Raw genomic sequence first — 288358 nt, forward strand, 5'->3', positions numbered from 1 at the left:
CACTCGGTGGCGCGCTATGAGCTTGTAGGTCTGCTATTTTTTGAAAAATCGAAGAACGACTGACATTTTTAGAATCTGATCTCAGGTCAGAATGGGTTAATCAGACCAGTGTGTGTCCAGTGGAAACCTCGTATGAATCTGATCTCAGGTCAGAATGGGTTAAAAAAGTTATAGCTATAAGATATATTCCAGAGTTTTCAATAGAGGACACAGTTATTGGTGTTGGTTTTTCTGTGAATGCTTTTATTACCATTGTGTTTGTCAGGAAAACCTTGAACACATTATCCAGGCGGCTCCCTGCCAAAGCTCTGTGTTTCTCTCCTCTATCAGTGTCATCACGCTACGCTATCTTGCTTCTCTTCTTCCCCATCGCCTGCACGTCATTTATCCTCCGTGTCATTTAAGCCATTTTGGCCGGGAACCGCCTTTTGGTGTTGTTTCTAAGCATCATGTTATATTTGAGCTATTGGAAAATAGCAGATATACAAGCTCATAGCGCGAGTGGGGCGCTACGAGATTGTTGTAGGTCTGCTATTTTTGAAATGTTGTGAAAATGTCTTTGAATATATACTGTATATTTCAGAGCGAACATTTTTAACTACAATATTGGCTTCTGGGGGGTCCCTGGAACAACATATTTTCAGATGGGGGTCTGTGGCCCAATAGAGATAATTCTGGGGGTCCTTGACATGAAAAAGGTTGAGCACAACTGACACAGAAACATGGGGTTTTCAGAAAACTATTAGGATTTAGAAGCCTTTTTTTTAATCGACCTCAGACCAAAATGGGTTAATGAAATCAAACAGAGGCATCAAACATGTTCTTTCCCCCCCCCCCCCCCCCCCCCCCCCAGACACTGTGGTAATCAGGCTAGACAATGCTGCACACTCTGGGGTTCAAAAGCAGATGGACAATAATAAGACAATTTAAAGAAGGCTTCTCTGCATGCATTCTGCAAAGGTCACCTATTCTACTATGCAACTATGGCATTCATTGCCCCCCACTCACGCTCACGCACGCACACGCACACGCACACACACACACACACACACACACACACACACACACACACACACACACACACACACACACACACACACACACACACACACACACACACACACACACACACACATGCGCACACTTTGTACTGCTATCCTTCACCTTGGAGAGAAATCAATACCGCAATTTACAAGGGTGTCAAAAGATTGAAATACAAATAGCTTCAGCTTCTAGAGAGAGAGAGAGAGAGAGAGAGAGAGAGAGAGAGAGAGAGAGAGAGAGAGAGAGAGAGAGAGAGAGTCAAATCAAATGACGAGGGTCTGCAGAGGACTACTTTCTATTTCTGCCCTAGTTCTTTTTTTTTTACAAATCATTTTATTGAAACATGTGTTTGTTAACTTAACACCCAGTGACACAAAATGCAACAATCCTGTTGAAACTCCCCTGGGGATTAAAGGTACTGAACCGCCAATACAGTGAAACAACAGTGATAATGGGGATAGTGCTGTGTGTGTGGGCAACAAGTCTTATGTCTGTTGGACATGGAGGATAATTTCACTGATGAATATAATGCAAAAAATAGTACTCTACATTTTGTTAGTATAACAGTAACAGTTACTGTTTCCCTACGTTATGCTGTTATGGCTAAAATCAGAAGGATATTTAATGTAATTGTGTTTGCTTATGTAGGCCCAAGCCTATAGCCTGGCTCCAGCCCCTGAATCGCTAGCCACGCCCATTAAAAATATATGTTCAGGAGTGAAACGAAATGAAAAATGCAGGCTGAGTGTCAGGCTACCCCAAGCCCAGACCCGGCCCGCAACAGTCCTGCCAATCGGGCTCAGCCCTGCCCTGCCCTGCACATCACTACAATCTGACGTAGTCGGCAGGATTATCAATAATTATACATGCCATATTAGTTAAAGTAAACCCTGCACATGATCTAGTTTGGATGGTGGATATATCACTATGTGTGGGAGCTGAGATGCAAGATGTAACCTGAGCTGTGATGTCCCTCACAGACTGTTAACATACTGATCTCCATCACTGTAGCTCTTTCAACTACAGTGCACAACTGCACACAAAGGGTGAGAATGATCAATGTAATGCTATTACAGGGGACAGCGTCAGCAATGAAATCAGGCATCACTATGTCATAAATAATATTCATGGAACAACATAATTACACATTTTGAAAGACTGTCTGGCCTTTTCCTCTAGCCTCACCCTTAGGCCAAAAACGTCAACTTTGCACATTATCTCAAAATCTAATGAGCTGAGCTCTCTTTCATTAGGCCCCCTAGAGGATTAGTCCTAATCATTGTGTGACCATGTGACCACCCTCATACCCCAAATGTCAAATTGCACCCAAGATAAGCCTTTGAGGAACGTCACTCATGCAAACACGCTGTAGGAAGTACAGTAACATCTTCACACAATATTTTAATTATAGAACCATCTGCTTCATAAGTGGTTTTCAGAGAGTTGGCTAGTTATCTAATAGTCTTCACAGGTGTGTCACTGTGTGTGTGTGTGTGTGTGTGTGTGTGTGTGTGTGTGTGTGTGTGTGTGTGTGTGTGTGTGTGTGCGTGTGTGTGTGTGTGTGTGCGCGTGTGTGTGTGTGTGTGTATGCGTGTGCGTGTGTGAGTGTGAATAGTGAACTTCTGCATATGTATTTCATCATATTGAGCAAAAAGGGAAAATAAAAGATTCAGTTACACGGTCACAATAAATGTTGCCAAACTGTACACATGTGCGAGAGTATGAGGGAATGTTATATTACAGTGGTCACCCTATTCTTTATTTTGTATTTATTAATTTATTTTAGTGAGGTATAAATGATCACATAAACTATCCTGTCTCTTTTTTTTTTTAGGCCATTTCTCCCCCAAATGAATAATAGCTGCAATGCAGTGTAGAAATGCTACAGAAGAATAAAGTAATAAATGACTTTCTAGACACAGACACATTCTGCGAACAGAGATTACTCCCCATTGTTCGCGGGGGTGGTGGGGATTTTATCCTGCATTAATATTTGTTTTACTTCCTCTGCACTGCCATTGTGTGAACTTTAACTCATTTTGGGCGGGAACCCCTTTTGGTTGTTTTAAACATTATGTTATAATTTAAGCTATTGGAAAAATAGCAGATCTACAAGCTCATAGAGCGCCACCGAGTGGCGCGCTACGAGTTTGTAGGTCTGCTATTTTTGAAAAATCGTGAAAATGTGCCTCAAATTTGGAATATATTTTTTCAGAACAAACATTTTTAACTCAAATCTTTGCTTATATCTGGGGAGGGTCCCTGGAACAACATATTTTCAGATGGGAATCAGAGGCCAATTACAGATCATTTTTCAGGTGAAATATTGATTGGCGCGCTACGAGCTTGTAGGTCTGCTATTTTTGAAAAAAAAATCGTAAAAATGTGGCGGAAATCTTTGAATATATATTCTTTCAAAGTGAATGTTTTTTTTAAATCAGGTCTAAATGGGCTAAGGAGAAAAAAAACATCAGCATTCCATCTCCCTCCAATTTGTTTTTTTCTCCCAGAGAGAGTGGAGCCAACAATGCTCCAGCAGGAGTTGTCCTCCTTTCCTCCTCTTTCCCTGCATGGCTTGACCAGTGGGTTGTAATCTCGTTTTACTGAACTCCAAGGACCCCGTCGTCTTGTTAGCTCCGCAGCACACACCAGAACAAGTCCATTCATTATAGGGAGGCTGATGAATGGCTTGGTCAGACTGTAAGGGAAAGCCAAGGTGTAAATGTTCAACCTCTCATAAATCACAGTGACGGGCAAGTCTAGACCTTAACCCATTCTGAACGGGAACCCATTTCGGTGTCGGCATCACGTCGTGCTTTAGCTTTTGAAAAATGAGCAGATCTACAAGCTCATAGCGCGCCACCGAGTGGCGCGCTACGAGCTTGTAGGTCTGCTATTTTTGAAAAATCAAAGAACGACTGTGACATTTTTTTAGAATCTGATCTCAGGTCAGAATGGGTTCATCAGACCAGTGTGTGTGTTGTCCAGTGGAAACCTCGTATGAATCTGATCTCAGGTCAGAATGGGTTAACCTACATGCACTCAGGAGTGATGATACCTTTGTATATTCCTCCTACCCACCATCCATTGGAGTCATTGGGAGAGGAGGAATGGTTTGGGGAATATATAGCCCTGTACTGTACTGTACTGTACCGTACCGTACTGTACTGTCTGTATAACTGTTCTATCAGGGATATAATACTGCAAAAAGAAACAGATACGGAATATGCTGCTGTTTATTGTAAACGTGTTGCCAATAGGGAAGAAACATGTTTGCTTTATGATAGCTGCCAATTGTGTTCTTGTTGTTTTTATGTTGAGTTCCAACATACGTACGGTACAGATCATTCATTGTCATTTTAACCCATTTTGAGCCGGGAACCCCTTTTGGTGGTTACATACATACATTATGTTATAATTTAGCTATTGAAAAATAGCAGATCTACAAGCTCATAGCGCGCCACCGAGTGGCACGCTACGAGCTTGTAGGTCTGCTATTTTTGAAAGATCGTGAAAATGTGTCACTCAAATTTGGAATATATTTTTTCAGAACAAACATTTTTAACTCAAAGCTTTGCTTCTGGGGAGGGTGGTCCCTGGAACAAAACATATTTTCAGATGGGGATCAGAGGCCAATTACAGATCGTTTTTGAGGTGAAATATTGAGTGATATAGGCCTATATAGAAACATAAGTATTTCAGAAAACTGTCAGGATTTAGAAGACATTCTTTTCCAGGCCTAAATGGGTTAAAGTAGGTTAATTCTTTATCCAGTGGTATGACTATACGATTGAATGAAAGAGGAGCCGTTCATGTTATGACATCTTAACCCATTCTGACCTGAGATCAGATTCATACGAGGTTTCCACTGGACACACACACTGGTCTGATGAACCCATTCTGACCTGAGATCAGATTTAAAAAAATGTCAGTCGTTCTTCGATTTTTCAAAAAATAGCAGACCTACAAGCTCGTAGCGCGCCACTCGGTGGCGCGCTATGAGCTTGTAGATCTGCTATTTTTCAATAGCTAAAGCATAACGTGATGCTATAACACCAACATGGGTTCCCGTTCAGAACGGGTTAACCCATGGAGTCAGTTCCGTGCATGAACAGGAATCCAACAAAGAATATTCCACCATGATTTGTTATGACCTGCGAATCAGTGCAGCTGGCTGCGGTGCATAAAGACTATAATTAGATACTGTAAAACTCTGGGAAAAAAGGCAATTATTGTTTGTAATGTTAGCACGTTGATATATGGTCCCCTATCGATGCAGTAAAAAGCATGCGGTTGCGGAGAATATTTTTTAACCCATTCTGAACGGGAACCCATTTTGGTGTTATAGCATCATGTTATGCTTTAGCTATTGAAAAATAGCAGATCTACAAGCTCATAGCGCGCCACCGAGTGGCGCGCTACGAGCTTGTAGGTCTGCTATTTTTTGAAAAATCGAAGAACGACTGACATTTTTTTTAGAATCTGATCTCAGGTCAGAATGGGTTCATCAGACCAGTGTGTGTCCAGTGGAAACTTCAAACCTCGTATGAATCTGATCTCAGGTCAGAATGGGTTAATTCAAAAACAGTTTCTGGAGGAAACTTCATGCCAAGGCCAATAATAAATGCTCTCCTTGGTTATTTTTTCCCTCTGAATTTTGATTCTGTCAATATCTGCTGGAAGTTGGAACACACAATAATTTGCATTTTGAAAATATGAAATATTATTCGGTGTGCAGAACATTGATTTTCTTAGACATTCAAACATATCTCTATAGATTCAGTCCATGAGCTGTCCAAGAACATTTTGAGATGAACACTCAAATAGCATAACCCATTCTGGCTGAGATCAGATTCATACGAGGTTTCCACTGGGACAACACACTGGTCTGATTAACCCATTCTGACCTGAGATCAGATTCTAAAAATGTCAGTCGCTCTTCGATTTTTCAAAAATAGCAGATCTACAAGCTCATAGCGCGCCACTCGGTGGCGCGCTATGAGCTTGTAGATCTGCTATTTTTCAATAGCTAAAGCATAACATGATGCTAACACCAAAACGGGTTCCCGTTCAGAATGGAATAACAATTTTGTTGTTGCATAACAATATTTGTTTTCATGGCTACAGTACATGATTTCAGCAACAAGGTGATTGTCACAACAATCACTGCCACATTAAATAATAGTACATATCAATTTGGGATAATTATGTTAAATGTCTGAACTGTACGTGCTCACTGCTGCTGAGAAACAATTAACCTTGTTTTTGAATAATAATCAGCTAAATGGTTCAGAATCAAGATGGTCACAGAGCAATGATTGTATGTGAAATGCAAATGATATTCTCAGACAGTACATTGCATATCTTCCTGATTCTAATGTTGCTGTCGTTTCAAATCTCAGAATATTAGATTCATAGATTGCAACATAATGTACATCAATTACGCCTCTGGCAGCATGATGACGTGGCTGTCATTTTGTTTCACACAGGGTTCCAAAAGCCATTCCCTGTCTACGCCGTCCCAATTCCTACTCTATTTTTACTGGAGGGAGGGCAAAGGGAATGTCCCCTATACACACACATACACTGACATATTTATTTGGTAGCCTTAGAAAGGTTATTTTGGATGCATTTTTAATAATAAGAATAGTTTCATCTTCCCTTGTGTCATAGGCTGATCCTATACAGATTGAACTGTGTATTATCTCGGTTTCCTCTCAGTTGTTTCATTGTTTCTGTCAAGTCCAGTAATTCGACCAGTCTACAAATATTCAGGGATGCAATTTAGGTTTTGGTTACAATTACAATTTAGGCATTTAGCAGACGCTCTTAATCCAGAGCGACTTACATTAAGCAAGAACAAAAAAGCATGGGAATAAATCACATAAAAACATTCATCATGAAACATGCGTAAGCTAAGAAAGTAACAGTGGAATATCTATAATGAAATAAGCTATACATCTATACTACTATGATATACATTATGTACTATGACGTGCTATGACTACATACAATGCACTTATGCGGTTTACATAACATGCTATAAGTCTGTATCAAATGCTATCTAAGTCTACAGAATTGCTATCTAAGGGGGTGGGGTAAGTGCTATGGGCCATGATGGAGTCTGAAAAGGTGGGTTTTCAAACTACGGCGGAAGATTGGGAGTGATGCTGCAGTTCTGACTGCAATGGGAAGTGCATTCCACAGTTTTGGAGCCAGAAGGGAGAAGAGTTTGGGACGTGTGGAGCGTTGTCCCGGCGTTTTTAGTGAGGGTACTTCCAGCTTCCCTGCGTTGGCTGATCTGAGTGAGCGGGAGGGTTTGTAGGGTTCGATCATACTTGCAAGATATGGGGGAGCCATACCATATGGGGGTTGCATCCAAACTGTCACCGGGACTCTGCTGTCCCAGGTAAGGTTGGTCTGAACTGTTTGCATAATATAGCATATTTGAAAGCTTAAAGGCAACATAACTTAAGAAAACAAGAAGAATAAGACTGTCAGTTAATTTGAAAAGGGTCATCAGGGAAAGAGAGAGAGTGGAGGAGGAGGAGGAGATAGATACTAATTTAGAGTACATCCACATCATGCAAAGTTGATGTCCAAATAAGCATAATGTGATTTAGAGAGCGTTTCGTTCAAAGTGCACATCATTGCAGTGCTAAATATGCAGCACCGTGAAAAGGAACAGTCATATGTTTTTCCTCGTCCGTTTCTAATGCAAATATACCAAACGTGACCGTCAGCTTCATGCAAACGGGTTGTTAAAAAATAAACTCACTGACATATAGGTACAGAGATAACACGACATATTAGATGTTGAGATTATTACAGCCAATTGATAAATCGGAGTTCATTTGCAAAAGCTCAGGAGGAGATTCTCATATTTCTGTTAGTTGTCACTTGTCAACCAATCTGAGAATCCCATGATCGTCAAATATTCGGGGGAAAACAGCGCCTCCCCCTGTTGTATCCTGACCCGAGGCAACAGTCTGTCTTGAGAGACTAGTTGTCAACTGGAGAACAGGATCTGCCCAACCACTTTATCAAACACTCCTCAACTCCCCTCACTGGGAAATACATCTGAACCCATCTCATACTTCATATCACGCTACACCCCGTCTAGTATGTAAGTTGTAACCACAGGTACAACTCCACACGCTACACACTTAAGTATGTGCTGCGACACTCACTCCTCCCTTCACCCACATGTGGATCCTGACCTATAGCACGCTCCTGTGGGAGTGTTCCACAGCCTTGCATTGCAATCTGTAAAAAGAGATACTTGCATAAAATACATTCTCAAATACTGTACAAAGGATTGCAAACTATAGTCTTGAGATGATCTTGTGAATGCGAACACCCCCGAACAGTAAAAATCAAAGTTACAGCATTGGCCACACATAGCATGATAGACCATTTGGCTATTGTGTAAGACACCACATCTTTGAATTTGACAATAATAGCCCTGTATTAATAATACTTTCCTTCCTAATTTCTCTTTTCATTGGAACTGGGCTTCCCATCAGTCACCCCGTAATGGTACAGTGTACATGCGGGTTCTGTATACAGTATGTTCTGACGGTTGCTATGCAGTGTTCACTTGTGCAACCTTTCCAATTTATCTATTTCAAAATGCCATCATACTGTACAGGCCGTCAACATAACATCATAGAAAGGTCAGAACCCCAATCTCCCCTCCTCCTGGGGCCACCTGCTTGTGCCGTTATACTTGGTGCAAATAAGAAATTGGTAGTCACCGATATAAAGTGTGTGCGTGTGCGTGTGTGTGTGTGTGTGTGTGTGTGTGAGTGTGTGTGTGTGTGTGCGTGTGTGCGTGTGTGCGCGTGCATGTGTGCATGCGTGTGATCTTAGTGGTGGGGTATATTTTAATGAGTTTTTATATGGATTGATTACAAACTATTAATAGTGGTCTAGTTTCAAACATTATTATTTTGTGAATAGGCTTTGCTTACAATAATGTATTTGTGGGCGAAAGTAAACATCTTTATATAAATAATTTATAACCTATAAATAATGCATGTTCGAATATATTTAAAAAATAATTCCTGCAACAGGAATTTAATGAGACCAAACTTTAACCCATTCTGACCTGAGATCAGATTCATACGAGGTTTCCACTGGACACACACTAGGTCTGATTAACCCATTCTGACCTGAGATCAGATTCTAAAAAAATGTCAGTCGTTCTTCGATTTTTCAAAAATAGCAGATCTACAAGCTCGTAGCGCGCCACTCGGTGGCGCGCTATGAGCTTGTAGATCTGCTATTTTTCAATAGCTAAAGCATGACATGATGCTAAAACCAGAATGGGTTCCCGTTCAGAATGGGTTAAAAAAGGATGCTGTGTTTTTCCCAGACACATGCAGAGGAAAATAAATAACGGGGTGTCTCCTGTGACTTCCACAACATCCACAACCGTTAATTCACCTGAACACAGTAAGACTAAATCTAAAAAAAATACCCTGAATAATACTTTACAAATCATTTATAAATACTTGTGTTTATAAACATCTCAGCATACTGTAAGTCACTACAGTGCAGTGTATAAGCACTCGTTGGCAGACTAACTTAACCCATTCTGAACGGGAACCCATTTTGGTGTTAGCATCATGTTATGCTTTAGCTATTGAAAAATAGCAGATCTACAAGCTCATAGCGCGCCACCGAGTGGCGCGCTACGAGCTTGTAGGTCTGCTATTTTTGAAAAATCGAAGAGCGACTGACATTTTTTTAATCTGATCTCAGGTCAGAATGGGTTCATCAGACCAGTGTGTGTCCAGTGGAAACCTTGTATGAATCTGATCTCAGGTCAGAATGGGTTAAAACAGCCAAAGCATATCTGACACATTTGCAAAACTATGCCAACACAGAGCAGTGAGACGAGCACCCTAAACAGATGATTAGGAAAGAAGGAGAAAGAAAGGAGAAAATAACAAAAAGAAGAGATAAGAAAGAAAGAAAGAAAGATTTAGAAACTATTGTCTGATTGAATTGAATTTAACCATAAAGTCTATGGTAGTTGTCCTTGTCCCTGAACTATCCAAATTCACATTCAGACACAAAACAATGTATACGCAACTTATAGTGCCAAGTCAGGACCTGAGAAGGGCTCAGTACCCTGGATGGAACCAAAACGGCATATCAATCTAAACCAAATTACTTATAGTATATTTACAGTATACTTCTAGTACTTCAGTGACCGTTTGACATCACCAGAGGCACTGCCTGCCAAGCGAGCCGTGCCGAACGTTGCGGAGTCCGCAGAACTCAGTGCCGTTTGAGATATGAATCATTACCATGGAGTGTGTTGTTGTCTATAACCTCAATGTGTCGTACGTCCTGGTATCATCAGGGACAAACAAATCACTCAGCGCCATATATGGGCACAAAAAGGGCATGCCCATATATGGACATACTGTATACTGATGACATCAGGGATCTCCATAAATAAAGGACTGACAGATACAGAGATCTCCAGACCATAATATATCAGTCGGATTGGTGGTGCGACGGACAGCCCTCACACAATTACCTGCCAGAACATCTAGAAGATAAGTGAAACATGTGTTGTAAACGTATGTTTATAGTGTGTAGCAATAACAACATATCAGACTGCTTTATTTATAGAGTAGCAATGAATGGCGCAAGAGGTAAGGAAAAGGAAAGGAAAGGTACTATGTTTACCCTGCAGGGTAACTGGACTAAGCTCAAGAACTTGTTTACAGCCAGGCCCTGCTCATAGAACATTTCATGGTAGGGGTTCAATGTCTTGCTCAAGGGCACTTCAGCGGTGGTATAATTTTAACGTGCCGGTCCGAGGATACGAACTATAGCGACCTTCCGATGCGATATCAAGACTGCTCCGCAAACCGTTCGGCCACCGCTGCCCCCAAGGTAAATTGGTTGTATTGAAACCGGAGAGTTCCTGGTTCAATATCCACTGCTGGCATACTGTATTTTCTGTAGTTGCCACCTGCCCACTGCCGTCATCTTTCTGTGTGGATCAGATGGGTCGTTGTAATGATATGTTGTATACTGTAAAGCGCTTTGGGAAAATGTGCTATATTTAAATGCACCCCCATATACAATGTAAATGCATAGCATTTACTAGTATACTACCTGCAGACAACTCAAGTCGCATATCAATAAAACCTTAAAATATATATATATATATAACCAGACAGTTTGGGTACCTATTATATGCTGTATATAAAATGTGATTCACAATCATCAAGCACATTAACCCATTCTGTACGGGAACCCGTTTTGGTGTTAGCATCATGTTATGCTTTAGCTATTGAAAAATAGCAGATCTACAAGCTCATAGCGCGCCACCGAGTGGCGCGCTACGAGCTTGTAGGTCTGCTATTTTTGAAAAATCGAAGAGCGACTGACATTTTTAGAATCTGATCTCAGGTCAGAATTGGTTAATCAGACCAGTGTGTGTCCAGTGGAAACCTCGTATGAATCTGATCTCAGGTCAGAATGGGTTAAACTCGTGGAGGCAAGGAAGCAACCAAGGTGCTCAGGAGGTGTGCAGGTATAAAAAAAATGTAAAAATAGTAAAAAGGTGCTCCTGGGATCAATCGGGATAACACATCGATATAGAACAAAGCGGAGATCCGTTAAAAAGGAGAAAAACTTTATTGAACCGACATGTTTCGACCTAGACGGTCTTCATCAGGGCGAACATAAACCATCGTGCTTGATGCTTATTGCTATAGCTCATAGAAACATGGATATTAACCCATTCTGACCTGAGATCAGATTCTAAAAAATGTTTTCTACATCCTGAAAGTTTTCATTCTGACCTGAGATCAGATTCTAAAAAAATGTCTTCTATGTCAGTCGCTCTTCGATTTTTCAAAAATAGCAGACCTATAAAAGCTCGTAGCGCGCCACTCGGTGGCGCGCTATGAGCTTGTAGATCTGCTATTTTTCAATAGCTAAAGCATAACATAGTGCTAACACCAAAAGGGGTTCCCGCCTAGAATGGGATAATGAATAATGGTTCATCGCAGCACATAAAAACTGGACTCAACTGAATTCACGAAACTAAATTCCCTCGAATTTCATAGATAATAATTCGAATTCCATGGGATGGTGTCATTTTTATATACATAGACCTAAAATAATAAACTCATAGCTCTAAAATGTTCATTTTTCAGGAAATGAAAAATATACGTTTTTTTTAAGGAAATTATTAAAACCATATATTTTTTTAAATTATGCAATACTGCCTCATCAACGTTGATGTTGTGACTTTAGATATTGTCAATTACATGAGAAGGAGAGAGGTGGTGGAGTTAGCTGTTTTAGCAGACAGTTTGAGGTTGGGTCCAATGGAGTTAAGAGATTTTGTCCAATGTGTTTTTTTTTACTATTTTCCATTCGTTCAATATTTTCGAAACAACACACAGACGTAAAGGGTGTTCAATAGCACTGATCCACAAAAATGGAGTTATGAGGTTTCCTCCTCCGGACAGCAATGATTATAGGTTCCTGAGCATCTGACTCTGTGTCCTCCTAGCTGAACCAGTAAGACGCGCAAACGCGGGAAGTGAACGCAGCTCGTACATATTTGGGTTTTTTTAAGATTTATTTTTAAGTTAAGTTTTTAACTTAGCCATAACCATATAAGGAGTCCCCAAATCAGCTATACGTCTAAATATGGAGTGTGTTGCATCAATCACAAACAAATCACTCGGCTCCATATATGGGCACAAAGGGGGGGGACACACAGACAGACATGATCTGCTAGGTCTCATAGTAAGTGCTCACTGCGTTCGCAATCAATTTCACAAAGCTTTAAAATATTTGATGCATCTTAATTGGGACTTCAATACCTAAATACAATAAAACCTTCAAATAATTTTTTTTAAATGGCCAGCTAACCTACAGTTGCCTATATAGCACGACTAAAAGAAGATTGGGGTCGCACAACTGAATTTGTCATATGACATCTTTTAGGGCCGAGTTTAATGGCAATATACACAACTTTTGTTGTAATGTGAAAACTGTCAGGGTAACTTTAAAAAGGGGGAAAAAAACATTGGGGCACAATAAATATAGTTTCTGCCTGCATTTTTTTCCAATAAAATGATACCTGAGGTGTAGGAGCACCAATATGTTTAGATCATTAAAATAGAGACGCTGCGCTGAGCATCACAAATATTGTGCTGTTGTGACTATTATCTGGCCATGGAGAAAGAAGATGAGAAATGTTCCAGATGGGATAAATGCAATAACAGCACCTGACAAAACTAACAAAACAACATTCACAAACACGACATTAATTCCAGCAAACATGAGTATATGGTGTGTATCAGAGTGACATCAGGGGACGACAGTTTTCTATACCTCTGGTCTGCTTTGAGGCAGGACTCCAGAGAAGGGAAGGGAAGATATAACCTCATTGTCAGCTCTGTAGCAGTGGCTGGAAAACTGTGTTCTTCTGGATCGGACTAGTGAAGAAACACGGGGAAGGTTGCCGTATATTAGATCAGTCGATGGGTGGACTAGTGAAGAAACACGGGGAAGGTTGCCGTATATTAGATCAGTCGATGGGTGGACCAGTGAAGAAACACGGGGAAGGTTGCCGTATATTAGATCAGTCGATGGGTGGACTAGTGAAGAAACACAGGGAAGGTTGCCGTATATTAGATCAGTCGATGGGTGGACTAGTGAAGAAACACGGGGAAGGTTGCCGTATATTAGATCAGTCGATGGGTGGCTCTTCCAAGACAGATGTTGTGCTCTCATTAGAAGGCGGGTGTAAGTCCCATCCAACCGTTTCTCTAGTTTATTTGAAAGTATATATAGGACGCCGATGTTAGTCGATCAGTCCGTCTGTCCACCACTTTGGTTCCAAACAAACAGCATCATGTAGAGTAGACTGATTGCCATTGAATTGTAGCGCCACCATTAGGCAATTTGTTCCTTGCAGTATAACCATATCTCAAAATACAAAGGGATATCTGTCATGAAACTTGCTGAGCAACATTTATGCCAATTGTTACCAAATGCTTCCTAGTTAGACCCTCCAGAAAAAAAAAACACAATTATAATCCCCACATATATTTCATCTCGGAATCAAAGGCTTTAGCCTGCATAACCCATTCTGACCGGGCACCCATTTTGGTGTTAGCATCATGTTATGCTTTACCTATTGAAAAATAGCAGATCTACAAGCTCATATCGCGCCACCGAGTGGCGCGATACGAGCTTGTAGGTCTGCTATTTTTGAAAAATTCGAAGAACGACTGACATTTTTAGAATCTGATCTCAGGTCAGAATGGGTTCATCAGACCAGTGTGTGTCCAGTGGAAACCTCATATGAATCTGATCTCAGGTCAGAATGGGATAATCAAGGATTTTAGCCTGAATAATGGTTTTTCCCTTCTTGAGGGTCTACATATTGTGGGTAATTTGGGTCTGGGGGGGATGTACAGTACAGACAATGGGGCACTTTATCCCATTCTGACCTGAGATCAGATTCATACGAGGTTTCCACTGGACACACAACTGGTCTGATGAACCCATTCTGACCTGAGATCAGATTCTAAAAAATGTCAGTCGTTCTTCGATTTTTCAAAAATAGCAGACCTACAAGCTCGTAGCGCGCCACTCGGTGGCGCGCTATGAGCTTGTAGATCTGCTATTTTTCAATAGCTAAAGCATAACATGATGCTAACACCAAAATGGGTTCCCGTTCAGAATGGGTTATGATAGAAAAAGCAATAGCTTTAGGCGAGCCAAGCTGGCCACTGTTGTTCTAAATGTATCCGTGATAGATTGGATGACAAATTGGGATTGTGGCTCGTCTAGGTAATAATTGGCAGGAGTTTTTTATCCCCATTAACTCTAGTGTCACTATATTCTGGGAGCGGAAAATAGATAAATATCACTGACAACAGTGACAAGTTTGAAGATAAGCTACTTTCAGCAAAGATATTTGCTCTAGAAGGAAAAACAGTAGGGGTGGGGCCTAATATACTGTATGGATCCCAGGCAGACACCTGTAATCACCATCCATTATAGGATTTAAGTGGTTAATAGCCATACAGTCTTATATGGCTATTAACCTTAGATCTGATGTGTAAAAGTTGCATTATTCTGCGGCAGCATTTATTGGCAAACATGTCCCTCCCTCCCTCTGGTGTTGTGGGTGTGGATTTCGTTGCCATTAACACATTTAGTACCGGAACTGCATCAAAATAAAGGCGCTGCTTGCGCCAGAGTAATCGCCAGAGTAGTGATCGCTTCTATTTTGAAAGCCATGAACCGGAAATACTTTCTTAAAAAAGTTGACTGACAAAGTGCCATCACAATCTCCGATCATCTTAATATATTTATATACGCTCCAAAAAGAGTTCATATTTTGCGGGAGAGACGGATGAGGAGCAGAAACGCAGCGCCAGCATATCGATCCATTCATCACCACGGAGAGCGCCCTGGATGAGGAGTTACGAGTCATTCTTTCCGCCGCGCTAACATGGGAGTCAATGACAAGCTAATAGTTTCACAGAGCGTTAGCATACGGCAAGCGAAAAGCGAAATGCCAAAAAAAAAAAAAGTAATTATTCTGAATATTATTATCTCGCCCCGCGTTGTTTGGACGTCGCTAGGACGTCCACAGACGTCTAAGGCACCTCTCGGTTCCAATCCTTATGACGTTTCAGGACGTATTATGTACAAAATGTGTTAAGGAAGTATTTAGACAGGTACATGGGTATCTTAGTGAAGTATCTAGACAGGTCCATGGGTATCTTGGTGGTGTATCGAATCTTGTGGAGCAGACCCATTGCCAGATGCTGTACTCTGTCGTCGACCCTAAGCCATTCCATGCAGCCTGTCAAAGTGAGCAGGCACGTGTATGCAACTATGCACAAGCAGGTCTTGTCTCATAGCCCAACGGAACATGTACAGTATTCATTTGGTCACATGTGGCTCGAGGGAGCCCATGGCCAAGATACAGTATAGCAGCAACAGTGTTGCAAATAATAGGACATAACAACAAGCATTAAAAGCACACAAAGCAATCATACAGCACAATCTCACTCATCATATACAGTATGCCTTAAAGAGAGACATGGAAACAAACTCTACGCTAGCATAAAGGAAGCAATGAGAATCTCCCACCAAACCATTGTTAGCCTGAAGGGCCTAATCGACTCATCTAGCTGCAAAACAACAGCTGTTTGCCGAGTCCAGTATGCTCCTTCCTTGGGGGATAAACTGTTAACCCATTCTGACCTGAGATCAGATTCGTACGAGGTTTCCACTGGGACACGCACTGGTCTGATGAACCCGTTCTGACCTGAGATCAGATTCTAAAAAAATGTCAGTCGTTCTTCGATTTTTCTAAAATAGCAGACCTACAAGCTCGTAGCGCGCCACTCGGTGGCGCGCTATGAGCTTGTAGATCTGCTATTTTTCAATAGCTAAAGCATAACATGATGCCAACACCAAAACGGGTTCCCGTTCAGAATGGGATAAGAGTGTAATTTGAACGCAAACAATACCATTTTTTTGTAAGTGAGAAGTATACTGTAGTACCCTCAATCGTAAATGGTGCATTTAGTGCTTTTATCCAAAGTGCCTTACAGTACGTTAGATTGCTAAGACTGTGCATCACATTACATTCACCCGTTCACACACACAAAGGAGGGAAACCATGGAAACCGCATGCATGCAAGGCACCAACCAACCAGCACATCGGGAGCAATTAGCCCATTCTGACCTGAGATCAGATTCATACGAGGTTTCCACTGGACACACACTGGTCTGATGAACCCATTCTGACCTGAGATCAGATTCTAAAAATGTCAGTCGTTCTTCGATTTTTCAAAAATAGCAGACCTACAAGCTCGTAGCGCGCCACTCGGTGGCGCGCTATGAGCTTGTAGATCTGCTATTTTTCAATAGCTAAAGCATAACATGATGCTGACACCAAAACGGGTTCCCGATCAGAATGGGTTAAGGGTTCAGCATCTTGCTCAAGGACACTTTGCCATTTCCAACATGGAAAAGTGGCTTTTACTTTCACTCTCCTCCGTCCACACGCATGAGCAAACTGACACAGGCAATTAACCAGGATAAAGGTGCTGCAGATACTGTGATATTAAGCATATTAATTAGGCCTAGTAATCTGTTTTGATTACATTTATTATTATTTTATTTGCCCCTCCTGGTGGGGGCCGTGCCTGGGGGGAAGGGGGGGGGGGGTGCTCCAGCCTCCCCCCAGAACCCCTACTTCCCTCAGCCAAAAGTTTCCGACACTAACTCTCGGATAATAAAGAAATATATATATATATATATATATATATATATATCCGTCCCGTCAGCTGTCAGGAGGTTAATACATGAGGAATGCACATAAGAGATGCATTTTCTAGTTGGGGATTGGTTTATTTTTGTTGCCTGGCCTTGCCACATTCCAAGAAGAACTGATCAATCACAGAGCAGGAGAAGAGGAAGACTTTCTGATGTGCAGAAAGCAATGGATAAGAAGTCAATTATCCAACTGTCCAAATATCCCTCCTTTTGTCTCCATTCATGGTCTCCCCCTTGCCTGCTATTCTCTCTCTCTCTCTCTCTCTCTCTCTCTCTCTCTCTCTGTCTGTAACAGCTCTGGTCAGAACATGTCAAGCCTTTCCAATTTGCTGTTTGTTCAACCAAAGTCAAAAAGGCGTGTCAGGGGTCGAGAGAGAGAGAGAGAGAGAGAGAGAGAGAGAGAGAAAGAAAGAAAGAAAGGCTTTATTGACTGAGTGTGCGTAAACCACTTCGCACTGATAAAGACAGCAAATGTATGTCTCTTCGACTGCATGCGGGAGAACCTGAGAGGTTACATGATATCTGTGATAATGTTTTCAACAAGACTGAATCATAATATGTCTGACGCATGCAGGTCAGCAATGGATCCCAGCGGTTGAATAGTGTAAGTTAAGTTCAGCAGCTGAATATGTTTTACGAATACATCAGGTGGCAGAGGTAGTTTCATAGTCATACAAACTGCACTGACCTCAGTGACAGCCGTTTGTGCAATGCACGACTTATACAAGCAAAGCAAAGCAAAGTTCTTTGTTTACCCATGGGGAAGTGGACTAAGCCAAGGACTTGTTTACAGCCAGGCCCTGCTCATAGAACATTTCATGGTAGGGGTTCAAATAATGCCTTGCTCAAGGGCACTTCAGCGGTGGTAATTTTAAACGTGACGGTCCGGGGATGCGAACTATAGCGACCTTCCCGTATCAAGACCGCTCCGCAAACCGTTCGGCCACCGCTGCCCCAAAGCTAATTTCAGTTCTTCTCCAATCTCAAGTGAATGCAACAAAATGCTATTTATTACCTGAATGGTTTACATGCACTATATCAGACATAACCAACCAGACATACCGTTAGGGATTAAACACTAGCGTGTCTGAACTCAACTAAATTCAATTCAATTCAATTCAAAGGGCTTTATTGGCATGAGAAAACATACGTTTACATTGCCAAAGCAGAAAGAACAATACAACAATACAGCAATACAATCAAAACAAAAATGATGTACTTTGAAGGTCAGAATCTTCAATAGATCAACTTCTGTGTACCATAAGATCAACTCGATGCAGGTATAGTGCAGGAATATACACAATGATTACCGGTAGTCTTTAGGGTGGTTGTGTTCCGTTTGATATCCTTCTCCTATCACAGCAACTCACTATACTACTCTGACGGGTGAACGCGGTCAGGATGAACGTGTTTTTCGTGCAATTCCATTGGCCACTGACTCTCTCCCTGCTTCTCTTCTTCTAATGCTCTTCACACCTCTCCCACCCGCGGCGGAGGGTTTGACGACGGCTTGCGTGCGTGTAGCCATGTGAAAGAATGGCATACTACATGTGTATGTAGTCCAGATTAATGCCCCCAATAAGAGGACCTCAGTGTACTGTACTACATGCAACACTTTATAAACTTGTCATATTTTCACTCATTGCTCATTGTAAGAAATGACTGGTTGGAGCCGATTTAATCGGTTTGTTATTTTTTATTAGCAGTTTGGTATATAATGTATTATAGTTCACGTTGCATTATATTGTTGTAACTAATCATTCATGAAGAGGCCAGATTCTCAAGCGTGCAATTCAAGGTTATGTGAGAATGAAGTTAGTAAATATTATTTGTCTTCTAAATGTTACATTCCAACTAATTCAAGGCAGCGTTTCAACTCGACAGGAGGACAACTTGACTTATTTTTTTCTTTTGCAAAAAGTTGCATGGTTATTTAATAAGTGTGAATTGTGTGCCTGGACTGAGGTCTCAGTGTCACTTCACAGAGAGCACGGTAACCTTAGTGATGTCACCCGGAGACAGTGGCATGTCAGCACCTGAGGGTGCATCTCCACACATACCCATTTAACCCATTCTGACCTGAGATCAGATTCTAAAAAAAAATGTCTTCTACATCCTGACAGTTTTCCATTCTGACCCGAGATCAGATTCTAAAAAATGTCTTCTACATCCTGACAGTTTTCCATTCTGACCCGAGATCAGATTCTAAAAAATAATGTCTTCTACATCCTGACAGTTTTCCATTCTGACCCGAGATCAGATTCTAAAAAAATGTCTTCTACGTCCTGACAGTTTTCCATTCTGACCCGAGATCAGATTTAAAAAAAATGTCTTCTATGTCAGTCGCTCTTCGATTTCCCCAAAAATAGCAGACCTACAAGCTCATAGCGCGCCACTCGGTGGCGCGCTATGAGCTTGTAGATCTGCTGTTTTTCCAATAGCTAAAGCGCGACATGACGCTAACATACCAAAAGGGGTTTGCGCCCAGAACGGGTTAATTGGACAGCTGCTCGGCATCAAAAGGCACAAACACACCTAGCGAGCAGACCTTGGGGTCTGATGGCTCCTTTATTGTGACAAATATGGGGGCAATTTATTGGTCTCCCAGGAGAGTAAATACTAGAAAGTTACACGCAGCACAGGAGCTTTAATTGCATTGTCAGAGAGAAGGTGTAACATCCATAGCCTCTCAAAGGCAGTGGTGCATGTACTGTACACACTGTACACACTGTACACTCGCATGCATATGGTTTACAAGCACACGTATTTAGCATACACAATTACACACATGCCTGTATAGTTGAATACTATGGTACGATTACTAAATATCAATCAACACAAGAATCCAACGCATCGCACACGCACATCACACACACGCACGCACGCACACACGCACGCAAGCACGCACATCACACACACACACACACACACGCATGGCTGCTCGCTCACGCACGCACACACGCACGCAAGCACAACCAGTGGTCCTTGAGGGGAGACCAGGTGGTCCCCAGCTAAATGATGAAGAGGTGGTATTAACCAAATGGACTTCTATTAGATCTTTAAAGGTATATTCAGTGATTTCACTTAATTCAAATATCACTTATTTTTGATGTTAGTTTTGTTGTGATAATCGTCTCTACTATAGAGTGTGCTGACCATATAAGGAGTTCCTCCCTTTTCCCCAGTTAACCCCTCATGGGGGTCAAAAAACCTTAGGTTTCGTTTTTGACTCTCTATCCTGATTGGACGAAGGCTTAGGTCCCACAGCCAAAAACGAAACCTAAGGTTTTTGAGTGAAATCACTGAATATACCTTTAAACTCTTGAGAGCGTAAAATGAAACCAGACGGACCCTCTCAAGTAAAGTAAAATGATTGTTAAACATCAGCATTACTTAATGTACAAGGAGTCTATACATATTAGACTAACGTAGAAGAATTGTTATTGTTTTATCAACGTTTGCCTGTTTATATGTCTCCTAATAATGGCACCGACATCAATACAGCATTGATTTGTGGACAACATCTAGTGTTAGTCTGTTGTTGTGTTTGCCTTTCAATTATTGAAAGGCAAAACGGGACTATATACTTTTATTAGAATGACTGTCAGAACTGGTTTAGATGGATTGCTCATATCTCGACAATGAGACCTGATTTTGTTTAAATTATTTTGTTTAACCTGTAGAAGCAGATACACCTGTTTGAGGTATTTTTGATCATCATTAGCCCATTCTGACCGGGAACCCATTTTGGAGTTGGCATCATGTTATGCTTTAGCTATTGAAAAATAGCAGATCTACAAGCTCATAGCGCGCCACCGAGTGGCGCGCTACGAGCTTGTAGGTCTGCTATTTTTGAAAAATCGAAGAACGACTGACATTTTTAGAATCTGATCTCAGGTCAGAATGGGTTAATCAGACCAGTGTGTGTCCAGTGGAAACCTCGTATGAATCTGATCTCAGGTCAGAATGGGTTAGAGAAGAGAGACAGTTTTCCCCCCTTGTGTGTATTGTATGTATATTGTCTTGTTTTGTATTGTCAATTGTCAGTCGTTTCGTTTTCATGTTTGTCTGATTAAAATTCAATAAAAAGTAAATTGAAAAAAAAAAAAGAATGACTGTCAGTGGGGTTTTTTCATTCTATGAAAGCATGGAATCATAGCAAAAGTAACGATGTATTGGTTAATTAGAGTGAATGCAGTTCTATACAGCTTATGACTGAAGTCAAGTTAAAACTCTTTTCTCATTCAGAGAGAGTACTACAGACGCCTATGCCATCATGCATAGCGGGGGTTGCGTTTCCTTTGTTTTCATCATAGGTGTATATTTCATGCGACTAGTATTTGTTTGATCATCTCTGACTGTCTGGGACCAGAAGGAAAACAACTAGAATAAACAGTCTTTACAAAATCTCATTGCTTTCTTTGAGATTTACATCAGACTAAAAATCTGATCTTTTCTCGCTGTGATGCCCCACACACACACACACACACACACACACACACACACACACACACACACACATATAGACACACAGTATGTGTAGTGGTTATAGGGAGATTATGTTATCATCCTGCAGTTATTGAAGTTAATGTCTAGGCCTATATAATAAATACAGTTTCTTATACTGTTGCGCTGTCTGTCTCCTGCCTCCCAATCTTTGCCATATCGCATGAGCCATAGCTATGACATCCCTGATTCCGATCTTTTGAAAATCATATCGGGGCCGATTTCTGATCACCTGATGCGATCGGGACAACCCTAGAGGTATAGGGTTATATGGGGACAGTCGGGAAATAAATTGCCCGGATGTTGCAGTGTTGAAAACAAAATCTAAAGTCGTGAATGATATCAACCACTTATTTCAATATGTCCCAACAGTATAATCTGCACTCATTTATTTGCAAATCAGTTTTCCCTGTATACATTTCTCGCTATACTTATTTTCTCTCAAGCCCAAAAGGTAATCATGGGTTTCAACGATTTCACCCACTTGATACAAAATAATACAAACACACGCTTTGAAAAGCACTGGGCTGAATAAGTTCCAGGTTACATCATTATAGTTTACCATTTTCTTTTGTGGACATTGTGTGAACGTCGAGAAGTTTAGTTTCAGAGAGAGAGAGAGAGAGAGAGGGGGGGAAATCAAATGCTTTCTGAAAGAATAATGAGTTCCAGAGAAGAAGTGAAAAGTCCTAATGCATAACTCTCCTAATTGGTGTCTAACTGTCTCTACTGAGGCAGGAGGTGTTGGCCCACCAGAAGGATACAGAGGACGACTGGGGATAGAGGTAATAACCCATTCTGACCTGAGATCAGATTCTACAAAATTAATGTCTTCTACATCCTGACAGTTTTCTGAAAAAGCTATGTTTCTATATGTCAGTCGTTCTTCGATTTTTCAAAAAAAAGCAGACCTACAAGCTCTATTGAGACCTATGAGCTTGTAGATCTGTTATTTTTCAATAGCTAAAGCATAGCATAATGGCTAACACCAAAAGGGGTTCCCGCGCACAATGGGATAAATAGGATAGCGCAGATGGTCTCCAGCTCCCGCGGACACACACCTAAACACACACACAACAAACTGGACACCAGTAGAAGAGAGAGTGTGTGTGTGTGTGTGTGTGTGTGTGTGTGTGTGTGTGTGTGTGTGTGTGTGTGTGTGTGCGTGCGTGCGTGCACGCGCATGCGTGCGTGCGTGTAGCCATGTGAAAGAATGGCATACTACATGTGTATGTAGTCCAGATTAATGCCCCCAATAAGAGGACCTCAGTGTACTGTACTACATGCAACACTTTATAATATAATATCATATTTTCACTCATTGCTCATTGTAAGAAATGACTGGTTGGGGAGCCGATTTAATCGGTTTGTTATTTTTTATTAGCAGTTTGGTATATAATGTATTATAGTTCATGTTGCATTATATTGTTGTAACTAATCATTCATGAAGAGGCCAGATTCTCAAGCGTGCAATTCAAGGTTATGTGAGAATGAAGTTAGTAAATATTATACACACTGTATTACAGAAGGAAGGTACAGGAAGGCTCTTTCATTACTCACAGTTGTGACAAATAGTCAAACACTTTCTTATTTTCTGAATTGGGCATTGTAGAAGGCTGGAATCAACACCTGATCACACTGTGGGTAGAGGGGTCTCTCCTGTTAACCCATTCTGACCTGAGATCAGATTCAAAATATGTCTTCTACAGATTCCTGACAGTTTTCCATTCTGACCTGAGATCAGATTCTAAAAATGTCTTCTACATCCTGACAGTTTTCCATTCTGACCTGAGATCAGATTCTAAAAATGTCTTCTACATCCTGACAGTTTTCCATTCTGACCTGAGATCAGATTCTAAAAAATGTCTTCTACATCCTGACAGTTTTCCATTCTGACCTGAGATCAGATTCTGAAAATGTCTTCTACATCCTGACAGTTTTCCATTCTGACCTGAGATCAGATTAAAAAAATGTTAAGCTAATGTTTCTATGTCAGTCGCTCTTCGATTTTTCAAAAATAGCAGACCTACAAGCTCGTAGCGCGCCACTCGGTGGCGCGCTACGAGCTTGTAGATCTGCTATTTTTAAATAGCTAAAGCACGACGTAATGCTATAACACCAAAAGGGGTTCCCGCACAAAATGGGTTAAGGGGAACAGACGGAGGAGGATGGCAGCACATGTTCCTCTCCATTTGGGACCAGTGTGCCGCTGCCAGACCGACGCCATGTAATTCCCCAGACAATCCAGCCATTAATTGTGTTTCGGTCGCCCAGCCAGTCTTTTTGCCAATCTTATAAATAACAGCTCTGCTATGCAGCTCCGCAATCCAGATCTGCTCCAGGTGTTCCAGCCATTTAGAGGCTGCTGAGTGTTCGGGCTGCACTCACACCATGGTGCTCACATAATGACATGCCGACAACACACACGTGCACGCGCACGCACGCACGCACACACACACACACACACACACACACACACACACACACACACACACACACACACACACACACACACACACACACACACACACACACACACACACACACACACACACACACACACACACACACACACACACACACACACACACACACACACACACACACACACACACACAGTGTGCTGCACTTGCACTCACAAACTCAAAAGACTGACATTAGCTCACCACACGCCCCCTCAAGAGCAACAACATCAAGCAGCTTTCGTCTGTGTTTTTACTACTTTATGTGCAATCATGGAATTGTTTGTTGCAGCATTTAATATATAGTATATACAGTTGTGATCAAAAGTTTACATACGTTTGTAAAGGACATACTGTCATGATAGTCCTGCCTTTCCAATAATTTGTTCAACTCTTATTTTTCTGTGATAGGTTGATTGGAGAAAATACTTCTTTGTCATACAAATAAATCTTGAATTTATTTGTATTTTTATGAATGTTTAAGGGTTTTCTGAAAATGTGACCAAATCTGCTGGTTCAAAAGAATACATACAGCAATGCTAATATTTGGTTGCATGTCCCTTGGCCATTTTCACCCCAATTTGACGCTTTTGGTAGCCATCCACATTGTTCCACAAGCTTCTGGCAAAAAACTAATACTGTAATAATAAAAAATCACACCCCTGTGAAGTGAGCAGTGCAATTGCAGTGCAATTGCACTGCTCACTTCACAGGGGTGTGATTTGTATTATTATTACAGTATTCGTTTTTTTCTTATGAAAGCAGAGAGTCTTCTGTTTCATACGGTATATAGTATGTACATGTCGCTATAGGCCTTATTTTGTGAATAATAGTTCTTCAGGTCCATGCCTTCTCTAAAGTTCTCTCTGGTGAGCGCAAGCTGCATTCAATAGCCAATTACTGACAAACTGTACATGGGATCAATGTGTATTTGTTTCCCTCCTAAAAGTAGACATTCAGGGCTTTCATTCAGTGTGTAGTATGTATATGATATTATTTGTGTTCATTTTTATATCTGTCTGTCAATGTCTGTCAACTTCAACCTTCCATATCTCTGCTGTTTTTTCAAACGAGCAGAGTGCAGGCAAAAGCAGGTGTTAGAAAAAGGTCAATATCTCCAGAATGGAAGATGGTAAAATCATGATTTTTGTTTAAAATTGATGTGGACAAGTTAGGCTTTCTTTTGATTTATCTCGCTATAAGAGGCCCCTCGCTGTGGGCCCCTAAAAAGTTCAAAAGTCCAATGTTAATCGCTTAGCACCACCAGGCCTGAGCTCACTTTAAACTCTAGCATACAAAGTATTAAGCAATTTTTTGCACAGTTGATCTTGGGACCTGTAGCTGACTAGAAATTACTTTCCTGACTTGTTTAAGTCTATTATTCGCTTTTTCAGATCCATGCTGAGCTCCTTTGACTTTCCCATTTTATTGTTTGTGGGTTGTGGCCAAACGAGCCCTAAATAAGGCTCAGAGAAGTGAACAGACCAGAAGTAGTCAATCATAATCACTCAGTTTAAGTTAAGAGGCCATGCCACAAAGCTAATTTGATTGACACAACTTTCTACATTACCATATGGGACATAATATGTATGCTGTATGTATATTTATGAACCAGCGGATTTGGTCACATTTTCAGAAAACCCTTAAACATTCATAAAAATACAAATAAATTCAAGATTTTTTTGTATGACTAAGAAGTATTTGCTCCAATCAACCCATCACAGAAGAATAAGAGTTGAACAAATTATTGGAAAGGCAGGACTATCATGACAGTATGTCCTTTACAAACGTATGTAAACTTTTGATCACAACTTATACCTATATACTTTAACCCATTCTGACCTGAGATCAGATTCATATGAGGTTTCCACTGCATGGACACACACTGGTCTGATTAACCCATTCTGACCTGAGATCAGATTCTAAAAAAATGTCAGTCGTTAGTCGTACGAGCTTGTAGATCTGCTATTTTTCAATAGCTAAAGCATGACATGATGCTATAACACCAAAATGGGTTCCCGTTCGGAATGGGTTAACAGGTCCAGAAGGAAATGTTCAAACTAGTTTGAGTATTTTTGAACAGTTTTTTTGCATAGAGGTTTGGGGCGCTATATGTGCGGCCCTCACACATCTTAGCCTGGATAATAAGCCAGACCGAATCAGCCGTTGGCAAAAAAGGAAATTGCCTGCCGGCGACAGTGATATTAGTCTGGCTTATTAGCCAGGCTAGCTACTCACATCTAGAGTGCAGAGAACCTACGTCACACTGCAGTGAATTTGTTTTATTGAACCATGGTTATATAAATAGATGCAACATTTTCAATATTTGAGCCATAGTGCAATGCTCTTCTGTGCCTTCTAGCTGTTTTGGAAAGTTCCTCTCCAACCATTACAGATGACTTCTGACATGTATTCTTTGGCCTCGCCACACCCACCCTCCAGTGGATTGGCTATTTTCCCAGTGAAGAGATTCGGTGCACAGTCAAATACTAGTCGACCTACAGTATATGGCACAGTGAATCTAGCTCATTCTGACCTGAGATCAGATTCTAAAAACGTCTTCTACATCCTGACAGTTTTCTGAAAAAGCTATGTTTCTATGTCAGTCGCTCTTCGATTCTTCTAAAATAGCAGACCTACAAGCTCGTAGCGCGCCACTCGGTGGCGCGCTATGAGCTTGTAGATCTGCTATTTTTCAATAGCTAAAGCATTACATAATACTAACATCACCAAAAGGGGTTCTCGCCCAAAATGGGCTAGAGAGCCCTGGGGGACCCCAGTCAAGTAAGCACATATATATGGATTTAAGTGGATAAGACAATTTAAGAGAAATGAATAGAAAGAAGAACCACACAAGATAGATCTGTGCGTAAGGCTAGTGTAATATAGTGTTCATTTGGGAGTCACTAGGGTCAAGTCTACAGGGAGCGCGTCGAAGAGAGAGAGAGAGCAGAGAGGAAGTATAGCTGGTTATTTCCAGACGAGGGAGAGAAGATTACATAAAGGATATTTTAGCTTAATCCAGTTGAAACCCTGGAGGCAGACGAGACGAGAACAAGTCCTGTGTGTGAATGAATACCGTCGCTTCCGTCCAACTGACAAAGAAATGCATTGCCACAAAAATAGGCGAGAAAAGTGAAGAATAGACATTTAGATGCACACACAGTAAATGGTAAATGGTGCATTTGTATAGAGCCTTTATCCAAGGCGCTTTACATAGATTGTGCATTACATTCACCCATTCACCCATTCACACACACACACACACACACACACACACACACACACACACACATTCATACACTGATGGCGGCGGAAGCCATGCAAGGCACCAACCAGCACATCGGGAGCAATTTGGGGTTCAGTGTCTTGCTCAAGGACACTTCGACATGTAGACAGGAGGAGGAGCCGGGATTCGAACCGCCAACCCATGGATCATTGGACGACCTGCTCTACCTCCTGAGCCACAGTACAGTACAGTACAGTACAGTACAGTACAGTACAGTACAGTGCACCATTGACTTAGTCGATATGTCTTGACAGTCTGACACGTTTTTATTGGCCTAAAATATTGTCTATGTAGTAGTACAGTATACATACATTCATGAATCCACTTGCTGACTGGCTGTCGGTATTGAGCTTTTTTTTTTAATAGACTACATTATTTTTTATAAGCTACATAATAAATGTGGGCAAGTTTTAAGCCAGATCTGACCACCATTGACTTTCATTATAAAATATTAAAACATATTTTTAATAAACATGAATTGAAAACATTTACTTCCTTGGCCTATGTGCGCATGCACGCACGCACACGCACACGCGCACACACACACACACACACACACACACACACACACACACACACACACACACACACACACACACACACACACACACACACTGTCAAAAAGGTATTCACTTTTCTATTCTTCATTGGCTATACGCCGATTGACTCATTAGACATTAAATCACAGATTACATTGGCTTTTAATGTGAGAAGATTTGACAGTCCATAATATTTTGAAACATGTCCTCTTTACTAAAAATGACTGGATAATCTCCCGAAAAAGTGTTTATTTTAAGCTTGCGTGGATTAAAAATGTCAAAAGGAAAATACTCGTATATAAAAAGTTACATTTCCTGCCGGCGGTCTGGAATCCAATCCTCAAGGAATTAACCTCTAATTTGACGCGTTAAACACAGCTTGTCTATTATCACATTTAGGCCTGATGTCGAAATTTAAAAAAAGTCTGTCATCCTGACAGTTTTCTGAAAAACCGTATGTTTCTGTATCAGTGGTTGTCAAAAAAGGCACATTTTCACGATTTTTCAAAAATAGCAGACCTACAAGTTCATAGCGCGCCACTCGGTGGCGCGCTATGAGCTTGTAGATCTGCTATTTTTCAATAGCTAAAGTATAACATAATGCTAACACCAAAAGGGGTTTCCGTACGGAATGGGTTAAGCTACATGAAACCGCTAAACTTTTTTAGTTTTTCCAGTGGTGAAAGAAATCTCCTCACAATGATCATGGAGACAGAGGTGAAATGTTTTTAGTTTTAATTTTAGTTTTTCTAAGCTTTACAGTCGGACTCGGAAGCTGTCTGACATAATGATCACAACAGTGTATGCATGAGCAGGTCATTTTATCCTCATACATTTAGAGCAACCAATTTTAATGTAATGTTTGCAACTAACATCACGGATTCTGTAGTCTTAAAAAAGTTAAATGTGCCTGGCTGCCACAATTATTTTCAGAAACAACTGCCAAGCATAAAGCTACATTGAACCATGGGATATTGTGATTGTGGGATATTGAAAGAAGAGTACGCATACTCAAAAGCTGCTGTTGAAAAAGCCAAACCAAATGAAAGCTGAAGGAATGGTGGAAAGTGTTTAAAAATAATGACTATTATCATTAACTTTATGACCCTGAATAATCACCACATATAGAATCCAAAATCAAGTTTCTCAGGATAATTTAAAGCTTAATTGGGTTTGTCAGATTCATAGGTATAGGCTCCATACTTTCACAATTAAATCACAAATCTTGCCACAACGAGAGGCCTATATTACGATCGGTAAGAGACAATCTAATCTCCTTCCCAACACATGACACGATAACAATCACTTAACCCATTCTGAACGAGGAACCCATTTCGGCGTTAGCATCATGTTATGCTTTAGCTATTGAAAAACAGCAGATCTACAAGCTCATAGCGCGCCACCGAGTGGCGCGCTACGAGCTTGTAGGTCTGCTATTTTTGAAGAATCGAAGAACGACTGACATTTTTTAGAATCTGATCTCAGGTCAGAATGGGTTAATCAGACCAGTGTGTGTGTGTGTGTCCAGTGGAAACCTCGTATGAATCTGATCCCAGGTCAGAATGGGTTAATCACTTATAGGCATGCCCCTTTTGTGACCATATAGGAGCTGACTGATTTGTTTGCACCCGACAGACAGAACTCATACTCTATCATTCTGATTGGTTATAGTCATCATGCTGTAAACAAGTGTAATGCTTAACCCATTCTGACCTGAGATCAGATTCATACGAGGTTTCCACTGGACACACACTGGTCTGATGAACCCATTCTGACCTGAGATCAGATTCTAAAAATGCCAGTCGTTCTTCGATTTTTCAAAAATAGCAGACCTACAAGCTCGTAGCGCGCCACTCGGTGGCGCGCTATGAGCTTGTAGATCTGCTGTTTTTCAATAGCTAAAGCATAACATGATGCTAACACCAAAATGGGTTCCCTGTCAGAATGGGTTAATTGGGTCGTCCACTCACAGTTATCAGTCTTTGTATTGAGTTTGTGCTTGAAATCAAAATGTACTGTAATTCTGTACATTCTGTTAATATATATTTCAATCAATCCAAAGCTTTCCTCCTCTTTTCTTTATACAGTTCCTGTTAAAATAAAAAAATATATATAATAAATCTGCCTGTTTGGCACTGGATAAAGTCTCCATAATCCAAAGACAAGTTACTCCGAAAATGACCATCCCCTCACAATAAGCATCTATGCAACACGTGTGTGTGTGTGTGTGTGTGTGTGTGTGTGTGTGTGTGTGTGTGTGTGTGTGTGTGTGTGTGTTTGCGTGTGTGTGTGTGTGTGTGTGTGTGTGTGTGTGACGTGTGTGTGTGTGACGTGTGTGTGTGTGTGTGTGTGTGTGTGTGTGTGTGTGTGTGACGTGTGTGTGTGTGTGTGTGTGTGTGTGTGTGTGTGTGTGTGTGTGTGTGTGTGTGTGTGAATAACTTCCTGGGCTTTAGAAGGAAAGACTCTGGGAAACTGGACTCACAAGCCAAGGGCTTCGAGGTCTGGTCTGATCTGATTGGCCAGATCTCAACGACCTTTGCCATGGGACAGGAGTCCAGCTAAAATGGGCAAAAAACAACGAAAATGTGCCCAGATCTCTGATGATGGATTAATTACAGACTCCAGCGTGGTAGTGAAGGCTACCCTCACCCACCAGGGAGCGGACACTAGACTACAGGAAGACACGGCAAGAAGGGTTCTGCTTAGCACGAAACAGACTGAAGCCAGAGAACGTTGGCGTGGCCTTATATCGACTGCAGGGAAAGTTGGCCTGTGTTGATTCAGCTGATCACTCTGTTTCACATTCGATGTACAAAAATGCTGCTATTGGGGATAGGAGGATGTTTTAAAATTCACCATCAAAGCAAGACTGCAAGTATTACCAACCAAGTACAATCTGTCAATCTGGTATCCCGACACCCACACTCCACTCTGTATAAAGTCTATAAACCATCACGATTCTGAACAACACCCAGAATCCATCGCACACACAACAAATGGATGTAGTGCACTTGTATATTGCTCGCCACGACCGGACAGTGCACAGTTTGGCATCGACCGGGCCAACGCTGCCGGAGATTCGCTGTATGCAGACGGATGGACGGACGGACGTACGCACACACACACACACACGTACACACACACACACACACACACACACACACACGCACGCACACACGCACACACGCACACACACACACACACACACACACACACACACACACACACACACACACACACACACACACACACACACACACACACACACACACACACACACACACACACACACACACACACACACACACACACACACACGTACACACACAGTGTGCACACAGAGTGCACAACATACTCTCTCCCCATGCCTTTGGCCTGGTGGTGGAGACAATAACGAACAAACTTTATAATATTCAAGAAAACAATACAAAGCAAAACAAGTAGCCTACGAGATCAGTGCTAGGTTAAAAAGTATAAACAAGGGACACCTCCAGACATCACCTCCTTATGGGCATGGCTGACACCGGCCCTCCTTTAAGACAATTTTAATATAGGATGAAGTGGTGATTTAATCATTTAGGGCCATTTCTTTTGTATATCTGTGAACCGTTTAATTAGGCCTACATGTCATTTTGTTTTTCAGTAATTGTTGTTCTAGTCAACCAACATGGTACTGTATGCCTGTTGAGAATCTCCTCATTATCAGATCATTCTTAACAGACCGCTGTTAGCTAACTAAAGATCAGGCCGCTTACAACTCCAAACTGTGTAAGTCGCTCTGGACAAGCCGAGTATCATTGCCAAAACTGTAAACTGAAAAATGTTCTTCCTCACATGAAAAAATAAACTCCACTGAATTAAAATATAATGTGCTTCGGTGACCAGCGAAGGGCAAACATAATGAATGATCCACCCTGCTTCTGTTTGGATTTGGCAAAGATACTTCGTTTCCCCTCTTCTTGCATAGCGTTCTCCACATGGTTGCAAATGTAATATTGATGGCTGTCTAAAAGTAGTACTTCAATGAGGAACAAAAAAAATAACCTTGTTCACTCAAGGATATTGAAGGAAGTTCAACTATCAACAAGCTGTGACAGCATGTGGCTAATTTCTTTTTGCAGAATAAAAGTATGTTTCATAAAACAATTCAGCTCTGAATTGACTTGCACGCATTGCTTGCACGTTCGTTCAATCAATATACCACTACAATCGAACCCACAAAATGCTATTTAGTGAGAACGACAATATACAGATTCTGTTCCCGCATTGTACTGTAACCTTACATTCCATTCCCTCTGTTAACCCATTCTGACCGGGAACCCATTTTGGTGTTAGCATCATGTTATGCTTTAGCTATTGAAAAATAGCAGATCTACAAGCTCGTAGCGCGCCACCGAGTGGCGCGCTACGAGCTTGTAGGTCTGCTATTTTTGAAAAATCGAAGAACGACTGACATTTTTTTTAATCTGATCTCGGGTCAGAATGGGTTAATCAGACCAGTGTGTTGTCCAGTGGAAACCTCGTGTGAATCTGATCTCAGGTCAGAATGGGTTAATTATTTGTTCATTCATTATTTGAGTGCACAGTCAATATACAGTATGTTCCACCCTTCCCTGGCAGCTCTCTCTCTCAGACCACATAAGACCATGCATCACTACAGTTTCCACGTGTCAGCCATCACTCAGCCAGCCATGCTGCCATGTCAGCCTTGACGACATACAGTAGGCCATTACTTTATGTATTAGTGTATACATAAATGAACGATGACACGCCGTTGTACTGCCGATCGAGCCTTCTCAGCTATAGCACCTACACTCTGGAACGAGTTACCTCTGAATTTAAAGTCAGTCGACACTTTTAAAAAGTTGCTTAAAACACACCTATATGGTAAATATTTTGGCCTAATGTAGTGAGCATCTCTATTGAGTCTTGTTCTGCCTGTACTGTATATATTTTCACGTATTCTGTTGCTCGTTTGTTATTGTTATCGCTGTTGTTTTGCTGTCGACTGTGTTTTTCTTGTTTTATTTTTTATTATTTTACTGTGTGTACAGCACCTTGTAACGATTGTTTTGAAAGGCGCTTTATAAATAAAATTGCCTTACCCTTACCTTACTGCTGCTGTACTGGGGAACTATCACAATGCATAACTTAGAATGTTTGATATCTGATGCTATACTGTATGTCTCTCGCTTGCACAAGAGGCTATGTTCTTCTACAGTATTTATATACAGGTACTATATGCTTCTAAGTGTTGTCTCACTACTTGCACAAGAGACAGTGATATTCTGCCTTATACGAATATCTGACATTGTGTCCTGTAACTGTTATCTTATATTGTTTCCTGCTTGTCTGACGTATTATTATTCTGACAATTCTGTCCAGCCTGGCTTCATGCTGCCTCGATCCGATCGGACAGTACTGTGTGTCTGATGCTCGCTCTGGCATGCTGGTCACAAGCCTCCAGGCCTCACTGTTGGCGCACCTGCCTTGCTTTCAGTAAATCCGAAAGTCATGCCCGTAAAACATATTTTGTATTCAGTTGAGAGCTGAGTGAATCAAAATTGGTACTCCCATCCCTCCAACCCAATCTAGCACTAACCACCTCAGAGAATTGACTGTTTTTTTTTTTTTTGGTTAGTGTCAGTGTGCTTGTTTGCTTTTTTTTGGACACATTTCCCCATTGCAGTCAGCTGGGACAATGTTAACATTTATTCGGAAATGTTCAACATTTTCCCTTTTCCAAACATCCACCATGACATATAAAGTTGTTTTAGTGACCTTTTTCCGTTTCTAAACTTTCTTTATACCAGCACATGGGAGAATGCAGCATACATGCGCCATTTTAGATCGTCGGCTAAATGCCTAAATTGTAAATTGTAGATCGCTTCATATAAGAACTGTGTTTGAAAAATAAACCGATCATCCCGGCCTTTGTCAGGTGGGTGGCTGTGTGTCGTTAAAGGGACACTTCACCCTTTTTGCAAAAAAATATATGTTAATGACGTTTAGAAGTTTTAGATCACTTTCCTGGGGGTATTTATGTGTGTAATATGTGGTTTTAGATATTTTAGATTGTAGCAGTGAGCCTGTTGTCTCTGATGTCATGGACACTGGTCTTACTACCTTCCTGGACTACAATTCCCATAATTATTTGGTGCACTGCTCCTCCTTGTGGATAGGGGGAGGTCTGTCTCACTGAGACAACATGTAGTCCAGGAAGGAAGTGAGCCCAGTGTCCATGACATCAGAGACAACAGGCTCACTGCTACAATATAAAATATCTAAAACCACATATTACACACATAAAGACCCCCAGGAAAGGGTTCTAAAGCTTCTAAACGTCATTAACATATATCTTTTTGCAAAAAGGGTGAAGTGTCCCTTTAATGATGTCCATTAATATTTGATACAGCCACATTTCTCGAGAAAATGGAATTAATGTGGCCTTGAAATAGGGCACAATAATTGTTTCCTTATATGAGGACACAGTGTGGCAAAACATTTTTCTAGGCACCCCCCTGTACACTTCTGAACGTAATTATGACCTTCGGTAGGTGGCCAGTATTAGTAGAACATTATAAATGTTATTGTTAAGTACTCTCAATTTGAGAAATGTATGCTTTTTACTTCAAGATTCAGCCTTGAAATTACCATAATATTACGTGAGAATCTATTATATTATACGTAGAATGTATTGCCTCTGGGTGTTTACATTTCTACTTCAACCACAACCTATAACGATCCAATTCTGAGGCAAACTATAAGTAAAAATCCCCCCCCCCCCCCCTCTCTCTCTCTATAGCAGGCAACAGTGCAGCACTATCTCTCTCTTTCCGTTTCTGGCACAACAGCGCCCCTACTGGTAGTCATAGTCACATAGGTTAACACATACATTAACACAGAGATCTACAGTATATATGCTCACAACACGTTGCAACATTCGGCGAGAGATTTGGTGTGGAGGGAAAAAGGCACTGAAGGAAGGAGGAGGCGGGGGGTTTATTACCTGGTAGTCGTCGCTGGAGGCTTTGTACGCGGCGCTGAGCGGCCTCATGGAGGAAAGACCACCGTGAACAGGGGAGAAGAAGGCCGAGGGGGCAGGGCTGATGATGGTGGAGTTCATCACTGCTTCTGACGCCTCCATCACACCCTGAAAATACATATATACACACACATGGTTTAATGGTGGATTTCAATGCTTCGGAGTTCGGATGCCTCCATCACAGCCTGAAAATGAAAATACACATGTTCAGGGGTCATCGCCATTTCGGCTTGTGGTGGACATTTCCATTGTTGCCATGGACATACGAGAGAAAGGAGGTCCCGCACACCGTCTTCTCTTATATCGCGGGCGTTTATTGAGCCGAGTTACAACGTTTTGAGAAGTGAAGACAGTGTGCGGGACCTCCGTTCTCTCGTTATTCGCACTGGTTGTCTGCTCCGACGCTGTATGTGTGCCAAATGACTTTTTTTTATACAAAATGCCATGGACATACAAAATGAGTGTACAATAATGTTAGAAACACATAACTTTATTCCAGTGGAATAAAGCACAGATAGATAGAGTTTAATCAGTCAAAAGAAGAGGTTTGTATGTTTTATTCAGATTGAACGCTTTCAAATAAAATAAATTTATAAAAAATAAATGTTTTGGGGATCCCCACAAAATATATAATAGAACAAAAATAAGTCCAGCTAGTGCAGGTGAATTAATACAATAAAGTATCCAGGCTGTGCAGTGGCGTGCACAGACGTGTAGAGGGGCAGGTGCTCAAGGGGGGGAAAAAAAGGGCACCTTTTTGCAGTGCGTGGAACCGGGCCGGTTGCCTTAATAATAGTGTGAGATTTATAGATTTTGGGGCCTATAAATAATATATTAGAAGCTTTTTTATCAAGAATTGATCAATGTCACCATGTGTCCACATACTGTACTGTACACACTGTAACAGAAAAAATAAAAATATTTTTTTTTCTCCAAAAGGGCACATTTATCCAGAGGGGAAAGGGGCCATCTGTGTCTATCTGTGCACGCCACTGATGCCCTATAAATCAGTCCCAGATCCTGTTGGCAAAATGCTCTTTGTTGGGTATAGAGTTTATAAATAACGCTATAGAAACTCCATGGCATTTCAATGCGATTAATAAGCTTTGCCGCTAAAAGAAAATCTTTAGATGAGGGGGGGGGGGGGGGGGGGGGAATAAAAATGTTCCCATAAATCGCAGCGACCGGCGAGTGTGAACACTCTTCACAGCATTGATCGGTGTGAGTAATACCAATTAACCCATTCTGAACGGGAACTCATTTTGGTGTTAGCATCATGTTATGCTGTAGCTATTGAAAAATAGCAGATCTACAAGCTCATAGCGCGCCACCGAGTGGCGCGCTACGAGCTTGTAGGTCTGCTATTTTTGAAAAATCGAAGAACGACTGACATTTTTAGAATCTGATCTCAGGTCAGAATGGGTTCATCAGACTAGTGTGTGTCCAGTGGAAACCTCGTATGAATCTGATCTCAGGTCAGAATGGGTTAAAAATGACTCTTCAACCTCTGCCTTTTCACTTCCTCTCCGACCACAGTACAGTGGCTGCCATCCATACAAAAGGCCCCCAGGAAAAAAATCCAATGTAATATTATGTAAACTTTTATGCTAGAAACAAAAGGAGGGTCACTCACAATGTATATCAATTATACTATACTGTATTTCAAATAAGTCTGCGAGATATGGAACCCATGCAGCCCTCAGACGAATTCTGTACGTTTGATCTTACCCATCAGGCACCTTCAAATGGGAATCTATCAACTTTGAAGTCCGAGTTGCGAGGTAAATCTTTGGGGCACAGATAAGATGCAGGGTTTTCTTTGAAGGCTCGCCAAAAAGTATTTTTCTTTTTATTATATCATCCACCCAACAGTGATTTAACCCATTCTGACCTGAGATCAGATTCATGCGAGGTTTCCACTGGACACACACTGGGTCTGATGAACCCATTCTGACCTGAGATCAGATTTTAAAAAAGTCAGTCGTTCTTTCGATTATTCAAAAATAGCAGACCTACAAGCTCGTAGCGCGCCACTCGGTGGCGCGCTATGAGCTTGTAGATCTGCTATTTTTCAATAGCTAAAGCATAACATGATGCTAACACCAAAATGGGTTCCCGGTCAGAATGGGTTAAAGGTAGCCTTCTTTTCTTTCATGGCAAAAAGGCTACGACTCCTACATTCATGTATTTTCATGAATAATATAGAAATATAGAATATAAAACAGAAAGTGCTTCAGGTAAAAAAATAAAAAAATAATAACTTTTCACTTGTGGACTCACTAAAGAATATAATATTGTACTTTAACACCTGTAGCAGTATTTCTTATTTTTAACAAGTACGACAAAATATTTGCCTTAACTTAACCCATCCAATTATTGTGTCCATATCATACAGTATGTGCCACCCTGAAGGAGCCCTTGTTGTTGCAAGCCTTTAAATTGAAAGTTGTTAAAATTGGCATTATGCACCATTTCATTTACAATTTATCAACTTGACACACCTGCAGAATTATAAGATCTGTATAATGCCTGATTTCCCCACCCCCTCTCCTTGTGTGCGTGAATGTGCCAAAAGTTTGTTTGTCTATAATGCTGACTTTGTGCTACTATAGTCAAATATATTATGATCAAATCAAAACAAAAGGACAGGGTGAATGTTATTGTTGAAACAGGGAAACTGGTGATATATAATAACCAACAAGTTTAAATTTATGTTAAAACAAAATGTAATGCAACAGCAGTCTCCCTGTTTCTCCTGAATTTGATCCAAGTAGCATGCATTCTGTACATGGCTGTGCTATATGCGCACACACGCATTCTGTACATGGCTGTGCTATATGCGCACGCAAGCACCCAAAGGGTGAGCACACACACACGCACGCACGCACCCAAAGGGTGAGGGGTCGTGAGGTGCCAGTGGTCCCCTTTGCACCTATGGCGCTGCAATGCATTCCTTCATATAATAAACAACACATGCACACGCTGTCCGTTGTCTTGATGCATGATAGCCACCAGCGCATAGCTATAACGTCCTGGCAGGTCGCCACATGCCCTTCCTTGCAGATTATGTACTGTAGTATAGCCTCTGTTTCCGACAAGCAAAAACGAAATAACATATATTTTTATGGGTATATCCAGTACTTGGCATTTTGTAAAACTATACCTAAACCAGTACTTGGCATTTTGTAAAACTATACCTAAACCTAACCTCAGTAAAACTAACGCAGTGGCTGGGGGGCGTTTTCAAGAACCTGAATCCGCGGAAGAAACCCTTTTAGCATGTCCCAGTAGTCGGAAAATGTTAGGTTAATTAGTGTGAGCTTATAGGGTTTGGTTTATAGGTTAGTTATAAATGTTAGGTTAGTTAGTGTGAGGTTAGGGTTTGGTTTATAGGTTAGTTATAAATGTTAGGTTAGTTAGTGTGAGGTTAGGGTTTGGTTTATAGGTTAGTTATAAATGTTAGGTTAGTTAGTGTGAGGTTACGGTTTGGTTTATAGGTTAGTTATAAATGTTAGGTTAGTTAGTGTGAGGTTAGGGTTTGGTTTATAGGTTAGTTATAATGTGCAGTTATAATCTACAAAGACACTATTCCCCATCGCCGGTCAGTATTATTTTAGACTTGTTATCCAGTATTTGGTACTGTCTGTTAGGCAGCGGTGGCCGAACGGTTTGCGGAGCGGTCTTGATATGATATCGGAAGGTCGCTAGTTCGTATCCCCGGACCGGCACGTTAAAATTACCAGCGCTGAAGTGCCCTTGAGCAAGGCATCGAACCCCTACCATGAAATGTTCTATGAGCAGGGCCTGGCTGTAAACAAGTTATTGAGCTTAGTCCAGTTACCTTGGGTAAACATAGTACCTTTCCTTTCCTTAGTCCAGTTACCCTGGGTAAACATAGTACCTTTCCTTTCCTGTTTGTTTGTTTGTAACAACATGACTTGATGTTTTACAGATTTTCATTGACATTTTGTGGTAATGTTATACTGTAAAACAATGCTGTATGAGTGAATGCGTGTGAGCGCGGGTCCACATCAAGTGACCTTTTGACCAATGGCGGCCCTCACCCCAAAAATGGCTTTGACAGGCCTGGTATAATATAGGCTTCCCGTAGAAGTGATGATTTTTTTTGAGTGGTCAGAATTCAACAGGTCAAGCAAGGTCACGATGGAGAAACAAGATATTATGCTGATGGTGTACTGTGTAGGAAGTGTTTGCATCCCCAGTTGCATTTGTCGAATGTTTATTGATTTTTTTGTGCAACAACCGAAAAGGCACTATACAATACACTGACAAAATGTTGATGGGGCCCTGTTCCTATCCCGTATTTTCTGTCCCCATGAGACGCGCATGCACGCGCACACACACGCACACACACGCACACGCACACAAGTGTCGTGAGTCTTTTTGCATAACATGACTGATGTGGCACCTGCCAAATTATATGCATATTAAGTAGGCTATTAGCATAGCATCCCCCCAACACATTATTTTAATGATAATATAAAATAATTACACATACTGTAATGGTACATGTATTTCATCCCACAGGGGAAAGTTCAGTTCAGAGTTCTGAGATACAATATTAAACCTTGTACAATATTATGTATCGACAGGATTGGTTTATTTATCCCATTCTAGACGGGAACACCTTTTAGTGTCAGCATTATGTTATGCTTTAGCTATTGAAAAATATCAGACCTACAAGCTCATAGCGCGCCACCGAGTGGCGCGCTACGAGCTTGTAGGTCTGCTATTTTTTTGAAAAATCAAAGAACGACTGACATAGAAACATAGCTTTTTCAGAAAACTGTCAGCATTTAAAGAAGACATTTTTTCAGAAACTGATCTCGCAGGTCAAAATGGGTTATTCATGTAATGCTAATTAATTGTTTAGATCCGAATCTAATCTTTCACATGTTTATTTTTTTAACCCATTCTGACCGGGAACCCGTTTTGGTGTTAGCATCATGTTGTGCTTTAGCTATTTAAAAATAGCAGATCTACAAGCTCATAGCGCGCCACCGAGTGGCGCGCTACGAGCTTGTAGGTCTGCTATTTTTGAAAAAATCGAAGAACGACTGACATTTTTATAGAATCTGATCTCAGGTCAGAATGGGTTAATCAGACCAGTGTGTGTCCAGTGGAAACCTCGTATAGAATCTGATCTCAGGTCAGAATGGGTTAATGTCTTTTTCTTCTTCATGAAATATTCACAGTGAGCTCGGTGGGAGATGCAGGCAGTTCTTTGGTTCCCCATTGGGAGCTAATATTCAAGTCAGCAGTTCCTCGTAATGAATTGTAATGATAAGTGATGAAGGGCCCAAAAATGTAATCCCTCCTTGACTGTCTCCCACAGTGAGAGTCAATGGCATAACCCGTTCTGACCTGAGATCAGATTCTGAAAAAAAATCTCTTCCTACTGTACATCCTGACAGTTTTCTGAAAAAGCTTTGATGTTCTTCGATTTTTCAAAAAAATAGCAGACCTACAAGCTCGTAGCGCGCCACTCGGTGGCGCGCTACGAGCTTGTAGATCTGCTATTTTTCAATAGCTATAAAGCATAACATAATTGCTAACACCTTAAAGGGGTTCCCGGCCAAAATGGCATAACTGACAAAGCTATTACCTCAGACAAATGTCTCTGACAAAGTCACACCGGGGACCAAGAGAGAGATAATAAACGTCTTCTTTTTCTCACTATTTCCTCCTTTTCAAGCCAATTCTTTGTTTTATACCGTGATATTTTAAAAAGCACCTTTAAAGCATTCTGTTCTGCTTCAGCTATTGGAAAATAGCAGATCTACAAGCTCATAGCGCAACTTGTAGGTCTGCTATTTTTGAAAAACAAAACACTAAAAATGTGCGTCAAATCTTTGAATATATATTCTTTCAGAGTTTCAGTTTTTTTTAACTCAAATCTTTGCTTCCAGGGGGTCCGTGGAACAACATATTTTCAGATGGGGGGTCGGGGGCATATTACATATAATTTTTGGGGTCCTTGACATGAAATATTGAGAACCACTGATATAGAAACTTTTTTTTATTTTTTATTTTTTTACGTCAGACCTAAATGGGGTAGGTAGAGGTTTGGGTTGTGTATAGTTACTAATTGCTATAATGTAACTCCAGTCCAAATGTGGACAAGAAATCAAATATAATTTCTCCAGTGATTAGAAATTAAATCATTCAAAATGCTCCTCATTGACTTGTACATTGTATAAACTGAACCAACTTTCAAAGTCACTCGAACCACTTTCAAAGTCACTCTTTTAGTACGTAAACAATTCAGACAATAATAATATCACCAAAACACGTTTAGGAAGAAGAAGAAAGCCTGGACTGGGAAAAAAAATGAAAAAAAGGAGTCGCTGGAGCAGCTCAGATAATTTAGGCCCTTAATTTAACCCATTCTGACCTGAGATCAGATTCACACGAGGTTTCCACTGGGGACACACTGGTCTGATGAACCCATTCTGACCTGAGATCAGATTCTAAAAATGTCAGTCGCTCTTCGATTTTTCAAAAATAGCAGACCTACAAGCTCGTAGCGCGCCACTCGGTGGCGCGCTATGAGCTTGTAGATCTGCTATTTTTAAATAGCTGAAGCATAACATGATGCCAACACCAAAACGGGTTCCCGTACAGAATGGGTTAATTTAATAACAGGGTAAACAAGTAAAACAACGTTTCAACGTTTCAGTTACATCTTCAAAAGGTATCTTTTGAAAAACTAAAGAAAAGGTCCCACTGACTCCCACACACTGTCAGACACTTTGCCAAAATGTTGCTCTTTATTGGGTCAACGCTTCGTCAGACATCGGTCTGTCCTGATGAAGGTCTAATGGACCGAAACGTCGACCTAATAAAGAGCGACGTCTTTGGCATAGTGTCTGACAGACAGTGTGCTGGACGACCTTTTCTGTGTTTTTCAAAGATACCCTTTTGAAGTATTATGCTCTATTATTGCCCTACGCACCTGTCACTATAGAAACCCTGATGACTGTCACTGAGGATACGTCCCAGGTCATCCATGCAATCCTTCTAGCATAGCCAATACTAATAGAATCCATTGAAAAATCGCTTTTATCTTTTCTTTTTTTCTTTCTTATCATAATACTGCATGGCCCATTTAACCCATTCTGACCTGAGATCAGATTCATACGAGGTTTCCACTGGACACACATACACTGGTCTGATTAACCCATTCTGACCTGAGATCAGATTCTAAAAAATGTCAGTCGTTCTTCGATTTTTCTAAAATAGCAGACCTACAAGCTCGTAGCGCGCCACTCGGTGGTGTTTATACCAATTTCCCTTGTTTACGTTCTAGGCCTATAATGAACGAGGACTTTACAATCAACCATTTCTTATAACCATGTTATTGTAACCCGCAGTAACTCTTGTTGCCCAAGATTAACCCATTCTGACCTGAGATCAGATTCATACAAGGTTTCCACTGGACACACACTGGTCTGATTAACCCATTCTGACCTGAGATCAGATTCTAAAAAAATGTCAGTCGCTCTTCGATTTTTCAAAAAATAGCAGACCTACAAGCTCGTAGCGCGCCACTCGGTGGCGCGCTATGAGCTTGTAGATCTGCTATTTTTCAATAGCTAAAGCATAACATGATGCCAACACCAAAATGGGTTCCCGGTCAGAATGGGTTAAGTGATCTGATTATTTAAATATTTTTTCTATAGATTTTATTAATCATTTGTTTCGTTTTTTTTCATTGTTTTTCCCACTATTTACCCTATTACCCTACTGCAGTGGTTTTCAAACCTTTTTCACATCAAGACCATTTGATGAGATTTAGTCTCTCAGACCCAATACTAAAGAATATGTGTTTTAATATCGTTTTGTTCACAAGTCCATGCTGTATTGACGTGGTACCATCCATATAGGAGAGCTACTGTACGTCGTAAATTCAGTATTGCAGATGTTTAACAATAAAGAGTTAAAGATCCATTTGGTTACCTAACTCTCCATCCTTCATTTAGCTGCTGGGGACCACCCTGGAACCCCCTCAAGGACCACTGGTGGTCCCCGGACCACCTGGAACCCCCTCAAGGACCACTGGTGGTCCCCAGACCACCTGGAACCCCCTCAAGGACCACTGGTGGTCCCCGGACCACCTGGAACCCCCTCAAGGACCACTGGTGGTCCCCGGACCACCTGGAACCCCCTCAAGGACCACTGGTGGTCCCCGGACCACCTGGAACCCCCTCAAGGACCACTGGTGGTCCCCAGACCACCTGGAACCCCCTCAAGGACCACTGGTGGTCCCCAGACCACCTGGAACCCCCTCAAGGACCACTGGTGGTCCCCGGACCACCTGGAACCCCCTCAAGGACCACTGGTGGTCCCCGGACCACCTGGAACCCCCTCAAGGACCACTGGTGGTCCCCAGACCACCTGGAACCTCCTCCAGGACCACTGGTGGTCCCCAGACCACTGGTTGAAAACCACTGCCCTATTGTGTTGTTCCACCCGTTAGTAATGTGACCCGTGAATGTACATTTATGCGAGTAGAATACACACAAGTTTGACCCGAAATGTTCTCATTAAATTGCATTGAAGCAGATGAGTGTCCAATTTAATTATTTTCCTTATTAATTTAACGTTTTCTTCATAACCTTGTTTTGCAAACACTTTATAAATTGTTGTTGTTGTTGTTGTTGTTAGTAGTATAGTGGTCGTAATAGTATAGGCCAAAATATCAAGAGATATTAATGGGCTGTATTTTGCGTGTCTTAAGTACCAGGTCTTATTACTTAACTTAAGACCTGGATCAATGCCATTTGGCTATTCTGAGTGGCCAAAGAGCATTGACCACGCCCCCAGGTCTTACGTTATAAGTAATAAGACCTGGTACTTAAAAAATACAGCCCATTGACACTTAAAATGCCTCTCAATCAATCACATATGAGAGGTTGGAATTATAACTGTGGCATAATGGGCTTTAATCTCTTGGTATGCAGCCTGATTTTAGTCAACAATGGCTGGCCTCTGTCTGTCTTGGCCGTGTTGGTTTCTAGACCATTGGTGCCTGAGGCCCAATCTGGGGTTTCTGAAAACCTTCAAATTCTGATGATTATTTTTTTAAATAGTTATGTTGCTACATGTATAGCAATAGCTGATGAGACACAGAGAAAAAGGAAAGGAAAGGTACTATGTTTACCCAAGCTCAAGAACTTGTTTACAGCCAGGCCCTGCTCATAGAACATTTCATGATAGGGGTTCAATGCCTTGTCCAAGGGCACTTCAGCGGTGGTCATTTTAACGTGCCGGTCCGGGGATACGAACTAGCGACCTTCCGATATCAAGACCGCTCCGCAAACCGTTCATCCACCGCTGCCCCGTTCAGAGAGCGCGCCGGCATCAAGGGTAGAACAACGTATACGTTGCACCAGGCGTCAATGGGCTAGACAGCATTACTCTGGAGGGGAGGAGGAGGGCCATGGACACCTTTCACCACTTCAACAGGAGATGATTGATTCCTCCAGACCTACTGAGTGCAGCTGGCTCCGCTCCACAGACGGAATGCCGTACGGCCTTGTCAATTGGAACACATCACTCCTGACTCACTGTGTAACCTGGGATGAGTGAAGGGGGCCATCGGAGTGAAAAAAAAGAATCTACACATTAACCCGTTTTGCGCGGGAACCCCTTTTGGTGTTTTTTTTTTATATATTTTTTTTATCCCACGATTTTGTAACCCATTTTTCACCCCTGTGTCAATTATCTAATGTGATCCTGGGCTCTACACACCCTCCACCAACCTAGTCCCCAATATATGGGGGACAAGGGGAGAGCAACGGACTTGAACTCATGCTTCCTTCATGCCTGAGTGTCCAAGTTGCTCCTTTAAACCTGACAGGGGGGAGTTTCCCTGGTTGGACGTAGCGTGTGGAAGGAACACGTTATTTCAACCCTTTTGGTGTTTTAAGCATTATGTTATACTTTAGCTATTGAAAAATAGCAGATCTACAAGCTCATAGCGCGCTACAAGCTTGTATATAGGTCTGCTATTTTTTACAAATCGTGAAAATGTGGTGTAAATCTATATTCTTTCAGAGCAGAACGTTTTTAACTCAAATCTTCTAGGAAGGTCCCTGGAACAATATATTTTCAGATAGGGGGGGGGGGGGGGGGGGGCGGGCGGGGGTCGGCGACCAATTACATATATTTTTGGGGGTCCTTGACATGACAGTTTCTCAGAAAACTGTCAGGATTTATTGAAGGCATTTTGTAGAATGGTCCTGAGGTCTGAATGGGTTAAATGAAAAGTAAAGATGACAGTAACCTTGAGGCTGTTAATGCATAGTAAGATGGAGCCTCCCGCCTAGCCCAGCCATGGTAATCTTCTGTTTCTAATAAAGGGACTGATGTTACGTATGAAAAAGTGCAGTGAGCACTTACTATGAGACCTAGCAGATCATGTCTGTCTGTCCCGCTTTTGTGCCCATATATGGAGCTGAGTGATTTGTGTCACCATGACATGACATATAAGGAGTCCCCGAAGCAGCTATACGTCCAAAACCCAAATATGTACGAGCTGCGTTCGCTTTGCGCGTCTTACTGGTTGCGAATGCAGAGAGCACTTACTATGAGACCTAGCAGATCATGTCTGTCTGTCTGTCCGTGTGTCACGCTTTTGTGCCCATATATGGAGCTGCTTTGGGGACTCCTTATATGGTTATGGCTGAGTCAGACAGTACAGTAGGCTGACAGGAAACGGGAGAGAGATGGGGGGGAAGACATGCAGTAACACTGTAGGAGCTATCCATGGTGCTGAAGTGGGTAACAGCGTAAGAGCTATCCATGGTGCTGAAGTAACAGTGTAGGAGCTATCCATGGTGCTGAAGTGTGTGTAACAGTGTAGGAGCTATCCATGGTGCTGAAGTGGGTAACAGTGTAGGAGCTATCCATGGTGCTGAAGTGTGTGTAACAGTGTAGGAGCTATCCATGGTGCTGAAATGTGTAACACTGTGTAGGAGCTATCCGTGGTGCTGAAGTGTGTGTAACAGTGTAGGAGCTATCCATGGTGCTGAATTAACAGTGTAGGAGCTATCCAAGGTGCTGAAGTGGTTAACAGTGTAGGCGCTATCCATGGTGCTGAAGTGGTTAACAGTGTATGAGCTATCCATGGTGCTGAAGTGTGTAACACTGTATGAGCTATCCATGGTGCTGAAGTGTGTGTAACAGTGTAGGAGCTATCCATGGTGCTGAAGTGGATAACAGTGTAGGAGCTATCCATGGTGCTGAAGTGTGTAACACTGTATGAGCTATCCATGGTGCTAAAGTGGGTAACAGTGTAGGAGCTATCCATGGTGCTGAAGTGGGTGACACTGTGTAGGAGCTATCCATGGTGCTGAAGTGGGTAACACTGTAGGAGCTATCCATGGTGCTGAAGTGTGTGTAACAGTGTAGGAGCTATCCATGGTGCTGAAGTGGGTAACAGTGTAGGAGCTATCCATGGTGCTGAAGTGTGTAACACTGTGTAGGAGCTATCCATGGTGCTGAAGTGTGTAGCACTGTGTAGGAGCTATCCATGGTGCTGAAGTGGGTAACACTGTGTAGGAGCTATCCATGGTGCTGAAGTGTGTAGCACTGTGTAGGAGCTATCCATGGTGCTGAAGTGGGTAACACTGTGTAGGAGCTATCCATGGTGCTGAAGTGTGTAACACTGTGTAGGAGCTATCCATGGTGCTGAAGTGTGCAACACTGTAGGAGCTATCCATGGTGCTGAAGTGTGTGTAACAGTGTAGGAGCTATCCATGGTGCTGAAGTAACAGTGTAGGAGCTATCCATGGTGCTGAAGTGTGTGTAACAGTGTAGGAGCTATCCATGGTGCTGAAGTGGGTAACACTGTGTAGGAGCTATCCATGGTGCTGAAGTGTGTAACAGTGTAGGAGCTATCCATGGTGCTGAAGTGTGTGTAACAGTGTAGGAGCTATCCATGGTGCTGAAGTGTGTAACACTGTGTAGGAGCTGTCCATGGTGCTGAAGTGTGTGTAACAGTGTAGGAGCTATCCATGGTGCTGAAGTGGATAGCTCCTACACTGTTACTGCAGCACCACGGATAGCTTTAAGGTACCATGGGTTCTTTGATGTAAAGAATCACGAAAAATAATAATAAAATAATAATATATTATTAATAACATTATCATTAATAATATTTATATTGTTATCGATAATACTCGGGCTCGGGAGTCGAACCCGCGGCACACTGCGACTGGATTACACCAGTCGGGTGCCACCGCCTGGCCTCTACACACGCTTTTAAAGTCAGCCATATAGAACGTTATTAAAGCCTCCTCAGCTAAACAAGTAAGACGCGCAAACGCGGGAAGCGAACGCAGCTCGTACATATTTGGGGTTTTTTAAGATTTATTTTTAAGTTAAGTTAGTGTGTGTATGTGACTATGTGTGCGTGTGTGTGTGTGTGTTTTGTGTGTGATACAGCTGCGCCCTCTGGTGGCGGGCAGGTGGTGTTACAGACAGACAGACACACAGACAGACAGACATGTTCTGCTAGGTCTCATAGTTAGTGCTCACTGCGTTCGCAACAACTGCATTGGATGATTTAGATCCCCAACAAAATAATACAATGACGGGAACCCATTTTGGTGTCAGCATCATGTTATGCTTTAGCTATTGAAAAACAGCAGATCTACAAGCTCATAGCGCGCCACCGAGTGGCGCGCTATGAGCTTGTAGGTCTGCTGTTTTTGATGAATCGAAGAACGACTGACATTTTTAGAATCTGATCTCAGGTCAGAATGGGTTCATCAGACCAGTGTGTGTCCAGAGGAAACCTCGTATGAATCTGATCTCAGGTCAGAATGGGTTAATAGCAGCGGTGTTTGATCAAATGTGCCAAGAGTCAAGTATAATATAGAATAGGTCTATTGTGAGATAAAAATCTGTAAAATTACCTTTTTATGAATTATGTCAGTTCAAATAACTGTGCCATATGTTTATATTTATGCCAGGTCATTATCTGTAGTGGACTGATTTTTGTAACGCTTACTATATACACAACCAAATAGGAATCCATGAAGTTGTTATATAATGCAGGTATACGGAATTATTTAAAAAAACAAATAATGAAGGGTATTTAAGCAAGTTATGTTATGTTATGGACCTAAAAATACAAACTAGGATTCTTGCCAAACGCAGTAGAAGTTAGAATGTGTCTCTCCGGGGAGAGAAGTTATTGTTCAGACTTGCCAGAAGTTGCAACACATTATTTGGGGACATATTTGGGTGAAAACACCAGAGGCACACCGTCAATGTTGAATGCTGTCAGCACTCTGCCCAATTTGACTCATGTGTCCAACACCTTTTAACCCATTCTGACCTGAGATCAGATTCATACGAGGTTTCCACTGCGGACACACACTGGTCTGATCAACCCATTCTGACCTGAGATCAGATTCAAAAAATGTCAAGTCGTTCTTAGATTTTTTTTAAATAGCAGACCTACAAGCTCGTAGCGCGCCACTCGGTGGCGCGCTATGAGCTTGTAGATCTGCTATTTTTCAGTAGCTAAAGCATAACATGGTGCCAACACCAAAACGGGTTCCCGGTCAGAATGGGTTAATCAAAAGCAACACCGTTTGGCCCAGGTTTCCATCCAGCAGAACTATAAAAACTCACACCAATGTTTTAGAAGGACAGACAGTGCCTGTCACATCTTTGTCTCAGCCCTTTTGACAGATATGTCCCCGTGCTCCCACTTGTTATTAAACCATTTTGACCCGAGGACGATTCTACAAATAATCTCCTGACAGTTTTCTTCAAAAACTCATGTTTCTATGTTAGTTGGTTCTCAACCTTTTTGCATGTCAAGGACCCCCAGAATTATCTGTATTTGCCTGCCAACCCCCATCTGAAAATATGTTGTTACTTTCTTCCAGGGACCCTCCAGACGCAAAGATTTGAGTTAAAAACGTTCGCTCTGAAATAATATATATTCAAAGATTTGGGCCACATTTTCATGATTTTTCAAAAATAGCAGACCTATGAGTGCCGCGCTATGAACTTGTAGGTCTGCTATTTTTCAATAGCTAAATTATAACACAATGTTTAAAACACCAAAAAGGGGTTCCCGCCCAAAATGGATTAAAAAGCCCATGTCAACCAATTGCAAGGGCGTCGTATGCAAATGACTATACTGCAACCAGGGGGAGAGGTTTTGGTGCTGGCAGAGCAGAGCGGTACCTGGCATTGGCAGACAGAGACACTAGCCCATTCTGACCTGAGATCAGATTCATACGAGGTTTCCACTGGACACACACTGGTCTGATTAACCCATTCTGACCTGAGATCAGATTCTAAAAATGTCAGTCGTTCTTCGATTTTTCAAAAATAGCAGACCTATACAAGCTCGTATCGCGCCACTCGGTGGCGCGCTATGAGCTTGTAGATCTGCTATTTTTAAATAGCTATAAAGCATAACGTAACACACTAACACACCAAAAGGTGGTTCGCGCCTAAAATGGGCTAGACACATGCCATAGAACATTTTGTCTCTGAGAGAGGGGCAAAGCTGCAGGCATCAGCACTGAGATTTGGTTTGGCTTTTTAGTGACTAACGAGATTCTGACATGTTGGCAGCATACTGATCAGGAGGAGAGGGTGAACTACAGATTCTGACATGTTGGCAGCATACTGATCAGGAGGAGAGGGTGAAACGGAGAGCTATGAGAGGAGCTGTCTACAGTTCAAACTGGGCCACGTCGGAGGAAGATAGGAAGGGAAAAGCAGTCAGGGATGACGTCTCCCAGAACCACAGAGACCTGGTGTTAGTTAATGGTACATTTAAGACATTTTGGACTGAGGTATAGATTAAAAAAAAACGGCTTCTAAATCCTAATGTTTTTCTGAAAAACCCCATGTTTCTATATGTCAGTGGTGCTCAACCTTTTTCATGTCTAAAGGACCCACGGAATTATCTCTATTGGGCCACGGACCCCCATCTAAAAAAATATGTAGTTCCAGGGACCCCCCCCCAGAAGCAAATATTTTAGTTAAAAATGTTCGCTCTGGAATATATATATTCAATGATTTGCGCCACATTTTAACGATTTTTTTCAAAAATAGCAGACCTACAAGCTCGTAGCGCGCCACTCGGTGGCGCGCTATGAGCTTGTAGATCTGCTATTTTTCAATAGCTATAAAGCATAACATACAGTAATGCTTGAAACACCAACATGGGTTCCCGCCCACAATGGGTTAAGCGTAATACTATATGCTGTCAAATTATCCAAAGGGGACATGAGTTCTTCTCCATATACTGTATACATATGTCTCTCTAGATGAATGGCTTATAGCAAAGCGTTTGAAAAATGAATAATTGATCTGATTTCAATTAAATCCATCAGCAGATTACATGCAAACATATAATTATAGCAAAATTGTAGGGTTTCTTGTCTATGATTAGATGTTGCTGACACATCCGTCAGATCTAATTATATCAACAATAAGTTAACCCATTCTGAACGGGAACCCCTTTTGGTGTTAGCATTATGTTATGCTTTAGCTATTGAAAAATAGCAGATCTACAAGCTCGTAGCGCGCCACCGAGTGGCGCGCTACGAGCTTGTAGGTCTGCTATTTTTGAAGAATCTTGAAAAGTGACATGAAAGTGTTTGAGAACGACTGACATAGAAAAACATATTAGCTTTTTCAAGAAAACAGTCAGGATTTAGAAGACATTTGCAGAATCGTTCCCAGGTCAAAATGGGTTAAATATTGAACCTTCCCTCTCCCCCCACATTAACACACATCAACCGTTTTCATATTTCTCCCCCTTTCTGTCAGACTCCATCACGGAGCTCAGAATGGATTTATTTTGGCCTCCCCTTCCCCTTATCACCATTCATACGGAGCCCGCGACCATTATACCATTATGCGGCGACAAAAAGCCTTGAATGCATAACCACCACGCTCATTTGCATAACCACCACACTTCATTTGCATCTCATTCTATTTCCATTCAGTATAAATTGTGATGACTCAACGTTTTCTCTTTATATAATTGAATTTTTGCCGTGCAAGAAAAAAGGTGCACTGACACGGTCGGTGAACCAGTTTTTTGGGGATGTGCACACCGGGATGGTTTTATATAATAATAATAATAGTGTAGCATCTTTCTTGGTCAAACTCACCATCATCCTGCTAGTTTTTCCTCCCCCATTTACTCCATCACTATATCTACACACTGTATATAGTAATGTACTTGTACTGTACATATAGGCTACTGGATGTTCAAAAGTTCACTGTGAGCAGGTCGGCTTTGAAAAGACGGCTAACCCTACACGACTTGCTACTGTAGCTGGCAGCGGTGGCCGAACGGTTTGCGGAGCGGCCTTGATATCGTGAAGGTCGCTATAGTTCGTATCCCCGGACTGGCACGTTAAAATTACCACCGCTGAAGTGCCCTTTGAGCAAGGCATTGAACCCCTACCATGAAATGTTCTATGAGCATCGGCCTGGCTGTAAACAAGTTCTTGAGCTTAGTCCAGTTACCCTGGGTAAACATACCTTTCCTTTGGCCCTTGATTAAATATTGCAACAAAGAGCGCCAGGTGATAATTAATTATGTCAGCACCATTGCCGTACATCTAGGTCATTTGAAGCCTATTTTTGGGCAGATTTGACAGTCTGTTGTTGATGACCTTTCGACAATAGTGGTCATGAAAAAAAACGTATTAAAGCAAATATTGTAAGAGCTTGTGCCAAGCAGACTGACACTGACTCACCATGTGACAAATAGATAAAACAACATTCCTCCACACAGGGGACTTATTTTTGTTTGGTTTATTTATTTATTTGGCATTATGCACATTAGTCGACATTTCTGTTTTTCCGCGTCTATGTAAATGTGCCAGAGTTGGCTAATGAGCTCACTCTCATCTATAATACTCCCTAGGCGGGTTGGTGGCCTGGTGTTGTCAATGCAATATAGAGAACAACACAGTAATACACTGCAATACAACAACACAACAAAACTAAGTTAATTCAGAAAGTAGCAGTTTCAGTAGTATAGGCCTTATAATGTGAAAGCAATGAGGGTGAAGTATATACACAAGCAGTGTGGAAAAGTGAGGTGGTATAATTATGATTATCCTAGATTGCAAGTTTGGATTGCTTTAAGCCATATCTTAACTTTAGGTATAGGTAATTAGTGCTCTGCTCTTAATTCAACTCCAGACTGTTTCCCAACACACGCAGTCCCGTCTCTGGCAGTTTTCCAATCCCTTGATAGCCTGCCACTACTAACTATACTGGTTCACGCTATTATATCTGCATTATGAACTGACCTGGTAGAGGAAATACTGGAACAAGGACATTTAAAACCTTGACTTCTTTTTAATTTTGGGTTGGACATAACGTGTGGAAGGAACACGTTTATTTGCGACCAGTTCCTTTCCTCTCCATCAGGAGCCCCAGCTGGCCAGGGGGAGGCAGTTTAGAGACCGTTTTTGTGAGGGTACTTATATAGAGGACACGGGGAGAACATCCAAACTAAAACACAGAGAAAGGCCCTTTGGCCAACCCCACTCAGGGTACGGGCACTGATGACACGGAGGAAACTATCATACTATAGTTATCCATCAACAGTAGCAATCATTTACATCCCAGGCACTATTGCATTGCTCCGTAAATCACATTTTATCACATGCATACTGTATTATGTCTGTTGTTTCTTGAGGGCCTTTCAGACAATAAGCTTTGGACCAGCTAAGTAAAGAAAAGCAAAGTTCTTTGTTTACCCAGGGAAGTGGACTAAGCTCGAGATGCTTGTTTACAGCCACACCCTGCTCATAGAACATTTGGTTCAATGCCTTGCTCAAGGGCACTTCAGCGGTGGTAATTTTAACGTGCCGGTCCGGGGATACGAACTATAGCGACCTTTCCGATATCAAGACCGCTCCGCAAACCGTTCGGCCACCGCTGCACTTATAACTGTAGGGTTAAGGGTATAGGGTTACATGTTGGGTTACAGGGTTACATCATTGGTCATTGTTATTGTGGGTGACAGAGGGACATCATGTCTGCAGCTCAGTGTATATTATTAAGTACCACACATTCCTAAAGTTATTTCCTTGAAAATGTATAACACACTGCTGCTGCTGCTGCTGCTGTTGGAGTGACAGACAGACAGGCCACTCTCTAGAAACCTCAGTGCCTGTAGGGGATGGAAAATGTGCTAAACACAGTGGAAAACCAGGGGATGGATGGGGAAATGTGCTAAACACAGTGGAAAACCAATCTACTTTTTCATAATCATGCCCAGGATTTTCTTTTTCCGTCTCCAAATGCGGGAATGACATTAACCCATTCTGGCCGGGAACCAATTTTTGTGTTAGCACTATGTTATGCTTTAGCTATTGAAAAATAGCAGATCTACAAGCTCATAGCGCGCCACCGAGTGGCGCGCTACGAGCTTGTAGGTCTGCTATTTTTTGAAAAATCAAAAGAACGACTGACATTTTTTAAATCTGATCTCGGGTCAGAATTCGTTAATCAGACCAGTGTGTGTCCAGTGGAAACCTCGTATGAATCTGATCTCAGGTCAGAATGGGTTAAGCCCACAGCAGCAGGATTGCCCCGTCGTTAGGCGTGCTCCCTATCAGTCCACAGCCGTTTTGGGAGACCACGACGCCTTTACAATCAAGCACTACCCCCCCCCCCCCCCCCCGCCCGCCCCAGTACCACCCCCTGCCTGTAAGCTCATGAGCAGATAACAGTGACAGAAAGTACATTTAAATTCAAACACAGACACATATTTATAGTCACATCATATGTGCACATGCATGAACACACGCACGCACACAGGCACACACACACACACACACACACACACACACACACACACACACACACACACACACACAGACTGGATTCAAACTCAATTTAAATGCTCTAAAAGTTAAATACAATGCAAAGATTCAGACACAAGTTCCCTTCAGAATATAACATAGGCCACTAATATAGAAGAATGGTTTACGAAGGCATGGCGGCCCCAAACAAGATTTTACAATGAATTCAGTTGCTGACATTTCACTTAAATCCAATTTGGTGGATTTAATCTGGTGTCCCTCATTAGATTTGGTTTTGTTGGTATATAGACTGACTTCTTCTGTCTCTTGTCAACTGTATAGTTTATGCTTATGATAGAATGATATTACCTTATATTATCATACTGCCTGTCAAAATGGCCGCGCCTATGTTGGCAGCTGGCCAGCTACGCTGGATTTTTGTCTGGTTTGTCCTGTTCTTATGTTCCACGTTATGTGTAAACAGTGTAAATTCAGTGGCTGTATATGATCGACATACCTTGCTGAACATCCGACACACAGTGACATGCTGTCTGTCCCGTCGACCTGAGCAATGGAGCTCTCACCGGTAACATCTGGGCGTCCTCCTGCTGCTGTCCTAGGACTAGGCGGGCCAAAAGACGCGGAAATCGAGCTGGAGTCGCAGTGAAGCGTCGGAAACAAATCCGAGAGCAGACCCATGCTCCCTCCATGGCCTGGTCCACGGAACTACCTCGCCCCCGGCCCATCCTCCTGGTGTATCCATCGCGACGATCGGCCCCCGCTCCTGAGATCCCCCGGCGGCGTCCTGGTTGAGCTTTGTCCCTGTCAAATAAATAAATAAAATACATAAACTTTGCCACTCGATTTGCCATTCGATCTGCCATTCACTTTATGCGTGCGCATAACCTCTATATAATTATATACCGGAAGACCAAGAATGTAGCACCTATAGAGGAAATGTGCATGGGTGTGTGTGTGTGTGTGTGTGTGTGTGTGTGTGTGTGTGTGTGTGTGTGTGTGTGTGTGTGTGTGTGTGTGTGTGCGATCGAGAAAGGCCGTCATAGGCAGACCTGTATCCCGAGAGAAGACAGACTATGCACCCACTGCACACTAAACGAAGTGGAAACCGAGCTACACTTCCTAACCATCGGTCCATTGTACCAAGACATCAGAGACACATACTTCCCACAGATTACAACCACACACGGAGATTTTGAAAACATGACCAATGACAAAAAACTCCCATATCTGCTGGGCGAAGTACAACAATGTGCAAACACAGCAGCAAGATGTGTGAGTTGCTGTGATAGGAGAAGGATATCAAATGGAACACAACCACCCTAAAGACTAATCATTGTGTATATTCCTGCACTATACCTGCATCGAGTTATCTTGGTACACAGAAGTTGATCTATTGAAGATTCTGACCTTCAAAGTACATAATTTTTGTTTTGATTGTATTGCTGCATTGTTGTATTGTTCTTTCTGCTTTGGCAATGTAAACGTATGTTTTCTCATGCCAATAAAGCCCTTTGAATTGAATTGAATTGTGTGTGCGTATGCGTGTGTGTGCTGTTGCTGCTTTGACACCAGGCTGTCCAGGTGCCAGACAGACAGACAGCAGCCTGTTGGTCTGAGAGACTTAATGTGGCAACATGTGCCAAAAAGGAGCAGAATAACATCCGGCACCATCTAAGATGCTGCGGCAGTCTATCCCTAACATTAACATTCATGTTTTAGTTTTGTGCATCCAGTTTTGGGGGAGGGTGTCTCTATAAGCGTCCACCAGAGGAGCCCCCCTGCAGCCTCTGCAGTGAGCGATGGGGGGGCTGGGGGGGGGGTCTCAGAAGATGCTGCCACTGTGAGAGCCGACGTCGGATCATCAGAATAAACCTTTAATCCTCTGAAGTTGTCAGCTCTTTGGAGATAAAGTAACGAGTAACATGCCCATTGGAATGTCAACTAGAGAAATGCTTCTCGGAGCACATGGCCTCCACCAGGCCAAGTAATAAGTCAATCTAAGGGCCGATTCATATACTCCTATGTTATACCGCTGTTTCGGCGCTGTAGTGCTCGTCGGAAATTTTCAGTAGCACCGAAGAGTCGACTTTAGGACGGTACCCCCCCTCCGAACCTCAAATGACGTCACATTGTAGGCTCTACAGAGCCAAATGACGTCACATTGTAGGCTCTACAGAGCCAAATGACGTCACATTGTAGGCTCTACAGAGCCAAATGACGTCACATTGTAGGCTCTACAGAGCCAAATGACGTCACATTGTAGGCTCTACAGAGCCAAATGACGTCACATTGTAGGCTCTACAGAGCCAAATGACGTCACATTGTAGGCTTTACAGAGCCAAATGACGTCACATTGTAAGTTCCTACAGAGCCGAACCGACTTTTATTCGGCTCTAAAATAGGAGTACGAATCGGCCCTTACATGCCGATGTGTTAGCCAATCGGGATGTTACAGGACGACATGTGAAGTTTCACGGTAATCGGGCGCTTGTTGCGTTCATGATTTGAGGCAGTTTGTTCAAAACTAGCTATACTCCTGCAAACTTTAGATGCCAATCTTAAGCCAATCAGGATGGAATATGAAACATGACTATAGAGATGATGTGTACTGATTTGCATGGCATCCTGATGTCATGCAATGCCATGTCTATACTGTAACTGTAACAGGATAATGTGAATGTGAATGTCTTCATCTGCCTAGTAGTGGAAATTATTTCACAGCAATCGGATTGAAAAGTTTAAAAGCCAATATGAGAAATACTAGAACAGTTCAGCGGAAAATAAAGAAAATAAATCGTTCAGAAATAGTACGGTAAGTTGGACCACTTTTGAGGGATTTATGGCTGAAAAAAACATCCAAAACAAACCCTCTCAACAAAGCAAGGGCCAAGATAATAAATCACTAGTGGGCCGTTGTTGTTACCGGAGGTTATCCAAACCATTCGTTTTGCTGCTAAAAGTAATATTTTGAGACATAGCTGTTCCACCGTGCAATGACATGGAGGGAGAGAGAAATTCCCATTTCTCATTTCACACCGCATGCACAGAACTCAGGGGCAACTGATCATGAAGATGATTGACAATGTTTGGATGTATATCATGGCCGGGTATAGTTGTTATACAACCCAAGGTTCTAGCAAGTTCAACATCACTTTAACCCATTTTGGGCGAGAACCCCTTTTGGTGTTAGCATTATGTTATCCTTTAGCTATTGAAAAATAGCAGATCTACAAGCTCATAGCGCGCCACCGAGTGGCGCGCTATGAGCTTGTAGGTCTGCTATTTTTGAAAAATCGAAGCTGCGACTGACATAGAAGACATTGTTTTAATCTGATCTCAGGTCAGAATGGAAAACTGTCAGGATGTAGAAGACATTTGTAGAACCTGAGCTCAGGTCAGAATGGGTTAAATACATTCAATTCAATGTGTATTTATAGCAGCAACACCAAGAAATACAATATTGTGCTATAGCTAGAAGACAAACTCAGAATAGCAGTGGGAAAAATGACACTTCATCTGACCCTCGGCAGGAGCAACACAGCAGATACTGCAGGACTTTTCACTATTCTCTGTGTTGCTGTCAGAGGCTTGCTGAGGCAACGCTTTCTCATGAAGAACACACCTATCCTTATACCTGTGGACATGAGACTCTCACATTTGGATAGTATAGCCTATTGGAGCTAATAGACGGGAGTGGACAACTCAATTTAGATGAAATGAAATGGCATGCAATACTTGCATTCCCTGCTGCAGTGGTTCCCAAACTTTTTCATGTCAAGGACCCCCAAATCAACATGCATTAGGCCACGGACCCCCATTTGACCCCGATAAGGGAAGATTTTTACGGCTCTAGCAGTGATTTTCACACGCATTATGCTACGGACCCCTGATTTAATGGCATTTCTATACCTCTGGTACCCCGATTTATATTGTAAAACCACTGTTAATTTAACTCTGAGAGTGTACAAATGGAACTAACGGGTCCATTTGGTTCAATCTGTACACTCTCAGAGTTACAGACCCACAATGGTCCATTTGGTTCCAAACTATAATTTAGCTGGGGACCCCCTGGAACTCCCTCAGGTACCCCTGGGGGTCCCCGGACCCCACTTTGGGAACCACTGCCCTACTGACAATTCTGAGAATATTATTTCTATCGGTAACATGATTAAAACCGTATCACTGCTACCTGGTGGACGCAAGTGACAACGCTTAACTGCTGTCCCGGATATACTTGGTTTGGTGTGACGCACGTCCGGTTTGGGGCGTCCATTTTAGATGCTTAAATATTAGCGTCAATTCTATAGCGAGCTAAAAATGAGGCCATCCTTTCTCTAGAAAACGTCAATGTTCCAATCGGGATCACCGGCATAATCAGAAAAGACCTCAGAACATCAGACGTTTTGTCAAAACCATAGAGAGCTCCATAGATTTATAGAACCATGGAGAGCTCCGTAGATTTAGAACCATGGAGAGCTCCATAGATTTATAGAACCATGGAGAGCTCCATAGATTTATAGAACCATGGAGAGCTCCGTAGATTTATAGAACCATGGAGAGCTCCATAGATTTATAGAACCATGGAGAGCTCCGTAGATTTATAGAACCATGGAGAGCTCCATAGATTTATAGAACCATGGAGAGCTCCGTAGATTTATAGAACCATGGAGAGCTCCGTAGATTTAGAACCATAGAGAGCTCCATAGATTTATAGAACCATGGAGAGCTCCGTAGATTTATAGAACCATGGAGAGCTCCATAGATTTATAGAACCATGGAGAGCCCTGTAGATTTATAGAACCATAGAGAGCTCCATAGATTTATAGAACCATGGAGAGCTCCGTAGATTTATAGAACCATGGAGAGCTCCATAGATTTATAGAACCATGGAGAGCTCCGTAGATTTATAGAACCATGGAGAGCTCCATAGATTTATAGAACCATGGAGAGCTCCGTAGATTTATGCACTGAACATAAAAACACACTTATTAACACTACTTACTGCATCAAACACCAGCATGGTGTTTGATGCATGACTAGCTGTGACTACATGACTAGCTGTGACTCTGTCCATGGTGCTGAATTCATGTAGCATTGAGACTAGCTGTGACTCTGTCCATGGTGCTGAAATCATGTTGTAGCATTGAGACTAGCTGTGACTCTGTCCATGGTGCTGAATTCATGTAGCATTGAGACTAGCTGTGACTCTGTCCATGGTGCTGAAATCATGTTGTAGCATTGAGACTAGCTGTGACTCTGTCCATGGTGCTGAATTCATGTAGCATTGAGACTAGCTGTGACTCTGTCCATGGTGCTGAAATCATGTTGTAGCATTGAGACTAGCTGTGACTCTGTCCATGGTGCTGAATTCATGTAGCATTGAGACTAGCTGTGACTCTGTCCATGGTGCTGAATTCATGTAGCATTGAGACTAGCTGTGACTCTGTCCATGGTGCTGAAATCATGTTGTAGCATTGAGACTAGCTGTGACTCTGTCCATGGTGCTGAAATCATGTTGTAGCATTGAGACTAGCTGTGACTCTGTCCATGGTGCTGAAATCATGTTGTAGCATTGAGACTAGCTGTGACTCTGTCCATGGTGCTGAAATCATGTTGTAGCATTGAGACTAGCTGTGACTCTGTCCATGGTGCTGAATCCATGTTGTAGCATTGAGACTAGCTGTGACTCTGTCCATGGTGCTGAATTAATGTTGTAGCATTGAGACTAGCTGTGACTCTGTCCATGGTGCTGAAATCATGTTGTAACATTGAGACTAGCTGTGACTCTGTCCATGGTGCTGAATTCATGTAGCATTGAGACTAGCTGTGACTCTGTCCATGGTGCTGAAATAATGTTGTAACATTGAGACTAGCTGTGACTCTGTCCATGGTGCTGAAATCATGTTGTAGCATTGAGACTAGCTGTGACTCTGTCCATGGTGCTGAAATCATGTTGTAGCATTGAGACTAGCTGTGACTCTGTCCATGGTGCTGAATTCATGTAGCATTGAGACTAGCTGTGACTCTGTCCATGGTGCTGAAATCATGTTGTAGCATTGAGACTAGCTGTGACTCTGTCCATGGTGCTGAATTCATGTAGCATTGAGACTAGATGTGACTCTGTCCATGGTGCTGAAATCATGTTGTAGCATTGAGACTAGCTGTGACTCTGTCCATGGTGCTGAAATCATGTTGTAGCATTGAGACTAGCTGTGACTCTGTCCATGGTGCTGAATTCATGTAGCATTGAGACTAGCTGTGACTGTCCATGGTGCTGAAATCATGTTGTAGCATTGAGACTAGCTGTGACTCTGTCCATGGTGCTGAATTAATGTTGTAGCATTGAGACTAGCTGTGACTCTGTCCATGGTGCTGAAATCATGTAGCATTGAGACTAGCTGTGACTCTGTCCATGGTGCTGAAATCATGTTGTAGCATTGAGACTAGCTGTGACTCTGTCCATGGTGCTGAATTCATGTAGCATTGAGACTAGCTGTGACTGTCCATGGTGCTGAAATCATGTTGTAGCATTGAGACTAGCTGTGACTCTGTCCATGGTGCTGAATTCATGTAGCATTGAGACTAGCTGTGACTGTCCATGGTGCTGAAATCATGTTGTAGCATTGAGACTAGCTGTGACTCTGTCCATGGTGCTGAATTCATGTAGCATTGAGACTAGCTGTGACTGTCCATGGTGCTGAATTCATGTTGTAGCATTGAGACTAGCTGTGACTCTGTCCATGGTGCTGAAATCATGTTGTAGCATTGAGACTAGCTGTGACTCTGTCCATGGTGCTGAATTCATGTAGCATTGAGACTAGCTGTGACTCTGTCCATGGTGCTGAAATCATGTTGTAGCATTGAGACTAGCTGTGACTCTGTCCATGGTGCTGAATTCATGTTGTAGCATTGAGACTAGCTGTGACTCTGTCCATGGTGCTGAATTCATGTAGCATTGAGACTAGCTGTGACTGTCCATGGTGCTGAATTCATGTTGTAGCATTGAGACTAGCTGTGACTCTGTCCATGGTGCTGAAATCATGTTGTAGCATTGAGACTAGCTGTGACTCTGTCCATGGTGCTGAATTAATGTTGTAGCATTGAGACTAGCTGTGACTCTGTCCATGGTGCTGAATCCATGTTGTAGCATTGAGACTAGCTGTGACTCTGTCCATGGTGCTGAAATCATGTTGTAGCATTGAGACTAGCTGTGACTCTGTCCATGGTGCTGAAATCATGTTGTAGCATTGAGACTAGCTGTGACTCTGTCCATGGTGCTGAATTAATGTTGTAGCATTGAGACTAGCTGTGACTCTGTCCATGGTGCTGAATCCATGTTGTAGCATTGAGACTAGCTGTGACTCTGTCCATGGTGCTGAAATCATGTTGTAGCATTGAGACTAGCTGTGACTCTGTCCATGGTGCTGAAATCATGTTGTAGCATTGAGACTAGCTGTGACTCTGTCCATGGTGCTGAATTAATGTTGTAGCATTGAGACTAGCTGTGACTCTGTCCATGGTGCTGAATCCATGTTGTAGCATTGAGACTAGCTGTGACTCTGTCCATGGTGCTGAAATCATGTTGTAGCATTGAGACTAGCTGTGACTCTGTCCATGGTGCTGAAATCATGTTGTAGCATTGAGACTAGCTGTGACTCTGTCCATGGTGCTGAATTCATGTAGCATTGAGACTAGCTGTGACTCTGTCCATGGTGCTGAATTCATGTTGTAGCATTGAGACTAGCTGTGACTCTGTCCATGGTGCTGAATTCATGTTGTAGCATTGAGACTAGCTGTGACTCTGTCCATGGTGCTGAAATCATGTTGTAGCATTGAGACTAGCTGTGACTCTGTCCATGGTGCTGAATTCATGTAGCATTGAGACTAGCTGTGACTCTGTCCATGGTGCTGAAATCATGTTGTAGCATTGAGACTAGCTGTGACTCTGTCCATGGTGCTGAATTCATGTAGCATTGAGACTAGCTGTGACTCTGTCCATGGTGCTGAATTCATGTAGCATTGAGCAAGTGTAAAATCAGCCATTACGACGGCATCAAGGCCCGCCAAAACACATTTTAGTCGACTAAATCAAAGTCTATCTTATGATATTTAGACCCTATACAATATAGTGCCAACAGTAAAGTGGATGACAAACACAGACCCTATAGTGCTAACAGTAAAGTGGATGACAAACACAGACCCTATAGTGCTAACAGTAAACAGCAGCGATTCTCCAGTAATTCCAGTAAACAGTAGCAGATGTAAACCCAGCATGGATCCTTTGCTGTCAGACACTGTAACAAACAGGCCATTGAAATAGCAGCTGCAAGTCTCTCTCTCTCTCTCTCTCTCTCTCTCTCTCTCTCTCTCTCTCTCTCTCTCTCTCTCTCTCTCCTCTCTCTCTAACGGTGGCTAGAAGTCAGCAGCAAGTGTTGAATATTCACATGTTCAAATTCTGAACTGTAATTTTAACACAAAATAAAAGTATCCAAGTGATCCATCGTTCTTTCAAAGTAAGAGCTGATGCCCTACTTACTTGTAGCAAAGTTATATCATACCAGTTACTTATTTCAGACACAGCAGGGCTCGAAATAGCGACCATTTTGGTCGCAAATGCGCCTGAATTTTAACCTTTGCGACCTAAAAATTTATTTGGGAGCGCCAGTGCCACTACAAATAATTACTGTGGTGCGCCTGGCTACAACGATCAATTGTCGAAAAACGGGCGCTCTGAGCCGCTCTCTGACATCCACTGCACTGCTCCTGTCTGCTAGCTGCACTAGCACTTGATGCTAACAAACCAACGTGTGTAGTTAACTACTCTTTGACACAACGGTACGGGACAACGTTGAGCGCTGCATCGCTCACATTCCAGAGCGCCTCGGCTCGCAACTTCACTATGTGTCAGAAAGTACATTATTTCAAGGCAGCGATTCAGAAAAGACCGGAGCCTCTAGCCAGCTAGTGGTAGGAGAAGGAGGCGGACCGGCGTGTGTGTGTGTGTGTGTGTGCGCGCTCGCGCTTGCGCGCTTGCAAGAGAGAGAGAGAGAGGGAATGAGAGAGAGGGAGGGAATGAGAGAGGGGGAGGGAGAGAGAATAGCAGACGTGTAAGTGTTTCTACCTGGTTTCTACATAGCAGCAGTATTGCTACTTTTACTTAAGTATAACATTAGAGTAATTTCCCAGCACTGAAGTGGTAGGCATAGTGAGTAGGCATAGCTATAAATACCATGTTTTACATAGAAATTATTTTATATTAGAAATTCTAATTATATGATCTAAATAGGCTATGAAGGTGAAAAACACAAAACAAAGAAAAAGAAAACGGGTGATGTGACTGGCCGGAATCAGTGTAGACTAGAGGGTCCTCAACTGGAGATGTTTGATGCCTCGGCCTCTTTGAAGAGATGGATGGATGAGGGACAGAAAGTCTGGACACTACATTTTAAATTCTGGCATGTATTTTTATACTTTAGTCATTTTATGTTATTTGTAAACCACACGTTATATTATTCTTTTTATGAATGTAAAAAATCGATTACATATTGGTGCTCCTTAGATTTTGGTGGGTGCTCCTAATTTTTTTCTGGTGCTCCTTCATTTTGAAATTGGGAGCACCAGTGCTACCAAGTAAAAAAGTTAATTTCGAGCCCTGCACAGCCAGGCACAAATATCTAAAGTAAGTCTTTGTGTGTGTCGTGTGTGTGTGTGTGTGTGTGTGTGTGTGTGTGTGTGTGTGTGTGTGTGTGTGTGTGTGTGTGTGTGTGTGTGTGTGTGTGTGTGTGTGTGTGTGTGTGTCGTGTGTCGTGGATCGCAGTTTTTGGCTGACCGGAATGTTTTAACAGAAGTACAATAACAAACAAGATTCCCCACCACAGGGAGATATCAGTTGTTGTTTTAAAAAAAAAACATTATTAAAATGTGTTGTTTTCTGCTCATTTTATGGTAATGTCGCTTCATTAAACAAATGCCACATTGTAGGACAAATCCGCTTGTTATAAGAGGTAACATATTCTTCAGGTCAAAAACAACAATATTGTGGCACAGGCGTTCTTGTACAGTATGTATGTATAGGAGTATATTGTATATGTTGCATGTATATATGATGCAGGACAGGACAGTATAGTTCAATATGATGGATGTTAATGTAAATGTGGTGCATGAGTAACGTTCTCCATGGGTTTATATGGTTGCCACTTGCCACTATATCCTTATGGAGCACTGAGCCATATTAACCCATTCTGACCTGAGATCAGATTCATACGAGGTTTCCACTGGACACACACTGGTCTGATGAACCCATTCTGACCTGAGATCAGATTCTAAAAAAATGTCAGTCATTCTTCGATTTTTCAAAAATAGCAGACCTACAAGCTCGTAGCGCGCCACTCGGTGGCGCGCTATGAGCTTGTAGATCTGCTATTTTTCAATAGCTAAAGCATGACATGATGCTAACACCAAAAGGGGTTCCCGGTCAGAATGGGTTAATCCTGTGTGAGCCAAACCATGTGCAAGATAAGATGTTCATGCTGTCCATGAAATGAATTACAGCATAGGCCACACGTTTTTCCATGGATTATATATATATATATATATATATATATATATATATATATATATATATATATACACACACACACACACAGTATATACGGTAGTCAATAATTTCTATGCATAATAAAGGCAAGATAAAGTCTATCTGGAGATAAAAATCTAGATATGATATATGAACAAAATGTTTGTTTTCCAGCAACTCGAGTGATCACACGGTGGAACAAATCGAGGCTTCCCACTCCTGGCCTGATGCTGCCGATGTAAACATGGACTCTGTTGACAGTGTTTGCCGTTTAGCTGTGGTGGAGAAACTGCATTAACCCATTTTGATCAGATTCTATAAATGTCTTCTACATCCTGACAGTTTTCTGAAAAAGCTATGTTTCTATGTCAGTCGTTCTTCGATTTTTCAAAAATAGCAGATCTACAAGCTCATAGCGCGCCACTCGGTGGCGCGCTATGAGCTTGTAGATCTGCTATTTTTCAGCATAACATAATGCTAACACCAAAAGGGGTTCCCGCCTAGAATGGGTTAAACCACCACAATAATGTGATCTTTTTGCAGACCGTTTGCTTCAGTCAACCCGAATCCAAGTGTTATTCCAGAAGAGAGCAGCTACACCAAAAAGAGCCACTCAGTCAGAGAATGCAGTAAACCGCGCACGGAGTCAAGAGGTGAAAGACTCCTCCGTAAACCAGCTATAGCACCGCCTAGCACTGCCTATTGAGAGTTGAATGGACGTAAAAATGGATTTCTAAAAGATTCCCTCCCTGTGTGGAGGTTTGTGTTCACAGCACACTCCAGTAGCTAAAGGTCTCTCTGAAGCCTGGCCAGATCCTGTATAGTACTGCAGCATTCATAGTTGATTCACATTCACTCCATTGAATGAATGGAGGCCCTGCACGAAAACATGACAGGACAGCAATCCATACTATAGTAATTGGGAGTGAGAAGAGAACTACAAAAAACTGTGTGTGTGTGTGTGTGTGTGTGTGTGTGTGTGTGTGTGTGTGCGTGTGTGTGTGTGGCTGTGCGTGCGTCTTATATGAATTACTATACTTTGACTACTTTCCTTGTCGTGTGTGTGTGTGTGTGTGTGTGTGTGTGTGTGTGTGTGTGTGTGTGTGTGCATGCAGCTGTGTGTGTGTGTATACGTACGTGCATTCGGATTTGTGTGCCTGCGGTTTGTGTGTGACTGTGTGCGTACGACCGTGCGTCTGCATAATTTGTGACTTACATGACTTATGTGTCACGCGTGCATAAGTCACGCACACAATAAAGTCAACACATAAGTCAAAATCATGACTGACTGTATATATGTATGTGTACGCTGTAATGGGAAATATGAAATTGTGCATTCACACCACTAATTGTAAATTACTTATCCTGATGTCTAGTCAAACTGGGTGTGGTTCACACTGAGTTCTAGGCCTCTCCCATTCTTAATCAACCGTTTTCCCATATCAATAGGCTTTTGTTATGACCAAAGTGTCAGTGAGACAGTTCCTGGACTCCAGCTGTGTAGCAACACCAGCCCAGCCTCTCTTTTACTGTGGTCATGCTCATTCATCACAGTTTATTCATACCCATCTAAGTCTACTAGACTTCGACCACTTGTCATTCTAATTAGATTTGTCCCATTGTCTGATGTGGAGGCTACCTGTCTGGTCATGTGACCAACAGGTCCTCCTCCTCCTTTGAGTAAGACTGTATAAAATTGACATGCATGTATTGTTCTGGAGTTCAGTCATCCGACATGCTGGAAGATGGTTGTGCTCTAGAGATCTCTATTAAATTGAACTGAATGCCTCATATCATCTTGTCCTCACCTCATCTTTTTAGTTTAAGTGGTCTTGTATTAGTATAATTTCCACGACAGTAACTGGAGGTTCTGCCGAGACTGATTCATCCGCCGTTCTGGCCGGGCTCTGGTTTCCTGAGGTAATCCATCGATGGTGGCTGTCTAGCCAAGGCAAATCCTTTTGTGCGCAAAGTAGCATTTGGGCCGGCCTGCGGATCCTGGAGCTGCCGAACGGCGGGCGACATCAGCTGTTACTCAAATAAGGTGAGAGGATGCTACGATTCATTCTATAACAATTGTGTGTATGTTTAAACAATAACATACAAAGTGTACAGGGAAGGGTCCCAATACAGAGTGTATTTTTGAACTGTATTTGGGGAGGATTCCATAACTGTAGCCTATTTGTGGTGAAAGTCCCAAGTAGCATACAGAGTGTATAGCCTATGTTCGGGGGGAGTCCCGTTTCATAAAGAGTGTATAGGGAAGAGACCCGGTACAGAGTTCATTTTTTAAACTGTATCTGGGGAGGATTCCATAACTGTAGCCTATTTGTGGTGAAAGTCCCAAATAGCAGACAGAGTGTATAGAGGAGAGACTCAGTACAGAGTTCATTTTTAAACTGTGTCTGGGGAGGATCCAACAGGGTGTATCTTTTGGTGGAGGGTTTCATCGGTCATATGTAAGCTTCATATTATGATTAGGGTGTCTTTTACATCCCAATACTAACATCCCAGTGTTGTCATTTTATGTTCTAGATATACTGTGTGTGTGTTGTACTGTATATGTCCTATTCGATTCAGCCAATGTTAAATGAATAGAGTAATATATAGTTGAATGACAGAGTTCTAAAAACAACTTATACTGTTATTATTAGAATGGTGATAGTTGTGGCAGAATATGAATGTTTTGATTTGCTGAACTAAATTCCTAAGGGATTAGTCTAGTAGTTTTTTGTAAATTGTAAGTAAAAATAAATAAATAGAAATTAAAGAAAATAAAAGGGGGAAGAAAGGGGGAAGATAATTTCTTCTAGAACATTTCTAATTTACATTTCTAATTTCTTCTAGAACATGTATAACTTCTTCTAGAACATTTCTAATTTACATTTCTAATTTCTTCTAGAACATTTATAATTTCTTCTAGAACATTTCTATTTCTTCTCTGGCCATCCTGGCCATCTGCTTCTAGAACATTTCTATTTCTTCTCTGGCCATCCTGGCCATCTGTAATTTGTTCTTATTTTTGATATTGTTGTGGTAATCAAAGTGACGCCTGAAGTGTAATAGTGTTGAACCTGTTAATTTGTTTTTTGATTTGTTTCTAAAGTTTTTGTAGTGCCATGGGGAATGGACAACAAAAAAAGGTGGCTATGCCACAAAACCTTTCTGGGCCAGCCGTATCAATGGAGAGTAGGTGGGGCACAGATGTGTTAGGTCAAGTTATTTTATGGCACAGCATTTCAGAAGGTTTGTTCCCTTTGATAGGAACATTCAGTACAACTAAGTTAAAACTGTGTAGAGAGGCTTTAGAACAATATGAAAATAAAAAGAGCAGGAAAAAGAAGAAAATAGATTGGCAAAGTTTTAGGAAATGGGAGAGGGAGGCTGAAGCCAGGGACAAGAAACAGACAAAGCCTTTGTTATTAAAACAAGAAACTAAGGAAGAGACTGAGGAAGAAATTGAGAGAAAACAAAGGAAGTTAAAGAAAGACAGGAAAGAAGAGGATCTCCGTCCACCACCCTATGCAGCAGCCCAGCCAGACCACCTACCAGCAGTCCAGCCAGTACCAGACCAACTATTGCCAGCAACCCAGCCACCGGCAGTGCAACCCGATCAAGTGACGGCACTGTATGAAGCAGCGTTGCAGTTAGCAACTTTGCAGTTAGCAACAGCAGCGGTTTTCCCCATCACAGATGGCAACGCAAAGCAGGGAACAGTCGGCGTTGGTCCCCTTATCCAGGACAACCCTCAGGTGGAGCCTTCGCACCAAACCAGCCACAAGATTGTGACACGCAGCCAAGCAGTAGGCCTACCACATCAGACATTTCCACTGATATCATACCCAAATCCACATCCAAGACCTACAGATGACGCTACAGAGGAAGTCCGCAATGCTTATTCTGAGACAGTCCAGGTTCAACGAAACTGGACCCTGGATGAGTTAAACGAAATCGTGAGAGAGCTCCCAACCCCATGTGAAGATGTAGAACGCTGGTGTACATCTGTTTTGGATTTAATAGGAATGTACGAGCCATCAGCACAGGAATTAGAATCAGTGTTCCGCAAGATCTTCAAATTGAAATGGCCACACCTGAAAGGGAACTATGACGTGAATGGTGTCAGAGCGGACATTGTTACAGGACAGTTACAGAATCCACTTGGGCTCTTTTCCAGAGTGAGAGAGGCCTACCCAGTCCGCACAGATTGGAAGAAGATCCATTCCATAAAGCAGGACCACGATGAAAGCTGTGACAACTATCGGACAAGAATGGAACAATGTTTCAAGAGGCACGCCGGTCTGACCCATGATAATGCAGCCTACAACAACCTGTTAAAGACTTCTTTAATCAGTGGCCTTCTGCCAGCTATTCACAACCGTGTCATGTTGTCATGCATAGGTTGGGAGACCCAAGAGCTGGACCCAGTGTGGGCACATGCAAAACACGCTGAACGACACGCAATCACACAAGATGACACGCGGAAGAAAAGAATGGAAACAGCACAAATCATGTATTATGAGGGACAGCAGCAAGAACCAGAGCCCGATCAGCAAGTGAGTCCACAGCAGCAGATATATTGGCAACAGCAGGTCCCACAACAACAGAAACAGTACCACCACCACCAGAAGAAAGGGGGAGACAGGTTCAAGAAAAAGAGTGGGAATGTGAGACTATGTCACAATTGTAGAAGCCCACACCACTTCATCCGCCAGTGTCCCCATCCGAGGTCTACAAATGACACAGACGGCTGGCAGGGGCAGGGTGGCAACAACAACTCTCAACAGAGGTCTACAAATGAAACAGACGGCTGGCATGGACAGGGAGGCAACAACAATCAGAGGCAGGGCCATGGAACACACAACACACATGGTCGCAATGACTCTTCCCAAAACAGGCCAGACGCCAACATCACAGTCACCAATCCGCAGGGGTTAGCATAGGATGAGGTGGAGACAGGGGAGGTAGATAATATAGAACATGAGGAATATTCGGATCAGTTTTTCCAAGTCTCAGTAACTCCAGATGAATCACCTATTCTTGACCTTCTCGTAAATGGTGAGTCTATTTCTTTTCTTGTAGACACCGGTGCTAGCATTTCAGTAATAAAACGGGAAGTGACGCCAAAAGCGTCTCTTTCTAACAAATCTGTCACAACAATTGGAGCTTCAGGCATACCATGCAGTGAGCCATTAACATATCCATTAAGGGTGGCTCATGAAGAAACAACAGTGGAACACAAATTTTTGTCTTCTGCTGTATGTCCTGTTAATTTAATGGGACGTGACTTGCTGTGTAAATTCGGTGTCAAGTTAGACTGTACAAGTGAAGGTATATTCATCTCATGCCCAACACTTGGACTTTTTAATTTGTCTATCAGTGAGGGTAAGCCCATCTCATATTATTCTTGGGACCTCACTGATGAAAAAATCTTTGACACATTGCATGGCCTCATACCTGAAGGTTTTGACAGAAACTTGCTTTTGCACTGCATTACTCATTGCTCACCACTGACGAGAGATCTGACTTATGAAAAATTTTGGTTCTCTGAGCAAGGTCAAGATAGGTTACATTTAGGAACAGTTTACACAAATACCCAATTTTGTGCACTATCCATACAGTTAACGGACGAACAATCTTTGTATCACATGACCCCAGATTCAATACCACACATAGCATTAGGTAAAACACATGGGGAATGGGTACACATAGGCCCCTGGGTTAAAACAGTATCTCAGGCTGAAGATTGGCAGAATTGTGGGGACAGGCAATATTCCCCTAGCATGGACACTTATTCTAGCCTTTTGAACATCGATTGCATTATGGCAAGGACATCAACTTTCGTTAATCCCACTCAGGGGCCAACATCACTCATGGTGTTGGACACCACCCTGACACAAGAGTCACCTTTACTATCACAGGTACCTGACATCTTATGGGCGAAAAACAAGTATGACATAGGCTGCATAAGAGGTGCGAGACCAGTTGTAGTCTATCCTAAATCAACATACAGGCCCCATAGAGCACAATATCCACTGAGCAAGGAAGCAGAGATTGGAATAGGCGAGGTGCATGCGTCTTTAGTAGCTAAAGGTGCAATAATAGAATGTTTTGATTCACCAATCAACACACCGATACTGCCGGTAAAAAAAGCTTCGGGGGAATGGAGGTTTGTACAGGATTTACGTCTGGTTAATGATGCTGTGCACTCGCCCGCACCCATTGTTCCTAATGTCGTCACCATCATGTCCCAAGTCCCAGCAACATCTCTGTGGTTCTCGGTTGTCGACTTAGCAAATGCTTTTTTTTCCATTCCTGTCCACCCAGATAGCAGATTCTGGTTTGCTTTTACATTTAAAGGCAAACGATGGACATGGACAGTAATGCCTCAAGGTTTTGTATCGTCACCCACACTGTTTTCCGCTGCTTTGTCAACTAACCTTTCCTCTTTTGTGGCTCCACAGGGCAGCACTCTTGTAGAGTATGTGGATGACCTGCTAATCTGCTCTCCTTCAAAACACGCATGTGAGCAAGATACGATAGCGTTGCTAACGTTTCTTGCTGACAACGGGCACAGAGTTTCAAAAAAGAAACTACAGTTTGTATCACAGGAGGTCAGATATTTAGGTCACATCATTACCCCTGAGGGTAGAAGTTTAGGGAAAGATAGGATTAGTGCCATATTAGAACTTCCAAAACCAGTAAATAAACAACAACTTATGTCTCTGTTGGGTGTAGCCGGTTACTGTAGACCCTGGTTAAAAGACTATGCCACGATAGTAGACCCATTATCTGCTTTAATCCATGGGGGGAAAAAGTTAGCCATGTCTGATCCATTGGAATGGACAGCTGATGCAGAAAATGCCCTAACTACTCTCAAACAAACCCTCGCATCATCTCCTTGCCTTGGTTTACCAAACCATGACAAACCGTTCAACCTATTTGTATCGGAAATCAATGGTTTCATGTCTGCAGTACTGACACAGTCCCATGGTGATAAACAACGACCTGTTGCTTATTATTCAAAACGTCTGGACAATGTGGCACAGGGATTCATACCTTGTCTGAGAGCTGTAGAAGCCGCCACGAATGCTGTTCTATCATCAGCAGACATTGTAGCGATGCACCCTTTAACTGTACATGTACCACACGCTGTCGATTCATTGATTCTACAGGCACGCACTGCACATTTAACTCCTGCACGTCTTCTCCATTATCAGAACATTCTATTAACTATGACACATGTCACATTGAAGCGCTGTACAGTTCTTAACCCTGCTACTCTCCTTCCTACAGCTGAGGACGGTGAACCCCACAGTTGCACCCAGCTCGTTGATATCATGAGCAAACCCAGACCTGATTTAACAGACTGTGAATTACCTAACTCAGATATGATCTTATTTGTTGATGGCTCAGCACAACGGTGTAAACAATCAGGAGTACCTTTAGTAGCATATGCTGTATGTACTGATGCATATACTGTTGAAAGTGCTAAATTGCCAGGTCATCTGTCTGCGCAGGCTGCTGAGTTATTTGCGCTCACCCGTGCGTGCATTTTAGCAGAAGGACAAACAGCCACCATTTACACTGACTCTCAGTATTGTTTTAGTGTTTGCCATGATTTTCATGCGATATGGGCACATCGTGGTTTCCTCACAACAACAGGAAAACCTATTACCCATCATGTTCTGGTAAAAAACCTGTTAAATGCTCTTTTACTCCCAAAAACGATTGCAGTGTGCAAATGCAAGGCCCACACAGGAGCATCTGATCCTGTCTCCAGAGGGAATTCTCGTGCAGACACAGCAGCAAAGACTGCTTCTACTTCTTCTGTCTCCCCCCTCTTGCAAATGGTGTCACTTCCAAGCAATGTTGATCCTTTTTCCCTTAATGACGTCTCTTTGTTACAGACAGGAGCTGATGCACGGGAAAAGGCCTCATGGTCAAAAAAGTGTGCATTAAATGCAACTACTGGCATATGGATGGATCCCATGGGACGTCCTGCCATGCCTAAATCAGTCTTTCACTATTTGGCTAAGATTTCGCATGCCGGTGACCATGCATAAAAAACCAAAATGACTGATCTTGTAAATAGATACTGGTTTGCACCTGGTTTCTCAACCTATGCTGACCAGTTTTGTACAAAGTGTGTAATTTGCGCTACTAATAATGTTGGTCGAGGCATAGTTGTGCCAATGTCAGCCCAACCGATGCCGGATGGCCCTTTTGAATACTTAATGATGGATTTCATTGAGCTGACCCCCTGTCAGGGCTACAGGTATGGCCTTGTCATTGTTGATATGTGGTCGAGATGGGTTGAATGTTTCCCATGCCGACGCCAGACAGCACACACGGTAGCAGAAATCCTGCTAAAACATATCATCCCAAGATTCGGTTTAATGTCAAAATTAGGATCTGATAACGGAAGTCATTTTGTAAATAATGTAATACAGAGTCTTTCAGCAAGCCTCCAAATTGATTTGAGAAGGCATTGTGCGTACCACCCCCAATCCGCAGCTCCGGTTGAACGCGCAAACCAGACACTTAAAAATAAATTGACAAAATTGATGGCGGAAACACAACTGTCATGGGTACAAGTTCTGCCTCTGGCACTGATGTTTATGAGAGGACGAACCCATGCAACACTCGGTCTGTCTCCTTATGAGATTCTAATGGGCCGACCAATGCGAATGACTAACACACCTTTCCCACAGAATAAGCTGACACTAATGGGAATAGATGACGAAATGATAAAATATTGTCTCGCACTGAACAAAGTTTTAAAGTCTATTCATTCCAGGGTGAAAGCAGCACTCCCAGAACCCAAGGAAGGTGTACTACATGACATCCAGCCAGGTCATTGGGTGGTGGTGAAGGACCTAAGACGGCAGCATTGGAATCAACCCCGCTGGCTCGGACCATATCAAGTGCTACTGACGACACCTACGGCAGTAAAGGTCGCTGAGAGGGACTCCTGGATTCACGCATCGCATTGCAAGAAGTTCAACCACGACCCATCCACAACACTACACTGAGCAGTTCGCAAGATGACGTCCAAACATGGATATGGATATGGCCCTTTCAAAATCATTTGTCTCACAATTGCAGTGGGCATCATCACATCCCTGTCAGTGTGTGTGTGGAAGAAGGGGGAAGAAGGGTTGCAACTGAAGAACCATGCAGAACCGGATATAACTCTGACACACAGTAGACCACGGCGTGACATACATCATCCAAATCTGGCCATGTCTATGATCACAGATTTTGCTCTACAAATGAATTATTCAAACTGCTGGATATGTCAACATATGCCAAAAAGCACCACCACCCCAATGGCGTTGCCCATTCCGTTAACAAAGGAGGAATGGTATCGATATAATTGGCAGGATTTAGGGCAGGACTACGATTGCTATACCCACCCAGAACACACCGAACTAACAGCACAAATGACTTACCCGGACAGCTACCTCAATCCCTACCTCACACAGAAGGTGTTGGCAGTCGTGTCAGCTGAAGTAAATAAGGGACATTTACCCATTTCTTTTTTGAATACCACCGACATTCTTAGGCTAGTAGCCTATGAGAAAGTAACCTCACAGAAGACATCAACATTTAAAATGAAGTGGAGATTGGAAGAAGGAGACATGGTGTTTAAAATTGACACTACACACGCACAAACCAATTGTTCCGCAAAGTCAAGATCCACAAATTGTATAATAACCGGTGTCAGCACTAGTCTTAAATGCCAATCAGAAATATTTTATTATGCTGATGAAGCCAAATTTCTGATTGGATTATTAGAATGTACAACTCATGTCTGTCATCCTCAGGTAAGAAATAATATGAATCTGGTCCTCCGAAGCTCATCAGTTCATCACACTCTACCTGTAGTTCCCTTACTCAATGTCTCTAACTGTTTTACTGGATACCATGGGCAGGTTGGGGTGAATGTAGGTGAAAGCTCTTGTGAAGGAAAAACAATGATGTACACTAATCTTTCAGCTCCATCTCGCCTTCCCGATCAGGTATACGCAATCTGTGGGGAGAGAGTTTACACACACCTACCTGCAAATAGTCATGGTTCATGCTACTTAGCTCATATCATTCCAATGATCAGGAAAGTGAACAATGTGGATATTCAAGCATTCTATTCTCAGCATGTGAGTAAGACAAACCGTGGGAAAAGAGAATTATCCTGGTGGCAAAAAGCACTAGGAGTAATTTTACCTGCTTATGGTGTTTACAATACTCAGAGTGAACTGCAAACTTTATCCACTGTACTAGAATCTCACATGAATGCATCAAATGCAGCAGTACATGCCTTGGCAACAGAAGTTAATGAAATAAAGACCATTGTTTTACAAAATAGAATGGCTTTGGATGTCATGTTAGCTAGTCAAGGAGGAGCTTGTGCAGTTATTGGGACAGAATGCTGTTCTTATGTATCCGATCCGACTCAGGCCATGGACAAGTTGAGTGAGGACACAAAGCATGGGCTAAATGAATTGCACAAGACTCAAGGAGGACCTTTCTGGGACTTTGTTGACGGTTTGTTCGGAGGGATAAAAAGCACACTGATGCGTGCATTAATCTCCATTGTCGTTGTAATTGTCGTGATATTTCTGATATTCATGTGTATATCTGTTTGCTTTAGAACTATCATGTCTAAACTAGTTAGCACCACGTCCCACATGATACAGCCACCATCACCTCCTGAAACGCAGTGGATTCCACCATTTAGTGAGAGTGAGATTGTATGATTTTGTGATTTTGTGCTGTGGGAAGGTGGGATGCAATATTATGGGAGAATGTAACAGCTGCGATTCCCGGACTGAGGAGTGATATGATGCATGAATAAACTGCAGTATTCATGTATTATGTCCTCTAAAGTTTGAAAGTCATATGCTGTATTCTACGCTAAACGTTTGAAACACTTTGTTTTTCTTTGTATTTTCTGCTATGCTTTATTGTTTTAAATTTGTTTTACATTATTGTTTGTTTTATTTTTATTTTATTTTGAAAGACATTTATTAAATTTCATGTCCACAGAAAGTTTCATATTGCCATGATGTCAACAACATTGTCGAAATCCATCTCTTTTTCTGTCGACAAAATTGTCGAAGTGGGGGAATGTAATGGGAAATATGAAATTGTGCATTCACACCACTAATTGTAAATTACTTATCCTGATGTCTAGTCAAACTGGGTGTGGTTCACACTGAGTTCTAGGCCTCTCCCATTCTTAATCAACCGTTTTCCCATATCAATAGGCTTTTGTTATGACCAAAGTGTCAGTGAGACAGTTCCTGGACTCCAGCTGTGTAGCAACACCAGCCCAGCCTCTCTTTTACTGTGGTCATGCTCATTCATCACAGTTTATTCATACCCATCTAAGTCTACTAGACTTCGACCACTTGTCATTCTAATTAGATTTGTCCCATTGTCTGATGTGGAGGCTACCTGTCTGGTCATGTGACCAACAGGTCCTCCTCCTCCTTTGAGTAAGACTGTATAAAATTGACATGCATGTATTGTTCTGGAGTTCAGTCATCCGACATGCTGGAAGATGGTTGTGCTCTAGAGATCTCTATTAAATTGAACTGAATGCCTCATATCATCTTGTCCTCACCTCATCTTTTTAGTTTAAGTGGTCTTGTATTAGTATAATTTCCACGACAACGCAGCGGCTAGGGACTCTCAAGTCTCTACGTTTTCCTAGTTTCAGTCGGTTGCACCAGCATATTATTTCTTTGTGTTGACTCGGTAACAAGTTGAGATACCTGTGCTGCAATGGATGGGACTACATTAGCCTGTAAAATACACACATATAGCATTCCCCTCTCATACTGCAACCACGGATACTATTACTGTGTCATCCATTGTTGGTTGGACTTGAAAGTAGTAGTTTTATTCTTCACGGGGCTGAGTTGCTCTGTCTCCCTCTCCCTGCCTGCACCTGCACTCGTATCATCAGTCAGTCGTATCTGAGGAGTCAGGAGGACCAGCTGTCCTCCATGGTCTGGCTCTGTCTGTCTCTCCACCAGCCTCCTTCACTCTCTCTCATCGTTTTCTCGCTTTTCTTCATTCCTCAAAAACTTAACCCATTCTGACCTGAGATCAGATTCATACGAGGTTTCCACTACTGGACACACACTAGGTCTGATGAACCCATTCTGACCGGAGATCAGATTCTAAAAAAGGTCAGTCGCTCTTTGATTTTTCAAAAATAGCAGACCGTAGCAGCTCGTAGCTCGTAGCGCGCCACTCGGTGGCGCGCTATGAGCTTGTAGATCTGCTATTTTTCAATAGCTAAAGCTCGACATGATGCTATAACACCAAAATGGGTTCCCGTTCAGAATGGGTTAAGCAACGATTTAATAGTATAGTATATATAGGGAACGAGCGTATATACAGTAGTTATGTCAGAGTTAAGATTCAGTGCTAACTCGATCTGTCCACTTTTAGTGCCATCGTTTTTTTTACTAATTTGACGCGTAGTCTGTAGTTCTTATTGCTATCTTGTCGAGCAAGCAGCGAGTTATTTATCGGGACAGTGGTGTGTGTACTAGTTTATGTACTTTATCTTCCATCTCTCTCCTATCTCCAACTTATCCGTCGCTCTAATTTAACAATGGTTTATACGCATATATCGCTGAATTGTCAGATGCAATAAAGTGTTCAGATGTTGGAGTTTAGAGCAAACAGATCTAATATGGCAGCCCTTTATTAACCCATTCTGACCGGGAGCCCATTTGGTGTTAGCATCATGTTATGCTTTAGCTATTTAAAAATAGCAGATCTACAAGCTCATAGCGCGCCACCGAGTGGCGCGCTACGAGCTTGTAGGTCTGCTATTTTTGAAGAATCGAAGAGCGACTGACATTTTTAGAATCTGATCTCAGGTCAGAATGGGTTGATCAGACCCAGTGTGTGTCCAGTGGAAACCTTGTATGAATCTGATCTCAGGTCAGAATGGGTTAAGCACCTGAGGTAACAAACCAAAACAAAACAAAAACGCTGACCATCCTAAACTGTCGCTGCCAATCTGTGTAGTTCAGGAAGTTAACTTTACTTTTTTGGACGAAAAAGGTTTTCTTCACTGCATTTGGACAGGTTCTACCTGTCCAAATGCAGTGAAGAAATGCAGTGAAGTATAATATACAACATGCTGTGTATACTTGTACAATGTAGTTGTACGTAACTATACAATGTACTTATATGTATTGTGTATACTGCCTGAACTGTGACTTACTTTAGGTTTAGGTTTTAGGTTTATTTATTTAGCATAAAGTACAAGAAATAGACAATAACATATCAAAGACACAAAAATACAATGCAAGGAAAGGAAGAAGCCAGAAGGCTTATATGGAATCCTTTCCTGAAGGAAGATTAAAAGTTCATAAAGAACAGTACATGAATCTACTTTATAGTTATAGCTCCTGGAGTGGAGCAAGCAGCAAGGTCAAGCGTGCTGCGGCAGTGTTTGTGATGTCTAGTCAGTGACGTCATTAGGACATAAAGATCCAAGCTATATACAGTATGTTCTGTATGTAATAAACTTTGTAAACGTCTTAGCGTGATACAGTCTGGTGTCATGTTATTGTTCTCCCGGACTGGGCCCGTCCGTCTGTCTGTCCGCCGCAGCGGGTCGTCACACACCAACCTCAGCCTACACTCACAAGACCGGTCTGTCAGAACCAGACGAGGGTCCAGTATACTTAGTATAGAATCATAACACTACCTGTGCAGGGATAGCTTCAGACGGAACCTCTTCTCAGAGCGGATAGCGGAGGGTGAGGTTCCAAGCGGGGCTAGCTCTAAGCATACACGTTACAGTAGATCTAAGTTCACAAGTTATCACAACATGTCTCACTCATATAGGGTCACACTGCAGCATGTGCACTTGTATAGAGGGCCTAATTAGTCATGTTGTAGACTAGGGAAACAAGGAGGGAGTCTAGTATGCCGGTACAGACCATGGGGAACACCTCTGGTCAACAGTCTATGCCGTAGGGCTTCATTAAAAATGGTTAAGAGGATATATAGGCTGTAGTTTTCTACTAGCATCATTACCCTATTATTGCCTGTTATACCCTGATGAAAATAACTTAAATCGTGTTTTAAAATATTAATAGGTTAATATTTAAGGTGACTTCTCTTGCTTAGCATAATTTGCTTATTCCCGAGGCAAGTAAACAAACCATTGATCATATAGTCCAAGTCAGTGAGCAAAGGCAGACTAAGGTCACATTCACACCTAATACTTCGGTAGACTCCATGCGTATGAGCGGAGATTCTTGCATATTTAATTTGCTGCGGTTTGCCTTCACACTGTCATTCGCAGCAATTGGAAACGCAGCAGGGGGGACCTTTATCAGTGTGTTCCATTCATAAACTATAGCGTACATACACAGTCACAATCTATGGTGATAAAATTACACTCATAACGTGCATGTGTCGTGCCGTCTGGGACTGGAGCCTTCAACACCTGCCAAACGAAGTGCACTTTATGAAAATGCGCAGCAGGATTCGTTTTAATCGCAGCAAAGCTCTCTGGTGTGAATGTGACCAATCTACTGCACCTTGGATTGGGTTTTGACGACTGTTATGCAGTGGTGTAGTCTCCGTTATACATTATACGTAGTATGCCGTGCCAAAGTTTTTAAATAAAAGCATACTCTTTGCTAATCATTTCATCCATTGACTGTGCGATTGTATATAGACTATACATGCACATGTCGTGCAGGGAATAATTATGGTATACCGTCTGAAAAAACCTGGACTATACCGCACTGCCGTTATGGTAATAAATGATCTTACCTTTATTTTTAATTGACATTAAGTTTTATCATGGCTTTTCTTATTAGCTGGTAGATCAAAAACGATTTAACTCATAGCCCAATGTGACAGATTTAACCCATTTTAAGCGGGAACCCCTTTTGGTGTTATGCTTTAGCAATTTAAAAATAGCAGATCTACAAGCTCATAGCGCGCCACCGAGTGGCGCGCTACGAGCTTGTAGATCTGCTATTTTTCAAAATTCGAAGAACGACTGACATAGAAACATGGCTTTTTCAGAAAACTGTCATTTTCAAACAGACATTTTTAGAATCTGATCTCGGGTCAGAATGGGATAAGCTGGAAGTAATAGCAAAAACAGTGTTCAGAATTAATTTGTCGGGTGAACAGGGGGTGATGAGTCTGACCGCAGAATGACTTTCCCAAAATATATAACACCACTTGCGTTTTCCTTGATTCAAACTTTTTGTTCCACACACATCGTTAAAGGAAGCGCCAGGCTGCGGCGCATGCCTAGCCTGACAATGAGGTGAGTAACCTTGCTTTGGAGTCACCACTATGACGCAGCGCTCTGCATGCGTGCCTCATCTCCCTTTTCACTCTCTCTCTCTTTAACCCATTCTGACCTGAGATCAGATTCATACGAGGTTTCCACGGGACACACACTGGTCTGATGAACCCATTCTGACCTGAGATCAGATTCTAAAAAAATGTCAGTCGTTCTTCGATTTTTCAAAAATAGCAGACCTACAAGCTCGTATCGCGCCACTCGGTGGCGCGCTATGAGCTTGTAGATCTGCTATTTTTCAATAGCTAAAGCATAACATGATGCTAACACCAAAATGGGTGCCCGGTCAGAATGGGTTAATGAATTATGTTTCTTCCTCCTCTCGTCGTTTTCCAAACGGAATCACGAGTCGAAGCCCCCTAATGAGTGCATATGATACACTATACGTATCTCCATATCCTTGTTTTTGATGAATTACATATCAATTCCAAGGACAGTCATAATAATTAAGTCCCCATATACTGTACTCATACAGTAATGTACAACACTGTTGTTAACCCATTTAGGCCTGACGTTGGAATTAAAAAAAAATCTTCTAAATCCCTGACTGTTGTTTCAGTGGTGCTCAATATTTTATGTCAAGGAAGTAAGGAACCCCAGAATTATCTGTATTTGGCCACGGACCCCCCATCTGAAAATATGTTGTTCCAGGGACCTCCCCCAGAAGCAAAGATTTGAGTTAAAAACGTTCACTCTGAAAGATATATTCAATGATTTGCGCCACATTTTCACGATTAAAAAAAAAATAGCAGACCTACAAGCTCGTAGCGTGCCACTCGGTGGCGCGCGCTATGAGCTTGTAGATCTGCTATTTTTCAATAGCTAAAGTATAACATAATGCTTAGTTATAAAACACCAAAAGGGATTCCCGTTCAGAATGGGTTAAAAAGAAAAACATGTCAGGAGTAATGAGAATCAATTGTTTCAATGGGGTGCCAAGATGAGAATGCAACTGAAAATGACACGAATAGATGATGTTAAGGTTCATTTACATCATTGCTGCCATTACATATAATTAACATAATATATGAATTCATGTGCGCACACAAAACCATGACCTTTATGCATGGACTAATTGTGCTTATTATTACTGTATAGGCTATTAAAACCAGAGAAAGGCACAGTGGTGAAGGAAAATGTACTAGAATAATTAACCAGTTATGTAGAATGGATACATTCTGACCATGACCTTGATTGTGACCTTGACCAAAACGCAAGGCTCATAAGTTCATAATCAGTTTGCGGGCCTTGTTTGTAGATCTGCTATCTTTAAGTGATTAGGTCAGTTGTAGATGAAAAGTGGTAGTAGAGCAGGGGTGGGAAACATGGCGAGGGCCAATATATTTCCACACTCACTACCAGAGGGGCCACACCACAGTGCATATTACTGTCGTAGCAAAAATATATAGCCGATCTACAAGATCAAAACACATCGCAAAGTGTCACATTTTGAGCTTGTAGATCAGCTATTTTTTGCTATATTTGAATTGAAAACCTAAATAATTTTTTTTATGGAATCCTGAAAAGTAACCTTTTTTATTGAATTTCAAATGCATTTAATTATAGTTATGTTAACTTTATGCACATGTACTACATTAGACACAAAAAGACTAAGATTTGAATACTATAGAGTCATTAAGTACTAGTCATTAAGTACTAGTCATTTAATACTATAGTCATGAAGTAATTAAAGCGGGTTTGGAATTGTAACAGCTGAAATCAATAATATATCAGTATTCTGATATCAACATGCAGGCCGCATTAAGTGAAGGTGGGGGGCCGCATTAGGTGAAGGTGGGGTGAGGGCTGAGGGCCGCATGTGGCCCCCAGGCCGCCCGTTGCCCACCCCTGTAGTAGAGGATGTATTCTATGAAGCATCCCTTCAGGCTCCAGCAGTCTGAACCTTTTCTCAGGATACGTTCCACAGACGTAGAGACATCTCTGACTTTATTAAAGTGCTTGTCCCCACATTTGTATCTTAGCCGCCAAGGTTGGCCGTGCTCAAAAGGCAAAAATAATTTACTTTGTATAAATCTCGACAATGGGTCTAGATTTGTGAGTCCGTTTTCCTTGTATAAGTTTGTTAGGACGTAATATCTACCATGCATAGCGCATACTACGGTCTCTGTGCTCATTCCACTTAGTGGAATTATTGTTATTAACCCATTCTGACCTGAGATCAGATTCATACGAGGTTTCCACTCGACACACACTGGTCTGATTAACCCATTCTGACCCGAGATCAGATTCAAAAAATGTCAGTCGTTCTTCGATTTTTCAAAAATAGCAGACCTACAAGCTCGTAGCGCGCCACTCGGTGGCGCGCTATGAGCTTGTAGATCTGCTATTTTTCAATGGCTAAAGCATAACATGATGCTAACACCAAAACGGGTTCCCGGTCAGAATGGGTTAAAATTCCACCCGGATGAAGGTTTCCCCAAGGACAAGGTCCCCCAACAGATGAGGGTGAATTATCCAACTTATTATTTCATCTTTTCCTGACAAAGTCGCTATCTGAGCTATACTGTAGCTGCAGAGCCTTCTCATATAGTGAGTATATCTCTATTGAGTCTTTGTTCTGCCTGTACTGTATATATTTACATGTATTCTGTTGCTCGTTTGTTATTGTTATCGCTGTTTTGCTGTTGACTGTGTTTTTCTTGTTTTATTTTTATTATTTTACCGTGTACACAGCACCTTGTAACGATTGTTTTGAAAGGCGCTTTATAAATAAAGTTACCTTACCTTACCTTACCTATCTATTTATCTGTCTATCTATCTGTATCTATCTACTGTATCTGTCTGTCTGGTATCTATGTACCGATTTTCACCTACAACAAGATGGTGTATATAATTATGATTCATGTGTGATACTTGATGTCACCGTGACTGAGAGAATATTAACCCAAATTGTCTTTAAAAGCGAACGGCGATGCTCTGACATGAACCTCACGGATGTGAAAACATGCATGCTTGTCATTATTCATTTGGGAGCAGATGATTTTTACATGAGCTGAGCTGCAAAAGTCAGCACTCTGCCCTGTTTAATTATTGACACCAAGATGCTCATTCCTCATTGATTCCGTGGGCCGCACAACTGACCACAAGACCCAATGCCATCATTAACCTATTTGGACCTGAGAAAAGATTCTAAAAATGTGTTCTAAATCCTGACAGTTTTCTGAAAAACCCTATGTTTATATGTCAGTCGTTCTCAAACATTTTCACGTCAAGGATCACCAAAAATATATGTATTTGGCCTCCGAGCCCCATCTGAAAATATGTTGTTCCAGGGACCCCTCCAGAAGCAAAGATTTGAGTTAGCAGACCTACAAGCTCGCTATGAGCTTGTAGATCTGCTATTTTTCAATAGCTAAAGCATAACACAATGCTTAAAACACTAAAAGGGGTTCCCGCCTAGAATGGGTTAATCACTATCAGACCTTCAGATGTAGATACAGATCAATAAAATATTTATACGGAATCTTTTGCTGCGTGTTCATCTCGATCTGGCCCTCCCTCCACTCAGCCTTATCCTCGTGTAACTTTTTGGATCGTGCGATTCAGCAGGGAGTCAAAATGTGTTGAATAAACTTGAACTACTTGAACTACTTGTACTGTAGGTTGAGCAATGAATGCTTATTCTGTTGATTCCATTGATTCTCCTGCGATTAACCTTAAGCATCAAAGTAATAGATCAGATGGGAGGGCAGGGGCACACACTTCAAATTCAAGTAGAACCGCAGCTCCTTCACCTGGAAAGCTGAGGTGGTTCGGGTTAGGATGTCTCTTCGGGTTAGGATGCCTCTCCTCCCAGTGGGCCGGGCGTCTCCCAAGGGAGACGCCCGGCCCACTGGGAGGAGACCCCGGGGCAGACCAAGGATCACGTCCCACTGGGAGGAGACCCCGGGGCAGACCAAGGATCACGTCCCACTGGGAGGAGACCCCCAGGGCAGACCAAGGATCACGTCCCACTGGGAGGAGACCCCCGGGGGCAGACCAAGGACCACGTCCCACTGGGAGGAGACCCCCGGGGCAGACCAAGGACCACGTCCCACTGGGAGGAGACCCCGGGGCAGACCAAGGATCACGTCCCACTGGGAGGAGACCCCAGGGCAGACCAAGGACCACGTCCCACTGGGAGGAGACCCCCGGGGGCAGACCAAGGACCACGTCCCACTGGGAGGAGACCCCCAGGGCAGACCAAGGATCACGTCCCACTGGGAGGAGACCCCGGGGCAGACCAAGGATCACGTCCCACTGGGAGGAGACCCCGGGGCAGACCAAGGATCACGTCCCACTGGGAGGAGACCCCCAGGGCAGACCAAGGATCACGTCCCACTGGGAGGAGACCCCGGGGCAGACCAAGGATCACGTCCCACTGGGAGGAGACCCCGGGGCAGACCAAGGATCACGTCCCACTGGGAGGAGACCCCCGGGGCAGACCAAGGATCACGTCCCACTGGGAGGAGACCCCCAGGGCAGACCAAGGATCACGTCCCACTGGGAGGAGACCCCCAGGGCAGACCAAGGATCACGTCCCACTGGGAGGAGACCCCGGGGCAGACCAAGGATCACGTCCCACTGGGAGGAGACCCCGGGGCAGACCAAGGATCACGTCCCACTGGGAGGAGACCCCGGGGCAGACCAAGGATCACGTCCCACTGGGAGGAGACCCCGGGGCAGACCAAGGATCACGTCCCACTGGGAGGAGACCCCCAGGGCAGACCAAGGATCACGTCCCACTGGGAGGAGACCCCCAGGGCAGACCAAGGATCACGTCCCACTGGGAGGAGACCCCGGGGCAGACCAAGGATCACGTCCCACTGGGAGGAGACCCCGGGGCAGACCAAGGATCACGTCCCACTGGGAGGAGACCCCGGGGCAGACCAAGGATCACGTCCCACTGGGAGGAGACCCCCGGGGGCAGACCAAGGATCACGTCCCACTGGGAGGAGACCCCCAGGGCAGACCAAGGATCACGTCCCACTGGGAGGAGACCCCGGGGCAGACCAAGGATCACGTCCCACTGGGAGGAGACCCCGGGGCAGACCAAGGATCACGTCCCACTGGGAGGAGACCCCGGGGCAGACCAAGGATCACGTCCCACTGGGAGGAGACCCCGGGGCAGACCAAGGATCACGTCCCACTGGGAGGAGACCCCCAGGGCAGACCAAGGATCACGTCCCACTGGGAGGAGACCCCCAGGGCAGACCAAGGATCACGTCCCACTGGGAGGAGACCCCGGGGCAGACCAAGGATCACGTCCCACTGGGAGGAGACCCCGGGGCAGACCAAGGATCACGTCCCACTGGGAGGAGACCCCGGGGCAGACCAAGGATCACGTCCCACTGGGAGGAGACCCCCGGGGGCAGACCAAGGATCACGTCCCACTGGGGCAGACCAAGGATCACGTCCCACTGGGAGGAGACCCCGGGGCAGACCAAGGACCACGTCCCACTGGGAGGAGACCCCCAGGGCAGACCAAGGACCACGTCCCACTGGGAGGAGACCCCCAGGGCAGACCAAGGATCACGTCCCACTGGGAGGAGACCCCGGGGCAGACCAAGGATCACGTCCCACTGGGAGGAGACCCCGGGGCAGACCAAGGATCACGTCCCACTGGGAGGAGACCCCGGGGCAGACCAAGGATCACGTCCCACTGGGAGGAGACCCCCGGGGGCAGACCAAGGATCACGTCCCACTGGGGCAGACCAAGGATCACGTCCCACTGGGAGGAGACCCCGGGGCAGACCAAGGACCACGTCCCACTGGGAGGAGACCCCCAGGGCAGACCAAGGACCACGTCCCACTGGGAGGAGACCCCCGGGGGCAGACCAAGGACCACGTCCCACTGGGAGGAGACCCCCAGGGCAGACCAAGGACCACGTCCCACTGGGAGGAGACCCCCAGGGCAGACCAAGGATCACGTCCCACTGGGAGGAGACCCCGGGGCAGACCAAGGATCACGTCCCACTGGGAGGAGACCCCGGGGCAGACCAAGGATCACGTCCCACTGGGAGGAGACCCCGGGGCAGACCAAGGATCACGTCCCACTGGGAGGAGACCCCCGGGGGCAGACCAAGGATCACGTCCCACTGGGGCAGACCAAGGATCACGTCCCACTGGGAGGAGACCCCGGGGCAGACCAAGGACCACGTCCCACTGGGAGGAGACCCCCAGGGCAGACCAAGGACCACGTCCCACTGGGAGGAGACCCCCGGGGGCAGACCAAGGACCACGTCCCACTGGGAGGAGACCCCCGGGGGCAGACCAAGGACCACGTCCCACTGGGAGGAGACCCCCGGGGGCAGACCAAGGACCACGTCCCACTGGGAGGAGACCCCCGGGGGCAGACCAAGGACCACGTCCCACTGGGAGGAGACCCCGGGGCAGACCAAGGACCACGTCCCACTGGGAGGAGACCCCCAGGGCAGACCAAGGACCACGTCCCACTGGGAGGAGACCCCCGGGGCAGACCAAGGACCACGTCCCACTGGGAGGAGACCCCCGGGGCAGACCAAGGACCACGTCCCACTGGGAGGAGACCCCCGGGGCAGACCAAGGACCACGTCCCACTGGGAGGAGACCCCTGGGGCAGACCAAGGACCACGTCCCACTGGGAGGAGACCCCCAGGGCAGACCAAGGATCACGTCCCACTGGGAGGAGACCCCCAGGGCAGACCAAGGACCACGTCCCACTGGGAGGAGACCCCCGGGGCAGACCAAGGACCACGTCCCACTGGGAGGAGACCCCCGGGGCAGACCAAGGACCACGTCCCACTGGGAGGAGACCCCCGGGGCAGACCAAGGACCACGTCCCACTGGGAGGAGACCCCCGGGGCAGACCAAGGACCACGTCCCACTGGGAGGAGACCCCCGGGGCAGACCAAGGATCACGTCCCACTGGGAGGAGACCCCCAGGGCAGACCAAGGACCACGTCCCACTGGGAGGAGACCCCCAGGGCAGACCAAGGATCACGTCCCACTGGGAGGAGACCCCCAGGGCAGACCAAGGATCACGTCCCACTGGGAGAAGACCCCAGGGCAGACCAAGGATCACGGCCCACTGGGAGGAGACCCCGGGGCAGACCAAGGATCACGGCCCACTGGGAGGAGACCCCGGGGCAGACCAAGGATCACGTCCCACTGGGAGGAGACCCCCAGGGCAGGCCAAGGATCACGTCCCACTGGGAGGAGACCCCCAGGGCAGGCCAAGGACCACGTCCCACTGGGAGGAGACCCCCAGGGCAGACCAAGGATCACGGCCCACTGGGAGGAGACCCCGGGGCAGACCAAGGATCACGTCCCACTGGGAGGAGACCCCCGGGGCAGACCAAGGACCACGTCCCACTGGGAGGAGACCCCCGGGGCAGACCAAGGATCACGTCCCACTGGGAGGAGACCCCCGGGGCAGACCAAGGATCACGTCCCACTGGGAGGAGACCCCCGGGGCAGACCAAGGATCACGTCCCACTGGGAGGAGACCCCCGGGGCAGACCAAGGATCACGTCCCACTGGGAGGAGACCCCCGGGGCAGACCAAGGATCACGTCCCACTGGGAGGAGACCCCCGGGGCAGACCAAGGATCACGTCCCACTGGGAGGAGACCCCCGGGGCAGACCAAGGACCACGTCCCACTGGGAGGAGACCCCCGGGGCAGACCAAGGATCACGTCCCACTGGGAGGAGACCCCCGGGGCAGACCAAGGACCACGTCCCACTGGGAGGAGACCCCCAGGGCAGACCAAGGATCACGTCCCACTGGGAGGAGACCCCCGGGGCAGACCAAGGCGCAGTTGGAGGAAACACATCGACTCACTGGCCTTGGAACGTCTATAGTCGATGTAATCCCTCCAGCTGTTATTATATTACATATTCCTGCTTAATGTCATGAATCTGAAGCCGATTCCAAAACACCACCTTCTATTACCAAAGAAACACCACCTTCTATTACCGAAGCCATAAGAAGCAGACCTAGAGGACTATATAGGGCTGAATCCTTCACTCCATCAGACCGTCATCATCCCAAAAAAAACACCATGTGGATGATTTTGAGAAAAAGATAAAAACAAGTCAATGTATTTATGTCGACGCTCTGACGCCATCCTCACCGCTCTCTGCTTTTGCAGTCCGTACCCGTGTCCCAGTTCTCAGTGGCGAGCTTGTTGTCTAAACAACAGCATAACAATAATGGCAGTTATACCTCGCTGTTTGCTCACCATTCTTGTTAAGTTGTTTCGCATGAACTGCGTCATCAGACACAGTATACAAATACACACCACAGAGTACTCATGCAGGTACAGTAAGTGTCACCTGTAACGAAGCCCAGACCGTTTGCTGCAGTGGCTCAAAAATACTGTCCAAGAAAACAAATGCTGGCGATGAATGAAGGTCCGATACTTAATCATGTAGTAGTGGTTAATTTTAGTGGTCTCCAAAAACATCAAAAGGGAATGCTGCAGGCTGCAGGGTCCCAAGGATATTTTGGAATAAATTGTCAGAAATACTGTATTTATTAACATTAAAAAACATGAATAAAAACATGAATAAATAAATTCCGGTGCCTATATGTAATTTTGTCAATAGTGTTTATACATACTGTATATACGGTATAGTTTATATAGCCCGGGCGGTAGTGGTTCATGGGGTAGAGTGGCCGGTAGAGTGGCCGGAACCATGAGGTTCCTAGTTACCATTTTATGAAGCAAATCTGTAAAAACAGCAATCCCTCTACGGGAGACCCATGGTGACCAGGATGTTTGGGACAACACAGCCTATATCTCTGCGTGAGCAGCGCAGGCTTTCTCAGTAATGAACATTAATACATCTAAACTGTGCTTGTATAGCGTATAGGTGACACACAGACATCTATATAACATAACATTAAGAAAATAACAACCACTCCAGAACTGGTCCCTGATGTTGACAGGCTGGTTAAAGCCAAGCGATGTCAGGTGTCTCGAAAGCAGCAGGTGAAAAATTAGTGGCACTGCTTAATAATGCACTGGGACATGTTTGCAAAAATGCATTGTGATGTATTGAGTGTCAAATTTAGTTTCTTATCCCTAAACCCCCCTTGACTTATTTCAGGGTTTTGCACTTACGTCCACCCGCCTGACACTAACATTTAGTCATTGTATTTAGTCATTTCTGAGTGGTGCAACCACTCCTACAACCAGCAATGTCTGTGTACACCTATGTACCTATGTGGTCATGAGCACCAGTATATGACTATTAGTACCAGCAGGGGGCACCAGAAACAGAGAGAGGGATAGTGCTGCAATGTTGCCTGCTAATATGAGAGAGAGAGAGAGAGAGAGAGAGAGAGAGAGAGAGGGGTGGGGGGAGTTGCACCACTCAGTTCACACGGGTGTGATTGTTTTAGTCATGCACCATAAAATCCTCAGTGATAATGTATCCATTACCGTAAGTACAGTAGACCTACTGTACAGGATTGTATAACTGTAGCAGACGTAAAACAACAGATATGGGACTCGACTGGTCAAAGATCAAAGGGCATTCATACAGTAGTAACAGTACACTCTCAGAGTAAAATAAACACTGAGGATTTAATTTGATCTGATCAGCTCACCACACTGACTGCACCTTCAGTTGGAGACCCACGGGCGGGGAGGTCACCACACTGACTGCACCTTCACTTGGAGACCCACGGGCGGGGAGGTCACCGCCTGACCACTGTGATGATTGTGGCATATATAGCCCATTCTGACCTGAGATCAAATTCTGTGATGATATATATAGAGTCCCTCTAAGACAGGGGTGGGCAACTGGCGGCCCGGGGACCACATGCGGCCCCCACCTACACCTACACAGAATACTGATATATTATTGATGTCCAAACCCGCTTTATTTACTTCATGACTAGAATTAAATGACTAGTACTTAATGACTATAGTATTAAAATCTTAGTCTTTTTGTGTCCAGTGTAGTAATGTTAACAGTTCATAAAGTTAACATAACTATAACTAAATGCATTTGAAATTCAATAAAAAAAGGTTACTTTTCAGGATTCCATTTAAAAATAGCAAAAAAAAATTCAGGTTTTCAATTCAAATATAGCAAAAAAAATAGCCGATCTACAAGCTCAAAATGCGTCGCATTGCGACGCGTTTTGATTTTGTAGATCGGCTATTTTTTGCTACGACAGTAATATGCACTGTGACCCCTCTGGTAGTGAGTGTGGAAATATATTGGCCATCGTCATCGTCAAAGTTGCACCACCCCTGCTCTAAGATGTTGTAAGACATCTGATTTGGACAGTTGGAGAAGGATCTTGACAGTAAGGGGACATTTCCAGTAAGGGGCAGTCTACTGTATAACCTCTATAACCTGCAGATGTCAGGTCCATCTTTCTTTGACACGGAGCCTCTAATTCTACACATGTATGTCACACTGCAGCGACGGCAGCAGCGACAGGCCAAGGATGAGACGTGACGTCTTGAATTTGAATATTTCTTGTTCTCATTCTCGGTGAGCGAGTCTTTTCCTGTCAAAGTTTCCCTTTTGTTCTCATTCTCATTCTCAGAATGGAAAAAAAAAGCATTGTGATTGACACTGTATGGTGCAACGATTGGCTTTCAGAGTTTATAGGACTGGCCAGTTTTTTGCACAAAATGCCACAAATGAGCTCAGCGTCCGTCCGATATCCTTGAAACTCTGCATGAACACTCTTAGTAGGCCATGAAAGACCCACCAGCCCAAATATTTAAAATCGGCCTTATGAGTGAGTAAGTAAACATTGTAAGTAAGTAAATGAGTAAGTAAGTATTGGAAACCAACGGTCATGACATGTGGCCCATATAATTATTAAAGGGCATAGGAACCAGGAAATGGAACCTATCTTCGTTACTTTGGCATGAGGCAGCGTGCTTCCTCCAGCCATGATTGCGACAGAAGGTCGCACACTTACTATGCAAACGTGCAGTGGCGCTGTAACTCTAACTCAAGCCTGTCACAGGCCTCCGTTACATCACACACACACACACACACACACACACACACACACACACACACACACACACACACACACACACACACACACACACACACACACACACACACACACAGAGCGCTCCATCTGGTGGACTATTGAGTACTACACTACCAGTGACACACACGCACACACCAACTTACATGTCCAGGTGGCTCCTTTGAGAACTGGCCCAATATATAAATATGCACCCCTGCTTATATGAGACCATTTACAATGAAACTTCTATGAGTGCCCTTCGGTCTTATACTGGTGTAAATATGTAAATTGTAAAACTCCACCCCCTGGACATGACTGGTCATGTTGTTGTAACAAAGCCAGAAGGCCATGTTGCTCATGATGCGAATGTGATCTTTGGAGATAATCAAAGCCATGGTTTTGAAGGTCAGAGGGAAGGTCAGAGGGAAGGCCGCTCATGACGAAGGTCAGGCTGTCCCAGTGGATTGTGGAAAAGCCATTCTTCAATTGGCTTTATTCCAGCAGAGGTGTTTGTTTTGCCACCTGTGGGTTTGAGGGCTCACAGAGTGGCATGCAGCATCCTGGGTTTCTATACAAGGGGATTTACATACAGGATATCTGTTTGGTAGAAAACTGGTCGACCTTTGCAAGGTTTTATAACCTGGACGTTACTCTGAGCCCTCGGTGGCTCATGCAGTCCTTCAGGTTGCTGAGGAGCGGAGCGTGGGGATGAATGGCCCTCAGGCCCTGAGGAGCGTGGGAATGGCCCTCAGGCCCTGAGGAGCGTGGGAATGGCCCTCAGGCCCTGAGGAGCGGAGCGTGGGAATGGCCCTCAGGCCCTGAGGAGCGTGGGAATGGCCCTCAGGCCCTGAGGAGCGGAGCGTGGGAATGGCCCTCAGGCCCTGAGGAGCGTGGGAATGGCCCTCAGGCCCTGAGGAGCGGAGCGTGGGAATGGCCCTCAGGCCCTGAGGAGCGTGGGAATGGCCCTCAGGCCCTGAGGAGCGGAGCGTGGGAATGGCCCTCAGGCCCTGAGGAGCGGAGCGTGGGAATGGCCCTCAGGCCCTGAGGAGCGTGGGAATGGCCCTCAGGCCCTGAGGAGCGTGGGGATGGCCCTCAGGCCCTGAGGAGCGTGGGAATGGCCCTCAGGCCCTGAGGAGCGTGGGAATGGCCCTCAGGCCCTGAGGAGCGTGGGAATGGCCCTCAGGCCCTGAGGAGCGGAGCGTGGGAATGGCCCTCAGGCCCTGAGGAGTGTGGGAATGGCCCTCAGGCCCTGAGGAGCGGAGCGTGGGAATGGCCCTCAGGCCCTGAGGAGCGGAGCGTGGGAATGGCCCTCAGGCCCTGAGGAGCGTGGGAATGGCCCTCAGGCCCTGAGGAGCGTGGGGATGGCCCTCAGGCCCTGAGGAGCGTGGGAATGGCCCTCAGGCTCTGAGGAGCGTGGGAATGGCCCTCAGGCCCTGAGGAGCGTGGGGATGGCCCTCAGGCCCTGAGGAGCGTGGGAATGGCCCTCAGGCCCTGAGGAGCGTGGGAATGGCCCTCAGGCCCTGAGGAGCGTGGGAATGGCCCTCAGGCCCTGAGGAGCGGAGCGTGGGAATGGCCCTCAGGCCCTGAGGAGCGTGGGAATGGCCCTCAGGCCCTGAGGAGCGGAGCGTGGGAATGGCCCTCAGGCCCTGAGGAGCGGAGCGTGGGAATGGCCCTCAGGCCCTGAGGAGCGTGGGAATGGCCCTCAGGCCCTGAGGAGCGTGGGGATGGCCCTCAGGCCCTGAGGAGCGTGGGAATGGCCCTCAGGCCCTGAGGAGCGTGGGGATGGCCCTCGGGCCCTGAGGAGCGTGGGGATGGCCCTCAGGCCCTGAGGAGCGTGGGGATGGCCCTCAGGCCCTGAGGAGCGTGGGAATGGCCCTCAGGCCCTGAGGAGCGTGGGGATGGCCCTCAGGCCCTGAGGAGCGTGGGGATGGCCCTCAGGCCCTGAGGAGCGTGGGGATGGCCCTCAGGCCCTGAGGAGCGTGGGAATGGCCCTCAGGCCCTGAGGAGCGTGGGGATGGCCCTCAGGCCCTGAGGAGCGTGGGGATGGCCCTCAGGCCCTGAGGAGCGTGGGAATGGCCCTCAGGCCCTGAGGAGCGTGGGGATGGCCCTCAGGCCCTGAGGAGCGTGGGGATGGCCCTCAGGCCCTGAGGAGCGTGGGGATGGCCCTCAGGCCCTGAGGAGCGTGGGAATGGCCCTCAGGCCCTGAGGAGCGTGGGGATGGCCCTCAGGCCCTGAGGAGCGTGGGGATGGCCCTCAGGCCCTGAGGAGCGTGGGGATGGCCCTCAGGCCCTGAGGAGCGTGGGGATGGCCCTCAGGCCCTGAGGAGCGTGGGGATGGCCCTCAGGCCCTGAGGAGCGTGGGGATGGCCCTCAGGCCCTGAGGAGCGTGGGGATGGCCCTCAGGCCCTGAGGAGCGTGGGGATGGCCCTCAGGCCCCCTATAGTCCTTTATCCAAAGGGTCGGGTTACTCAAGGGGGTTAGGCCAGAGCATATGAGGCAGCCTATCGGCTCCTTACGTACGAGCGGTGGGGCCCCTATGGGTCAGGGACCCGGTGGGCCTCGACCTTTGACCTTAAACATGCAAACTCTCCACACAGAAAGGCCCTTTCGCCAAACCCAGCCTCGGGTATTTGGGTACTGATGATGACACGGAGGAGGAAACACGCCACCAGCACCCACCACAGCGTCCCGAGCGGGGAATCGAACCCAGGACCTTCTATAGCTGTGAGGAGACAGCACTATACCGACTGTGGGCCACCGTGCCCCAGCGCCATGTTTCTTGAAATAACTGGAGGTTATAAAATATAGACAATACACCATAAATAAATACTGAAACCAGATATAATCATTAAGGAAGGTTTATGCATGCCCTATACTATATGTAAACAAATTTCCATTTTCCAGCCATTCAGTTGCAAAAAAAATACAAACAAAACATTGTTTTTAATTAATAATTTTGGGACCCCCCCAAATAATTCGGCGACCCCCCCCGAGGGGTCGCGACCCACGAGTTGAGAACCCCTGGTTTATTAGATCATGATGCATTTTGTGCCATGACCTCAGCGTACGCTAAACTGTAATTCCCTCCGTGTGAAACTGCAAGTTATATAGCTTATATACTGTATGTATCTCCGAGCCAAAAAGCAGAGGTTTTATCTGCCTTCTGCCTTGTCTTCCCCAAAAAGCCATACATCTTAAAAGATAGTGTATAAACACTATCTTTAAAATGTATGGCTTTAAAATGTATGGATAGTGTAAACACTATCTTTAACCCATTCTGAACGGGGAACCCATTTTGGTGTTAGCATCATGTTATGCTTTAGCTATTGAAAAATAGCAGATCTACAAGCTCATAGCGCGCCACCGCGTGGCGCGCTACGAGCTTGTAGGTCTGCTATTTATTTTTTTTATCGAAGAACGACTGACATTTTTAGAATCTGATCTCAGGTCAGAATGGGTTAATCAGACCAGTGTGTGTCCAGTGGAAACCTCGTATGAATCTGATCTCAGGTCAGAATGGGTTAAAATGTATGGCTTTTGGGGGAAACACACTCGTGCACATACTTTACTTACTCTGTCAATTGTTTGTTTAGAGAGAGACTGGAGTAAATGGTTCCTTCACTACATGGAATTGGATGGTGCACGACCTTATAGCCTCCCGCACCATCCTCTGTATGCTTCTCCATTGTGCCTCTGTTGCATCGCACTCCCATTTAGAGCAACAGAATATCTCCTAGAGCAGTTTAAACTGGACTCGGATGTCGATGTGCACCCAGGAATTGTAAGTGTATAAAGAGAATAATTGCTCGCTGTCTCGCCTCACAAACAAGCCCATGTGTGCTCTGCTCTGCATGTTTGTGCCACCTCAGTGTTTTCATTGTGTGAACGGGCAGGCTTAACACATTTAGGCCTGAAAAAATGTCTAGTTTTCTGAAGGCCTATATATATATATCGCTCGATATTTCATGTCAAGGACCCCACAAATGACCTGTAATTGGCCTCCGAGACCCCCCCCCCCCCCCCATCTGAAAATATGTTGTTCCAGGGACCCTCCAGAAGCAAAGATTTGAGTTAAAAACGTTTGTTCTGAAAAAGAAAAAAAAATCCAAATCTGAGGCACATTTTCACGATTTTTCAAAAATAGCAGACCTACCGAGTGGCACGCTACGAGCTTAGTAGATGATCTATTTTTCAATAGCTAAATTATAACAATGTTTAAAACACCAAAAGGGGTTCCCACCCAAAATGGGTTAAATGTTCCCCATTATTTGTGCTCACTTGTTATTCTGCAATTGCGTGTATTCAGTCAAACAAGCCTAAAGAGTTGCAGAAATAGCTCTTTTATAGAATAAGCAGTGCATGTTTTTTATGAAACACTTTTTTTTGTCTCCCTTGGATGGTAGGGAATGATGAGTAGATCATGGGTTCCCAAAAGTGGGGTCCGGGGACCCCCAGGGGTCCTTGAGGGAGTTCCAGGGGGTCCCCATCAGCTAAATGATAGTTTGGAACCATATGGACCCTTATGGGTCTGTAACTCTGAGTGTACAAATGTGTACACTCTCAGAGTTAAAGTAACATTGATTTTACAATCTAAATTGGGGGTCCCAGAGATAGAAATTCCATTAAATGGGGGTTCGTCCATAGACTAATGCATGTCAAACTGGGGGGGGTCCTTGAAATTAAACGGGTTGAGAATCACTGCTAGCTATCCGTAAATATCTTCTCTCATGGGGGGTCCCTGGTGTATCTTTTCAAATGGGGGTCCGCGGGCTAATGAGTGTCAAAGTGGGGGTCCTTGACGTGAAAAAGTTTGGGAACCACTGTGAGTAGATGATCTCCAACTAAGTTCAGATTTGGGATTGTTACAGTATGAAGCCAACCTCCTGAATGTCCGCAAGGCCAAGTACCGCACCTGGGGGGACACCTGGGGGGACAGGGCCTTCTATGTTTCGGCCCCCAAACTCTGGAATGAACTCCCCAACCATCTCAGAGTTGCTCCCTCTCTCCTCTCTTTCAAAACCTCACTCAAAACCCACCTCTTCAAAATAGTTTTCCCCAGTTGACGTCTCGTTTATCCTTTTATCTTTTTAACCCTGTATCTGTTATGTTTTATTTTGTTTTTTTCTCTTAATAAAGTCTGTTCTTAGTGTTCCCTTGTAAAGCGCTTTGGGTATTTAGAAAAGCGCTATATAAATCTGAGCTATTATTATTATTATTATAGTATGATATACACTTTCACTGACTTACACTCACCAAGGTTTTAGTGATACCACAACTGGGACTATAATACCAGTGTGTCAAATCAGCATTATTATCTGACAGGTTCACATTAGCCTTACTGTATATCCCCAGCCTGCAGTTAAGCTATACATTCTCCAATGAATGTGTACAGAAGCGACAGACAAAAAAAAGCTACTACAGACACAATCATTTTTATATATAGTAAAACAATATAGTCACGAAACTTAACCCATTTTGGGCGGGTACCCCTTTTGGTGTTATAGCATTAGGTTATGCTTTAGCCATTGAAAAATAGCAGATCTACAAGCTCGTAGCGTGCCACCGAGTGGCGCGCTACGAGCTTGTAGGTCTGCTATTTTTGAAAAATCGAAGAACGACTGACATTTTTTTAAATCTGATCTCAGGTCAGAATGGGTTATAATCAGACCAGTGTGTGCCCAGTGGAAACCTCGTATGAATCTGATCTCAGGTCAGAATGGGTTAAACTGAGGGGCAGAATTTGCAACTGCAGAGTGCCAATGCAGAGGACCCTTCGGGCAGCCCTTGTGGCGCCGGGCCTGGAGTGCAGTCTGTAAAGTGCAAACATCCAAATGTGATATGAAACTTTGTTTAACTAATTAATAATCAGCCTATTCAGTTGTGTATAGTGTGCAGCCTACTAATATTTTATTTAACCCATTCTGTACGGGAACCCGTTTTGGTGTTCGCATCATGTTATGCTTTAGCTATTGAAAAATAGCAGATCTACAAGCTCATAGCTACGAGCTTGTAGGTCTGCTATTTTTTTTAAATCGAAGAACGACTGACATTTTTTAGAATCTGATCTCAGGTCAGAATGGGTTAATCAGACCAGTGTGTGTCCATGTGGAAACCTCGTATGAATCTGATCTCAGGTCAGAATGGGTTAATATCTGCAGCAGCAGCGGTGGTGGTGGTGGCACTGGCAGTCTATCCATCATTCTCTTGATGTTCACATAACTTCACACGTGGACAGAAGATGGACAAGAGAACTTTATCTGCACTGCAGAGAAAATTAAGCTTTGGCAAAAGTTCAGTAAAAGTATATGTTTTTCTTTCTCGCTATAGCTTTCATTGCACTTCATTTATTTTCTATAGGGATATCAACTTTGTCAGTTCCTCTTTCCAATATGCTTTAACCCATTCTGACCTGAGATCAGATTCATACGAGGTTTCCACTGGACACACACTGGTCTGATTAACCCATTCTGACCTGAGATCAGATTCTAAAAAAAATTCAGTCGTTCTTCGATTTTTCAAAAATAGCAGACCTACAAGCTCGTAGCGCGCCACTCGGTGGCGCGCTATGAGCTTGTAGATCTGCTATTTTTCAATAGCTAAAGCTTAACATGATGCCAACACCGAAATGGGTTCCCGGTCAGAATGGGTTAAATTCTAAACGTGGGCTCTACCAGCTTGGATTGTGGAGCAAGGGCATCTCATTTCTCATCTGTTTTAGTTTTAGCTTTTAGACATAGTCTTAAGTCAACAAAATGAGCTGCCAGTCCACCAGCGTCTATAGTACCCCATGGGGGTGTTCTCTTTCCAATGCTCATTATCGCCCTATATCTGTGTGTTCATTTGATGGAGTCTATAACTGCCAAAACCTGTAACTTAATTATCTCAATGAAATAAGTTTTTTACTTCAACTTCATCTCTATTGAAAATTGAAATAGAAGTTTTGTTATCTGAAGAGAATTTCTGTGGCGTTTGAAGAAGAGCTGCATGTCTTCATATTTTGGTCCAGGACAAAAAAGCTTCTTAAGTAATTAGAACAGGAGACGAGCGTGTCCACGCATACTAGAAACGTGCCTCTGAGAGACTTATAATGCAGAAGGTGCCTTTTTATTTATAATTTGCCCTTGCCCTTCATCTACCCAATGTTGCGCTGTCACATGAAATGATAGTTCAGTGAGAGTTCAGTGATAATTTAGTGTGGGTGCCTACAGTACCTCCCATTAGTGTGTGAGTGAGTGTATCCTCCCTTTCATGAAGTCAAAAACATGACAATTCACATTTTTCATATCTCTATACGGAACAAACTTTACTGGGCTGGCTGTAACTACCAGACAAGCATACACAAGTTTAGAAAATACTGTACTGGTTTATAACTCTGTGTCTAAACATGACTTTTTCAGTAGCCTAACATGCACATACCAGCTCAGTGGCCTTGTGGTTAGAGTCTCCGCCCTGAGACTGGGAGGTCGGGGTTCGATCCCCGGCCGGGTCATACCAAAGACTGTAGAAATGGGACCCAATGCCTCCCTGCTTGACACTCAGCATCAAGGGTTGGATCGGGGTGTAAGTCCCTGCTACATACTAGCGTCATGTCCAGGGGGTGTACTTGTACATCAAGCTGCCTCACGCGACAGAAACAGGAGATAGGCTCCTGCCCTATGGGCCTCATGGCTACAGAAACAGGAGGATAGGCTTCTGCCCTATATGGGCCTCATGGCTACAGAAACAGGAGATAGGCTCCTGCCCTATGGGCCTCATGGCTACAGAAACAGGAGATAGGCTCCTGCCCTATGGGCCCCATGGCTACAGAAACAGGAGATAGGCTACTGCCCTATGGGCCCCATGGCTACAGAAACAGGAGATAGGCTCCTGCCCTATGGGCCTCATGGCTACAGAAACAGGAGATAGGCTCCTGCCCTATGGGCCTCATGGCTACAGAAACAGGAGATAGGCTCCTGCCCTATGGGCCCCATGGCTACAGAAACAGGAGATAGGCTCCTGCCCTATGGGCCCCATGGCTACAGAAACAGGAGATAGGCTCCTGCCCTATGGGCCCCATGGCTACAGAAACAGGAGATAGGCTCCTGCCCTATTAATTACCAACATGCACATCTTCTCCAAATAATCAAATAAGTGGTTTTGAGACAGATATACAACCCTCATACAACGCCATTCATTGAGAGTAAACTGCACCTGAATCAGCAGCATCAACACTTCAAGGTTCAAGGTTTTCATTTCATTTTCAATTACAGTACAATGCGGTTGTGGCAAGATTGCAGGCAGTGAAATGATCGTTCTTTGCACGTCAACAGTGTCACAACGATAAAAATGTAATAAGAATATAAAATATGGTATATAAGAAAGATATAAGAATAAATGATTTAGTACTACAAGGGAGAATGTTTTCACTATACTTTTCTGCAAACCCTTTCCGCAACGTTGAATATTGACATGCAACATGCATGCAACATGCAACATGCATGCAACATGCATGCAACATGCATGCAACATACAACATGCATGCAACATGCATGCAACATGCAACGTGTCAATGTTGAAATCTGCTCGCGTACGCGCAGAAAGCACCTACATCTACAAAGCAGGAAGCAATTTTCCAGTCAGAGAGTGAGTTTTGAAATGTAAAAATGTGTGCAAATTGATGTTTGAAATAAATGGTAAATGGTGCATTTATATAGCGCCTTTATCCAAGGCGCTTTGCATAGATACAATAAGGTCCCATACACCGCAGGTTGCAGGAACAGCTTTCCACCTTAAGAGCACCCACTGATATTGTAACACAGTGCGTCATTTAGCATTAAAAAAAAAACATACATCAATATCTTATTGGGAAATAATACTGCCTGTCAGATGGTTAACAGCATTGTTGACAGGTGTAACACTAGTCACACATTCAGTTTTATTGTCATTCTCAAAGGTACCACAAGCCAGAGGGACCAGTGCTGGAATTGCTAGTTGACTGTCTAATAACAGCTGGGCAACAGCTGATTGAATGGGGCAATTCAGAATGCTGACGCTGTTTGTTTGCTATATCAAATGGGGGTATGGAACTAAAATCGTGCTCAGCTCAGAATGGTGTCTGCATGTGTTTGCGAGGCTTTTGTTCACAAAGTGCACAACTGTCTGCATTAGTTATGTTACAAATCGATAGCTAAAGTTTGGAACGAGGTGGCCACATGTACAGTACTGTATGTATGCCGTTTGGTGAATCTTGTTAATTGTTTGCTATTTTCCTGTTTTTTTATGGCACCAAACGGGCCAGCTGCCGAGAACAGTTGTTCTCACACTTTATTTACTATAGTGTGCCTCTGTAACAGGGTTTAGTGGGTTCCATTTGCTGTCAGTAATGACATTTCTTATTGGTTAGTGGGCGGCACCCATTGAATAACACTGGTGTCCATGTTTAGAGTGGTGTCAGTCTAACATGAGACATGCCCATGAGGTAAGATGTGTTCCTCAGCACACTATATTTTCAACAAGAGTCTGTATGTTTACTGCGATACTGTGATGAATATTAGTTGTCCTAAACATGCTAAATGTACCAACATGAAGTGGCGATGTTTTGTACATTTTCAGGTCATTATTTTGATATACTAAACTGTAAACTCTTTATAAAAACATGCTCTTGGTCACACTGTTAATTCTATTATATACGTGCTGAGGATTGGGTGTGTTACACAGACAGAAACTGACCAGATACGTCTGTGTATTTTACCAGATTAAACTGTCAACAAAGAGAGAAGTCATCCGGAACGTCATTATTCCACAACAACACAACGCAGATCACACGTTACACCTCTGCTACAAAAAAAGAACACCCTTCCCCAGCAGCACAAACGTTTCTTTGTGATACTGATTACGTGTCTGTGTTTCTCTTTAATACATGCTTTTATTTTCATTTCCATTATTGTGGAAAAATAAAGGTTTTATCTTTAGATATATAGTCGTAGTCAACAAAATGAGCTGCCACGTACCACCAGCGTCTATAGTACTCCATGGGGGTGTTCTCTTTCCAATTTCATAGGCTCATTATCGCCCGAGCTGTGTGTTCATTTGATGGAGCTATGTGTTCATTTGATGGAGCTATGTGTTCATTTGATGGAGTATAAGTGTTCATTTGATGGAGTATAAGTGCCAAAACCTGTAACTTAATTATCTCAATAAAATTTCGTTTTTTTTTACTTCAACTTCATGTTGTGTTGTTGTGGTTTTCGTTGTCTGAGATTACATGGCGGGAACATATACAGATGTACTGTATGTCCGTTTGAGAACTTCACGTGTCTTCACAGTGTCGTTAGTTTTATTTGTTTTGTTCATGAATGTATTGAACTCCCCAAATACACAAATAAAGTAAGGTTTAGGTGAAAAGGCATATTATATCTTGACAATCTGCGTGCTGGCAGGTATATCATGCACTCTTGCAATCTTCCTAATCTTTTCTTAATGTGAATATAAATTATGCCAATGTTGGTTAAATGACATGTTTTGGTGCTCCATTAGTGCATCAGTTAATGCAATAGGTGTCACAGAGAACCTACAATGTGTTGCTTGATGCAATTTGTATTAAATATTTGTATTGTAATGTCAAATTACTGTATTGTAAAAACAATTGAAGGAATATATATGCAGATCTTTTTCTTTGTCACTTATATGTATAATTAGGACATGTTTTAAAGCACTATTATATGAACTGTCATCAACATTCAACACCAACATTCATGGTGTGAATGTTAAATCAATTGTTAAGGGCCATTGAAGGGAGGAGGAGAGCCATGAATCTCACTGTGCACAGGTGAATATTCTGGCTCCTGACCACAGAACCGCTCTGGCAACACATGCTCCTCTCCTCCTCTCTGGCTGTGGTTTTCTAGTCCACACAACAGGCCTCAGGGTGTGTTCTGTTCACACATTTCACCCGTTTTCTGTAGAAGAAGCAGCTCAGCTATTTTTTTTAGAAGCCATGTCGCTTTCTGTGCACTTTGTCCCGCTGTTTCCCCCGTGGGATTTTAGAGTAAAGAAAAAGGTTAGCAGTTGGAAACATTCTCTGTGTACAGTATGAAAGATCTGTTAACCCTGCATCACTATAACAGCTAGCCCATTTTGGGCAGGAATCCCTTTTTGTGTAGCATTATGTTATGCTTTAACTATTGAAAAATAGCAGATCTACAAGCTCATAGCGCGGCACCGAGTGGTGCGCTACGAGCTTGCATGTAGGTCTGCTATTTTAGAAACATCGAAGAACGACTGACATATAGAAACATAGCTTTTTCAGAAAACTGTCAGGATGTAGAAAGACATTTTTAGAATCTGATGTCAGGTCAGAATGGAAAACTGTCAGGATGTAGAAGACGTTTTTAGAATCTGATCTCAGGTCAGAATGGAAAACTGTCAGGATGTAGAAGACATTTTTAGAATCTGTTCTCAGGTCAGAATGGAAAACTGTCAAGATGTAGAAGACATTTTTAGAATCTGATCTCAGGTCAGAATGGAAAACTGTCAGGATGTAGAAAGACATTTTTAGAATCTGATCTCAGGTCAGAATGGGCTAGAGGAACATTGCCGTCCAGCTGCACCTCTGGATAACACACGGCCACGGCAGTGTGGAGGAGAAATACTGTACGTCTCTAAAGCACTACAGACTACTTTCCACTCCGTTGCTTCTGAACAATGATTAGAACTGTACTCGGTCTATACTGTTCTTGCCTCCACTGATAATAAGCTGCAGCCTACAGTAAGTGCATACTGTAGTTCCCTGACGAGAAGCTGTTGCCTGAGCATTACATGACATTACTGTAGCTAATGTGTGCTCATGCAGGTACAGTATGTCTACAGATGTCATCCCAGGATGTGTTTTATAATTACCTTTTTGCTTGTTCCTGCTTCATATCATATTAATATGTAACAGCGGAGATAATACAAAAATCAAACCATCGGTGTATAAAGTTGAGCTTTGGTGGCTTTGGGGGGGGGGGGGGGTTGTAATGACCCCTCCTTCCTGGCCTGTGCGTGTCTGTGTCGTGCATGCGTGCGTGTGTGTGTGTGTGTGACCTGACCACACACACACAGAGACGGACGGATGCACGCACACACGCACACACAGGGACACACAAAGCCCTTCTTTTATATTTAGTCATATGTATTACTTATATATGAAACGGAAATAAATTGAAAAAGTGAATATTGCTTAAATAATTCAACATTAATGTAAGCATGAATGTACTCCTTACTGAACAGCGTAATTAGAACATGGATCAACATAATTGGTTGGTCTTCACTTCATCGCTATAATCAAAATATTGTCACGTGCCTAACGCCTGTATACTAGTCTGTATAGCATACTGTACGTTCTGTGGGCTCTTGTTGCTATGATCCCATGCAGTTCTGCCACGTTGGATTGATGTCCTGTCAGAATCTGTTGTTTGTTTCTTGAGAAGGACTTGAACAACATCCAAGATATACCCACATTACAGCACCTCGGACCACTGCACAAAACGAACAGGGGTCTCCCAGCGGGAGAAACACAGTGAAAACACAGCATCTATTGGCATTACAGCCGTTCTGTGAACCATGAAAAGGTCACTGTTTTTCTGCTCTGTTGTTCTGGTTCCTTTGCAGTTTGCACCTGGATGAACTCTGAACACTGTGTCCTCGGCCCGTAGAGTTCTGGTTCCTTTGGACCTGGATGAACTCCACTGTGTCCTCGGCCCATAGAGTTCTGGTTCCTTTGGACCTGGATGAACTCCACTGTGTCCTCACTGGGCCCGTAGAGTTCTGGTTCCTTTGGACTTGGATGAACTCCACTGTGTCCTCACTGGGCCCGTAGAGTTCTGGTTCCTTTGGACCTGGATGTGTCCTCACCGGGCCCACAGAGTTCTGGTTCCTTTGGAACTGGATGAACTCCACTGTGTCCTCACTGGGCCCGTAGAGTTCTGGTTCCTTTGGACCTGGATGAACTCCACTGTGTCCTCACTGGGCCCGTAGAGTTCTGGTTCCTTTGGACCTGGATGAACTCCACTGTGTCCTCGGCCCATAGAGTTCTGGTTCCTTTGGACCTGGATGAACTCCACTGTGTCCTCGGCCCATAGAGTTCTGGTTCCTTTGGACCTGGATGAACTCCACTGTGTCCTCACCGGGCCCGTAGAGTTCTGGTTCCTTTGGACCTGGATGAACTCTACTGTGTCCTCACTGGACCCGTAGAGTTCTGGTTCCTTTGGACCTGGATGAACTCTACTGTGTCCTCGGCGTGCCCGTAGAGTTCTTTCTATACCACGCGGTCCAAAGCCGTGTTAGGTGCAGGAAGAGTTGAGTCCAGGTTTGACATTCGGTAGATCATTAAGCACCTGGCCACCTTGTCACCTTATCTGTGCTGATTGGGCAGATAGAGATAAGGCCATCGCTCGCATCGATCGGTCTGCCGCTGTATCATTTTATCATTGCTCTTACCCAGGTGCGATGAAGACCGATATGTGAGAATATACAGTGTGTGTGTGTGTGTGTGTGTGTGCGTAAGTGTGTGTGTGTGTGTGTGTGTGTGTGTGTGTGTGTGTGTGTGTGTGTGTGTGTGTGTGTGCATGCGCGTGCATGCGTGCGTGCATTTGTGTGCGTGCGTTTGTGTGAGTGCAATCCGTGCATGCATATCAGCTATAGTTTGAAGAAGTAGAAAATAGAGCATTTTGTTCATTTGTTAAATGTACAGTACTACTTATGCGTTACAAAACAGGTACATATTTCATTTTGGAAACATGAAAATAAATACATGGTCATGATGGGGATGACTGAGACACTATATACTCTCAAAATTAACACGGCTTAATATGAAAATTGGATTATGATCTTCTGAATCACGTTACGCTTTAGTCTACAGTACTAAAGTAAGTCAAGTAAGTCAAGTTTAATCTACAGTACACTAAGGCATGGTACGGTAACAAAAATGATGGAAAGACTTATAAGGCAAGCATGATGTCATACACTATAGTTTATCCTCACTGTAATCATGACGGCACACTGTAAAATCCTGAGTGTTCATTTAAACCCAATCTGGACGGGAACCCCTTTTGGTGCATTATGCTACACTTTAGCTATTGAAAAATATCAGATCTACAAGCTCACATAGCGCGCCACCGAGAGGCGCGCTACGAGCTTGTGGGTCTGCTATTTTTTTGAACAATCGTGAAGATACGGCACAAATCTTTGAATATATATATATTCTTTCAAATTACTTTATTTCCACGTCAGGCCTTAAATCGGTTAAGAGTTAACCCATTCTGAACGGGAACCCATTTTGGTGTTATAGCATCATGTTATGCTTTAGCTATTGAAAAATAGCAGACCTACAAGCTCGTAGCGCGCCACCGAGTGGCGCGCTACGAGCTTGTAGGTCTGCTATTTTTGAAAAATCGAAGAACGACTGACATTTTTTTAATCTGATCTCAGGTCAGAATGGGTCAATCAGACCAGTGTGTGTCCAGTGGAAACCTCGTATGAATCTGATCTCAGGTCAGAATGGGTTAAGACTACTATGTAATGCAATTCTACGGCCCATTTCTGGCTATACGGTATCTATTTTGTCATGCCACATAAAGCAAATTAAGAACATAAAGCCAATGAAATAATGTTGCCTACACTGGAAGTGCGATTTAGTATTTATATGCAAATAAAATAAAACGTAATGCTCTTAAATTACTTTGTGTGCCCGAGTGAATAATAAGTATATTATGTATAGTGTTCTTTTAGCTAGTAGTCATGAGGGATTTTATACAACTGTGTGTAATAATGGTGTAATCTAAATACATTTAGATTAGTCAGGCATGAGCATTTTATACTAAAACATAAATGTGTAAATGTTTCACGTTTTAACACTTTAAATACAGAAATAATATTCACAATGTTTAATAAAGATTTAAGCATCCTATATAAAATAAAGCTCTTGAGACATTAATAATGAAAAGAATACATAAAATATAGCAGAAAAACACATTCATAATTGTCAAATGTCCAAATGTTTGGCCTTTTGGTTCCCAGCACACACTCTGCTGTGATTGATTCATTCATTGATTGATTGATTGATTGATTGAATACTTTATTCACCAATTTTTAGTCAGGCATATTAAGCATTTTATACTGTGTCAACGTTTCACGTTTCAACACTTTCAATACAGTAATAAGATGACAGATATTCGTAATGTTTAATACAGATTTAAGCATCCTATAAAATAAAGCTCTTGAGACATTAATAATGAATAGAATAAAATAAAATATAGCAATCAGCGGCAGCTAGAGGCGGGATCAAAGCAGGACTGTCTTAACCCATTCTGACCTGAGATCAGATTTCGTACGAGGTTTCCACTAGGACACACACTGGTCTGATTAATCCATTCTGACCTGAGATCAGATTCTAGAAAAATGTCAGTCATTCTTCGATTTTTCAAAAATAGCAGACCTACAAGCTCGTATCGCGCCACTCGGTGGCGCGCTATGAGCTTGTAGATCTGCTATTTTTCAATAGCTAAAGCATAACATAGTGCTAACACCAAAATGGGTGCCCGCCCAGAATGGGTTAATAGTGTGAGATTTATAGATTTTGGGGCCTAAATAATATATTAGAAGCTTTTTTTTTTAATCAAGAATTGATCAATGTCACCATGGTCTACATATACTGTACAGTACTGTCCACTGTAAAAAATAAAATACAAATCTTTTCAAATGGGCACATTTGTCCAGACGGAAAAGGGCAGGGGGTGCTCTATAGCACCCCCTAGTGTATATCTGTGCACGCCACCATGCATTGAGGGAGAGAGTTATTATGCATTATATAGAGATTGGTATGAAAGAGAGTCAGGGCTATATTTGGGGGAAAGTGAGCCTTTGGCTTTGGCCTCACACATTAACCCATTCTGACCTGAGATCAGATTCATACGAGGTTTCCACCGGACACACACTGGTCTGATTAACCCATTCTGACCCGAGATCAGATTCTCAAAATGTCAGTCGTTCTTCGATTTTTCAAAAATAGCAGACCTACAAGCTCGTAGCGCGCCACTCGGTGGCGCGCTACGAGCTTGTAGGTCTGCTGTTTTTCAATAGCTAAAGCATAACATAGTGCTAACACCAAAATGGGTTCCCGGTCAGAATGGGTTAAAGGCAAGGCAAGGCAAGGCATCTTTGTTCAGATTGAATGAATTAATCTAAATTAATTGGCCCATTTTGACCTGAGATCAGATTCTAAAAAATGTCTTCTATACATTCCTGACAGTTCTCTGAAAAAGCTACTGTATGTTTCTATGTCAGTCGTTCTTAGATTTTTCAAAAATAGCAGTGGCGCGCTATGAGCTTGTAGATCTGCTATTTTTCAATAGCTAAAGCATAACATAATACTAACACCAAAAGGGGTTCCTATTATTATTATTATTATTATTATTATTCATGTCCTCACTGTATTGCATTACTGCTTGTTCTTAATGTTGTTGCCTTGCTTTTCTTTTATTCTCCATTTTTCTGTAAAGCACTTTGAGCTGCATTTCATGTCATGAAAGGTGCTATACAAATAAAGTTTTATTATTATTATTAGTGATACGTAGCCTATATTGTAGATGATATAATAACAGACTGACTTGGTAAAAAATGAAGGCACCGTTGTCACAATCCGTGACCTGTTATTATGTCACCCTGCTATGTTTTCATAATTTATGTTCCTGGTTTCTTTTGGGTTTTACTTTACTTTTGCGTATACCTTTCTTGTAGTTTTCTAGTGTCTCTTGGTTTTCTGTGTCGCTCGTGTTACCTGCCTTGTCTCACCAGAACTGTGATTAGCCTATATGTTTTGCACCTGTGTCCTGTTAAGTCTCCCAGCCAATCCCATGTGTTGATTGATTCGTCAGTTGTATTCACCTTTGTCCAGTTAGTCCTTGTCTATTTATATTCCCCTGTTTTTTCAGTTCCTTGCTGCGCTAGTTTGTTGATTATAATGATGTCTGTCTGTGAGTAGTTCTAACCATGGGTTTCTTTGCAATTTCAACCCCCTAGTTTTCTAGCTAACACGAACACTGTTATGTTGGTTATATCTCTAGGTGTTATGTTATGTCTAGGTGACCTTTACACTGACATTTGTGGAAGAATGTGTTGAAATGCGCAATTAGCCATTTGCACACTTTTACCCAAGACAACTGTAAACCTTCATGTATTTGAAATAGATGAATAGTTTGGCCCTTTTGAACCCAGTTATTTTGGTTCTCATTTCTACTGCACCTGCACCATGATATCTATGTGTGTCCATCTCATATAAGCCATTCTGACCTGAGATCAGATTCATACGAGGTTTCCACTGGACACACACTGGTCTGATGAACCCATTCTGACCTGAGATCAGATTTAAAAAATGTCAGTCGTTCTTCGATTTTTCAAAAATAGCAGACCTACAAGCTCGTAGCGCGCCACTCGGTGGCGCGCTATGAGCTTGTAGATCTGCTATTTTTCAATAGCTAAAGCATAACATAATGCTAACACCAAAATGGGTTTCCGGTCAGAATGGGTTAATAGTATTCCCTTGCAGCAAAGCAATGACATGCTATTGCATTGGAACTCCCCTGGACAGACAGGTGAGGTGCAGCTCAGAGGAACCCCAGGGACTAACACTAACTGCTGGATAGGTGGCATCATGGTCACACTGGAGGAAAAGGCTAATTACCCCAAAGGTATTTGCAGAGCAATGTGCTGTGGACAGCAGAATGCCCTCTGTTGCCCCAGGGGGGTAACATGGGGGGGAAGTGGAGGAAAAGCCAGGCATATTTCAGAAATAACCTTTGATGGAGTTTGCAGTCATGAAGCTCTCACTGCAAATGGACAAAAAGTCAACAGTAGTCTATACTGTAGCTACTGTATGCTGTGAAATGGATGCTGCATATGAGCTGTCATTTGATCCAAGTCTCTTTCGGTTAGGACTAAGGCTAAGACTATAGCGTTGTATGTTGAGCACATGCAGAGTTTGACTTTGGAATGCTACTTCAATGGAGAAAATAACAGACTTAAAGAAATAAATACACATTAAAGTGGTCGCTAGTGGTAGCTGTCGCCGGCCCAGCTAGAAGGTCCCGGGTTCGATTCCCGCCGGCGATTCTAGGGGCCTGTTCTCTCTCTCCTCTGTGTCATCAGCGCCCATACCCTATAGATTGGGTTGGCAAAACTATAAGGGCCTTTTAAGACATAAGAGGTTTCCCTCGGACATATTCAGCAGAGTAATCTATAGGAAGAGAGTGGCGACACTATAGCGTTGACTCCCATTGTTAACAATGGAATGCGGAAGTGCTCATTCTATCTCAATGGGATAGTTCCAATGTTTGGAACTATAGCCCATAGGCACCCCGCTTTGTCTCAATGGGATAGTTCCAATGTGTGGAACTATAGCCCATAGGCACCCCGCTTTGTCTCAATGGGATAGTTCCAATGTGTGGAACTATAGCCCATAGCACCCCGCTTTGTCTCAATGGGATAGTTCCAATGTGTGGAACTATAGCCCATAGGCACCCCGCTTTGTCTCAATGGGATAGTTCCAATGTTTGTAACTATAGCCCATAGGCACACCCGCTTTGTCTCAATGGGATAGTTCCAATGTTTGTAACTATAGCCCATAGGCACACCCGCTTTGTCTCAATGGGATAGTTCCAATGTTTGGAACTATAGCCCATCGGCACACCCGCTTTGTCTCAATGGGATAGTTCCAATGTTTGGAACTATAGCCCATAGGCACACCCGCTTTGTCTCAATGGGATAGTTCCAATGTGTGGAACTATAGCCCATCGGCACACCCGCTTTGTCTCAATGGGATATAGTTCCAATGTGTGGAACTATAGCCCATCGGCACACCCGCTTTGTCTCAATGGGATAGTTCCAATGTGTGGAACTATAGCCCATAGGCACACCTGCTTTGTCTCAATGGGATAGTTCCAATGTTTGGAACTATAGCCCATAGGCACCCCGCTTTGTCTCAATGGGATAGTTCCAATGTTTGTAACTATAGCCCAGAGGCACCCCGCTTTGTCTCAATGGGATATAGTTCCAATGTTTGGAACTATAGCCCATAGGCACCCCGCTTTGTCTCAATGGGATAGTTCCAGTGTTTGGAACTATAGCCCATAGGCACCCCGCTTTGTCTCAATGGGATAGTTCCAGTGTTTGGAACTATAGCCCATATAGGCACACCCGCTTTGTCTCAATGGGATATAGTTCCAATGTGTGGAACTATAGCCCATAGCACACCCGCTTTGTCTCAATGGGATAGTTCCAATGTTTGGAACTATAGCCCATCGGCACACCCGCTTTGCGGCGAGATAGAAGCGTGTCGCCGCTACTCTCTTACTACTGGGATATTCAGGTCACATTCAGGCAACTGGCGGCCCGGGGGCCACATGCGGCCCCCACCTTCACTTAATGTGGCCCTCAGGTTAATGTCAGAATACTGATATAATATTGGTTTCAGCTGTTTACAATTCCACAACATGCAAACAACATGACCCGCTTTATTTACTTCAGTCTAAATGAGTAGCTCATTGCTTCAACACCAGTATAATTAAAGGCATTTGAAATGACATGAAAATGTTAATTTTCAGGATTCCAATTCAAAAATAGCAAAAAGTTCAAGATTTCAATTCGAACATAGCAAATATAGCCGATCTACAAGCTCAAAACGCGCCGCAGCGTGACGCGTTTTGAGCTTGTAGATCGGCTATTTTTTGCTACCACAGCAATATATGGCCCTAGGCAGTTAGTGTGGAAATATAGTGGCCCTCTCCATCGTCAAAGTTGCCCACCCCTGCCCTAGGCTACACCCTCTGTCTGTCTGTTGCAGTGAGCCTGGGTATGATCAGACTCTTTTATGCCTGATACTGATATGCATGAATCGTTTCAGTTTTCAACCACAACTGTATAAGCTGACAGACTTTTCTGTTTTCTGCGATACACACTATAGCTGTTGGCATTCTGTTTAACCTGCATATGGTGGAGAAAGAAAACCATGGTATATGTCTCTTCTCTTGATGAATGTGTCCATTGTCGAGGAAGGAATGTCTTTTATCAATGCCACAAATCATAATGATGCACAACAACACAACAGAGTAAACTTTGCTCAGCCTGGCATTGGGCTGCACAGACACCATACAAATACAAATGCACCTTATTGAGCAAGAGCCGTACAATCTTACTCTGTTGTTTTGTGGTGAAGCCGTCGTATGTCCATATTCATTACGGCAGGCAGTAGAACATTTTCACCCTCCCCAGTATAATAATAGCTACAGGTCACAATGCCACGTGAAAGCATAACACTATGCAAATGAGTGACGCTTACTCAGAATGTATAATCAATGGAGAGCAATTAATGCAACTCAAACTATAGTGTTGCATGTTAATTAATGTAATATCATTATGGCCACAGAAAATGCTCTATTCTGATTAGCAGGAGGCTGTGCATTCTTTTCAGATAATTACACTTTCCTTAGTGGATGCACGTCGGGTTGGACATAAGTATAAAATGGACTTTTTTGGCCAGAAAGGGATTTTTCTTTCCACCAAAAGAAAAATACTGTTAGTGACTCCACTGCGGCCTCTATACCGATATTGCCAAGAGAAAACTCCATAGACACGATTTTTTTCCTTCTGGTGAAAAAAATAAAACCCTTTCTGGCCAAAACGTGCATTTTATATGTGTGGTTGGGGGGCTCAGAGTGGGTCCACTAAGGCTATCTAATAACACCTTTGTATTGGTGAGTATATTTTATTTAACCTTTATTTAACCCATTCTGACCTGAGATCAGATTCATACGAGGTTTTCCACTGGACACACACTGGTCTGATGAACCCATTCTGACCTGAGATCAGATTCTAAAAATGTCAGTCTTTCTTTGATTTTTCAAAAATAGCAGACCTACAAGCTCGTAGCGCGCCACTCGGTGGCGCGCTATGAGCTTGTAGATCTGCTATTTTTCAATAGCTAAAGCATAACATGATGCTGACACCAAAATGGGTTCCCGGTCAGAATGGGTTAACCAGTAAAATCACATTGAGACTGCGTCTCTTTTACAAGTGGGAACTGGCCAAGAGGCAGAAATAAAAATTACACTTCAATACCACATCGTCAATGTTATACATTTTGAACCAGCAAATACAACATCCATAATACACCTTAACGTACCTATAAATAAATACAACAAGTCACCTGTCCTATTTTTTAGTAGTAGGGCAAAATACACCACAATCTACACAATCTGAGCCGATTATAATAAATATATAGGCATGAACATACTGTAGGCTAGTACATATCCAACATGTGCAGGTGTTGGATTGTACATCAAAGTCAAACTTCTCAAGGGAACTATCAAAGCCAATTTTAGTCTGGACTGTTGGATCATTCCACGACCAAGGGCCAAAGAAGGTAAAGGTATAGGTAAAACTTTAATTTTATTTTTGCTACAGACGAGAGGATGGTCTGACTTTCATGCGAGGGCAGGAAGAGAAGAGTATTAGAGCTATGGACCAGAGCTACACTTATCCAGAGGTTATTTCCACAGGATATTGCCCCAGTCTTAAATGTTAAGTGGCCATGCACACTAAAGCACACACAGAAAACCACCTTCTAGACGTCTCTGCTCCTATACAGTTACGGTTACAGTACAGTAGGTGCTACTGTATGCCTATTAACGGCATGGCTTTCCCGTGAATCTCTGATGTCATATTGATGATGTCTTGCCCAAATATTATGGATTTTGGTGGATCTGATAAATGATTAATTCACAAAATGTGAACTCGAATAACCCAACTCATAATTATTAATTATTAATTTTAAACACCCCATAAAGTCTAAATTATTAAATCTTGTGTTGTTTTTGTGTGTCTGTACTCAATTATATATATATATATATATATATATATTTTTTTTTTATATTGTTTTAATGATGACGATAACTGTGGGAGGAGGGATGGGGTGAGGAAAGAAATGGGGGGAAAATGTTCAAACTAAACTTAAAGTGTTGAAAACTGCTACCAATAAACATATATATATTCAAGCTAAAAGATATTCAACAAAATGTGAACAATATAAAGATGATTGACATCCTTTGCTTACAGGCATTGTGCACATGAACAATAATAAAAGATGATTGACACATCCTTTGCTTACAGGCATTGTGCACATTGACATTTGACAGTGGTCTCTGGTCTGTTCAGAGATCTGTGAGATTAGCTGTGGACAAACACAAGCTGTGGACAGATACGGATGGACGGACAGCTTTTAGATTTGAGGAGACAGCTTGGCCCTTAGGCACCATGCTGTTACAAAATGTACATACATTTAAAAGGTGTTGTTTGTCTGACATAATATAACAAATAATGCTTACGATCGTTCCAGAATAGTTTAACTCATTTTGACCTGGGGAACAATTCTACAAAATGACTTCTAAATCCTGACAGTTTTCTGGAAAACCCCATGTTTCTCTATGTCAGTGGTTCTATGTCAGTGGTTCTCAAACATTTTCACATCAAGGACCCCCCAAAAATAGCAGACCTACAAGCTCGTAGCACGCCACCGGGTGGCACGCTATGAGCTTGTAGATCTGCTATTTTTCAACAGCTAAAGTATAACATAATGCTTAGTTAAAACACCAAAAGGGGTTCCCGCACAGAATGGATTAATCAGATTAAACTATTTGGTCCCATTACAGTATGTGTCAATAATGTATGTGGATTCCATGCAGACCATGATTATTCACCACAAAAAAATGCATGTTAACACGCATTGTTGATCAATGGGCTTTGGAGTCTGACCGAGTCAGTCCTCCTCTGTTCTGTTTACCGGTGGTTCTTTGGTTCTTTGCCGGATACCATTCAATAAAACAGAAATTGTGATCTCCAAGAAACATATTGTGAGGCCAGCTTATGTTCCCCTGTGGAAACAGCTTGTGTACAACAAGCAGTAAGAGGTGGACCCGCTCTCTCTGGATGAGAAGCTTTGGGTCAGAAAAGATGCCTTCTATCTATCTAGGCTGATCACGCCATGAATCTCTGCTTCCGAGAAAGCACCATCCATGCATGGACTGTTGCTTTGCTGGCGTAAAGTAGGATCTTCTGCTGGCTTTATACCGTAGATGAAGAGGACACATATTAATGAGTATAAGAGCTATAGGCACTATTGGTATCCACTGTTTGTTGTGTATACTCTAACAAGCTGTCTGACCTTCAAGAAAGTGAATGTGTGAGTGTGTCCACCTCCTCCTAACCGGGTAGTACAGCATGATCTGATACAATCAAACTCCATGTGATATTCTGGGGTTGACTTCAACTTTGGTGATTCTTAGCACATACTCTCATCCAAGCCCTTCTTACACTACACATATGTGCACTGCTTTACACACATAAATAAATACACACATGCCCGCACTTGGCAGGCAGAATGTAAATGAGCAAACCCCCTAAGGTAATTAAAAAGCAAGTCTGACTTATTGCATGAAGCCTTCCTGACTAATAAACACTACATGTGCTGTATCAATAATAATCTTTGGCTATATAGTGTCTATTTGTACATCTCTAAATGTTTTGATGAATTGAACAAGGTGGACCCTCTTGTAAACAAATATGCTTTGTTGGGTCGTCCACTCAAAGTTAACAGTCTTTGTATTGAGTTTGTGCTTGAAAAGTACTGTAATTCTGCAAATTGTTAATAAATATTTCAATCAATCAATAAGGAAAGCTTTATTTGTATGCAAATGGATGGCTACTGTGTTTAGTTAAAGATGGAGTGCTGTGATTTCTTTCCACCCTAAAACATGATCATCAGGTATTATTATTATATAAGGAGCAAGAATATTTTCCAAAAAGTGCACAGAAAGTGTTAAAATCATGTTTTATGTGGACACGCCCCACACAGGTGTAATGTCAGGCTGCTACAACTTAAAACACTTCATCCCATCACATTCACAAAGGTAAACTAAAATCACACCCATGTGAACACAATGTCTGTGTTTACACAACGTCTGTGTTTACACAATGTAATGGCTGTGTTTACACAATGTCTGTGTTTACACAATGTTAATGGCTGTGTTTACACAATGTCTGTGTTTACACAATGTAATGGCTGTGTTTACACAATGTCTGTGTTTACACAATGTCTGTGGTTACACAAGGTTTGTGTTTCCAAAATGTTTGTGTTTACACAGACATTCAAAGCCATTGTCAATGGCATTCGATGTTTGTGTTTACACAATGTTTACCCAAAGCTGGACATAGGAGCACTCCTCAACAACCAATAAAACAACAACATGCACACTCTCACAGACAGCCTACTAGTATTGAAGTATTAGTGTTGTTGAGTATTGAAGACTGCAGAGTGTAACAACAGCTAGTTTCTGTCAACTCACTTCCAAATTACAAATTAGCAAGATGGCACCCCATAGCAAGCATAGCAGCAGACAACATGGATAGCACCCCATAGCATTGGAGCAGACAACATGGATAGCACCCCATAGCATTAGAGCAGACAACATGGATAGCACCCCATAGCATAGCAGCAGACAACATGGATAGCACCCCATAGCATAGCAGCAGACAACATGGATAGCACCCCATAGCATAGCAGCAGACAACATGGGCACAATCAATGAAAATCCATTCAGCAAAAATTACAATTCAAGTCTCACCTTTGATGTCTTCAAACACTAATCCATAATCAAGGGCAGATGCTGTTGTGGAGTTTCCCAGTAAAGCTGAAGTCAGAAGTCCTCAGGATATTACAACTGTTGTAGGCCTACAGTAGGCTAGCTCCTCTAGGGACTGTTGTAGGCCTGCAGTAGGCTAGCTCCTCTGGGGACTGTTGTAGGCCTGCAGTAGGCTAGCTCCTCTAGGGACTGCATGCTGACTCAAGCCAACCACACACCGGCTGCGACCGTCTGCGGCGCGGCGCGTTGCTGGCGCCGCCTGGAAAATAGAACTGTGTTCTATCGGCGCGCCGGGCGGCGCGGCGCGGCTCCGCGCGGCGGACGGAGCCGGTGTGCGTTAGGTTCATTGAAAATAATGGAGGCGGCTGTGTGCGGCGCCGCGCGGGGGACGCAGCCGGTGTGTGTCGGGCTTTAATTCCTTTCTTTACAAAAACTTTGCAATAGACGTTTTGCATTGTGAGGCTAACATTTAGGATACTTTCAGAGAGGATCCTCATTCATATTTAATCATAAACAAAGAGTTTATGGGTGTTTCTGGGGTGAAGACAAACAAAGCTGCCACATTCTAGAAACAAGCACATGATGACAGGCCTCAGGCAGGCATGAGCAATCAATCTATGCAGGTACAGATGGACAAACCAGGCAGTGCCAGCAGATCCAAATAGGAAAATGTATGAATTTATTTTTATACTATATACATACATACATCGCACTGGGATTAAAATTAGCTGGTCCCAATGTCTGGAATGATTACAATGTCTCAGACATCTGATAAAAAATATGTTTTAAGCATGAATGACAAGCAGGTGTGTAAATGCAGCCTAACACTGAGTCACAGCATTATATCTCTTGGATTTAACTATTTGAACATCAACCAGAAATACACATTTCATATAGAAGTTTCATCTTGCACAAATGCATGAATTGCCTCTATAATGATACAACTTGTTTTGACTGTTATGCGAGTTGCAACAACAACAACTGTGATGACACAGATAGTTCCATATGAATATAAATTAATCTTCATTTGATTCCCATTAGCTCATGTTCCTCCACTCGTACCTGATTTAAATTGGGGCGACAACATACTCTACATACTTTATCTAATTCAAGATGATGGCATTACTAATTTTAAACTCAAACAGTACATTCAAATATGTATCTGCATGAAAACATATCATTAAAATATGTATTTGAGAATATTGGAGATGAGAAATAAGGAATAAAGGTCTCCACACACGGGGCGCGAATTCTGATTTTTAAGCTGCGTTTCTCCATCATTTTTCCGAAAAAGCTTCTAATTCCAGACGTCTTTAATTGACAGTAATTACTAATTTGCATGCAACGCCCGTCATTTGTCTTTTACATTGATCTTGCGTGTAATTGTGGCATATCTGTGCACACCCACCCAATGTACTTCCATGGGGCATCAGCAAGCAATACACACATTGAATTTAGATTTAATTGGTTGGATTGTCCGCGAGATATACCCAAAGGACACACACATCACACACACACACACACACACACACACACACACACACACACACGCATCCTCATAGAGATATGTGGATACGTTGTTGTGCAGCTTATTCCTTTTTTACTCTTTTCCACTATAACAACCTATAGCTGAATAACCCCCCTGGGGGATAAATAAATACGGTGTTATCCTATCCTATCCTATTAGCAGAGATTGTGTCCATGTAATAGTTGGTTTGCTGCAGTCTCCTCTGACACATCAGAGACACAGGCATGCAGGTACAGTAGATGGTACATGTTTACTGTATGAGAGGCCCATTAATGCTTTTCAAAACAGCAGAAAAGCGTCCCCAAAATATTGTCAGGTCAAAAATAACGTAAAGATGGAGTGCCACAATTCCTTCCCAGTTTTTCATGTGTCTATGAGGTGACAATACTACTTCATTAGACACCCTGGAGTCGTTTTTATGTGCAACGGTGTATTAACTTTGTATTTTTGGGTTTCTTCCTGGAGGCTGAACCCTTGACAGTCAAACGTGCCAATGAAATAAACAGTAATATTATAGTGACATCACATTATCAGCCCCTCCCCTTAAATATATATTTTTGAATTCCATGATTTTGTAACACATTTTTTCACCCAGTGTCAATTATCTAATGTAATCCTGGGCTCTAGTCTGCCAACCTGGGGAGAGCAAAGGACTGACCTTCCTTCAATGCATGAGGAGTCTAAGCCGTTTTTTTTTTTTTTTTTCATCTGACAGGGGGGAGTTGGACGTAGCGCGTGGAAGGAACACATTATTATTCCAACCTGTTCCTTTCCCCTCCACCAGGCGCCCCGGCTGGCCAGGGGGAGGCAGTTTATAGAGACCAGGTTTACTGCATGTTTTTTTTTGTGTGAGGGTACTACCTACTGTCATAGCTGGCTCATGCTATGACAAAACATCAGGAGCAGGAGACAGTCGAAAAGTTGAACAACATGTTTATTAAATAATAGGCCTATACAAAAGGGACTAAAGAGGGACTGCAGTACTGAACATAACGGATGCTATATGGGGTGTACTGTGTAGTCAGTAAGTCAGTGGTGTAAGTGTAGTGTATGGATGTGTGATACATGCTGTGGTGCATGTGTGGATGGAAAGGATAATCAAACATCAATGAAAAGAGGCATGGAGGCTAAAGCAGGGAGTGGAGGCAGCAGGTCTGCCTCCTCTGGATCTCTCCTCTCTTTATGGTCTCTGGGAGACACCGGGCCCAGGTGCTCTCCCATTAGACACCGGGCCCAGGTGCTCTCCCATTAGACACCGGGCCCAGGTGCTCTCCCATTAGACACCGGGCCCAGGTGCTCTCCCATTAGACACCGGGCCCAGGTGCTCTCCCATCAGCCATCAGGCCAGTGCCCCACCCCCCCAGGCTCACCTATAGGATGACAGTTAGGCAGGCACATCCACTACTCATATGTGTGGGGCATCACACTACCTATAGAGGACACGGGGAGAACATGCAAACTCCACACAAAAATACCCTTTGGCCAACCCACCCCACTCAGGGTATGTATGGGCACTGATGACACAGAGGAGAGAACACGCCCGCAGCGCCCCACAACGTCCCGAGGGGGAATCAGACCCAGGGCCTTCTAGCTTTGGGGCAACGGCACCGACTGTGCCCACCGCTCTAGCATGTTATGTGCTACCTGGCACAGCTCACAGCTCACAGCTCACAGCTCACACAGCTCACAGCTCACAGCTCACAGCTCACAGCTCACAGCTCTCACAGCTCACAGCTCACAGCTCACAGCTCTCACAGCTCACAGCTCACAGCTCACAGCTCACAGCTCACAACTCACAGCTCACAGCTCACAGGATATACAATTTCATGAATGAGTGACGTATATATGTCGGAGGCTGGCATGTGAGTTTAATTATTCAGTGTAATTTTAAGAATAAATTAATCTTGAATGAATGAATGTCTGAATGGATGATGGATGGATGGATGGATGGATGGATGAATGGATGAATGAATGAATGAATGTCTGAATGGATGATGAATGGATGGATGAATGAATGGATGAATGGATGAATGAAGGATGCGTGACAGGCTGACACATTTTAAATGCGTAATTCTTAGTGCTCGGTTTTTCTACTGTATTCAAAGCAGAGTTGAATTATATACATTATTTATCCACAATTATATTTATTTTGTACTTTTTGTTTAGTTTAGTTTCTACCAGCCATGTGGATTTGACATCTTAGCCAATGTGTGATTACAATCTCTCACATGCTGTGAGGTTAGTCAAGTATATGCAGGTAGACACACACACACACACACACACACACACACACGCACACGCATGCACACACGCATGCAAGCCCGCCCGCCCACTCGTACGTGCACAAGCAAACACGTGCGCATGTACGCATACACACGCACAATAATTATTAAAATGCCAAGCAGCAATATAATATATCCCCCCCTGATGAATGCTTCCAAGGTCTTCATCAACCTTTTATTAAAACATTAGTCCCCGCGGTATGTGACATTTGTTGGATTATTTCTCACATTTAGCATTTCCCTGGGCTGGTTACCTCATTGTGTCAGATCTAGATGGGTGATGTGGCCGGGGAGGACTGCCTGTGCCCTGCACCGTGCACCCTGCACCGTGCACAGGGAGGACTGCCTGTGCCCTGCACCGTGCACCGTGCACAGGGAGGACTGCCTGTGCCCCGCACCGTGCACCGTGCACAGGGAGGACTGCCTGTGCCCTGCCCCAGTGCACCGTGCACGGGGAGGACTGCCTGTGCCCCGCACCCTGCACCGTGCACAGGGAGGACTGCCTGTGCCCCGCACCGTGCACCGTGCACGGGGAGGACTGCCTGTGCCCCGCACCGTGCACCGTGCACAGGGAGGACTGCCTGTGCCCTGCCCCAGTGCACCGTGCACGGGGAGGACTGCCTGTGCCCTGCCCCAGTGCACCGTGCACAGGGAGGACTGCCTGTGCCCTGCACACAGTGCACCGTGCAGGGGGAGCGGATAAGAGGACGGCTGGGGATGGAGAACAATATAGTCCCATCATGCAGCGTTACAACAACTCATCTAAATCCAGCCAGTCAAATGCAGAATAATGCATTTAAATGCGTAGTGGAATAAACAAGGGAGGATATTGTACAGTTGCCAAGCTCATACCTACAGGGCCAGAAATTATGAAGATCTTTTGTTGTGGAACAACAAAAAAAAATCGTGATTCTGTGATTGCAGCCATTCTTCTGATGGTGCCCATTCTATATAATCATGTTCCTAAAAATGTCGGTTGTGATTGAATGTGAATTCAACTCTTTGATTGAAAAAAGCTCCCCTGTCGACTCCCTGTCACTGTCCAGCCTCTCATGATGGCTGGAGGCCGGCCAGAGCTCCCCTGTCCCTCTCACTGTCACTGCAGTCACACCATAGCCTAAAGAAATCGTAGGTAGCAGACGTCTCCGCTCTACTCTGCGGAAAGTGGGCGGTCCCGAGAGGGGACGCACCCGGAAGCCTATTCAATGGCATGTAGTCTTCTATTTCTTGGTTGGTGAAGTGGGCGTGAGAGTGACAAGTGAGTGAGTGACAAGATGTTGACAAAGGCGCATTCTAGTGTAGGCTATATGCTGCTGCGTTGCTACAAGGCTGTGAAGTTATGACTCTCTAGTAGACTGGTTAACGTACGTGCCTTTGGAATTGGCAACCCGGGTTCGCCTCCCTGCCGAGGCTCGAGGCTACAATGGTTTTGTTTTCCGACGACTTGCGCGACGGCCAGTTTACATCTGATGCTCTCCGGAGTCAGATGTAAGCTGCCGACAAGCATAAAAATGAAGTGTGTCACCCGGCGGTGAGAAGGAGAAGGATATTTTTGATTTATTGATTTAAATATTTATTAACAGTTTGCAGAATTACAATACATTTCAAGCACAAACTCAATACAAATACTGTTAACTGTGAGTGAACGACCCAATTAAGCATTACACTTGTTTACAACAGGGTCCACATGGTTCAATTCATCAAAACATTTATAAATAGACACTTCTATATAGTTAAAGAACAGAACAGGAATTCATCATAAAACAGTGTTCCCTGACCGGGGATCGAACCCGGGCCGCCGCGGTGAGAGCGCAGAATCCTAACCACTACACCACGAAGAATAAGGTTATTGATGATGAGAAGGGCTGTGGAGGGTGAAGTGAACGCGCTATTTTATAAATATAAAGTTATTTTCAATGTCATCATGGATCAGGGTTACAGTAAATGACAATGTAATTCAGCCAGGGGTGCCATGGATGAAAAGATTACAGGGGTGATCTGAAGCAAACATGAGAACCACTGCTTTACATTTCTTCAGACGATTTTTCAATGTTTTGTTAACAATTTGGAGTGGACAGAATGTTACTTCGGGGTGCCCACTGCCCAGGGGGCGTTTGACTCCGTGAAAGAAGAAAACTACAAGTGAATACCCGCCCAGTGGATGGGCTGCGGCTGCATCTGTTCCATTGGCTAGTGCCTATCTCACTGCCGGGTGACACGCGCTTGTCGGCAGCTGTCTCTGCCGCAGAGGAGAGCGTCAGCTGTCGGCTGGCCGTTGCGCGCAAGTCGTCGGCGGACTGGAGCTTTTTCTCCATCCACCAGCTGTCTAAAAACCGCCGAGACGTCTGCGCCTACGATTTCTTTAGGCTCATGTCTGGCTGCAGCCTGTCCAGCCTCTCATGGTGGCTGGAGGCCAGCCAGAGGCGTCTCTACAATACGGCCGTCTGATGTCCAAATACATTTCTGGCCAAAATTCATACAATGAGAAAAAAAAAGAGATGACAAAAACAAGACCTGAGAACTATTAGTGGACAGCTTGATTGGCCGTTGCGGTATAGAGCGCGAGACCCTCAATCACCCGTTGGAATGTAAATGTATGCCTTTCAGCCTTTGTATCCTGGTGTCTGGCAGGTATATCTCTTTGTATCCTACTGTCTGGCAGGTACATCTCTTTGAAAACCTTTAGTGCAATTAACACATGATCTTGCCTGCCCAAAACGTAATTCCTGGATACGCCACTGCATGGTGCCAGCATGTGAAATGAATGACTTATTGGCCAAGTCTGAGTTCTTTTGATCTGGCTTTCTCCCAACAGATGTTGCACTTTCAACATTTCACTATACTGTCTACAAAATGTCCGTCCTCATACACACATTCAGGTAAACAGAAGCCAAAGTTCAGCTGAACAAAATTATGTTATACGGTAGGCCTATAACATCATTTTGGGTTCTGTTCGGGGGGGGGGGGGGAAGCCCTCCCGAACCCCGGGGGAGCACTATGATTCTAATCTTGCATATAGGACCGCCTGAGTCATACAACTGATACTGCCTGCTTGATTTAACAACGCAATATGATTTTTCGTCGTTTTATATTTTATTATTGACATTTAAAAAATAAATAAGAACTTTTTTTTTTGCGGAAATTGCGGAATTTGGAAATTGCGGAAATTGCGGAAATTGGAAATTGCGAAAATTGCGGAATTTGCGGAATTTGCGGAATTTGGAAATTGCGGAATTTGCGGATTTTGGAAATTGCGGAAATTGGAAATTGCGGCAATTGGAAATTGCGGAAATTGCGGAAATTGCGGAAATTGGAAATTGGGGAAATTGGGGAAATTGCGGAAATTGCCACCTCAGTCATTTCATCCTGGCGCCGGGCCTGGTTATACCTTTTTAACCAGAAGAGTCCATTTAATTGGAACAATAAAACGGCAAATGAATGTATGTGTAGATATATAGAAATCCTTAGGAATACGATGGTAATATACGAGGGACATCATATAGTCCACAGCAGGGAATGCATAAAGAGCTCGTAATTACATTAATTCTATGATTAGTATGCTTACTGTGCACATCTAAGATTATGCACCACGCGCAATATGCGTAATATAATAGCTCATAGTGAATAGAATAAGGCATGCAAAATTATGAGCTAATATGACTACAGAACTACCAAATTACAAATCCTCATGCGAGCAAGCAACTCATTGTGTGTACTTATGATAAAGTGCTATTAGAGTTTTAGGGTTTTTTTTTTTCATTGTTCCAGTGTTATACAGTTAGAGTGATTATATCACAATACAATGTCAAAAGCAACAAACAACACAGAAGAAGGAAATGAATGTACAAAAACTAACCACAAAATGAACTTCAGCGTCTGGGCTTATTATGAGGTACGTTGTGACCATTTAATCAGATGCATGCGTGTGTGTGTGTGTGTGTGTGTGTGCAATGCATGCATGCGTGTGTGTGTGTTGTACATATGTATGACTTCAGCTCTTGTTGAACCATAATCACCTCATATTTTTTTAAAGCAAATTGCCTTCCATTATCATGGAGCTTAACTCTGCCATTGCTTGACTCAATGTTCTGTACAAAAACAATAAACCGCAAAAGGGTAAATTGGTCTCAGCGCTGATGTAACGATCAAGTGTGTCATTATTTAATAGGTAACCATCAACCCACATGCTGCTACGTTATTTTCTTTATAATTATCAATTGTCTAAATCAGCAGGTGTCCACGTTTAACAGGAAAGCACTGAAGGCACATGTGATTCAGATTCTGTGATTTATTTTATTTTATACAATTGATGGCTGTAAAGCAATCGTGGGCTCAGTGTGCATCAAAGTCATTAGCCGTGAGCACGTTGCACTTGTACGTGTGACCGTATCTATACTGATTCGGTTCGGGCGGTTTCTCCATTAAGGCTCTCAATGCAGTGATGTTGTCACAATAATAAGAGGAGTCATCTCCCTGCACCCCCCTGGACACCGAAGAAGGATATGGAAGTCTCATGTGGTCTTGCATGACGTTCCTCTGATCAACGTGATGGTTTGGATCCCGCTGAGAGTTCGTGATGTGCAGCTGCTGAGAGCAAGAGAGACGAGAGGATATAGGAGAACGATAGGGGAAGTGGTGTCAGAGTCACACAGTGCTGAGAAATAATACAGTAATTCATCTAAGTACCTTTTCTTAAGATGAAAAGGTACAAGATGTGGCTTTTGGAGAAATACAGACATGATAAGTGATGGATCTATGTGTGTATATGTGTATAGTGTATATATGCATATATACATGCATGTATGTGTATGTATGAGTGGTAGGAAAATAATACTATGTTTGGAGGTATAAGAATGAATCTTCGAGGGCAAAAACTGAATAATGTTCGTTTTAACGAACAATGGAAGGAATGTGAATGTGAATGTAAAAAAAAAAAGTATAATTATATACAATACAATCCAACGAGTATTAAAAATGCATGTTTGATGAAGCTGTGACATCCACGTATATGAGGTCAATGGATGTGAAGTAGACAGCATGTTTTTAGACAGATGTTCATAGGCCATGGCATCCGAGTTTCTACTTTGTTCTCACTACACTCTATTTATGAAACTATTTTGACTACTATAGAGGTCATACATTTTGCACTTACTTCACTCTGGATAAGGGTGTCTGCTGTGTTTGGGTTTATCAAACACAGGATAATATGTAGCTCAAGACAAATTTCCCTTGTGGACACTAAAGTTTACCTTGACCTTGACCTTGATTCCTTTGTGCAAGCACATACCTAAGAGGCTAAGAGTGTCGTGGTGATGAGCGGTAGAATATGTCTTGGTGTCATCCTGCCGTCTTGGTGATGAGTGGTGGTGAATGGTGGGAGCTGGATACGCGTCATCAGTAGTGTATCCTTGGATCTTGGGATGTTTCGGCCCTGACCTCCCCAAGGGGGCCAGCTACAGGCTGATCAGACCTGAGCTTGAGAGCCATGCATGCATGGAAAACTTCTCGTGGGACTATATATGCATGGCAGGGGCGTCCTATTCCCTGAGTCAAGCCAAAGCTGACCGCATACTGTACCTCCTGGCTTGCTACTTCTGTGCCCAGCAGGGGTCTTTCCTCCTCATGAAAAGCCACTGGCTGCTTCTTTCGGCTGCCTCCGATAAAGCTTTGATGGCTGAGCGCTGGTTCTGCAGGCCTCTTACTCCCAGGTCTGCAGACAGTCTGGTGGTAGATCTGGCCACAAACCCTGCATCCCTGGATCCCAACCTCTACTAAATGCCTTCATCTTAAAGTGTAATTGTGACATTATGATCAGGACATAAACAACAGGACTTGTGATAGTTCCATGATTAGTCAGCCCTCTGCTGGTGTCTTTTAAAAGTGTGGGTAGAGAACTGAGCTAGTTACCTGTAGCCTGCAGCCTTTCCATTTCAGCATGAAATTAAGGTCAAAACTCTTAACCTACCTTAATTAGTCGTGAAAATGAGAATAGCTTGGTTTAAGGATCCACATATATTCTCCCCTTTTATTTGAGATGGAAAATCAAATGGATTTGTTCCTACATTATTTGTAGAGATGTTCCCACATTATTTGTAGTGGTGCCAATATTGGCTGCTTCTAGCCAATGCAGGTCTGGTTTCTATGTTAGGCACTTTTATTAATTTTGCTCCACTAATTCACAAACACAAATACCATCGCTAGAGAAAACAACCAATTTAAAATAGATTTATATCATTAGATTTTATACTGGAATTTGTTAAATGGGAGCGACAGGGAAATATTAATGTTATTCCAAAACGTCTACATTATAGAAAATGCAGGTGTACTTTTTCAATGTTATCTGAGGTTTATTGTGGCCAACAGTGTATTTGGCTAGCATATCAAAGCATTTAGTAATACATTTCACATGGTAAGGTAAAGACATTTTGGGAGTGCTTCAAATAGTTAAACCTTAAGAGTGGCCTATATCCACGTAGATAAAGGGATGTCGTCAATTATTATTAAATGGCATCCTAAATGTTAACCTGAACAAGTGTTTTGTGACCCCCCCCCCCCCATAAACATAATTATGAACCTGATTATGGCATGCAGCAGCTACAGTATATTCCGCATATACGTTCCCTAACATTGGCACAATATGTTAATATATAAACATGCACACACACCACAGTTTGGGAACTACTGATGTAAAGTTTTGCCAGTCAGATTCTCATTTTGGCAACACCAAGCATATACCTTAATGTGTAAATGTGCCACATATGCTATTAAATAATTAATTTTAATTGAGAATGCCAGTTTGATGATCAATGTCAAAATGAAGAATATGGGTTTTTGCCGACTACAACGTTTGTTTATGATAGCTTAATTTAAAGTTCTTCAAATGTGCCCCAACAACGTCTCTTTAGCAATCAGGCTATACTGATTACAGAACCAGACAGCGGCACTTACATCAATGTACACAAACATGTGAATGGACAATAATGCAGTCTGGGATAAATTATACACCAGGAGTCTCTGCTCTGCTCGCCGAAGGATAAATCTGAGGAACATAAGCATTATTACGTCTTTATCACGTAGTCGGCAGCAACCAGCCACTGTCTCAGGTCTCTGCACTGAGTTATCACCTCATCATCTCCTTTGTACAAAAGGGAGAAATTAAATTAGTCAGAGTAATGAATCCTTGGCGCTTCTCATAAGAATAAGTCCCTCTGCTCATTGTTCCTCAAGTCACTTAACCCGTTCTGACCTGAGATCAGATTCATACGAGGTTTCCACTAGTGGACACACACTGGTCTGATTAACCCGTTCTGACATGAGATCAGATTCTAAGAATGTCAGTCGTTCTTTGATTTTTCAAAAATAGCAGACCTACAAGCTCGAAGCGCGCCACTCGGTGGCGCGCTTTGAGCTTGTAGATCTGCTATTTTTCAATAGCTAAAGCATAACATAATGCTTAAAACACCAAAAGGGGTTCCCGCGCAAAATGGGTTAAGAAACTAATCTGCAGCATATACACCCCCCCACCCCTACACAAACACTTAAATCCTGTCCCTTTGAAAGAGCTGTCCCGGGTCCCTGAGTTTTTAAAAATAGTCGCCCAAGGGGGACCTACATCAAAGATGGAAGCTGTTGGAAGAGGGAAGGCATGGTGTGAGTGAGGGAGAGGGTGTCGGTTTCACCGTTAATCAAATAAAAAATGTAGTTCATTTTGAATTAATATTCCGTCGTTATTAGAGGAAGGAGTGAATTCTGTGGTGCATTAATGGGCAGTGGGGAGGGGGACGATGAGGGGGACGAGGAGTTGGAAGGTAAGAAGTTCTCACTGTGACATTGACGCGAGTGTGAAGTGAATGTGTAATTAATGACATTCTTACTCCTAATTAAAAGCTCTTAGCTTTCCCTGCACAAGGTTGCAGCAGCTGGTGAAGATTGTTGGGGCTCCTCTCACTGTGAGATGAGAGACATAAATTTCACGACGGTATATTATATCGCACGGCAGCACCTGCCTCCTCGATGCCTACACCTGTCATACCGCTGGAATCATACCTCATTCTGTCAATGGATTAACCCATTCTGGGCGGGAAGTGGGATGGGAACCCCCCTTTGGTGTTTTAAGCGTTGCGTTATCTATTGGAAAATAGCAGATCTACAAGCTCATAGCGCGCCACCGAGTGGCGCGCTACGAGCTTGTAGGTCTGCTATTTATTTTTTTTAATCATGAAAATGAGGCACAAATCTTTGAATATATATTATAGTTAGTTTATTTATCTCAGTCATTTTTAAACAATACAGTTGATAACATTCAGAATGAGGGTTATACAAAATTACAGTTTGACTGAAAAAGGTTTGGGCTGAAGCCGAAGCTTATTAATATGCCCACCTTATTAATGATTCAAATATTAAAAGGGGAAAAAAAGAACAACGGCCAATTACATATATAGTTTTTGGGGTCCTTGACATGAAACATTGCAGCAGCACTGATATAGAAACATGAGGTTTTTCAGAAAACTATTAGGATTTAGAAGCCTTTTTTTTTTTTTTATCGACATCAGTCCAAAATGTGTTAACATCCTCCTGGGCTAAAGAGAGAGAGAGAGAGAGCGAGGCTGATTTTTCTCATTGTGAAACACCGATCCCTGCAGTGGCTCCAGGGACAGGGTAGTAGTTTGTATCTATTTTTCTAAATTAAATATATCATACTGTTGTTTTGGTTCAGCGATCGAGGCAGACACCTGCCTCCTCCTCCTCCCATGGTAAAAATGGCGCACTCTCCTAGATCTGAGAGAATTTCCCTTGGGGTTCGCACATCGGAGCCTTGTTGTAACTATAGCTTAAGCCATTTTGCGCGGGAACCCCTTTTGGTGTTAGCATTATGTTATGCTTTTAGCCATTTAAAAATAGCAGATCTACAAGCTCATAGCACGCCACCGAGTGGCTCGCTACGAGCTTGTAGGTCTGCTATTCTTGAAAAGTCTTGAAATGTGCCTCAAATTTGGATTTTATTTTTTCAGAACAAACGTTTTTAACTCAAATCTTTGCTTCTGGAGGGTCCCTGGAACAACATATTTTCAGATGGGGGGGGGGTCTCGGAGGCCAATTACAGGTCATTTTTGGGGTCCTTGACATGAAATATTGAGTGATATAGGCCTAGAAACATTAGAAAAACAGAAAAATTAGAAGACATTTTTTCAGGCCTAAATGGGTTAATATCATGTCAAAATCTCCTGAGGATGATTCAGCTTGTCAAGCCACGTACGGTACGGTACGGTGCCACTGAACTGAAACTGAACACGCCGGCACGGGAACTGGTATGGAAGAAGAAGGAACACATGAACATGCCGGCACGGACGGGAACTGGTTTGGAAGAAAAGGAACACAAGACAAAGTCAAAGGCTAGCAGGCGCAGATGGAGGGGGTGGTGGGGGGGGGGGGGGAGGTGCAGGTGCAGAGAAAGGGATTCACAGACAGGATGTAAAGTGCTAGTAAAGCGCTATATCCCCCCAGGTGATATAAAAGGAACAAGGGAAAAATAAAAGGGCTATCAAGCCATTTGAAAAACACAATGGGGGAAGAAAGCCGCCGTGTGGGAGTTTTTCCATTTAGCATGAAATTTTAATGTCGGTTCAATAAATGATTGTGTTGTTTTTTCTTTTCTTCTTGTGCTGAAATGTCTTTAATCCATACTGGGCGGGAACTCCCTTTTTGGTGTTTTAATAAAGCATTATGATATGCTTTAGTTAAGTCTGTTGGAAAAATAGCAGATCTACAAGCTCAGAGCGCGGCACTCGGTGCCGCGCTGAGCTTGTATAGTTCTGCTATTTTTTTGAAAAAATCGTGAAAATGTGGCGCAAATCTTTGAATATAATATTCTTTCAGAGCGAACATTTTTAACTCAAAACTGCGTCTGGAAGAGGGTCCATGATGGAACTACATATTTTCAGATGCGGGGGTCGGCGGCCCATTTCAGATATAATTCTGGGGGTCCTTGACATGAAATAGATTGAGAACCACTGACACATAGAAACATGGGGTTTTTCAGAAGACATTTGTAGAATCGTTGCCAGGTCAGAATGGGTTAACCGGAGTAGACTATGAGATCTGAAGGCAAAGTTCCAGAGGGACATGCATGGAATCCCATTTCACTTATCCCCCGTACACCTCCGCCCCATATCTGTTACATCCCTCTCCGTCTGACCCCATGCAACACTCGCTGGCTTTTTCTCTTTTCTTTTTTTCTTCCACATCACAGTTTAGATCGACATTAAAGAGTCTTCTATAACTATAAATGCATCGAGTCTCTGACTGTACATCTTTACGTCTGTAATCCACGTATAACTGGAGAACCGTTCGCCCCACCGACTTCAAATTAGACATGTGAGTTCCACCCCCCCCACAGGGCCCGGTGTCGGGCCGGGTCGGACCCACGTTTATGTCCAGAACGGCCGGAGCCAGGCAAGGCCAGACTCCATATTTGGGCATGCGTGACAAAGACCTGTCATCATCAGGGATCTCCATATATATGGGCATACTGTATTGCGACGTATAAGACATCACCACTAGTGGCCCTTCACCAAATATGGGAATGTGAATATATGGCCGTATCATTTCCCGTTGGTTCGTTCATCACCTAGATCTGATTATATAGAGCCTGCCAGCAATATACTGTACATCTGACCTCAAACCCTGAGATCTCCACCTGACCCGTTCTGACATTTGTGTGTGTGTGTGTGTGTGTGCACACGTGCGTGCGTGCGCACAAAAAACAACGTCATACAGTATACTACTCCAGCTTGCGGCCACATCTCCTGGTTTAACTGTGTGGTTAAGGTTCAGTTCCTGGTTTAACTGTGTGGTTAAGGTTTAGTTCCTGGTTTAACTGTGTGGTTAAGGTTCAGTTCCTGGTTTAACTGTGTGGTTAAGGTTCAGTTCCTGGTTTAACTGTGTGGTTAAGGTTTAGTTCCTGGTTTAACTGTGTGGTTAAGGTTCAGTTCCTGGTTTAACTGTGTGGTTAAGGTTTAGTTCCTGGTTTAACTGTGTGGTTAAGGTTCAGTTCCTGGTTTAACTGTGTGGTTAAGGTTCAGTTCCTGGTTTAACTGTGTGGTTAAGGTTTAGTTCCTGGTTTAACTGTGTGGTTAAGGTTCAGTTCCTGGTTTAACTGTGTGGTTAAGGTTCAGTTCCTGGTTTAACTGTGTGGTTAAGGTTCAGTTCCTGGTTTAACTGTGTGGTTAAGGTTTAGTTCCTGGTTTAACTGTGTGGTTAAGGTTCAGTTCCTGGTTTAACTGTGTGGTTAAGGTTTAGTTCCTGGTTTAACTGTGTGGTTAAGGTTTAGTTCCTGGTTTAACTGTGTGGTTAAGGTTTAGTTCCTGGTTTAACTGTGTGGTTAAGGTTTAGTTCCTGGTTTAACTGTGTGGTTAAGGTTTAGTTCCTGGTTTAACTGTGTGGTTAAGGTTCAGTTCCTGGCTATTCATTAAGGAATTAGAATGCATTTCTGTGATCCTGCCCCGCCAGGATTGCTTGCTTTGAAAACATTATAAAAATGGATTGAGCCGTATAAAACAATGTGTCATCTTTGTTCTCCGTTCTGATAACGTGATGAATCGTCTCCATCACCTACTCTGTCTCGTTAAGCCACCCTTGATCACTGTCAGAGGAGCCAAAGATGGTCAACGATTGCTTTGTACCGAGAAGAGAAGGCGAGAGGTATTCAATCTTCTCTCACACGTCTCAGAATAGTTTTATATACCTACGCTGTGTGTATACTTCAGCATTAACCCCTCGGAAACCAGAGTTGTTTTCCTCGACTAAAAACTTAAGACGAGAAATGTTCTTCGACTACCTTTTTTCACTGACGAAAACTACATGGAAACTAAATGAAAACTATGACGACTAAAACTAAGACTAAATGTATTGACAATTTTTTTTCAACAAATTAAAAACTAGACTAAAATGTTAGGAAGGGACTAGTGGATAAGAGATCCAGTATATGTCATTTTACACTTGGTTGCATGCTGAAAATATCCGATCTACAAGCTGCGACGAGTTGTGAGCTTGTAGATCTGCTATTTTCAGCAAGTGTAAAATCAGTCATTACGACGGCATCAAGGCCCGCCAAAATACATTTTAGTCGACAAAATCAACTGTAGATTTAGTCGACTAAAATCTCACGACACTTAGTAGACTAAAACTAGACTAACATCCCAGGGGACTAAAATGTGACTAAGACTAAATAAAGTTTCAATGAATTCCAAAGACTTTAGGACTAAACAAAAATAGAAATTTGCTGCCAAAAACAACACTGTTCTGAAACCTAACATCCCTATTCCGGTGACTCGATCTACAAAGGTGAGCTTGTAGATCGCCTTTTTTCGGTGAGCTTGTAGATCGGCTTTTTTCGGTGAAGATATTTGTATGGAGGGAAAGACTGCGTAAGTATTCTAAATATAATTGAATAAATGAAAGATCCCTTTAATGTTTTGTTTGTTTGTTTGTTCTTGAGCTGTTTTGCTAAACACCCTGAAGAAGGCAGTTGTATCTGCCCGAAACGTTTTGTCTTTTTAAGACTTAACTCTTTAGATGTTCCTGCCGTGAGCTGGCACCACTACTATAAGACAGTGTGTGTGTTTAGCATCCTCCTGGACACTGCGTTGCTAAACGGCCACACAGATAAACAAACTAATGGGAACATATACCTAATCCCCGTCCAGCTTAGTTGGCGAGATTATTTGGCCATTTGAGATGATTAACTTCACCATCTTCCTAAAATCTAGCATTCCTCATGCACTCAAATCCCCAGATCTCTTATGGTACACGGCAGGCATTGCCTTGTAGTCTTATGGTACACTGCAGGCATTGCCTTGTAGGTAAAATGTTCTGGTGCACCAACACTTGGGTGATACTGTTTGCCGAGGAAGTTCAGACGTGTGATCAAAATAACTGATGTCCAAAAGTGTCCGTTGAGTAGAAATTAAACTATATTTATTAGTGCTCAAAGTCCTATACTTTATCATACAAAATAAACATAACCTAAATCATCAAACGCACAGGATACAGATCACCAGCCCTCATGAACACAGTCAAAAACTGGTTTACCTCTGCCACTGGCAACACCTGAGACTAATTAGGGCCAGGGTTAAATACCCTCCCTCCCTGTAACCATGGCAACGTAGATTGGCAAATTGACAATGAAACCTAGAAACAATATGGTGGCTCAAATGGCTCTTACACCTTCTCTCTCATGAGTGCTGACTAGGACAGCTGTTCAACACCCCAGAGAAACACACACACACACAGGGACTGTTTACTCACGTCTCTTTCACCAGTAACATCTGTTCAAAGACCCTGTTAAAGGGAAAGTCTAACAGCATATTACACCATAACTACTTCATCACTGAGATGGTCCTCAGCTCAGTGTCAAATCTGTCAATGCTTACATTCTGTACAGCATACGGATAACAAGTACATAAATCATATATTTTACAGCATACGGATAACAAGTAAATGAATCATATATTTTACAGCATACAGTATGGATAACAAGTAAATAGATCATATATTTTACAGCATATGGATAACAAGTAAATAGATCATATATTTTACAGCATACAGTATGGATAACAAGTAAATAGATCATATATTTTACAGCATTATGGATAACAAGTAAATAAATCATATATTTTACAGCATATGGATAACAAGTAAATAAATCATATATTTTACAGCATATGGATAACAAGTAAATAGATCATATATTTTACAGCATATGGATAACAAGTAAATGAATCATATATTTTACAGCATACAGTATGGATAACAAGTAAATAGATCATATATTTTACAGCATATGGATAACAAGTAAATAGATCATATATTTTACAGCATACAGTATGGATAACAAGTAAATAGATCATATATTTTACAGCATTATGGATAACAAGTAAATAAATCATATATTTTACAGCATATGGATAACAAGTAAATAGATCATATATTTTACAGCATATGGATAACAAGTAAATAAATCATATATTTTACAGCATATGGATAACAAGTAAATAAATCATATATTTTACAGCATATGGATAACAAGTAAATAGATCATATATTTTACAGCATATGGATAACAAGTAAATAGATCATATATTTTACAGCATATGGATAACAAGTAAATAAATCATATATTTTACAGCATATGGATAACAAGTAAATAAATCATATATTTTACAGCATATGGATAACAAGTAAATAGATCATATATTTTACAGCATAACAAGTAAATAGATCATATTTTGTTATAATTACTGAGTAGGATGTTGCTGAAACTTACTTGGAGAAAAATACAACTTTATGTGAAATGGTCTCTGCATCCATGGTATGAATTAAGCAACTATTTTTGCTTTAATTTGAATGATTGATAATGTATTTAGGAAAATAAGAAATGACGTAACATGATGCAACAAAAAAACAAGAAGTCTAAGATCAGACAAATGCTCTCTACTTGAACAACACAGCACAGCACAGCACAGCACAGCACAGCACAGCACAACATATTACGAGACAAAGCATAAAAACATACATACGGCATACAAGAAACAAAGTACAAGGTGAAATGTGCATCTATCTAGTTTAGCAGTGTTTGTAAAGGGCAATATAGAATTCTAAGTAAAGTAAAGTAATATAGGATATGCTGTCCAGGTGCACTATACATGGTCACAGGTTTGGTTGTCGAGTAACCATTTTTTAGAGTATACTTAAAGTGTTGTTCTATTTATAGTGACTCTATAGGAATAGATGTGAAAAGATATGTGACAACCGGGGATAGTCTGGTGACCACCGGAGAGACGGGTGACCACCGGAGAGACGGGTGACAGCCGGAATGTAGACGACAGGCACCCGGGAGCAGTGTGGGTCGGACTGTCTTCCGTGAGGAGGAGGCCCAACTGCCCACGGTATAAGGCCTTTACGAGGGCCATTCAAGCCACTCCTGAATGAAGTGTCTGGTGCAATGCACAGGTCCTGCGTTTGCACCTGGTGAGAGCAGGAGTGGACCTGGTGAGACGTAGGAGGGGCCCGGACAGGAGTCAACCCACAGAGCCTAGTCCTTCCACACGCCAGAATGGTACCTCCCAGTCCCGGCAGACTAGTTCAGGAGAGGCGGAGTGTGTGGCCCTGGTCTTTCCCTAATGGGACTGATCGAGGGTAGCTATGATCACCCCTGCTGGGTCACCTGAGTGAGGGGTATGATGTTGTGAGACCTGAAACCCTGATGACCTTGGGATACATCACTGAGGATACGTCCCAGGTGATGACCTTGGGATACATCTCTGAGGATACGTCCCAGGTGATGACCTTGGGATACATCACTGAGGATACGTCCCAGGTGATGACCTTGGGATACATCACTGAGGATACGTCCCAGGGGATGACCTTGGGATACATCACTGAGGATACGTCCCAGGGGATGACCTTGGGATACATCACTGAGGATACGTCCCAGGTGATGACCTTGGGATACATCACTGAGGATACGTCCCAGGTGATGACCTTGGGATACATCACTGAGGATACGTCCCAGGGGATGACCTTGGGATACATCACTGAGGATACGTCCCAGGTGATGACCTTGGGATACATCACTGAGGATACGTCCCAGGTGATGACCTTGGGATACATCACTGAGGATACGTCCCAGGTGATGACCTTGGGATACATCTCTGAGGATACGTCCCAGCCCAGGTCCATCCAGGCAATGTTTCAAGGATGTCCAAAGGATGGAAACGATGGACAATCTCTTATTGTCAGAGATATAGATAGGTCATTCCACTTCTGGTTTAAACAATATCCACTTCAGATTTTATCCAAATATGAATAGAGATTAACACAAAACCTGTCCACGGACACTTATCTCGCCTCTGTCTTTATTCCTAATTTATATTCCATCATCCAGCAGTGTTTCAGCACAGGGCAACCACTGTACTAAACTAATTATGAATTGAGCTCTTCTCCTGTGTTCAAAGTGATGAGATTTAAGAGAGGAGAGAGGTATCTTTGCAGTGTTCACTCCAGCGTGCAGACTGATAGTATTTTCACAAACAAAGAAGAAAAGAGTCAAGCTGTGTTGCCGCGCACAGGAGCACAGCACAGCGGTGACAGGTTAGCTCCATGCATATTGATGACTAACTAGCCACAGTGGCCTGGGTTTGATTGAACAGTCGCACAATGGGAAAAGGCAGGCTACTTCTCATGTTCGTCCATCAATCAATGCGGCAGACTGCAGTACTCTCAGCTTTGTTTGAGTGTCAATTAGCCAACGTGGGTTTGGGTTGCAAGATGAATTTTTCAGAGGACCGTTTTTCACGAGGCAGACGGCGTGCAACATGCAGCTGTGGGACCAATCAACTGCCTCAAAAAAAAACACAGAGCACAGATTAATGATTGGAAAGGGCTGAATGGTTGAGTTTTCATATCATGCAAACTATGCAGTAATCTGTAACTTGCATCGAGGCACGTTCCAATTCCACAAACTATAATGTATATTCACCATAGTGAAAGTTCCATATGACCTCTAAATGGCAGTTATAATCAAATGATTCAGACCTTCAGAAGAAACAAAAAAAATACAGAATTGTTCTGAAATCAGTCGATTCCCACAGAGAGAGAGAGAGAGAGAGAGAGAGAGAGACTACTGAGACTGTAATCGGTTTCATCAACAGTATTTCCTAGAGCTACTCTAATGAAAAAGAAGAGAGAGGCCGATTTTGACCCAATTTCACAAGTTTGAACGATTATGCGGAGAATGATCCATCTTTGCGTCACAATCTATGGCTCATATGTTCAATCCATTGTGCCCTCTGCTTCAAATTAATGTATTGTATAGTGCTCATCTATTAAAATGTGAGTTCCCCTTTTTCTCTCACTCTTGTATTTACAGTGTTTTCCTCCTTTCATAGTATTAGATTCTTCTTTTTAGATTTTTAACCTTTTCTGCCTTTTTATTGATAGTTTCAAATGCAGAGGAGAGAGAGAGAGAGATTCGGAGAGTCATGCAGCAAAGGTCGTCGTGAACTGGACTCTAACACAGGCCAGAGCCTATCATCATCATTTTTAGACCGCGGTCGAGATCGTGGATTTCACAATATCACGCCAGACTTCCCGGTCTTTCATTGCCATCCCCAGTTCCTGCTTACTGATGCATGTGTCCCTATAGCGATGACATGAGGGAACGACAGTTTTCTACCTCTGGTCTGCTTTGAGGCAGAGACTCCAGAGAAGAAGGGAAAATATATAACCTCATTGTCAGCTCTGTAGCACCGGCCGGAAAACTGTGTTCTTCTGGATCGGACTAGTGAAGAAACACGGGGAAGGTTGCCGTATATTAGTCGATGGGTGGCTCTTCCAAGACAGATGTTGCGCTCTCATTCCTCCATTAGAAGGCGGGTGTTTAAGTGCCATCAAAACATTTCTCTAGTTTCTTTGAAAGTGTCCATGTCTCGGAGCCATAGAGTAGAATCGGCTCAACGGTCGTCCTAAATATTAGCTGGGATGACCAGATCTTATGCATGTCATTGCAGGCTGACCAGGCCATACCCTTCCTAGTTTGAAAGTCCTTTTGGCCACACACAGGCCAGAGCCTACAGTATAGCCTACTGTATGCTTTGATTTCAGCTGTAACATCAATCCTCTGCTCATCAAAATATCCACCCTGACAATATTGCTTTCAATAAACACTTTCAAATTGGCATCGGCTACTCATTACAGGCAAACTTTTCAGAATGTAGCAAAACAAATTGCATATCTACAAGCTCACAAAGCAACACTTTGTGAGCTTGTAGATATGCAATTTCTGCTACCTCTATTGGCAGTAAACGGTTTGAACGGTTGGTGAGAGACTGTGAGAGACTGGTGTTTTCCATGTACTACGTCTGCCTCATTGGTCCCGTGGCAATTTGCATATCGTTAAACCCAACAATTGCCAAGGTTCTTCATACTGCCCTCGATCTCTCTCACCTGGAATGGGGAACAGAAGTGCTTGGATGTTTGTTTGTGGACTACAGCTCAGGATTAAACACAACAGCCCCTAGCTGTGGCTCGACACCAAGCCTAGGTAGACAGGACTCCCTGACCAAGTGGTGAGAATGGGCAACTGACAGTCAACACAGGACCCCTCCACTCCCTCCCTGTACAACAGAACCGTGTGGCCAACTGGCCATGCACAGCTCCACGTCATCTTAACCCATTCTGTGCGGGAACCCCTTTTGGGGTTTTAAACATTACGTTATAATTTTGCTATTGAAAAATATAGCAGATCTACAAGCTCATAGCGCGCCACGAGCTTGTATACTGTAGGTCTGCTATTTTTGAAAAATCGTTGAAATGTGCCTCAAATCTTTCAGAAAATTGTCATGATTTAGAAAACATTTATTTAAAATTTTCGACGTCAGGTTGACCTGAGATCAGCTTCTAAAAGTCTTCTACATCCTGACAGTTTTCTGAAAAAGCTATGTTTCTTCGATTTTTCAAAAATAGCAGACCTACAAGCTCGTAGCGCTATGAGCTTGTAGATCTGCTATTTTTCAATAGCTAAAGCATAACATAATGCTAAGAACACCAAAAGGGGTTCCCGCCCCAAAATGGGTTAAAGTATGATGATGACACCACAGTGATGGAGCAGAGTTTAAATGAGAAAGAACACATCATGCCTGCGGGGACGAGGTTAGATCACTGTCAGCTAAGAACAACCTCTCCCTCAACATCAGCAAGGCCAAGGAAATAATCATGGATTATTATATAAGGCATATACGGTGATTACATTGATGGTGTTGCAGTGGTGAGTTGTCAGTTAGTTTAACTTCCTCCGAATACACACTGCTGCAACACACACAATGCACATGGGGAAAAGAAACATATAATACAGTGAGGGGGAAAAGGGGTGGGGGGATTCCGATTTTACGTAGGGCTGCAGTTTCGAATTGCAGCCGTCCATACTGTACGTGCCCTTTGAGAGCGGTTTTGAAGGAGTCAAGGGATTCACATGTCTTAATGACTGTCGGTAGGGCATTCCACATTTTGGTGGCATATAGGAGCGAAAATAATTTAGTCCCTTGTTTGTGTGTGCCGAATCTGGGTTGTACATGGTTTGTTGCACTTCCTCTGGTGTTGTGGGTGTGGATTTAACGTTAACATTAACCGATACTGAACGGTAGCCCATTTTGGTGTTAGCATCATGTTATGCTTTAGCTATTGAAAAATAGCAGATCTACAAGCTCATAGCGCGCCACTGAGTGGCGCGCTGCGAGCTTGTAGGTCTGCTATTTTTGAAAAATCGAAGAACGACTGACATTTTTAGAATCTGATCTCAGGTCAGAATGAATGGGTTAATCAGACCAGTCACAGTGTGTGTCAAGTGGAAACCTCGTATGAATCTCAATCTGATCTCAGGTCAGAATGGGTTAAGGAAGTATTTAGAATCTTATGTGGACTTGTGGCTAAAGCCGAGTAAAGACAATCATCCCCGTCACAATATGTTCACACCACTGCTGTGGCCGTGGACAGGCAAGCAATACCACCAGGCTTCTGAACCATTTACATATGTCAACCGACCATCAATCTCTTAGACAATAGTGCTGCCTGAGCCCCACCCGGTGCCAGCTAGGCTGTCTTGACAACACAGGCTGCCACACAAGACTATTTTTTTTCCTCTCACAATTATACATTATGAATGTGGCTGGCTGCGCATCACTGTGGCGACACTATAGCACTGCCACTTATATGTATACTGTACATAATGTTTGATATAACTGCTGCTAAACGATGTCTCACCTGCACAAGAGAGCCTATACGCACACTTAAGGGTCCACTTCTACATCTGTTGTTTATATCTGTTCTGACACGACTATAAAGTTTATTGTTCATATGATGACATGAAAGCAATTTCACAGCGAGCGAGCGAGCGGTGGAGCTGCCTGGGAGACACCTGGGTTTGTGGACGAAGCCTGGAACAAAACAGGGAAAAGAAGTTAGAGCGAAAAACACACACTGTTCTAAACTGCCAATTACACTAACCACAGTACTCAATGTCCAAGCACCGGGAACCAGTTACAATTTACAATTTACAATTTAGGCATTTAGCAGACGCTCTTAATCCAGAGCGACTTACATTAAGCAAGAACAAAAAGCATGGGGAATACATCACATAAAAACATTTATCATGAAACATGTGTAAGCTAAGAAAGTAACAGTGGAATATCTATAATGAAATAAGCTATACATCTATACTACTATGATATACATTATGTACTATGACGTGCTATGACTACAATGCACTTATGCTGTTTACATAACATGCTATAAGTCTGTATCAAATGCTATCTAAGTCTACAGAATTGCTATCTAAGGGGGTCATGGGGTAAGTGCTATGGGCCATGATGGAGTCTGAAAAGGTGGGTTTTCAAACTACGGCTGAAGATTGGGAGTTCTCAGCAGCTTCTGTTGATGGTGATAATAATAATAATAATAACTTAAAAGCACTTTTCTGGACAAAGTCACAAAGTGCTGTACAACGAATTCACTAAAAAAAAAAAGCAGGAAAATCGAACACAATTAAATAGATGCAACATAGCAAATCAACAACTTACCGCCAGCTGGCCAACAGTAGAAAGCATATTTAAAGATGCAATATAAAAAAAACAACAACAATGTAATACTGTAGATAAAAAAATACCGACAAAGTGATGCAGAGCAGCTGGGTTTTGATCAACAACACCTGAGCTGGCTTCTGCAGGCTGGTGGAGACTGTGATGTTGTGCTGGGGAGGGACTGATGGAGACTGTGATGTTGTGCTGGGGAGGGACTGATGGAGACTGTGATGTTGTGCTGGGGAGGGACTGGTGGAGACTGTGATGTTGTGCTGGGGAGGGACTGGTGGAGACTGTGATGTTGTGCTGGGGAGGGACTGATGGAGACTGTGATGTTGTGCTGGGGAGGGACTGGTGGAGACTGTGATGTTGTGCTGGGGAGGGACTGGTGGAGACTGTGATGTTGTGCTGGGGAGGGACTGGTGGAGACTGTGATGTTGTGCTGGGGAGGGACTAGGAATGAGCGGCACAACAGAGTTATATACAAATGGTGTGAAATTGCACGGATCCCAAAACGCCATACATAATATTACAAATACGAAATCCTCCCAATTAACCGCGCTATAGTTTTAAACCGCGTCGGAGGAGTGCCGTCTGGGAACACCTAATCATCTCTGTCAATTTGAACGTTTAGAGAATATAGTACTGCCCATTATATGAAGAATTAAGACATGTATTATTTTGTAAAATGACAACCATCTGTGCTGACTTTTTCTGGTTGGAGGACTATGAAAAACTGGAATTTTGTTTTAGGAAAGGTATTTTTGCTTTGGCTGACTTTTTATGCAGGGCGTGGGAAATAAGGCAGAATGTTTTGTTTGTGTAAAAAAATATATATATAATAAAAAAAGGGAATATCAACAAAACAAATCTGTTTATTGTACACAATGCAATATGGAAGCAATGTTATGGTGTGTCCTGTAAGTCCATGTGGGCTGCATGGGCGCCTTTGGTGCATGACACAAAAATAAAGAAATCTATCTATCTATCCATCAGTACTCTATTATTTCACAAAGTTTGGACAATGTTGGGGTACAATAGCTTTATTGTCACATCACAGTTTTACAGGTAAAAACAAGTCGGTAAAATACATTTTTGTGCATATAGTTCCCGTCGTGACATTTTCTTCCAAGAAAAACAAAGAATTAAGGGAAGAGAGAAACACAGTTTGAGGCTGAGAGCTTATTCTGCCACAAAAAAAATATTTTGATATAGATATTTTTACAACCTTTTGCCCCAGACTGTACAACAACAAAAGGCTCTCTTTAAAGTGTTTGTATTGTCTATTGTATCATTGTCTCATGATTCTTGTGAGCATATAAGAATGCATGTCTGAAATGCTTTTGACCAAAATAAAGAACGCATCCTATACTATACTACACAGCTATACAGTAGGCTATTATGATGCAGCACAGACAGTGTTCTGTACGGTATTGAGTCTACACAATGTAACCAACGTGTCTATGATTTTGAGTAGCGGCTATACCTGCACTAGTCAATTTGGAGTGCTGCAATGTCCAAGTTTCTCAATGCAGCTGCACTGCTGTCTGTCTGTGTCACTCCACTCGGGTGCAGAATTATATCCTTTTTTCTTTGCTTTAATGCATTTTCTCTCAGGACGTCCTTTCCCATTTGTAATCCCCTGTTCACGTGTTTGTAAGTCTGTGTTCTATGTGTGTGTGAGCATGAATTTAGGTTAATCAGTCACTGCTGTGTACACGGCGTGTGCTGTGTGTGTAATGTGTATGCACAGAGCGTGTGTGTGTGTGTGTGTGTGTGTGTGTGTGTGTGTGTGTGTGTGTGTGTGCGTGGCGTGCCGGATAATATAACACACGCGACACATGCACAACATTTAGCTGTGACTGCTTGTGGCAACATGCTAATGCCAAGGGATTGGTTAAATCCTAACGGGAATGAATGATAATGTGAGACGAGGAAGGTGTCGGAACAACATCCAGGGGCGTCCTCCTCATTGGCCCCCTGCATGCAGCTGTTTCCATACCCCCCTTTTTAGCACAGCTGAGTATAGGCTTATGTCCCAGCTGAGCCGCGCCGGCCCTGAGGGTGGTCACAACCTCGCATATATACAACCGTTTTTTGATTTGACAGACCTCAGGCCCTCTTTCACAAACAGCACACTGTGGGAAACACAGTGTGTCAGGGAAAATGAGGAGCTCATTACTGTGGGTGCAGGTAAATCTGTTTGTCAAGCCAGGACCCGTGTCCTTTGGGGCTTAAACACACTGGTAGCTGTGAGAAAAGTTGGTCAAGTTTAAATGAAAGGAATTTGGACAGTAATTTATGGGGAAATAAGATAAACTATATCCAATAGTTGACGTTAAAAAAAATATCTCCAACATTTACAGTTTTTTACGAAGAATGTGTTCATGCCAGCTGCGTACTGATGTACAGTAAATTGCATCCGTGTTTGGGGAATATAGTTCTGCATGGAAGTTAATGGTGGTTAAAAGTGAAAATGAATCACATGTATCACCTACAGTATTTACCCTCATATTGGGCCAGATGAGACGAAACAATTTGGGTAATTTTGGCCCGATTGAAAAGCTGTTCTTGTGCAAATAGTGTCGGCAGAACATCTGCTGTTCAGCTAAGCATTAAAAGTTCCCTCCGTCCTGCTAACGTCTATTAGACTCAAGTTGTTTTTCTCATTACGGATGCAAGTCCAAGTCTAACAGTTGCCAAGTTCACTTACAAGCAGTAAGTGTCTTTTTTACTAAGTATTTCATCAGTGCAGATATATATACAGGTATATTTTTCTCAACAAAAAATAAATACAAATTATACTCTTCTTCATAAGACAATCGTTTGAACGGTATATGGTCACCCCGGTTACTGCCCACACAGAGTACAAAGCAATGAAAGGTATGGTCACCCCGGTTATACTGCCCACACAGAGTACACAGCAATGAAAGGTATGGTCACTCCGGTTACTGCCCACACAGAGTACAAAGCAATGAAAGGTATGGTCACCCCGGTTATACTGCCCACACAGAGTACACAGCAATGAAAGGTATGGTCACTCCGGTTACTGCCCACACAGAGTACAAAGCAATGAAAGGTATGGTCACCCCGGTTATACTGCCCACACAGAGTACACAGCAATGAAAGGTATGGTCACCCCGGTTATACTGCCCACACAGAGTACACAGCAATGAAAGGTATGGTCACTCCGGTTACTGCCCACACAGAGTACAAAGCAATGAAAGGTATGGTCACCCCGGTTATACTGCCCACACAGAGTACACAGCAATGAAAGGTATGGTCACTCCGGTTACTGCCCACACAGAGTACAAAGCAATGAAAGGTATGGTCACCCCGGTTATACTGCCCACACAGAGTACAAAGCAATGAAAGGTATGGTCACCCCGGTTATACTGCCCACACAGAGTACACAGCAATGAAAGGTATGGTCACTCCGGTTACTGCCCACACAGAGTACAAAGCAATGAAAGGTATGGTCACTCCGGTTACTGCCCACACAGAGTACAAAGCAATGAAAGGTATGGTCACCCCGGTTATACTGCCCACACAGAGTACACAGCAATGAAAGGTATGGTCACTCCGGTTACTGCCCACACAGAGTACAAAGCAATGAAAGGTATGGTCACTCCGGTTACTGCCCACACAGAGTACACAGCAATGAAAGGTATGGTCACCACCATATCTTCAAAGTCTGATCCAACCCTATAATAATACTATTATTGATCAGGCATTCTACAGTATATTGTTTATACTTTCAATGTATGTTCTACTAGCTGGACGATAGTTTCAATGTATGTTCTACTGTTCGCTGGACGATAGGTTCTTGATTTACTTATGATCCTAGATGACTATTTCTATGTATTTGATGAAATGTGATGTTCTTGTTTACTGTAGTCGCTCTGGATTAAGAGTGTCCTTTTAGCTATAACCTTGTGTTATGAGAAAAGCTGTGACGTCTTTTACAGAGCAAGAGATTGCTATATATTGGAATCACTGTGAGTGGCTTGGATATTAGGCAAAAAGAAAAAGCTGTTTACAAATGCGTAGACTGTCAAGCAAGGCAGTGTACGCTTGCATCAAGGGAGGTAGTTACAGATGAGAAAGACCATAAAAGCTGATTGATTCAGACACTTCAACCACAAGGAGGGTAGAGGCCCGGCCCCTTACATCAGACGTCTTTGAAACTGTCTTGGACTAACAGAGGGAGGCAGAGAGGTGAAATCTCTAGCTGTGGATGAATCAACTGACAACAACAGCAAATGTAGAACAGCAGCTGTGTCTCTTATCTAATTTAGGCCTGACGTCGAAATATAAAAAAAAGTCTTCTGAAAGAATATTTAAGAAGATTTGTGCCACATTTTCACGATTTTTCAAAAATAGCAGACCTACAAGCTCGTAGCGCTCCACTCGGTGGCGCGCTGTGAGCTTGTAGATCTGCTATTTTTCAATAGCTAAAGCGTAACATAATGCTTAGTCAAAACAACCAAAAGGGGTTCCCGCCCAGAATGGGTTATTTGATGGCGAATGCTTTTGGGAGGATCTACTTCTAACCGGGCCTAATTATTTTTGTGGGACACTCATTCAGTGAGATAATTAATGAGTAATGACATATTGTCTCATTCTTTTGAGGTGAACACGTTGGGTTTTGGTGTATAATTAACATGTTGTGCCCGCGATGGCAGGCAGGACGCGGGGCTGTCTGCTACGCTTCACGGCTTAGATCACCACGTTGACTTATATCACCCAAATCCTCAAAAGAAAACATGGACTCTGTTCATCACAATTATTCACTTTTCTTTTCATTGTGTCTCCTGTGCATGCAGGCATCATCATTTACAGTTTTTTTTCCACCATTTGTTTTCAAACTGTCCGCTCGCTCAATAATTTGCTTATCCATAATGACATTAGATGGATAGCAAAGGAAGTATGTCGAAACCATGTTTGTAAACTGAGGGAGGAGATTCTGGTATTTTTGTCCATAATGCAAAGCAGACACATGTCCATACGTTGCTGTCGCTAATGGAGAATGGCAAGCTTTCTGCTGCTGTATTCTATCATTTTAACCAACGTGGAGTTGCAGGGCAGTCGGCAGATTAAAGAAAAAACACAACTTGCGGGGAGCTTAACCCATTTAACCCCCCGACTGGGGTGGTACTACCCCCCCCCCCGACTGGGGTGGTACTACCCCCCCGACTGGGGTCTGTACTACCCCCCCGACTGGGGTCGGTACTACCCCCCCGACTGGGGTGGTACTACCCCCCCGACTGGGGTCTGTACTACCCCCCCGACTGGGGTCGGTACTACCCCCCCGACTGGGGTGGTACTACCCCCCCCGACTGGGGTGGTACTACCCCCCCCCGACTGGGGTGGTACTACCCCCCCGACTGGGGTGGTACTACCCCCCCCCCCCCCGACTGGGTTGGTACTACCCCCCCGACTGGGGTCGGTACTACCCCCCCGACTGGGGTGGTACTACCCCCCCGACTGGGGTGGTACTACCCCCCCCCCCCCGACTGGGTTGGTACTACCCCCCCGACTGGGGTCGGTACTACCCCCCCGACTGGGGTGGTACTACCCCCCCGACTGGGGTGGTACTACCCCCCCCCCGACTGGGGTGGTACTACCCCCCCCCCCGACTGGGGTGGTACTACCCCCCCGACTGGGGTGGTACTACCCCCCCGACTGGGGTGGTACTACCCCCCCCCCGACTGGGGTGGTACTACCCCCCCGACTGGGGTGGTACTACCCCCCCCGACTGGGGTGGTACTACCCCCCCGACTGGGGGTGGTACTACCCCCCCGACTGGGGTGGTACTACCCCCCCGACTGGGGTGGTACTACCACCCCCCGACTGGGGTGGTACTACCCCCCCGACTGGGGTGGTACTACCCCCCCGACTGGGGTGGTACTACCCCCCCCCCGACTGGGGTGGTACTACCCCCCCGACTGGGGTGGTACTACCCCCCCCCCCGACTGGGTTGGTACTACCCCCCCGACTGGGGTGGTACTACCCCCCCGACTGGGGTGGTACTACCCCCCCGACTGGGGTCGGTACTACCCCCCCGACTGGGGTGGTACTACCCCCCCGACTGGGGTGGTACTACCCCCCCCCCCGACTGGGTTGGTACTACCCCCCCGACTGGGGTCGGTACTACCCCCCCGACTGGGGTCGGTACTACCCCCCCGACTGGGGTGGTACTACCCCCCCGACTGGGGTGGTACTACCCCCCCGACTGGGGTGGTACTACCACCCCCCGACTGGGGTGGTACTACCCCCCCGACTGGGGTGGTACTACCCCCCCGACTGGGGTGGTACTACCCCCCCCCCGACTGGGGTGGTACTACCCCCCCGACTGGGGTGGTACTACCCCCCCGACTGGGGTGGTACTACCCCCCCGACTGGGGGTGGTACTACCCCCCCGACTGGGGTCGGTACTACCCCCCCGACTGGGGTCGGTACTACCCCCCGACTGGGGTGGTACTACCCCCCCGACTGGGGTGGTACTACCCCCCCGACTGGTCGGTACTACCCCCCCGACTGGGGTGGTACTACCCCCCCGACTGGGGTGGTACTACCCCCCCGACTGGTCGGTACTACCCCCCCGACTGGGGTGGTACTACCCCCCCGACTGGGGTGGTACTACCCCCCCGACTGGTCGGTACTACCCCCCCGACTGGGGTCGGTACTACTAATAAAAGACACTTGGGAAGATTGTCTGGGCTTTTGAGCAACTTAGATGATTTTTTTTTTTGTATCTTTAAAAGAAAACAGGTGGAGTGCACCAGTCAGTAAAATGAGAAATGCCAGCGATCTGTAGCAGGATAATTAATTATTGAGAGGAGAGGCATCCTCCGAGACAAATTGCAGATATTATACAGCTGTTGACTTTGGAGCGAATACAATATGCTTTTTCTAACCACCATATATATATATATATATATATTTTTTTTAATTATTATTTATTTATCTGGGTGCCATACACACCACAGAAACAACATTGGTCTCTGTTCCGGAGGGAGAGGGGGGGGGGGGGGGGGGGGGGGGGTCACTGGGATTCGCAGAGCAGCTACTCCATGGGGGGGGGGGGGGGCAGAACACATCCATTGAGCAGAGCTGCTACTTGACGTTGAAAATGGAATCACGAGCTGCTCTGCCTCCCCCCCCCCCCCTCTCTCCTCCCGGAGCAGAGAGAGCGATTTCGTTTCAATAGTGTGTACGGTCGGTCGCCTTAGATTGCCTGTAGAAGGAAACACACGTATTAGTGATTTCCTCAAACACAACATAATGTGATGTGGTGAGAGAGAGAGAGAGTCGCTTAGTGCCAGAGCATGCCCCGTCTGTCCCCTCGGAGAGCCAGTGAGGAATGAGGACAGAGAGGCAGCCACGCAAACACTGCATCCTCCTCTCCAGTGGCGCGGGTGGATAGTAATGAACTTGATTGAGCGTTTAGGTTAGAATAATGACACCCCTCGATGATGCAGCCCGAGAGGTATGGGCGCGGTCTTCTTGGCTGTGCTCTGGCCCGACCCCACTGCCCCCCCCCCCCCCCCCCCCCCCCCCGGGCATAATGCTCACCTGGCGGCCTTTTGTCTTGCGACATCCCACTATATATTAGGGGGTGGGACGATATGGCTATACCTCACGATACGATATATATATCGCGATATTTAGGCCCTCGATAACGATAATATCACGATATTCGATATATTGCGATATATCGATATATTGGACGCACTCTGAGCCCCCCCACCACACGTATATGAACGGTACTTTTTGGCCAGAAAGGGATTTTGTTTCCACCGGGAAAAATAAAACGTTTAGTTACTCCAATGCGCCCTCTACCGATATTGCCCAGAGAACTGCAGCCTCATAGAGAATATTTAAAAATAATAATCCCTTTCTGGCCAAAAAGTACCGTTTATGGGCTCAGAGTGAGTCCACTAATAATAATAAATAATAATAAAACTTTATTTGTATAGCACCTTTCATGACATGAAATGCAGCTCAAAGTGCTAAGGAAAGTAGGCTTTCTAATGACACGACCCGCCTTTGTTTTGGTGAGTAGCAAAAATGTTCTTTTTAAATATACGCTAAAGAGGAGAGGCTGGTCTGATCAGTTCCATGTGAGATTTAAAAGCGAAAGTATAGCATAGCCAATGTGTGTGTGTTTGTGTGTCAGCATAGCCAATGTAGGGCAGAATCATAGAAGCATTGGCTATGGACCACCAGAGCTATACTTATAGCTAAACCCTTTTCTATTATCCCACCACAGCTTAACGTTTATTATTATTTTTATTTTTATTTTTTTTCCTAATTCAAATTTTGCAATTAACTCAAGTTGTGGGTGTTAGAGCAGCTGCCCGACTTAAACGAATTTTGAGATTTTCTGCTCTGGATTAATTAGAGCTCAAATAGGAATAAGGAGCTACAGGGCTGTTGCTATATAAATAAACAGTGTATGTAATAAATGGCGCAGTGCATGGTCTTTAACCCATTCTGACCTGAGATCAGATTCATACGAGGTTTCCACTAGGACACACACTGGTCTGATTAACCCATTCCGACCTGAGATCAGATTCTAAAAATGTCAGTCGCTCTTCGATTTTTCAAAAATAGCAGACCTACAAGCTCGTAGCGCGCCACTCGGTGGCGCGCTATGAGCTTGTAGATCTGCTATTTTTCAATAGCTAAAGCATAACATGATGCTGACACCAAAACGGGTTCCCGTTCAGAATGGGTTAATGCACAATTAAATGGGGACTGTCTTGGGACATGGCAAAGCACACACACAAGCTACTCTCTTAAGTCTGCTCCATATATCATCCTTTCACTGCTAATGGTGAGAGCCCAGCCCTGTAGGACCCATGTGACATTCAAACAAACAGATGATAGGATTGCTGATATAACATTGTATGGTTTTGCATATAGTGCACAACCTTTAATGACAGCTGAGCTGACGCTAGTTCAATAGTGCTTAACCCATTTTAGACGGGAACCCCTTTTGGTGTTTTAAATTATGTTATAAATTAGCTATTTGAAAAATAGCAGATCTACAAGCTCATAGCGTGCCACCAGCTCATAGCGTGCCACTCGGTGGCACGCTATGAGCTTGTACGTAGGTCTGCTATTTTTGAAAAAAAGTGAAAATTTGGAATATATATTTTTTCAGAACGAACGTATATAACTCATATCTTTGCTTCTGGGGGGGGGGGGTCTCTGGAACAACATATTTTCAGATGGAGGTCGGCGGCAAAATACAGATAATTCTGGGGGTCCTTGACATGAAATTGTAGAGCGCCACTGACATATAGAAACATAGGTTTTTTTCAGAAAACTGTCATAATTTAGAAAAACATTTGTAGAATCATTCCCGCAGGTCAAAATGGGTTAAGTAAATCTGCCATGTTGATATAATGTCATTATAACCAGTTTTGTGAAGTGTTAAATGCCACCTATTCTCCCGAGTCCCCCAACATGTTGACACGAGAGTGAGCTAAAACACTGTTACGTTGCTTGTCGTATTGCTTGTATTTGTATCCCTGCCAGCCGGCTTTGCAGGCAGAGCTAACAGACGTGACTACAACATGTGGGGCCTCCAGTATGTTCCAGTTGGCACCGGATGACCATGCAAAGCTGAAACAGGGAAGGATGAGCGAGTTCCTATCGGTCGCTTCAGGCTGTCTGGATATAGGCACGCAGAGCTGCTGTTTATACACTGCCTTTGTTGAAAGAGTTTATTTCGCATTTAAGGGTTGAATGCACTGGAAATGTTTCGAGAGGTTAAGGCCCGCTAGACTGATTGCCTTTAAATACCTTCCCTGTCTCGCTTTTCTCTCTGCCTTTGTTTAATAGTTTTTTTTCCTGTGGATACATTCTCAAATGTTCTTGCATGCTTGACTTTATATTTTTTGTGTCCATGTCAGCACTAAAATTGCACTTCCGATGCATTGTTAATAGAATAAATGACACAACCAAGTGCACACACAACATTGTGTCAGTCATAATCTAGGCTACTTATGCTACAAAATGTTGTGTATACTTGTATTAGGTTGTTTAACTTGGTTACATAAAAGGTTGTCGAACTTAAATACAATGTCAAACAAGACTGAGCTTCTCTTCCTCCGAGCTAAGTCCTGCCCGATGCGGGAGCTAACTATTTCCATAGACAACGCCCTGGTAACGTCTGTCCCAACACAACAGCCAGGAACCTTGGTGTTGTCCTGGACCTTCAGCTCTCGTTCAAAACACACATCACAGCTGTCACTCGATCCATATAGGTTCACACTATATAACATACAACGAATTAGACCGTTCCTCACCCAGGAGTCAGCCCAGCTCCTAATCCAGACAACAGTCTTGTCAAAACTTGACTATTGTAACTCCCTCCTTACTGGCCTACTGGCAATCTGGCATGTGCACTTAAGCCTCTCCAACTGATCCAAAATGCTCACTTGGTCTTCAACCAGCCAACGTTCTCACATGTCTCCCCCTTCTCCTGATGTGCTCATGGTTGGTACGGTACCTTGCGTGGCTTCCGTCGCAATCGGTGTATGAATGGGTGAATGTAATGCACATTCTATGTAAAGCGCCTTGGATAAAGGCGCTATATATAAATGCACCATTTCCCGGACGCTGCCCGCACAGAATACAAAACTCTGATGCTGGCATTCAAAGCAACCAAAGGTATGGGATGTTTCCATGTATAGATGAGTTGCAAGTAGGCTATACTAACATACTATTTGAACAGACTGTTATTTTTAGTACTACTCCTCATTCACTGAGCCAATAGTCAGAATAGTGTCCAGATAAATGATTAGGAAAGAACAGTCTATGGTTTAGCCAGACCAAATGTAATTAAATGTTAGATGTTCTGATGTTTTTGTTTATTTTGCCTCGTATCAGGTTTTTTGTATTGACCTGTACTTTTGTTGAACTGTACCCATTCTACAAACAGTGAATAAAATGTTGAATCAATCGTTTGTTCGTGCTTTAAAATATATTTTTTTCCCTGTTTTTTTTCTTCTTAGTAGGCCTATATAATTAAAATGTACACTTGATATAGTGACATTATGTTAAAGGACAACTTTAGTTTAGTTTTTCAACCAATGTTCATGTTTTAGGTTGTTATTAGAGAAAGTAAAAGATGAGTGTTATTTTTTTTTCATTTGCTGCTTTCTTTCGTTTTAGGGATTTTAGCTGTTTTGTACAGGGGGGTGGGGGCATTCGAGCATCGTGCTAAATATGTATTTTTTTTTACAAAATATTATGGAGATTTATTTTTTTATTATTTACTATAGTCCTAATAAACCCCAGGAAATTACATCTGGCCACAAATAAATCACAGGATCTACTGAATGTGAAGGTAGCCTACTGGGGGGAAGCCACACTGTGTGTCATATGTCAATGTCAGTTTGACACATTCAGCAGATCTCGTGATGTTTTGTGGCCAGATGAAATTTCCAGGGGTTTATTAGGACTATAGTAAATAATTAAAAAAGAAATCGCTATAAAATGTTGTAAAAAAATACATATTTAGCCCCATGCTCGAATGCCCCCGCCCCCCCTGTTAAAAACAGCTAAAATCCCTAAAACAAAAGAAAGCAGCAAATGAAAAAAAAAAAAAAAAAACTAACTAAAACATGAACCTTGGTTGAAAAAAACTAAAGTTGTCCTTTAAACAAATCAACTTAAAAAATAGGCTCCTCACAAAAGTCTGAGTAGATTCCCCTAACATCTAACAGGTGATCTGTCCAATCCAGACAACCGGTGACCATTAACACGTTTAATTTTTGCATTTGAATGCATTGTCTATAGTGAATCAGCATCACCATTTAGCCCGTTTACATTTTAACCTGGTGTAAGAATGTGGGTTTTGTTCATTATTTAGCATTTGAAAAAGAAAAACATTGAATAAAAGTGCAGTCATCACAACCCTATTGAAACTAATTCCACACACCTGAGTGCTCCTCATTCCCTCAGAGCAACCTGAACAATGACTTAAAGACTTAACGTTGTCCGGTTTCCCAGGTTTACACAAATACAGTTGTTGCTGTTATTGTGTCTCTGTTGTTAATAACAATGTAATCGTGAATATAGGATATGATCATTTATCCTGACTTATCCTGACCATTAATTAATAATACTGTATGGACACATGATTCTGCACACAGGCCTACACATTACACAATGGGATATGATTTGACAATATAGTAATTTGCTGTTAGGCCTTGACCAGTTTTGTACAGAAACCAGACCACTGTCTTCTATACTAAAGTGGAAACAAATTGAACTTACATTACACCTTAATGAAATATTATATGTTATATATATGTTAAAGAGAAGGCTAAATATGAAGGCTTGTGTACTATTTATGAAGACTGTCTGCAATCATTTTAGGGGTGAGTGGCAGTTTGTGTTTTGGAAAACAAATAGGCCTAACTGTTTTTCTGTGTAAAATGCTGTGATGTAAACCACAGTATGAGCAGTTGTTTCTTCACCAGAGCTGGTTCTACTTGGTTCTGATGTTACTGAAAGAATGTAGAGCAATCCTCTTTGACTCTGCTGCATTAATTAATATCCACTTATATTATTCAATACTGTTAGACATATATTATCCAGATACTCATTGCATGTACATATAGCATATAGTTTGTGAACCTCAGTCTCCAGTATAGAGACCCAATGGAGAGTTTGGTAGGAACTACTTATATGTTTTTAAGGTTTATTATAAACCAGCTGTTTTTATGCACCACATATGTAAAAACTCTTATTTGTGTTAAATCACAGTTAAAGACGGTTCTGTTTCCCACTGGATTTGATTGAGTTTGACTTTCTCTCTCTTCTCTGCTGTAATGTTTTGTTATTTTTTATTTATTTTGTTTCAGTCATTTGTTTCCTGATTTACCAATAACTAACTAATCATGTTTTCTATATTATATGCTTTGACTCTGACAGTGTCTGTTATTTGGGATTCATGCTGACTCCTGCATTTACTTTACTCACGTCCACATAGACTAATAGGATGTACTTATGTCCATACATCAATGTATCATAATATGGATATAGTTTAGATTCATTAAATATGAAGCTTACAAAGCAATCTCACAGTTAGCAGTTTATTTCTAGAATGTTGCATAGAGCATGGCCTGGGGGAGGAGCTACAGAGGGGTGGAGCACATGCAGCAGTTTGTTAGGTTGTGATTGGTGGAGACATGATTCTATTGTTCCACTCTTTGGCCAATCAACACCAAGCAGTTAGTGGTTCCACCTCAGGCTCTCTAGTATAAGAAGAGTTCTCCACAACTCCTCCAGGATATCAATCATTTCTGATCCCATCTGACTGTGGACTCCAGACTTCAGCTGAAGATGAACTCTACCGATGCCACCATGAACAGTTCTGCTCAACAGGGAGGACCCAATGATCACCAAGACCTCTGTAAGTTACTGTCTATATGGATATACACTATGTCAGAAATAGTCATGTGTATTTGTTTTATTTTAATATTAGCATTGACTTAAAATACCTCTTTTTCTAAAATGCACAACAGATCATTTTAGAAATGTATAGTTCTATCATCGAATCAAACTATAAATGGATGCTAGTGTAAAATTGTGTACATTAAATTCAATTAGTTTCCGCGATTTTAAGTCCTGATGTTTTTGTTTATTTTGCCTCGTATCATGGTTTTTTGTATTGACCTGTACTTTTGTTGAACTGTACCCATTCTACAAACTGTGAATAAAATGTTGAATCAATCATTTGTTAAAATATATTTTTTTTCCCTGCTTTTTTCTTCTTAGTATATAATTAAAATGTACACTTGATCTATATAGTGACATTATGTTAAACAAATCAACTTAAAAATAGGGTCCTCACAAAAGTCTGAGTAGATCCCCTAACACAGGGGTGTCAAACTCATTTGGGGCGAGGGCCGCATTGGTCAAAAGGTCACTTGATGGGGGCCACAACCAGTTGCGGACGCACGCTCGATGTCTCAAGCCCAACACACACCGGCTCCGTCCGACGCAGCGCGTGTTAATAACAATGTAATCGTGAATATAGGATATGATAATTTATCCTGACTTATCCTGACCATTAATTAATAATACTGTATGGACACATGATTCTGCACACAGGCCTACACAATACACAATGGGATATGATTTGACAATATAGTAATTTGCTGTTAGGCCTTGACCAGTTTTGTACAGAAACCAGACCACTGTCTTCTATACTAAAGTGGAAACAAATTGAACTTACATTACACCTTAATGAAATATTATATGTTATATATATGTTAAAGAGAAGGCTAAATATGAAGGCTTGTGTACTATTTATGAAGACTGTCTGCAATCATTTTAGGGGTGAGTGGCAGTTTGTGTTTTGGAAAACAAATAGGCCTAACTGTTTTTCTGTGTAAAATGCTGTGATGTAAACCACAGTATGAGCAGTTGTTTCTTCACCAGAGCTGGTTCTACTTGGTTCTGATGTTACTGAAAGAATGTGGAGCAATACTCTTTGACTCTGCTGCATTAATTAATATCCACTTATATTATTCAATACTGTTAGACATATATTATCCAGATACTCATTGCATGTACATATAGCATATAGTTTGTGAACCTCAGTCTCCAGTATAGAGACCCAATGGAGAGTTTGGTAGGAACTACTTATATGTTTTTAAGGTTTATTATAAACCAGCTGTTTTTATGCACCACATATGTAAAAACTCTTATTTGTGTTAAATCACAGTTAAAGACGGTTCTGTTTCCCACTGGATTTGATTGAGTTTGACTTTCTCTCTCTTCTCTGCTGTAATGTTTTGTTATTTTTTATTTATTTTGTTTCAGTCATTTGTTTCCTGATTTACCAATAACTAACTAATCATGTTTTCTATATTATATGCTTTGACTCTGACAGTGTCTGTTTTTTGGGATTCATGCTGACTCCTGCATTTACTTTACTCACGTCCACATAGACTAATAGGATGTACTTATGTCCATACATCAATGTATCATAATATGGATATAGTTTAGATTCATTAAATATGAAGCTTACAAAGCAATCTCACAGTTAGCAGTTTATTTCTAGAATGTTGCATAGAGCATGGCCTGGGGGAGGAGCTACAGAGGGGTGGAGCACATGCAGCAGTTTGTTAGGTTGTGATTGGTGGAGACATGATTCTATTGTTCCACTCTTTGGCCAATCAACACCAAGCAGTTAGTGGTTCCACCTCAGGCTCTCTAGTATAAGAAGAGTTCTCCACAACTCCTCCAGGATATCAATCATTTCTGATCCCATCTGACTGTGGACTCCAGACTTCAGCTGAAGATGAACTCTACCGATGCCACCATGAACAGTTCTGCTCAACAGGGAGGACCCAATGATCACCAAGACCTCTGTAAGTTACTGTCTATATGGATATACACTATGTCAGAAATAGTCATGTGTATTTGTTTTATTTTAATATTAGCATTGACTTAAAATACCTCTTTTTCTAAAATGCACAACAGATCATTTTAGAAATGTATAGTTCTATCATCGAATCAAACTATAAATGGATGCTAGTGTAAAATTGTGTACATTAAATTCAATTAGTTTCCGCGATTTTAAGTCCTGATGTTTTTGTTTATTTTGCCTCGTATCATGGTTTTTTGTATTGACCTGTACTTTTGTTGAACTGTACCCATTCTACAAACTGTGAATAAAATGTTGAATCAATCATTTGTTAAAATATATTTTTTTTCCCTGCTTTTTTCTTCTTAGTATATAATTAAAATGTACACTTGATCTATATAGTGACATTATGTTAAACAAATCAACTTAAAAATAGGGTCCTCACAAAAGTCTGAGTAGATCCCCTAACACAGGGGTGTCAAACTCATTTGGGGCGAGGGCCGCATTGGTCAAAAGGTCACTTGATGGGGGCCACAACCAGTTGCGGACGCACGCTCGATGTCTCAAGCCCAACACACACCGGCTCCGTCCGACGCAGCGCGTGTTAATAACAATGTAATCGTGAATATAGGATATGATAATTTATCCTGACTTATCCTGACCATTAATTAATAATACTGTATGGACACATGATTCTGCACACAGGCCTACACAATACACAATGGGATATGATTTGACAATATAGTAATTTGCTGTTAGGCCTTGACCAGTTTTGTACAGAAACCAGACCACTGTCTTCTATACTAAAGTGGAAACAAATTGAACTTACATTACACCTTAATGAAATATTATATGTTATATATATGTTAAAGAGAAGGCTAAATATGAAGGCTTGTGTACTATTTATGAAGACTGTCTGCAATCATTTTAGGGGTGAGTGGCAGTTTGTGTTTTGGAAAACAAATAGGCCTAACTGTTTTTCTGTGTAAAATGCTGTGATGTAAACCACAGTATGAGCAGTTGTTTCTTCACCAGAGCTGGTTCTACTTGGTTCTGATGTTACTGAAATAATGTAGAGCAATCCTCTTTGACTCTGCTGCATTAATTAATATCCACTTATATTATTCAATACTGTTAGACATATATTATCCAGATACTCATTGCATGTACATATAGCATATAGTTTGTGAACCTCAGTCTCCAGTATAGAGACCCAATGGAGAGTTTGGTAGGAACTACTTATATGTTTTTAAGGTTTATTATAAACCAGCTGTTTTTATGCACCACATATGTAAAAACTCTTATTTATGTTAAATCACAGTTAAAGACGCTTCTGTTTCCCACTGGATTTGATTGAGTTTGACTTTCTCTCTCTTCTCTGCTGTAATGTTTTGTTATTTTTTATTTATTTTGTTTCAGTCATTTGTTTCCTGATTTACCAATAACTAACTAATCATGTTTTCTATATTATATGCTTTGACTCTGACAGTGTCTGTTATTTGGGATTCATGCCGACTCCTGCATTTACTTTACTCACGTCCACATAGACTAATAGGATGTACTTATGTCCATACATCAATGTATCATAATATGGATATAGTTTAGATTCATTAAATATGAAGCTTACAAAGCAATCTCACAGTTAGCAGTTTATTTCTAGAATGTTGCATAGAGCATGGCCTGGGGGAGGAGCTACAGAGGGGTGGAGCACATGCAGCATTTTGTTAGGTTGTGATTGGTGGAGACATGATGCTATTGTTCCACTCTTTGGCCAATCAACACCAAGCAGTTAGTGGTTCCACCTCAGGCTCTCTAGTATAAGAAGAGTTCTCCAGAACTCCTCCAGGATATCAATCATTTCTGATCCCATCTGACTGTGGACTCCAGACTTCAGCTGAAGATGAACTCTACCGATGCCACCATGAACAGTTCTGCTCAACAGGGAGGACCCAATGATCACCAAGACCTCTGTAAGTTACTAACTGTCTATATGGATATACACTATGTCAGAAAAAGTCATGTGTATTTGTTTTATTTTAATATTAGCATTGACTTAAAATACCTCTTTTTCTAAAATGCACAACAGATCATTTTAGAAATGTATAGTTCTATCATCGAATCAAACTATAAATGGATGCTAGTGTAAAATTGTGTACATTAAATTCAATTAGTTTCCGCGATTTTAAGTCCATGAAGCACAACTAAGCAATGTTTCATTTGTCTTTGTCTTCAATTCAGTGTTGCATCATCAGTCTGGTTTTCCTGTTCTACCAGAGGTGAATGAACAAAGAAGCTTGGCTAAGCAAAAACACCACTGCTGTGATCAGTGTGGTAAACGCTTCCCTACAATGTCCAGCCTTAAAACACACCAGAGAATTCACACTGGAGAGAAACCCTATGGATGTGATCAGTGTGGTAAACGCTTCCCTAAAATGTCCAGCCTTAAAATGCACCAGAGAATTCACACTGGAGAGAAACCCTATGGATGTGATCAGTGTGGACAACACTTCTCTCAAATGTCCAACCTTAAAAGCCACCAGAAAATTCACACTGGAGAGAAAGCCTATGGATGTGATCAGTGTGGACAACACTTCTCTCATTTGGGCAGCCTTAAAAGCCACCAGAAAATTCACACTGGAGAGAAACCCTATGGATGTGATCAGTGTGGACAACACTTCTCTGAAATGACCAACCTTAAAAGCCACCAGAGAATTCACACTGGAGAGAAACCCTATGGATGTGATCATTGTGATAAACGCTTCCATACAATGTCAAATCTTAAAACACACCAGATAATTCACACTGGAGAGAAAGCCTATGGATGTGATCAGTGTGGACAACACTTCTCTCTGTTGGCCAACCTTAAAACACACAAGCGAATTCACACCGGAGAGAAAGCCTATGGATGTGATCAGTGTGGACAACACTTCTCTCTGTTGGCCAACCTTAAAACACACAAGCGAATTCACACTGGAGAGAAACCCTATGGATGTGATCAGTGTGGGAAACACTTCTCTCAAATGGCACACCTTAAAAGACACCAGAGAATTCACACTGATTGAATCAATCGTTTTTCTGTGCTTTACAAAAAATATAGAATATCATGAATTGTTGTGTTACTCAACACTAAAACAAACTGCCTATGTATTTAGTTACGATGGATATTCAAAATGCTATTACAAAAAGTAGTTTTTTCTTCCTGTTGTACAAGCTTGATCTATAGTCTATAATGACACATTATGTTAAACACATCAACTTAAAATTGATGGACCCCATTGAAATGGGGTCCAGATAAATGATTAGGAAAGAACAGTCTATGCTTTAGCCAGACCAAATGTAATTAAATGTTAGATGTTCTGATGTTTTTGTTTATTTTGCCTCGTATCATGGTTTTTTGTATTGACCTGTACTTTTGTTGAACTGTACCCATTCTACAAACTGTGAATAAAATGTTGAATCAATCATTTGTTAAAATATATTTTTTTTCCCTGCTTTTTTCTTCTTAGTATATAATTAAAATGTACACTTGATCTATATAGTGACATTATGTTAAACAAATCAACTTAAAAATAGGGTCCTCACAAAAGTCTGAGTAGATCCCCTAACACAGGGGTGTCAAACTCATTTGGGGCGAGGGCCGCATTGGTCAAAAGGTCACTTGATGGGGGCCACAACCAGTTGCGGACGCACGCTCGATGTCTCAAGCCCAACACACACCGGCTCCGTCCGACGCAGCGCGTCAGCGCACGTCGGACGCCGCCGGTGTGCGATAGGTTCATTGAAAATTATGGAGGCGGCTGTTTTGACGCGCGGCGTTCGCAGACGGTGTGGGAGGCCCTTCAGTCAGTCACTGCTATAATATCTATCTATCTATCTATCTATCTATCTATCTATCTATCTATCTATCTATCTATCTATCTATCTATGCTCAGACCCAGCCAGCCAGCCAGCAAGCCACACACATAGTGCTCAGACCCAGCCAGCCAGCAAGCCACACACATAGTGCTCAGACCCAGCCAGCCACACACAGTGCTCAGACCCAGCCAGCCAGCAAGCCACATACATAGTGCTCAGAGCCAGCCAGCCACACACATAGTGCTCAGACCCAGCCAGCCAGCAAGCCACACACATAGTGCTCAGACCCAGCCAGCCAGCAAGCCACACACATAGTGCTCAGACCCAGCCAGCCACACACACCTCCGTAAGGGAGTGGTTGCACCACTCAAAAAATCTTCAAAAAACTGAAGAGGCTACTGGAGATTGGAGAACCTGATTTGGACATGATCTGATGCAGGACAATGTCACTATGACAGAAAGAGAAGATGGGTCTTCACCAGAGTTGGGTGTAACGAGTAACGGAAAATCTCGTTACTGTAACGACACTACTTTGGTCGGTAACGAGTAATATAACGACACTACTCCTCCAAATTTGATAATCACACTACAGTTACTGGTCGCTGCAGCGCTTGAGTTACTCGTTACTTAATTGCGTCATGTGGCTGCTTTCAGCAGTGTTGCTTTGGACTTGGAGAATAATGCACACAACGGAGATGAGTTGAACATAAACAGTAATGGTGCGCTGGCAACGCACTAGCGGAGTCGCGGACTAGAACATGTCAAACCGGTGTCAGATCAGCAGCAGCACAGCACTTTTCGTTACTGTCGTGGACTCGTAGGGTGGCCAGACGTCCGGTTTTAGACCCACCTGTCCTCCTCCCACCTCAACCTCCGTTTTCTTTTGTAATATATCCTACAGTGCTTGTGTCATAAGCTCATAACTGTCATTTACGTCGTCTCGGTATTAAAATCTCCGCAGCAGCACTCCTCCGCTCCACACAGCGAGCCAGTATCCCACTGTCAAAGAGACAGAGCAGACGCTGGGGTGTTGCCATGTCCGCTTATTATAAGCGACTTTGGGCTTGTTTTATAATGGCCTATTTTGAGCTTGTTTTCATAGACATGGCTGCTTGTTTCTCTTCCAAAACCTGGTAACACTGCCAGTGGGAGGGTCGGTTTGTTTCTTGTAGAATGTGTACTAGTTAGTTAATGCAGAGATGAATAAACCAAATATGTTAAAACTACATTTAATGAGCAATGGAGCAGGGAACTCCACATCATAAAGAAAGGGATCCTAAAGCACTGTGAACATATAGGCTACTGATTTCTCTCAGTCTCATTATTTTTATTTGAATATATTTGATTTGATTGATTGATTGAATAATTGATTAGAAGTTTGCATAGAAAAAGTTTTACAAGGTCAAGAGAACCACCGTTTGGAAAGGCCCATTTTGTTTTATTCCTCCACAACCTGGTAAAGAGCATAAAGACATATCTTGTGTATGTCCTCCTTATTAGGATTATAAAGATTTGTTAAGTGGTAAATTATGTGACAATGTGACAGGCAATGTTATGGAGTAACGCAAAAGTAATGTAACGAGTAGTGTAACTAGTTACTTTCTCCAGGGAGTAATAAAGTAAAGTAAGGCATTACTTTTTTCAAAAGTAATATGTAATATGTAGTGCCTTACTTTTAAGAGTAACGGACCCCAACTCTGGTCTTCACACATTCACACACACACACACACACACACACACGACTTTGTCCCTATAATGTGCACGGCACCGTTCTACTTCATCATATCACGCAAGAGACGCCACACACCAGTATGGAAGAGAGATAGTCACTTACTCACTTGTTGTAACTTGTAGGGATGCCACAAAGTGAACATCAGCCAAATTGAATAGTCGACAGCTCTGCCGATTAATAATCGATTAATTGAACCCACCCCCCATATTAATCAATATCAGATAAAACGTATAAGATTTTATATTATGCACATGCCATGGTCACATAACCATTATGTTGAGTGCATGCTTTGATGGTTACAGTTATATAATCAGTTTTAATGAGTAAACCTTTGTGCAGATCTTCTCAGTTCTCATTGTATGCTAGTTACTGCCATTCAGGATGGAAAATGAAATCCATTTGGATTTGGGGAGAAGTAGTTTCATAAGGGGCTGGTATGAAGTACTTGATATAAAGAGAACATGTTCAGTTCACTAGTCTACACTCTACTCTACACCTGCCTTCATTTCATCTGATTGTCTGTCTGGCAGGCACTTAACAAGCAATCGTTAACTGTGTCTGTTAGAGAGAGGGGCAGAGAAGAGTGGCTTTGCTCAACTTGATTTATACTTATTTTCTCCACTCTGATGAAGGTACATGTTCGATATATCATGCAGCCTTACTTATAAGCCTATTTTTTTTTTTTTTTTGCTTGAGGCAGGCGGGCCACATTAAATGACATGGCGGGCCACATTTGGCCCGCGGGCCTTGAGTTTGACACCCATGCCCTAACATGTTTGAAAGTTTCACTTACTGTATATCACTTATATTCTGTATGTATCCTATATGAGTTAAATGACTGCATATGGAGACATGGGAAGACTTCTGTTACTGAACAAACAATACTTATATCAATGATTACTAGAGCTATTTTAACTACACATATCCCTTACAACACCTTTAACATTTCACAAAGGGTAATATTAAGTTCTGTGTGATTGACCTATTTATGTAGTTCTGCTGGAACTCATCCGAGTCAAAGAGGTGTAAAATGGTCTCAGTGCATCCATAATGTGATCATTAACAGTTGATCTGTCCAATGCCAGACAACCAGTGACCATTAACACGTTTAATCTCTGCATTTGAATGCATTGTCTATAGTGAATGAATCATCAGCCATCATCATTTAGCCTGTTTACATTTTAACCTGTGGTTTTGTTCATTATTTAGCATATGAATAAAAGTGCAGTCATCACAACCCTATTGAAACTAATTCCACAGACCTGAGTGCTCCTCATTCCCTCAGAGCAACCTGAACAATGACATAAAGACTTAATGTTGTCCGGTTTCACAGGTTTACACAGTTGTTGCTGTTATTCTGTCTCTGTTGTTAATAACAATTACAATCTACAATTTAGGCATTTAGCATACGTTCTTAATCCAGAGCGATTTACATTAAGCAAGAACAAAAAAGCATGGGAATACATGCACATACAAAGGATTTATCATGAAACATGCGTAAGCTAAGAAAGTAACAGTGGAATATCTATATAATTAAACTATACAACTATACTATGCTATACATACAGTATGTACTATGAATACATACAATGCAATTATAGTGCTGTCTACATGACATGGTATAAGTCTGTATCAAATGCTATCTAAGTCTACAGAAACGATTACACAATGTAGGCTAATCGTGAATATAGGATATGATCATTTATCCTGACTTATCCTGATCATTAATTAATAATACTGTATGGACACATGTTTCTGCACACAGGCCTACACATTACACAATGGGCTATGATTTCATGATTTGACAATATAGTAATTTGCTGTTAGGCCTTGACCAGTTTTGTACAGAAACCAGACCACTGTCTTCTATACTAAAGTGGAAACAAATTGAACTTACATTGCACCTTAATAAAATAATAATAAAGGTACATGGGATGTGGTAGTATAATGTTAAAGAGAAGGCTAAATATGAAGGCTTGTGTACTATTTATGAAGACTGTCTGCAATCATTTTAGGGGTGAGTGGCAGTTTGTGTTTTGGAAAACAAATAGGCCTAACTGTTTTTATTTGTAAGATGCTGGGATGTAAACCACAGTATGAGCAGCTGTTTCTTCACCAGAGCTGGTTCTACTTGGTTCTGATGTTACTAAAATAATGTAGAGCAATCCTCTTTGACTTTGCTGCATTAATTAATATCCACTTATATTATTCAATACTGTTAGACTGTTAGACATATATTATCCAGATACTCATTGCATGTACATATAGCATATAGTTTGTGAACCTCAGTCTCCAGTATAGAGACCCAATGGAGAGTTTGGTAGGAACTACTCCTTTGATGTTTTTAAGGTTTATTATAAACCAGCTGTTTTTATGCACCACAAAACTCTTATTTGTGTTAAATGCACAGTTAAAGACGGTTCTGTTTCCCACTGGACTTTCTCTCTCTTCTCCGCTGCATGTAATGTTTTGTTATTTTTTATTTATTTTGTTTCAGTCATTTTTTATTTATTTTGTTTCAGTCATTTGTTTCCTGATTTACCAATAACTAACTAATCATGTTTTCTAGATTATATGCTTTGACTCTGACAGTGTCTGTTATTTGGGATTTATGCTGACTCCTGCATTTACTTTACTCACGTCCACATAGACTAATAGGATGTACTTATGTCCATACATCAATGTATCATAATATGGATATAGTTTAGATTCATTAAATATGAAGCTTACAAAGCAATCTCACAGTTAGCAGTTTATTTCTAGAATGTTGCGTAGAGCATGGCCTGGGGGAGGAGCTACAGAACAGAGCATGCTAATTCTAGATTAATAGGATGGCGATGAAACAAATGTTTCCATGTACAGATGAATTGCGAGTAAATGTAACATACTATTTGAACGGACTGGTCTTCTGCCATGTTACAGATTCCCCAGATTTGCTGTAGTTTACATTTAGACCATTTTAGTTGCATGTCATTAAATGTTCGGATTAATTGAAAAATGGAGGACCCCCATGGTGTAAACAATTTAGTTGTTTATTTTTCCTCGTATCAGGTTTTTTGACCTGTACTTTTGTTGAACTGTAACCATTCTACAAACTGAATAATCTGGCCACAAATAAATCACAGGATCTACTGAATGTGAAGGTAGCCTACTGGGGGGAAGCCACACTGTGTGTCATATGTCATATGTCAATGTCAGTTTGACACATTCAGTAGATCTCGTGATGTTTTGTGGTCAGATGAAATTTCCAGGGGTTTATTAGGACTATAGTAAATAATTAAAAAAAGAAATCGCTATAAAATGTTGTAAAAAAATACATATTTAGCCCCATGCTCGAATGCCCCCGCCCCCCCTGTTAAAAACAGCTAAAATCCCTAAAACAAAAGAAAGCAGCAAATTAAAAGAAACAAACTAAAACATGAACCTTGGTTGAAAAAAACTAAAGTTGTCCTTTAAACAAATCAACTTAAAAAATAGGGTCCTCACAAAAGTCTGAGTAGATCCCCCTAACATCTAACAGGTGATCTGTCCAAAGCCAGACAACCAGTGACCATTAACACGTTTAATCTCTGCATTTGAATGCATTGTCTATAGTGAATGAAGCATCAGCCATCATCATTTAGCCCGTTTACATTTTAACCTGGTGTAAGAATGTGGGTTTTGTTCATTATTTAGCATTTGAAAAAGAAAAACATTGAATAAAAGTGCAGTCATCACAACCCTATTGAAACTAATTCCACACACCTGAGTGCTCCTCATTCCCTCAGAGCAACCTGAACAATGACTTAAAGACTTAACGTTGTCCGGTTTCCCAGGTTTACACAAATACAGTTGTTGCTGTTATTGTGTCTCTGTTGTTAATAACAATGTAATCGTGAATATAGGATATGATCATTTATCCTGACTTATCCTGACCATTAATTAATAATACTGTATGGACACATGATTCTGCACACAGGCCTACACATTACACAATGGGATATGATTTGACAATATAGTAATTTGCTGTTAGGCCTTGACCAGTTTTGTACAGAAACCAGACCACTGTCTTCTATACTAAAGTGGAAACAAATTGAACTTACATTACACCTTAATTAAATATTATATGTTATATATATGTTAAAGAGAAGGCTAAATATGAAGGCTTGTGTACTATTTATGAAGACTGTCTGCAATCATTTTAGGGGTGAGTGGCAGTTTGTGTTTTGGAAAACAAATAGGCCTAACTGTTTTTCTGTGTAAAATTCTGTGATGTAAACCACAGTATGAGCAGTTGTTTCTTCACCAGAGCTGGTTCTACTTAGTTCTGATGTTACTGAAAGAATGTAGAGCAATCCTCTTTGACTCTGCTGCATTAATTAATATCCATTTATATTATTCAATACTGTTAGACATATATTATCCAGATACTCATTGCATGTACATATAGCATATAGTTTGTGAACCTCAGTCTCCAGTATAGAGACCCAATGGAGAGTTTGGTAGGAATTACTACTTATATGTTTTTAAGGTTTATTATAAACCAGCTGTTTTTATGCACCACATATGTAAAAACTCTTATTTATGTTAAATCACAGTTAAAGACGGTTCTGTTTCCCACTGGATTTGATTGAGTTTGACTTTCTCTCTCTTCTCTGCTGTAATGTTTTGTTATTTTTTATTTATTTTGTTTCAGTCATTTGTTTCCTGATTTACCAATAACTAACTAATCATGTTTTCTATATTATATGCTTTGACTCTGACAGTGTCTGTTATTTGGGATTTATGCTGACTCCTGCATTTACTTTACTCACGTCCACATAGACTAATAGGATGTACTTATGTCCATACATCAATGTATCATAATATGGATATAGTTTAGATTCATTAAATATGAAGCTTACAAAGCAATCTCACAGTTAGCAGTTTATTTCTAGAATGTTGCATAGAGCATGGCCTGGGGGAGGAGCTACAGAGGGGTGGAGCACATGCAGCATTTTGTTAGGTTGTGATTGGTGGAGACATGATGCTATTGTTCCACTCTTTGGCCAATCAACACCAAGCAGTTAGTGGTTCCACCTCAGGCTCTCTAGTATAAGAAGAGTTTGTAGTTGTCAGTTCTCTACAACTCCTCCAGGATAATCATTTCTGATCACATCTGACTGTGGACTCCAGACTTCAGCTGAAGATGAACTCTACCGATGCCACCATGAACAGTTCTGCTCAACAGGGAGGACCCAATGTTAAAATTCACACTGGAGATAAACCCTATGGATGTGATCAGTGTGGACAACACTTCTCTCAAATGTCAAATCTTAAAACACACCAGATAATTCACACCGGAGAGAAACCCTATGGATGTGATCAGTGTGGACAACACTTCTCTCATTTGGGCAGCCTTAAAAAGCACCAGAAAATTCATACTGGAGAGAAACCCTATGGATGTGATCATTGTGGACAACACTTCTCTCGTTTGGCCAACCTTAAAACACACAAGCGAATTCACACTGGAGAGAAACCCTATGGATGTGATCAGTGTGGGAAACACTTCTCTGAAATGTCCAGCCTTAAAAAGCACCAGAGAATTCACACTGGAGAGAAACCCTATGGATGTGATCAGTGTGGGAAACACTTCTCTGATTTGGCCAACCTTAAAGGCCACCAGACAATTCACACTGGAGAGAATACAAAATAATTGTGTTGTGTGTGGAAAAGCTTTTAGTAATTCAAATAATTTAGACTTTCACAAGGTTGTACACACTGGATTTAAACTGTTCTTGTGTTAGAATTTTACTAATTTGAGCCATTGAAAATGTGATGACCGCACACATATGAATCCACATTACAACCAAGTGTAACATGTTGATCCATATGGTATTTTTTAAACAATTTTGTTTACGGCTAAACTGTTTAAACGCATTACATGTATATGAAAAAAAACACATTGAATAAAAGTGCAGTCATCACAACCCTATTGAAACTAATTCCACACACCTGAGTGCTCCTCATTCCCTCAGAGCAACCTGAACAATGACTTAAAGACTTAATGTTGTCCGGTTTCACAGGTTTACACAAATACAGTTGTTGCTGTTATTCTGTCTCTGTTGTTAATAACAATTACAATCTACAATTTAGGTATTTAGCAGGCGCTCTTAATCCAGAGCGATTTACATTAAGCAAGAACATACAAAGCATTTATCATGAAACATGTGTAAGCTAAGAAAGTAACAGTGGAATATCTATATAATGAAACTATACATATATACTATACTATGCTATACATATGTAGGCCTACTATGACGTGCTATGACTACATACAATGCAATTATAGTGCTGTCTACATAGTCTGTATCAAATGCTATCCAAGTCTACAGAAACGATTACACAATGTAGGCTAATCGTGAATATAGGATATAATAATTTATCCTGACTTATCCTGATCATTAATTAAAATAGCCTACTGTATGGACATGTTTCTGCACACAGGACTACACATTACACAATGGGATATGATTTGACAATATACTAATGTGTTGTTAGGCCTTGACCAGTTTTGACCAGCTGTTTTTATGCACCACAGTAAAAACTCTTATTTATGTTAAAGACGGTTCTGTTTCCCACTGGATTTGATTGAGTTTGACTTTCTTTCTCTTCTCCGCTGCATGTAATGTTTTGTTATTTTTATTTTATTTTGTTTCAGACAGTTGTTTCCTGATTTACCAATAACTAACTAATCATGTTTTCTATATTATATGCTTTGACTCTGACAGTGTCTGTTATTTGGGATTTATGCTGACTCCTGCATTTACTTTACTCACGTCCACATAGACTAATAGGATGTACTTATGTCCATACATCAATGTATCATAATATGGATATAGTTTAGACTCATTAAATATGAAGCTTACAAAGCAATCTCACAGTTAGCAGTTTATTTCTAGAATGTTGCATAGAGCATGGCCTGGGGGAGGAGCTACAGAGGGGTGGAGCACATGCAGCAGTTTGTTAGGTTGTGATTGGTGGAGACATTATTTTATTGTTCCACTCTTTGGCCAATCAACACCAAGCAGTTAGTGGTTCCACCTCAGGCTCTCTCTATAAGAAGAGTTCTCCAGAACTCCTCCAGGATATCAATCATTTCTGACTGTGGACTCCAGACTTCAGCTGAAGATGAACTCTACCAATGCCACCATGAACAGTTCTGCTCAACAGGGAGGACCCAATGATCACCAAGACCTCTGTAAGTTACTAAGTGTCTATATGGATATACAATATATCATAAATAGTCGTGTGTATTTGTTTTATTTTAATATTAGCATTGACTTAAAATACCTCTTTTTTCTATCATCGAATCGAACTATAAATGGATGCTAGTGTAAAATTGTGTACATTAAATTCAATTAGTTTCCGCGATTTTAAGTCCATGAAGTACAACTAAACTAAGCAATGTTTCATTTGTCTTTGTCTTCAATTCAGTGTTGCATCATCAGTCTGGTTTTCCTGTTCTACCAGAGGTGAATGGACAAAGAAGCTTGGCTAAGCAAAAACACCACTGCTGTGATCAGTGTGGTAAACGCTTCCCTAAAATGTCCAGCCTTAAAATGCACCAGAGAATTCACACTGGAGAGAAACCCTATGGATGTGATCAGTGTGGACAACACTTCTCTCAAATGTCCAACCTTAAAAGCCACCAGAAAATTCACACTGGAGAGACAGCCTATGGATGTGATCAGTGTGGACAACACTTCTCTCATTTGGGCAGCCTTAAAAGCCACCAGAAAATTCACACTGGAGAGAAACCCTATGGATGTGATCAGTGTGGACAACACTTCTCTCAAATGTCCAGCCTTAAAAGCCACCAGAGAATTCACACTGGAGAGAAACCCTATGGATGTGATCATTGTGATAAACGCTTCCCTACAATGTCCAGCCTTAAAAGCCACCAGAAAATTCACACTGGAGAGAAACCCTATGGATGTGATCATTGTGGACAACACTTCTCTCAAATGTCAAATCTTAAAACACACCAGAGAATTCACACTGGAGAGAAAGCCTATGGATGTGATCAGTGTGGACAACACTTCTCTGAAATGACCAACCTTAAAAGCCACCAGAGAATTCACACTGGAGAGAAACCCTATGGATGTGATCATTGTGATAAACGCTTCCCTACAATGTCAAATCTTAAAACACACCAGATAATTCACACTGGAGAGAAAGCCTATGGATGTGATCAGTGTGGACAACACTTCTCTCTGTTGGCCAACCTTAAAACACACAAGCGAATTCACACCGGAGAGAAAGCCTATGGATGTGATCAGTGTGGACAACACTTCTCTCTGTTGGCCAACCTTAAAACACACAAGCGAATTCACACTGGAGAGAAACCCTATGGATGTGATCAGTGTGGGAAACACTTCTCTCAAATGGCACACCTTAAAAGCCACCAGAGAATTCACACTGGAGAGAAACCTAAATAATTGTGATGTGTGTGGAAAAGCTTTTAGTAATTCAAATAATTTAGACTTTCACAAGGTTGTACACACTGGATTTAAACTGTTCTTGTGTTAGAATTTTACTAATTTGAGCCATTGAAAATGTGATGACCGCACACATATGAATCCACATTACAACCAAGTGTAACATGTTGATCCATATGGTATTTTTTAAACAATTTTGTTTACGGCTAAACTGTTTAAACGCATTACATGTATATGAGCATGCTAATTCTAGATTAATAGGATGGCGATGAAACAAATCTTTCCATGTATTGATGAATTGCAAGTAAATGTAACATACTATTTGAACGGACTGGTCTTCTGCCATGTTACAGATTCCCCAGATTAGCTGTAGTTTACATTTAGACCATTTTAGTTTTATGTCATTAAATGTTCAGATGAATTGAAAAATGGAGGACCCTGGTGTAAATAAATGTGTTGTTTATCTTTCCTCGCATCAGGTTTTTTTTTACCTGTACTTTTGATGTAACTGTAACCTTTCTACAAACTGAATAAAATGTTGAATCAATCGTTTGTCTGTGCTTTACAAAAAATATAGAATATCATTAACTGTTGTGTTACTCAACACTAAAACAAATTGCCTATTTGGTCGATAGTATCATAGATAGTATCATAATATGGATATAGTTTAGATTAATTAAATATGAAGCTTACAAAGCAATCTCACAGTTAGCCGTTAATTTCTAGAATGTTGCATATAGAGCATGGCCTGGGGGAGGAGCTACAGAGGGGTGGAGCACATGCAGCAGTTTGTTAGGTTATAATAATTATATCAATGATTACTAGAGCCATTTTAACTACACGTATCCCTTACAACACCTTTAACATTTCACAAAGGGTAATATTACGTTCTGTGTGATAGACCTATTTATGTAGTTCTGCTGGAACTCATCCGAGTCAAAGAGGTGTAAAATGGTCTCAGTGCATCCATAATGTGATCATTAACAGGTGATCTGTCCAATGTCAGACAACCAGTGACCATTAACACGTTTAACATCTGCATTTGAATGCATTGTCTATAGTGAATGAAGCATCAGCCATCATCATTTAGCCTGTTTACATTTTAACCTGGGGTTTTGTTCATTATTAGCATTTGGAAAAAAAACACATTGAATAAAAGTGCAGTCATCACAACCCTATTGAAACTAATTCCACACACCTGAGTGCTCCTCATTCCCTCAGAGCAACCTGAACAATGACTTAAAGACTTAATGTTGTCCGGTTTCACAGGTTTACACAAATACAGTTGTTGCTGTTATTCTGTCTCTGTTGTTAATAACAATTACAATCTACAATTTAGGTATTTAGCAGGCGCTCTTAATCCAGAGCGATTTACATTAAGCAAGAACATACAAAGCATTTATCATGAAACATGTGTAAGCTAAGAAAGTAACAGTGGAATATCTATATAATGAAACTATACATATATACTATACTATGCTATACATATGTAGGCCTACTATGACGTGCTATGACTACATACAATGCAATTATAGTGCTGTCTACATAGTCTGTATCAAATGCTATCCAAGTCTACAGAAACGATTACACAATGTAGGCTAATCGTGAATATAGGATATAATAATTTATCCTGACTTATCCTGATCATTAATTAAAATAGCCTACTGTATGGACATGTTTCTGCACACAGGACTACACATTACACAATGGGATATGATTTGACAATATACTAATGTGTTGTTAGGCCTTGACCAGTTTTGACCAGCTGTTTTTATGCACCACATATGTAAAAACTCTTATTTATGTTAAAGACGGTTCTGTTTCCCACTGGATTTGATTGAGTTTGACTTTCTTTCTCTTCTCCGCTGCATGTAATGTTTTGTTATTTTTTATTTATTTTGTTTCAGACAGTTGTTTCCTGATTTACCAATAACTAACTAATCATGTTTTCTATATTATATGCTTTGACTCTGACAGTGTCTGTTATTTGGGATTTATGCTGACTCCTGCATTTACTTTACTCACGTCCACATAGACTAATAGGATGTACTTATGCCCATACATCAATGTATCATAATATGGATATAGTTTAGATTCATTAAATATGAAGCTTACAAAGCAATCTCACAGTTAGCAGTTTATTTCTAGAATGTTGCATAGAGCATGGCCTGGGGGAGGAGCTACAGAGGGGTGGAGCACATGCAGCAGTTTGTTAGGTTGTGATTGGTGGAGACATGATTTTATTGTTCCACTCTTTGGCCAATCAACACCAAGCAGTTAGTGGTTCCACCTCAGGCTCTCTCTATAAGAAGAGTTCTCCAGAACTCCTCCAGGATATCAATCATTTCTGACTGTGGACTCCAGACTTCAGCTGAAGATGAACTCTACCAATGCCACCATGAACAGTTCTGCTCAACAGGGAGGACCCAATGATCACCAAGACCTCTGTAAGTTACTAAGTGTCTATATGGATATACACTATGTCATAAATAGTCGTGTGCATTTGTTTTATTTTAATATTAGCATTGACTTAAAATACCTCTTTTTTCTATCATCGAATCGAACTATAAATGGATGCTAGTGTAAAATTGTGTACATTAAATTCAATTAGTTTCCGCGATTTTAAGTCCATGAAGTACAACTAAACTAAGCAATGTTTCATTTGTCTTTGTCTTCAATTCAGTGTTGCATCATCAGTCTGGTTTTCCTGTTCTACCAGAGGTGAATGGACAAAGAAGCTTGGCTAAGCAAAAACACCACTGCTGTGATCAGTGTGGTAAACGCTTCCCTAAAATGTCCAGCCTTAAAATGCACCAGAGAATTCACACTGGAGAGAAACCCTATGGATGTGATCAGTGTGGACAACACTTCTCTCAAATGTCCAACCTTAAAAGCCACCAGAAAATTCACACTGGAGAGAAAGCCTATGGATGTGATCAGTGTGGACAACACTTCTCTCATTTGGGCAGCCTTAAAAGCCACCAGAAAATTCACACTGGAGAGAAACCCTATGGATGTGATCAGTGTGGACAACACTTCTCTCAAATGTCCAGCCTTAAAAGCCACCAGAGAATTCACACTGGAGAGAAACCCTATGGATGTGATCATTGTGATAAACGCTTCCCTACAATGTCCAGCCTTAAAAGCCACCAGAAAATTCACACTGGAGAGAAACCCTATGGATGTGATCATTGTGGACAACACTTCTCTCAAATGTCAAATCTTAAAACACACCAGAGAATTCACACTGGAGAGAAAGCCTATGGATGTGATCAGTGTGGACAACACTTCTCTGAAATGACCAACCTTAAAAGCCACCAGAGAATTCACACTGGAGAGAAACCCTATGGATGTGATCATTGTGATAAACGCTTCCCTACAATGTCAAATCTTAAAACACACCAGATAATTCACACTGGAGAGAAAGCCTATGGATGTGATCAGTGTGGACAACACTTCTCTCTGTTGGCCAACCTTAAAACACACAAGCGAATTCACACCGGAGAGAAAGCCTATGGATGTGATCAGTGTGGACAACACTTCTCTCTGTTGGCCAACCTTAAAACACACAAGCGAATTCACACTGGAGAGAAACCCTATGGATGTGATCAGTGTGGGAAACACTTCTCTCAAATGGCACACCTTAAAAGCCACCAGAGAATTCACACTGGAGAGAAACCTAAATAATTGTGATGTGTGTGGAAAAGCTTTTAGTAATTCAAATAATTTAGACTTTCACAAGGTTGTACACACTGGATTTAAACTGTTCTTGTGTTAGAATTTTACTAATTTGAGCCACTGAAAATGTGATGACCGCACACATGAATCCACATTACAACCAAGTGTAACATGTTGATCCATATGGTATTTTTTAAACAATTGTTTAAGGCTAAACTGTTTCTATAAAATGTTGTAAAAAAATACATATTTAGCCCCAATGCTCGAGGGGTGGAGCACATGCAGCAGTTTGTTAGGTTGTGATTGGTGGAGACATGATTCTATTGTTCCACTCTTTGGCCAATCAACACCAAGCAGTTAGTGGTTCCACCTCAGGCTCTCTAGTATAAGAAGAGTTTGTAGTTGTCAGTTCTCTACAACTCCTCCAGGATAATCATTTCTGATCACATCTGACTGTGGACTCCAGACTTCAGCTGAAGATGAACTCTACCGATGCCACCATGAACAGTTCTGCTCAACAGGGAGGACCCAATGATCACCAAGACCTCTGTAAGTTACTAACTGTCTATATGGATATACACTATGTCAGAAATAGTCATGTGTATTTGTTTTATTTTAATATTAGCATTGACTTAAAATACCTCTTTTTTCTATCATCGAATCGAACTATAAATGGATGCTAGTGTAAAATTGTGTACATTAAATTCAATTAGTTTCCGCGATTGTAAGTCCATGAAGTACAACTAAGCAATGTTTCATTTGTCTTTGTCTTCAATTCAGTGTTGCATCATCAGTCTGGTTTTCCTGTTCTACCAGAGGTGAATGAACAAAGAAGCTTGGCTAAGCAAAAACACCACTGCTGTGATCAGTGTGGTAAACGCTTCCCTACAATGTCCAGCCTTAAAACACACCAGAGAATTCACACTGGAGAGAAACCCTATGGATGTGATCAGTGTGGACAACAGTTCTCTCAAATGTCCAGCCTTAAAACACACCAGAGAATTCACACTGGAGAGAAACCCTATGGATGTGATCAGTGTGGACAACAGTTCTCTCAAATGTCCAGCCTTAAAAGCCACCAGAAAATTCACACTGGAGATAAACCCTATGGATGTGATCAGTGTGGACAACACTTCTCTCGAATGGCACACCTTAAAACACACAAGCTAATTCACACTGGAGAAAAACCCTATGGATGTGATCAGTGTGGACAACACTTCCCTCAAATGTCCAACCTTAAAAGCCACCAGAAAATTCACACTGGAGATAAACCCTATGGATGTGATCAGTGTGGACAACACTTCTCTCATTTGACCAACCTTAAAAGACACCAGAAAATTCACACTGGAGATAAACCCTATGGATGTGATCAGTGTGGACAACACTTCTCTCAGTTGGCCAACCTTAAAAGCCACCAGATAATTCACACTGGAGAGAAACCCTATGGATGTGATCAGTGTGGACAACACTTCTCTCAAATGTCAAATCTTAAAACACACCAGATAATTCACACCGGAGAGAAACCCTATGGATGTGATCAGTGTGGACAACACTTCTCTCATTTGGGCAGCCTTAAAAAGCACCAGAAAATTCATACTGGAGAGAAACCCTATGGATGTGATCATTGTGGACAACACTTCTCTCGTTTGGCCAACCTTAAAACACACAAGCGAATTCACACCGGAGAGAAACCCTATGGATGTGATCAGTGTGGGAAACACTTCTCTGAAATGTCCAGCCTTAAAAAGCACCAGAGAATTCACACTGGAGAGAAACCCTATGGATGTGATCAGTGTGGGAAACACTTCTCTGATTTGGCCAACCTTAAAGGCCACCAGAAAATTCACACTGGAGAGAATACAAAATAATTGTGTTGTGTGTGGAAAAGCTTTTAGTAATTCAAATAATTTAGACTTTCACAAGGTTGTACACACTGGATTTAAACTGTTCTTGTGTTAGAATTTTACTAATTTGAGCCATTGAAAATGTGATGACCGCACACATATGAATCCACATTACAACCAAGTGTAACATGTTGATCCATATGGTATTTTTTAAACAATTTTGTTTACGGCTAAACTGTTTAAACGCATTACATGTATATGAGCATGCTAATTCTAGATTAATAGGATGGCGATGAAACAAATCTTTCCATGTATTGATGAATTGCAAGTAAATGTAACATACTATTTGAACGGACTGGTCTTCTGCCATGTTACAGATTCCCCAGATTAGCTGTAGTTTACATTTAGACCATTTTAGTTTTATGTCATTAAATGTTCAGATGAATTGAAAAATGGAGGACCCTGGTGTAAATAAATGTGTTGTTTATCTTTCCTCGCATCAGGTTTTTTTTTACCTGTACTTTTGATGTAACTGTAACCTTTCTACAAACTGAATAAAATGTTGAATCAATCGTTTGTCTGTGCTTTACAAAAAATATAGAATATCATTAACTGTTGTGTTACTCAACACTAAAACAAATTGCCTATTTGGTCGATAGTATCATAGATAGTATCATAATATGGATATAGTTTAGATTAATTAAATATGAAGCTTACAATGGAATCTCACAGTTAGCCGTTAATTTCTAGAATGTTGCATATAGAGCATGGCCTGGGGGAGGAGCTACAGAGGGGTGGAGCACATGCAGCAGTTTGTTAGGTTATAATAATTATATCAATGATTACTAGAGCCATTTTAACTACACGTATCCCTTACAACACCTTTAACATTTCACAAAGGGTAATATTAAGTTCTGTGTGATAGACCTATTTATGTAGTTCTGCTGGAACTCATCCGAGTCAAAGAGGTGTAAAATGGTCTCAGTGCATCCATAATGTGATCATTAACAGGTGATCTGTCCAATGTCAGACAACCAGTGACCATTAACACGTTTAACATCTGCATTTGAATGCATTGTCTATAGTGAATGAAGCATCAGCCATCATCATTTAGCCTGTTTACATTTTAACCTGGGGTTTTGTTCATTATTAGCATTTGGAAAAAAAACACATTGAATAAAAGTGCAGTCATCACAACCCTATTGAAACTAATTCCACACACCTGAGTGCTCCTCATTCCCTCAGAGCAACCTGAACAATGACTTAAAGACTTAATGTTGTCCGGTTTCACAGGTTTACACAAATACAGTTGTTGCTGTTATTCTGTCTCTGTTGTTAATAACAATTACAATCTACAATTTAGGTATTTAGCAGGCGCTCTTAATCCAGAGCGATTTACATTAAGCAAGAACATACAAAGCATTTATCATGAAACATGTGTAAGCTAAGAAAGTAACAGTGGAATATCTATATAATGAAACTATACATATATACTATACTATGCTATACATATGTAGGCCTACTATGACGTGCTATGACTACATACAATGCAATTATAGTGCTGTCTACATAGTCTGTATCAAATGCTATCCAAGTCTACAGAAACGATTACACAATGTAGGCTAATCGTGAATATAGGATATAATAATTTATCCTGACTTATCCTGATCATTAATTAAAATAGCCTACTGTATGGACATGTTTCTGCACACAGGACTACACATTACACAATGGGATATGATTTGACAATATACTAATGTGTTGTTAGGCCTTGACCAGTTTTGACCAGCTGTTTTTATGCACCACATATGTAAAAACTCTTATTTATGTTAAAGACGGTTCTGTTTCCCACTGGATTTGATTGAGTTTGACTTTCTCTCTCTTCTCTGCTGTAATGTTTTGTTATTTTTTATTTATTTTGTTTCAGTCATTTGTTTCCTGATTTACCAATAACTAACTAATCATGTTTTCTATATTATATGCTTTGACTCTGACAGTGTCTGTTATTTGGGATTTATGCTGACTCCTGCATTTACTTTACTCACGTCCACATAGACTAATAGGATGTACTTATGTCCATACATCAATGTATCATAATATGGATATAGTTTAGATTCATTAAATATGAAGCTTACAAAGCAATCTCACAGTTAGCAGTTTATTTCTAGAATGTTGCATAGAGCATGGCCTGGGGGAGGAGCTACAGAGGGGTGGAGCACATGCAGCATTTTGTTAGGTTGTGATTGGTGGAGACATGATGCTATTGTTCCACTCTTTGGCCAATCAACACCAAGCAGTTAGTGGTTCCACCTCAGGCTCTCTAGTATAAGAAGAGTTTGTAGTTGTCAGTTCTCTACAACTCCTCCAGGATAATCATTTCTGATCACATCTGACTGTGGACTCCAGACTTCAGCTGAAGATGAACTCTACCGATGCCACCATGAACAGTTCTGCTCAACAGGGAGGACCCAATGATCACCAAGACCTCTGTAAGTTACTAACTGTCTATATGGATATACACTATGTCAGAAATAGTCATGTGTATTTGTTTTATTTTAATATTAGCATTGACTTAAAATACCTCTTTTTTCTATCATCGAATCGAACTATAAATGGATGCTAGTGTAAAATTGTGTACATTAAATTCAATTAGTTTCCGCGATTGTAAGTCCATGAAGTACAACTAAGCAATGTTTCATTTGTCTTTGTCTTCAATTCAGTGTTGCATCATCAGTCTGGTTTTCCTGTTCTACCAGAGGTGAATGAACAAAGAAGCTTGGCTAAGCAAAAACACCACTGCTGTGATCAGTGTGGTAAACGCTTCCCTACAATGTCCAGCCTTAAAACACACCAGAGAATTCACACTGGAGAGAAACCCTATGGATGTGATCAGTGTGGACAACAGTTCTCTCAAATGTCCAGCCTTAAAACACACCAGAGAATTCACACTGGAGAGAAACCCTATGGATGTGATCAGTGTGGACAACAGTTCTCTCAAATGTCCAGCCTTAAAAGCCACCAGAAAATTCACACTGGAGATAAACCCTATGGATGTGATCAGTGTGGACAACACTTCTCTCGAATGGCACACCTTAAAACACACAAGCTAATTCACACTGGAGAAAAACCCTATGGATGTGATCAGTGTGGACAACACTTCCCTCAAATGTCCAACCTTAAAAGCCACCAGAAAATTCACACTGGAGATAAACCCTATGGATGTGATCAGTGTGGACAACACTTCTCTCATTTGACCAACCTTAAAAGACACCAGAAAATTCACACTGGAGATAAACCCTATGGATGTGATCAGTGTGGACAACACTTCTCTCAGTTGGCCAACCTTAAAAGCCACCAGATAATTCACACTGGAGAGAAACCCTATGGATGTGATCAGTGTGGACAACACTTCTCTCAAATGTCAAATCTTAAAACACACCAGATAATTCACACCGGAGAGAAACCCTATGGATGTGATCAGTGTGGACAACACTTCTCTCATTTGGGCAGCCTTAAAAAGCACCAGAAAATTCATACTGGAGAGAAACCCTATGGATGTGATCATTGTGGACAACACTTCTCTCGTTTGGCCAACCTTAAAACACACAAGCGAATTCACACCGGAGAGAAACCCTATGGATGTGATCAGTGTGGGAAACACTTCTCTGAAATGTCCAGCCTTAAAAAGCACCAGAGAATTCACACTGGAGAGAAACCCTATGGATGTGATCAGTGTGGGAAACACTTCTCTGATTTGGCCAACCTTAAAGGCCACCAGAAAATTCACACTGGAGAGAATACAAAATAATTGTGTTGTGTGTGGAAAAGCTTTTAGTAATTCAAATAATTTAGACTTTCACAAGGTTGTACACACTGGATTTAAACTGTTCTTGTGTTAGAATTTTACTAATTTGAGCCATTGAAAATGTGATGACCGAACACATATGAATCCACATTACAACCAAGTGTAACATGTTGATCCATATGGTATTTTTTAAACAATTTTGTTTACGGCTAAACTGTTTAAACGCATTACATGTATATGAAAAAAAACACATTGAATAAAAGTGCAGTCATCACAACCCTATTGAAACTAATTCCACACACCTGAGTGCTCCTCATTCCCTCAGAGCAACCTGAACAATGACTTAAAGACTTAATGTTGTCCGGTTTCACAGGTTTACACAAATACAGTTGTTGCTGTTATTCTGTCTCTGTTGTTAATAACAATTACAATCTACAATTTAGGTATTTAGCAGGCGCTCTTAATCCAGAGCGATTTACATTAAGCAAGAACATACAAAGCATTTATCATGAAACATGTGTAAGCTAAGAAAGTAACAGTGGAATATCTATATAATGAAACTATACATATATACTATACTATGCTATACATATGTAGGCCTACTATGACGTGCTATGACTACATACAATGCAATTATAGTGCTGTCTACATAGTCTGTATCAAATGCTATCCAAGTCTACAGAAACGATTACACAATGTAGGCTAATCGTGAATATAGGATATAATAATTTATCCTGACTTATCCTGATCATTAATTAAAATAGCCTACTGTATGGACATGTTTCTGCACACAGGACTACACATTACACAATGGGATATGATTTGACAATATACTAATGTGTTGTTAGGCCTTGACCAGTTTTGACCAGCTGTTTTTATGCACCACAGTAAAAACTCTTATTTATGTTAAAGACGGTTCTGTTTCCCACTGGATTTGATTGAGTTTGACTTTCTTTCTCTTCTCCGCTGCATGTAATGTTTTGTTATTTTTATTTTATTTTGTTTCAGACAGTTGTTTCCTGATTTACCAATAACTAACTAATCATGTTTTCTATATTATATGCTTTGACTCTGACAGTGTCTGTTATTTGGGATTTATGCTGACTCCTGCATTTACTTTACTCACGTCCACATAGACTAATAGGATGTACTTATGCCCATACATCAATGTATCATAATATGGATATAGTTTAGATTCATTAAATATGAAGCTTACAAAGCAATCTCACAGCTAGCAGTTTATTTCTAGAATGTTGCATAGAGCATGACCTGGGGGAGGAGCTACAGAGGGGTGGAGCACATGCAGCAGTTTGTTAGGTTGTGATTGGTGGAGACATTATTTTATTGTTCCACTCTTTGGCCAATCAACACCAAGCAGTTAGTGGTTCCACCTCAGGCTCTCTCTATAAGAAGAGTTCTCCAGAACTCCTCCAGGATATCAATCATTTCTGACTGTGGACTCCAGACTTCAGCTGAAGATGAACTCTACCAATGCCACCATGAACAGTTCTGCTCAACAGGGAGGACCCAATGATCACCAAGACCTCTGTAAGTTACTAAGTGTCTATATGGATATACAATATATCATAAATAGTCGTGTGTATTTGTTTTATTTTAATATTAGCATTGACTTAAAATACCTCTTTTTTCTATCATCGAATCGAACTATAAATGGATGCTAGTGTAAAATTGTGTACATTAAATTCAATTAGTTTCCGCGATTTTAAGTCCATGAAGTACAACTAAACTAAGCAATGTTTCATTTGTCTTTGTCTTCAATTCAGTGTTGCATCATCAGTCTGGTTTTCCTGTTCTACCAGAGGTGAATGGACAAAGAAGCTTGGCTAAGCAAAAACACCACTGCTGTGATCAGTGTGGTAAACGCTTCCCTAAAATGTCCAGCCTTAAAATGCACCAGAGAATTCACACTGGAGAGAAACCCTATGGATGTGATCAGTGTGGACAACACTTCTCTCAAATGTCCAACCTTAAAAGCCACCAGAAAATTCACACTGGAGAGACAGCCTATGGATGTGATCAGTGTGGACAACACTTCTCTCATTTGGGCAGCCTTAAAAGCCACCAGAAAATTCACACTGGAGAGAAACCCTATGGATGTGATCAGTGTGGACAACACTTCTCTCAAATGTCCAGCCTTAAAAGCCACCAGAGAATTCACACTGGAGAGAAACCCTATGGATGTGATCATTGTGATAAACGCTTCCCTACAATGTCCAGCCTTAAAAGCCACCAGAAAATTCACACTGGAGAGAAACCCTATGGATGTGATCATTGTGGACAACACTTCTCTCAAATGTCAAATCTTAAAACACACCAGAGAATTCACACTGGAGAGAAAGCCTATGGATGTGATCAGTGTGGACAACACTTCTCTGAAATGACCAACCTTAAAAGCCACCAGAGAATTCACACTGGAGAGAAACCCTATGGATGTGATCATTGTGATAAACGCTTCCCTACAATGTCAAATCTTAAAACACACCAGATAATTCACACTGGAGAGAAAGCCTATGGATGTGATCAGTGTGGACAACACTTCTCTCTGTTGGCCAACCTTAAAACACACAAGCGAATTCACACCGGAGAGAAAGCCTATGGATGTGATCAGTGTGGACAACACTTCTCTCTGTTGGCCAACCTTAAAACACACAAGCGAATTCACACTGGAGAGAAACCCTATGGATGTGATCAGTGTGGGAAACACTTCTCTCAAATGGCACACCTTAAAAGCCACCAGAGAATTCACACTGGAGAGAAACCTAAATAATTGTGATGTGTGTGGAAAAGCTTTTAGTAATTCAAATAATTTAGACTTTCACAAGGTTGTACACACTGGATTTAAACTGTTCTTGTGTTAGAATTTTACTAATTTGAGCCATTGAAAATGTGATGACCGCACACATATGAATCCACATTACAACCAAGTGTAACATGTTGATCCATATGGTATTTTTTAAACAATTTTGTTTACGGCTAAACTGTTTAAACGCATTACATGTATATGAGCATGCTAATTCTAGATTAATAGGATGGCGATGAAACAAATCTTTCCATGTATTGATGAATTGCAAGTAAATGTAACATACTATTTGAACGGACTGGTCTTCTGCCATGTTACAGATTCCCCAGATTAGCTGTAGTTTACATTTAGACCATTTTAGTTTTATGTCATTAAATGTTCAGATGAATTGAAAAATGGAGGACCCTGGTGTAAATAAATGTGTTGTTTATCTTTCCTCGCATCAGGTTTTTTTTTACCTGTACTTTTGATGTAACTGTAACCTTTCTACAAACTGAATAAAATGTTGAATCAATCGTTTGTCTGTGCTTTACAAAAAATATAGAATATCATTAACTGTTGTGTTACTCAACACTAAAACAAATTGCCTATTTGGTCGATAGTATCATAGATAGTATCATAATATGGATATAGTTTAGATTAATTAAATATGAAGCTTACAAAGCAATCTCACAGTTAGCCGTTAATTTCTAGAATGTTGCATATAGAGCATGGCCTGGGGGAGGAGCTACAGAGGGGTGGAGCACATGCAGCAGTTTGTTAGGTTATAATAATTATATCAATGATTACTAGAGCCATTTTAACTACACGTATCCCTTACAACACCTTTAACATTTCACAAAGGGTAATATTACGTTCTGTGTGATAGACCTATTTATGTAGTTCTGCTGGAACTCATCCGAGTCAAAGAGGTGTAAAATGGTCTCAGTGCATCCATAATGTGATCATTAACAGGTGATCTGTCCAATGTCAGACAACCAGTGACCATTAACACGTTTAACATCTGCATTTGAATGCATTGTCTATAGTGAATGAAGCATCAGCCATCATCATTTAGCCTGTTTACATTTTAACCTGGGGTTTTGTTCATTATTAGCATTTGGAAAAAAAACACATTGAATAAAAGTGCAGTCATCACAACCCTATTGAAACTAATTCCACACACCTGAGTGCTCCTCATTCCCTCAGAGCAACCTGAACAATGACTTAAAGACTTAATGTTGTCCGGTTTCACAGGTTTACACAAATACAGTTGTTGCTGTTATTCTGTCTCTGTTGTTAATAACAATTACAATCTACAATTTAGGTATTTAGCAGGCGCTCTTAATCCAGAGCGATTTACATTAAGCAAGAACATACAAAGCATTTATCATGAAACATGTGTAAGCTAAGAAAGTAACAGTGGAATATCTATATAATGAAACTATACATATATACTATACTATGCTATACATATGTAGGCCTACTATGACGTGCTATGACTACATACAATGCAATTATAGTGCTGTCTACATAGTCTGTATCAAATGCTATCCAAGTCTACAGAAACGATTACACAATGTAGGCTAATCGTGAATATAGGATATAATAATTTATCCTGACTTATCCTGATCATTAATTAAAATAGCCTACTGTATGGACATGTTTCTGCACACAGGACTACACATTACACAATGGGATATGATTTGACAATATACTAATGTGTTGTTAGGCCTTGACCAGTTTTGACCAGCTGTTTTTATGCACCACATATGTAAAAACTCTTATTTATGTTAAAGACGGTTCTGTTTCCCACTGGATTTGATTGAGTTTGACTTTCTTTCTCTTCTCCGCTGCATGTAATGTTTTGTTATTTTTTATTTATTTTGTTTCAGACAGTTGTTTCCTGATTTACCAATAACTAACTAATCATGTTTTCTATATTATATGCTTTGACTCTGACAGTGTCTGTTATTTGGGATTTATGCTGACTCCTGCATTTACTTTACTCACGTCCACATAGACTAATAGGATGTACTTATGCCCTTACATCAATGTATCATAATATGGATATAGTTTAGATTCATTAAATATGAAGCTTACAAAGCAATCTCACAGCTAGCAGTTTATTTCTAGAATGTTGCATAGAGCATGACCTGGGGGAGGAGCTACAGAGGGGTGGAGCACATGCAGCAGTTTGTTAGGTTGTGATTGGTGGAGACATGATTTTATTGTTCCACTCTTTGGCCAATCAACACCAAGCAGTTAGTGGTTCCACCTCAGGCTCTCTCTATAAGAAGAGTTCTCCAGAACTCCTCCAGGATATCAATCATTTCTGACTGTGGACTCCAGACTTCAGCTGAAGATGAACTCTACCAATGCCACCATGAACAGTTCTGCTCAACAGGGAGGACCCAATGATCACCAAGACCTCTGTAAGTTACTAAGTGTCTATATGGATATACACTATGTCATAAATAGTCGTGTGCATTTGTTTTATTTTAATATTAGCATTGACTTAAAATACCTCTTTTTTCTATCATCGAATCGAACTATAAATGGATGCTAGTGTAAAATTGTGTACATTAAATTCAATTAGTTTCCGCGATTTTAAGTCCATGAAGTACAACTAAACTAAGCAATGTTTCATTTGTCTTTGTCTTCAATTCAGTGTTGCATCATCAGTCTGGTTTTCCTGTTCTACCAGAGGTGAATGGACAAAGAAGCTTGGCTAAGCAAAAACACCACTGCTGTGATCAGTGTGGTAAACGCTTCCCTAAAATGTCCAGCCTTAAAATGCACCAGAGAATTCACACTGGAGAGAAACCCTATGGATGTGATCAGTGTGGACAACACTTCTCTCAAATGTCCAACCTTAAAAGCCACCAGAAAATTCACACTGGAGAGAAAGCCTATGGATGTGATCAGTGTGGACAACACTTCTCTCATTTGGGCAGCCTTAAAAGCCACCAGAAAATTCACACTGGAGAGAAACCCTATGGATGTGATCAGTGTGGACAACACTTCTCTCAAATGTCCAGCCTTAAAAGCCACCAGAGAATTCACACTGGAGAGAAACCCTATGGATGTGATCATTGTGATAAACGCTTCCCTACAATGTCCAGCCTTAAAAGCCACCAGAAAATTCACACTGGAGAGAAACCCTATGGATGTGATCATTGTGGACAACACTTCTCTCAAATGTCAAATCTTAAAACACACCAGAGAATTCACACTGGAGAGAAAGCCTATGGATGTGATCAGTGTGGACAACACTTCTCTGAAATGACCAACCTTAAAAGCCACCAGAGAATTCACACTGGAGAGAAACCCTATGGATGTGATCATTGTGATAAACGCTTCCCTACAATGTCAAATCTTAAAACACACCAGATAATTCACACTGGAGAGAAAGCCTATGGATGTGATCAGTGTGGACAACACTTCTCTCTGTTGGCCAACCTTAAAACACACAAGCGAATTCACACCGGAGAGAAAGCCTATGGATGTGATCAGTGTGGACAACACTTCTCTCTGTTGGCCAACCTTAAAACACACAAGCGAATTCACACTGGAGAGAAACCCTATGGATGTGATCAGTGTGGGAAACACTTCTCTCAAATGGCACACCTTAAAAGCCACCAGAGAATTCACACTGGAGAGAAACCTAAATAATTGTGATGTGTGTGGAAAAGCTTTTAGTAATTCAAATAATTTAGACTTTCACAAGGTTGTACACACTGGATTTAAACTGTTCTTGTGTTAGAATTTTACTAATTTGAGCCACTGAAAATGTGATGACCGCACACATGAATCCACATTACAACCAAGTGTAACATGTTGATCCATATGGTATTTTTTAAACAATTGTTTAAGGCTAAACTGTTTCTATAAAATGTTGTAAAAAAATACATATTTAGCCCCAATGCTCGAGGGGTGGAGCACATGCAGCAGTTTGTTAGGTTGTGATTGGTGGAGACATGATTCTATTGTTCCACTCTTTGGCCAATCAACACCAAGCAGTTAGTGGTTCCACCTCAGGCTCTCTAGTATAAGAAGAGTTTGTAGTTGTCAGTTCTCTACAACTCCTCCAGGATAATCATTTCTGATCACATCTGACTGTGGACTCCAGACTTCAGCTGAAGATGAACTCTACCGATGCCACCATGAACAGTTCTGCTCAACAGGGAGGACCCAATGATCACCAAGACCTCTGTAAGTTACTAACTGTCTATATGGATATACACTATGTCAGAAATAGTCATGTGTATTTGTTTTATTTTAATATTAGCATTGACTTAAAATACCTCTTTTTTCTATCATCGAATCGAACTATAAATGGATGCTAGTGTAAAATTGTGTACATTAAATTCAATTAGTTTCCGCGATTGTAAGTCCATGAAGTACAACTAAGCAATGTTTCATTTGTCTTTGTCTTCAATTCAGTGTTGCATCATCAGTCTGGTTTTCCTGTTCTACCAGAGGTGAATGAACAAAGAAGCTTGGCTAAGCAAAAACACCACTGCTGTGATCAGTGTGGTAAACGCTTCCCTACAATGTCCAGCCTTAAAACACACCAGAGAATTCACACTGGAGAGAAACCCTATGGATGTGATCAGTGTGGACAACAGTTCTCTCAAATGTCCAGCCTTAAAACACACCAGAGAATTCACACTGGAGAGAAACCCTATGGATGTGATCAGTGTGGACAACAGTTCTCTCAAATGTCCAGCCTTAAAAGCCACCAGAAAATTCACACTGGAGATAAACCCTATGGATGTGATCAGTGTGGACAACACTTCTCTCGAATGGCACACCTTAAAACACACAAGCTAATTCACACTGGAGAAAAACCCTATGGATGTGATCAGTGTGGACAACACTTCCCTCAAATGTCCAACCTTAAAAGCCACCAGAAAATTCACACTGGAGATAAACCCTATGGATGTGATCAGTGTGGACAACACTTCTCTCATTTGACCAACCTTAAAAGACACCAGAAAATTCACACTGGAGATAAACCCTATGGATGTGATCAGTGTGGACAACACTTCTCTCAGTTGGCCAACCTTAAAAGCCACCAGATAATTCACACTGGAGAGAAACCCTATGGATGTGATCAGTGTGGACAACACTTCTCTCAAATGTCAAATCTTAAAACACACCAGATAATTCACACCGGAGAGAAACCCTATGGATGTGATCAGTGTGGACAACACTTCTCTCATTTGGGCAGCCTTAAAAAGCACCAGAAAATTCATACTGGAGAGAAACCCTATGGATGTGATCATTGTGGACAACACTTCTCTCGTTTGGCCAACCTTAAAACACACAAGCGAATTCACACCGGAGAGAAACCCTATGGATGTGATCAGTGTGGGAAACACTTCTCTGAAATGTCCAGCCTTAAAAAGCACCAGAGAATTCACACTGGAGAGAAACCCTATGGATGTGATCAGTGTGGGAAACACTTCTCTGATTTGGCCAACCTTAAAGGCCACCAGAAAATTCACACTGGAGAGAATACAAAATAATTGTGTTGTGTGTGGAAAAGCTTTTAGTAATTCAAATAATTTAGACTTTCACAAGGTTGTACACACTGGATTTAAACTGTTCTTGTGTTAGAATTTTACTAATTTGAGCCATTGAAAATGTGATGACCGCACACATATGAATCCACATTACAACCAAGTGTAACATGTTGATCCATATGGTATTTTTTAAACAATTTTGTTTACGGCTAAACTGTTTAAACGCATTACATGTATATGAGCATGCTAATTCTAGATTAATAGGATGGCGATGAAACAAATCTTTCCATGTATTGATGAATTGCAAGTAAATGTAACATACTATTTGAACGGACTGGTCTTCTGCCATGTTACAGATTCCCCAGATTAGCTGTAGTTTACATTTAGACCATTTTAGTTTTATGTCATTAAATGTTCAGATGAATTGAAAAATGGAGGACCCTGGTGTAAATAAATGTGTTGTTTATCTTTCCTCGCATCAGGTTTTTTTTTACCTGTACTTTTGATGTAACTGTAACCTTTCTACAAACTGAATAAAATGTTGAATCAATCGTTTGTCTGTGCTTTACAAAAAATATAGAATATCATTAACTGTTGTGTTACTCAACACTAAAACAAATTGCCTATTTGGTCGATAGTATCATAGATAGTATCATAATATGGATATAGTTTAGATTAATTAAATATGAAGCTTACAATGGAATCTCACAGTTAGCCGTTAATTTCTAGAATGTTGCATATAGAGCATGGCCTGGGGGAGGAGCTACAGAGGGGTGGAGCACATGCAGCAGTTTGTTAGGTTATAATAATTATATCAATGATTACTAGAGCCATTTTAACTACACGTATCCCTTACAACACCTTTAACATTTCACAAAGGGTAATATTAAGTTCTGTGTGATAGACCTATTTATGTAGTTCTGCTGGAACTCATCCGAGTCAAAGAGGTGTAAAATGGTCTCAGTGCATCCATAATGTGATCATTAACAGGTGATCTGTCCAATGTCAGACAACCAGTGACCATTAACACGTTTAACATCTGCATTTGAATGCATTGTCTATAGTGAATGAAGCATCAGCCATCATCATTTAGCCTGTTTACATTTTAACCTGGGGTTTTGTTCATTATTAGCATTTGGAAAAAAAACACATTGAATAAAAGTGCAGTCATCACAACCCTATTGAAACTAATTCCACACACCTGAGTGCTCCTCATTCCCTCAGAGCAACCTGAACAATGACTTAAAGACTTAATGTTGTCCGGTTTCACAGGTTTACACAAATACAGTTGTTGCTGTTATTCTGTCTCTGTTGTTAATAACAATTACAATCTACAATTTAGGTATTTAGCAGGCGCTCTTAATCCAGAGCGATTTACATTAAGCAAGAACATACAAAGCATTTATCATGAAACATGTGTAAGCTAAGAAAGTAACAGTGGAATATCTATATAATGAAACTATACATATATACTATACTATGCTATACATATGTAGGCCTACTATGACGTGCTATGACTACATACAATGCAATTATAGTGCAAACGATTACACAATGTAGGCTAATCGTGAATATAGGATATAATAATTTATCCTGACTTATCCTGATCATTAATTAAAATAGCCTACTGTATGGACATGTTTCTGCACACAGGACTACACATTACACAATGGGATATGATTTGACAATATACTAATGTGTTGTTAGGCCTTGACCAGTTTTGACCAGCTGTTTTTATGCACCACATATGTAAAAACTCTTATTTATGTTAAAGACGGTTCTGTTTCCCACTGGATTTGATTGAGTTTGACTTTCTTTCTCTTCTCCGCTGCATGTAATGTTTTGTTATTTTTTATTTATTTTGTTTCAGACAGTTGTTTCCTGATTTACCAATAACTAACTAATCATGTTTTCTATATTATATGCTTTGACTCTGACAGTGTCTGTTATTTGGGATTTATGCTGACTCCTGCATTTACTTTACTCACGTCCACATAGACTAATAAGATGTACTTATGTCCATACATCAATGTATCATAATATGGATATAGTTTAGATTCATTAAATATGAAGCTTACAAAGCAATCTCACAGCTAGCAGTTTATTTCTAGAATGTTGCATAGAGCATGACCTGGGGGAGGAGCTACAGAGGGGTGGAGCACATGCAGCAGTTTGTTAGGTTGTGATTGGTGGAGACATGATTTTATTGTTCCACTCTTTGGCCAATCAACACCAAGCAGTTAGTGGTTCCACCTCAGGCTCTCTCTATAAGAAGAGTTCTCCAGAACTCCTCCAGGATATCAATCATTTCTGACTGTGGACTCCAGACTTCAGCTGAAGATGAACTCTACCAATGCCACCATGAACAGTTCTGCTCAACAGGGAGGACCCAATGATCACCAAGACCTCTGTAAGTTACTAACTGTCTATATGGATATAGGCCTACACTATGTCATAAATAGTCATGTGTATTTGTTTTATTTTAATATTAGCATTGACTTAAAATACCTCTTTTTTCTATCATCGAATCGAACTATAAATGGATGCTAGTGTAAAATTGTGTACATTAAATTCAATTAGTTTCCGCGATTTTAAGTCCATGAAGTACAACTAAACTAAGCAATGTTTCATTTGTCTTTGTCTTCAATTCAGTGTTGCATCATCAGTCTGGTTTTCCTGTTCTACCAGAGGTGAATGAACAAAGAAGCTTGGCTAAGCAAAAACACCACTGCTGTGATCAGTGTGGTAAACGCTTCCCTAAAATGTCCAGCCTTAAAATGCACCAGAGAATTCACACTGGAGAGAAACCCTATGGATGTGATCAGTGTGGACAACACTTCTCTCAAATGTCCAACCTTAAAAGCCACCAGAAAATTCACACTGGAGAGAAAGCCTATGGATGTGATCAGTGTGGACAACACTTCTCTCATTTGGGCAGCCTTAAAAGCCACCAGAAAATTCACACTGGAGAGAAACCCTATGGATGTGATCAGTGTGGACAACACTTCTCTCAAATGTCCAGCCTTAAAAGCCACCAGAGAATTCACACTGGAGAGAAACCCTATGGATGTGATCATTGTGATAAACGCTTCCCTACAATGTCCAGCCTTAAAAGCCACCAGAAAATTCACACTGGAGAGAAACCCTATGGATGTGATCATTGTGGACAACACTTCTCTCAAATGTCAAATCTTAAAACACACCAGAGAATTCACACTGGAGAGAAAGCCTATGGATGTGATCAGTGTGGACAACACTTCTCTGAAATGACCAACCTTAAAAGCCACCAGAGAATTCACACTGGAGAGAAACCCTATGGATGTGATCATTGTGATAAACGCTTCCCTACAATGTCAAATCTTAAAACACACCAGATAATTCACACTGGAGAGAAAGCCTATGGATGTGATCAGTGTGGACAACACTTCTCTCTGTTGGCCAACCTTAAAACACACAAGCGAATTCACACCGGAGAGAAAGCCTATGGATGTGATCAGTGTGGACAACACTTCTCTCTGTTGGCCAACCTTAAAACACACAAGCGAATTCACACTGGAGAGAAACCCTATGGATGTGATCAGTGTGGGAAACACTTCTCTCAAATGGCACACCTTAAAAGCCACCAGAGAATTCACACTGGAGAGAAACCTAAATAATTGTGATGTGTGTGGAAAAGCTTTTAGTAATTCAAATAATTTAGACTTTCACAAGGTTGTACACACTGGATTTAAACTGTTCTTGTGTTAGAATTTTACTAATTTGAGCCACTGAAAATGTGATGACCGCACACATGAATCCACATTACAACCAAGTGTAACATGTTGATCCATATGGTATTTTTTAAACAATTGTTTAAGGCTAAACTGTTTAAACGCGTTACATGTATATGAGCATGCTAATTATAGATTAATAGGATGTTGATGAAACAAATGTTTCCATGTATAGATGAATTGCAAGTAAATGTAACATACTATTTGAACGGACTGGTCTTCTGCCATGTTACAGATTCCCCAGATTTGCTGTAGTTTACATTTAGACCATTTTAGTTGTGTCATTAAATGTTCGGATGAATTAAAAAATGGAGGACCCTGGTGTAAACAATTTTCAAATTTAGTTGTTTATATTTCCTCGTATCAGGTTTTTTTGACCTGTACTTTTGTTGAACTGTAACCATTCTACAAACTGAATAAAATGTTGAATCAATCGTTTGTCTGTGCTTTACAAAAAATATAGAATATCAATAATTGTTGTGTTACTCAACACTAAAACAAACTGCCTATGTATTTAGTTACGATGGATATTCAAAATGCTATTACGAAAGGTTGTTTTTTCTTCCTGTTGTACAAGCTTGATCTATAGTCGATAATGACACATTATGTTAAACACATCAACTTAATAAATGGGGTCCAGATAAATGATTAGGAAAGAACAGTCTATGGTTTAGCCAGACCAAATTTAATTAAATGTTAGATGTTCTGATGATTTTGTTTATTTTGCCTCGTATCAGGTTTTTTGTATTGACCTGTACTTTTGTTGAACTGTACCCATTCTACAAACAGTGAATAAAATGTTGAATCAATCATTTGTTCGTGCTTTAAAATCTTTTTTCCCTGTTTTTTTCTTCTTATTAAAATGTACACTTGATCTATATAGTGACACAGGGGCGCAATAGGCTAGGGGACGGAGGGGACGAATCCCCTGCCAGCGTCACATTGGTCCCCCCCAAATGAGTTTGGGGATCCCCCTCTGGCTTGGGGGTCCCCCCCTTTATCCCCCTGGCTCCAAAGTTATCTTAGGAGTAATACTTGTGAAATCCTGCGTTCATAAACGCGATATATTTTGAAGGGTATATTTGATCCACCCCTGTCTAAATCCCAAAATGGTTTGGCCCATCTACCTTCGGGAAGTTGTTACACCGCCATCAGTGACCCAATGTGCTTTGCACTCTGTGGTGATTGCGTAATGATTCTAATAATACAGGAACAGTATTCAATAGGTCAGCACTTTTGGTGTCACGCACAACTTTTGGTAACGTGTATTGACTAGATCGATAGGAGATGAATGAATATACTTTATCCTCTACTCTAGTACAGTGGTTCCCAAACCTTTTCGTGTCAAGGACCCCCAAATGGACACGTATTAGCCCGCGGACCCCCCTCCCCCCATTTGAAGAGAAGAGAAGGAGAAGATTTATACAGTAGCAGTGATTCTCAACCCGTTTAATTTCAAGGACCCCGCTGCGTCCACATGACATGCCACAATTAAGGCGACAAGGGTCCATTTGGTTCCAAACTATCATGTAGCTGTACCCCCTGGAACTCACGGCTCAAGGACCTCTGGGGGTCCCCGGACGGCCGGACCCCACTTTGGGATTTATATTATTATATTAGCCACTAATGAAAGCACAACTGTCAACACCAGGTAAGGTGCAACTACATATTTAAAACATGCGAACCCTCTCCTCTCCTGAAAACTGCCCAGGTGTTGTACATTTTATATAGAATAGGCTAACTTACATGAGGTCAGTGAGTTTTGACCTGTTTTAGGCGTTGCTGTAGCCCTAGAACGGCTCTTGTTGTTACATACAGTACTGTGCATGGGACACATGGGAGGAGGAGGAATCACAGCCAGGTAATTCATAATAATAATAACTGTGCCAAAGCAGTTTTGTATGTGCATTGAGTCACTGGAACAACCTCTCTGTAATCCGACCCTAACCATAACCCCACGTTTTGGTGGTTAGACCCCCCATCCCCCCCTCCCCTAGGGTGGTGGGGGGGACGGGGGGGACGGATTTTTCGGCGGCGCCGCTTCGCGGCGCCGCTCTATATCCCCCCCTAGCGTTCGGTCAGTGTTGCGCCTCTGTAGTGACATTATGTTAAACAAATCAACTTAAAAATTTGATTAAAAATGTTTAACTACACATATCCCTTACACCTTTAACATTTCACAAAGGGTAATATTAAGTTCTGTGTGATAGACCTATTTATGTAGTTCTGCTGGAACTCCTCAGAGTCAAAGAGGTGTAAAATGGTCTCAGTGCATCCATAATGTGATCATTAACAGGTGATCTGTCCAATGTCAGACAACCAGTGACCATTAACACGTTTAACATCTGCATTTGAATGCATTGTCTATAGTGAATGAAGCATCAGCCATCATCATTTAGCCTGTTTACATTTTAACCTGGGGTTTTGTTCATTATTAGCATTTGGAAAAAAAAACACATTGAATAAAAGTGCAGTCATCACAACCCTATTGAAACTAATTCCACACACCTGAGTGCTCCTCATTCCCTCAGAGCAACCTGAACAATGACTTAAAGACTTAATGTTGTCCGGTTTCCCAGGTTTACACAAATACAGTTGTTGCTGTTATTCTGTCTCTGCTGTTAATAACAATTACAATCTACAATTTAGGTATTTAGCAGGCGCTCTTAATCCAGAGCGATTTACATTAAGCAAGAACATACAAAGCATTTATCATGAAACATGCGTAAGCTAAGAAAGTAACAGTGGAATATCTATATAATTAAACTATACATATATACTATACTATGCTATACATATGTAGGCCTACTATGACGTGCTATGACTACATACAATGCAATTATAGTGCTGTCTACATAGTCTGTATCAAATGCTATCTAAGTCTACAGAAACGATTACACAATGTAGGCTAATCGTGAATATAGGATATGATAATTTATCCTGACTTATCCTGATCATTAATTAAAATACTGTATGGACATGTTTCTGCACACAGGACTACACAATGGGATATGATTTGACAATATACTAATGTGTTGTTAGGCCTTGACCAGTTTTGTACAGAAACCAGACCACTGTCTTCTATACTAAAGTGGAAACAAATTGAACTTATATTGTACCTTAATAAAATAATAATAAAGGAACAGGGGATGTGGTAGTATAATGTTAAAGAGAGGGCTAAATATGAAGGCTTGTGTACTATTTATGAAGACTGACTGCAATCATTTTAGGGGTGAGTGGCAGTTTTTCTTTGTAAGATGCTGTGATGTAAACCACAGTATGAGCAGTTGTTTCTTCACCAGAGCTGGTTCTACTTGGTTCTGATGTTACTGAAAGAATGTGGAGCAATCCTCTTTGACTCTGCTGCATTAATTAATATCCACTTATATTATTCAATACTGTTAGACTGTTAGACATATATTATCCAGATACTCATTGCATGTACATATAGCATATAGTTTGTGAACCTCAGTCTCCAGTATAGAGACCCAATGGAGAGTTTGGTAGGAACTACTCCTTTGATGTTTTTAAGGTTTATTATAAACCAGCTGTTTTTATGCACCGCATATGTAAAAACTCTTATTTATGTTAAAGACGGTTCTGTTTCCCACTGGATTTGATTGAGTTTGACTTTCTTTCTCTTCTCCGCTGCATGTAATGTTTTGTTATTTTTAATTTATTTTGTTTCAGTCATTTGTTTCCTGATTTACCAATAACTAACTAATCATGTGTTCTATATTATATGCTTTGGCTCTGACAGTGTCTGTTATTTGGGATTCATGCTGACTCCTGCATTTACTTTACTCACGTCCACATAGACTAATAAGATGTACTTATGTCCATACATCAATGTATCATAATATGGATATAGTTTAGATTCATTAAATATGAAGCTTACAAAGCAATCTCACAGTTAGCAGTTTATTTCTAGAATGTTGCATAGAGCATGGCCTGGGGGAGGAGCTACAGAGGGGTGGAGCACATGCAGCATTTTGTTAGGTTGTGATTGGTGGCGAGATGATTCTATTGTTCCACTCTTTGGCCAATCAACACCAAGCAGTTAGTGGTTCCACCTCAGGCTCTCTCTATAAGAAGAGTTCTCCACAACTCCTCCAGGATATCAATCATTTCTGATCACATCTGACTGTGGACTCCAGACTTCAGCTGAAGATGAACTCTACCAATGCCACCATGAACAGTTCTGCTCAACAGGGAGGACCCAATGATCACCAAGACCTCTGTAAGTTACTAACTGTCTATATGGATATACACTATGTCAGAAATAGTCATGTGTATTTGTTTTATTTTATATTAGCATTGACTTAAAATACCTATTTTTTCTAAAATGCACAACAGATCATTTTAGAAATGTATAGTTCTATCATCGAATCGAACTATAAATGGATGCTAATGTAAAATTGTGTACATTAACTTTTTGAGATTTTAAGTCCATGAAGTACAACTAAGCAATGTTTCATTTGTCTTTGTCTCCAATTCAGTGTTGCATCATCAGTCTGGTTTTCCTGTTCAACCAGAGGTGAATGGACAAAGAAGCTTGGCTAAGCAAAAACACCACTGCTGTGATCAGTGTGGTAAACGCTTCCCTACAATGTCCAAACTTAACAGTCACCAGAGAATTCACACTGGAGAGAAACCCTATGGATGTGATCAGTGTGGACAACACTTCTCTCAAATGTCAAATCTTAAAACACACCAGATAATTCACACCGGAGAGAAACCCTATGGATGTGATCAGTGTGGACAACACTTCTCTAAATTGGCCAACCTTAAAACACACAAGAGAATTCACACTGGAGAGAAACCCTATGGATGTGATCAGTGTGGACAACACTTCTCTAAATTGGCCAACCTTAAAATACACAAGAGAATTCACACTGGAGAGAAACCCTATGGATGTGATCAGTGTGGACAACACTTCTCTCATTTGGGCAGCCTTAAAAGCCACCAGAGAATTCACACTGGAGAGAAACCCTATGGATGTGATCAGTGTGGACAACACTTCTCTGAAATGTCCAGCCTTAAAAAGCACCAGAAAATTCATACTGGAGAGAAACCCTATGGATGTGATCAGTGTGGACAACACTTCTCTGTCATGTTCACCCTGGAAAGTCACCAGCGAATTCACACTGGAGAGAAACCCTATGGATGTGATCAGTGTGGACAACACTTCTCTCAGTTGGCCAACCTTAAAAGCCACCAGAGAATTCACACTGGAGAGAAACCCTATGGATGTGATCAGTGTGGACAACACTTCTCTCAAATGTCAAATCTTAAAACACACCAGATAATTCACACCGGAGAGAAACCCTATGGATGTGATCAGTGTGGACAACACTTCTCTCATTTGGGCAGCCTTAAAAAGCACCAGAAAATTCATACTGGAGAGAAACCCTATGGATGTGATCATTGTGGACAACACTTCTCTCGTTTGGCCAACCTTAAATCACACAAGCGAATTCACACTGGAGAGAAACCATATGGATGTGATCAGTGTGGGAAACACTTCTCTGAAATGTCCAGCCTTAAAAAGCACCAGAGAATTCACACTGGAGAGAAACCCTATGGATGTGATCAGTGTGGGAAACACTTCTCTGATTTGGCCAACCTTAAAGGCCACCAGAAAATTCACACTGGAGAGAATCCAAAATAATTGTGTTGTGTGTGGAAAAGCTTTTAGTAATTCAAATAATTTAGACTTTCACAAGGTTGTACACACTGGATTTAAACTGTTCTTGTGTTAGAATTTTACTAATTTGAGCCATTGAAAATGTGTTGACCGCACACATATGAATCCACATTACAACCAAGTGTAATATGTTGATCCATATGGTATTTTTTAAACAATTGTTTAAGGCTAAACTGTTTAAACGCATTACATGTATATGAGCATGCTAATTCTAGATTAATAGGATGGTGATGAAACAAATGTTTCCATGTATAGATGAATTGCAAGTAAATGTAACATACTATTTGAACGGACTGGTCTTCTGCCATGTTACAGATTCCCCAGATTAGCTGTAGTTTACATTTAGACCATTTTAGTTTTATGTCATTAAATGTTCAGATGAATTGAAAAATGGAGGACCCTGGTGTAAATAAATGTGTTGTTTATCTTTCCTCGCATCAGGTTTTTTTTTACCTGTACTTTTGATGTAACTGTAACCTTTCTACAAACTGAATAAAATGTTGAATCAATCGTTTGTCTGTGCTTTACAAAAAATATAGAATATCATTAACTGTTGTGTTACTCAACACTAAAACAAACTGCCTATTTGGTCGATAGTATCATAGATAGTATCATAATATGGATATAGTTTAGATTAATGAAATATGAAGTTTACAAAGCAATCTCACAGTTAGCCGTTAATTTCTAGAATGTTGCATATAGAGCATGGCCTGGGGGAGGAGCTACAGAGGGGTGGAGCACATGCAGCAGTTTGTTAGGTTATAATAATTATATCAATGATTACTAGAGCCATTTTAACTACACGTATCCCTTACAACACCTTTAACATTTCACAAAGGGTAATATTAAGTTCTGTGTGATAGACCTATTTATGTAGTTCTGCTGGAACTCATCCGAGTCAAAGAGGTGTAAAATGGTCTCAGTGCATCCATAATGTGATCATTAACAGGTGATCTGTCCAATGTCAGACAACCAGTGACCATTAACACGTTTAACATCTGCATTTGAATGCATTGTCTATAGTGAATGAAGCATCAGCCATCATCATTTAGCCTGTTTACATTTTAACCTGGGGTTTTGTTCATTATTAGCATTTGGAAAAAAAACACATTGAATAAAAGTGCAGTCATCACAACCCTATTGAAACTAATTCCACACACCTGAGTGCTCCTCATTCCCTCAGAGCAACCTGAACAATGACTTAAAGACTTAATGTTGTCCGGTTTCACAGGTTTACACAAATACAGTTGTTGCTGTTATTCTGTCTCTGTTGTTAATAACAATTACAATCTACAATTTAGGTATTTAGCAGGCGCTCTTAATCCAGAGCGATTTACATTAAGCAAGAACATACAAAGCATTTATCATGAAACATGTGTAAGCTAAGAAAGTAACAGTGGAATATCTATATAATGAAACTATACATATATACTATACTATGCTATACATATGTAGGCCTACTATGACGTGCTATGACTACATACAATGCAATTATAGTGCTGTCTACATAGTCTGTATCAAATGCTATCCAAGTCTACAGAAACGATTACACAATGTAGGCTAATCGTGAATATAGGATATAATAATTTATCCTGACATATCCTGATCATTAATTAAAATAGCCTACTGTATGGACATGTTTCTGCACACAGGACTACACATTACACAATGGGATACCATTTGACAATATACTAATGTGTTGTTAGGCCTTGACCAGTTTTGACCAGCTGTTTTTATGCACCACATATGTAAAAACTCTTATTTATGTTAAAGACGGTTCTGTTTCCCACTGGATTTGATTGAGTTTGACTTTCTTTCTCTTCTCCGCTGCATGTAATGTTTTGTTATTTTTTATTTATTTTGTTTCAGACAGTTGTTTCCTGATTTACCAATAACTAACTAATCATGTGTTCTATATTATATGCTTTGACTCTGACAGTGTCTGTTATTTGGGCTTCATGCTGACTCCTGAATTTACTTTACTCACGTCCACATAGACTAATAGGATGTACTTATGTCCATACATCAATGTATCATAATATGGATATAGTTTAGACTCATTAAATATGAAGCTTACAAAGCAATCTCACAGTTAGCAGTTTATTTCTAGAATGTTGCATAGAGCATGGCCTGGGGGAGGAGCTACAGAGGGGTGGAGCACATGCAGCAGTTTGTTAGGTTGTGATTGGTGGAGACATGATGCTATTGTTCCACTCTTTGGCCAATCAACACCAAGCAGTTAGTGGTTCCACCTCAGGCTCTCTCTATAAGAAGAGTTCTCCAGAACTCCTCCAGGATATCAATCATTTCTGACTGTGGACTCCAGACTTCAGCTGAAGATGAACTCTACCAATGCCACCATGAACAGTTCTGCTCAACAGGGAGGACCCAATGATCACCAAGACCTCTGTAAGTTACTAAGTGTCTATATGGATATACACTATGTCAGAAATAGTCGTGTGCATTTGTTTTATTTTAATATTAGCATTCACTTAAAATACCTATTTTTCTAAAATGCACAACAGATCATTTTAGAAATGTATAGTTTGATCATCAAATCGAACTATAATTGGATGCTAATGTAAAATTGTGTACATTAACTTGAGATTTTAAGTCCATGAAGTACAACTAAACTAAGCAATGTTTCATTTGTCTTTGTCTCCAATTCAGTGTTGCATCATCAGTCTGGTTTTCCTGTTCTACCAGAGGTGAATGGACAAAGAAGCTTGGCTAAGCAAAAACACCACTGCTGTGATCAGTGTGGTAAACGCTTCCCTACAATGTCCAAACTTAACAGTCACCAGAGAATTCATACTGGAGAGAAACCCTATGGATGTGATCAGTGTGGACAACACTTCTCTGATAAGTCCACCCTGAAAACTCACCGGAGAATTCACACTGGAGAGAAACCCTATGGATGTGATCAGTGTGGACAACACTTCTCTAAATTGGTCAACCTTAAAACACACAAGAGAATTCACACTGGAGAGAAACCCTATGGATGTGATCAGTGTGGACAACACTTCTCTCATTTGGGCAGCCTTAAAAGCCACCAGAGAATTCACACTGGAGAGAAACCCTATGGATGTGATCAGTGTGGACAACACTTCTCTGAAATGTCCAGCCTTAAAACGCACCAGAAAATTCATACTGGAGAGAAACTCTATGGATGTGATCAGTGTGGACAACACTTCTCTCAGTTGTCCAACCTTAAAAGCCACCAGAGAATTCACACTGGAGAGAAACCCTATGGATGTGATCAGTGTGGACAACACTTCTCTCGTTTGGCCAACCTTAAAACACACAAGCGAATTCACACCGGAAAGAAACCCTATGGATGTGATCAGTGTGGACAACACTTCTCTGAAATGTCCAGCCTTAAAAAGCACCAGAGAATTCACACTGGAGAGAAACCCTATGGATGTGATCAGTGTGGGAAACACTTCTCTGATTTGGCCAACCTTAAAAAACACAAGCGAATTCACACTGGAGAGAAACCCTATGGATGTGATCAGTGTGGGAAACACTTCTCTGAAATGTCCAGCCTTAAAAAGCACCAGAAAATTCATACTGGAGAGAAACCCTATGGATGTGATCATTGTGGACAACACTTCTCTCGTTTGGCCAACCTTAAAACACACAAGCGAATTCACACTGGAGAGAAACCCTATGGATGTGATCAGTGTGGGAAACACTTCTCTGATTTGGCCAACCTTAAAGGCCACCAGAGAATTCACACTGGAGAGAAACCTAAATAATTGTGATGTGTGTGGAAAGCTTTTAGTAATTCAAATAATTTAGACTTTCACAAGGTTGTACAAACTGGATTTAAACTGTTCTTGTGTAAAATTTTACTAATTTGAGCCACTGAAAATGTGATGACCGCACACATATGAATCCACATTACAACAAGTGTAACATGTTGATCCATATGGTATTTTTGTAACAATTGTTTAAGGCTAAACGGTTTAAACACATTACATGTATTTGAGCATGCTAATTCTAGATGGTGATGAAACAAATGTTTCCATGTACAGATGAATTGCGAGTAAATGTAACATACTATTTGAACGGACTGGTCTTCTGCCATGTTACAGATTCCCCAGATTTGCTGTAGTTTACATTTAGACCATTTTATTTGCATGTCATTAAATGTTCGGATTAGGACCCCCATGGTGTAAACAATTTAGTTGTTTATTTTTCCTCGTATCAGGTTTTTTGACCTGTACTTTTGTTGAACTGTAACCATTCTACAAACTGAATAAAATGTTGAATCAATCGTTTGTCTGTGCTTTACAAAAAATATAGAATATCAATAATTGTTGTGTTACTCAACACTAAAACAAACTGCCCATGTATTTAGTTACGATGGATATTCAAAATGCTATTACGAAAGGTTGTTTTTTCTTCCTGTTGTACAAGCTTGATCTATAGTCTCTAATGACACATTATGTTAAACACATCAACTTAATAAATGGGGTCCAGATAAATGATTAGGAAAGAACAGTCTATGGTTTAGCCAGACCAAATGTAATTAAATGTTAGATGTTCTGATGTTTTTGTTTATTTTGCCTCGTATCAGGTTTTTTGTATTGACCTGTACTTTTGTTGAACTGTACCCATTCTACAAACAGTGAATAAAATGTTGAATCAATCATTTGTTCGTGCTTTAAAATCTTTTTTCCCTGTTTTTTTCTTCTTATTAAAATGTACACTTGATCTATATAGTTACATTATGTTAAACAAATCAACTTAAAAAATTGATTAAAAATGTTTAACTACACATATCCCTTACACCTTTAACATTTCACAAAGGGTAATATTATTCTGTGTGATAGACCTATTTATGTAGTTCTGCTGGAACTCATCCGAGTCAAAGAGGTGTAAAATGGTCTCAGTGCATCCATAATGTGATCATTAACAGGTGATCTGTCCAATGTCAGACAACCAGTGACCATTAACACGTTTAACATCTGCATTTGAATGCATTGTCTATAGTGAATGAAGCATCAGCCATCATCATTTAGCCTGTTTACATTTTAACCTGGGGTTTTGTTCATTATTAGCATTTGGAAAAAAAACACATTGAATAAAAGTGCAGTCATCACAACCCTATTGAAACTAATTCCACACACCTGAGTGCTCCTCATTCCCTCAGAGCAACCTGAACAATGACTTAAAGACTTAATGTTGTCCGGTTTCACAGGTTTACACAAATACAGTTGTTGCTGTTATTCTGTCTCTGTTGTTAATAACAATTACAATCTACAATTTAGGTATTTAGCAGGCGCTCTTAATCCAGAGCGATTTACATTAAGCAAGAACATACAAAGCATTTATCATGAAACATGCGTAAGATAAGAAAGTAACAGTGGAATATCTATATAATGAAACTATACATATATACTATACTATGCTATACATATGTAGGCCTACTATGACGTGCTATGACTACATACAATGCAATTATAGTGCTGTCTACATAGTCTGTATCAAATGCTATCTAAGTCTACAGAAACGATTACACAATGTAGGCTAATCGTGAATATGATAATTTATCCTGACTTATCCTGATCATTAATTAAAATACTGTATGGACATGTTTCTGCACACAGGACTACACATTACACAATGGGATATGATTTGACAATATACTAATGTGTCGTTAGGCCTTGACCAGTTTTGTACAGAAACCAGACCACTGTCTTCTATACTAAAGTGGAAACAAATTGAACTTATATTGTACCTTAATAAAATAATAATAAAGGAACAGGGGATGTGGTAGTATAATGTTAAAGAGAGGGCTAAATATGAAGGCTTGTGTACTATTTATGAAGACTGTCTGCAATCATTTTAGGGGTGAGTGGCAGTTTTTCTTTGTAAGATGCTGTGATGTAAACCACAGTATGAGCAGTTGTTTCTTCACCAGAGCTGGTTCTACTTGGTTCTGATGTTACTGAAAGAATGTGGAGCAATCCTCTTTGACTCTGCTGCATTAATTAATATCCACTTATATTATTCAATACTGTTAGACTGTTAGACATATATTATCCAGATACTCATTGCATGTACATATAGCATATAGTTTGTGAACCTCAGTCTCCAGTATAGAGACCCAATGGAGAGTTCGGTAGGAACAACTTATTTGATGTTTTTAACCTTTATTATAAACCAGCTGTTTTTATGCACCACATATGTAAAACTCTTATTTATGTTAAATCACAGTTAAAGACGGTTCTGTTTCCCACTGGATTTGATTGAGATTGACTTTCTTTCTCTTCTCCGCTGTAGTTATTAGTTTCCTGATTTACCAATAACTAACTAATCATGTTTTCTATATTATATGCTTCGACTCTGACAGTGTCTGTTATTTGGGATTCATGCTGACTCCTGCATTTACTTTACTCACGTCCACATAGACTAATAGGATGTACTTATGTCCATACATCAATGTATCATGATATGGATATAGTTTAGATTAATTAAATATGAAGCTTACAAAGCAATCTCACAGTTAGCAGTTTATTTCTAGAATGTTGCATAGAGCATGGCCTGGGGGAGGAGCTAGAGAGGGGTGGAGCACATGCAGCAGTTTGTTAGGTTGTGATTGGTGGAGACATGATTCTATTGTTCCACTCTTTGACCAATCAACACCAAGCAGTTAGTGGTTCCACCTCAGGCTCTCTCTATAAGAAGAGTTCTCCAGAACTCCTCCAGGATATCAATCATTTCTGACTGTGGACTCCAGACTTCAGCTGAAGATGAACTCTACCAATGCCACCATGAACAGTTCTGCTCAACAGGGAGGACCCAATGATCACCAAGACCTCTGTAAGTTACTAAGTGTCTATATGGATATACACTATGTCATAGTCATGTGTATTTGTTTTATTTTAATATTAGCATTCACTTAAAATACCTATTTTTCTAAAATGCACAACAGATCATTTTAGAAATGTATAGTTTGATCATCAAATCGAACTATAATTGGATGCTAATGTAAAATTGTGTACATTACATTTTTGAGATTTTAAGTCCATGAAGTACAACTAAGCAATGTTTCATTTGTCTTTGTCTCTGATTCAGTGTTGCATCATCAGTCTGGTTTTCCTGTTCTACCAGAGGTGAATGGACAAAGAAGCTTGGCTAAGCAAAAACACCACTGTTGTGATCAGTGTGGTAAACGCTTCCCTACAATGTCCAAACTTAACAGTCACCAGAGAATTCATACTGGAGAGAAACCCTATGGATGTGATCAGTGTGGACAACACTTCTCTGATAAGTCCACCCTGAAAACTCACCGGAGAATTCACACTGGAGAGAAACCCTATGGATGTGATCAGTGTGGACAACACTTCTCTAAATTGGCCAACCTTAAAACACACAAGAGAATTCACACTGGAGAGAAACCCTATGGATGTGATCAGTGTGGACAACACTTCTCTCATTTGGGCAGCCTTAAAAGCCACCAGAGAATTCACACTGGAGAGAAACCCTATGGATGTGATCAGTGTGGACAACACTTCTCTGAAATGTCCAGCCTTAAAAAGCACCAGAAAATTCATACTGGAGAGAAACCCTATGGATGTGATCAGTGTGATAAACGCTTCCCTACAATGTCCAGCCTTAAAAGCCACCAGAAAATTCACACTGGAGAGAAACCCTATGGATGTGATCATTGTGGACAACACTTCTCTCAAATGTCAAATCTTAAAACACACCAGAGAATTCACACTGGAGAGAAAGCCTATGGATGTGATCAGTGTGGACAACACTTCTCTCAGTTGGCCAACCTTAAAAGCCACCAGAGAATTCACACTGGAGAGAAACCCTATGGATGTGATCAGTGTGGACAACACTTCTCTCAAATGTCAAATCTTAAAACACACCAGATAATTCACACCGGAGAGAAACCCTATGGATGTGATCAGTGTGGACAACACTTCTCTCAGTTGGCCAACCTTAAAACACACAAGCTAAATCACACTGGAGAGAAACCCTATGGATGTGATCAGTGTGGACAACACTTCTCTCATTTGACCACCCTTAAAACACACAAGCGAATTCACACTGGAGAGAAACCCTATGGATGTGATCAGTGTGGACAACACTTCTCTCAGTTGGCCAACCTTAAAACACACAAGCTAAATCACACTGGAGAGAAACCCTATGGATGTGATCATTGTGGACAACACTTCTCTCATTTGGCCAACCTTAAAACACACAAGCGAATCCACACTGGAGAGAAACCCTATGGATGTGATCAGTGTGGACAACACTTCTCTCAAATGTCCAGCCTTAAAAGCCACCAGAGAATTCACACTGGAGAGAAACCCTAAAGATGTGATCAGTGTGGACAACACTTCTCTCTTTTGGCCAACCTTAAAAGACACCAGATAATTCACACTGGAGAGAAACCCTATGGATGTGATCATTGTTCACTTCTCTCATTTGGCCAGCCTTAAAACACACAAGATAATTCACACTGGAGAGAAACCTACATAATTGTGATGTGTGTGGAAAATCTTTTAGTAATTCAAATAATTTAGACTTTCACAAGGTTGTACACACTGGATTTAAACTGTTCTTGTGTTAGAATTGTACTAATTGGAGCCACTGAAAATGTGATGACCGCACACATATGAATCCACATTACAACAAGTGTAACATGTTGATCCATATGGTATTTTTTAAATAATTGTTTAAGGCTAAACGGTTTAAACGCATTACATGTATATGAGCATGCTAATTCTAGATTAATAGGATGGTGATGAAACAAATGTTTCCATGTATAGATGAATTGCAAGTAAATGTAACATACTATTTGAACGGACTGGTCTTCTGCCATGTTACAGATTCCCTAGATTTGCTGTAGTTTACATTTAGACCATTTTAGTTGCATGTCATTAAATGTTCGGATTAATTGAAAAATGGAGGACCCCCATGGTGTAAACAATTTAGTTGTTTATATTTCCTCGTATCTGGTTTTTTGACCTGTACTTTGTTGAACTGTAACCATTCTACAAGTTGAATAAAATGTTGAATCAATCGTTTGTCTGTGCTTTACAAAAAATATAGAATATCAATAATTGTTGTGTTACTCAACACTAAAACAAACTGCCTATGTATTTAGTTACGATGGATATTCAAAATGCTATAACAAAAAGTTGTTTTTTCTTCCTGTTGTACAAGCTTGATCTATAGTCTATAATGACACATTATGTTAAACACATCAACTTAAAAAATCCAGGGGTCCAGATAAATGATTAGGAAAGAACAGTCTATGGTTTAGCCAGACCAAATGTAATTAAATGTTAGATGTTCTGATGTTTTTGTTTATTTTGCCTCGTATCAGGTTTTTTGTATTGACCTGTACTTGTGTTGAACTGTACCCATTCTACAAACAGTGAATAAAATGTTGAATCAATCGTTTGTTTGTGCTTTAAAATATATTTTTTCCCTGTTTTTTTCTTCTTAGTATATAATTAAAATATACACTTGATCTATATAGTGACATTATGTTAAACAAATCAACTTAAAAAATAGGGTCCTCACAAAAGTCTGAGTAGATCCCCCTAACATGTTTGAAAGTTTCACTTACTGTATATCACTTATATTCTGTATGTATCCTATATGAGTTATATGACTGGATATGGAGACATGGGAAGACTTCTGTTACTGAACAAACAATACTTATATCAATGATTACTAGAGCTATTTTAACTATACATATCCCTTACAACACCTTTAACATTTCACAAAGGGTAATATTAAGTTCTGTGTGATTGACCTATTTCTGTAGTTCTGCTGGAACTCATCCGAGTCAAAGAGGTGTAAAATGGTCTCAGTGCATCCATAATGTGATCATTAACAGGTGATCTGTCCAATGCCAGACAACCAGTGACCATTAACACGTTTAATCTCTGCATTTGAATGCATTGTCTATAGTGAATGAAGCATCAGCCATCATCATTTAGCCTGTTTACATTTAACCAGGGGTTTTGTTCATTATTTAGCATTTGAAAAACAAAACATTGAATAAAAGTGCAGTCATCACAACCCTATTGAAACTAATTCCACACACCTGAGTGCTCCTCATTCCCTCAGAGCAACCTGAACAATGACTTAAATACTTAACGTTGTCCGGCTTCCCAGGTTTACACAAATACAGTTGTTGCTGCTATTGTGTCTCTGTTGTTAATAACAATGTAATCGTGAATATAGGATATGATAATTTATCCTGACCATTAATTAATAATACTGTATGGACACATGTTTCTGCACACAGGCCTACACATTACACAATGGCTATGATTTGACAATATAGTAATTTGCTGTTTTTGTACAGAAACCAGACCACTGTCTTCTATACTAAAGTGGAAACAAATTGAACTTATATTGTACCTTAATAAAATAATAATAAAGGAACAGGGGATGTGGTAGTATAATGTTAAAGAGAGGGCTAAATATGAAGGCTTGTGTACTATTTATGAAGACTGTCTGCAATCATTTTAGGGGTGAGTGGCAGTTTTTCTTTGTAAGATGCTGTGATGTAAACCACAGTATGAGCAGTTGTTTCTTCACCAGAGCTGGTTCTACTTGGTTCTGATGTTACTGAAAGAATGTGAAGCAATCCTCTTTGACTCTGCTGCATTAATTAATATCCACTTATATTATTCAATACTGTTAGACTGTTAGACATATATTATCCAGATACTCATTGCATGTACATATAGCATATAGTTTGTGAACCTCAGTCTCCAGTATAGAGACCCAATGGAGAGTTCGGTAGGAACAACTTATTTGATGTTTTTAACGTTTATTATAAACCAGCTGTTTTTATGCACCACATATGTAAAACTCTTATTTATGTTAAATCACAGTTAAAGACGGTTCTGTTTCCCACTGGATTTGATTGAGATTGACTTTCTTTCTCTTCTCCGCTGTAGTTATTAGTTTCCTGATTTACCAATAACTAACTAATCATGTTTTCTATATTATATGCTTCGACTCTGACAGTGTCTGTTATTTGGGATTCATGCTGACTCCTGCATTTACTTTACTCACGTCTACATAGACTAATAGGATGTACTTATGTCCATACATCAATGTATCATGATATGGATATAGTTTAGATTAATTAAATATGAAGCTTACAAAGTAATCTCACAGTTAGCAGTTTATTTCTAGAATGTTGCATAGAGCATGGCCTGGGGGAGGAGCTAGAGAGGGGTGGAGCACATGCAGCAGTTTGTTAGGTTGTGATTGGTGGAGACATGATTCTATTGTTCCACTCTTTGACCAATCAACACCAAGCAGTTAGTGGTTCCACCTCAGGCTCTCTCTATAAGAAGAGTTCTCCAGAACTCCTCCAGGATATCAATCATTTCTGACTGTGGACTCCAGACTTCAGCTGAAGATGAACTCTACCAATGCCACCATGAACAGTTCTGCTCAACAGGGAGGACCCAATGATCACCAAGACCTCTGTAAGTTACTAAGTGTCTATATGGATATACACTATGTCATAGTCATGTGTATTTGTTTTATTTTAATATTAGCATTCACTTAAAATACCTATTTTTCTAAAATGCACAACAGATCATTTTAGAAATGTATAGTTTGATCATCAAATCGAACTATAATTGGATGCTAATGTAAAATTGTGTACATTAAATTTTTGAGATTTTAAGTCCATGAAGTACAACTAAGCAATGTTTCATTTGTCTTTGTCTCTGATTCAGTGTTGCATCATCAGTCTGGTTTTCCTGTTCTACCAGAGGTGAATGGACAAAGAAGCTTGGCTAAGCAAAAACACCACTGTTGTGATCAGTGTGGTAAACGCTTCCCTACAATGTCCAAACTTAACAGTCACCAGAGAATTCATACTGGAGAGAAACCCTATGGATGTGATCAGTGTGGACAACACTTCTCTGATAAGTCCACCCTGAAAACTCACCGGAGAATTCACACTGGAGAGAAACCCTATGGATGTGATCAGTGTGGACAACACTTCTCTAAATTGGCCAACCTTAAAACACACAAGAGAATTCACACTGGAGAGAAACCCTATGGATGTGATCAGTGTGGACAACACTTCTCTCATTTGGGCAGCCTTAAAAGCCACCAGAGAATTCACACTGGAGAGAAACCCTATGGATGTGATCAGTGTGGACAACACTTCTCTGAAATGTCCAGCCTTAAAAAGCACCAGAAAATTCATACTGGAGAGAAACCCTATGGATGTGATCAGTGTGATAAACGCTTCCCTACAATGTCCAGCCTTAAAAGCCACCAGAAAATTCACACTGGAGAGAAACCCTATGGATGTGATCATTGTGGACAACACTTCTCTCAAATGTCAAATCTTAAAACACACCAGAGAATTCACACTGGAGAGAAAGCCTATGGATGTGATCAGTGTGGACAACACTTCTCTCAGTTGGCCAACCTTAAAAGCCACCAGAGAATTCACACTGGAGAGAAACCCTATGGATGTGATCAGTGTGGACAACACTTCTCTCAAATGTCAAATCTTAAAACACACCAGATAATTCACACCGGAGAGAAACCCTATGGATGTGATCAGTGTGGACAACACTTCTCTCAGTTGGCCAACCTTAAAACACACAAGCTAAATCACACTGGAGAGAAACCCTATGGATGTGATCAGTGTGGACAACACTTCTCTCATTTGACCACCCTTAAAACACACAAGCGAATTCACACTGGAGAGAAACCCTATGGATGTGATCAGTGTGGACAACACTTCTCTCAGTTGGCCAACCTTAAAACACACAAGCTAAATCACACTGGAGAGAAACCCTATGGATGTGGTCATTGTGGACAACACTTCTCTCATTTGGCCAACCTTAAAACACACAAGCGAATCCACACTGGAGAGAAACCCTATGGATGTGATCAGTGTGGACAACACTTCTCTCAAATGTCCAGCCTTAAAAGCCACCAGAGAATTCACACTGGAGAGAAACCCTAAAGATGTGATCAGTGTGGACAACACTTCTCTCTTTTGGCCAACCTTAAAAGACACCAGATAATTCACACTGGAGAGAAACCCTATGGATGTGATCATTGTTCACTTCTCTCATTTGGCCAGCCTTAAAACACACAAGATAATTCACACTGGAGAGAAACCTACATAATTGTGATGTGTGTGGAAAATCTTTTAGTAATTCAAATAATTTAGACTTTCACAAGGTTGTACACACTGGATTTAAACTGTTCTTGTGTTAGAATTGTACTAATTGGAGCCACTGAAAATGTGATGACCGCACACATATGAATCCACATTACAACAAGTGTAACATGTTGATCCATATGGTATTTTTTAAATAATTGTTTAAGGCTAAACGGTTTAAACGCATTACATGTATATGAGCATGCTAATTCTAGATTAATAGGATGGTGATGAAACAAATGTTTCCATGTATAGATGAATTGCAAGTAAATGTAACATACTATTTGAACGGACTGGTCTTCTGCCATGTTACAGATTCCCTAGATTTGCTGTAGTTTACATTTAGACCATTTTAGTTGCATGTCATTAAATGTTCGGATTAATTGAAAAATGGAGGATCCCCATGGTGTAAACAATTTAGTTGTTTATATTTCCTCGTATCTGGTTTTTTGACCTGTACTTTGTTGAACTGTAACCATTCTACAAGTTGAATAAAATGTTGAATCAATCGTTTGTCTGTGCTTTACAAAAAATATAGAATATCAATAATTGTTGTGTTACTCAACACTAAAACAAACTGCCTATGTATTTAGTTACGATGGATATTCAAAATGCTATAACAAAAAGTTGTTTTTTCTTCCTGTTGTACAAGCTTGATCTATAGTCTATAATGACACATTATGTTAAACACATCAACTTAAAAAATCCAGGGGTCCAGATAAATGATTAGGAAAGAACAGTCTATGGTTTAGCCAGACCAAATGTAATTAAATGTTAGATGTTCTGATGTTTTTGTTTATTTTGCCTCGTATCAGGTTTTTTGTATTGACCTGTACTTGTGTTGAACTGTACCCATTCTACAAACAGTGAATAAAATGTTGAATCAATCGTTTGTTTGTGCTTTAAAATATATTTTTTCCCTGTTTTTTTCTTCTTAGTATATAATTAAAATATACACTTGATCTATATAGTGACATTATGTTAAACAAATCAACTTAAAAAATAGGGTCCTCACAAAAGTCTGAGTAGATCCCCTAACATGTTTGAAAGTTTCACTTACTGTATATCACTTATATTCTGTATGTATCCTATATGAGTTATATGACTGGATATGGAGACATGGGAAGACTTCTGTTACTGAACAAACAATACTTATATCAATGATTACTAGAGCTATTTTAACTATACATATCCCTTACAACACCTTTAACATTTCACAAAGGGTAATATTAAGTTCTGTGTGATTGACCTATTTCTGTAGTTCTGCTGGAACTCATCCGAGTCAAAGAGGTGTAAAATGGTCTCAGTGCATCCATAATGTGATCATTAACAGGTGATCTGTCCAATGCCAGACAACCAGTGACCATTAACACGTTTAATCTCTGCATTTGAATGCATTGTCTATAGTGAATGAAGCATCAGCCATCATCATTTAGCCTGTTTACATTTAACCAGGGGTTTTGTTCATTATTTAGCATTTGAAAAACAAAACATTGAATAAAAGTGCAGTCATCACAACCCTATTGAAACTAATTCCACACACCTGAGTGCTCCTCATTCCCTCAGAGCAACCTGAACAATGACTTAAAGACTTAACGTTGTCCGGCTTCCCAGGTTTACACAAATACAGTTGTTGCTGCTATTGTGTCTCTGTTGTTAATAACAATGTAATCGTGAATATAGGATATGATAATTTATCCTGACCATTAATTAATAATACTGTATGGACACATGTTTCTGCACACAGGCCTACACATTACACAATGGCTATGATTTGACAATATAGTAATTTGCTGTTTTTGTACAGAAACCAGATCACTGTCTTATACTTAAGTGGAAACAAATTGAACTTACATTGCACCTTAATAAAATAATAATAAAGGTACAGGGGATGTGGTAGTGTTGTGTATTGGCGCCCAGACATATAGGCATTATACAGTAGGCATATAGATATATAGATAAATAGAGGTGGAGACACACTCTGGGATAGATATGGGGAGAGACCCAGTAACCTGACTACCTCCAACTAAAACAGTGGGAGGAACTCAAAGTGGGTATGCAGAAGAGACCATGACCACCCCCTGCCCTAGGCTTTTCCCCTTTGGAGAGAGAGAGAAAGCCTTTCATCTTTAGTATGTTATAATTGTTTGATCAAGTCATGAATACACATATAGGACACCTGTACTTACATCCACAACATAAGACCTGATTGATATGACATGTAGTTCACATCTAGTAGAAATTGTCGGTTAGGTGAAGGATATAGGTATGTCACCAAATAAGCCATGATGTGAGAAGCTGATACATAAGAGGGTCTATTATGGCCAGGGTCATACAGGTCAGAGAGCCGGAGGAGATGAGGACAAAGCTGAGTTTGGGCGAGGTGACTCAGGCAGTTTGGACCCATATATCATAGCCATATGTCCGGACTGGGTTCAGCACCAGGGCAGGAGAGTCGTTAAGAGCACACACACCTCTGACACACAAGAACACCAATGAAAGTCTACTCACATGCACGTACATGCACTAAGTGGAAACTGGACAATTGAATGTGTATATTAACTGTGCATCGTGGTGAGAACTCACTTGCAAGGATGCATTCCGCCTTGTATGTCGTATGATTTCGGCTAATCTGAATAAACTATGCAATTGGAAGCTAATGGATGTGCCTGGATTCTCGAATCTGTTCTACTGAAACCTGCAAGGTATATTCTCCACCATTATGGCATTATCCATATTTAATTTACTACAAATCTGGCGAGCTAGCTGCGGACGATCTCAGCCTGTTTTTTTTTATTTTTTTGGGGGGGAGACCTGGTGAGTTGACTCACTGCGTTTCCAGGAACAGGTTAACGGAAAGAACCTACGTTGATTTGGCGTCGGTTGCATAATGGTGAGAGTATTACTAAACTGCAGGCAGTGAGAGTCCATGATTAATAATAATTATTATTATTATTAATTATTATTATTAATAATAATGATTACCTACTCTATTTCTGGGAATCGCAATTGCCAGAGATAAAGTAGATTGATATAAAATTGTAAAACTAATTGAAAGTGAAATTGAATTAAATTAAATGGAATGATATAAAATATAAAACTAAAATAAAAAGTGAAAACTGAAATGTGATGACACAGGGTTTCCCGGATCTGTGCGATGTTGTGCCGACTGCGCTGGAGTCATTTAAGTCCATATTAAGTCGAGCGGTGAATAATCTACTGCAAACCTGTGTTGGTTATACAGGCTTATCTGGGAAATACCCCATGTTGTCCAAAAAAGACTTGCTAGGAACGTGTTGAATGCGATCATGTTTATACGACTTTTATATGCGTCCATTGTACAGTATATTTGGGTTATTTGTAAAGGCCGCATCGTTCTGGGGTGTGTTTATGTGTTTATGTGACATGAACGTCAGCTTTGGGTGACGGGAGCGGGGGCTCACTGGATAATGTCGGCGGGTAGCCTACACCGAGTTGACACGGAATGAATGGTGCGTGAGGCTGTTATTTGTTAATTTTGAGATGTATTTTTATTTGTTTCATTTATACTGTACAATGAACTGGTTTGACATGATTGATGGAATGAATGCAGTGGCGGCCATAAGCTTAATTATTACGTTTTGGGAATAATTAGGGACGTGGGATTGCGTCTTGGTTGGTAACGATCATTCTGGGGAATGATCGCGGGGAGACTGTCCTAATTAAACGGAGTAATAATTCGCGACTATACCTGTGGGGCAGCGCATGAGGGTGGCAAAGAATTTTCGAATGTTAAAACTGAATATGTGACACAAGGTTATATAAAATTGTTAAAACTGAATATGTAAACAGAAGCGGGTTACATAGAATTAAGGCTTTGAGCTCACCCCATGTGAAAAAATCATCCCATTATAATATGTGTAGGCAGGTAACGTGAGAGCCTTGGGAGGTGTATAGAGGCACCAGGTACAGATTGGTACCAGTTAATTATGATGGATGTGATGAAAATGGTTGGATTAAAATTGAATTTGCAATGATAGGGTAGGTTGTTTTTGTTGTATGTTGTCAAAAGTGTGGTCGATCTGTCTGCCTTTCTGTGGGCTGTGTCTCTGTCTATTATGGCTGTGTGCGTGCGTAAGTGTCATGGAACGGTGACGACAACTCCTGTCAGCCTCCGTCATTTAATTATTTATTTGTTTTCTTATTTGGGATACTCGTATCTAGACCGAGTGTCTCAATGTCTGGATCCTTGTGTGTATAGGCTATGCTCAACAAGTGGGTCACACGGCCCTGCGTGGATTTATCTAATGGTGATCCGACCCTAAGTGTTTTATTTTTATTTTTCCTTTTTTTGTTTCGCTGCACTCAATCTATCTCTCTTGGATGCGATTTTTTAAGTTTTGTTTTGTTTATACTGCGACTGTTGATCGGTTGTTGTATGGTTGTGGGCTGGTGTATTGAATAATTGGCCTATGTTAGTTGGGAGAGGAGTGTATAGAGGAGTATGGTCCACAGACTCCGCATGCGCGCTGCAGGGGAGAGTAGAAATACTCGATTACTTGTGGCTGCATGCATGTGTCTGTTTGTTTGAGCGAGCTGTGCGTGTGTGTTTGTCCTACGTGTAGTGTGTCTGTGAGTGTATGATCTAAAAGGGAGACAAATTGTCTTGCCTAAGTTCGTAGCTACTAATAAGGGAGGTTATAATCCTCGCCAGTCGCCTTGTGGGTCCCGCTGCTAGCGAGAGCATAAAATAATGTTGAGCGCTATATGGATTTGACTGTCATGACGGTTTAAATGTCTGTCTGCCCGTATGTGTGTGGGGAAGAGAGAGAGACAGACAGAATGAGAAGAAAAGGAGTGTGAGAGATCGTTGTGAAGAGTGATGTTAAATAGTTAACAGCCGGGAGCCTAAAGTGGAGATAGGTATGAAAAATAATACTTAGTATAACTGGATGTAGATAAATCCATTCTATATGAAGTGTCATGATCCTCTAGCGGAGGACTGAAAAAGTATAGGGAGATATGCTAAAACACATACTGTATGTCTGAGGAGTGATCAAATGTGTATGATGAGAATATAAAGGTTAATTAATTCTATAGGTATTCTTTGTGTTGCTTTGGAGTGAAAATATCTGACCACATTGTGACATAAACCCAGCTGTTGTTCATGGAGCCATGATTACCCGGTTATCACAGCGCAGGGCTTGCTGGAATGTTTTGGGACACCATGTTTAGGCAGATGGCTGTAGTAAGAGCAGAAGTCTACAGATTTCCTTAGGCCATATTCGAAGCACATGTAGTGCCGTGGACATTGTTCTTTTAATGATTAAATGCATTGTGGACAAGCTGTATCAGAACGTGGAGCTAAAAAGTAATTTAGGTATAATAGTGACCAACGATAGCCTCGTCTATTGACTTCACTATATAATTTATGGTGTGGGGTTAAGCCTTTATGAAAAATGGTAGCTATAATCACTATTAAAATAGTGTATTGCCTCGTTCTGATCAGCTCATGGTCTGACGTTGTTGTTAATTGGGAAAATTGCATGTGAATTCCCTAAGCCGTAAAAAATGGAGCGATTGTTCTCCCCTGACATGGTTAAAATGTATAGTCTAAAGTCCCCAGACAGGCCATGCCCTGATTAATGGTGTAAATTAGTTAAGAGCCAAATGCACCAGATCTCCTGTTCTCTGAAATATACGCGATGGCAAGTTATTTAAATTGTAGACATATTCAGAGAAAAGCAGAATGTAAACTGTTTAAGGTTTAAGATAAGACGGAATGGGAAAATATTATTGAAGTAGTATAGACTGGGACCTGGATTACATTACCTTTTGAGGAAATTATTAGGACAGCAGATAGTGAAATACAATTTAAGATGATAAATTTGATATAGTGAGAAGGCAAGTGTTTTAAAAATAAGCAGTTCTACAAAAAGTTTGTTGAAAATGTAATCAGATAGTAGGCCTATACTCGCTGGCCAGGGAGGGGTCATGCTGTTGTGTGAGATAATTACCCCGTACAATTGGTTCATTGTCTATTCGCCTCTCCTCTGTGTAACATGGTTCATGCTACAGGCAGGAGAGGGTTAAAGTGGATCACCTTATAAAGCCCATTCGTGGACAGGAATTTACCATAACTACAGTTCTAGTTGTGTTTCCTATTGTGAATGTAAAGGGTTACTTCCCAAGATAGTTACTTTGTAGCTGTCGTTTGTTATTGGTAATGTTAAAAAATAATTAGTGGATAACCCGCGGGGTTATTTCAGTGAGACTATTGGGAGTAAAGTAGCCTTGCCAAGCCATGAGGCCCATAGGGCAGGATCCCATATATCCCATGTCATTTGTAGCGTGAGGCAGCTTGATGTAGAAGTACACCTCTGGATATGACACTAGTATGTCGCAGGGACTTACCCCCAATGCCCCAAGGCCCCACCCACCAATAGAGTCCCGAAGGAAAGAGTTATGTAGTGTACCTGATATGTACTGTATGTGCACGTAAAAGATAAAATTGGAGAATTTGCCTGAACACTGTGTGGCTGATAGAAGTGATTGCATTTATTGGGGGTAAATATAATAACTTTTAAGGACACTTCGGCCTGGCACAGGCTAACGACTAGTCACTAATTGGCATATAAGAATATTGTGACGATGATTGATTTGGTGACATCTTTTGCAAAGATCTAAGGAAATTCAGAGAAAACTGGAATGCAATTTACAATTTAGGCATTTAGAGCTCTATTTTAATCCAGAGCGTCTACAGTAGGTAAAAACAAAGAGTATGGCAATAAGTCATAGGCCTACATGGAATATGATATATTAGAGTACTAACAACTATAATTGTGATAATTTAAAATATAGTTGTTTGAAGGGTTTGTAACTCATGGCTGCTGTGTATAGAAATGGGTGGTTGGGTCTGGTAAGCTTTAAATGGTTGTGCCCCAGGATATATGATTTTAGTTTGACCAGGATCTTGACTTGACAAAGCATAGGGAAAACAGCTGGCCTAGCGCTATTAGAATGTTTATGACTTAGTTTACAACATGGGAAAAAAGTAACAAACCTCCCATGTCCTTCTGTACACAGACGTTTAGTGCAGGGTATTAGATTGTTTGGGCTGAATGTAAAGACATACTATGATCAGGTGCTCAGCAGGTCGAATACTACAATACTAATGTAAATGAGTCAATATTATAGTATTAGATAAGTGATCGATCATGAATCACGTCAGCATGTGTGGGCAGTGATATGCTTATACAAATGAAGATGGACAGTTAAGTTAAGGTGCTACTACAGTTATGGGAGGTCGAAAATATACCGGTGTAAAATCAGTCAATCTCTACGTTATATTGTATCAGTTAAGTGATTAATTAGGATGTAAGTATGGTATATAACAGGCATAGTTTTGTTGAATAACAATTGATTTGGAATAGTATTTGTAATAAGGCATGACAGTCCTGTGCTACACTCTGGTCTTCAGGGCCGGTGGAATGCGTGTCACAGATAAGATGAGATGAGGTGAGGTTCAATTTGTTGTCAGGGTAGAGTGCGAGTAAAATACAGTACAGTACAGCGGAAAGTGCTTTCGCAGCTCACTGATGGTGTTGGCATATTAATTCGATAATGGTAGTAAGAGCAAGTATGAGCTGTCGTCATTTAGATAAGTAAATATATGGGGTGTGAGCAGGAAAAGGAAAGACATTGACAACATATATGTCATTTGTGGAGTAACTTTGAGGAACTATTTTCATAGGTAACAACGATTGTTTGAATGAGGCCATATGGGGACGTGGGAATGTTAGCTGAGGTCAGTTGGTAGACAAGTTGGGTCAGGAAAGATAGACTGGCAGTAAATAAGATACAGCGAAGGTGCTATGTGGAGAAGTTCACGCGGACCCCTAGGATTTAATTGTACCCCAATAGAAGGCTCTAGAGAGGCCTATGATGAGTTGATGGGCAGCTTACTTGAGGGCATTCAGGGACCGACTGTGTATGATGTAAGCCATTACTTAGTGAAGTATTGGGTTCACCACATCCAAAGTAGTGGAAATGGTGAGGTACATGGACCTGGCGTATCCCGTCATATTACAAAGTATTGAATCCACCATCGACAAGTAGTAGTAATGTGACGAGGTAGAGTAGGAGTTAATGGTTTTGTCAGTGTGTTTTCTTGCAGTTCCATTTTAATGGGAAGAGTCATTTTGGGGAAAACATGTCGACAGAGTGGGTCTGGCGACACGGCTAGGTGTCAATAATATTTGGGGTGTCATATTTCGGAATCATGCACCCTACAGTATTTGATTATTGCAGAAACAAGGTCCTAAGTTTAGAATTGTTGTGCGGAGTCGGGTTAATTGGATGAATGACTAATCTGTGAATGAATAGTTTATTTTGGGGGCTTACATTTCCATGTCTAGAAGGGTAGACAGTTGTATTACATGTTTAGATTCGACACCAAATGGGTGTAGGTGATTAAGTTTCTTATGCCGAGATAATACAAGATAATGATGTGCCTGTTATTGGGCTGGTAGTTTCCGGTAGATCCTGGTGTGCTGTTCGGGCTAAACGGGTGAACAATATGGTTGGGTGATGCATTAAGAGTTCCGGGCCTAACTTGGAGTGATAAAATTGATGGAATAGAAAGGGATTTTGTTGTGATTGCTCCCGTGAAGTGATGGTGCTGTGCATGGGTCATTATGCCTTGGCCTGTGGTGGACTATGGTTAAAACATGTTCTACATGTTTTAAAGGGGGGATGATATATATATATTGATTCGGGTTGGAACATTTAGGAAAATAATAATAATAATAGGAAATAGGAAAGTAACAATAATAATAATAGTAATAATCTGTAGGACATATAAGGGAACAATATACTAATGACATTACTTTTGTATTTTTGTGTTTTTAGTCAACCCATCACACCACAGAGAAAGGCCAGGGCAAGAACTCAGACAAACACAAGAGACCTTGTCTTGATTGAGGAAGGTTGTTTTTATTATTTTGTTTGAGGGTTGTTTGTTTATTATTTTGTTTAGTATTTATTTTACAGGGTTAATAATGAATAATAAATATACTCAGACACCCATGGATGGGATGAAGTTGATGAGCTTGTATGACAGTATTGTGTTAGCGCCCCTGGGAGAGAAAGAGAATCCAGAAAAATACGTAAAAAGGATTCAACGGCTTTGGTTAGATGAGACGAAGACAAAAGAATCTGAATTGGGCATGCTAGAACAGATGCTTATATGCCACAGGACTGAACAAGGGTTGCCCGAGACGGTGCAGAGGAAGTTAAGGGAGGTTGTGGGTCTTACCAACATGACTAAAGCGATGTATATAGACCATGTTGCGCGTTATGTCGACCTGTACCGAAGAAAGTTAACTACTCAGACAGAACAAGATGCGGAGATGCAGAGGGCGTTGACTTGTGCCCAACTGGTAAGTTCTGCTCAACTGGCAGGACAGAGGGTGGTTAGTTCAAATAGTCAGCAGCAGCCGCCACGGGCCGGCCAGGCTGAACCCCGGTACCTCCCATACTCTCCTCTGCCAGGGGTTAGACCACCTAGACGTCAAGGACCGGGTAGTAATTCCCATTAGAGGAACCTGAGCGTTTGTTACATATGTGGAGAATCCAGTCATTTCTGGCGTCAGTGTAACCGGGGCGACCGACTGCAACCTCTGCAGGGGCTGCAGGGGTCATACTGACGGTAGACACAAGTCAAAATGTTAATGCCACAAGACAATATGCATGCTGATGTAAGTAGGGGGGAACAATATCCCTCCAGGCGGTCAAATATTCACATGAAGGTTGGAAATGAATAGGAGGTTAATAAATAAACTGAATGAATGAACTAAATTAGATAAGGGAACTAGGCTATTCATGTACGGTATGTACGTGTGCATATGAGGAAGTGTGTGAAAGTTGTTTAAAGTGAGAAATCTCCATCTACTCATTTTATGAGAGGGTTGTGTGTAAATGAGTGTGTGGAATGTGGGAGCACGTGAGTGAGGGCATGAGTCAAGGGGGGGGCCATCCTCTCCTTATAGTGGAAGAAACATAACACTTCTACTCTGTCCTAGTGTGTGGTGTAAATGTCTGCAGGCATGGAATCTTCTCATTTAAAAAGGCATAGCGATGGTAGATGTCTACTGTTGACCTTTTTTTGTTTTGGCGGTGGAATTTGATTTGGTACACCTATAGGTGTCAGAAGTAACAGAAATGTTTGCCAGGTCATATGAAGCTTGAAATGGGTAGACTGGCCAGGGGTTTAAATGAGAAGATCACAAGCCTGAAAGTGTGAGTATGTGTGAATGAAATCACGGTGTTTGATTGAGAATAATGTATGTGTGAATGAGCGAACGAAATTAATGAATGAATGTATGGATGAACACCAAGCTATATCCAGTAAAGTATGACTAAGAGGGGAGAGGCGAGAGCCATCTCTTCTCACCGTAAATAAGATACGAGCGAGGACCTCCTGTCCTGTCCTTATCTTCTGTACTATTGTGTTTTAGAAGATTCATTGTGAGATATGAGCAGAGTTTGATCTCTGCTCTAAGGAGTGAGAAGTGACTGGAGTCTGATGTCAAAGTGGAGTGCAAGGAAGAGGGTTTGGTGTGAATTTGAACAATTATTGGCCTTAGTCAAGGTGTGTGTGTGGGGTGATGAAGGCGACGGCTGACATCACCGTACATGTTACATACTGATCATGGGGAGTCGTAAACCCTGTGGTTGGGACAGCTGACTATAGCTAATAGCATGACTGAGGGGTTTCTGACCCATGTCTCCAGGAAGTGGAGTTTTCAACCAAGGTTGAACGGTTTCGGGGTTAAAATAATGTGCCTTTCAGTTTAACCGCCAGTCCTGCCCTAGCATACATGAGCTTGTTGATTTGACATCAGTGAATTGTTAGGTAGTTCAGCGAGAGATTTCTGTAGAGGGGCCTGCATGCTTCCTTTAATGGGTGTGGAAAGGAGAGGAGTCCGTTCGGATTCCAACTGCACTAGTGATCTCCAGGTTCAGAAGATGTCGACAGGGGACATCTGGCAGGACCACCAGGAAGATGGGGTCATCCCGAGAGGACGGAGAGCCCAGGGGGGTGTGGCCTCAGGGCAGCTGTCTACGGAACACGGAGGAGCTCCTAAATCAGCTCCTACCGTCGGGAGATCAAAACAGCAGGTGACCCTTCACAGATACTACGGCGTTCGTTGCATGAGGTGTCGGAACGAACACTATTCTGGACCAGGACCCATGGGAGGAGCTTCCAACGTTCATGATACGATGGAGAAGAGGAGAGTTTCAATGCTATTGCTGTCGTGATTGACATGACAAGCAATAAGCGGCCAGTCAGAGCCTTGTGATTGCTCGGGAAGGAGATGCTATGACCAACTACAGGGCAGTTGTGGTACACTTGTACTGTAGTATATGGTGACGGTCTGCTCTGTACCTACAGATCTGAGAGCTATTTCAGCTCTGAGAATCAAGAAGATTTTCTAAAGCGTTGTTATTCTGTAGGCGAAAAAAGAAATGTGGGAGCCATTTCCTACCGCGTGTCTGAACATCTGAACAATTTACATCATGGAGAAAGAGAAGAAATCGTGATTCATCTGAATTGTGATTAATGCTGAGAAATCGTGGTTTTAATCAATGTTGAAAGATGTTATGTCTAACAGGTTGTTGTTTTCTGTGCTGATACAGATCAACTAGATTTAACAAAGTACTGAATAGTGCTATTCTTAGGGATGTTTGTTTTCATTTTGTCAGTGCAACAATTAGCTGCATAGCGAGCTAGTGAGACCTGCCGTCTCTTGGCTGAAGTGAGAGAGGTGTGTCTATCGCATGTCGCGTGTACGGACTTGGTGTGTACTCAGGGGACCTCAACAAAGGTCAGTGGGGGAGGAATGGCAGAGGACCGCTGTCATTAGAGATATTGCATTTCAACTTAGAGAATCTTTGTTTTTGTTTTATGTGTTTCAGTACATGTAATATTCGGTGATGGGCAGTTTTGTCACTTAGTATGATTTATTATTTTTGAACGGGTTGTTAATGACACGTGTATGTGTGGAGTTATTGTTTGGGTTTTATTTGTTTGTTTTATTATTTGTGTCATATGTTTTGAGTGTCAACTTTTCATTTGCAGGTGTTTGAATTTAATCAGTGGCTATAGGAATTTGATTTGGTTTAAATAGGATTTCAGTTATATGAGGAGTTCCATTTCGGGATAGCACATGGTTCAGTTTCAAATCTATTTACAAAGGGTTTGTCTGTTTTAAATGTGATACCATTCAAGGAGTTCATATGACACTCCTGTGTCAAGGGGGGTGTCGAAAATTCAGGGGGCATAGCACGTCAAACTATGGTTTAATGATTCATTTTGAATGTTGGGATCGTTTTCAAAACACGGGTGCTTATCTTTGAAATTGGGTGGTTGTCAGAGTCACTGACGGCGAAGATTTTGCGTTAAGCATAGGTTTTTATTTGTTTTAGATGTGCGCTGCATGTGCCATTTCGTCACTGTGCATGTTATGATTGATTCATGTTGTTTTGAATGGTAATTATGCAGTATAGGCCAAGATATGATTTGTTTATGTTTAAAATGATTTACTTACATTTGTTTTGTAGTTTATTTAGTCAATAGATCATGTAAGGTTAATGATATTAATGTAGTGTTTGTATCGGCTTATACTGGCAGAAGTTTGTCTTAGTTTATGAGTAAGGTCGATGATAGTATTGTTTGAGTAATGTTTTGTTATATTTTGTTCATTTGTGCTTAGGTGAGCGTGTGTTTTTCCTTATTTTACTATGTAATAGGCTGTTTGTCTTTCCAGGGGGGTCAGGTGGAAATATGGTTTGTGTGGTTTATCGGACAGGGGTCTGGACTCTGAATATCATTTTATTATTTAAGGGGCCAGTTATGTTAATTATTGGTTGTCTGGGCACCTCTGTAAGTCCTGGCATAAGGATGCCAGGAGGGGGGTTTTCTGTTGTGTATTGGCGCCCAGACATATAGGCATTATACAGTAGGCATATAGATATATAGATAAATAGAGGTGGAGACACACTCTGGGATAGATATGGGGAGAGACCCAGTAACCTGACTACCTCCAACTAAAACAGTGGGAGGAACTCAAAGTGGGTATGCAGAAGAGACCATGACCACCCCCTGCCCTAGGCTTTTCCCCTTTGGAGAGAGAGAGAAAGCCTTTCATCTTTAGTATGTTATAATTGTTTGATCAAGTCATGAATACACATATAGGACACCTGTACTTACATCCACAACATAAGACCTGATTGATATGACATGTAGTTCACATCTAGTAGAAATTGTCGGTTAGGTGAAGGATATAGGTATGTCACCAAATAAGCCATGATGTGAGAAGCTGATACATAAGAGGGTCTATTATGGCCAGGGTCATACAGGTCAGAGAGCCGGAGGAGATGAGGACAAAGCTGAGTTTGGGCGAGGTGACTCAGGCAGTTTGGACCCATATATCATAGCCATATGTCCGGACTGGGTTCAGCACCAGGGCAGGAGAGTCGTTAAGAGCACACACACCTCTGACACACAAGAACACCAATGAAAGTCTACTCACATGCACGTACATGCACTAAGTGGAAACTGGACAATTGAATGTGTATATTAACTGTGCATCGTGGTGAGAACTCACTTGCAAGGATGCATTCCGCCTTGTATGTCGTATGATTTCGGCTAATCTGAATAAACTATGCAATTGGAAGCTAATGGATGTGCCTGGATTCTCGAATCTGTTCTACTGAAACCTGCAAGGTATATTCTCCACCATTATGGCATTATCCATATTTAATTTACTACAGTAGTATAATGTTAAAGAGAAGGCTAAATATGAAGATTTGTGTACTATTGTGTACTATTTATGAAGACTGTCTGCAATCATCTTAGGGGTGAGTGGCAGTTTGTGTTTTGGAAAACAAATAGGCCTAACTGTTTTTATTTGTAAGATGCTGGGATGTAAATCACAGTATGAGCAGTTGTTTCTTCACCAGAGCTGGTTCTACTTGGTTCTGATGTTACTGAAAGAATGTGGAGCAATCCTCTTTGACTCTGCTGCATTAATTAATATTATATTATTCAATACTGTTAGACTGTTAGACATATATTATCCAGATACTCATTGCATGTACATATAGCATATAGTTTGTGAACCTCAGTCTCCAGTATAGAGACCCAATGGAGAGTTTGGTAGGAACTACTCCTTTGATGTTTTTAAGGTTTATTATAAACCAGCTGTTTTTATGCACGACATATGTAAAAACTCTTATTTATGTTAAAGACGGTTCTGTTTCCCACTGGATTTGATTGAGTTTGACTTTCTTTCTCTTCTCCGCTGCATGTAATGTTTTGTTATTTTTTATTTATTTTGTTTCAGTCATTTGTTTCCTGATTTACCAATAACTAACTAATCATGTTTTCTATATTATATGCTGTCCATACATCAATGTATCATAATTTGGATATAGTTTAGATTCATTAAATATGAAGTTTACAAAGCAATCTCACAGTTAGCAGTTTATTTCTAGAATGTTGCATAGAGCATGGCCTGGGGGAGGAGCTACAGAGGGGTGGAGCACATGCAGCAGTTTGTTAGGTTGTGATTGGTGGAGACATGATTCTATTGTTCCACTCTTTGGCCAATCAATACCAAGCAGTTAGTGGTTCCACCTCAGGCTCTCTAGTATAAGAAGAGTTCTCCACAACTCCTCCAGGATATCACTCATTTCTGATCACATCTGACTGTGGACTCCAGACTTCAGCTGAAGATGAACTCTACCGATGCCACCATGAACAGTTCTGCTCAACAGGGAGGACCCAATGATCACCAAGACCTCTGTAAGTTACTAACTGTCTATATGGATATAGGCCTACACTATGTCATAAATAGTCATGTGTATTTCTTTCATTTTAATATTAGCATTGACTTAATATAGGCCTACCTATTTTTCTAAAATGCACAACAGACGTCGAATCAAACTATAAATGGATGCTAATGTAAAATTGTGTACATTAACTTCAAATTAGTTTCTGCGATTTTAAGTCCATGAAGTAGCCTACAACTAAGCAATGTTTCATTTGTCTTTGTCTCCAATTCAGTGTTGCATCATCAGTCTGGTTTTCCTGTTCTACCAGAGGTGAATGAACAAAGAAGATTGGCTAAGCAAAAACACCACTGCTGTGATCAGTGTGGTAAACGCTTCCCTAAATTGTCCAGCCTTAAAACACACCAGAGAATTCACACTGGAGAGAAACCCTATGGATGTGATCAGTGTGGACAACACTTCTCTCAAATGTCCAGCCTTAAAAGCCACCAGAAAATTCACACTGGAGAGAAAGCCTATGGATGTGATCAGTGTGGACAACACTTCTCTCATTTGGGCAGCCTTAAAAGCCACCAGAAAATTCACACTGGAGAGAAACCCTATGGATGTGATCAGTGTGGACAACACTTCTCTCAAATGTCCAGCCTTAAAAGCCACCAGAAAATTCATACTGGAGAGAAACCATATGGATGTGATCATTGTGGACAACACTTCTCTGACAAGTCCAACCTGAGAAGTCACCAGCGAATTCACACTGGAGAGAAACCATATGGATGTGATCAGTGTGGACAACGCTTCCCTAAAATGTCCAACCTTAAAACACACCAGAGAATTCACACTGGAGAGAAACCCTATGGATGTGAGCATTGTGGTAAACGCTTCAATACAATGTCCAGCCTTAAAACACACCAGAGAATTCACAGTGGAGAGAAACCCTATGGATGTGATCATTGTGGACAACACTTCTCTCAAATATCCACCCTGAGAATTCACCAGCGAATTCACACTGGAGATAAACCCTATGGATGTGATCAGTGTGGACAACACTTCTCTATAATATCCAGCCTTAAAAAGCACCAGAAAATTCACACTGGAGAGAAACCCTATGGATGTGATCATTGTGGACAACATTTCTCTAGAATGGCACACCTTAAAATCCACCAGAGAATTCACACTGGAGAGAAACCCTATGGATGTGATCAGTGTGGACAACACTTCTCTCAAATGGCACAACTTAAAACACACAAGAGAATTCATACAGGGGAGAAACCATATGGATGTGATCAGTGTGGACAACACTTCTCTGACAATTCCACCCTGAAACGCCACAAGAGAATTCACACTGGAGAGAAACCCTATGGATGTGATCAGTGTGGACAACACTTCTCTCAAATGTCCAGCTTTAAAAGCCACCAGAAAATTCACACTGTAGAGAAACCTAAATAATTGTGATGTGTGTGGAAAAGCTTTTAGTAATTCAAATAATTTAGACTTTCACAAGGTTGTATACACTGGATATAAACTGTTCTTGTTTTACTAATTTGAGCCACTGAAAATGTGATGACCGCACACACATGAATCCACATTACAACCAAGTAACATGTTGATCCATATGGTATTTTTTAAACAATTGTTTAAGGCTAAACTGTTTAACTTTACATGTATATGAGCATGCTAATTCTAGAGTAATAGGATGGCGATGAAACAAATGTTTCCATGTATAGATGAATTGCAAGTAAATGTAATATTATTATAATACTATTTGACGGACTGGTCTTCTGCCATGTTGCAGATTCCCCAGATTTGCTGTAGTTTACATTTAGACCATTTCAGTTCTATGTCATTAAATGTTCGGATTAATTGAAAAATGGAGGACCCTGGTGTAAACAATTTAGTTTTTTATTTTTCCTCGTATCAGGTTTTTTCACCTGTACTTTTGTTTAACTGTAACCATTCTACAAACTGAATAAAATGTTGAATCAATCGTTTGTCTGTGCTTTACAAAAAATATAGAATATCATTGTTACTCAACACTAAAACAAACTAGATGTATTTAGTTACGATGGATATTCAAAATGCTATTACGAAAGGTTGTTTTTTCTTCCTGTTGTACAAGCTTGATCTATAGTCTCTAATGACACATTATGTTAAACACATCAACTTAATAAATGGGGTCCAGATAAATGATTAGGAAAGAACAGTCTATGGTTTAGCCAGACCAAATGTAATTAAATGTTAGATGTTCTGATGTTTTTGTTTATTTTGCCTCGTATAAGGTTTTTTGTATTGACCTGTACTTTTGTTGAACTGTACCCATTCTACAAACAGTGAATAAAATATTGAATCAATCATTTGTTCGTGCTTTAAAATCTTTTTTCCCCTGTTTTTTTCATCTTATTAAAATGTACACTTGATCTATATAGTGACATTATGTTAAACAAATCAACTTAAAAAATTGATTAAAAATGTTTAACTACACATATCCCTTACACCTTTAACATTTCACAAAGGGTAATATTAAGTTCTGTGTGATAGACCTATTTATGTAGTTCTGCTGGAACTCATCCGAGTCAAAGAGGTGTAAAATGGTCTCAGTGCATCCATAATGTGATCATTAACAGGTGATCTGTCCAATGTCAGACAACCAGTGACCATTAACACGTTTAACATCTGCATTTGAATGCATTGTCTATAGTGAATGAAGCATCAGCCATCATCATTTAGCCTGTTTACATTTTAACCTGGGGTTTTGTTCATTATTAGCATTTGGAAAAAAACACATTGGATAAAAGTGCAGTCATCACAACCCTATTGAAACTAATTCCACACACCCGAGTGCTCCTCATTCACCAGTGGTGGAAAATAACGAAGTACAATTACTTCGTTACTGTACTTAAGTACAAGTTTGGAGAATTTGTACTTTTATTGACTACTTTTCTTTTGCTGTATTTTTACTTTTACTTCGTTACATTTACAAGGAAAAAATCGTACTTTTAATGCGCTATATTTAAAATCGGACACCTCGTTACTCGCTACAAATTAAATAATAAAATCTTATATTTGTCTTACTGGAGGAATGCGCAGTTGAGAATTGAACAGGGCTGCTCCACTCTCAGATAATAGGGGGCGGAGTTGTGTTCTGCTGCCTGGCCTGCTTTGAAGACGGCAAGACGCACACACTGTGTTGTTTTGTCACACGCATTCAACATGGATGCATTAAACATGCCTTAATATTTAGCGGAAAACCAACCAATAAGTCCCTATCCGACACAAATGAACTAATCTTTCTCAGCCGTCACTGGAGCGCGCATCTAGCTACTGCATGAGGATCATGCACGCTGACAGACAGCAGACACTGTCCCAACTCCTAACACAAACACTGAGGGAACTTGTTGTTGTACACACATAATGTGCCACGAAAAATAGCTTCCAATAGCTTAGTTGGTTATTATCGCTTCGAGGAGGTACGTGTCCATAATATCGCCACGAACGGCCAACAAACAGTGAATGAAATTTATTCTTCGCCGTACAAAGTGTTCCGTGCTGAAAATAGCTGATATACAAGCTCACAACTCGTCGCGTCCGGACACGTTGTGAGCTTGTAGATCAGCCAACCCCAGCATGCGGAGATGCAGGCTCTGAGAACGTTCAGAAACTTTTGCCTTCACAATAAAAGCATGCAAAAGCCCATATAGAGAAGGAAAAATAATTCGGTGGCATTTCACATTGCAAAAGAGCAATTTTTGTAAAATGTAAAAAATATATAAAAATTTAAGCAAAAAAATAACGAAAAAGAACTATAATAGTTTGGAATGATGAACTATGAATGGAACTAGTTCATTTTAAAAATGTTGAACTGTTAACTGAACTACTATTTTTGAACGGGTTGTTAATGACACGTGTATGTGTGGAGTTATTGTTTGGGTTTTATTTGTTTGTTTTATTATTTGTGTCATATGTTTTGAGTGTCAACTTTTCATTTGCAGGTGTTTGAATTTAATCAGTGGCTATAGGAATTTGATTTGGTTTAAATAGGATTTCAGTTATATGAGGAGTTCCATTTCGGGATAGCACATGGTTCAGTTTCAAATCTATTTACAAAGGGTTTGTCTGTTTTAAATGTGATACCATTCAAGGAGTTCATATGACACTCCTGTGTCAAGGGGGGTGTCGAAAATTCAGGGGGCATAGCACGTCAAACTATGGTTTAATGATTCATTTTGAATGTTGGGATCGTTTTCAAAACACGGGTGCTTATCTTTGAAATTGGGTGGTTGTCAGAGTCACTGACGGCGAAGATTTTGCGTTAAGCATAGGTTTTTATTTGTTTTAGATGTGCGCTGCATGTGCCATTTCGTCACTGTGCATGTTATGATTGATTCATGTTGTTTTGAATGGTAATTATGCAGTATAGGCCAAGATATGATTTGTTTATGTTTAAAATGATTTACTTACATTTGTTTTGTAGTTTATTTAGTCAATAGATCATGTAAGGTTAATGATATTAATGTAGTGTTTGTATCGGCTTATACTGGCAGAAGTTTGTCTTAGTTTATGAGTAAGGTCGATGATAGTATTGTTTGAGTAATGTTTTGTTATATTTTGTTCATTTGTGCTTAGGTGAGCGTGTGTTTTTCCTTATTTTACTATGTAATAGGCTGTTTGTCTTTCCAGGGGGGTCAGGTGGAAATATGGTTTGTGTGGTTTATCGGACAGGGGTCTGGACTCTGAATATCATTTTATTATTTAAGGGGCCAGTTATGTTAATTATTGGTTGTCTGGGCACCTCTGTAAGTCCTGGCATAAGGATGCCAGGAGGGGGGTTTTCTGTTGTGTATTGGCGCCCAGACATATAGGCATTATACAGTAGGCATATAGATATATAGATAAATAGAGGTGGAGACACACTCTGGGATAGATATGGGGAGAGACCCAGTAACCTGACTACCTCCAACTAAAACAGTGGGAGGAACTCAAAGTGGGTATGCAGAAGAGACCATGACCACCCCCTGCCCTAGGCTTTTCCCCTTTGGAGAGAGAGAGAAAGCCTTTCATCTTTAGTATGTTATAATTGTTTGATCAAGTCATGAATACACATATAGGACACCTGTACTTACATCCACAACATAAGACCTGATTGATATGACATGTAGTTCACATCTAGTAGAAATTGTCGGTTAGGTGAAGGATATAGGTATGTCACCAAATAAGCCATGATGTGAGAAGCTGATACATAAGAGGGTCTATTATGGCCAGGGTCATACAGGTCAGAGAGCCGGAGGAGATGAGGACAAAGCTGAGTTTGGGCGAGGTGACTCAGGCAGTTTGGACCCATATATCATAGCCATATGTCCGGACTGGGTTCAGCACCAGGGCAGGAGAGTCGTTAAGAGCACACACACCTCTGACACACAAGAACACCAATGAAAGTCTACTCACATGCACGTACATGCACTAAGTGGAAACTGGACAATTGAATGTGTATATTAACTGTGCATCGTGGTGAGAACTCACTTGCAAGGATGCATTCCGCCTTGTATGTCGTATGATTTCGGCTAATCTGAATAAACTATGCAATTGGAAGCTAATGGATGTGCCTGGATTCTCGAATCTGTTCTACTGAAACCTGCAAGGTATATTCTCCACCATTATGGCATTATCCATATTTAATTTACTACAGTAGTATAATGTTAAAGAGAAGGCTAAATATGAAGATTTGTGTACTATTGTGTACTATTTATGAAGACTGTCTGCAATCATCTTAGGGGTGAGTGGCAGTTTGTGTTTTGGAAAACAAATAGGCCTAACTGTTTTTATTTGTAAGATGCTGGGATGTAAATCACAGTATGAGCAGTTGTTTCTTCACCAGAGCTGGTTCTACTTGGTTCTGATGTTACTGAAAGAATGTGGAGCAATCCTCTTTGACTCTGCTGCATTAATTAATATTATATTATTCAATACTGTTAGACTGTTAGACATATATTATCCAGATACTCATTGCATGTACATATAGCATATAGTTTGTGAACCTCAGTCTCCAGTATAGAGACCCAATGGAGAGTTTGGTAGGAACTACTCCTTTGATGTTTTTAAGGTTTATTATAAACCAGCTGTTTTTATGCACGACATATGTAAAAACTCTTATTTATGTTAAAGACGGTTCTGTTTCCCACTGGATTTGATTGAGTTTGACTTTCTTTCTCTTCTCCGCTGCATGTAATGTTTTGTTATTTTTTATTTATTTTGTTTCAGTCATTTGTTTCCTGATTTACCAATAACTAACTAATCATGTTTTCTATATTATATGCTGTCCATACATCAATGTATCATAATTTGGATATAGTTTAGATTCATTAAATATGAAGTTTACAAAGCAATCTCACAGTTAGCAGTTTATTTCTAGAATGTTGCATAGAGCATGGCCTGGGGGAGGAGCTACAGAGGGGTGGAGCACATGCAGCAGTTTGTTAGGTTGTGATTGGTGGAGACATGATTCTATTGTTCCACTCTTTGGCCAATCAATACCAAGCAGTTAGTGGTTCCACCTCAGGCTCTCTAGTATAAGAAGAGTTCTCCACAACTCCTCCAGGATATCACTCATTTCTGATCACATCTGACTGTGGACTCCAGACTTCAGCTGAAGATGAACTCTACCGATGCCACCATGAACAGTTCTGCTCAACAGGGAGGACCCAATGATCACCAAGACCTCTGTAAGTTACTAACTGTCTATATGGATATAGGCCTACACTATGTCATAAATAGTCATGTGTATTTCTTTCATTTTAATATTAGCATTGACTTAATATAGGCCTACCTATTTTTCTAAAATGCACAACAGACGTCGAATCAAACTATAAATGGATGCTAATGTAAAATTGTGTACATTAACTTCAAATTAGTTTCTGCGATTTTAAGTCCATGAAGTAGCCTACAACTAAGCAATGTTTCATTTGTCTTTGTCTCCAATTCAGTGTTGCATCATCAGTCTGGTTTTCCTGTTCTACCAGAGGTGAATGAACAAAGAAGATTGGCTAAGCAAAAACACCACTGCTGTGATCAGTGTGGTAAACGCTTCCCTAAATTGTCCAGCCTTAAAACACACCAGAGAATTCACACTGGAGAGAAACCCTATGGATGTGATCAGTGTGGACAACACTTCTCTCAAATGTCCAGCCTTAAAAGCCACCAGAAAATTCACACTGGAGAGAAAGCCTATGGATGTGATCAGTGTGGACAACACTTCTCTCATTTGGGCAGCCTTAAAAGCCACCAGAAAATTCACACTGGAGAGAAACCCTATGGATGTGATCAGTGTGGACAACACTTCTCTCAAATGTCCAGCCTTAAAAGCCACCAGAAAATTCATACTGGAGAGAAACCATATGGATGTGATCATTGTGGACAACACTTCTCTGACAAGTCCAACCTGAGAAGTCACCAGTGAATTCACACTGGAGAGAAACCATATGGATGTGATCAGTGTGGACAACGCTTCCCTAAAATGTCCAACCTTAAAACACACCAGAGAATTCACACTGGAGAGAAACCCTATGGATGTGAGCATTGTGGTAAACGCTTCAATACAATGTCCAGCCTTAAAACACACCAGAGAATTCACAGTGGAGAGAAACCCTATGGATGTGATCATTGTGGACAACACTTCTCTCAAATATCCACCCTGAGAATTCACCAGCGAATTCACACTGGAGATAAACCCTATGGATGTGATCAGTGTGGACAACACTTCTCTATAATATCCAGCCTTAAAAAGCACCAGAAAATTCACACTGGAGAGAAACCCTATGGATGTGATCATTGTGGACAACATTTCTCTAGAATGGCACACCTTAAAATCCACCAGAGAATTCACACTGGAGAGAAACCCTATGGATGTGATCAGTGTGGACAACACTTCTCTCAAATGGCACAACTTAAAACACACAAGAGAATTCATACAGGGGAGAAACCATATGGATGTGATCAGTGTGGACAACACTTCTCTGACAATTCCACCCTGAAACGCCACAAGAGAATTCACACTGGAGAGAAACCCTATGGATGTGATCAGTGTGGACAACACTTCTCTCAAATGTCCAGCTTTAAAAGCCACCAGAAAATTCACACTGTAGAGAAACCTAAATAATTGTGATGTGTGTGGAAAAGCTTTTAGTAATTCAAATAATTTAGACTTTCACAAGGTTGTATACACTGGATATAAACTGTTCTTGTTTTACTAATTTGAGCCACTGAAAATGTGATGACCGCACACACATGAATCCACATTACAACCAAGTAACATGTTGATCCATATGGTATTTTTTAAACAATTGTTTAAGGCTAAACTGTTTAACTTTACATGTATATGAGCATGCTAATTCTAGAGTAATAGGATGGCGATGAAACAAATGTTTCCATGTATAGATGAATTGCAAGTAAATGTAATATTATTATAATACTATTTGACGGACTGGTCTTCTGCCATGTTGCAGATTCCCCAGATTTGCTGTAGTTTACATTTAGACCATTTCAGTTCTATGTCATTAAATGTTCGGATTAATTGAAAAATGGAGGACCCTGGTGTAAACAATTTAGTTTTTTATTTTTCCTCGTATCAGGTTTTTTCACCTGTACTTTTGTTTAACTGTAACCATTCTACAAACTGAATAAAATGTTGAATCAATCGTTTGTCTGTGCTTTACAAAAAATATAGAATATCATTGTTACTCAACACTAAAACAAACTAGATGTATTTAGTTACGATGGATATTCAAAATGCTATTACGAAAGGTTGTTTTTTCTTCCTGTTGTACAAGCTTGATCTATAGTCTCTAATGACACATTATGTTAAACACATCAACTTAATAAATGGGGTCCAGATAAATGATTAGGAAAGAACAGTCTATGGTTTAGCCAGACCAAATGTAATTAAATGTTAGATGTTCTGATGTTTTTGTTTATTTTGCCTCGTATAAGGTTTTTTGTATTGACCTGTACTTTTGTTGAACTGTACCCATTCTACAAACAGTGAATAAAATATTGAATCAATCATTTGTTCGTGCTTTAAAATCTTTTTTCCCCTGTTTTTTTCATCTTATTAAAATGTACACTTGATCTATATAGTGACATTATGTTAAACAAATCAACTTAAAAAATTGATTAAAAATGTTTAACTACACATATCCCTTACACCTTTAACATTTCACAAAGGGTAATATTAAGTTCTGTGTGATAGACCTATTTATGTAGTTCTGCTGGAACTCATCCGAGTCAAAGAGGTGTAAAATGGTCTCAGTGCATCCATAATGTGATCATTAACAGGTGATCTGTCCAATGTCAGACAACCAGTGACCATTAACACGTTTAACATCTGCATTTGAATGCATTGTCTATAGTGAATGAAGCATCAGCCATCATCATTTAGCCTGTTTACATTTTAACCTGGGGTTTTGTTCATTATTAGCATTTGGAAAAAAACACATTGGATAAAAGTGCAGTCATCACAACCCTATTGAAACTAATTCCACACACCCGAGTGCTCCTCATTCACCAGTGGTGGAAAATAACGAAGTACAATTACTTCGTTACTGTACTTAAGTACAAGTTTGGAGAATTTGTACTTTTATTGACTACTTTTCTTTTGCTGTATTTTTACTTTTACTTCGTTACATTTACAAGGAAAAAATCGTACTTTTAATGCGCTATATTTAAAATCGGACACCTCGTTACTCGCTACAAATTAAATAATAAAATCTTATATTTGTCTTACTGGAGGAATGCGCAGTTGAGAATTGAACAGGGCTGCTCCACTCTCAGATAATAGGGGGCGGAGTTGTGTTCTGCTGCCTGGCCTGCTTTGAAGACGGCAAGACGCACACACTGTGTTGTTTTGTCACACGCATTCAACATGGATGCATTAAACATGCCTTAATATTTAGCGGAAAACCAACCAATAAGTCCCTATCCGACACAAATGAACTAATCTTTCTCAGCCGTCACTGGAGCGCGCATCTAGCTACTGCATGAGGATCATGCACGCTGACAGACAGCAGACACTGTCCCAACTCCTAACACAAACACTGAGGGAACTTGTTGTTGTACACACATAATGTGCCACGAAAAATAGCTTCCAATAGCTTAGTTGGTTATTATCGCTTCGAGGAGGTACGTGTCCATAATATCGCCACGAACGGCCAACAAACAGTGAATGAAATTTATTCTTCGCCGTACAAAGTGTTCCGTGCTGAAAATAGCTGATATACAAGCTCACAACTCGTCGCGTCCGGACACGTTGTGAGCTTGTAGATCAGCCAACCCCAGCATGCGGAGATGCAGGCTCTGAGAACGTTCAGAAACTTTTGCCTTCACAATAAAAGCATGCAAAAGCCCATATAGAGAAGGAAAAATAATTCGGTGGCATTTCACATTGCAAAAGAGCAATTTTTGTAAAATGTAAAAAATATATAAAAATTTAAGCAAAAAAATAACGAAAAAGAACTATAATAGTTTGGAATGATGAACTATGAATGGAACTAGTTCATTTTAAAAATGTTGAACTGTTAACTGAACTATAGTTCCTAAAAAAAAAGAACTTTCCCAACACGATGTATGCTGTTGGGGGTTCTGTATTTTTTTTTTGGAAATTCATTTCTTTGTATTCATTTTGAGAATAATTTTGTATTTTGTACTTTGTACTTGTACTTTGTAATTTTTACTTTTATACTTAAGTACATTTTACGCCGGGTACATTTTTGTACTTAAGTACATTTTATTTGAGGTACTTTTATACTTTTACTTAAGTAACTTTCAAGTAGAGAATCAGTATTTTACTTAAGTAAAATATTTTTGTACTTTTTCCACCACTGTCATTCCCTCAGAGCAACCTGAACAATGACATAAAGACTTAATGTTGTCCGGTTTCACAGGTTTACACAAATACAGTTGTTGCTGTTATTCTGTCTCTGTTGTTAATAACAATTACAATCTACAATTTAGGTATTTAGCAGGCGCTCTTAATCCAGAGCGATTTACATTAAGCGAGAACATACAAAGCATTTATCATGAAACATGCGTAAGCTAAGAAAGTAACAGTGGAATATCTATATAATGAAACTATACATATATACTATACTATGCTATACATATGTAGGCCTACTATGACGTGCTATGACTACATACAATGCAATTATAGTGCTGTCTACATAGTCTGTATCAAATGCTATCTAAGTCTACAGAAACGATTACACAATGTAGGCTAATCGTGAATATAGGATATGATAATTTATCCTGACTTATCCTGATCATTAATTAAAATACTGTATGGACATGTTTCTGCACACAGGACTACACAATGGGATATGATTTGACAATATACTAATGTGTTGTTAGGCCTTGACCAGTTTTGTACAGAAACCAGACCACTGTCTTCTATACTAAAGTGGAAACAAATTGAACTTATATTGTACCTTAATAAAATAATAATAAAGGAACAGGGGATGTGGTAGTATAATGTTAAAGAGAGGGCTAAATATGAAGGCTTGTGTACTATTTATGAAGACTGTCTGCAATCATTTTAGGGGTGAGTGGCAGTTTGTGTTTTGGAAAACAAATAGGCCTAACTGTTTTTCTTTGTAAGATGCTGTGATGTAAACCACAGTATGAGCAGTTGTTTCTTCACCAGAGCTGGTTCTACTTGGTTCTGATGTTACTGAAAGAATGTGGAGCAATCCTCTTTGACTCTGCGCATTAATTAATATCCATTTATATTATTCAATACTGTTAGACATATATTGTCCAGATACTCATTGCATGTACATATAGCATATAGTTTGTGAACCTCAGTCTCCAGTATAGAGACCCAATGGAGAGTTCGGTAGGAACAACTTATTTGACATTTTTAATGTTTATTATAAACCAGCTGTTTTTATGCACCACATATGTAAAAACTCTTATTTATGTTAAATCACAGTTAAAGACGGTTCTGTTTCCCACTGGATTTGATTGAGTTTGACTTTCTTTCTCTTCTCCGCTGTAGTTATTTGTTTCCTGATTTACCAATAACTAACTAATCATGTTTTCTATATTATATGCTTCGACTCTGACAGTGTCTGTTATTTGGGATTCATGCTGACTCCTGCATTTACTTTACTCACGTCCACATAGACTAATAGGATGTACTTATGTCCATACATCAATGTATCATAATATGGATATAGTTTAGATTCATTAAATATGAAGCTTACAAAGTAATCTCACAGTTAGCAGTTTATTTCTAGAATGTTGCATAGAGCATGGCCTGGGGGAGGAGCTACAGAGGGGTGGAGCACATGCAGCAGTTTGTTAGGTTGTGATTGGTGGAGACATGATTCTATTGTTCCACTCTTTGGCCAATCAACACCAAGCAGTTAGTGGTTCCACCTCAGGCTCTCTAGTATAAGAAGAGTTCTCCACCACAACTCCTCCAGGATATCAATCATTTCTGATCCCATCTGACTGTGGACTCCAGACTTCAGCTGAAGATGAACTCTACCAATGCCACCATGAACAGTTCTGCTCAACAGGGAGGACCCAATGATCACCAAGACCTCTGTAAGTTACTAACTGTCTATATGGATATACACTATGTCATAAATAGTCATGTGTATTTGTTTTATTTAAAATATTAGCATCGACTTAAAATACCTCTTTTTCTAAACAAAAAAAAACAGATTGTCGAATTGAACTATAAATGGATGCTAATGTAAAATTGTGTACATTAACTTCAAATTAGTTTCTGCTATTTTAAGTCCATGAAGTACAACTAAGCAATGTTTAATTTGTCTCCAATTCAATGTTGCATCATCAGTCTGGTTTTCCTGTTCTACCAGAGGTGAATGGACAAAGCTTGGCTAAGCAAAAACACCACTGCTGTGATCAGTGTGGTAAACGCTTCCCTAGAATGTCCAAACTTACCAGTCACCAGAGAATTCATACTGGAGAGAAACCCTATGGATGTGATCAGTGTGGACAACACTTCTCTCAAATGTCCAGCCTTAAAAGCCACCAGAAAATTCACACTGGAGAGAAACCCTATGGATGTGATCAGTGTGGTAAACGCTTCCCTACAATGAACAGACTTAAAACACACCAGAGAATTCACACTGGAGAGAAACCCTATGGATGTGATCAGTGTGGACAACACTTCTCTGACAATTCCAACCTTAAAATACACCAGAGAATTCACACTGGAAAGAAACCCTATGGATGTGATCATTGTGGACAACACTTCTCTCAAATGTCCACCCTGAGAAGTCACCAGCGAATTCACACTGGAGAGAAACCCTATGGATGTGATCAGTGTGGACAACACTTCTCTCAAATGGCACACCTTAAAACACACAAGATAATTCATACAGGGGAGAAACCATATGGATGTGATCAGTGTGGACAACACTTCTCTGACAATTCCACCCTGAAACGCCACCAGAGAATTCACACTGGAGAGAAACCCTATGGATGTGATCAGTGTGGACAACACTTCTCTCAAATGTACAGCCTTAAAATCCACCAGAATATTCACACTGGAGAGAAACCCTATGGATGTGATCATTGTGATAAACGCTTCCCTACAATGTCCAACCTTAAAAGCCACCAGAAAATTCACACTGGAGAGAAACCCTATGGATGTGATCATTGTGGACAACACTTCTCTCAAATGTCAAATCTTAAAACACACAAGCGAATTCACACCGGAGAGAAACCCTATGGATGTGATCAGTGTGGACAACATTTCTCTAGAATGGACAGCCTTGAAACACACCAGAAAATTCACACTGGAGAGAAACCAAAATAATTGTGTTGTGTGTGGAAAAGCTTTTAGTAATTCAAATAATTTAGACTTTCACAAGGTTGTACACACTGGATTTAAACTGGATTTTCTAATTTGTTCCACTGAAAATGTGATGACCGCACACATATGAATCCACATTACAACAAGTGTAACATTTTTTAAACAATTGTTTGAGGCTAAACGGTTTAAACGCATTACATGTATATGAGCATGCTAATTCTAGATTAATAGGATGGCGATGAAACAAATGTTTCCATGTATAGATGAATTGCAAGTAAATTTGACGGACTGGTCTTCTGCCATGTTACAGATTCCCTAGATTTGCTGTAGTTTACATTTAGAACATTTTAGTTGTATGTCATTAAATGTTCTGATTAATTGAAAAATGGAGGACCCTGGTGTAAACAATTTAGTTGTTTATTTTTCCTCGTATCAGGTTTTTTGACCTGTACTTTTGTTGAACTGTAACCATTCTACAAACTGAATAAAAATGTTGAATCAATCGTTTGTCTGTGCTTTACAAAAAATATAGAATATCAATAATTGTTGTGTTACTCAAAAGTAAAACAAACTGCCTATGCATTTAGTTACGATGGATATTCAAAATGCTATTACGAAAGGTTGTTTTTTCTTCCTGTTGATCCAAGCTTGATCTATAGTCTATAATGACACATTATGTTAAACGCATCAACTTAAAAAATGGGGTCCAGATAAATGATTAGGAAAGAACAGTCTATGGTTTAGCCAGACCAAATTTAATTAAATGTTAGATGTTCTGATGTTTTTGTTTATTTTGCCTCGTATCAGGTTTTTTGTATTGACCTGTACTTTTGTTGAACTGTACCCATTCTACAAACAGTGAATAAAATGTTGAATCAATTGTTTGTTCGTGCTGTTTTTTTCTTCTTAGTATATAATTAAAATGTACACTTGATCTAAATAGTGACATTATGTTAAACAAATCAACTTAAAAAATAGGGTCCTCACAAAAGTCTGAGTAGATCCCCCTAACATGTTTGAAAGTTTCACTTACTGTATATCACTTATATTCTGTATGTATCCTATATGAGTTATATGACTGGATATGGAGACATGGGAAGACTTCTGTTACTGAACAAACAATACTTATATCAATGATTACTAGAGCTATTTTAACTACACATATCCCTTACAACACCTTTAACATTTCACAAAGGGTAATATTAAGTTCTGTGTGATTGACCTATTTATGTAGTTCTGCTGGAACTCCTCAGAGTCAAAGAGGTGTAAAATGGTCTCAGTGCATCCATAATGTGATCATTAACAGGTGATCTGTCCAATACCAGACAACCAGTGACCATTAACACGTTACATTTTTGCATTTGAATGCATTGTCTATAGTGAATGAAGCATCAGCCATCATCATTAAGCCTGTTTACATTTAACCTGGGGTAAGAATGTAGGTTTTGTTCATTATTTGGAAAAAAAAAACATTGAATAAAAGTGCAGTAATCACAACCCTATTGAAACTAATTCCACAGACCTGAGTGCTCCTCATTCCCTCAGAGCAACCTGAACAATGACGTAAGGACGTTGTCCGGTTTCCCAGGTTTACACAAATACAGTTGTTGCTGTTATTGTGTCTCTGTTGTTAATAACAATGTAATCGTGAATATAAGATATGATTATTATTACTATCCTGACTAATCCTGATCATTATTTAATAATACACATGTTTCTGCACACAGGCCTACACATTACACAATGGGCTATGATTTGATTATACTAATGTGTTGTTAGGCCTTGACCAGTTTTGTACAGAAACCAGACCACTGTCTTCTATACTAAAGTGGAAACAAATTGAACTTAATAAAATAATAATAACAGGGGATGTGGTATACTGGTAAAAGACAATTAAGATATGAAGGCTTGTGTACTATTTATGACACTGCAATCATTTTAGGGGTGAGTGGCAGTTTGTGTTTTGATCATTGTGGACAACACTTCTCTCGTTTGGCCAACCTTAAAACACACAAGCGAATTCACACCGGAGAGAAACCCTATGGATGTGATCAGTGTGGACAACACTTCTCTGAAATGTCCAGCCTTAAAAAGCACCAGAAAATTCATACTGGAGAGAAACCCTATGAATGTGATCATTGTGGACAACACTTCTCTCAAATGGGACACCTTAAAACACACAAGCGAATTCACACTGGAGAGAAACCCTATGGATGTGATCAGTGTGGACAACACTTCTCTGAAATGTCCAGCCTTAAAAAGCACCAGAATATTCACACTGGAGAGAAACCCTATGGATGTGATCAGTGTGGAAAACACTTCTCTCAGTTGGCCAACCTTAAAACACACAAGCGAATTCACACTGGAGAGAAACCCTATGGATGTGATCAGTGTGGACAACACTTCTCTCAGTTGGCCAACCTTAAAACACACAAGCTAATTCACACTGGAGAGAAACCCTATGGATGTGATCAGTGTGGACAACACTTCTCTCAGTTGGCCAACCTTAAAACACACAAGCGAATTCACACTGGAGAGAAACCCTATGGATGTGATCAGTGTGGTAAATGCTTCCCTACAATGCCCAGCCTTAAAAGCCACCAGAAAATTCACACTGGAGAGAAACCCTATGGATGTGATCAGTGTGGTAAATGCTTCCCTACAATGCCCAGCCTTAAAAGCCACCAGAAAATTCACACTGGAGAGAAACCCTATGGATGTGATCATTGTGGACAACACTTTTCTCAAATGGCACACCTTAAAACACACAAGCGAATTCACACTGGCGAGAAAGCCTATGGATGTGATCAGTGTGGTAAACACTTCTCTCAAATGGCACACCTTAAAACACACAAGCGAATTCACACCGGAGAGAAACCCTATGGATGTGATCAGTGTGGACAACACTTCTCTCAAATGTCCAGCCTTAAAAGCCACCAGAAAATTCACACCGGAGAGAAACCCTATGGATGTGATCATTGTGATAAACGCTTCCCTACAATGTCCAGCCTTAAAAGCCACCAGAAAATGCACACTGGAGAGAAACCCTATGGATGTGTTCATTGTGGACAACACTTCTCTCAAATGTCAAATCTTAAAACACACCAGATAATTCACACTGGAGAAAAACCATATGGATGTGATCAGTGTGGGAAACACTTCTCTGATTTGGCCAACCTTAAAAAACACAAGCGAATTCACACTGGAGAGAAACCCTATGGATGTGATCAGTGTGGGAAACACTTCTCTGAAATGTCCAGCCTTAAAAAGCACCAGAGAATTCACACTGGAGAGAAACCCTATGGATGTGATCAGTGTGGGAAACACTTCTCTGATTTGGCCAACCTTAAAGGCCACCAGATAATTCACACTGGAGAGAAACCTAAATAATTGTGATGTGTGTGGAAAGCTTTTAGTAATTCAAATAATTTAGACTTTCACAAGGTTGTACAAACTGGATTTAACTGTTCTTGTGTAAAATTTTACTAATTGGAGCCACTGAAAATGTGATGACCGCACACATATGAATCCACATTACAACAAGTGTAACATGTTGATCCATATGGTATTTTTTAAACAACTGTTTAAGGCTAAACTGTTTAAACGCATTACATGTATATGAGCATGCTAATTCTAGATGAATAGGATGTTGATGAAACAAATGTTTCCATGTATAGATGAATTGCAAGTAAATGGAACATACTATTTGAACGGACTGGTCTTCTGCCATGTTACAGATTCCCCAGATTTGCTGTAGTTTACATTTAGATCATTTTAGTTGTATGTTATTAAATGTTCGGATTAATTGAAAAATGGAGGACCCTGGTGTAAACAATTTAGTTGTTTATTTTTCCTCGTATCAGGTTTTTTCAGCTGTACTTTTGTTGAACTGTAACCATTCTACAAACTGAATAAAATGTTGAATCAATCGTTTGTCTGTGCTTTACAAAAAATATAGAATATCATTGTTACTCAACACTAAAACAAACTGCCTATGTATTTAGTTACGATGGATATTCAAAATGCTATTACGAAAGGTTGTTTTTTCTTCCTGTTGTACAAGCTTGATCTATAGTCTCTAATGACACATTATGTTAAACACATCAACTTAATAAATGGGGTCCAGATAAATGATTAGGAAATAGTCTATGGTTTAGCCAGACCAAATGTAATTAAATGTTAGATGTTCTTATGTTTTTGTTTATTTTGCCTCGTATCAGGTTTTTTGTATTGACCTGTACTTTTGTTGAACTGTACCCATTCTACAAACAGTGAATAAAATGTTGAATCAATTGTTTGTTCGTGCTGTTTTTTTCTTCTTAGTATATAATTAAAAAGTACACTTGATCTATATAGTGACATTATGTTAAACAAATCAACTTAAAAAATAGGGTCCTCACAAAAGTCTGAGTAGATCCCCCTAACATGTTTGAAAGTTTCACTTACTGTATATCACTTATATTCTGTATGTATCCTATATGAGTTATATGACTGGATATGGAGACATGGGAAGACTTCTGTTACTGAACAAACAATACTTATATCAATGATTACTAGAGCTATTTTAACTACACATATCCCTTACAACACCTTTATCATTTCACAAAGGGTAATATTAAGTTCTGTGTGATAGACCTATTTATGTAGTTCTGCTGGAACTCATCCGAGTCAAAGAGGTGTAAAATGGTCTCAGTGCATCCATACTGTGATCATTAACAGGTGATCTGTCCAATGCCAGACAACCAGTGACCATTAACACGTTTAATCTCTGCATTTGAATGCATTGTCTATAGTGAATGAAGCATCAGCCATCATCATTTAGCCTGTTTACATTTAACCAGGGGTTTTGTTCATTATTTAGCATTTGAAAAAAAAACACATTGAATAAAAGTGCAGTCATCACAACCCTATTGAAACTAATTCCACACACCTGAGTGCTCCTCATTCCCTCAGAGCAACCTGAACAATGACTTAAAGACTTAACGTTGTCCGGTTTCCCAGGTTTACACAAATACAGTTGTTGCTGTTATTGTGTCTCTGTTAATAACAATGTAATCGTGAATATAGGATATGATAATTTATCCTGATCATTAATTAATAATACTGTATGGACACATGTTTCTGCACACAGGCCTACACATTACACAATGGCTATGATTTGACAATATAGTAATTTGCTGTTTTTGTACAGAAACCAGATCACTGTCTTATACTTAAGTGGAAACAAATTGAACTTACATTGCACCTTAATAAAATAATAATAAAGGTACAGGGGATGTGGTAGTATAATGTTAAAGAGAAGGCTAAATATGAAGGCTTGTGTACTATTTATGAAGACTGTCTGCAATCATTTTAGGGGTGAGTGGCAGTTTGTGTTTTGGAAAACAAATTGGCCTAACTGTTTTTATTTGTAAGATGCTGGGATGTAAACCACAGTATGAGCAGTTGTTTCTTCACCAGAGCTGGTTCTACTTGGTTCTGATGTTACTGAAATAATGTAGAGCAATCCTCTTTGACTCTGCTGCATTAATTAATATCCACTTATTCAATACTGTTAGACATATATTATCAAGATACTCATTGCATGTACATATAGCATATAGTTTGTGAACCTCAGTCTCCAGTATAGAGACCCAATGGAGAGTTTGGTAGGAACTACTCCTTTGATGTTTTTAAGGTTTATTATAAACCAGCTGTTTTTATGCACCACATATGTAAAAACTATTATTTATGTTAAAGACGGTTCTGTTTCCCACTGGATTTGATTGAGTTTGACTTTCTTTCTCTTCTCCGCTGCATGTAATGTTTTGTTATTTTTTATTTATTTTGTTTCAGTCACATGTTTCCTGATTTACCAATAACTAACTAATCATGTTTTCTATATTATATGCTTTGACTCTGACAGTGTCTGTTTTTTGGGATTCATGCTGACTCCTGCATTTACTTTACTCACGTCCACATAGACTAATAGGATGTACTTATGTCCATACATCAATGTATCATAATATGGATATAGTTTAGACTCATTAAATATGAAGCTTACAAAGCAATCTCACAGTTAGCAGTTTATTTCTAGAATGTTGCATAGAGCATGGCCTGGGGGAGGAGCTACAGAGGGGTGGAGCACATGCAGCAGTTTGTTAGGTTGTGATTGGTGGAGACATGATTCTATTGTTCCACTCTTTGGCCAATCAACACCAAGCAGTTAGTGGTTCCACCTCAGGCTCTCTAGTATAAGAAGAGTTCTCCACAACTCCTCCAGGATATCAATCATTTCTGATCCCATCTGACTGTGGACTCCAGACTTCAGCTGAAGATGAACTCTACCAATGCCACCATGAACAGTTCTGCTCAACAGGGAGGACCCAATGATCACCAAGACCTCTGTAAGTTACTAACTGTCTATATGGATATACACTATGTCATAAATAGTCATGTGTTTGTTTTATTTTAATATTAGCATTGACTTAAAATACCTATTTTGCTCAAATGCACAACAGAACGTCGAATCAAACTATAAATGGATGCTAACATAAAATTGTGTACATTAACTTCAAATTAGTTTCTGCGATTTTAAGTCCATGAAGTACAACTAAGCAATGTTTCATTTGTCTTTGTCTCTAATTCAGTGTTGCATCATCAGTCTGGTTTTCCTGTTCTACCAGAGGTGAATGAACAAAGAAGGTTGGCTAAGCAAAAACACCACTGCTGTGATCAGTGTGGTAAACGCTTCCCTACAATGTCCAAACTTACCAGTCACCAGAAATTTCACACTGGAGAGAAACCCTATGGATGTGATCAGTGTGGACAACACTTCTCTCAGATGACCAGCCTTAAAAGACATCAGAAAATTCACACCGGAGAGAAACCCTATGGATGTGATCAGTGTGAACAACATTTCTCTAGAATGGACAGCCTTAAAACACACAAGCTAATTCACACTGGAGAGAAACCATATGTATGTGATCAGTGTGGACAACACTTCTCTGACAATTCCAGACTTAAAATACACCAGAGAATTCACACTGGAGAGAAACCCTATGGATGTGATCAGTGTGGACAACACTTCTCTGACAATTCCAGACTTAAAATACACCAGAGAATTCACACTGGAGAGAAACCCTATGGATGTGATCAGTGTGGACAACACTTCTCTGACAATTCCAAACTTAAAATACACCAGAGAATTCACACTGGAGAGAAACCCTATGGATGTGATCATTGTGGACAACACTTCTCTCAAATGTCCACCCTGAGAAGTCACCAGCGAATTCACACTGGAGAGAAACCCTATGGATGTGATCAGTGTGGACAACACTTCTCTCAAATGGCACACCTTAAAACACACAAGATAATTCATACAGGGGAGAAACCATATGGATGTGATCAGTGTGGACAACACTTCTCTGACAATTCCAACCTGAAACGCCACCAGAGAATTCACACTGGAGAGAAACCCTATGGATGTGATCAGTGTGGGAAACACTTCTGTCAAATGGCACACCTTAAAAGACACCAGAGAATTCACACTGGAGAGAAACCTAAATAATTGTGATGTGTGTGGAAAATCTTTTAGTAATTCAAATAATTTAGACTTTCACAAGATTGTATACACTGGATTTAAACTGTTCTTGTTTTTATGTATAGATGAATTGCAAGTAAATGGAACATACTATTTGAACGGACTGGTCTTCTGCCATGTTACAGATTCCCCAGATTTGCTGTAGTTTACATTTAGACCATTTTAGTTGTATGTTATTAAATGTTCGGATTAATTGAAAAATGGAGGACCCCCATGGTGTAAACAATTTAGTTGTTTATTTTTCCTCGTATCAGGTTTTTTGACCTGTACTTTTGTTGAACTGTAACCATTCTACAAACTGAATAAAATGTTGAATCAATCGTTTGTCTGTGCTTTACAAAAAATATAGAATATCATTGTTACTCAACACTAAAACAAACTGCCTATGTATTTAGTTACGATGGATATTCAAATGCTATTACGAAAGGTTGTTTCGCACACAATATGTAATGTAATGTAATGTAATGTACAATCTATGTAAAGTGCTTTGGATTAAAGCTCTATATACACACCGTTATAAGGAGCCACTATGTTGTCATTTCAATCTCTTCTTGTTCATTAGGCTACTGCATGCTACTGTACTGACCATCATGCTCTCAAGAAAAATGACAGATCCTACATTTCTCATTACTTCCATGATAATAAAATGCTGGGGGAAAAAAACTGCAATAGTGCTTGCCAAGTGTCAGTGGCTACAATCTGACTTTGCCTATAGTAGGCTATTGCTTCTTGGCAACATGCCACCCAACATTGATTAGAAGCAACACAAAAAAAGAACAGAGCTCCAAGGTGACATGACATGAACGCAGCTCTGCTCAGAGTATGATTGGCCTCACACAGGAACGTTCTGTGTGATAGACCTATTTATGTAGTTCTGCTGGAACTCATCCGAGTCAAAGAGGTGTAAAATGGTCTCAGTGCATCCATAATGTGATCATTAACAGGTGACCTGTCCAATGCCAGACAACCAGTGACCATTAACACGTTTAATCTCTGCATTTGAATGCATTGTCTATAGTGAATGAAGCATCAGCCATCATCATTTAGCCTGTTTACATTTAACCTGGGGTTTTGTTCATTATTAGCATCTGAAAAAAAAAACATTGAATAAAAGTGCAGTCATCACAACCCTATTGAAACTAATTCCACACACCTGAGTGCTCCTCATTCCCTCAGAGCAACCTGAACAATGACTTAAAGACTTAACGTTGTCCGGTTTCCCAGGTTTACACAAATACAGTTGTTGCTGTTATTGTGTCTCTGTTGTTAATAACAATGTAATCGTGAATATAAGATATGATTATTATTATTATAATGATTTATCCTGACTCATCCTGATCATTATTTAATAATACACATGTTTCTGCACACAGGCCTACACATTACACAATGGGATATGATTTGACAATATACTAATGTGTTGTTAGGCCTTGACCAGTTTTGTACAGAAACCAGACCACTGTCTTCTATACTAAAGTGGAAACAAATTGAACTTACATTGACCTTAATAAAATAATAATAAAAGTACAGGGGATGTGGTATACTGGTAAAAGACAACTAAGATATGAAGGCTTGTGTACTATTTATGACACTGCAATCATTTTAGGGGTGAGTGGAAGTTTGGGTTTTGGAAAACAAATAGGCCTAATAACTGTTTTTCTTTGTAAGAGGCTGTGATGTAAATCACAGTATGAGCAGTTGTTTCTTCACCAGAGCTGGTTCTACTTGGTTCTGATGTTACTGAAATAATGTGGAGCAATCCTCTTTGACTCTGCTGCATTAATTAATATCCACTTATATTATTCAATACTGTTAGACATATATTATCCAGATACTCATTGCATGTACATATAGCTTGTGAACCTCAGTCTCCAGTATAGTCTCCAGGACAGTCCCCCTGTCCCCCAGGGTACTACTTTTCAAAAGTAATGAAGCTTTATGCATGTCACCATGATCCAACTAGCACAATGCTTCATCTTCTTTCTGCCTTCAAAAGGAAGATATTGTAAAGCAGAAATACAATTCCAATGTTTTTCAGTAGATGACATCAAGCCATTATGCCTAAATACAATATAGCCTATGATGCGAAGCCTGTAGAGCTAGTTCAGGCAGGCAACTGACGCGCTTGTAGGTCTGCTATTTTTTGAAAAATCGAAAGAACGACTGACATTTTTAGAATCTGATCTCAGGTCAGAATGGGTTAATCAGACCCAGTGTGTGTCCAGTGAAAACCTCGTATGAATCTGATCTCAGGTCAGAATGGGTTAAAAGAAAGGATACAAATGAAACAGGTATAAGCAGACGATGCGGTGTAGCGATAAACTGTTTACCAGTGGACGGTGGTGCAGTGGCCACCTAGTGGCCAGTGGAATAGGATGTATTGTGGATTCAATTATAAGAAGAGATGATCGCTTTTCATTCACTTCAAGACCTCATCATCATCATCATTTTTCGACCGTGGTCAAGATCGTGGATTTCACAATAACACGCCAGACTTCCCGCTCCTTCATTGCCATCCCCAGTTCCTCCTTTACTGATGCATGTGTCCCTATTAGCGATGACATCAGAGGGAACGACAGTTTTCTATACCTCTGGTCTGCTTTGAGGCAGGACCAGGCCCGGCGCCACGGAGGTGCCAGAGGGTGCCCAGTACCCTCCGTTCCAAATTCTGCACCCTCACTTTTATGTACATACAGCATAGTTTTACTATATAAAAATTAGATGTGCACCCTCGCCACTTTCAAATGCCCCCTCAGTCATTTCATCCTGGAGCCGAGCCTGGGCAGGACTCCAGAGAAGAAGGGAAGATATAACCTCATTGTCAGCTCTGTAGCAGTGGCCGGCAAACTGTGTTCTCCTGGATCGGACCAGTGAAGAAACACGGGAAGGTTAATGTAATGTAATGTAATGTAATGTACAATCTATGTAAAGCGCTTTGGATTAAAGCTCTATATATACACACCGTTATAAGGAGCCACTATGTTGTCATTTCAATCTCTTCTTGTTCATTAGGCTACTGTATGCTACTGTACTGACCATCATGCTCTCAAGAAAAATGACAGATCCTACATTTCTCATTACTTCCATGATAATAAAATGCTGGGGGGAAAAAAACTGCAATAGTGCTTGCCAAGTGTCAGTGGCTACAATCTGACTTTGCCTATAGTAGGCTATTGCTTCTTGGCAGCATGCCACCCAACATTGATTAGAAGCAACACAGAAAAAGAACAGAGCTCCAAGGTGACATGACATGAACGCAGCTCTGCTCAGAGTATGATTGGCCTCACACAGGATTAGGATGACAGCGTTTTCCAACCTGATAATTGATTGATAGCCTGGCCGCACTTCTTAGTATAGAGAGTGTTGCTTTTTACTGTGAAAATGTAAAAACTGTCTTCAGATTCGCATATAATTTGAGTGGGTGAGGAATTGGCAGCAAAACATTGGGTTTGAAGCTGAGCTAGGTTTATTAATGAATGTTTATTAAGAGTTGTTGTTTTTTGTAGCCTGATGGCAATTTACATTTTTGCATTCAACTCTAGGCCTACATTTGTCATGGAAATTTGTCTTAGGGAAGCACATTTCTTAAATAATATAGCTACGACTTCATATTCCGTTCTTTTTTTTGGCTGGCTGTGTTGCCAAAACTGCTGTGAGGGAACTAAGTTATGGTGAAACTCAGCGGAGGACAGAAACCGTCTGGGAGATTAGGCACAGCAGACTGCCGAGGCCACACAGGGCAACTTTGTTCATTTGTCCATATTTCTTCTTCAGATCCCATGAGATCTCCTTCCTTCTGTTGCTTTATTTCTATAATGTGTTTTTGGTCGGCCTCTTTTCTCATGGGATTTGTATCAGAGAGAAATCGTTGGTTCAACGGAGTTCACTTGGCAACACTTTATACAACAATCGGGAGATGGGAAAAAAACCTCGAGAAACTCCTTTTTAAATGCACCTCTCTCACCTATTATATATCTTCATTTGTCAGAGCTTTCTTTTTTTATCTATTATAGCAAAAGACAACTGGCATCCTCTCTTGGACATTCATTCATTCATTCATTTTCTTACCGCATGAGTCAAGACATAATTATGTGTAAACAAGATCCATAGGTTTATTGCTGGCGGCCATACTGACTGACTTTCTGGCCTTGACAGCCAATAGGCCTAAATCCAAACAGAAAAGTCCTATCTGATTGCATTAAACTACGTTAGACAACGTTAAACTCTGCATAATTATACCCTCTCTGATAACCTTGACCATAGCAAGACGGGGAGGCATACTTTGGTACGACGGACCATTGGTCCGACTCAGGGTTAGGTTTAGGTGTGTTGCCCCATGCTCGCGGTTATGGTTAGGGTGAGGGCTTGGGGTTAGGTTTAGGTGTGCTGCCCCGTGCTCGTGGTTAGGGTTAGGGTGAGGGTTTGGGGTCAGGTTTAGGTGTGCTGCCCCGTGCTCGCGGTTATGGTTAGGGTGAGGGTTTGGGGTTAGGTTTAGGTGTGCTGCCCCGTGCTGGCGGTTATGGTTAGGGTGAGGGTTTGGGGTTAGGTTTAGGTGTGCTGCCCCGTGCTCGCGGTTATGGTTAGGGTGAGGGTTTGGGGTTAGGTTTAGGTGTGCTGCCCCGTGCTCGCGGTTATGGTTAGGGTGAGGGTTTGGGGTCAGGTTTAGGTGTGCTGCCCCGTGCTCGCGGTTATGGTTAGGGTGAGGGTTGGGGGTTAGGTTTAGGTGTGCTGCCCCGTGCTCGCGGTTATGGTCAGGGTGAGGGTTTGGGGTTAGGTTTAGGTGTGCTGCCCCGTGCTGGCGGTTATGGTTAGGGTGAGGGTTTGGGGTTAGGTTTAGGTGTGCTGCCCCGTGCTCGCGGTTATGGTTAGGGTGAGGGTTTGGGGTCAGGTTTAGGTGTGTTGCCCCGTGCTGGCGGTTATGGTTAGGGTGAGGGTTTGGGGTTAGGTTTAGGTGTGCTGCCCCGTGCTCGCGGTTATGGTTAGGGTGAGGGTTTGGGGTTAGGTTTAGGTGTGCTGCCCCGTGCTCGCGGTTATGGTTAGGGTGAGGGTTTGGGGTTAGGTTTAGGTGTGCTGCCCTGTGCTGGTGGTTATGGTTAGGGTGAGGGTTTGGGGTTAGGTTTAGGTGTGCTGCCCTGTGCTGGTGGTTATGGTTAGGGTGAGGGTTTGGGGTTAGGTTTAGGTGTGCTGCCCCGTGCTCGCGGTTATGGTTAGAGTGAGGGTTTGGGCTAGGTAGTCGATGGGACCAATGGATCGGACCTATATGCCCTGTCGGACAAAAGGCATGCACTCAGCACGACATTAAACTCACTTTGACACTCGATTTGCCACTGACTATATGCATGTGCATACCCTCTATATAGGCCTCCTCTGATAACCTGTCCTTGACCATAACACGACTCAAAACAAAGTTTTCCTGCAGCAGTTCTAGCTCTGCAGTTTCTTGGTCTAGTGTTGAAGCAAGGTTTCTTCATTTGATGTACCAAGTCAATCTGTTATTCATTCTTCCCCCAGGCTATACCGCATGCAGCTGTATAGTGACCTTAGAGCAATTTCTTTTCAGTCTACTCATCGCAGAGTCCCAGGCAATAGACTCTCATGAACCACTTAAAACCTATACTCTGTTGGCTATACCCCAGTCCATGATCTGTTTAAGTATACCATACCACTGCTGTGACAAACGTTCACCTATTATATGACACGAATAGTGATGCTAGTTCCTGTGGTTAAAATGCCAAACTTCTTCTAATGTAATTTGCATGCAGTATAGCTGATCATGAATCATCACAAGCCAAATCAATGGTGAAATAACCCAGGAAGTGTGTATAGTAGAGCTGACGGTTGATGCTAAAAAACACAGACAGAGAAAGAGAAGCAACTCACTCCTTCAAATGAGTTATTTGAAGGTAAAAAAAAAAAGTGGTGATTCGGCCGGGTCAACTGTGCGGATGCAAAATACTGTAGCGTTATAAACCTTTGAATAATGGATATACCACTTTGGTGCACTGCTCCTCCTTGTGGATAGGGGGAGGGCTGTCGTACTGAGACAACACGTAGTCCAGGAAGGAATTGAATCTAAAATATCTAAAACCACATAGGCCTATTATTACACACATAAAGTCGCCAGGAAAGTCTTCTAAATCTTCTAAACATCATTAAGTCCCCCTCCAGATGTTGTTTAACCCATTCTGACCGGGCACCCATTTTGGTGTTAGCATCATGTTATGCTTTAGCTATTGAAAAATAGCAGATCTACAAGCTCATATCGCGCCACCGAGTGGCGCGATACGAGCTTGTAGGTCTGCTATTTTTGAAAAATTCGAAGAACGACTGACATTTTTAGAATCTGATCTCAGGTCAGAATGGGTTAATCAGACCAGTGTGTGTCCCGTGGAAACCGCGTATGAATCTGATCTCAGGTCAGAATGGGTTAACAATGTAAGCTCTATTTTCTTTTTTAAACGTTTGCCTGTAGCGATATGCCAAATGTTTCAAGCTGATAATCAGCTTGGAGATCAGCTATTTTTGAAAACAACAACATGTTGTTACCATTTTGGATGCCGTGCCCAAATATAGGTTAAAGTGGTTAGAATGGCTTTCCCACATAAAAAGTAAAATAAATAAAGTTAAACTATGATTCTGAAAAGGCTCTGAAAGCATATCTATACTGTTCTATACGTACTCTCTATCTCGCTTTAACTGGAAAATATTTTCACATTTTAATAATCATAGATCCAGAATTGTATGAATATTAAAATATGAAAGTGTCACAGACCTTTAATCCGCCACGGGTGCTCAAACGTTCAGCATGTGTCTAATTGGACCGCGATAGGTTGAGACAGCAGATGGAGTCAAAGGCATGCCTCCAAGAGGAGTGAGTTGAACAGTAGACATTTGTAGTGGAGGTTGACTTTAAGGCATTTAGACCTGAAGTCGAAATAAAAATATATATCTTCTAAATCGGTCCTGACAGTTTTCTGAAATACCTCATGTTTCTGTATCAGTGGTGCTCAATATTTCATGTCAAGGACCCCAAAAATGATATTTAATTGGCCACCGACCACCAACCTGAAAATATCAGCAAAGATTTGAGTTAAAAAAGAAAGATAATCAAAGACTTGCGCCACATTTTCAAAAAATAGCAGACACTACAAGCTCGTAGCGCGACACTCGGTGCCGCGCTACGAGCTTGTAGATCTGCTATTTATCAATAGCTAAAGTATAACATAATGCTTAAAACACCAAAGGGGGTTCCCGCCCAGAATGTGTTAAGGCACAGCTCAAGTTACAACCTATATCATTGATCTTTTAACAGGAGGAGACGAAATCCAGCCTAATCCCTACAGGCCAGGACCGTTTAGGTAGAGCCTAAGAGCCTTGGTTGAAATCTGAGGGCAATCCTGCTTTTGATACTAACAACCTTAGACTTTCACTTCTGTTCCTAGAGTGTCTATAACTATTCCTTTTAGATAAACATGTTTTACTGGTGTCATCTGTACTCATTGAAATCGTTAGTTAATGCTTTAAATGCATACAGACCCTATAATTTCACAAACAAAGCGTGGCACTCCATCTTTAAGGGTCTATGCCATTTACTCTGATCTCACACTCACACAGGATGAGAGCTTCTGCTAAATGTCTGAATTATAATTGTGTCATGCTAGATAAAAGATAAAACCACCACTTAACTTCATTCATGGCATCGTGGGCCTGTATACTGTACCAGTGGTTGCTTCACTTATTTGTCAAAAAAGGTAATCTTGCAAAAGCAAACAGTATTTCCAGTGTATACAATCTAGTGAGCCGGTTATATTTTTTATGTTTGTGTTGTGTAACAAGGGAATGTGTATACTGGTGGTCAGGGGTTAGGAATGGTGTGACCCGTCTTCACAAACCCCATCTCCTGTTCTCTGATCCCAACGGGTTAAGGGGTAAACGATTTTGTACAGTATAGCCCACTCCGTTTTAATATTTAATATAGCATTAGATCTGTATCTACTGAGATTTAAAGATGTTTGGAGAAGCCTTTTGTAGCGTTTGTTTTACAGTACTGCTCCTTTTCTCACTCCAGGGCTGTGTGACTAAATGAGAATTTGTGGTGAGAACTCACTTGAAAATCCTGCTGCTCTCTGTGGTCTAATGAAATTCTGCTGCTCTCTGTACTTACTTTACTTAGGCCCGTCGCTCCCAGTGGAGCATAGGCCATCAACGACTCTTCTCCATCCAACACGGTTTTGGGCTTTCCTTTCCGCCTCTCCCCAGCTGATTCCCTGTCTCTTCAGCTCCGCCTCAGTGTCCCGCCTCCAGGTGTTCCTAGGCCGCCCTCTGCTCTCTGTGGTCTAATGAAATCCTGCTGCTCTCTGTGGTCTAGTGAAATTCAGGCCCCAGATGTGTTGCGTTGAAGACTTCACTGAAGAAAAAGAAAGGAAAGACAAAAGTCAGAAGTACTGCAGCTTTGTTGTACAGTTTGGAAAAAGTGATTTTACTTATTTGTCAGTTTTTGCCACCGCAGGTCGCAGTTAACTATGAAATTAACCAATATTACACGAGAGGGTGCGCGTTACTGTCATTAATGGCACGCCTGCGTTGCTGCAAGAACGAGCACCCTCGAGTGTGATATTGCGATTATACACCAGTTAGTGACAGCGTTACCCTTAAAACTAATATCGCAGATGAAGCCACTATGAACACAAATGTCCCAAGAAACTAGGTAGCCTATAGGCAGCCACCGAGTCTGCTGCGCTGCTCGAACACGGCTGAATTCTTTGTTTTAATTATAGGTGTTCCTTGATGCTGGTTTGAAGCACAGCTATAGAAGGCTGTTTCAACCAATCAGATTGCTTCCTCTCCAGTCAGTCAGTCAGTCACTGACTCACTCACTCACTCAATATCCCTGAATGAATATTAAGCCCATATATGGGAAATGCCCCCCATATAAAAAAGGGGGCATTGAGCAAAAAATAAATAACATTGAGTCAATGTTCACCCCCAGAAATGCTGGTTAAAGTGTAAGGAATGACTGCTTGCCTGCCATAAGTCCTGCTGTAGAACACCTGTCTGATGGAGCTTTATGTGCGGGTGTGGAACATTTCCCCGTAAAAGGAAAGGCAGAGCGGCTCTTTGATGAGGCAGGAGGGCGATCCCATGCAGCCCCCATAATGCCAGATGGAAGCTATAACCCATTCTGACCTGAGATCAGATTCATACGAGGTTTCCACTGGACACACACTGGTCTGATTAACCCATTCTGACCCGAGATCAGATTCTAAAAAATGTCAGTCGTTCAAAAATAGCAGACCTACAAGCTCGTAGCGCGCCACTCGGTGGCGCGCTATGAGCTTGTAGGTCTGCTATTTTTCAATAGCTAAAGCATAACATGATGATAACACCAAAATGGGTTCCCGGTCAGAATGGGATAAGGAGCAACCACCTCCCAGGGGACGTGCTCTCCCTCTTTAGGGTAAAACCGCTGAGTTAAACCCCGGGGGCTTGCCCAAGGCTCAGAGAGGATGTCGAGGGGTTATGGTATATATATATATATATATATATATATACATATACATATACACCCCGGCTGGCCGTGTCTCAGCAGAGCGTTAGGAAAAAAGTACTCCCCTTTTTCTCACTTAACCCATTTCGACCGAGACCAGATTGTTTCTATGTCAGTCGTTCTCAAACTATTTCATGTCAATAAGGACCCCCAGAATTATCTGTATTTGGCCGCGGGGCCCCCCCATCTGAAAATATGTTGTTACAGGAATCCCCCAGAAGCAAAGATTTCAGTTAAAAAAAACGCTCTGAAATAATATATATTCAAAGGTTTGCGCCACATCTTCACGTTTTTTCAAAAATAGCAGACCTACAAGCTCGTAGCGCGGCACTCGGTGCCACGCTATGAGCTTGTAGATCTGCTATTTTCCAATAGCTAAAGTGTAACATAATGCTTAAAACACCAGAAGAGGGTTCCCGCCCAAAATGGGTTAAGTAAAAGTATCAATACTGCAATATAGAAATTACTATAGAAACTATAGAACTATAGAAATTAAGTAGAATTAAGTCCGGAATTTTTTCAAAAGAACAAAATGTACTTTACTCATTATGACAGGTATAAAATCATTTGAAAATAGCAGATCTGCAAGCGCACAATGATGCAACGCATTGTGATCTTGTAGATTGGCTGTTTTCAAATGGCCGAAATGTGGTTAATGCAGGTTTTCTTTGTAATATAATGAACCTACAGGGTGGTGATCATAAAGTGCTAGTGAAATGATGAAGTGAAGTGACTAGAACATATTTTCTATACACACACCAAAGACATTAGGTATATAGGGGAATGGTGGGTTTCTACTTTCTACAGGTGATACATGGTCTAAAGCGCTTTACATAGATTGTGCATTAAGTTCACCCTAATTCAGGCTCAATGGTCCAGGCACCTGGAAATCCATCATCCAGCACATTATATTGTGCTGTACAATATCTGTTTTAGTAAGTAAAATCCAATTGAGCCAGTGGTTGCGGATGTACACCTGGCATATATATACAGTACATGTGGACTGGTTAAAGTGTAATGAATTATAGCAAAAGGCCGATGCACACCTCAGAAGGCTATAGTGACAGGTGCGCAGCGTATAGGGCAATAAAGCATACTTAAAAAGGTTATCTTTGAAAAACAAAGAAGGGTCCCGCACACTGTCACACTGTCACACTGTCACACTGTCACACCGTCACACCGTCACACTGTCAGACTATCAGACTGTCACACTGTCACACTGTCACACTGTCAGACTGTCAGACTGCCACACTGTCAGACTGTCAGACTGTCACACTGTCAGACACTGTCACACTGTCAGACACTGTCACACTGTCAGACTGTCACACTGTCAGACTGTCACACTGTCAGACTGTCAGACACTGTCACACTGTCACACTGTCAGACACTGTCACACTGTCAGACTGTCACACTGTCAGACTGTCACACTGTCAGACTGTCAGACTGTCAGACTGTCAGACACTGTCACACTGTCACACTGTCAGACACTGTCACACTGTCACACTGTCAGACACTGTCACACTGTCACACTGTCAGACACTTGGCAAAAATGTTGCTCTTCATTGGTCAACGTTTCGGTCCATTAGACCTTCATCGTCTGTCCTGATGAAGGTCTAATGATTCTAATCCACCCAAACGTTGACCAATAAAGAGCAACATTTTTATGACCTTTTAAAAGTGTAATGAATGACATGCACAACAACTGGAGTGGATCGAGGGCACAAGACCGAAGGAGAAGTAAACAAGTAAGTATTAGTAACACGCACCAAGTCTGAATTAACCTGCGGCTCCTCTCGTACTGAGCGGGATTACTATTGCAACAACAATAATAATAATAATAATAATAATAATAAACTTTATCTATAAAGCACTTTTCAAAACAATGTTGCAAAGTGCTGCTGCTACCGGTATAGTTCCTTTTTACATTCCTGAACTGTGAACTGAACTATAGTTCATAACATAAATTAACTTTCCCAACACCTATGGACCTATTTCATCAGAGAGAGAGAGAGAGAGAGAGAGAGAGAGAGAGAGAGAGAGAGAGAGAGAGAGAGAGAGGGATAGAGGGGGAGAGGGGGGTTGTGTGAGAGTGAGTTTTGTTTCCTTGGTTGACTGATTTCCTCAGCGGTCTGATTGCGAGGCTGGACTCGTGGGAAGTGTTCTCTCGTTCTCTCACCACAGGTGTCAGACTGCTGCTAGATAAGATTATTTGTGGGGGCGAGAAGATTACTTGGTTTGTGTGTGTGTGTGTGTGTGTGTGTGTGTGTGTGTGTGTGTGTGTGTGTGTGTGTGTGTGTGTGTGTGTGTGTGTGTGTGTGTGTACTTGCATGTGTGTGCTTCGATCTTCTCATTAAATTGTGTAACAGTAACAGTGTAGGGTGACACTACAATGTCACTCTACTTTGTATAATTCCTCCTCTTCTTCAGTCTTCAGTTCCAAATTTGCACTTTGTTTATAATGTCCGCCATTGTTGATTTTCCAAGCTGGCATGGAATGGAAACAAGCCTGGTTTTATCTAGCATATCAGTATTATAATGAGTCAAATATTAAATAATCTGCATATCAGCGCCCTCTCCACTACCTCAGGACATTGTGGTACTGCAGCTAAAACTGCTTTCAAAGTCCAGAAAGAAATGACAAGTATACTGGTTATATCAGAGGTGGTGATTGAGGCTCAAACCATTAGAAATAACTTTGAGGGACATAGACCATTATGATATTAAATATTAAAAGCAGTTTTAAAATGCATGTTATTTGCGCTTTAATGTTAACCCATTCTGAACGGTAACCCGTTTTGGTGTTATAGCATCACGTTATGCTTTAGCTATTGAAAAACAGCAGATCTACAAGCTCGTAGCGCGCCACCGAGTGGCGCGCTACGAGCTTGTAGGTCTGCTATTTTTGAGAACGACTGACATTTTTTAGAATCTGATCTCAGGTCAGAATGGGTTAATCAGACCAGTGTGTGTCCTGTGGAAACCTCGTTATGAATCTGATCTCAGGTCAGAATGGGTTAAATGGAGTGGTAGCTGTTTTGATCGATGGGGTCTATGGGGTACTACAGCTGGCAGGGGGGGGGCATACATCAGAACCGACTGGCAGCTTGCCAGGCCATTATTTGCCACCACAGAAGAGAACACGTCATGTTATGTCGCTTTGTGTTGTATCGTGTCATGGATGATGAAAAACGGAGGATATGGCAGTGTTGTGTGCCTTAACCCATTCTGACCTGAGATCAGATTCATACGAGGTTTCCACCGGACACACACTGGGTCTGATTAACCCATTCTCACCTGAGATCAGATTCTAAAAAAATGTCAGTCGTTCTTCGATTTTTCAAAAATAGCAGACCTATACAAGTTCGTAGCGCGCCACTCGGTGGCGCGCTATGAGCTTGTAGATCTGCTATTTTTCAATAGCTAAAGCACGACACGATGCTAACACCGAAATGGGTTCCCGTTCAGAATGGGTTAATTGCTGCAACGCATGAGTGTTCAAAATGATGAAATCTGTCAGCATGCTTGAATGCCATCGGCCCATATACAGTATATTGCATTATGTACTATAAGGATCAATTTTGTCCCCTGTTAATATAGCAATGTCTGCATAGACACAACCAAGACACTCCCCCCTATATATGAATATGAGTCATAATATATTTTCCCAGAAAACATTGAATACATCAACATGTTCATTATCATGGGGAACATGATGTGCTTGAGAGGTCTCGATTCACTGTAGAGAAGGACAAAAGCCTAATGTGATGTGTTTTTTCTTCTGCATTTTCATACGCACATGTTGCAAATGTTGCACACATGCAACGTCAGACAACATCCTTCCTCAATAGAGAATACATGGCTCATAACATAACATGGGCACCCAAAGCATTGAAGTGAGGATGTCTGTCTGTATCTCTCTGTGAATTACACTGGCCTTGTTGTCTGTGGACGGGCATCGGCCGGGCCCTGTAGGGACCGCCTGAATGGAACGCCATGCCCTGCGTCTGCCTCAGCACTCAGCCATCGATGCGGCCACGCTACAGCGGCTACTTAATGTGATCTTCCCTGGCTTTCTGAGCTCCGAGTGGAAAAGAGACAAAGGGTGAAAAAAAAGAGCCAGTTGACTCAATTGATGCACATGTTCGTTCTCTCTCTCGCACGCACACACACACACACACACACACACACACACACACACACACACACACACACACACACACACACACACACACACACACACACACACACACACACACACACACACACACACACACACACACACACACACACACACACACACACACACACACACACACACACACACACACACACACACAAAAACACGTGCACGTGTGTACATGTGTTTAGGCTATAGCCCAACCAACGTGTAGCCTATCTATTCTCTAGATTCTCTTCCCTAGTGCAATTCCTAAATAAACCAAGCCAGCTCACTAGAGTGATGAAACAACACAAGATAATCAATCACACAATAATTATCCAGGTTTCCTATGATGTCATTGTAAAAATGAGCAAAAGGCAGACTCTGACCATCTTGCTTGTGGGGTGATGGATGGTGAGTGAGTGAGTGAGTGAGTGAGTGATGCAAGCAAGCTTGCGTGCGAGTGAGTGATGCGAGCAAGCGTGCGTGCGTGCGTGCGTGCGTGCGTGCGTGCGATCAGCAGAAAGGTTCTTTGAATTGAGTGCATTGTGTGTCTGTTTGGCTGTCTGTCTCTTCTGGTCTTTTCTCAGTGCCCAGAGAGTGAACAGAACTTAGACAGGTACGCAGATAGAGAGGGAGAGTTCTGAAAGAGATAGTGAAGGAAATTAAAAGTTTCTTTGCCAACATCTAAACTCACACAAGTCTAACACAGCACAGATGTTTTTGTTGTTTTTTTTGTTATGTATGGAGGGACAGACGGTATAGGCTGACAGGAAATGGGGAGAGAGAGAGAGGCGGGGATGACATGCAGTAAAGGCCGTCGGGATCGGGAGTCGAACCCGCGGCACACCGCACGCCAGACTGGATTATACCAGCCAAGGTGCCTCATGGACCGCTGAGCCACGGGGCTCTTAAAGCCGCAGCCGTGTGTTATACAGAGACATGTTGTGCCTACTGATGTGTTCTTAATGAAAGAAGGAAACCCAAAAAAAAAAAAAAAAACTGCCTCCGCCCGATCTCTTCCACTTCCATTCAGAGTCAGACGACTCACTGGCCGTGCATCATTAACCCATTCTGACCTGAGATCAGATTCATACGAGGTTTCCACTGGGACACACACTGGTCTGATTAACCCATTCTGACCCGAGATCAGATTCTAAAAATGTCAGTCGTTCTTCGATTTTTCAAAAAATAGCAGACCTACAAGCTCGTAGCGCGCCACTCGGTGGCGCGCTATGAGCTTGTAGATCTGCTATTTTTCAATAGCTAAAGCATAACATGATGCTAACACCAAAACGGGTTCCCGTTCAGAATGGGTTAATGCATTCTGGGCGGGAACCCCTTTTGGTGTTTTAAACATTATTATGTTATAATTTAAGCTATTGAAAATGTGGCACAAATCTTTGAATAATATATATTATTTTTTCAGAGCCAACGTTTTTTTAACTCAAATATTTGCTTCTGAGGGGTTCCTCCTTCATGGAACAACATGTTTTCAGATGGGGGCAGAGGCGCAACACTGACCGAACGCTAGGGGGGGATATAGAGCGGCGCCGCGAAGCGGCGCCGCCGAAAAATCCGTCCCCCCCGTCCCCCCCACTACCCTAGGGGAGGGGGGGATGGGGGGGTCTAACCACCAAAACGTGGGGTTATGGTTAGGGTCGGACTACAGAGAGGTTGTTCCAGTGACTCAATCATTGAGTCACTGGAAGCTAAACTATCTGCAATTTCCCCGAAAAATAATTAGCCTATATCTATACAAGCTCCATTAGCAGGCAGCAGCATGTTTTGTCTAAATTGTCTTTGTGGCCAACAAATGTAGCTACATTTGCAAACAGTGCTGTTGACCATGTTGTTACATGGTCCATATAACATACCACCAGACCACCAACAGACAATGCCAATATGCTATATTAACATTAGAACGTTTTAAAGACAGATTAATTATTGACGACAATGCAACCTGTGGGTCCAACGTCACTGAAAACTTTCATAATGGCAATTAAATTTACTCACGAGTGCTGATGTGAAATGGAGGATGTAAGAACACACTTTTGTTGTATTAGAGCAGGGTAAATATGAAGTTTTGCGCCAAGGTCTTGTTTATATTCCTCTTTACATGTTATTGTCGCAATTTGGTCCGTCTGAGATCTGAGTGAGGGGGCCTTCCTGAGTGAGGGGGTTTCTGACGGCGTCGCTTACTCGCTTCCCCTCTGTCAGAGGTGGAAGCTACGCGCAGCCGTCGGGAACCCCCCCAAACCGACTGTCCCCCCCCCCCTCCAGAAAAGAGGTCTTTCTGCTACAGAAACTGTCAGACGAAGACCAAAAACACTAGCGGGGTTCCTATGTTGCGTTATATTTTTCGAAAGAAGCAACAGCTGTACCTATAGTCTCGTACCAGGCCCAAACTCATCTGGGGGGGACCAATGTGACGCTGGCAGGGGACGCGTCCCCCGCGTCCCCTAGGCTATTGCGCCCCTGGATGGGGGGTCGGAGGCCAATTACAGATCATCTTTGGGGTCCTTGACATGAAATATTGAGCACCAACTGATACAGAAACATATAGGTATTTATTTTTTTATTTATTTTTCTCGACGTCAGGCCAAAATGGGTTAATGAGACTAGCCTCCTGTTATTGATCATCTCCATGGGTCTGAAATATTCACAACGCTCTCACAATAACACAAATACATCAGGGAGGCCTAGTGCTCTTCTCTATATACTGTTGCAGAGGCTTTATAGAATGCAGCAGATCTGCCTCCAGACGGGGTCCGAAAGGCAGAGGCTTGGACTGATTCACATTCATCAGACAGGATTGTTACAACAGCGGCTTTGACCTGATCCCTCCCTGTGACTGCATTGATTTCACACTCCTAGACCCAGTTTTATCCTGTTTTATTTTTAACCCATTCTGACCTGGGATCAGATTCTAAAAATGTCTTCTATACATCCTGACAGTTTTCCATTCTGACCTGAGATCAGATTCTAAAAAAATGTCTTCTACGTCATGCAGTCACTCTTCGATTTTTCAAAAATAGCAGACCTACAAGCTCGTAGCGCGCCACTCGGTGGCGCGCTATGAGCTTGTAGATCTGCTATTTTTCAATAGCTAAAGCATAACATAATGCTAACACCAAAAGGGGTTCCCGCGCAAAATGGGTTAATGCATATCGGTAGAGCTGCCATTATTATTATTATTATGATTATGAGCTCATTCAGGCAATGGGGTGTTAATGTTGACACTGACAATTTACAATTTAACCACATTAACCTGTGTGTCCGTTCTGGGTATGGCATGATATGATAGGGGTGAAAAAGAAAATAGGTGAATATTTTTGAGGAAAATAGCCAATCTACACGCTCAGTCAGAAGGCATCACAACATGACACGTTGTGAGCTTGTAGATTGTCTATTTGATGTATAACAAAGTGTGGAATAAGGAACAATTTGTGGCAGGCCATATATAGTTTATTGTAATTATAGTTAAGGAGCATTGTTTGACAACCATCCTTTTATTAAACCGTTCACCATATTGTATTACCGACTTGTCAGACAATATTTAAAAAAATCCCACTTTCGCTCCACCTTCTGCGCTGCCACTCATAGAGTTTCTCCAATTACCAGCTAATTGTTAATTTACTGTATATGCTTCATTGTATGGACAACCATCCTTTTATTAAACCGTTAGAAATATGAAAATCATATGAAACTTTCCACAGCGCGTGGATAACATCTCTGCAATGCATCTTCTTCACCATATTGTATTACTGACTTGTCAGACAATATTAAAAAAAAATCCCACTTTTGCTCCACCTTCTGCGCTGTGCCACTCAAGAGTTTCTCCAATTACCAGCCAATTGCTAATTTACTGTATATGCTTCATTGTATGGAAACTTTCACCTATTTTAGGCAAGCTGACGTGCAAGCTGACGTGCAACACAGTATATAAATTAGGATTTAGAGAGCTTAAATCCTTTTTTTTTTATCAATACCATTCACTAAGATGCAAAAACACCACCTGTTAATTCAGTTTAACCCATTCTGACCTGAGATCAGATTCTAAAAATGTCTTCTACATCCTGACAGTTTTCATTCTGACCTGAGATCAGATTCTAAAAAGGTCTTCTATGTCAGTCGCTCTTCGATTTTTCAATAAATAGCAGACCTACAAGCTCGTAGCGCGCCACTCGGTGGCGCGCTATGAGCTTGTAGATCTGCTATTTTTCAATAGATAAAGCATTTCATGATGCTAACACCTAAATGGGTTCCCGTATAGAATGGGTTAAGACCTCTTGTTGGTTGTATCGAATGATTGATCATAGACTCAGAGTTAGGCTGCAAAGACAAGACAGCCTGGCGATATAAATCACATCTGATAGAGGGCACACAGATAATTGGTTGCCTGGGCTCTTTAGACGTGAGGAGGGGGACACTATCTCCCAGAGACAGATAACACCTTTAGGCCTGACGTTGAAATAAATAAAAAGTCAATGTATTTTTTTCAGAAAAACCTCATGTTTCTGTATCAGTGGTTCTCAATATTTCAAGTCAAGGACCCTCAAAAATATATGAAATTGGCCGCTGACCGACCCCCATCTGAAAATGTGTTGTTTCAGGGACCCACCTCACAGAAGCAAAGATTTGAGTTAAAAACGTTGGCTCTGAAAGAATATATATTCAAAGCTTAATTTGCACCACATGTTCATGATTTTTTTTTAAATAGCAGATCTACAAGCTCATAGCGCGCCACCGAGTGGCGCGCTACGAGCTTGTAGATCTGCTATTTTTCAATAGCTAAATTATAACAATGTTTTAAAACACCAAAAGGGGTTCCTGCCCAAAATGGGATAAACTAGAGGGCAGTACCCGGTGATAACGACGGCCTTGGCTGTCAACAGATGGGATGCAAAAAATGTGCCCCTCCCCAATTGTCTCATCCTCTGCTGCCGTCCTGTCGTTATCATTATGGAGAGGAGCGGAGAGGTTAACCCATTCTGACCTGAGATCAGATTCATACGAGGTTTCCACTGGACACACACTGGTCTGATGAACCCATTCTGACCTGAGATCAGATTCTAAAAATGTCAGTCGTTCTTCGATTTAAAAAAAATAGCAGACCTACAAGCTCGTAGCGCGCCACTCGGTGGCGCGCTATGAGCTTGTAGATCTGCTATTTTTCAATAGCTAAAGCATAACATGATGCTAACACCAAAATGGGTGCCCGTTCAGAATGGGTTAAGTGGATTGATATGAAGCCTCGTCTCTGAATAGAATTTACTACAGGTGGGGCCATGGCGGCAATGCCACAGACAAAAATCAATATCCAACAGACAAAGAACATTGAAAACACTGTGTTTGTTTTTCTTTGCACTGTAAAATGATTATAGCAGCTAAGCTGGTGTCTAGACTAAATTTCTTTGGCTATTGTAACTTATTTCATCCTGGTTGGTTGTGCACAAAAATGGATGTGCATAACCTACTTTTGAACTTAGTAATGCCAAATCAATACGCAGACATTGTCACGGTGCTCTCGCAACATAACTGCTTTGCATCTATAAGGCATTCTGAACGGGAACACATTTTGTTATGCTTTATGTTATGTTTAGCTATTGAAAAATAGCAGACCTACAAGCTCGTAGCGCGCCACTCAGTGGCGCGCTACGAGCTTGTAGGTCTGCTATTTTTGAAACATCGAAGAACGACTGACATTTTTAGAATCTGATCTCAGGTCAGAATGGGTTAATCAGACCAGTGTGTGTCCAGTGGAAACCTCGTATGAATCTGATCTCAGGTCAGAATGGGATAAGGCCCAGATCATACAGGGATGATTTTGCCTGCTGTAAAACAAGAAGTGTGCCTTCAACTGCCTCGCTGCTTTTCCCTTTGATGCCAACAAGGCAGAGCATCTTGTTGAGCTTTTCTTTTCTTCTTTTTGTTGTTGCACGGCAACAACAGAATCACCCATCAATCTCCTTTAGCTAGTTATTATTGTTTTTGCTTTGAAGTAGTATACAGTCACCGACCAGCGTATTGTACCAATTATGCCTTCCAGGCATGTATTTTCTTTCTTTATATATATAGTTTCTGTTGGTTAAACACCGTCTATGAAGCCCATGCCTATATAATGCATTATAAACATGAGTTTATGATGAATTCCTGTTCTGTTCTTCAACTATATAGAAGTGTCTATTTGTCTCTAAATGTTTTGATGATAAATTGAACAATGTGGACCCTCTTGTAAACAAGTGTAATGCTTAATTGGGTCGTCCACTCACAGTTAACAGTCTTTGTATTGAGTTTGTGCTTGAAATGTTCTGTAATTCTGCAAACTGTTAATAAATACTTCAATCAATCAATCAAAAAAAACGGCATTATAATTTTACTGTGTAATTATAGTTATAGGCAATCATAAACACACTTAACATTTACACCGTAGGCTACTTTAATACACCTCAACATTTTCTTTCTCCCTTTTCTATAAAATGTAGTATACAGATGCTACTGATAGGCCTATAATAATAAGACAGTTGTGATGCAAACTAGAAACATTAAGTATCTCTGACAGCCTGGCTGGGTTGCCTAGCCACGGCTCAGTGAGACAGTCATGGGTTACAGCTGGTCCAGGGCCAGAGGAAGCACCACGGCTCAGTGAGACAGAGGGTTACAGCTGGTCCAGGGCCAGAGGAAGCACCACGGCTCAGTGAGACAGTGGGTTACAGCTGGTCCAGGGCCAGAGGAAGCACCACGGCTCAGTGAGACAGTGGGTTACAGCTGGTCCAGGGCCAGAGGAAGCACCACGGCTCAGTGAGACAGTGGGTTACAGCTGGTCCAGGGCCAGAGGAAGCACCACGGCTCAGTGAGACAGAGGGTTACAGCTGGTCCAGGGCCAGAGGAAGCACCACGGCTCAGTGAGACAGAGGGTTACAGCTGGTCCAGGGCCAGAGGAAGCACCACGGCTCAATGAGACAGTGGGTTACAGCTGGTCCAGGACCAGAGGAAGCACCACGGCTCAGTGAGACAGTGGGTTACAGCTGGTCCAGGGCCAGAGGAAGCACCACGGCTCAGTGAGACAGTCATGGGTTACAGCTGGTCCAGGGCCAGAGGAAGCACCACGGCTCAGTGAGACAGTGGGTTACAGCTGGTCCAGGGCCAGAGGAAGCACCACGGCTCAGTGAGACAGTGGGTTACAGCTGGTCCAGGGACAGAGGAAGCACCACGGCTCAATGAGACAGTGGGTTACAGCTGGTCCAGGGCCAGAGGAAGCACCACGGCTCAGTGAGACAGTGGGTTACAGCTGGTCCAGGACCAGAGGAAGCACCACGGCTCAGTGAGACAGTGGGTTACAGCTGGTCCAGGGCCAGAGGAAGCACCACGGCTCAGTGAGACAGTGGGTTACAGCTGGTCCATGGCCAGAGGAAGCACCACGGCTCAGTGAGACAGTGGGTTACAGCTGGTCCAGGGCCAGAGGAAGCACCACGGCTCAGTGAGACAGTGGGTTAGAGCTGGTCCAGGGCCAGAGGAAGCACCACGGCTCAGTGAGACAGTGGGTTACAGCTGGTCCAGGGCCAGAGGAAGCACCATGGCTCAGTGAGACAGTGGGTTACAGCTGGTCCAGGACCAGAGAAAGCACCATGCAGGATACTGACTACTGAGTGTTATGCATTATAGACCCAACCTTAACCCTGAAAGACCCGGATATATTTATACTTTCAACCTTACCACTACTTTGTACTAATATGACTTTGCAGAGGAAATTCACCCCCTAAAAAAAATAAATTATTTTCACAAATTTTCTAGCATTTTCACACCCTGTGAAGCCTTGAATTCGTGGAGATTTTCTTTTTCTTTTTCCAAAGATGACCAGCGGAGACTCTAAGGGCCGATTCATACTCCTATTTTAGAGCTGAATAAAAGTCGGTTCGGCGCTGTAGAGCCTACAATGTGACGTAATTTGGCTCTGTAGAGCCTACAATGTGACGTCATTTGAGGTTCGGGGGGGGGGGGGGGGTACCGTCCTAAAGTCATCTCTTCGGTGCTACTGAAAATTTCTGACGAACCGAAATCATTTTGGCACTACAGCGCCGAAACCGCGGTAAAATAGGAGTATGAATCGGCCCAAAGAGTCTCCTATTGCCTGGGCCGGCTTAGGGGTCTGTTTCCCCCCCTCACCATCTATCTCCCCGTGTCCTCCTGTCTACCTACTGCACTTCTAGCAATAAAGGCAAAAAAATATATATATCTTTAAAACAAAAAATTGATTCAATTATTGGCTCAGGAATGCAACAAAAATACCAAAATCTCCATGGATTCAAGGCTTCATGGGGTACGTGTGCAATTATTGATGACAATAAGTCATTGTTTTGTGCTCAGGAACTGTAGACAGACACGTAGACATGTGGGTGGGCCGGCAGGGCAACCAGGAGACCTTCTGGTTTCTACCCACTTATCGACTGAGTGTGCCAGTTTACAAAATAGACGTTTTGTCCCTTTCTCCCAATACTCATCTTCTTCTCTCATGCCTTCTTTCTCCCTCACACTTTCTCAGAGAGGGTCACTCACCTCACTCAGCAATGTTGGAGATAAAGAGCCGGTCGGCCATTCATCTGACACAAAGATCCAGTCTTGATTAAATAGCCTGCCCTGACAATGTGCCAAATGTATTCAGCCGTCACCAGGGTGACCAGAATGACCTTCATGGTTGTTGTTTTGTTGCGTCAAAGAATTCCCAGACAAGACAGAGACTCTCTCTCTCTGTTCTGTTGGCTCTATAACATCATCTTAGAAGTGGAATGAAATGCAGCAGTGCAGTGTGCAGCACACAACTTTAAACTACAAAAGAGAACATTTTAATGAATGTCAATATTTACTACAAATGTGTTAACCCATTCTGACCTGAGATCAGATTCATACGAGGTTTCCACTGGACACACACTGGTCTAATTAACCCATTCTGACCTGAGATCAGATTCTAAAAATGTCAGTCGTTCTTCGATTAAAAAAAAATTAGCAGACCTACAAGCTCATAGCGCGCCACTCGGTGGCGCGCTATGAGCTTGTAGATCTGCTATTTTTCAATAGCTAAAGCACGACATGATGCTAACCCCATAATGGGTTCCCGTTCAGAATGGGTTAAACTCAAAAGAGAACATTTTAATGAATGTCAATATTTACTACAAATGTGTTAAAGTAAATTGACTTCACACATAGTGGCTGTATAACAGGTCTGGCTAAAAGATAACACAATGCACAGTTAAATGCTGTATAGTGAACAATTTCAGTCAGAGTTATGTTTCTAGTTACTGTATAATGCACTCTGGAGGACAGTGTTATGAATGTCTTTGCACCATCAGGGCACACGGATACAGTTCCTTGAAAGCTCCTGTACGCGCAATGCTATAATGCCAAATTCATTGGTGTTTATTTCTAAAGCCTTTATAGTTGACAATATGCAGCGCTTCCCGTTCTGAAAATAATGCATTTGCATCACAACATGTTTTGAGCTTGTATCTATCTTCTTTGGTGCATGATATCGTATAGTACAACAACAAAGTATAACTTAAAAGTTAGACTTAAATTCACAACTAGAGTTCTTTGTCATTATAGTCCTTCATCATAGGAAATATAGGAACACTGTTTAAAAAGGTGCACCCGTCCCTCGGCAACACATTAACTATATTTTTTTCCTATTTACTTTTTCCCTTTGTGTAATCCAGCCGAGATGCTGTAGTCTTGACTTTGTGAGAGTGGGGGGGGATAATACTGTGAGGATTAACCCATTTCCACCTGGGAACGATTCCACAAATGTCTTCTAAATCCCGACTGTTTTCTTGAAAAAAGCCGTGTTTTTCTATGTCAGTCGTTCTCAAACACTTTCATGTCACTTTTCACGATTCTTCAAAAAATAGCAGACCTACAAGCTCGTAGCGCGCACACTCGGTGGCGCGCTATGAGCTTGTAGGTCTGCTATTTTTCAATAGCTAAAGCATAACATGATGCTATAACACCAAAAGGGGTTCCCGGCCAGAATGGATTAACAGACAACAACGCGCTCTCGGCAACACTCACTGCATAAAAATACATTTCATAAACCTGTGGATCGGATTAAATATTTTCCCAAAGTCCACATGCCGCGAATAATAGAGAGTATGAACGCAAAGGCAATAATAATGGATGTCCTGAACTTTCTGACATGGGCTTTGAATTCCCCCTTTAGATTATTCTTTTCTTCAAGCTATTTTTGAATAAAAAAAAACTGAGCTTTGCATCACATTCATCATATTAAAGAAAACCATTTTAACCCATTCTGAACGGGAACCCATTTTGGTGTTATAGCATCATGTTATGCTTTAGCTATTGAAAAATAGCAGCTCTACAAGCTCATAGCGCGCCACCGAGTGGCGCGCTACGAGCTTGTAGGTCTGCTATTTTGTACGACTGACATTTTTAGAATCTGATCTCAGGTCAGAATGGGTTAATCAGACCAGTGTGTGTCCCAGTGGAAACCTCGTATGAATCTGATCTCAGGTCAGAATGGGTTAAAAGCACGAGAGCACAAGGCAAACATTTCAATGCGTGCATGTGGAAAAGAAGGATTTAAGGCCTTAAGAAAGGAAAAACTCAACATTTTGTGTCACTTCCATCAACCTATAAGTAATACAACAGATTAGCATAAGCGCAACATCTATGCATAATATGTAAATATCAAATTGTACCTTGTTTCCTTTGCTTGTCATTGTGCACGTTATGTGGCAATGCATATTCACCACTTAACCCGTTTTGGACTGAGATCAGATTCATACGAGGTTTCCACTGGACACACACTGGTCTGATGAACCCATTCTGACCTGAGATCAGATTCTAAAAATGTCAGTCGTTCTTCGATTTTTCAAAAATAGCAGACCTACAAGCTCGTAGCGCGCCACTCGGTGGCGCGCTATGAGCTTGTAGATCTGCTATTTTTCAATAGCTAAAGCATAACATGATGCTAACACCAAAAGGGGTTCCCGTTCAGAATGGGTTAACCCATTCTGGACTGAGGTCGATAAAAGATTTTTCTGAAAAACCCCATGTTTCTGTGTCAGTGGTATACGCTCAACCTTTTTCATGTCAAGGACCCCCAGTATTATCTCTATTGGGCCCCACGGACCCCCCATCTCAAAATATGTATAGTTCCATGAACCCCCCCCAGAAGCAAATATTTTAGTTAAAAATGTTCGCTCTGAAATATATAATTATTCAAAGATTTGCGGCCCCATTTTCCCACGACTTTAAAAAAATAGCAGACCTACAAGTTGTAGCTTGTGAATCTGCTATTTTTCAATAGCTATAAAGTACAACATAATGCTTTAAAAAACACCAAAAGGGGTTCCCGCCCAGAATGGGTTAATGATGACAATGCTAGCAAGGCTGATGCAGCATTAGAAAAGCTCACTATCTCTCCCCAACGCACGGCACGCCCTTATGAATAAAACAACCTGCTGAAAATACATACAAGTAGGCTCTACTATATTCAATAAATAAAAGTCTTCCCTTTAGACAAAATCACTGCAGTTTGTTTGGTTAACTCTTGTGGGTCCATTCGGTTTCATTTTTTACACTCTTGGGAGTTACAGTAACAAATGGATTCATATGAACACATGATTTACCGTGTATAAAGGCCTCCCCGCTCATCCTTAGACAAATTACGATCACTCTCCATTTTCCTCGCTGAGGAACAAGGCCAAACATGCCCGTTTGTTACGGCGTGATTCATGAATGCATCGCATTTTAGATTAATATATTTGGCCTTGTGAATCGTTTGTATTCCTTCTGTGTTATCCCCGTTTCATGAGTTGGTGGAGACTGGATGCGGTGATTGCTAAATTCACCGACAACTATGATGACTTGAGCAGAACCGAAGTAGGGAGTGCATTCTGAACCGAAGTAGGGAGTGCGTTCTGAACCGAAGTAGGGAGTGCATTCTGAACCGAAGTAGGGAGTGCATTCTGAACCGAAGTAGGGAGTGCATTCTGAACCGAAGTAGGGAGTGCGTTCTGAACCGAAGTAGGGAGTGCGTTCTGAACCGAAGTAGGGAGTGCGTTCTGAACCGAAGTAGGGAGTGCATTCTGAACCGAAGTAGGGAGTGCATTCTGAACCGAAGTAGGGAGTGCGTTCTGAACCGAAGTAGGGAGTGCGTTCTGAACCGAAGTAGGGAGTGCGTTCTGAACCGAAGTAGGGAGTGCGTTCTGAACCGAAGTAGGGAGTGCATTCTGAACCGAAGTAGGGAGTGCGTTCTGAACCGAAGTAGGGAGTGCGTTCTGAACCGAAGTAGGGAGTGCGTTCTGAACCGAAGTAGGGAGTGCGTTCTGAACCGAAGTAGGGAGTGCGTTCTGAACCGAAGTAGGGAGTGCATTCTGAACCGAAGTAGGGAGTGCATTCTGAACCGAAGTAGGGAGTGCGTTCTGAACCGAAGTAGGGAGTGCGTTCTGAACCGAAGTAGGGAGTGCGTTCTGAACCGAAGTAGGGAGTGCGTTCTGAACCGAAGTAGGGAGTGCGTTCTGAACCGAAGTAGGGAGTGCGTTCTGAACCGAAGTAGGGAGTGCGTTCTGAACCGAAGTAGGGAGTGCGTTCTGAACCGAAGTAGGGAGTGCGTTCTGAACCGAAGTAGGGAGTGCGTTCTGAACCGAAGTAGGGAGTGCGTTCTGAACCGAAGTAGGGAGTGCGTTCTGAACCGAAGTAGGGAGTGCGTTCTGAACCGAAGTAGGGAGTGCGTTCTGAACCGAAGTAGGGAGTGCTGCTGAAAGTTGGGGTACCATCAACAACCATTAGGCAAAATGTGTCATTATGCTTTTTAAGTATAGCATGTGACGTGTCAAACTATAGGGGGTTTTCATCATTCTGAAAAACACTCCTGGGGCTAAAAAATGGCCAAACTATAGGAGTCAAACTAGGGGGTTTTCATGATTCTGAATCCATTCCAAGCATTAGTTTTGCACAAAAGCACACCTTGGGCTTAAAAAGGCCATAGACTGCATTTCACGGTGCAGGGCAGAGAGGTGTAGTGTATAGGACCCAAGCGCAGGACAAGGGCAGAGGATGAGGCAGACACAAGGCAGGTCGAGTGCACGGTGGTTTATTAACCCAAAAACTAGAGGAACAGGAACATGAGGAAACTAGGGATAACTATAGGATGTTCAAGACTATGAACATCCAAGGAATCACAAGGAGATAAATAACACAGACAACAATTTACGAACCAACAAAGAACTGACAAAATACAAGGGCATACTTATAGACAAGGGACAACTAGACACAGGTGAACACCACTGACAATCAACACTGCAGGGATAGGCTGGGGAACTAAAGGGGACACAGGTGGAAACCTCATGGTGGAAACACTGGCACTCACAGGACTAGTGAGACAAGACAGGGACAGAACTACAGGGGCAGACAGGAAGACTACAAAATAAAGGTTCACAGTGTAAAGCAAAACAGCAACTAAGAAACAAAAAGGAAAATACAATACTTCAAAATCACAGGAACACAACAGAAAGGTAAAACAATAACAACAACAACCAAGAACAGGGTGTACGCAAGAAAACATAACATGTCACACACAGTCCGTGACATAAATAGACGACGTCATCACAAATGTGACTATATGGCCGTTTTTTAGCCCAAGGAGTGTTTTCCGTGCAAAACAAATGCTTGGAATGGATTCAGAATGATGAAAACCCCCTAGTTTGACACGTCACATGCTATTCAAAGCATAATGAAATCTAGAACATTTTGCCATTATATTGGCTGTTGATGGAACCCCCCCCCAAGCTGTCAAAAATTCCCCGGATGGTTGAATATAATAAACCAATGTGGACGTTGTGGGGATATTTTATAGTAGACACCTTTACAAAAGGCATTGGTGAAGACAATTCTTGGTAAGAAATGTTATTCCCAGATTTGACTGGCAATACTGATAATATTCCCTGACTATAGCACGGCTGTTATCGGCGGTGACTACGTAATGCACCCTGTCATTTGGCTCACTCCACTATTGCTCACATACCACTGATTGGTGGTGGCCCCCAGCTGCTGGACACACACACACACACACACACACACACTCCATAATACTCCCAGATCCCCCACAGAGTTCAAGTGTTGTCACACACAGAGAGGGTGGAAACCACTTCATTTGTTTGACTCTTCACAACAACACATTCAAGCGTGAGCAATACGCATTATTCACAGTGCACACTCACAAATAATCACACACACACACACACACACACACACACACACACACACACACACACACACACACACACACGCACACACACGCACCTCAGTATGTGTCCTCACTCAGTATGAATTCAACCGACTGTGAAGACAATTGAGCAAAATGGACCCGAAATGATTGATACCCTCAAAGTGAAATTATCAAATTAACACAGGGAATATTTATTTGCATACTGAAGAGAGATTTTATTTGTTCACGCTCATTTTCAGCCTCAGCCGTGCGCTGGTTGGTTGAAGAGGTGCTGCACAGTCAAATTACTGCTGTAACCAACATGCGTAATCAAATAATGGACCCGATATACAGTAGGCCGCTATAGGGTCCATAGTCCATACATTTGTACACTCTCTGGGTTAAACCATTTTGGGGCGGGAACCCATGTTATCATTTAGCTGATCTACAAGCTCATAGTGCGCCACCGAGTGGCGCGCTACGAGCTTGTATAGGTCTGCTATTTTTGAAAAATCGTTTTAAAATATTTCAGAGCGAACATTTTTAACTAAAATATTTGCTTCTGGGGGGGGGGGTCCCTGGAACTACATATTTTGAGATGGGGGTCCGTGGCCCAATAGAGATAATTCTGGCGGTCGTTGACATGAAAAAGATTGAGCACCACACTGCCTTTTTATTTTAAATCAACCTCAGTCCAAAATGGGTTAACCCATTCTGAACGGAAACCCATTTTGGTGTTAGCATCATGTTATGCTTTAGCTATTGAAAAATAGCAGATCTACAAGCTCATAGCGCGCCACCGAGTGGCGCGCTACGAGCTTGTAGGTCTGCTATTTTTGAAAAATCGAAGAACGACTGACATTTTTAGAATCTGATCTCAGGTCAGAATGGGTTGATCAGACCAGTGTGTGTCCAGCGGAAACCTCGTATGAATCTGATCTCAGGTCAGAATGGGTTAAGAATCAGGATTTGACAGTGTGCTATTGCCACCGTGGCGGAGGAGGAGGAGGAGACTGAAGACGAGGCCTATAGTTGATTGTCATTCACATCACAACACCTTGCCTGTGTGCGCGTCTGTCTGCTAATTGATGGGGTTTTTCCTCCAGATTTCTTTGGGGGAAACAATCCAGCAGATGTACATTCATTTACTGCGTGGAGATTGCTTCTATTGCCATCATTGTCTGTCCATTACTATGCCGCTGGCGTCTGTATGGAAGGAGCGAGCAGCAATACGGTCCCAGGGTAATAGGCTCTCGTTTGACTTTCCCTGCTGCTGTTGTTGTTTAACCCATTCCGACCTGAGATCAGATTCATACGAGGTTTCCACTAGGACACACACTGGTCTGATTAACCCATTCCGACCTGAGATCAGATTCTAAAAAATGTCAAGTCGTTCTTCGATTTTTTTCAAAAATAGCAGACCTACAAGCTCGTAGCGCGCCACTCGGTGGCGCGCTATGAGCTTGTAGATCTGCTATTTTTCAATAGCTAAAGCATAACATGATGCCAACACCAAAATGGGATCCCGTTCAGAACGGGTTAACTTGTCAGATTTATTATTTTTTGTCACTTGATAAATAGAGAATGCACTGGGTTGTGTCTATTTTGGTATAGGCTTATCACTTCCGTGGTTAGAAGAAAAAAAGTGTGACACTCTGGCCTACATAATGCATTTTCTCTTTTATTTAGATGACATTTGGGCCCCTCTGGCCTTCTTCAAGATCAACTTCATCAGAATCTATTTCCTTCGCCGTATTTCCTTTGGTGCTGCTAGTAGACGGATTCTGCTTTTGTTTTTCACTTCTGTTATTGTGAGTGTTCTTCAGTATACTGTAGTACCAAAGGAAAGGAAAGGAAAGGTACTATGTTTACCCAGGGTAACTGGACTAAGCTCAAGAACCACCTGGTATGGATGTTTGTCTGTAGCCTCAAAGTCACAAATGCTGCAACAACTAAACATTTTGTTCAAAGATTGTTGGACAACAACTTCAGAGGCTCATCCACGTATGATAACAGCATAGAAGGTTATATGTGTTGTATGGAGAGTATAGGTTTCTGCCTTCAGGAAGGAGATATGGTGTTCCAGCATACAATAAGGTCAGACTGAAGAGGTCTTTTGTCCATCAATCAACTCTGAGGCTTAATCAGGATTTTGGCCAGAACTAGACTGAGCTGTGGACATTGCTCTCTGTCCTTATGTTTTCTATGTATGTAACTGTATTTTATTTCTATTTTTTTGTCCTGTGTTGTGTCAAATGTGTATATGTGTTGCATACAAGGCCGCTGGGTCGCAAAATGAATTTCAGTGCGAACTGACAATAAAGTAGGCCTACTATATCATATCATATCATATCATATCAGGATTAGATTGATCTTGAAGAATGGCTCGGGGGAATTTTTACAGACAGTACCTATTATGAGCCTGTCAGGAAAATATCTTATTTAACGTTTTGTATAGCCCTATGGTAAATGGTGCATTTATATAGCATCTTTATCCAAGGCACTTCCCATAGATTGTGCATTACATTCACCCATTCACACACAGATGGCAGCGTACACCATGCAAGGCACCAACCTGCACATCAGGAGCAATCAGGGGTTCTTCAGAGTCTTGCTCAAGGACACTAACTCTGGGGGAGCCCACGGGGTTCAAACAGGCAACCTTGTGGTTACCATCCGGCCACTCTACCCCTGAGCCACCGCCGCCCCCTATATACTGTATATGGCAATTATTTATGAAACATAAAAAGATGAAATATGGAGATACAAGGTTTCTGCCCCGTGCACAGCGACAATATGGAGCCACGTACTACGCCTCAAATGCTTGCCAGCTTATGCTGCCCCATGCCAATTTTCTGAATTATCCAGTGTGCGTGTGCATGTGTGTGTGCACATGCATAAGGGCGTGTGCAATAGCATACAGTATGTGCCGTTATCATGCTAGGGGTCGTATTGATCCTGCCCGGGCGAGTCCTCAGATGAATAATCAAACACGCCGACTAGCAGCCCCCTTCCTAATCAATAGCCATTTGGACAGCGGGGCTCCGGAGCAACAATTCATAATAAATGGAACAGCACAATATAAACATATGCCTGCCTGTTCTGTTATGACAAACCCCATCCGAACACGATCATAACAACAGGTGCAATCGATCTAAGGCCAAGTTCACCAGGAGGTGAGTCCCATTCAGCCAATTAACCCATTCTGACCTGAGATCAGATTCATACGAGGTTTCCACTGGACACACACTGGTCTGATTAACCCATTCTGACCTGAGATCAGATTCTAAAAATGTCAGTCGCTCTTCGATTTTTTAAAAATAGCAGATCTACAAGCTCATAGCGCGCCACAGAGTGGCGCGCTATGAGCTTGTAGATCTGCTATTTTTCAATAGCTAAAGCATAACATGATGCTAACAGCAAAATGGGTTCCCGTTCAGAATGGGTTAATGGAGTTAAAGTAACAGCAGCTCTTATTGGATTCGTTTTTGTTTTTGTCAAGCCAGCAGCTGATCTATGTCAACAACGGCAATACAAAAGATAATTGAAAAGCGCAGCAGAGGAGCCTCGGCTCTCTCTCGTACAAACACATTAATCTCCGATTGAGTTTTGAACAGTCAAATTGAGGTTAACCCATTCAGAACGGGAACCCCTTTTGGTGTTAGCATCGTGTTATGCTTTAACTATTGAAAAACAGCAGATCTACAAGCTCGTAGCGCGCCACCGAGTGGCGCGCTACGAGCTTGTATAGGTCTGCTATTTTTGAAAAATCGAAGAACGACTGACATTTTTTAGAATCTGATCTCAGGTCAGAACGGGTTAATCAGACCAGTGTGTTGTCCCAGTGGAAACCTCGTATGAATCTGATCTCATGGGTCAGAAGGGGTTAATTGCAATGTGATGTGCACACAATAACCTCCTCCTTGGCAAGCATGCTGTGTGCGTGTCAGAAAAAAGTTACACCAACTTGCATCGGAAGTTATTCATCACGTGGGTCTCGTCTGTCAATTGTGCTCTCCATGCCTGGAGCGGTTCTGGTTGCAGTACTTTTAGCCCCGGTTACACGGGTTACATCAGCCTCCCATGGGTTTCATCACCACCACCACCGCCATCATCATATTCTTCTTCGTCCCCATCCCTGGGGCAGATGCCATGACTGTACAGCCCCAACAACAACCCTACATTATCACATACTGTACTACTGTAGGGCCGCTATACTGTACTACTGTAGGGCCGCTATAGGGTGACTAATCCACAATTGCACGTTTTACTACAGGCAATGTATGCATCATTAGAGTTTATTTATGTCCAGTCTGTGTAGAACAGAAAAAAGAGATTACCCAAGAGATAGAAAAATTAAGGAAGAAAAACAATAACAAAATAGTCGTTATATTCAGTGCAGTGTAAATATTCTACACATGAGCCAATAGCTCTTTTTTTTTATATTTTGCATGAATACAGTACAATACACTATATATATAATATATACATATATATATGAATACAGTACAATACACTATATCATAATATTCTATTTGTTTAATTAATATTATTTATTTACACCCATGATTGCTCATCAACGTTTCCTTTGCATACATACATGTCTACTGGATAAAGCTATGATTACTTTTTTGTTTTGATTTGTTTTGTCGTCAGTCATTTTCTGATGCAGCAAAGATACAGCTTGGCAATAACATATCAGCTTTGCACCTGGACAACATGGCATTGAGAGGACTTGAAATGGCCTTCATTTCCAATGGAATTGATTCCACTGGGCAGATGAAGTAGGCCTAAATGGTTGTTATCCCATTCTGACCTGAGATCAGATTCATACGAGGTTTCCACTGGACACACACTGGTCTGATGAACCCATTCTGACCTGAGATCAGATTCTAAAAATGTCAGTCGTTCTTTGAATTTTTCAAAAATAGCAGACCTACAAGCTCGTATCGCGCCACTCGGTGGCGCGATATGAGCTTGTAGATCTGCTATTTTTCAATAGCTAAAGCATAACATGATGCTAACACCAAAATGGGTGCCCGTTCAGAATGGGATAAGAGAGCATAGTATGATCGGTGCCCTAGAGACCAGACATGTTTTTTGTGTAATGGATACACAAATTATTTACAAGCAGTCCATTTTAAAGTCTAGACTAGTTTTTTTTTTTACGGATGTCACAAACATGATTAAACTATGATAACTGACTCATCCAAACGCAATTTACAAATCCTCCAGAATCCCGCTGATGTGCAGAATGCCTTCTGAAGTAAAGTGACATGAAAGAGAAATCTTTCCCTTCCACCCACAGCTCACAAGCACATCAAGTGAGCACCATAAAGTGTTTGTGAGTAGGGGATTTGAGTCTGCTCTTTTGACAGGTTTAAACCCAGCCATCCAATCTTAATCCTATGGGCAATATGTTCTCTCTACCACAGGATTCAGTCATCTGCGTTCAACCTTTGACACTGACAGAAAACTACACCGCATTTCAAAAAACGTCTCCTTCCCCGTTGTGTTGTAGCAACAACTGTGTCCATGTTACTTTAACCCATTCTGACCCGAGATCAGATTCTTAAAAATGTCTTACAGTCTTCTACATCCTGACAGTTTTCATTCTGACCCGAGATCAGATTCTTAAAAATGTCTTACAGTCTTCTACATCCTGACAGTTTTCATTCTGACCCGAGATCAGATTCTAAAAATGTCTTCCATGTCAGTCGCTCTTCGATTAAAAAAAATAAATAGCAGACCTACAAGCTCATATAGCGCGCCACCGAGCTTGTAGATCTGGCTATTTTTAAATAGCTAAAGCATAACGTAACGCTATTAAACGCCAGAAGGAGTTCCCGCCTAAAATGGGTTAAAAATGTTTGATTTTCCCAGCGTGCTTGAAGTTTATAAGATTCCGTTGGTTGGTTCAAACCACCAGGACAGCTGTGGGCAACTTGGCGGTTTAGCTTGTGAAGTGTTCCCTGCCAGGTCAACTGTACGCCGCCCCCTCACAGAGTGGTGCCGTCAGCCCCGCGCGGCTGGCCGCCCTTGGATGCTCGACTCAGGCATTATGGAGGTGACAGGTGAGAAAGGGCATCTGGAGTCTCACCACTCCTCGGCATTAAGTAGACCGGCCATGAGTCAGCTATGCTTTTGTGCACAGGAATTCTAGTGATGAGGTCGAGGTATTCTGTGCTCTCTTAAGTGATGAAATGGCAAGGAGGAGGAATACATGTAATTCTGATTTGTGGTTGGAAGGATAATATTATGCCTAGAAAGAAAGTGAACTTCAGCACAGCAACCAAAGGACAAACAGATGCAATAAGCTAACAGCATCACATACAAAAACGAAAAGTTTATTCTACGTTAAGGGAATTTGAACGAATACTGGAAAAAAGGGGGAGGGTGAATGAATGCTAAGTAGATCAATATTTTAGAAGGAAAAAATAAACTACTAAGTATCGCCATGGACTGGATCCAATAAGTATTCTTAACATTGTAAGACTCCAACCTCGGGGGAATCAAATGAAATCTGCTGATGTTCTTCCCATGGTTTCCTAATAGGTCTCTTGGGCGCATCGCATACAGTGTATGTAGCAAGAGGAAAATAAAAACAGTAATAATTTGTAAGTTGGGCATGCAGTGAAAGAGAAGAACAGTGTTTCTCTTCCATTCATCAATAGCCTATATTTGCTCATTGTAGTTGCATCTCTTCTTACATAGATGCAGTAATTCTTGTTTTGTATCTTGTAAAAAAAAAAAGACTAGAAATGTATCTGTGATACTAACAGGACACTTGTTATACATTTAGAAACCACAGATTCTCTAGACCCAAATCTTAAGACATTACAACGTTTACAACGTTCAGGCTGTTGCAACATGAGAGATCGTGCTCATTAGGCTCATTAGGCTCATTGTAGGTGACTGATTGCCTGCGGTCACAACCACGTGGAATTAGCCTGAAGATGCGGAATCATATCATTTTAACTGGCATATAGTCAGTATTTAATTATGCACTATACTCTTACTGTATAATTACAACTCTCAGTTGATCATGTCCATGTTTTAAAACTATAAACTACTACGTCTATAATGTAATTTAACCACGTGAAATCTTGTTGTGACATTCAGGGAACATAGTAGTTGTACGAGCTCAGATTGCTTCACAAGGCACAGTGACCTGTGATCTTATAGATTGGCTATTTTGAGCGAAGATATGTAGATATGAAGATATGTAGATATGTAGATCAGTAGTGGTGTACAGTAGATGGAGAAGAATGGAGGAAGCGTACAGTAGTAAAGATGAGACTCCTGGGGGAGTAAAGATATTCTTTCAGCAATGTCTATAATAATTATACTGTACATGCAATTAATGCATTCACAATATTCACATTAGTTCAAGGGAATTTCCACTCCCATTTTGTATTTGTGGAAAAGTAGTTACTTAAAGAGTCAAATGAGCTCACTGCCAGCTCTACAATACACTAGCCTGTAGCCCCCAACCTACAATACAAAGTTATTCAAATGAGTTAAACTTATACACATAGAGTAAATATAAATAAGAATTATAATTAATGATATACAAGTAAATATGTATGGCTTATTATTCCGTATTATACTGTACTACTGAAGCCCTACAGAAATCCCTGGACGGGTGCTACACCAGAATGTTACGTGTGGTACTGAACATCAACAGGGACGAGCACATCACCAACAAGCGTCTGTACGGAGCATTACCAAGTGTAACAGAGGAGATAGCAGTAAGGAGGATGACACTAGCTGGCCACTGTACGGAGCATTACCAAGTGTAACAGAGAAGACAGCAGTAAGGAGGATGACACTAGCTGGCCACTGTACGGGGCATTACCAAGTGTAACAGAGGAGATAGCAGTAAGGAGGATGACACTAGCTGGCCACTGTACGGGGCATTACCAAGTGTAACAGAGGAGACAGCAGTAAGGAGGATGACACTAGGCCACTGTACGGGGCATTACCAAGTGTATCAGAGAAGACAGCAGTAAGGAGGATGACACTAGGCCACTGTACGGGGCATTACCAAGTGTAACAGAGGAGACAGCAGTAAGGAGGATGACACTAGCTGGCCACTGTACGGGGCATTACCAAGTGTATCAGAGGAGACAGCAGTAAGGAGGATGACACTAGCTGGCCACTGTACGGGGCATTACCAAGTGTATCAGAGGAGACAGCAGTAAGGAGGATGACACTAGCTGGCCACTGTACGGGGCATTACCAAGTGTAACAGAGGAGATGGCAGTAAGGAGGATGACACTAGCTGGCCACTGTACGGGGCATTACCAAGTGTAACAGAGGAGACAGCAGTAAGGAGGATGACACTAGCTGGCCACTATAGCTGCCACCGACACCAAGAACTCCCGGCCAAAAAGCTTGTACTGTGGGAACCAACACACGGGCATCGATCGAGAGGACGTCACCACACCTACACCTACGTGGATGTACTAAAGAAAGATGCTGGTGCGGAAAGCACAAAAGAGCTGGCCAGATGTAAGCAAAGCAAAGCAAAGTTACCATGTTTACCCAGAGTAACTGGACTAAGCTCAATAACTTGTTTACAGCCAGGCCCTGCTCATAGAACATTTCATGGTAGGGGTTCAATGCCTTGCTCAAGGGCACTTCAGCGGTGGTAATTTTTACGTGCCGGTCCGGGGATACGAACTATAGCGACCTTTCCGATATCAAGACCGCTCCGCAAACCGTTCGGCCACCGCTGCCACCATGTACCGATGGCCAGATGACCCGAGATGACTGGATGGAGGGCTCGTCTGAGAACGATGTACAGAGACTTCTACTAAATTAGCTCAATCTGCTGATACTACCGTTTCTGTTTACAGATCAATTTGACCCGCCACAAAAGGAGAATCCATCAATCAGTTAGCGCTACTGTATGTATCCATCTGGTAAATGGTTTCAATGATGCTTTACATGCAGTGGAATTTACCGTTGACTCAAATATGACGTAAATGACACCTATACAGTAAAAAATAAACCAAGATGTGTAGGGCCTATATAGATCCTTCATGATGCTCTTAACATTGTCATCAAGGGCCATTGAGGATGTTGACGAAGACAAATGTGATATACAGTATTTGACTGTCTTTCCAGGTGAGACTGATAATGATCACAATATGAATTGGTATAGGCACTACAGTATATGCACACACTCTTTGCCACCCAGTACAATCCTGGGTCACAGGGTGAGTGTACAAATCTAATTGCTAAATATATAATATAATTTGGTTACATTTTGTTCATTCTCAGAGTTTTACAGTGCTATGTGTCCAAAGCTGCAACCTGTAAACCTTCAGTACGCTCCATGCACGGTGACCACAGAGGTTCTACGCTCCATGCACGGTGACCACAGAGGTTCTACGCTCCATGCACGGTGACCACAGAGGTTCTATACGCTCCATGCACGGTGACCACAGAGGTTCTATACGCTCCATGCACGGTGACCACAGAGGTTCTATACGCTCCATGCACGGTGACCACAGAGGTTCTATACGCTCCATGCACGGTGACCACAGAGGTTCTATACGCTCCATGCACGGTGACCACAGAGGTTGTAAAGATTCTGCCACAGTACACAATGAGCACAGTATAGCAATGAGTTGACAAAGAGGCCATAATAATGTGTGACATTAACCAGGTTACACATTCTTTCTTGTACAGTTTTTTCACCTGAAGATTTGATATAGTGTTATAGGTTCAATAAACCACCCTTACAGTCACATAGGCTTACTTACACATTTTGTTTTTAAGCTGAATATAGTAAATTGCAGCTTTTTTTTGGAGAAAATAATCGATATACAACCAGAGTCTTAAAATAATGTCTACGGGTCTAACAGCTTTGTGGCTCTTATCTACAGATATTTCAGGCATTGCCCAATACACGTTTCAGCACAAGAAAGACATGCATAACTACAGTATAGCAGACTGTATCATCATGTCTACTGTAGTAACAAGAGCTGGTGTGAATGGGGCTGTATAAAGTCATTTCATGTGCTCGCGTGCATATGCGTGCGTGTGTGTGTGTGTGCGTGCGTGCGTGCGTGTACGCATAATTATGCATGTAAAGAAATAATACTACAGTTGCACCCATTTCACAAATACATTGTTATTGTTGTTTGTTTGTCTTTTTGACCATCTGGTCCATTCTGGTTTAAGGACTTCAGTGTTTTGTACTATACAATTGTACAGTATGTACAATTGTATAGTACAGAACTTCTTTTGTTTGTTTTTGCCATCTTTGTTGAAGAGTCAGAGCAATTATGTTTTATTTTATGCCAGTGTTCATGTAAAACTAGATAGTTTAAGTAGCCTATAGGCAGGCCTAAAGTTCCATGGATTGTTCAAAGACTGAGCTTAAAATCAAGAATTTGCTACTAAGAGTAACACTAATAGAATTACTAAAATGACTAGGTTAGGTTTCTGATTTAGGTTTATCCTAAGTGGGGAACAAAGAACCTTTTCTGCATGGTGGGGAACATAGAACCTGGGGACAGGGCCGGTTCTAGGCATAGGCGAACCAAGCAGTGGCTTGGGGCCACAACCACTGAGGGGGCCACGTCACAGGGAGAAGATTTTTTTTTATGTATCCCCTATCCCTTACATGGGCTACTGGCCACATGTGGCCCCCACCTAGCTTCTTAATTTTGATCTCAAAGTGCACCAGATTGAAGCATTTTCATGGCAAATTTACAGATTTTTCTGGGGGGGCACATAATATTATGTTGCTTGGGGCCACTAAAGGCCTAGAACCGGCACTGCCTGGGGAACGTAATAGGTACACTCCCATATCAGCAGATTATATAAAAACCTCCGTTGGGTTACATTAAATAGACAGAATATCACGATGGTGTGCAAGGACTGAACATGACATGCTCTTTTCTTCCGCATCTTGAGCACTTTGTGGAGTGTGTTAATATTAATACAGTATAGTGTGAGGAACATTGTCATCACTCCCTCACAGATTGATATAATATCACACACTCAAACGCACATGCACACAGTGTTAAGACTGACATTATACCGAGAGGTCACGCTGTGTACTGATATGAAACCGTTTACGTAAGCAGTCACATAATCTATTTATTCCACAAAGAAATGTAACATCCAATATAAGCCCTATATAGTATATTACTCTCACTGAATTAAACACGTATTTCCTTTGTAAGCTGAAAAGTAAATCAACAACTATAATGCTTAATGTATGCTCTGTTGTTCGTCATTGTATAGGCTACCGTATAAATAAATAAATATAAAGAAATCTGCCATCAAGTATATGATGTCTCTTTAGTGCATGGCATTGACTTGAGCTTATACACTTTGATCACAGACAGTGAAAGACATGTGCTGCTATAATAACAAATGCAGGGTTCCATACTAACAATGAAAATGTATAGTTCCCTTCAATTAAAATTCCCTTAAATGATGGTTGAATTCATGTCTGATCGCATCATCATGTCTCTTACTTAGTTAACCCATTCTGACCTGAGATCAGATCCATACGAGGTTTTCCACTGGACACACACTGGTCTCTGATGAACCCATTCTGACCTGAGATCAGATTCTAAAAAATGTCAGTCGTTCTTCGATTTTTCTAAAATAGCAGACCTACAAGCTCATAGCGCGCCACTCGGTGGCGCGCTATGAGCTTGTAGATCTGCTATTTTTCAATAGCTAAAGCATGACATGATGCCAACACCAAAATGGGTTCCCGTTCAGAATGGCTTAAACCTGACATGTAATGTAAATTGAAATAAGAATGGATCAGCCATTGAAGGACAGTATAATATTCAAGGTAACCTCCACAGCATCTGAATCTGAATCAACGTTGTTGTCACATCATTACATGTGTAAAGATAAAGAAGTGTGTGAAATGTGTTGTTGTGCAAAAGCTCCATTGTTTTTTAGTTGTATTGCTGTTTACACACAGTATAGTGTGATGATGCTCAGTCATCTCCATAGGAGTCTCATCTCAGATAAGACCATCTGGCAATAAAGCGGACACATTATTGAAAACTGTATAGCTTCTCATAATCAAATGTTTCAATGTCATTGTTCAGTTCTCTATAAAGCGCAACTTTCATATTTACTGCTGTCCCTGTCATCTCACCTTGATGAAAAACGTGGAATTATTACTAGTCACACAGAGGCCAGTTTCATGGACAGGACTGTATACCGGCACACAAACAACAAAATGTGTCTTATAAGGGTTGCCAGTGGCGACACCAAATACAGCACATTCCCTCTATTTGCACAGTTACCAAAATGATGTTAGGCAGGGACAACATTCAAATCCTCCTGGATGTTGTTTTGCTTCAGACGGAGGTCTTGGCATGACACACCCGGGGACAGAGAGAGGAGAGGGGGCAGCTGGTTTTACAGTGTGTCTGGACCAATGAAAGCCTCCCTCCTGGGGAGACAGGCCTGGCCACAGTACCCTTCCCCTTCCATTACCCACAAGGCCGCGCCACGGAGTGTACACTGGTCCTACTACAATGTGATCTACCTTCAATAGACAAAGAAGGCTTCCAGCTGGGCTTATTCGGCTTCCCTTTCAACCTCTTCCCAATGACAGATGGAAGCGACACTAAGGGGGGAAAAAAACCTTGAAGACAAAGAAATGAGTTGCTTTTATTTAGCTCCAGAGCAGCCAGACGTTGGGGACGTTTTGGCACGGCTAGAGGAAGAAGAAGTCACAGTCTTTCAGTATCATTTCCCCCCTCATTGTTGCACACAAAAAAAAAGGAAAGAAAAAAAATTACACTCCAGAGGAAGAGGTATACAATGGGAATTATAATAGCATCTGACTGACTATTGTTTGTATTGTTTTAGCGAACACAAGAGCCCTAGACAAACAAGAGATACACGCTCACACGCACATCTCAATTCATGCCTTTCCCTTTCTATTGATAACAAATAAATGTACACGTGCTGCACTGCGCGCCACATACACACACACACACACGCACAGCACACACACGCACACACACACACACACACACACACACACACACACACACACACACACACAAACACACCTCTGCTAGCTGGTGATAACTGCTTAGCAGCGTGCTCCAACATTGTCAGAGTGCCAGGGCAGAGCGCGCCAGAGAAGGAAGAGGGGGGGGGGGGTGAAGTAGCAGGCTATGAGTGGCACCATAGAGTAGGTACAAGGAGCATTAGACCATTTTGACCTGGGAACCATTTCTACAAATACCTTCTAAATCATGACAGTTTTCTGAAAAACCCTATGTTTCTACTGTATGTCGTCAGTTGTTCTTAAACATTTTCATGTCAAGGTATAAGGACCCCCCCTACCTACAGAAGCAAAGATTTGAGTTAAAAACGTTCGCTCTGAAATAAAATATATACAAAGATTTGTGCCACATTTTCAGGTATTTTCCAAAAAAATAGCAGACCTACAAGTTCATAGCGCGGCACTCGGTGCCGCGCTATGAACTTGTAGATCTGATATTTTTCAATAGCTAAAGCATAAAAACATGATGCTTTATAAAACACCAAAAGGGGTATCCCGCCCAGAATGCGTTAGACAGGTGCCATGCTGGAAGAGACTGGCAGAGGGAGAGAAAAGGTAGAACTAGATGATGGCAAAAAGGTGGTAGGGGGGAGATAACAGTCGAGAGTCGAGGAAAAGAAGGAGAAGGAGAGGAGATGGAAAATACTTCAAGACATCAGCAACAAATGACAGGATTCAAGCCCCTCGCTGTCTGTCGTGTGACGTTGAATTGAGGAGGACAAAAGCAAAAAGCGAGCTCAGAAACTCAGGGGGTGGTGAAGTCTTTGGTGGTGGTGGTGGAGCGTTGGAGCTTTTAGTAGTTGGAAAGAAATTGGCAAACAAAATAAATGGAGAAAAAAAAAGACTCGAAGAGCAATTGTGAGGAAAAACAAACCATGGCGAGAGATTGGTAACCCCCCCCCCCCCCCCCCACCCCAGCCCTTAACCCATTCTGACCTGAGATCAGATTCTAACGCACAGAAGAATGGTGGTTCTTTAACGCATTTTGACCTGAGATCAGATTAAAAAAAAATGTCTTAAATCCTGACAGTTTAAAAAAATAGCAGACCTACAAGCTCGTGATGATGAGCTTGTAGATCTGCTATTTTTCAATAGCTATAAAGCATACAGTAACCCAATACCAAAATGCGTTCCGGGCCAAAATGGGTTAATG

This window comes from Protomyctophum bolini (genome assembly GCF_963924005.1).
Source record: "Protomyctophum bolini genome assembly, chromosome: 1".
Lineage (NCBI taxonomy): Eukaryota > Metazoa > Chordata > Actinopteri > Myctophiformes > Myctophidae > Protomyctophum > Protomyctophum bolini.